General features: G+C 40.6%; 2 protein-coding genes across 13 annotated transcripts in view; one reads left to right on the top strand and one right to left on the bottom strand.

Moving 5' to 3' along the window:
• The window catches only part of IFT88 (intraflagellar transport 88), a 132015-nt gene extending 58633 nt beyond the window's left edge, over positions 1 to 73382 (bottom strand). The window contains exons 1-21 of one of the 12 annotated variants that reach the window (XM_058547811.1): positions 73236 to 73382; positions 67752 to 67857; positions 64112 to 64174; positions 58541 to 58594; positions 56106 to 56162; positions 54661 to 54714; positions 53964 to 54027; positions 53168 to 53237; positions 50298 to 50388; positions 48967 to 49071; positions 47777 to 47879; positions 46957 to 47071; positions 44634 to 44865; positions 43205 to 43275; positions 36587 to 36673; positions 18246 to 18345; positions 13023 to 13109; positions 6772 to 6958; positions 4960 to 5068; positions 3093 to 3243; positions 2492 to 2607 (exon numbers count right to left, since the gene is read on the bottom strand). In XM_058547811.1, the coding sequence (XP_058403794.1) occupies positions 2492 to 2607; positions 3093 to 3243; positions 4960 to 5068; positions 6772 to 6958; positions 13023 to 13109; positions 18246 to 18345; positions 36587 to 36673; positions 43205 to 43275; positions 44634 to 44865; positions 46957 to 47071; positions 47777 to 47879; positions 48967 to 49071; positions 50298 to 50388; positions 53168 to 53237; positions 53964 to 54027; positions 54661 to 54714; positions 56106 to 56162; positions 58541 to 58594; positions 64112 to 64174; positions 67752 to 67841 (2006 nt within the window). In that variant the 5' untranslated portion in view covers positions 67842 to 67857; positions 73236 to 73382. Of the gene's footprint in view, positions 1 to 2491; positions 2608 to 3092; positions 3244 to 4959; positions 5069 to 6771; positions 6959 to 13022; positions 13110 to 18245; positions 18346 to 36586; positions 36674 to 43204; positions 43276 to 44633; positions 44866 to 46956; positions 47072 to 47776; positions 47880 to 48088; positions 48230 to 48966; positions 49072 to 50297; positions 50389 to 53167; positions 53238 to 53963; positions 54028 to 54660; positions 54715 to 56105; positions 56163 to 58540; positions 58595 to 64111; positions 64175 to 65744; positions 65855 to 67536; positions 67647 to 67751; positions 67858 to 73235 lie in introns of those variants that run through there. The other 11 variants (XM_058547809.1, XM_058547820.1, XM_058547813.1 and 8 more) reach the window with 11 other exon arrangements.
• Positions 73383 to 93011: 19629 nt separating this feature from the next.
• On the top strand, positions 93012 to 262208 carry CRYL1 (crystallin lambda 1). Its single transcript, XM_058547807.1, has 8 exons — positions 93012 to 93120; positions 110687 to 110794; positions 152169 to 152295; positions 229105 to 229266; positions 236188 to 236382; positions 253997 to 254102; positions 261129 to 261235; positions 261612 to 262208. Exons 1-8 carry the CDS (start codon positions 93080 to 93082, stop codon positions 261723 to 261725), a joined length of 960 nt encoding a protein of 319 aa, XP_058403790.1. The 5' UTR covers positions 93012 to 93079; the 3' UTR covers positions 261726 to 262208.
• The last annotated feature ends 26150 nt before the right edge of the window (positions 262209 to 288358 follow it).

Raw genomic sequence — 288358 nt, 5'->3', positions numbered from 1 at the left:
AGATCCATGTCTTCCTCAAATTTGGAAAGTTTCAGCCATTATTTCTTCAAATAATCTCTCTCTCTTCTCCTTCTGGAACTCCTATAAAATATATACTGGTCCGCTTGATGGTATCCCATAATAATAATAATCACAATAAATACTAAAGAACACTCTCTAATGCAGCCCACTAATAAAATTACATTAAATGTGCAGTTAGGATTAGGATTTCTTGAAGTTTTAAGGCATGATTTATGGATTTAAGAAAACAGAAAATATGGGGCTGGTCTGGTGGCGCAAACGGTTAAGTGCATGTGCTCCGCTGCAGCGGCCCGGGGTTTGCCGGTTCGGATCCCGGGCGTGCACCGACGCACTGCTTGTCGAGCCATGCTGTGGCGGCATCCCATATAAAGTGGAGTAAGATGGGCACAGATGTTAGCTCAGGGCCAGTCTTCCTCAGAAAAAAGAGGAGGATTGGCTTCAAATGTTAGCGCAGGGCTGATCTTCCTCACAAAAAAAAAAGAAAAAGAAAACAGAAAATAATAGTATAGGCTTAAACCAATTACCAAAATACCAGAACCATGAAGATTACTAAGAACTATAAAAACCTAAGATATACAACAAGGAGAGGAGTTTCTATAGTAAAGAAACAGCAATGATAGGTAATACAATTTAATTCAACTATATGCCAACTACTATGAAATACGTAAAGAACTATGTAACACAAGAACCAACACCTCTCCACCACCTCCAGAGAGCTTACATTTTTATTGTCAAGGTGTAACTTACATGACAAATAAAGACTTAGCATATAAAAAAAGGAGAAAAACTAGAAATTAAGATGTATAGTACAGAAAATAAATGCTAAGAAGGAGGAGAGGTAATTAACACACATTTAATGTCTCTGTCACTTAGACAGAAGGAGGCAAAAACAGGTGCAAGTAAATTTACAGGAAAGCAGGAAAAGGGAAATGTTTAGGGGAGTTCCTAGAAAGGGCCTCTATTTTCTGGGAAATTTAAGTGTAAAAGAGGGAGAGAAATTGAGGAGATCTGTGAGGGGAAAAGGAGGGGGAGTTAACTAGAAACACTTAAGACTGATGAGCAGTGTTCACATAATACAAATGTGTATGGCATCAATTCATCTGGTCACATAATTTATCTCCGATAGCGTTTCCCAGGCTGTGTATAAGAATGAAATGAATGGTTGGATTAACTCATGAACTAAAATTTTGGGGGACGAATGAGGCAGCAAAGCAAGGGAGAAAAAGTAACCAAGAATGTTAGCAAGTAACGGAACAGATATGATCAATTAAGCAGCCTAGAAAGGACAGACTCAGAACTAAAGCCAGGAAAGACTGAGACTGCAAGAGAAAGAAAGGGCAAGAGATTGGAGGTCTCAATCCTATGAAAGAAAGGCATACTGGATAGTAGGGAGTATGGAAGTTGGAAAGAGAGAAGGTTATATTCAGACAGCTGGATATTATAATGTAGGAATTTATCGGTATAAATGTGCTGGATGATAATCAGAATCAGATAAGATCTAGATGGCAGAACTGCAGAGGAGGTAAAGATCAATAAACTTAGGGAGGTCAAGACTTGTGAGGCTAGACTACTGATAGGATAGAAAGAAAGAGCATGAACTAGACTAGGTAAGGGACTGACTGTTAGGTCAACATATGAAATTCACAAATAGGAGTCAAGGATGGAACAGTGGTGGATGAAGCCTCAAAGGAGAAAGTGTCTTACATGAGCTAATGCCTAAGGTTAGGGTTAATATTAAGTATAATAAAAAGTTTACAGTGTATTACCTATGTAGTTTTAGTCTCAAGCATATAATTAAACTAAAAACTATCCCCCTATACTTGGTAATTAGTTTTACAGATCACAAAATATTTATGTGAAGCAAATGTCATAAAAATGAATTGCCTAATCCAAATTACACCCAGAAATCACTCAAATTATTAAGCATTCCTTTATTGTTCAAATGATTGAAAGTCATATTTAATGTTAAAATGCAGTTTAGCCAAATACAAAGCAGAATATGATATATTCCAGTTATTTTTGAGTCAGACATGTACAAAACATTCTGATATAAAATTAAAGACATCTTTAAAAGTTTAATTTTTAATATATAACATATATCAATTATAAATTGAAACCAATGCAACGTCTATTAGAATGCTTTCAGAAATGAAACTTTGTCCTAGGACTAAGATAGTCATTTTCTGATTGATAAAGAAATAATACTTGTTTGCTGACATGTGAATAAGAATATATTTTAAAAAGTATCTTAAAGAAGGTATTTTTAAAACTTTGCATATAAAGGAAATACATTTATCAAAATAAAGACCAAATAAAATGCAACATAATACAAGAAAATGGAAATAATGCATAAATGTTCATTAATATTTGTTCATGAACTTAATATGTCTGTAAGAGTCTAATTCTAGGGATAAAATCAAATCTCAACACAAGACATTTAATTAAACATAACATCATAATAGTCACTTACTGTATAAGAGAAGCTCTTTCAAAGTATTGAATGGCTTTTTCACAAAACTGGGTATCAATGTAATAGGCTCCAAGCCACTCGATGACTTCAATGTTAGAAGGAAAATATCTATACGACTGGAAAAAGTAAGGAACATGACAATACAACTTCAGTGGCAATGTATAATTGATTTTCTGAACTTTTTACCTATTGAATGAATTTATCCACTGTGAATTTTCTTAAGCACTTCATAAGTTTTGAAACTATATAAGATTAGAAAACTTAAAATTTGTTTGACACATTTTTTAATGATCTATAAATATCTTTTTGATGTACAGATACATAATCCAAATCAAATTAAATGTAATAGAATCATGCTTCTATTACATGCTTCATGTAATAGAATGTAATAGATGTTTCAAAATAAATCCTTCAAAAGAAAAAAACATTTGGACTTGTAATTTCATTTTTATTAAAATTAACCAAAAACTAACTTTATATTCCATTATTCATTTAAAACTAATAAGTATTTCTAAATTTTAAAAATTAAAAGGCTGCTGCTTTTTTTAATAACATTTTATAAAAGCTAAAAAGTAGAAGGAAAGTAAGGTTATGCACCTACCTCATAATAATATTGAAATGCCTGAGATTTATCTCCTTCACCATCATATAATTCTCCCAGTTTAGATAAAGCTCTAGAATCAGTTGGAACAACACTGATCAGTTGCATTAACCATTCAATAGCTTGATTGGGATCTTCCATTAATTCATATCTTGGACAATTTCAATTAAGGATAACATAATATTTCTAAATTCATTGACCAAGAAAGAAACCTAAAAACATTACAATAAAAGTATCTTTTAGCCTGTAGTAATGTGCCATTTAATACTGTTTACTCTGGATTTCTTCAGGGATGAGGATGAAAAATGGAGTAGTACTGTAAATAACACTCTTATTTCATATATATACCTTGTTTTTTCCTTTTGCTTCATTCCTGTCCACTAAGATCAACTCCCAAATTTCTAGTAGAATTAACAGTTTGCCATCTTACTCAAAGCATTGTCCAAAATTTATCCTTAATAAAAATGCCTGATTGCTGTGTTCAATTATTCTACCTCTCTTAACATGCTCAACATATTAAGGAAATAGTTTCCACGTACTTTCCTATGAGTTTTCCCTAATTAGATTATAAGTCCAAAATAGGGTTCTTTTTTTGTAGCCAAGTAAGTCCTCTACATATACTCAAATAATTTATTCCCACCAATACTTATTGACTACTATTTATTTTTATATTAGATATTTCAATGAAATGAAATACTCCAATCCAAAGTTTTATTGAAAAAGAGGCTTCTGTTTTTAATGATGACAAATGTGATACCAGAAGAAAAACAAAAATAAGGAAATGTATTCAAATAGCCTTAAACATATAAATTACTAGACTGGATCTAAACTGATCATGAACTGGGAAGTATCAGATCATGACACTGGCAATTTCAGAAAAATTAAACGGACAAAATAAAAACACTAAAAAGAAATAACAATGAAGTCATCTGCTCTAAAACTAAAATCTTATATAAAAAAATTTTTTTATCTACTCTACCAAAAGTACAGCAGATAGGACTTAAAATTATTAATGGTATGCCTCATAATATACTTTTTTCTAAACATATTTATATAAAATTTATATCAAGATAATGGTAACTTAAAAACCTATATAAGATTTTAACCCTTCCCAATGTTGTTGTCAAAGCTTATTTTTTAAAAAATAAGGAGAGAAATAAAAGTGTTTTTCAAATAGTGTCAAAGGCATTAAAAACATTAACAAATCTCTGCTTTTCCAACCAAAGGCAGGGGGAAAAAAAAAAGAAAGAAAGCTAAGAGTTGTAGAAGAAACTGACACGAGAGCCATGTTTTATATTTCAACATTCCCCAGAGTTCTAAATATAATATTGGCACATATAGTATATGGGCAATATATAACTACTGAATGAATGGAATGAATTCACACAAAATATTGTGTAATTTTGGAGAGTTAAGGCCTTTGGAGAGTTATATTCATTAAATCTATACGGGTCAGCTACAATACATAAGATATACTATCCAAACTCAATCAATAATAAACAATATTTTCCTTTTAATTAGTTAAGTTACTGCTTCAAAAATACCCTATAAGACTCAGAGTCAATACATTCTAAAGTATCTAATTCACGTTCAATGAATAGCTTATGAGGACTCAACATGTCATCCTCAATTACTTCAATTACTATTTCCAAAATTTAATAAATAGTTTTAACTTTTAAATAATTCCTTTTATAATACAAATAATCTTTTAAAACAGGATCACTCAAGATTTTCATCATATTAATCTGATAGGCTTTAAAATATTATTCTCATCAATTACTTCATTGGCTAAGCTTATTTAATAACTGGTACTCAATCACCGACTGAGTGAATTAATAACTGTCCTTAAGTTTTTCACATAAGATACACATTTGCTATCTGGTAAAGAACTTGGGCACTGTTTCTTAGGATTGCGTGAAGTTTCAGGAAATAGTCCAAAGCTTCATCAAGCCGGTTTAGCTTCTTATAGGTAAGGCCTTAAAAACAAGAAGAAAAACAGAAAAGAAAAAATAAAGATAAACGGAATTTTTTTAAAACGAACAAGGTGGGCTGAGTGGGCAGCGATTTTCCACTAATGTTTGACAGATACCAAAACATGCTATAAAGCTTTAGTGATTTTAAAGTGTGGTAGGGGAGCACGAACGATAAATAGATTAACAGAACAGAAAAACTTGAGAAATTGACTCAGTTATAGAATTCAGTTAATGGGCATATAAAATCAATGAGGACTAAGGGATTAGGAATACACAGTGCCAGGACAATTGACTATGCATGAAAAAATGTAGATTCCTATTTTGAATTTATTCTTATTTTGAATAAATTCAAAATTTATTTTAAAGCTAAAAAAAAAAGCTGTAAAAGTATGATACAAAAATATAAGAAAATAATTTTGTAATCTTGGGGGAAGTAAGGGCTTTATAAAGCAATAAACAAATGAAGCTACAAATTTTCAAAATGCCAAATTTGTATAAAAAATTTAAAAATTCTGTTTGACAAAAGAAATTATAAAGTTAAAAGTCAACCAATGGACTAGGAAAAGTATTTAAAACTTATAAAGAGAATAAATAAATATATATCTAGGCAAGCAATCTGCATTAAGGCCCTTGCTCTTCACTTCCCTCTGCCAGTAATGCTCTTTTCCCAGGTATCCAAATGGTCATATCCTCCCTTCCTTCCAATACACTTTAAACATATTCTCAGTGAAGCTCTCCTTGACTCCATCTAAAATTGCTAATTCCACCCTGCCTCCTCTCCTCCCAACCCAGCCAGGTCTTCCTTTCTCCTTCTGGCAGCAGATTAAAGAGTCTTCTCCAGGAGGAAAAGATCCAGTTGACTGATGGGCAGTTCCCCAACAAAACAGATCAGACAGATGGCCCCATGGCTGGGTGCCAGTCCATCAACCTCACTTGTGGCCTCAGAGATCCCACTGAGCTTTCAGCTGCAAACTCCTAAATACGAGAAGACAGGCCAGGATCATCAGACACCTGAGGAAAAGTTCTAACAAGAAAAAGAGAGGATAATACAAACAAGCAAACCAAAAAAACCAAAACACACCTATGCGGGGAGAAGAAAACTTTAAAAGAAACTTCATTAATAACCTAAGAGATAAAATACAGTATTGCATCAAGATGTGTTTGCAACACTGCAAACTCAGGAACAGGAAGGAATGAGATGGCGGTGAGCCTTCAGGTCTTATACCATCTCGTTTCTTCAAAACAAAATCTGAAGTAATATGGCAAAATGTTTAAACATTATAAATATAGGTCGTAGGTACCTGAGTATTTTTTCTGCATAATTCTTTAATGTTTGGAACTGTTCATAATTAAAAAGGGAGAAAACGTGATTTCTTTCACCTCTTAGTTTGGCAAAAGTTGAATTACAACATTCAGTATTAGTAGGAATTTGGGAAATCAGTCAGTCTCATACACCAAGGTGGAAACAGAAGTTGGAAAAGTTTTTTTAGGGGGCAATATGGCAATATCTATCCAAATTTTACATGTGTACAGCTTTTGAATCATGAATCCCATTAAAAATAACTTATAATCCAAGAGTCTTCTTTTCAACTTTTTGTTACAAGAAGGTCAACTCCTCCTCCTCAGTTGGAGTTCTTTGAGCAAAAAGAAAGAAAAAAACGTAACGCAAAAAACAAAAAAGAAAGCAATCTCCCTCTTTTACTTACCAATATTATAAAGTGCTTCAGTACAAGAAGAATCATTCCTTAGAGCTTCTTTATAGAATTCAGCTGCCTTCTCATAATCACCATTTGCAAAAACTGTATTCCCTTTATTAGTAAGAGCTGATGGATTGTATCTATCAGAGCTTACAGCTAAATCTGCATAGCTGCTGGCTTGTGCAAATTCATTTTCCTGAATAAGTACAAAATATATACAAATTATTTGAAGTTCATCAAATATCTTTTCTGACTGTTCTGAAATTACAGACATGACAGACTTTCTGAGACTACAGATATGATAAACAGAAATAAATATTTTACATATCTTGGTCTTGATAGGCTTATTCTACAAAAGATTTTTAATCATCAAGCTCTTTCAACTACCCAAGTATCTTGTAATTGACTTCTCGACAGTCTCATGGTTTGAATAACAACATTATTTATTTGTAGGTAGTTCCATTTCGAGTGCCCAAATTTCATGTCCTTCTTTCCTGCAGTACTATGCTTCCTAAACCTAAAGCACTAAGATAGCTATAAAGGCATCACTCCCCTTTCTGCCCCCTATCAAACTGGTTGTGTCACCTACTAGGTCCTGCATTTCTGGCAATCAACCTTCTTCTCTACGTCTCCACTACCAAATGATCGATCAGAATCTTGCCATTATTCATGTGAGTTACGTGGACCTCTCAATTCCTAAGTAGTGCCGCTTGGTTCGTGCCATGTCAGCTTGGTTAAGCTAGGAACCACACTTCCTAGAATCCTCTTCCCTGTAGGGCTCTTGTCTAGAGTTGGCTGAAAGGAACTTCTAGGACATGTGGAATGCAGACATGAAGCAGCAGCCTTTACTCGCTGAAGGTTTTTTTCTGGTCATCAGATGCAGGACTGACTGACGCCCATGGGTTCCAGCCTGTCTTCACTCACTTCCACTCCACGTCTGGCTCTTCTTTCTGACTGTGCTGTCTCTGCTGACCACAGCAATCCAGATCCATGATGGGGCTTGGCTGTGGACCCATAGAGGAGGCAGCTGTGCAGAGGCAACTGTTTCCCATACACCTCTTCATAAAGTCCCTCTTTGGGTGGCTGCTGGATATACTTGGCTACTCACTCACTGATTGGTGATCCTTTCTCAGATCCCCTATCTTCCCCTTCTGCACCTTCATCTCCATAGCTCCTCCTCCACTGTATAAGTTCTAATTCCTATATCCCTTCTCCCATAACACTCACAGTGATTGCCTCCCTGACTGAACTTTAAAAAAATTGATATATAATTCATATATCATAAAACAGATCCTTTAAAAATGTACAATTCTGTAGCATTTAACACACTCACAGAGTTGTACAACCACCACCAGTATCAATAACATCACATTTCCAAAACACTTTTATCACCCTCAAAAGAAACCCTGCACAGATTAGCAGTCACTCTCCATTCTCCCTTTCCCCCAGTCCCTGGTAACCACTAGTCTGTTTTCTGTCTCCATGGATTTGCCCATTCTGGACATTTCATAATAAATATAATCATATAATATATAGCTTTTTTATGTCTGGCTTCTTTCACTTAGCATGTTTTCGATGTTCATTCATGTTGTACCATGTATCAGTACTTCACTCCATTTTAGAGCCAAATAATATTCCATTGTATGGATATGCCACATTTGGTTTATCCATTCATTGTTGATAGACACTTGATTTCTTTCCACCCACTTTTGATTATTATAAATAATGCTTCTATGAACATTTATGTATAAGTATTTGTGAGGGACTCTGAACTTTGACTGATATAAAAATTGGTCCTAAAAGTAGGGTGCTGCTGTCATAAAAACGAAATTATAGGGGCTGGCCCCGTGGCGTAGCGGTTAAGTGTGCATGCTCCGCTGCTGGTGGTCCGGGCTCAGATCCACAGCGCGCACCGCCGCATCGCCTGTCAGGCCATGCTGTGGCGGCGTCCCACATAAAGTGGAGGAAGATCAGCACAGATGTTAGCCCAGGGCCAGTCTTCCTCAGCAAAAAGAGGAGGATTGACATGGATATTAGCTCAGGGCTGTTCTTCCTCACACACACACACACAAAAAAACGAAATCACGTAACATTGTCTTTTGGACCAGGCAGCAGGCAAAATTTAGAAAAGCAGTGAAGGGTTGCTGATGGAGAGTGGAGAGATGAATGATGAACGATTAGTGGAGGTTGGAAAGGTGTTAAGGAATTGTTATTAGAGGCTTGATAAAGGGCAAATCATGTTTTGTAGTCATGAAACAACTGGGAAAACTGGCATCTACACTGACTTGGAAGATAGAAAATGTACTTAATGAATGTGTGCATGTGGCTAAGGAGGTTTCTAGGCAGGAGGCTGAAAGTGCCAATTAACTTATTTTAACTGGGTATGATAAGGTACAGTGAGAGAGAGGAGCTAAAGAGAGAACTGTTCAGAGTTTGCACCTAGAATTCAGAAGAAATATAGAAAAACCAGAACTCACTGGGTAGGAAAATAAAATTATTTCATGTCTCCAGTTTCTCTAGGTGGCAAAAGATTCTCAAAGTAAGCAATGGTTGCACGGTAGAGATCAAATCAAGGGCGTAGCTGTAACACTCTTTGGAAACATTTCAGAAAGACTTCAGGTAGTGCCAGCAGAGCAGACCTTCTTCTCTCCCAAGTAGAAAAAAGCTTCTAAGTATCTTTAAGGCTCTATTCACAGCAGCCTTGTACACCTAAGAGAAAAAGTGGTCTGCTTTGAAAAGAATTATGGATGTGGCTTTTGGAGCATGAAGGAAATCCCAACGAGATTTATAGAAACCTGCCAAGTTTTTAAGGGAGTTGTACTAACAAAAGTGCTATCAGATTGGATTAAACAGACAGACCTTGTCCAAAATGAAAAAAGTTCTCTGGGCCCGAAATTTTTCTGGGCAGAAAACAGGGTAAGAAAGCTAATCAGCCACAAACATAGGTTATTTTTTCTGTAAAAGGAAGGTGCTCTCAAAAGACAGAGCCAAGAGCCACAAAGACCAAAGGATTGGGGGACCACTCCGAGGATCAGAGCTGGGCCCTAATCAGGGACTATTCCCTTTTCCCACATTAGGGGGCACTGACTATATCCATAGCTGGATTTCAAAACCGCTAAGGACCAGTGACTGCTAGGTGCCTCCATCTCACCCCTTTTGAATGGGATCTATCACAGTTATCCTATTCTTATCTCACCACAGGATGTTAAGTGTATGGGGGAAGATGGCATGTTTTTTTTATTCCCAGAACTTTGGATCAAGAGAACCTGTGCCTGAGAAAGCCCCGTCTCTATCCAGTCCTGATGCACATGATGGCCTTTGAGCCTGATACTGTAACTGGATGAGACAGAGTCTTGGGAGAGGTCAAGTACATTTTGCATATGGAAAGGATGTGAATAATTGGGGCTTGAATGCAGGGAGTGATAGATTGTTAAAATAATGCCCCTAATGGATTACTTCTCCCAGTATTCATGCCCTTGTATGGTTCTCTCCTATGTTTGTTTTGCCCAATAAGATAACAAATTCAACGCACCAAGGAGACTGATAAGACCTGTGCACTGCGGTCTCCTCTCACGGACCCCATCCCAAGTAAGAAGTCTGCACTCTCCTGCTAGAAAAGCATTGTGAAGGAGGACTGAGATGCCTGGCCAACAGCTCAGCTAAGGGCCAGACATGAGGGAAGCATCTGAGTCTCAGTGAAGCCTCAGATGATGGCAGTGTATGAGTGATCCCAGGCCAGACCAGCAGAAGGACCACCCAGGTGAACCCAGTCCCTTTAGCTAGAATGTGAGCAAAGATATGGTTATCCTAAGCCACTAAATTTTGGGGTGGCTTATTACAGAGCAATAGAAAACTGATGCAACTACATACTGGATACTAACAATATACCTTCAACTATAACAGACTCATCACTTTTCCTCATGGTGACCATCTTCCTCAGAACTAGGTACAACAAATTATTGATCCAATGCTCCAATGGCTCTGCTCAGTTGCCTAATCTAACCCTTCTCTTTCTTCTCTAAAAATTTTCTTGGTCTCCTCCTGTACACTCATCAAACTTGGTAAAGATTTGGCCACTAACGAAACCATTTTCACAAAATTCACTAATAATTCTCTAAATTCAAAATGTAATGGCTGTGGCGGAGACTGTGCTTCACCCCACAGACCTGTTCTTCAGAATTGCTGGGAATGCTGCTGGCCACCAGCCTCAGCTGTCAGCCCTTTCTGCAAATTACCCTGGGCCAAAGAGACAGAGGCACTTTGCCTCAAGTCATGCCCCCTTCCTTGTGAGCAGGCTATCCATCCAGCGACTGGTTGACGCAGGGGAGAGTGCTGAGCAGCCATCTCAGTTTCCAAGTTGGCTTGGAACTTGGCTGGGTTGGCTAAGGCCTACAGGGTTGGCTAAGGCCTTGTGGTGATGGCATCACAGCTTAATTTCTCCATCTGCTCAATGCTGCTTCCTACCTTTCTCCCTGAGGTGCTGATCCAAAGAGCTCTCCCCAGTCAACTTCCTGCAGGCTAATCTCCATCTCAGAGTCTGCTGTCTCACTAGCAACAGTGGCCTTTCCTGAGCTTTCATTTTCTTGTACTACCTCTCTGATTTCAATATTACATACTTCCTCTTCGTGCCTTCCTTTACTTCAAAGAAATCATACTATAGTTCTTTTGCTGTCTTCCTGATCTGATTGACTCTTGCCTCTTTAATGTATGTACACCCCAAAGTTAGTTCTCAGTTCTGTGCTATGCTCTCACCCTTGGAGATACCTATTGTCTTAGTTTAGGCTCCTATAACAGAATACCACAGACTGTGTGACAAACAACAAACATTTCTCTCTCACAGTTCTGGAGGCTGCGAGGCCCAAGATCAAGGTGCCAGCAAATTTGATGTTTGGTGAGAGTCCAATTCTTGTTTTGCAGATGGCCTCCTTACTGTGTCCTCATATGGTGGAGAGAGAGCACTGTGGTCTCCTCCTCTTCTATTAAGGGCACTAATCTCATCACGCGGGCTCCCTCCTTATGACCTCACCTAACATAATTACCTCTCAAAACCCACACCTCCAAATACAGTCACAGTGGGGGCTAGGGCTTAAACATATGAATTTTGGGGGGACACAAACAATCAGTCCACAGCATCTATTATCAAATCTATCATCTATTTAACCTCTACAGAGACGATCATCAAATTGTATCTCTAACCCTGATTTCCTGTCTGAGAGCAGCTCCACATGCCTCCTGGACATTTCTGTTTGAATGTATCACCATCGCTACAAAAAATTTTAAAATATATTTAAAAACACACTTGGCATCTTTCCCTCAAATCTGTACCCTCCTCTGGACATGTACCTGGCACCACGTTCCTGCCAGCAGATTTAAAACACTGGAGCCATTCTTCACCAGTGGTTTTTATCTCTTTTTCCATCTTAACACATATGAGGGATGTAACACCTTTCCACTGTAACATTAGTTCAGCCTGGCAGTAATTCTCAACGGTGCACAAATCAGAAGCTCCACAAGGGACTGGATATGTAGTCTAACTAAACACAATGATCCTTATGTACACCTCCCTTCCCAGCTTTCTTGCCTTTGTGCTTTTGTTTATTCCTTTAGTCTCCCCACAAATGTTCCTTTTTCTCTTATCTATATTCTGAACTTCACAGTCCAACTTTAGGAAATCTTCCCTGAAAGCCATAAATTAAAACGTTATTTGCCTCCTCCGAATTTCTGAAGCACTTGTTATCTACATTAATTTGTTTTCTACCAACCTTCCTTTCTTCCTTCCTAGTCTACCTACCTGCCTCCTTTGTTCCGAATTAAGAAAGCTCCCTTTTAGGGAGCTTTTAGACTTTTGGTATTCCCCCCATGATTGGCATCCAGTAGACGCTCAACATATGGTTGTTATAGATGACACTGTAACCTTACATAAAACATTTAACCTAAGATGTCCCTTTCTTTATTATTAACATGGAGTTGAAATGTATCTCTAGCTCATCTCCCAGATCTACTCTATAATTCTATGATGTGATACTTACTACCACAATTTTTCTCCCTCCTTCTCCTTCTGAGATGGTCCTCTCACTCATGTCCACAAACTTATTCTTGCCCCAGAACTTGTCATGACCAGACCCTCTATAGACCCCATGCCACTGACATCTCCAATAGCCTTCTCTGGAGTCTCTCCTTAGGCATGCTCCTCAGGCAGAAATTTAGCAACATAAAAATACCACATTATCAACTCTTAATTGTAAAAAAACAAAACTTACCAAATAATACAGGAATGAGAGGTTGGTTGCAGCTGCACTTTTCACTCTACTGTCCTTTTTTTCAAACATTTTTAAGGTCTCTACAGCCTAGAAATGAAATATCTGCAAGTTATTACCATTGTACTATGACACTATTCAGGCTTAAGATCAGGGGAAAGATCAGTGTTATCTGGAATGTAAAGAGCAAGGAAAGGCACAAGAGGGTTGGATTAATATGTTTAAGAAAATAGATTAGCAAGATGAGAATTTCATTTGAGAATTAAAATTCATAAAAAAGAATAAAATGAAACTAAGAATACAATAACTGAAATTAAGAACACAATAGATGGGTTTAACAGCAGATTACACAGCTGAAGAGAAGAGTAAATATTGAGTCTTGTGACACAGTTTAGCATTCATCCTGCATAGAAGGTAAGGTTTTACCTAAAATACATGATCAAATTTGCTCTTTACAGAACACTTCTAGAATTTCTGCTTCTGGCTATCAGAGACTAGGCTATACAAAAACATTCTCCTACAAAGAACAATTACAAAAGCTTGACAAAATACTAAAAATATTTTTTGAAGGCACTGGAGAGCTACTAAGACAACTAGGATTTGAAGTCAAGATGCAAGAAAATGTTCAGACTAAAATAAGCACAGCAAAAGAAAAAGTTAAAACATGTTCTCAGAAAAGAACATAAAAGACATATGGGAACACAGTGAAAAGGTCTAATATAAATATAATTGGAGGGCCGGCCCCGTGGCTTAGTGGTTAAGTGCGCGTGCTCCGCTACTGGCAGCCCAGGTTCAGATCCCGGGTGCGCACCGACGCACCGCTTCTCCCGCCATGCTGAGGCCGCGTCCCACATACAGCAACTAGAAGGATGTGCAACTACGACATACAACTATCTACTCGGGCTTTGGGGGAAAAAAAGGAGGAGGATTGGCAATGGATGTTAACTCAGAGCCGGTCTTCCTCAGCAAAAAGAGGAGGATTAGCACGGATGTTAGCTCAGGGCTGATCTTCCTCACACACAAAAAAAATAAATAAATAAATATAATTGGAGTTTCAGAAGGAAAAGGAAGACTAACGGCTGAGAATTTTCCAAAACTGATCACAGAATATAATTCTGGGAGTATACGAAAAAATGATCTGAAGTAAATGCAAACATCATTAAATTTTCAAGCCATGAGAAATGAAAGTACATTTTTTTACTGCCTGGCAGGTCTAATCCTAACTAAACAGGACATTTGGAATGGTCAGACACCTTGCATGAAAGGTGAATGAGTACTCAATCTAGAAATTACTCAGAAATATCAGGAAAGAAAAGTAGAGAAACCCAACAGGTCTTCCTTCCTTCCTTTAAAATACATTAACTGAATAGAGAATGTTTGGCCTTTTGGTGCCTTCTGCTTCTGGAGAGCAGTTGTGTCCAAGCAAAAATCCTACTTTAGCTTTTACAATGGTCATCAGCTATTGCTATTGAAAATATCTTGTGTGCTGTGCAAGTTTTTGACCTCAAATGAGGTACCACAAATGGAGTGCCATTAAGCATGTTGACTCAATTTTTTTTAGGGTAGAAGATTTTAAAACACTAGAATCCATATACCTTGGCTATAACATGAGCAAATTATTATTCTTTTAAAGGATTTTTGATTATTTTAAAGAAAACCTTTGGAAGTTTCTAGGTCAGTAGTTTATAATTCCACAAAGTAAACTCTGGAAGAAACAACTCCAAATATCATACCCTCACTTTTGAGATTCTCTTTCTCACCTACTTTTTGGAAGGATCTTTTATAAAACTATCAAGAAGTTCCTAAAACTTACCTCAGAAATTATTGCTACTTATATTGTTCATCCTGTAGAAGTTATCTCATTGAATCTTTACACGACCTCCACAGCTATTAATGTAAAAGCCACTGCTGTTTTGAATCTCTAAGCTTTATAAGCTGCATTTCACTTTGAATAAGAATTGAGATATTTTAATCTTTACTTTTAGATTGTGTCACAATAAATGTATCTGTTAATTTAAAATATACGGCACAAGAATAGGTATAACTCACATAACCATTAAATGTTCTGAAGCAAAGCATAAAGAGAAAGAAAGCTGTTGTCTAATATTTATGTCATCCATAAAGCAGAATATCAAAAGCAGGCTAACAAACAACAATAATTACTTTTCTACAATATGGAATGCTATAGTAGTTTATATCATTCCTTTTGGAAACAGCTATTCATATTATAGTCAAGGAAATGTATAGATTTTAAAATTTTGATATTTGCTAATATGTGGCTCATTAGTAACAATACTTTTTTGTGCGTGTGTGAGGAAGATTGCTCAGAGCTAACACCTGTGCCCATCTTCCTCTATTTTGTATATGGGATGCCACCATAGCACGGCTTTATGAGTAGTGCATAGGCCCATGCCCAGGATCCAAACCGGAGAACCCCGGGCCACTGAAACGGAGCATGGGAACTTAACCACTACACCACCGGGCCGGCCCCAGTAACAATACTTTTAAGACAACATTTAACACCAAATTATTCTCCCCCAAAAAGGTTACTATAAATTCAAATAAGAAGTAAAAAGCAATGCAATCCAAAGCTATTACTTAAAAGAAATAAAAGTATTTTGAACTTAAAACATCCATTTCAAAACATCTCACAAAGGGGCCGGCCCAGTGGCATAGTGGTTAAGTTTGCACGCTCCGCTTTGGCAGCCTGGGGTTTGCAGGTTCAGATCCAGGGCATGGACCTATGCACTGCTTATCAAGCTGTGCTGTGGTGGTGTCCCATATAAAGTAGAGGGAGACTGGCACGGATGTTAGCCCAGGGCCAGTCTTCCTCAGCAAAAAGAGGAGGATTGGAAACAGATGTTAGCTCAGGACTAATCTTCCTCATAAAAAAAAAAAAAACCTGACAGAATAAAAACATATTTCATATTTTAAGTTTCTAAACTATACACTATTCTAAAAAGGCATTTAATTATTCTAATAAAAGGAACATTCTCAGGTATTTTTTGGCTTTGAAATAGGCTGTTTTCATAACTGTTCTTTACATGTCCAATGAATGCATATCTAATATTTCTGTTTTTAAAAGTAAAATATTATAAATCTATTTATAAATGAAACTGATGAAGTTGTACTTAAAATTAAATTTACTTGTAAATGGCAAAGCGAATAATGAAAATAAAACATTGCTAGTTTGGGTGTTGTCCCACCCCCGTCCCCCAAAACAATTAGGAAAATAGACATATCTCCATTTTGGTTTTCCTTTCTGGCTGAGGCCATCTAGCTACTGGCTACAGCATTCCACTGAGTCTGTTCATACACTATCACTGGCCATCAGACCAAATTACTTCACTTAATCCACCTTTGGCTTTTTAGTGGAGTTCTGTCTTCACTACAAAGGCGACTACGAAACATTATCATTCATAAAGAATCACACTCTAGAGATCTGTAAAAGTATTTAGAGTTAACTACTCACTTACATAAGAAGGCATACTTTTTCTTTTACCTTGAATTGTAAATAAAGTAGTCTTCATCAAACGATCATTTTGAGTTATGTCAACCCAACCCTTTTTAACCTAATAGTGTTCTTCTCAAATTAAGATTGTATTATACCCACCTCGTCATACTTACAATATACAAACAAAAGAAACACAAAGTAAAAGCAGCAATGTTGAAAAGAAAGCAGAAATTATATTTTTAAAACATAGATAAACTAATTGTTATTAAAATCTTGAAAATGCAAATGCAAAAAAAGATACTTTGAATGAGGATAGCTAGGAAAGCAACAAACAATAAGATCTGGGTTAAATGAATTTTAATATGAAAAAATTAGAGTTTATTCCTTAATGGACACAGTTTTAAAACATGAACTATGGTAATACATTGTTAAATCTTTCAAAAAAGACCATTCAAAAATAAAGTATCAAGAGCAAATTGGTAAACATGGTTTTCTCTATTTTGTTAGCTATAACAATATTTCTCACACACACAAAAATTACTTTTCTGGTCCACAGATGACTTCAACAAGATAATAAAGACCAATTTGTCTCACTTCACTTCCACTGGAAAAGCACTACAACAGTGTTAGAGAGCCATCAGTGGCATTTTTAATGACCAAAGGTGTGATGATCAAATGACAGAACAGATATAAAGATACTTTTAAAAGTCTTTTTAGTGCTTTACAAATGCTAAACATTTTTAAGCATACTAAATTCAACTACACAATGAAACCAGTCCACGATACTGCATTGTATTAATCAATAATCATTACATGATTTACATAAACACTGGGGCTACTTTATTCTACTCTCACATGAGTAGATGGCCTTCTCCCCCCTCCTCCAGAAAGGGGCTAGTCATTTCTATTGTCTCCTAGACAAAAGGAAGGTCCTTAAGTAGGAAAAAAAAAATTGAAAACACAGGCTTGGGATAGGATGTAGGAAAGATATTGTGGTTAGAGTTAACTAGAACTTTCTCTGGCTCTGTTCTCTGGGTCTAAGCTTGGAGGAGCTGAGTTTTCTAGTTGTGGGCACATATGAAACTAACCATTGGTTTTATAAACTAGGATATCAAGTTTCATTCTGTTTATTCTCTTTTGTTATCGGCCCCCCTCCTCCCGCCCCAAGCCTCTATTCTTCTCATCTTGTCACAACTATGTCTCATTTGAGACAGATTATTGAAGGGGGAGCACCTGTTTCACCTATGGTAGCAAGGTAGCAGTGGTACCAGTGGGAGATCCCGGAAGTTTCTGAAACTGCTGAGCAATGGGATCCTTTCATGCCCAATGCAACACTAATGAATAAACTAAATATGTAAAACAGGTAACAGGAAAGCTGTTCTGGTGAAAATAGTAGATGGAAGCATCAGGCTCCTATTCAGGCTCCTGGCCTTCCTTAGGCCCTACACATAATCCCTGATTCTGAAACACCTTAGAGCTTCAGGAAACAGTGTGAAAACCTCTAGGGAAACGCTGATCCCTGGACTAGAATATGGTTTAGTTATTTAGCAACCATGCTTTAGATGGAAAGTATTTACATTTTAAGAAACAGGACAAACAGGTCAAAAAAAATAAAGTAATACTATACTAGTGGAAATTATGTTAGGACAGAAATAAAAATATTACTCAACTTCAAAATAATCACAGATAAAAATTATTCTACAAAGGAATTCCCAATATTATTGCTTTGACCAATTAACACGAAATTTCATCTAAAATTTTTTTAAACTTACTTGGTTAAAGTCCTTTTGTCTCAAGTATGTAATTGCTTTGTTTATTTCCAGATCATTTGCTAGCTCTACATATTGAGAAGCTTTCACAACTTCAACACACCTATAATGTAAAGCATAAAAAAGGTTATTTTATTTTGGTTTGATATATTTACGTTGGTGGTGGTTTTCTTAAATGTTACTTTTCAAAAATTTTTTAAAGTGTCCCTAGTGTTATATAAGGCTATGCACTTGATTTCTTCCAATACAGGCATTAAGTTGCTGAACTCTTTAGTTTTAAACTAATTTTCTTCTCCAATTTTTCATTAGCCTGTTGTCACTTCTAATTATTTATGGTATTTTAAATAACGTTAGATTGATATCTACATTCTAATTTTTAATTAACTACTAAAACAATTTCAATTTGTAACAGGTAAAATTGTTTCTATTTTTTTTTCAACTTAAATGCTCTGATGGTGAGAAAAGTTCTACACAACTTGCAGAATATATTTAATTTTTTGTGTCCAAACTTCAACAGACTATCATAGATCTGTTCCCCAAAGCACACAGAACACTTATTTTTAACTATTTATCAGGCACTGCACTAATTCCTTTATAAGCACAGTCACATTTAACCCTCACAACAACCTTCAAAGATAGGCATTACCTCTGTTTTATAGATAGGAAAATGGAAGATCTGAGATTACACAGGAAGAAAACTGTCAAGTAAGAATCTGAACTCAATTTCTGTTGATACCAAACCCATTTGCACCAAGACTAATGTTTTTCAAATTGAAATCAATTTAGTAGATCATGACTCTTACTTAAAAAAACAGAAAAAAAAAGTATCAAAGGACATTATACATAATGAGGGCAAGGACTGTTTCATGAAACTTGTTTCAGTAAACAACGTAAAATACATTTCTTTCTGAGGTTCTAGTTCAAAAATGTTTCAACACCACTGGTCTAGACCAATAATTTAAAAATATTAAAACAGGGACAGCTCCGGCGGCCTAGTGGTTAAGTTCAGTGCACTCCGCTTTGGCAGCCTGGGTTCGGTTCACAGGCGTGGCCCTACACCACTCACCTATCAGCAGCCATGTTGTGGTAGCGGCTCATATATGAAATAGAGGAAGATTGGCACAGATGTTAGCTCAGGGTGAATCTTCCTCAGCAAAATAAAAATAATAAAAAATATATTAAAGCAGAAGATCCCTTTCTTCAAGCAGAATCTTTTTTCTTAACCTCAGTATATAAAAGAGCCCCTCTGCTTGAAGTGGGGAGAGTGGACTTGAAGCCCTGCCTACTCAGTAACCCTATGAATGACTCTCTGCCCCTAGCCCCACTCCCCCAAAGTAGCCTGTAGACTCGGCTAATGAGACTTCAAGGGCTCCCAGAAAATAATTTGAAAACTATTGATTCATTAATGCATTCAGCAAATATTTATTGAATGTCTATTATACGTCAGACAGTATGTTTGGCATAGGGACTATAAGAATAAACAAGATATGGTTCATGCCTTTATGGGGGAAGCATATACTGGATACGCTTCCAATATACTGGAAGACCAGTAAATTAAGTCCTGTGTAAGAACTATTATAAAAGAATACAAGAATACAGGGGTGGAGACTCTAAACCAGACTGGAGAAAGGTATTCTGAGCTCTAAACCAGACTGGGAAATATCTGAGTTCAGTTTGAAGAACAAGTATGAACTGATTCGACAAAAAGGGGAAGGGCATTCCAGGAAGAGGGAATACTACGTCCACAAATGTGGAAGACCACAAAAGCAGGAAACATTTAAGAAACTGATTCATTCACCATGGTGCTCCTAACAAATCCAGTGCTTCAAAGACAAATGCATCGTACTCTCCTCTCCACCTTTCTCAAACAGGGTTCTGCCAAGGAATTAAGCCCTGCAGAAAATTATTTGAGTCACTTTCTCTCAATTTTCCTAAGGATGGTACATAGCTCTTATTATTCTAGATGCAGAGGATGCCTTAGGGGCCAGCCCGGTCGCACAGCGGTTAAGTGCGCGCACTCTGCTGCGGCGGCCCAGGGTTCGCAGGTTTGGAACCCGGGCACGCACTGACGCACTGCTTGCTAAGCCACGCTGTGGCGATATCCCATATAAAGTGGAGGAAGATGGGCACGGATGTTAGCCCAGGGTCAATCTTCCTCAGCAAAAAGAGGAGGCTAGGCATTGGATATTAGCTCAGGGCTAGTCTTCCTCACCAAAAAAAAAAAAAAAAAAGAATCTTAGGGCTTAATTACCTTGAGGAATCTATATGAGAAAGGCTGTCAATGTTCAGACCTTCGAGAACACTCTTTCCTCTACTTAGAACATCTTCCCATTCTTCCTTCCCTTTCATCCTTACTTTCCTTCAGGAAATGTCACTTAATCTGGGAAGCCTTCCACAGAATGACATCAGACTACATTAGCAATTAGCAATTGCTACTAAGTAATCTCATACCATACAATAAAACGTAACTTGCTTTGTTAGTATAACATAGTAGTTATAAAGTTTTGTTATTGCTAATATAATTATCTGTCTACTAAGCTCAAATGTAAACTTGTTGAAGGCAGATTCTTTTTTATCCTGACCCACTAACTGGCCTGCAGTAAACAATAAATATTTAGGGGCTGGCCCGGTGGCATAGGGGTTAAGTTCGCGCGTTCCTCTCCAGAGGCTCAGGGTTCGCTGGTTCAGATCCTGGGCACGGACGTACTCACCACTCATCAAGCCATGCTGACGTGGCGTCCTATATAGAAGACCTACAACTCTACAACTATGATACACAACTATGTACTGGGGCTTTGGGGAGAAAAGAGAAAACAAAAAGAGGAAGACTGGCAACAGATGTTAGTGCAGGGCCAATCTTCCTCAAAAAAAAAAAAAACCAATAAATACTTATTTTTTTTTGTGGTGGTTGGCTTTCTAAGCATGATATTAAAGCAATAAACCATAAAGAAAAAGACTGATAAACTTCATTTTTGAAACTCTGGTCAGCGAATAACAAATATATAGTAATGCCTTGTTGAGATTTACAATATTTTAGGATTTGAAATGCCTGACAAAAATTAAAAAGGTAGGAGTTGGAGGAAATGGAGTTAAGGTATTCTAAAGTTCTAATACTATCAATGAAATGGTAAAAGTACTCCCTCGTACCAGAATGTAATAAACCAGGGATGCACGCTATAAAACAACGATTATATGAATAGTAAAAGAATACATAATGAAAAACTTAAGAGAGAGAACTGGAATATTACTGGAATAATTTAAAATATTCAATTACCAAGAAAAGGCAAAAAAAGAGATTAAAAGAAACATAACATATGAGACAAACAGAAAATGTGAGATAGGAGATAGGAACCCAAATATATTAAGTAACTACCTTAAACGTAAAGGGACTAAATAATCCCATTAAAAGACTGAGATTTTCAGGGGCCAGCCTGGTGGCATAGTGGTTAATTTCGTGCGCTCTGCTTTTGCAGCCCAGCCTTCAAAGGTTTGAATCCCAGGCGCGGACCTATGCACCACTCACCAAGCCAAACTGTGGTGGCATCCCACATACAAAACAGAGGAAGACTGGCACAGATGTTAGCTGAGGGACAATCTTCCTCAGCAAAAAGATAAGGACTGGCAACAGATGTTAGCTAAGGGCCAATTTTCCTCAAAAAAAAAAAAAAAAAAAGACAGATTTTCATAGTGGATAAAAAACAAAACTCAACTCTGTATTGCTTTTAAGAGGCATACCTTAAATTAAGAACATAGAACGATCAAAAGTAAAGTGAAAAAGATATGCCACTGACTAAAAGAAAGCAGACAAAAGCAAACTTTAAGGCAGGAGACGTTACTAAAAGCAGTAAAGGATGTTCTGGATATTACCAAGTCTCAACATATTTCAAGGGGTTGAAATCATTGAATGTATATCCCCAGACCACAATGAAATTAAACTAAATATCAGTAACAAAAAGATAATAAAAAATGCCCAACATCTTAAAAACTAAGCAATCTACTTCTAAATAATCCATGGTTCAAAGAAGAAATCATAGACAAAATAATTAAATATTTTAAACTGAATGATAATGAAAATATGGTATATCAACATCTGTATGAAAAAGGGGCAGAAGGCTTATTGAAAGAAATAATGACTTGCAACTTTCCAAATATGGGGAGAGATTTAGCCATCCAAGTTCATGAACCTAATAGGTAACTCCAAAATTCCAACCCAAAACAATCTTCTCCAAGACACATTATAATAAAACTATCTAAAATCAAAGACAAAAACAATTTTAAAATCAGCAGGAGAAAAGATATTTCTCACATATAAGGAAACTCCCATAAGGCTATCAGCAGATTTCTTAGCAGAAACCTTGTAGGCCAGGAGAGAGTGAGATAATATATTCAAAGTGCTAAAACAAAACAAAAAAAACCTGCCAACCAAGAATACTTTACCCAGCAAAGTTGCCTTTCAGAAATGAGAGAGAGATAGACTTTTCCAAATGAACAAAAGCTGAAGGAGTTCATCACCACTAAAGCTGCCTTACAAGAAATGCTGAAAGGAGTTCTTCAAGATGAAATGAAAAGACACTAACTAGTAACATGAAAGCATATGAAAATGTAAGATATCCTGGAAAAGGCAACTATATAGTCAAATTCAGAATACTCTAATATTATAATATGGTAGTGTGAGCTCTAGTATAAAGGACAGAAGTATTAAAAATAACTATAACTACAGTAATTTGTTAATGGATACACAATATAAAAAGATGTAAATTTTGACATTAAAAACATAAAATTATGGGGAGTGACGTCAGCATCATGGCGGAGTGAGCTTTCCCGTGAATTCTTCCCCCACAAGATACAACAAAAGTAACAGCCACAGACCAACAACGGAATCCCAGACAGTGAAAAGCTAGAGTGGAGGGATCCACACTGCCGCACATCTGAGAGCGGAACGTGCTGGGCCCCCGGAGGAAGTGGGGAGAGGTAAGGAGAACTCCGCTCCCTCCCCATCAGATCAGCGATCCGGTCTGCGCGGCTCCCAGAGAGGGGGGAGGGGCGGCCCTCGGCGGGAAACTGTAGCTCTTCGGGCTCTCTCAGCCAGTGGGAAACTCCCGCACAGAGGGCTCAGAGGGCTCAGAGGAGCCACAGGGCTACCATCAACATCTGAGCAACCCAGAGAGCGGATAAAGAGGGGCAAACGAGAAGCCTCCCACGTCAGGGACCCAGAGGGCAAAAGAGAGAGCTCCCCCCTCTCCGCAACCCGGAGTCTGCAGCTCGACCAGATCTAGCGGTCCGAGGCAGACCTGAATAAACTGGACTGGACCCGTGGATCGCAGTGGGGAAAAAAAACAAAACAAAACAAAGCAAAACTGCGGATCGCAGCAGAAAAACTGGGGCAGAGCGCAGGGGACTTAGACTACACAGCCCTTTACCACCAGACAGTGGCGGCAGGTGGAAATTGCAACCAGAGACTTCCAGGATGAGGAAAATCAAAACCAACACAGGAACCACAATGCAAAAATATATGAAATCACCAGACCAGAAACAAAATGACAAGCACCCAGAAATCAACCCCGAAGACACAGAAATCCATAAACTAAATGACAGAGATTTCAAAATAGCTATCATAAAAACACTCAACGAAATACGAGACAACACAGACAAACAATTAAATGAGATTAGGAGTTTCTTCACAAAAGAGATTGAAATCATAAAGAAAAACCTATCAGTGCTGATGGAGATGAAGAACACAATGGAGGAGATAAAGGAGAATCTGGAATCTTTAAAGAACAGAGCTGACAATATGGAGGAAAGAATTAGTACTTTAGAGGATAGGAATACAGATATACTCCAGATGGAAGAAGAGAGAGAACTAAGACTAAAAAGAAATGAAGAAAGACTCCGAGAAATATCGGACTCTATTAGAAAATGTAACATAAGAATTATAGGTATTCCTGAGGGAGAGGAGAGGGAAAGAGGAACAGAGAGCCTATTCAAGGAAATAATAGCTGAAAATTTCCCAAATCTGGGGAAGGAGCAGGAAATACCAGTAAGCGAAGCCAACAGGACGCCTATATATATTAACAGACAAAGGCCTTCACCACGACACCTAGTGGTAAGGCTAGCCAGGGTCAACGACAAAGAAACAATATTAAGGGCAGCTAGACAAAAACAAAAAATAACGTACAAAGGAACTCCCATCAGGCTCTCAGCGGATTTCTCAACAGAAACTTTTCAGGCTAGAAGAGACTGGAATGATATATTCAAAATACTAAAAGACAAAAACTTTCAGCCAAGAATACTCTATCCAGCAAAAATATCCTTCAAATATGATGGAGAAATAGTAACTCTCCCAGATAAACAAAAGCTAAGGGAGTTCATGGCCACGAGACCGCCACTACAAGAAATACTCAAGAAGGCCCTCAGGCCTGAAAACAAGAAGAGAAAGGGAACACAAAGCTTGGAGTAAGGAGAAAAGTAGGTAGACAAAATCAGAGAAATAGTAGATCTTTACCGGAATAGGTTAGCAACCACTTAAATACTAAACTCAAAGATCAAAGGAAGAAATTCACCAAAAATAAGTTTAACCTCATCACTGTAAACACACAGCCACAACACAAGATAGAATAAAGTATAACAAGAGCAACTTAGAAGGGGAAGAGGAAAGTGACTGAATTGACTTAGTATAAGGAAATAGGAGGCTATCAGATAATGGACTATCTCATACAGAAGATTTTTTGCCCAAACCTCAAGGTAACCACTAAACAAATAATCAAATTAAAACCACATATGATAAACAAAGAGAAAACTAGAAGAATCATAAGACAGAACAACCAAACTGAATTGGCAGTCCAAAACAAATGGGACAAGAAACAAAGGAAATGCAAAAGAACCAGAAAATAAGTGACAAAACAGCAACATTCAACCCTCATATTTCAATAATTACCCTAAATGTAAATGGATTGAACTCTCCAATCAAAAGATACAGAGTGGCAGGATGGATTAAAAAGCAAGACCCAACAATATGCTGCCTTCAGGAAACACATCTTAGCACTAAAGACAAGCACAGGCTCAGAGTGAAAGGATGGAAGACAATACTCCAAGGTAATGGCAAACAAAAGAAAGCAGGTGTTGCCATACTCATATCAGACAAAGTAGACTTCAAGATAAAACAGGTTAAGAAAGACAAAGAAGGGAAATATATAATGATAAAAGGGACGCTCCATCAAGAAGACATATCACTTATAAATATATATGCACCCAACATAGGAGCACCAATGTACATAAAACAACTATTAACAAACCTAAAAGGAGAAATCAACAACAACACAATAATAGTAGGGGATCTTAACACCCCACTTACAGCAATGGATAGATCATCCAGACAAAAAGTTAATAAAGAAATATTAGACTTAAATGAAAAACTGGACGAGATGGACCTAGTAGACATATACAGAGCACTTCACCCAAAAACAGCTGACTACACATTCTTCTCAAGCACGCATGGAACATTCTCTAGGATAGACCATATGTTGGGAAACAAAGCAAGCCTCAATAAATTTAAGAAGATTGAAATCACAACAAGCATCTTTTCAGACCATAAGGCTATGAAACTGGAAATGAACCAGGAAAAAAAAACTGGGAAAGTGACAAAAATGTGGAGATTAAACAACATGCTACTGAACAACCAATGGATCATTGATGAAATTAAAGGAGAAATCAAAAACTATCTGGAAACAAACGAAAATGATAATATGCCATATCAAACCATATGGGATGCAGCAAAAGTGGTCCTGAGAGGGAAACTCATAGCGATACAAGCCCACCTTAACAAACAAGAAAAAGCCCTAATAGGCGACCTTAAATTACACCTAACAGAACTAGAAAAAGAAGAACAAACAAAGCCCAAAGCCAGCAGAAGGAGAGAAATAATAAAAATCAGAGCAGAAATAAATGATATTGAGACCAAAAAAACAGTAGAAAGGATTAATGAAACAAAGAGTTGGTTCTTCGAGAAGATAAACAAAATAGACAAACCCTTAGCCAGGCTAACTAAGAAAAAAAGAGAAAAGGCTCAAGTAAATAAAATTAGAAATGAAAGAGGAGAAATTACAACGGATGCCATGGAAATACAGAGGATTATAAGAGAATACTATGAGAAATTATATGCCAACAAATTGGACAATCTAGAAGAAATGGATAAATTCTTAGACTTATACAACCTCCCAAAATTGAACCAAGAAGAAATGGAGAATCTGAATAGACCAATCACAAGTAAAGAGATTGAAATAGTAATCAAAAACCTCCCAAAAAATAAAAGTCCAGGACCAGATGGCTTCTCCAGTGAATTTTACCAAACATTCAAAGAAGATTTAATACCCATCCTCCTCAAACTATTCCAAAAAAGAGAGGAAGATGGAACACTTCCTGAATCATTCTATGAGGCCAACATCACCCTGATACCAAAACCAGACAAAGACAATACAAAGAAAGAAAATTACAGGCCAATATCGCTGATGAACATTGATGCAAAAATCCTCAACAAAATATTGGCAAACCGAATACAACAATATATTAAAAAGATCATACACCATGATCAAGTGGGATTTATACCAGAGACGCAGGGATGGTTCAACATCCGCAAATCAATCAACGTGATACATCACATCAACAAAACAAAGAATAAAAACCACATGATCGTCTCAATAGACGCAGAGAAGGCATTTGACAAGATACAACATCCATTTATGATAAAAACTCTCAATAAAATGGGAATAGAAGGAAAGTACCTCAACATAATAAAGGCCATATATGACAAACCCACAGCTAACATCATACTCAACGGGGAAAGACTGAAAGCCATTCCTCTGAGAACAGGAACGAGGCAGGGCTGCCCACTCTCACCACTCCTGTTCAACATAGTACTGGAGGTTTTGGCCAGAGCAATTAGGCAAGAAAAAGGAATAAAAGGAATCCAAATAGGTAACGAAGAAGTGAAACTCTCACTATTTGCAGATGACATGATTGTATATATAGAAAACCCTAAAGAATCTGTTGGAAAACTGTTAGAAACAATCAACAACTACAGCAAAGTTGCAGGGTACAAAATCAATCTACAAAAATCAGTTGCATTTCTATATGCTAATAATGAACTAACAGAAAGAGAGCTCAAAAAGATAATACCATTTACAATCGCATCAAAAAGAATAAAATACCTAGGAATAAATCTTACCAAGGAGGTGAAGGACCTATACAATGAGAACTACAAGACATTATTGAGGGAAATCTACGATGACATAAAGAAATGGAAAGATATCCCATGCACGTGGATTGGAAGAATAAACATAGTTAAAATGTCTATATTACCTAAAACAATCTACAGATTCAATGCAATCCCAATCAGAATCCCAATGACATTCTTCACAGAAATAGAAAAAAGAATACTAAAATTTATATGGGGCAACAAAAGACCCCGAATAGCTAAAGAAATCCTAAAGAAAAAGAACAAAGCAGGAGGCATCACAATTCCTGACTTCAAAACATACTACAAAGCAATAGTAATCAAAACAGCATGGTACTGGTACAAAAACAGACACACAGATCAATGGAACAGAATTGAAAGCCCAGAAATAAAACCACACATATACGGACAGCTAATTTTCGACAAAGGTGCTAAGGACATGCAATGGAGAAAGGAAAGTCTCTTCAATAAATGGTGTTGGGAAAACTGGACAGCCACATGCAAAAGAATGAAAGTGGACCATGTGCTATCGCCATTCACAAAAATTAACTCAAAATGGATCAAAGACCTGAAGGTGAGACCTGAAACTATAAAACTCATAGAAGAAAATATAGGCAACACACTATTTGACATTGGGTTTAAAGGAATCTTTTCGGATGACATGCCTACCCAGACTAGGGAAACTAAAGAAAAAATAAACAAGTGGGACTTTATCAGACTAAAGAGCTTTTATAAGACAAATGAAACCAGAATCAAGATGAACAAACAACCAACCAGCTGGGAGAGAATATTTGCAAAGCATACATCTGACAAGGGGTTGATCTCCATAATATATAAAGAACTCACACAATTGAACAACAAAAAAACAAACAACCCGATCAAAAAATGGGCAGAGGAAATGAACAGACACTTCTCCAAGGAAGATATACAGATGGCCAATAGGCACATGAAAAGATGCTCAACATCACTAATCATCAGGGAAATGCAAATCAAAACAACACTAAGATACCACCTCACGCCCGTTAGAATGGCTATAATCACCAAGACAAAAAACAACAAATGTTGGAGAGGATGTGGAGAAACAGGAACCCTCATACACAGCTGGTGGGAATGCAAATTGGTGCAGCCTCTATGGAAAACGGTATGGAGATTCCTCAAAGAATTAAAAATAGAGATGCCCTATGATCCAGCCATCCCACTACTGGGAATCTATCCAACGCACCTGAAATCAACAATCCAAAGAGGCTTATGCACCCCTATGTTCATTGCAGCATTATTCACCATAGCCAAGAAGTGGAAGCAACCTAAGTGTCCCTCGACTGACGATTGGATTAAGAAAATGTGGTATATATATACAATGGAATACTACTCAGCCATAAAAAAAGACAAAATCGTCCCATTTGCAACAACATGGATGGGCCTGGAGCGTATTATGTTAAGTGAAATAAGCCAGAAAGAGAAAGACAAACACTGTATGATCTCACTCATATGTGGAATATAAACCAACACATGGACAGAGAAAACTGGACTGTGGTTACCCGGGAAGTGGGGGTGGGGGGTGGGCATAAGGGGTGAAGGGAGTCATATATGGGGTGATGGACAAACAAAAATGTACAACCCAAAATTTCACAATGTTAGAAACCATTAAAATATCAATAAAAAAAAAAAAAAAAACATAAAATTATGGGGGATGTAAAAGGGTAGACTTTTTGTATGCAAAGTTAAGTTGTTATTAGCTTAAAACAGACTGTTATAATATGTTTTAAGGAAGCAAAAACCTACAGCAAATACACAAAAGATAGAAAAAAGGCAATCAAAGCATATCACTATGGAAAATCATCAATTCACAAAGACAGCAAGAGAGGAAGAAGGAACAAGTGAACTACAAAACAGCCAGAAAACAATAAGATGGCATTAGTACCTATGAATAATTACTAATTAATAATTACCTATCAATATCCTTACCTATCAATAACTACTTTAAACGTACATGGATCAAATTCTCCAATCAAAAGGCACAGACTATCTGAAATAAATTAAAAAACAAGTCCCAACTATATTCTGCCTATAAGAGACTCACTTCAGCTTTAAGGCTCAAATGAAGGGATGGAAAAGGATATTCCACGTAAATGAAAAAACCAAGAGCGAGCCAAGGTAGCTATACTTATATCAGACAAAATTAGACTTTAAGTCAAAAACTGTTACAAAAGACAAAGAAGGTCATTATATAATGATAAAGAGGTCTATTCATCAAGAAGATATAACAATTGTAAATATATACGTATTCAACATCACAGCACCTAAATATATTAAGCAAATACTAACAGATATGAAAGGAGAAATAGACAATAATACAATAAGAGCAGGGGGTTTCAACACCCCATTTTCAACAATGGATAGACCATCCAGACAGAAAATCAATAAGGAAATGGTATGGACTTGAACTATACCTTAGACCAAATGGACCTAACAGAGATATACAAAACATTCAACAGCAGTAGAATACACATTCTTCTCAAGTGCACATAAAACATTCACCAGGATAGATGATATGTTAGGTCACAAAAAAAAACATTGGCAAATGTAACAAGACTGAAATCATACCAACTGTCTTTTCCTACCACAATGGTATGAAACTAGAAACCAAATAACAAGAGAAAAACAGGAGAATTCACAAATATGTAGAAATTAAAAATCACACTCCTGGGGCTGGCCCGGTGGCGCAAGCGGTTAAGTGCGCGCGCTCCGCTGCGGCGGCCCGGAGTTCGCTGGTTCAGATCCCGGGCGCGCACCGATGCACTGCTTGGTAAGCCATGCTGTGGCGGCGTCCCATATAAAGTGGAGGCAGATGGGCACAGATGTTAGCCCAGGGCTGTCTTCCTCAGCAAAAAAGGAGGAGGATTGGCGGATGTTAGCTCAGGGCTGATCTCCTCACAAAAAAAAAAAAAAAAAAAAAAAAAAAAAAAAAAAATCACACTCCTGAACAACCAATGATCAAAGAGGAAATCAAAGGGGAAGTCAAACAAATATCTTGAAATAAATGAAATGAAAACAAAACATAGCAAAACTTACAGGATGCAGCAAAAGCAGTTCCAAGAAGGAAGTTTACAGCAATAAACGCTTACATTAAGAAAAAACAAGATCATAAATAAACAACCTAACTTTACAACTCAAAGAACTAAAAAAAGAACAAACTAAGCCAAAAGTTAGCAGAAAGAAGAAAATAACAAAGACCAAAGCAGAAAAAAATGAAACAAAAGACTAGAAAAACAATAGAAAAGCCCAACAAAACTGAAAGTTGTTTTCTTGAAATGATAGACAAAAATGACAAATCTTTAGCTAGACTATCTAAGGAAAAAAGAGAGAAAACTCAAATAAAATCAGAAATGAAAACCATAAATCTCCTAGAAGAAAAAATACAGGAAAAGCTTCTTGACATGGGTCTTGGCAATGATTTTTTTTGGATATGACACCTAAAGCACAAGCAGCAAAACAAAAAATGAACAAGTGGCACTAAGTCAAACTAAAAAGCTTCTGCACAGCAAAAGAAACAATCAGCCAAATGAAAAGGCAACCTACGAGAATCGGAGAAAATATCTGTAAGCCATCTATTTGATAAGGTGTTAATATCCAAAATATATAAGGAACTCATACAACAAGAGCAAAAAATCCCACAAACAATCTGATAAAGAAAATGGGCAGACGACTTGAATAGAAATTTTTCCAAAGAAGACATAAAAATGGCCAACAGGTACATGAAAAAATACTCAACATCACTAATCATCAGAGATGATCAAATCAAAATCACAATACGATATCAGCTCATACCTGTTAGAATGGCTGTTATCAAAAAGATAACAGATAAACACTAGAGAAAAGGGAACCATTGTGCACCGTTGGTGGGATTGTAAATTGGTGTAGCCACTACGGAAAACAGTGTGGAGGTTCCACAAAAAATTGAAGAGAACTACCATATGATCTAGCAATCCTACTTCTGGATATATATCCGTAGGAAATGAAATTACTAACTCAAAGAGATATTTCCACCCCCACATTCATTGCAGCATTATTCACAACAGCCAATGTACAGGAACAATCTAAGTGCCCACTAATGGATAAATGGATAAAGAAAATGTGGTACACACACAATGGAATATTATTCAGCCATAAAATGAGGAAAATCCTGCCTTCTGCAAAAACATAGATGGACCTTGAGGGCATTATGCTATGTGAAATAAGTCAGACAGAGAGAGACAAATACTGTACATTCTGACTCATAGGTGGAATCTAAAATAGAAATAGAGGGCCGGCTCCGTGTCTTAGCGGTTAAGTGCGCGTGCTCCACTGCTGGTGGCCCCGGTTCGGATCCCGGGCGCGCACCGACGCACCGCTTCTCCAGCCATGCTGAGGCTGCGTCCCACATACAGCAACTAGAAGGATGTGCAGCTATGACATACAACTATCTACTGGGGCTTTGAGGGAAAAAAATAAATAAATAAATAAATAAAATTAAAATAGAAATAGAGAGTAAAATGGTGATTGCCAGGGGCTGGGACGTGAGGGGAAAAAAGGAGATGTTAGTTAAACAGTACAAACTCCCAACTATAAGATGAATAAGTTTTGAGATCTAATGTACAGTATGGTGATTATAATTAACAATACTGTATTATGTACTTGAAAGTTAAGGGGCTGGCCCTGTGGCTTAGCAATTAAGTGCGCATGCTCCGCTATGGTGGCCCGGGTTCGGATCCTGGGTGTGCAGTGATGCATTGCTTGTCCGGCCATGTTGAGGCGGTGTCCCACATACAGCAACTAGAAGGATGTACAACTATGACATACAACTGTCTACTGGGGCTTTGGGGAGAAAAAGGAGGAGGACTGGCAATAGATGTTAGCCCAGGGCTGGTCTTCGTCAGCAAAAAGAGGAGGATTGGCATGGATGTTAGCTCAGGGCTGATCTTCCTCACAAAAAAAAAAAAAAAAGAAAGTTAAAAGAGAGTAAATCTTAAATCTTATTACCACAAAGAAAAAAAGTAATTATGTGATGCAATGGCAGTGTTAACTAACCTTATTGTGGTAATCATTTCACAATATAAATGTATATCAAATCATCACCTGTGTACCTTAAACTGACATATATGTCAATAATATCTCAATAAACCTAGAAAAAATAAATAAAAAGGAAAAGATGTTGAGCTGGGATAAAACAATATGTGAGGATAAATATGGAACCTCAGTAAAAGAATGGGTCTTCTACTAGATTCCTTCTTTCATTACATCAGCATCCATACCAAAAATCTACTGAAATCTAACTTTTTAAATAAATGCTAATATGTTCATTTTCATATTTTGTAGTGGCTGTCAGTCAACATTTCTTAAGCAAACCTATCATTTTTTGTATACAAGGCTTATTTATCATTTTACAATAAAAATATATTCAAGTAAAAACATATACCTAGGTAAAAGTAAAATGATACATGAGTAGAATCATCTACTCTGCCCTGATCTTAAGTCTAATATGACAAAAGCAGTTAGTTTTGGTAAGTTAAAACGTTAATTTAGAGGAAAACATCAAACCGGCTGGCATTTTGACAAATGCTCAAAATTTCACTTATATTCCAACAGCTAGGTTGTAAAGACAGAACTATAATATTTTTAAAAAGGTAAAAATGTTAAAAAATTAAATACATATGCTCTAGTAAACATTAACAAAATTCACATTAGATTTAGTAATAATAAAACAAATAGTATATACTATTCAGCATAATTAAAGATGAACAGAGTTCATTTATTGTGAGGTAGTTGTCCCCAAAATCAAGAAGATTTTTGGTTACCACTACTGTTTGGTAGCCACAAAAAAGGATATAGTGATTCTGTTGTACTCTGCATTGCTCAAAACACAAGTGGAATACTGTGTACAGACATAAGGACACATTTTAAGGGAATCATTTATAAACTAGGCAGGCAATCAGTCAGGTAGAAAACTAGTTATTCAAGAAAAACACACCATATCTGAAATTGGTGAAGAAACTGGAACTGTTTACTTGAAAAGAGAAAAAAACACTGAAGAGGGGCCAGCCCAGTGGCATAGTCGTTAAGTTTATGCGGTCCGCTTTGGCGGCCTGGGGTTTGCAGGTTTGGATCCCAGGTGCACACCTACGTACTGCTTATGAAGTCATGCTGTGGTGGCATCCCACATATAAAGTAGAAGAAGACGGGCACGGATGTTAGCCCAGGGCCAGTCTTCCTCAGCAAAAAGAGGAGGATTGGCAAAAGATGTTAGCTTAGGGCTAATCTTCCTCACACACACACACACACAAAAAACACTAAAGAAAGCCCTTATACCACTATCAGCAATAACTGGCAAAACTTCTGATTCAAAACAGTAGCAGACATATACATTTATCTCCCATTCCCATCTCCATGAGCAAATACAATTTCTGGAAAAATGAAAGAATACCAGCTTAGCAAGCAGGGAAAAAGAAGCTACACTAAAAATGCCAGAAGAGAGGAGACAGTTGACTTCCCCACTGAATCAAGCTGAGACTGTGGATTCAGATACGGCAAGTGTGAAGGACTGAGTTGAGCAGTGAGCCAAAATCAGGGTGATTGCAGGTCTGTTATGGAATCATTGACTGTTCCATCTCTGTGTGCAGTGAAGCCTGCAGACTTCTCCTTTTCCTCAACAATGGTAAAGGAACAACCAAAGATAATGAAACTGCCCTTGGAAATAAAAAATAAAAATGCAAAAATAAAATAATTAAATGGAAGGGTTGCATGAGAAAGTCAAGAAAGTCTCCTACAAAGCAAAGCAAAACCAGAGATGTAAAATATAATAGAAAGATAAGTGACAAGAAAGTCAGAAATCCAACTGATTGGGGCTGGCCCCGTGGCTTAGCGGTTGGGTGCGTGCGCTCCACTGCTGGCGGCCTGCGTTTGGATCCCAGGCGTGCACCGACGCACCGCTTCTCCAGCCACGCTGAGGCCGCGTCCCACATACAGCAGCTGGAAGGATGTGCAGCTATGGCATACAACTATCTACTGGGGCTTTGGGGGGGAAAAAAAAATAAATAAATAAATAATTTAAAAAAAATCCAACTGATAGACATTTATAACTAGAGAAGAAAGAAGTAAATTATCAAAGAAATAATATAATAATATTTTCCCAAATTGAAAGGAAACCTAAGACTACAAATTGAGGGGCCTACTGAGGGCTTAGGAGGAACATAGAAAAAAAGAAATACATCATTGTGAAATTTCAGAATAACGAAGCAATAGAGAAAATTATAAAAATTATCAGAAAGCAAATGCAGGTCACTGACATATAACAAAGGTGAGACTAGCATGAGACTTCTAATCAGCAAGTGCTAGTTAACAATGAAGGAATGCTTTTAAAATTCTAAAAGAAAATAAGTTACAACTTAGAATTTTATAGCTGATCAAATAAATGATCAGTCAAGAATGGTAATCAGACATTCACAGACATGCACAGACAGATCTTAGGGGGTTAAATCAGGATGAAATGAAGGAAAAAATAAACTGGTAAACAACAAGAGGATCTAAACTGAGAAGGAAATGAAGGTAAGCCCCAAATGACATTTAACATCAGGTCAAGACAGTAACCAGCTTACAGAAACTAGAGTAAAGAGAGATTCTGGGAGAGAGAACTCCAAGAAACACCTGAGTCTACAACAGAAGCAAAGAATGCAAAAAAAAAAAAAAAAAATGATAGGCAACTAGAAATACCAGTAAAAATATATCATGAACCAAATATGAAGCCTCCAGTACAAATTACACCAGGGAGACAATGGATTCCAAAGAATAAGAATGGGTGAGAATTTGAAAGATACTAAGGATATGGTAAAAAAGATAGCATAAGTTACTTCTACCAAGAAGAAACATGGAAAGTAATTAGAAAACTAGAAAACAAAAAACCCCCTGAGCTGGTAGATACAGAGACCAGATTGGTGGTTGCCAGTGGCGGGAGGTGGAGGGTGGGCAAAATGGGAGAAGGGGGTGAAAAGATACAAACTTCTAGTTATAAAATAAATAAGTCATGGGGATGTAATGTACAGCATGGTGACTATAGTTAATAATACTGTATTGCATATTTGAAAGTTGCTGAAAGAGTAGATCTTAAAAGTTTTCATCACAAGAAAAAAATTTTGTAACTATGTATGGTGACGGATGTTAACTAGACTTATTGCGGGGATCATTTCACAATATACACATATATCAAATCATTATGTTGTGCAACTGAAACTAATATAATGCTATTTGTCAATTATATCTCAATAATAAAAAAAGAAAGAAAACTAGGACTGCAACTCTTCTGCACTTACTTGATTTTCTAACCATGTACATGTATCTTAGATTTTAAAAATTACGGTAAGGTACCATATAGAAGAGGTCATAGACTCTATGTTTGCTTGAAAGATCACAGAAAAGAGTTTTGTGAGGGGCAAATTTAGATTCAATACAAAGACGACTTTTCTAACCCTTAACGATGTTCAGAAATAAAACAAATGATTTGAACACCAAAGGAATCCAAGCAGAGATTAAATACCCACCTACATGGATGCTATAAAGGGGATTCCCATATTGGGTGGAAGTAAGAAACCAATTCAACTAATCATTCAACAAATGACCTAAGATTTTTCCAACTCTAATACAATTCCTCACTCCTATCTAGGAAATATATTACATCAGGAGACAACAGCCTCTGTACGTGTGAGAGCTATTACTCAGGATAGAAAGTTTAGTACTACTGACAAACTTAAGGTAGAAAAAGGAGAAAATGAGAAAAAATAAAGTAAAATGAAAGAGGGTAGGGTACAAGTTGGAATTTATACAATGGAAGCAATTATGTATCCTCATATCAGATGGTAGTACACTTGTCTTAGTAGTTAATTTATGAAATGACATGAGCAATAAGAAAAATATATTAGAACTTTTAGAATGGCCTATATTAATCTTACCATATAATATTTGCTTGATAAGTAGAAATCAGTATTCATAATTATTCACTTTTCTAATAAAATTTTAAATCAATAAAAGTAAAAATTTTAAAAGGAAAACACCATATCCATACAGTTATACCACATCTCTCTCTTACCAGTCATAACCTACAGCAAAAGATGTTTCAATTACAGGAGCAATGAGTTTTGCAGCTGTCATGATGTATTTCTCTGCCATGGCTTTCCTATAACAAACAAACAAAAATTTTATTTAGGAACATGGTATAAAAAGAGTTTGGGTTTTTTCTTAAAATTTAAGTATAAACATTATCTATTAAAGCTAACATACCATGAAAGCCTACTAAGTGGTGGACAGCTACACTAGAAATCTGTTTATAAGTCAGGTTGAAAACCAAGACTAGGAAATGGGATTAGGAAGCCATGACTGCCTTCTGCGTCAACAGTGCATTTCTCTTTTTTTCCTGCTCTATGATGCATGTTGACAAATTGAACAAAGAAACACTGGAGAGACACAAGGCTCTGCAGCAGGAGTTACATAATCTGCACTGTCTATGGACATGAAAGGAAAGGGTGAAAACAGCCATTAAAGAAACACTGTGTGGTAAACAGTAAAAGTGAATTACTACATGTCTCTATAGATTTGCCTAATCTGTAGCTTTCATATAAATGGAATCACAGAATATGTGTTTTTGTGTGACTGGCTTCTTTCATGTATCATGTTTTCAAAGTTCATATGTATTGTAGCATATATCAGTACTTCATTCCTTTTCGTGGCTGAATAATACTCCATTGTACGGACAAACATTATTTATACATACATCAGTTGTGGACATTTGGGTTGTTTCTACTTTTAGGATATTATGAATGCTGCTGCTGTGAACATTCATGTATAAGTTACTGTATGGACATACACTCTAATTTCTTTTGGATATATACCAAGGAGAGAAATTGCTGGGTCATACAGTAAATCTATGTTTAACCTTCTCAGGAACTTTCAGACTGTTTTCCAAAGTGGCAGTTCCATTTTACATTCCTACCATCGGCATATAAGATTTCAATTTCTCTACATCCTTGTGAACACTTGTTATTTATCTGTCTTTTTGATAACAGTCATACTAGTGGGTGTGAAGTGGTATCTCAGTGCAGTTTTGAGTTGCATTTCCCTAATGAGTACTATAGAAGTTAAGCATCTTTTTGTATGCTTACCAGGCATTTGTATATCTATTTTGAAGAAATGTCTATACAGATTCTTTGTACATTTTTAATTGAGTTATTGACCTTTTTATTATTGAGCTGGAAGAGCTTTTTCATTTGTTTGTTCGTTTTTGTGAGGAAGATCAGCCCTGAGCTAACATCCACGCCAATCCTCCTCCTTTTTTGCTGAGGAAGATTGGCCCTGAGCTAACATCCGTGCCGATCTTCCTCCAGTTTATGTGGGATGCCAGCACAGCATGGCCTGACAAGTGGTGCGTCGGCGCGTGCCCGGGATCCAAACCCGGGCCCCCAGCAGCAGAGCATGCGCACTTAACTCCTACGCCATGGGGCCGGCCCTGGAAGAGTTCTTTACATATTGCAGAAGTAAGTCCCTTCTTGGAAACATGATTTGCAAATATTTTTTCCCATTTAGAGGACTGTCTTTTCACTTTCTTGATGGTGTCCTTTGAAGAATAGAAGTTTTTACTTTGATGAAGTCCAATCTACACACTTTTTTCTTTTGATGTGCTTTTGGTGTCATATCTAAGAAGGCATTGCCTAACAAAAGGTCAGTAATATTTACTTTTATGTTTTTTCCTGAGAATTTTATAGTTCTAACTCTTACATTTAGGTCTATGATCCATTTTGAAGTAGTTTTTGTGTATAGTGTGAGAGAGGTCCAGCTTCATTCTTTTGCATGAGGCTATCTGGTTGTCCCAGCACCACTTGTTGAAAGGACTATCTTTTCCCCACTGAATTGTCCTGACATTTTACTGGGGTTTATTTCTGGACACTCAATTCCATCCCAATGATTTATATATCTATCTTTATGCTACTAGTATTGAAGAAAGTAACAACTAGCATAAAGTACTACCACACAGACTTGATTGGTATAGCTTTGTGGTTTGAGGCTTCCGACTTTGCTCTTCTTTTTCAACACTGTTTTGGCTATTCTGCATCTTTTATATTTCCATGCAAATTTCAGGATCAACTTGTCACTGCTGGAATTTTGATAGGGATTACACTGCATCTATAAAGTAATTTGAGGATCACTGTCATCTTAACAATGTTAAGTGCCTATCCATAAACATGTCATGTCTTTCCATTTATTTAGCATTTCTTTCAAAGTCTTACAGTTTTGAGGGTATAAGTTTTGCATTTCATTTGTGAAATTTATTCCTCATTTTTTATGCTATTATAAATGTAATTGTTAATTTCATTTTTGGATAGTTCATTAGTATAGTATATTTCTACAGTATACTATTGATTCTTCTATATTGATCTTTCACTCTGCAAACTTGCTGAACTTTATTAGTTGTAATAGTTCTTTAGTGGATTCTAAAATTTTACATAGGATATTCTATATACAAGATCATGTGATCTGTAAACAGAAATAGTTTTACTTCTTCCTTTCCAATCTGGACGTCTCTTACTTCCTTTTCTTGCCTAATTTCCATAGCTGGAACCTCCAGCACAATGTTGAACAGAATTGGTGTGACTTTGATATCCTTATCTTGCTCCTGATCTAAAGGGGAAAGCATTCAGTCTTTCACCGTTAAGTATGAGTCAGACTGTGGGTTTTTCATAGATGTCTTTATCAGATTGGGAACTTCCTTTCTTCTCCTAGCTTGAGGTTTTTTTGTTTCTCATGAAAGCATATTGGATTTTGTCTAAAAAAATTTTTATTTATACTGAGATTATCATGTGGTCTTTGTCCTTCATTCTATTGATATCCCATATTATATTAACTGATTTTTAGATGGTAAATCAGCCTTGCATTCTTAGGATAAATCCCACTTGGTCACGCATGGTGCATAATTCTGTTTATCCTTTGTTAGTTTTTTTGGTTTGCTAGTATTTTCTTAAGGATTTTTGCATCTATATTCCTAAGATATTGGTCTGTAGTTTTCCTTCTTTTTTTAAATTTTTCTTTGTCATATTTTGGTATCAGGGTAATACTAGCTTCATAAAATTAATTATTTTCTGGAAGAAAATATAGTGTAGAACTGATGTTAACTCTTCTTTAAACATTTGCTAGAATTCTCTAGTAAAACCATATGGGCCCGGAGGTTTCATTTTGAGGAGTTTTTAAGTTATAAATTCAATTTCCTTAATATTTATAGGGCTATTCAATGATCTATTTCATACCAGGTAAGTTGTGGTAGTTCGTGATTTTCAAGAAAGTGGTCCATTCTGTCTAAGTTGTCAAATTTATGTGTATAGGGTTGCTGTAGTTATTATCCTTTTGATGTCTGCAGGGTCTGTAGTGATAGTCCCTGTTTTGTTCCTGATATTGGTAATTTGTATATTTTTGTCAATTTTGTTAGAAGTTTGTCAAGTTTATTGATCTATTCAAAGAATCAGCTCTGTGTTTCATTGATGTTCTCTATCGTTTCTCTCTTTTCAATGTCAATGATTTTTGTTTTCTTTATTATTTCTTTCCTTCTGCTTCCTTTGGGTTGACTTTGCTCCTTTTTCTAGGTTTTTGCGCTAGAAGCTTAGGTTACTGTTTTAAGACTTTTCAACTGTCATTCTAATTGCTTTTCCCTTATGTGTTGTTTTTCTCTGCCTCCTTTCAAAACTTGTCTTTAATTTTCAGAAATTTAATCATCATGAATTTCCTTGGGTTTATCCTGTTTGGGGTTTGTTCTATTTCTTGTATTGTAGGTTTATTTTTTGTGCCAAATTTGGGAAGTTATCAGCCATTATCTCTTTAGCCCAATCTCTTTCTCTTCTCCTTCGCAGACAGTGATGACACAAAGCTTATTTTTGTTATGGTCCCAGAGGTCCCGGAGGCTCTGTTCATTTTTGTTTTTCAGTCTATTTTCTCTCTGTTGTTCAGATTGGGTAATTGCCATTTTCTATCTTCTAGTTCACTGAATCTTTCCTCTCTCCCCTTCATTTTCCCGTTGAGCCCATCCACTAAGCTTTTTATTTCAGTTATTCTATTTTTTCAGTTCTAAAATTTCCATTTGGTTCTTCTTTATAGCTTCTATTTCTTTGCTGAGATTATTTCCTTTCTGAGGGTTTTTATTTTTTAATTTGTTTTAAGCATGTTCATAATTGTTGAAGCATTTTTATCACAGTTTCTTTAAAATTTGTCAGATAATTCTAACACCTGTCATCTCAATGTTGGCAACTATTGATTGTCTTTTTTCATTTATTTTGAGATCTTCCTGGTTCTTGGTGTGATGAGTGACTCTTGATTGAAACTTGCATTTTTGCATTACAGACTCTGAATTTTAAATCTTCTGTTTTAGCTGGCTTTCTTGACACCACTCCAGCAGGGGAAGAAGAGACACCACCTCATCACTGCCAGATAAAAGAAGTCCAGGGGCTGGCCAGGTGGTGTAACGGTTAAGTGAATGCACTCTGCTTCGGTGGCCCAGGGTTCACAGGTTCGGATGCTGGGTGCACACCAACACACCACTTGTCAAGCCATGCTGTGGCGGTGTCCCATATAAAGTAGAGGAAGCATGGATGTTAGCCCAGGGCCAATCTTCCTAAGCAAAAACAGGAGGATTGACATCGATGTTAGCTCAGGGCTAATCTTCCTCACAAACAAAAACAGTAGTAGTCCAGGTTTCCCCACATGGACTCCTCTGACACCCAAAGTGGGAGGGGTTCCATGTTTCTGCTACATGGAGTAAGAGTTTCTGCTTCTGCCATGGTCCCTACTGACACCAGTGGCCTCATTACTGCTGAGTGATGATGAAAATCCTGACTCCCCACTGGTCTGCTCTGACACCACCCCAGGAGACAGGGAAGGAGTGCCTCATTACTACTGGGTGTGGTGAGATTCCAGGCTTCCCACGTGCTGTCCACTGACACCACAGAGTGGGGGACTCACTAAAGGCCTTTGGAAATTAAAGTCCTGGCTTTCTACTTGACCTTTTGGGGTATTGGGTGCCTCCTTATAGCCTAAGTGTGGAAGTCTAGGCTCCTACTTGGCTTTTGCTGGCATGAGTGGGGTGGGGCTATAGTTTTACTCTGTGGTCTTTGTCTAAACGTTTTCTGTCTTGCTAGCCTACTCCTTTCCTTGTCCTTTGGCTAGAGAAAGCAGGCTTTTCAGGGGGCTTTTTTTTTTTTTTTAATGTACTCACTGGCATTTTCTTATTGTCAGCTTCTTCAGCTCCAACTCTGGGAGACATGAGGGGAACTCACTGCCATGTTGTTCCTCAGGTCCTGAGGTTCCTTGCTGATCTACCCTCCTCTTTCCATCTTTCTTCTTATATTTGTTTTACATATAATTTCCAGGGTTTTTATTTGTACATTTATATATTACATTATATAATATTTGAAGATTTATTTGGGAAGAACAGGGAAAAGTACATGTACTCCATCTTCCCAGAAGTATGTGTCTCTTGTTTTATTTATTTTTTTTATTTTTATTTTTTTGTGAGGAAGATTAGCCCTAAGCTAACATCCGATGCCAATCCTCCTCTTTTTGCTGAGGAAGACTGGCCCTGAGCTAACATCCGTGCCCATCTTCCTCTACTTTATACGGGCCGCCGCCACAGCATGGCTTGACAAGCAGTGCGTCGGTGCAGGCCCGGGATCCGAACCTGTGAACCCCAGGCCGCCGAAGCGGAGTGCGTGCACTTAACTGCTACGCCACTGGGCCAGCCCCTCTTGTTTTATTTTCAGTGTGAAACTAATTCCTAAAGATTAAGGGCCCTCCGTACATATAATGGAATACTATTCAGCCTTAAAAAGGAAGCAAATCCTGTCACATGCTACAACATGAATGAACTTTGAGGACATTATGCTAAACGCAATAAGCCAGTCACAAACAGACAAATTACTATGATTTCACTTACATAAGGTAACTAGAATAGTCAAATTCATAGAGACAGAAAGTAGAAGGATGGTTGCCAGGGGTTGGGGGGGAGGGGGGCTGGAGACTTATTGTTCAATGGGTACAGAACTGCAGTTTGGGAAGATGAAAAGAGTTCTGGAGTCTGGTTACAATCAATGTGAATGCACTTAACGCTACCAAACCATACAGAATTATGCACCATGGTTAAGATGCTAAATTTTACATTATGTGTGTTTTACCACAATTAAAAAAAAATTAAAGGCCCTCTGTCACATGATAGACTCCTAATACACTTGTTGCATATTCAATAAATATTAGAACTTTCAAACTGTACTTGCCAGAGACTAGGTACCACATTGGAGGAAGGAAGAAATGAAATAAATAGGAAGAATTTTGTCTTTGGGAGTTGAAATTTAATTGGGAGGCTGGACAAAAATATATAAAGATATAATTTTTTAAAATAAAAGTAATACAAAACAAAATTCCAATATTGCACCAACCAAATCCAGAGGGAAAACAAATTACAAAGAAATAGTAAGAGCAATCATGATCAGCATGAGAACTGAGATTATTCGAAGGAGAAAAGAGAATCCAGTAAAGTATAGAAATGGTGAAACAGAGCACTATTCAAGAAATATAGTGAACATAATAAGTTTTGAAAGAAATCATCAAAATGCACAGTCAACTCTTATAAAAACTAAACCTACATTAAGTTTTAATTATTAAGTGCCCCAAATATTACCTTTCACGTTCCATTTGCCTTAAATGATCATTTTTTATAGCTTCAATCACTAAGTTAGTGTGTGGATCATCCTGGGAAAATAAAATCGTAAAGAACAATGAATAATTCAGAAGTAAACACCAAGAACTTGGATTTCTAGTCAACCTCACCACTAATTAGCTGTATAAAATGTAGAGTAAACTAATCTTTCTAAATTATTTTTCCTTACATAAAGTAGAACTTTTTTTTCTTATTTCTGATTATCTATCACATTCTCCATTGAACTAACACAGATTCTGAGCAGCTGATAAAAGGTCAGGCTGGAAAGAACGTGATAAAGTACACAGAAGCTTATAAATTATAAATTCTAAACTCAAATATAAATGCTTTAATGATCACCAATTACTTAGTATGATCCATATCTCTACTCCCTATTAAAAACACAGATGGTTTTTTCACAATATATATTATTTTTTTCTCAATATGAAAGTAATATATAATAGTTTACATCTACTGAGCACTTACTACATTCCAGGTACTGTTTTAAGCATTTCATATGCATTACCTCATTTAATTTTCACAACTGTATAAGGTAGGTTATTATAATTAGTCCTATTTTATATAGAAAGGAACCGAGGCACAAGGAGAGTAAGTACTAAGTAGTGGAGCCAACCACTATGCTGCAACACCCTTATAATCTATTAAGAAAATCTATTAAGTTCAACTTTTGAAACTAACATTATTATACCATTTTGATCTATAAATATGGGCAATTTCATATGGTTTGACTTAATATAAAATAATATAGTAGTATACCAATAATTTCTGTGTAAAAATATGGAAAATATTTTAAAAGCATTAAGAAAAATAATCTCATTGCCCAGAAACTGCTTTTTCTATTTTGGTGTATTTTCTTCTAGTTTATATTCATGTACGGGTGTATATCTGTCTTTTTTCACTTAACATAATGTATTTTCTCAGGTCTTTGAAAGTATGACTTTTGTATTATGCTCCAGTCTATGAATAAAGATGAGGAATTACTTTTTTTCATTCTTGATATATTTACTACACATGATTTTAGTTCCCACTGCTCAACAATGATTAAAGAAACAGTCAAAAAAAGGCTTTAAGGGTTACTTGATCAAGATAATACTCTTAAAGAATGACATGTAACTTTATTTTTCATAAGATTCTCCTTTTTTTTGACTAAAATTGTACAGTCTGTTTTAACCATAATCTCTAGCCCTATTTCAATAAAGTCCCATTCTCAACCTAATTTAATAACAAATCAAAATGATAAAATGCATTAATTAAATTTAATTAATCAAAACACATTAATATAGGGCTGCGAGGAACCTAAGAAGTCATCCACTCCAATTTTTTCATTTCTGGTAACAAAAAAGCATGGATAACTAAGAGTGGGCTACATAACAGTCTTCTTCATACTCACATTTGGTGAAATATATTTATCATCTTCATCAATTTCTAATGGAACAGCAATCAATTTTTGGAATGCCTTCTTCATTTTTTCTTGATCTCCAACAGCAAAGTAACTAAGAATTAGGTTGAAGCCTGCCTTCAGATTTGGTGCCATACTCATTATGTGCTCAAATGAATTAATGGCATCTGAATACTGACCAGTTTTAATAAATGTAACTCCAATGTTCTGCATAATTTTAATTCTAAAAAAAATTAAACATAGATTAGCTTTAAAAGTCTGGACTCTTTAATACAGCAGTCAAGACATTCCACAAATAGTTTCCTTCTTTTCTTTCCCACTTTACTTTTTTGTTTTGTTAAAGCTTTACTGAGGTTTAATTTACATATCATAAAATTCATTTGTTTTAAGTATATGATTCAATGATTATCGCTATGTTTACATAGTTGTGGAACTATAACCACATTCTCATTTTAAGTCGTTTCCATCACCCTAAAAAGAAAACCTGTGCAGATTAGCAGTCATTCCCCATTCTCACCTCCAGCCCTAGGCAACCACTCATCTACTTTCTGTCTCCCTGGATTTGCCTTTTCTAGACATTGCATACAAATGGAATCATACAATATGTGATATTTTGTGTCTGGCTTGTTTTAATTAGCATCATCTTTTGAAAGTTCCTCCATATTGTAGCATGTATCAGTACTTCATTCCTTTTATATTGCCAAATAGTGCTCCATAGTATGGATATACCACATTTATTTATCCATTGCCTACTTGATGGACATTCGATTGTTTCCACTTCTTGGCTATTATGAATAATGCTGCTGTAAACATTTGCATACAATCTCTTGTGACAACATGTTTTCATTTCTCTTGGGTATATACCTATGAATGGAATTGGGGTGGTATGATAAATTTGTATTTAACATTTTAAGAAACTGCCTAATGATTTTCCAAAGTGGCTGTACTATTTTACATCTCCAACGTATGAGGTTTCCAATTTTTCTACATCCTCTTCAATACCTGTTACTGCCTGTCTTTTGATTATAGCCTTTCTAATGGATGTGACCTCACCTTATTTGTAACCACTCCTCAACATAATCCCTCTGTTTCAACTAAATTTGTTTATTCATAATTCTCTGATCAGATCATGAACATTGTTATTTCCCTGACTCTTCTCATGGTGTTTCCTACATCTGGAATGTTACCCCTTCTCTCCCCTTCACTAAAGTAACCTATCTTAAGTAGATCTCTTTCATAAAATCTTTCTTGACCATTCTTATTCTCAATAATTATTCCCCCAACTTAATTACTATAAGCACCCCTTGATTATTGATTATTAAGCACTTTACACTATCTAATATTATTATCTTTTTCTAAATGCTTAAGTTCTTGGTCTCACCTAGATTAAAAGTACCTCAAGGGCAGTGTGTTCTACAAGCTAGATATTTACTGATGATAATGATATAGCATGCATAATTCAAAAACAAATGATCACTAAAGGAGGCATTTACAAATAAATTAACTTGCACAGAGGAACTGTACTATGCATATGGGAAATTACGACCAGTAAATACCCTCGAAACCGTCTATGTTCCCAAGGTTATTACCAGACCATAAGGTAATTTACTGTTCTGCTCTTTAAATATTATAGGAATAGAAAATATCCCGGCTTCCCCTGCCTCCCCATCCTCTAAGATTCAAAAGCAATCCATTCCTGGGGCCGGCTCAATGGTGTAGTGGTTAAGCCCAGTGAGCTCCATTTCAGCAGCCCAGGTTCACAGGTTCAGACCCCGGGCACAGACCTACATCACTTGTCAAGCCACGCTGTGGCGGCAACCCACATACAAAATAGAGGAAGACTGGCACAGATGTTAGCTCAGGGTTAATCTTCCTCAAGCCAAAAAAAAAAAAAGAAATCCCTTCCTTTCACTATTTCACTCTCAATCTATAGCAAGAATGTAGGGGGGAGGTCTTAATTTCTAGCCTTGCTTTCCAGAGTCTGGTATGTTCTAAAGGACTACTGTTTTGACTTTGTGTTGGCAGTAAGTTGTATTTGGTGCTAACAGCCTGCAGGGTTATACCCTATATAGGCCAATTAGCTTCGTTTTATGTTACTTGATCACATATTATGCCTTTAATCCTTAACTTGTCATTAAACAAAGTGTGCAAGCAGTCATAAGGGGAACAGACAATACTACAGATATAATATAAATCTAACACCTTTCATGTACAAACACCTCAAAACGTTCAATCTACTAATATTGGTCAGAAGAGTTATCTTGTTTCTGAAAAACAAGACAAATTTTACAAAGTTATCACTATGTAAACTTACCTCATTTCTTTATGGACACTTGGAATTTGATCTAATGCCATTCGGTAGAACTTAATGGCTTTGGAATAATTTCTTTGCTTTAAATAAATATTTCCCATATTCACTTTCAATCTTCCTAATAAAAAAAAATTAATGAATGTAATATTCAATTTTTTCACCTTTTCTATATATTTTAGATGACCTTAATTCATGTTCTTTGAAGCTTTTTTCAAGTTTAAAGTTTCAGATACCACCTAAAATTTTCAATTTAAAATAGTTATACTATTTTCATGTATCTGAACACTTATCTTCTGTGAGGAAATGTAACGAGATAGATAGATTCCTGAAAATATGGCTAGAAAACAATTAATTTACATTATACAACTGGGGTTGCATTCTTCTAAGAAAAACATGGGATTTTAAAATCAGACTCAATAATGCCACGCACATTTTAATATAATATTAAAGAAAACGTATTCTGATAAACTTTAATACTGCTATCAAAAAATTACACAATATCAATGCTAAATATAGTCTCTTGGGGATAAATTATATACGGGAAAGCATGTTCGATGGGGTTGCCATGGCTCATTCTACTTGTGATGACAGAATACATTTTTTATTTACTATTAGGCAATATACGTCATACCAACCATATTTCTTCATTTGTATTTGTGTGGATTTTCATATAAATAGTATATTTAAGCAGGACACCTCTATATAAATACAAATTTGTTTAGAGAATAGATCATTTCATTATAAGGAAACATATGGTGGGGAAATGTAAATTAACACTACAAAAGAACTATACCTACTGGAAAAACTGACTATACACACATACCTGCATTACTGAACATCTTATTTTTCACTATAACTTGATATGTGTTTAGTGCTTCAGCATACATTTCATTAGCTGAATATTGACTGGCCAAGTTGAAAAGAACCTAAGGAAAAAAATATTGCAAAAAGACACATAATGACCATTTTAGGCCCCTTTTGCCTATACTCTTTCTAGAGATTAAAATCCTATAACAAAGTTAGCTGCTTATATCAAGACACTCAACCAATTAGGAAATGAAGTATACAGAGAAATATCTTGCATTCCACATGAAACAGAATATTAAGATAGGCAGAGCTGTCCTCTAAATTTCACCTTAATTTTCTATGTATTCTTTTTAATTTAGGCAGTGTTTGCCATCCATTAATCTCAGGAAAACCTGCAAAGAACAAACGTGTATTGTAATGTTGTTCGTGATAAAAGGAATAAGCAAGACAGTGGACCAAATTCTCTTTATAAATATAAATTAAACATCATGTGGAAATATCTTAAACCTTAATTTGTACAGTATTTCTCTATATGCAAAATTATAAGTTATTAAGTTACAGCAAATTATCTTCCTAAAGGTAAAAAAAAAGATCATTATAAATTATTCTCTAATCTAAAGAGTCCATGGAATTTAAAAATATTAGTTATAAATAGTAAACATCTAAAAATTCTTATTATTCAAAGTTTCAAATGTCCTTTTTCCCATTTGTTTGGCATATGAAGACTTTTCCCACTGAAAATACACCTCTTTAACAACAGTATAAGCATCAACGAAGTGTCTTTTAAGAATTAAAGACATTTTGCTAGAAATTAGTTTTTTTTTTAAACTATCCTCACAGAAAATTACCTTTTGTGCCTAGTGTGAAGTTCTTAAAAATCACAGACCAAAAAGTCCACATTAGAATCTCATTAAAGTAACCACAGTGAATAGAGCATAAATATTAGCAATCTTCAAGAAATAGAGTCACTGGATGGTGGGCTTGTGAGTACTTAACTAAGTTATTAAAAACAACCGGAAAAAAAAAAACAAACAAAACTTTGCACAGACCAAAGACGAGAGTGTTTCATGAACTCAAGGTTATTAATCTAATTCTGGGCACCTAAAATCCAAAAAGATTTAAAAATAAATGAAAAAAGAAAAATGACTTCCGGAATCTACAAATCCCAGGCAAAATAATTTTACTTAACAGCTATTTCATACTTACCGAATAAGTTAAATCCAAATTGATATTTTCAGGAGTTGTAACTTGTTCTCGTTGTCTCACCAAGACTCTCTCTTTTCTTCCTGCATCTTTTGCCTTTTCTAAGGCCTGAAATCAAGTTTATACCTGGTAAATTCCTTTGAATATTCATTATGAGCACGTAATGTATTTGGGAACTATCTGCATGAAGCTTGGTTGGACACATTATCCACCCTTGGATTCCCAGGATGCCCTGCTGGACTCTTACCATAAACTCCCCTTGAAAACAAAAGAACCCAGGGTATTTGTTTAAACTGGAGCTCATCATCATAAAAATGTCATGTGTTTTTTCTGGGAAAGAAGAGGAAGTATAAGGGATAAACTGTAGAGTACATTGCCCCAAGTCAAGTTTCTTTACCACCACACCTTCCACCACCTTTCAGGTTTGACCAGGACTATTTACTTCTTTTTTCCTCACAACTCCTAATGTTTGGGTATTTTAATTCCTTCTCCTGAGATAGGAATTTAGACAAATTTGTTTGGTTTCTGGGATGCTCAAAATACAGACAAGTCAAAGGATAACTGCTACCCTGTATTACCACAGATGCTTAGTCTGGCTCTCATATGCTACTCGGAATGCCAAGAACCTTTTGCTGACTTCCACTGAGAAACTAACTACAGACTGATTAATTCAATATGGGACTTTTTTTTTAGAATTAGATAAAAAAGCACCAGTCCTATAAGCAATAAAAGTCGCTTTTTATACTGAACAATTCTTTCTAATGGTATTCATTAATCTGATAACTAAGTCACAGAAATTATATTTATATGGTATGACAAAGTAATGTGAAAAAAGCAAATTAAGGGAAAAGTCTACTCATCATCATCATAATCATCATCATCATAACAAAGCAGAGCTGGATTCCTAAAAAGCAAATCATGATTTTACAGTTTACTTAGGAAAATGTTTTTTAGGGTAGTGAGGCTTAAATAAGAAAACAGCCCCTAGTACTGTATGTGGATCAAGGTAGTTATGCCTTTCAGGAGGCTATGACTCTAATCCAATAATCCGCCAGGCTGCAAAATTTAATCAACCAATACATTAGAATTTTTTTTCCTATTGAAATGACCAATGTCAAAAATTACAAAATCAGCCAAATGTTTTGACATCAGAGCTTACAAAGCAGTTACAATTGCAAGTTCTCAAAATAATTGCTTCAGTGAAAACGTTAAGACCAATCAATAGCAAAACAAAAATATTTTAACTACACATATGCTTCCAAGTGTGGATATATTAAGGCAGACACACACATACACTTCACAATCTTGAATTCACAAACAGTTTATGAACTTACCAATTTTAAGTCTCCACAACTGTTGGCAATACAGCTTTCTTCTACCAACTCATTTACTTTTTTCTCTAATTGTCTAATCTTTTCTTCTGGGCTATCAAAGAAAAAAGAAAGTGTACTTTGAATCATTCAACCACTAATAATATACACCAAAATTTAATTTACTTTTAGCATTGCCCATTATGTGCTTTTAAACTTTAAGAATAGGTCATAGAAAAGACAAATGTATAAATGGCATTAAAGAGCAAACATGCTACTGTTTTTAATACTTACGTTAAATAATTATTCATAATAATAGTAAAAATGGCTAACATTTATTTAGCAAAAGTGTAATATAACACTGATCTAAATGCTTTACCTTAATTATGTCATTTAATCCTCATAATAATATTTGATACAAGTACTATCATTATTCTGATTTTACTGATAGGGAAACTGAGCTTTAGTAAGTTAAGTATTGTGCTCAAGATTATACAGCTAGTAAGTTATAGCGCCAGGATTTCAACCCCAGTCAGGTAGCTCTAGGACCCACGCTATTACCTTATCATCCTCAAAAGAAAGCAGATCCTTTTTTCAGATCTTATGGCAGAGGAAAACTTTATCCTATGGTTAGGAAAACTGAAGCCCCCATAAAAGAGATAAAAATTGTTATTATTTACTACCAGATAGGTACACTAGAAAAGATTTCTAACCAGATGAAGAAGTTTAAAAATCCTGATTCTGTTAGTAACAAATGTAGTATCCCCAAATCAGTCACATTTCAAAAATAACATTAATGTTATTTTGCTATGGCATTCTTCCAGCAAAATATCATAATACCATGAATGCACATCAGTGCCTAAATAAAATTTTACTACAAATATTTTGGAATACACAATAGTTGTCTTAATTCTCTACCAACAGATTTTTTTAAAAGAATATAGGAATAAATTTAACAGTAGCATTTTGTCTATAGAATCATATTCTTCAGTGGAACCTGTCTACAAATTCAGTCAGGTGGGATACAAATTGTATTAGTTTATAAAGATCTGCAAAATTCTAACTGAGCAATGAGCATAATAATAGATGGTGGTTTTATAAAGGTTATAATGAAGTATAGAATTCTATTTTCTAGTTATTTGAAACATTTTAATAAATGTCTTCAAATGTTGCTTACAGATTGTTATTATTAAACCTAAAATATCAGTATAAAATTTTGAAGCTAAAAATCTGTAAGAAAACTTTATGAAGATACTAAAAGTAACTATCCTGTCCCCACCAAATGCCAGGAAAATGAACTCTGTAAGCAGACACTGTTGAATACCCACCACACAAGAACCTGCTACCCGCCTTCTTCCTTGCGTCAGAATCTAAGCTGGTCAAGAGTCTCATTCACTTGCCATATGTTTGGTTCAGTCACGGCATTGTCATGCTTTTTTTTTTTGGTGAGGAAGATTGGCCCTGAGCTAACACCTGCTGTCAATGTTCCTCTTTTTGCTTGAGGAAGATTGGCCCTAAGCTAACATCTGTGCCCACCTTCCTCTATTTTGTATGTGGGAAGCCTCCACAGCATGGCGTGAAGAAAGGTGTAGGTCCGCGCCTGGGATCCAAGCCTGTGAACCCAGGCCGCTGAAGTGGAGCACGCAAACTTAAAAACTACGCCACTGGGCCGGCCCCTCTTTGCTTTTTATAAGGGACCTATGACTGAGAACTTTCTGACTCTAGGCTTTATAAACTACATGGAGATTTTGAACTCTCACAGCTCTCTTGGGATCATGAGGGGAAGGCTCTTGAGAAGAGCCAAGAGAATAGAGGAGAAGCTAAACCAAGGATGAAGTTATTGAGCAGCTAAAGTAACCATCCCTAGAACTGCCCTTCCTTCAGACTTTCTGTTTTATAACATAAAAACTGTTCTTATTGTGGGTGCGTTTTTCTGATGTGTCTTCTGTTGTTAGCAGCTGCAAGGATCCTAAATGACATAATATTTAAATAAAATAACACACTTTTATTAGTAAACATGCTGCCATTAACTAGGATACAAAGTAAACTGACTTTCTAGAGAAGTTCCTTGTTAGTAAAATAGGGAAATCATGTAATTTATACAATAGCCCAAATACTGGGTTTTAAGAATTAGAATTCAAAAATATCTATTATATGGAAGCAAAATAATGTAGTGGTTAATAGCATGACCTCCGGAATACACAGCCTGGGTCAAATCTTAGTCCTGCCATTTATTAGTGTTACCAAGATCTCTGTGCTTTACCTTCTCTCTCTACTAACTAATGGTAATAATAGCTTGGTCTTCACTTATTTAATAGCACTTGCACAGTGCCTGGCACACCATGAGTACTCAGTAAATGCCGGCTTCTATTACTATTTGTAAAATGTATACATCAAGGGCACTTAGGTACCAGTAAACGTATATAGCTAAATTTATACAGCTGAATTTATACCGCAGCTTTTTGGCTACTCTGTAGCGACTAGCACAAAACTAAGTTAATTCTATAAAAAATTGAATTTCTCAATATTGGTAAGATAAACTAACTTTTTATTTGTTCTCTTAATTTTTTTCTTTGAAATATCCCTTTAAAATAAGCATATCTTACTACATTTACAACCCCATTTGGCCTTCAAGAGAATTAATATTGGCACTCATAAAAATCAGACATATCTTCAAGCCAAATAATATCACAATAAAACTGCACAGAAAGAAGACTCACGGCTGTTTTCTCTTAGACTTGATTCTTTCGCTAGTTCCAAGAACTAGGGATGATGTTTTGATTACTATTCGGCTGACACAAACTTTTAAAATACTTAAGAATTATGTACTTGGAAAATAAAAATAAAAAATATCTAACAACAACAACAAAACAACAGCCTAAGGATTTACATACCTATCTTCATTTTTGGCTTCCAAAGGAGGTGCAGGGCCTCTTGACTGACCAAGGGGGTCAAACGCAGAGCCTGAGACACAATTCAAGAGTTCATATTTAATTTGTGACCCAGCATAATTGAAGAAAATATGAAAATTTGCACAAGTGATTTAATTTACCTATTTATTAAATGGCCTAGATTACCTATTTATAAAATGGGCAGGACATTTAATCTACATAAACATTTCATATATCAAGAAATTGGTAAGCTTTTAAACATACATAAAGCTATGTAAATAAAACTTGTGTGTTAACATGTAAAAACAAAAATGAGATACTGTCTAATAGTATTTTCTTCTCCTCCATGGTAATCTATCCCTATTATGAACTCTAAATTGTCAATCATGTGAGAAATAACCTGGTATTGGTTTTTTAATTTTCCTTATTGGTATAATAAACATTAATTTTTGTATCATAATTTTATTTTAAAACTATTATTTAACTCATATATTTAAATATTATTTTCCCCTTTAAATTTTTAAATTAAGCCCTAACTTACATAAAATAAAATGTACACATTTTTAATGTACAAGTCAGGACATTTTGACAAATTACATGCCAGTGTAACTACCACCCTGAGAAGCAGAACATTTCCCTCACCTCTTTCCTTTCTTAATGGTACCTAAAATAATGGCACATCCTATAATCAATGGCATGTTAGATTTTATTTAAAATGGTAACAATATTTACACATACAAAAACAGTAAAAAAATGAAAAGACCTGAAAAAAATTATTAGTAAAGATAATATAACAAACCTCTCAAAGCTGCTTTGGTAAAACCAGCTGCTCTCACTGCTGTCATGGGTCTAGTAACTCCATCCTTAAAAGAATAAGAATCATTTAAAAAGTATTCTTAAATAAGATCTACCTCTTATTTACAGTTCTGCACATGACACATATCTTAATATAGCCCTAATTTTTAATGCTGATTTTTAATCACTATCTGCTTATTCCTTACTTCTGCTTCCTCTTGTATCAATCCCGTCTCTACTTTCCCCTTCCCCTATAAAATTCCAATTCCTTGATCTAACTGGGCTTACTCTCAGTTTGAAAAGAAAAAAAACTCATAGATTTTTATATACAGCTTATTAGCTAGCTACTTCCCTACTTCTGGTTGGTCTCCTATATGCCTATGAGAGAAACCACAGAAATTTTTGTAAAGGATAGCATAGGAAAATTGGGTCCCAGAGTACATCATACACGCAAACTATCAGTCCTATGTCCACTCCCCAATGAGATTTCATTTGAGACCTGAGTAAATAAATCCAAAGAGACTCTGCCTCCAAATATTTAGAACAATCCAACCTTTAGCCCACGATTTAAAGTATCAGGGTCATTATATAAGTAACATCTTTAATGTTCTAAAATAATATGATAAAGAAAAAAAAACTTTGGTAATGATATTCTAAGTCACAAGAGAGGCCCAAAATGAACCATCTCATGACAGAGATACCTGAATAGCCCCTGTCATTGGTCTTCCCATTGATGATGCCAGGGATGTCTTGGACTAGTAAACAGAAAACAAAGTTAAAATGATTCTAAAAAGCATCTACATTTAATTTTATAAAGCAAATTACGAAAGTTTTCTTCATAACTCTTTTTCTTCATTTTACTGGCAAGTAAACCTAATTTTTTCCATTTATCACCTCAGGATATATCAAACTATAAAATTTTAAAAGAGGTGTCAGCAAACTACAACCCTCAGCCTTTGTAAATAAGGTTTTATTGGAACACAGCCACACCCCATTTGTCTGCACATTGTCTATGGTTGATTCTGCACTACGAATGCAGAGTTGGGTAGCAGCAACAGAGACTATCTGACCTGCAAAGCCTAAACTGTCTGGTCCTTCATAGAAAAAGTTTGCTGTCTCCTGTTCTGAAACACCCCCAAAAATAAAACTTATGAGTAATACATGCTTAGGCTGATTAATAAAAGCATGTTTCATATGACACACAGTTATATTAGGTATAAAGGCTACTTTTTTCATTCATATAAGAGGACAGCACAAAGGCAAGTGCCCTGGACCTCTAGGTTCTGAAACCATTTTTCTGACCCCTAAGAAATATTATCCTAAAGACTAGAAAAACCTATACCATCTCATTCTTCCATTTTTCCCCCATTCCTCTATTATTTCATGTAAGCTAAAACATCCAAATTTGGGCAAAATTTAAAATATTTTCCTTTACGGATTTTATATAGCATCTTTCCTCCAATGATCTCAAATACAAGCAAGACCCAAATACATCGCTCTGAAATTTTTCTTAAATTTTATTTTTTCATGTATTAATTAGTAACATTTAAAATTATAAATATCAGGGCCGGCCCCGTGGCTTAGCAGTTAAGTGCACGCGCTCTGCTGCTGGCGGCCCGGGTTCGGATCCCAGGCGTGCACCGACGCACCGCTTCTCCGGCCATGCTGAGGCCATGTCCCACATACAGCAACTAGAAGGATGTGCAGCTATGACATACAACTATCTACTGGGGCTTTGGGGAAAAATAAATAAATAAATAAAATCTTTAAAAAATAAAATAAAATAAAATAAAATTATAAATATCCTTACATTTATGTAACATCCAACTTCACATAAAATACATGATGGAATACAAGAGACTTGGTTATATTACACAGAAGATGAAAGGAAGTCAATTAACAAACACAAGGTTTACAAATAGAAAAAGGTAATAAAATATTTTCTGATATATTTATAATCAAAATGACTAGAATATTCAAACCTATTAATCAAATTAGACTTTTATAAAAATGTTCATTAACTGCCCAAAATGGAAAATATATCTGGGTCATGGACTGAAAGACAGCCAAAATTATTTAGAACTACCTAAAGTGAACTCATGTTTGAGAAAAAGCATCTTAATTTCTTCATCTTAAGAAAACCTACCCCATATCCAGTAGCTACAGGTCTAGTAACTGCTGTGCTTGGTATTTTAGCAGTTATCTTGGGGAGGAAAAAAACCATAGTTAATAGAATTCAGATTAAGCTATATAATAGAAAACTAGAACAGAAATGGAAAAGAGAGACATATTTATATAATATTTAGGATAATTTCTTTTAAATTATCCTAAATATTAAGGAGCTCAGGTATTTTAAGTATTGAGAAGGAGATTTATTCTGGAATTAATTTTAAAGGAGAAAAGGGACTTTAGAATGACCTGAGGTGCCAATAAGAAAGATTAGTTTTCACGGTTGCATCTCTCATTCATTATGCATACTTACTGGTGACACCACCTAGGATTTGGAGTCAGAGAATCCGGGTTTGAATCTCAGTGCTCCCTCTACCAGCTGTGTTTACTTTATCTCTTTGAATCTAAATTTTCTCATCTTTGAAATAAGGATACAAAGTATACTAATCACAAAATAATAGTTGGAATCAAACAGGACCATGTAGATGAAAATGTCCTAAACATGTTAGCTGTTAGGCATATTTGTTTGAAATATTTAATTAAAACATCGTTAGTAGAACAGCTCTACTTCTGGCTATGATAGACTACTACTTTAAACAACTTTCCCACTAAGAACCACTAAAAAAACTGGGGACGAAAATATTTTTGTAAAAAAATCAGTCTTGGGCCGGCTGGGTGGTGTAGTGGTTAAGTTTGCGTGCTCCACTTCAGTGGCCTGGGGTTCGCAGGTTTGGATCCCGGATGCAGGCTGACGCACTGCTTGTCAAGCCATGCTGTGTCAGGCGTCCCATATAAAGTAGAGGAAGATGGGCACAGATGTTAGCCCAGGGCCACTCTTCCTCAGCAAAAAAAGAGGAGGATTGGCATCGGATGTTAGCTCAGGGCTAATCTTCCTCACACACACACACACACAAAAAAAAATCAGTCTGAATACATTAGAGAACCATTAAGGCAGTGAAGAATTACAAGGTCTCAAGATAAGGAAAAGGGAAGGCTAGAGGTGAGCCTGCATTTGGGCCTGCTTTTCTCGTAGAGGCATCTGTTAATTCCAAAGGCATGGCTGAGAAGCTGAACATAGCTTTTTACAGACTCACAGGCCTGAAGAGATCAACGTTGGAGTTGGGGGCCTGCCAAGGTGGCAGCCCTGGTAATCCCCCAGGCTTTGGACTGTGATCTCAAAAGGCTACACTCCAAGACTGTAAAGTAAATTAGAAGTATACCAGCCCTCATAAGGACTAAAGTCCAATTTACAATCAACTCAAACTCAACTGGATTAAGGTGATCCAGGATTCCTAGTGCCTCTAGGGCCATAAGCAAAAGTAAATTCTCTCCAGTGAAAGCTGAGATCACCTAGAGCTATGCTATCCAATAGAACTTTTCTGCAGTGATGGAAACATTCTGTAACTGCCCTGTCTGAGAAGATAGCCACTAGCCACATGTGGCTGTTGAGCATTTGAAATATGGTTGGTATGATAAGGATCTGAATATTCAAATTTTATTTAATTTTAAATAATTTAAGTGTAAATAGCCACATGTTGCTAGTGGTTATCATACTGGACAGCAGAGACATATAGCCTTAAATTATCTCTCAAATTTTTCATTTACAATGTCTTGCATTCAATCAAAAACGACCAGACATATAGGAGCCAAGACTACCTAACCAAAAGCCAAGAGAAACAAAAGAATGGAAAGAAATCCAGAAGGGGATAATACAATGCAAATGTGAGACACAGACTTTAACATAACTATGCTTAATATGTTCAATGAATTAAAAGACAAGATTGACAATTTTAGCAGAGAACTGGAGACTATAAAAAAGGAATAAATGGAAATTCTAGAACTAAAAAACAGCTGAAAATAATGAAAAATTCTGGCATTGTCCAAGAAGTAGTAAAATACTAATATATACATACTAGACTCTTATTTAATAAGCTAACGATGAGTACTATAATGTTTAGGAAAACACTAAAAGAATGGTTAAAGAATGTAAACTCTCAAGATAATAGTGGGGGTGAATGGAATAATAAAAACAGTCAAACAAAAGAAGACAAGAATAGAGAGAAAATGAAACATAAAAGAGGCAGGGAAAAACAAAAAGTAAATAGTAAGACAATAAATTTAAACCAAATCAGTAATTTCATCAAATGTAAATGGACTAAATACTTCACTAAAAGAATAAGGTTATCAGACTGTATTTGAAAAACAGAACTCAATTACATGCTGTAAATAAGAAATACATCTTAAATATATGGATATGGAAAAGATGGAAGGAAAAAAATGGGAAAGACATATCATGCAAACACGAGACAAAAGAGAGCTTGTGTAGCTGTATCAATATACTAATATCTGACAAAACAGAAAAACAGCATAGAGACAGAAGGACATTTCATAACAATGAAAGGCTCAATTTACCATGAAAATATAACAATTCTTAATATTTTTACTCCAAATATGTAAAGCACAAACCTAAAAAAAAAAAATAAATCCACAATCATAGTCTAAAATCTGACCATACCTTTCTCATTAATAATAGGACTAGTAGCACCCCACCCCAAAAAATCAGTAAAAATATCAAACACTTGAACAACACCATTAACAAACTCGACCTAACTGACAAATAGGTCTTAAAAAAAGCTGAAAAGAAAGGATATAGTCTCAGCAATTTCTTCCATAAGAACAAACAGAAAGAAAGAGACCATTATTCTTTTTAACTACTTACTAATGACTAAATCTGTTTTTTTTTTTTTTTTTTAGCATTGGATTGCTCTCTTCAGATAGACTGGATCCTACACCGTCTCTTCTTTTACTCATCTTACACCCTCACCTGCAATGCCTTTCCTCCTAGATCTCAAGGTCAGTCTTAACTGTACTTATACAGTCTTAACTGCATCCTTTAACATGTAGCTGTAAATTTATCTTCTGAGCAGCCTCTTCTGATTGTTCTAACTAGTGATGAATAACCTCTTTATGGTCCCATATCAATTTATACTTTTTTACATTTGTACATTATGCTATGTAATATCTGTGTCCATTTTATTTTCCTTCCTAAAATTATAAGGTCCTTTGGAGCTCGCTAGAATTTTATCCCTCTTAAGTGAGCCTAGTACTTTTCATATAAAAGTCATACAATTTTTTTCCATTTAATATAATAAGTAGGGTGTGATGAAAATATCATTCAACAGCAGGTCAAGAGACCTAAGCTCTATCCCAGTTACAGACAGCTGTGAGACTTCTGGCCTCTCCAGGCTTCAGTCTCCTGATCTGTAAAAGGAGGATCTCTGAATCCACTTCTAAAGATCACTGAAGGGCCAGCCTGGTGAAATTATCACCTGATGTCTGATAACTGAAATCACTAAATTGAAAACAACACTAGCTTATTTACTAGGTCATGCAATAAAGATTTATGAAGCACCTACAGTAGTCAAAGAAAAGAACAATGAATAAGACAGTATGCCTCTTCAAACAGCTTATGGTCTAGTCATTAGCCTAGAGGAAGAACTCAATCTATGATTTTTCTTTCCATGATAAAGGTAATCTCAAAATTAAAATATAGGTTGTGGAATATGTAGTCAAGAATTAACTTTACCCAAAGAGAGGTCTGGCCTTGCCCTTGGCTACTAGGAGGTGATCTCTAAGCCCTTGAAATGTCCTGCCTGATACATTTTTGTTTGCCTGGGGGCTTTGGCCACTACATGGTCTAACAACGTGATTTAGGATAGGAGCATTGGGACACACAGTATCAGTTCCAACTTCCAGAGGTATTAGCCCAAACCTCCAGGAAGGGCTGGAGACTAAAGGTCAGCCAAGTAGACAGTATGTGAAGGAGCCCCAGTGAAAACTCTAGATACCAAAGTCATGGGTAGGCTTCCCTGGCTGGCAATACTCTGTAAGTACTGTCATCACACACAGTCGCCAGGAGGAGTTAATGCCATCCAGGACTCCACAGGGAAAGGACGACCAGCAAGTTCCACATTTGGACCTCCCAGACTCTGCAGCCTGTGTCTCTTCCTTTGGTAGATTTTAACCTGTATCCTTCCCTTGTAATGAGCCGTGAGTGTAATAGCTTTCAGTGAGTTCTGTGAGCCCTTTCAGAGAATTATTGAATCTGAAGGCGGTTTTTGGAACCCCTTGAACCTCCAGTTGGTGTCAGAAGTGAGGACAGTCTTGTGGAGAACTATGTCCTCTAACGGTATAGTTGGCTGAACTCACTGCAGGGAACCACACTAAATTAACTTACATAAATGTGCTGGGCAAACTACTCACAAGATCCTTTCCATCTTAAATGCTTTAATACTGATCACCTATTTCTGCAAAATAACACGTATGGCAGAGAGGAAAGGGAGAAAGTGACAAAGTGAGGAAAGGACACTTCATCTAAAGCAGAGGAGTTACTATATATCAGTTTCTCAACTTTGGCACCATTGACCTTTCACTGAACAATTGTTTATGGAGGGGGTGGGGCTGCCCTGTGCATTCTATGATACTTAGCAGCATTTCTGCCTGCTACCCACTAGATGCCAGTGGCATTCACCCAAGTTGTGACAACCAAAAATATCTCCGGGCCAAATGTCCCCTAGGGTGAGCATCGAGGAGGACTGAGAACCACTGCTAATAGTAGTGGGCAGGTGGGGAGAAGCAGTTTTAAAAAAGGAACATTAGGGATAGGACTTTCAGTACTTCACTTAGTACCAACCTTGTTTATTTTCAACTACAAAAGAAGCTTGGCAGATTTCATGCACTGTGAAAGGCAGATGTTAATGCTTTGTATGACACATACAAACATTTATTTATTTATTTTTTATTGAGGTCACACTGGTTTATAACATTAGATTTCAGCTGTACATCATTATACTTCAACCTCTGTACAGACTATATTGTGTTCACCACCAAAAGTCTAGTTGCCATCTGTCACTGTACACATGTGCCCTTCTATCCCTTTTGCCCTCCCCTCACCCGCCTTTCCCTCTGGTAACCACCAATCTATTCTTTCTAACTATATGTTTTGTTTGTTTGTTGTTGTTTTTTTATCTTCCACATATGAGTGAAATCATATGGTATGTGGCTTTCTCCAACTGACTTATTTCACCTAGTATAGTACCACTCAAGGTCCATCCATGTTGGTGCAAATGGCAAGATTTCATCTTTTTTTATGGCTGAGGAGTATTCCATTGTGTGTGTGTGTATATATATATCTCTCACATCTTCTTTATCTATTCATCTGTTGATGGGCAGCTATGTTGTTTCCAAGTCTTGGCTATTGTGAATAATGCTACAATGAACAGAGGAGTGCATATACCTTTTCAAATTTAGTGTTTTTGTGTTCTTTGGATAAATACTCAGGAGTGGAATAGATGGATCATATGGTAGTTCTATTTTTAATTTTTTGAAGACTCTCCATACTGTTTTGCAGTATATGACATATACAAAAATTTTAACAAGATTGAGAAAAATCACTCTATCCATTTATGTACTGGTGGAAGATTAATTAATGGAGGGTCATTAATCCAAAGGAAGAGCAATTTGTAAATTAAGCCCCAACATTTTGAAGTATCAATACTTATGTAACTTTAAAATTAGAAATATTTTTTAAACAATTGGTACTTTAGATAAATATATTCTAATGCTTTATATGAAAAATAAGATTTATATTCTCAAAAGCATAAAAAAATCCTTTGATTCAAAATACTTTAAAATTCACTTACTGGATACACTGAAAACTACAAAACATTGCTGAAAGAAATTAAAGAAGACACAAATAAATGGAAAGACATCCATGTTCATGGATTGGAAAACGTAATATTGTTAAGATGTCCACACTACCCAAAGCAATCTACAAATTCAAGGCAATCCTTACCAAAATCCAAATGGCATTTTTTGAAGAAATAGAAAAATTCATCCTAAAATTTATTTGGAACCTCAAGGGACCCTGAAGAGCCAAAAAAATTTTGAAAATGAAGAGGGGCCGGCCTTGTGGTGTAGCAGTTAAGTGCATGCACTCTGCTGCTGGCGGCCCGGGTTCGGATCCCGGCTGCGGACCGACGCACCACTTGTCAGGCCATGCTGTGGAGGCGTCCCATATAACGTGGAGGAAGATGGGCACGGATATTAGCTCAGGGCCAGTCTTCCTCAGCAAAAAGAGGATTGGCATGGATGTTAGCTCAGGGCTGATCTTCCTCAGACACACACATACTAAATAAATAAATAAAAAATAAATATTAAAAAAAAAAAGAAAATGAAGAACAAAGTTGGGGGACTCACATTTCTTGATTGCAAAATTTATTACAAAGCTACAGTAATCTAAACAGTGTGGTACTGGCATAAAGACAGATAAATAGACCAATGGAACAGAATAAAGAGCCTAGAAAAAACCCTCCTGAATATGGTCAAATGATCTTCAACAGGGTGCCAAGACTATACAATGGGGAAAGGTCAGTCTCTCCAACAAACGACGCTGGGAAAACTAGATATCTACATGCAAAAAAACAAAGTTAGACCCTCATCATACACTATATATAAAAGTTAACTCAAAATGGACTGAAGGTCCAAACCTAAAACTATAAAACTCTTAGAAGGAAACATAGGGGAAAAGTTTCATGACACTGGACTTAGCAGCAATTCTTGCATGTGACACCAAAAGCCCAGGCAACAAAAGCAAAAATTGACAAATGGGGCTATATCAAACTTAAAAACTTTTGTGCATCAAAGGGCACAATCAACAGAGTGAAAAGCCAACCTACAGAATGGGAGAAAATATTTGCAAATCATATATCTGATAAGGGGTTAAAATCCAGAATATACAAAGAATCTCTATAACTCAACAACAACAAAAATCATATAATCCAGTTAAAAAATGGGCAAAGAACTTTATCAGACATTTCTTCCAAGACGACATACAAATGGCCAACAAGCATGTGAAAAGATACTCTGTGTCACTAATAATCAGAGAAATGCAAATCAACACCACAGTGAGACTCATCTCACACCCATTAAAACTGCTACTATCAAAAAAAATAGAAAATGGGCCAGCCCCGTGGCTTAGTGGTAAGTGCGCGCGCTCCACTGCTGGCGGCCCGGGGTTTGGATCCCGGGCGCGCACTGATGCACTGCTTCTCTGGCCATGCTGAGGCGGCGTCCCACATACAGCAACTAGAAGGATGTGCAACTACGACATACAATTATCTACTGGGGTTTTGGGGGAAAAAAAGGAGGAGGATTGGCAATAGATGTTAGCTCAGAGCCAGTTTTCCTCAGCAAAAAGAGGAGGATTAGCATGGATGTTAGCTCAGGGCTGATCTTCCTCACAAAAAAAAAAGAAAATAACAAGTGTTAGTGAGAATGTGGAGAAACTGGAACTCTTGTGCACCATTAGTGAGATTGTAAAATGGTGCAACCACTATGGAAAACAGTATGGAGGTTCCTCAAAAAATTAAAAATAGAAACACCATAGGATGCAGCAATCCCATTTCTGAGTCCAAAGAATTGAAAATGGTCTCGAAGACCTATCTGCACACTCATGTTCATAGGAGCACTATTCACAATAGCCAAGAGGTGGAAGCAACCCAAGTGTCATGGAACAAAATGTGATACACACACTATGGAATATTATTCAGCCTTAAAAAGGAAGGAAATTTTGTCATATGCTACAACACGGATGAACCTTGAGTACACTATGCTAAGTGAAATAAGCCAGTCACAAAAAAACAAATACTGTATGATTCTACTTACATGAGGTATCTAAACTAGTCAGATTCACAGAAACAGAAAGTAGAATGGTGGTTGCTAGGGGCTCAGGGGCGGGGGTAACAGGCAGTTGTTGTTTACTGGGTACAGAGTTTCAGTTTGGGAAGATGAAAAAGTTCCGAAGATCTGTTTCAAAACATTGAGAATATATTTAACACTAACTCAACTATACATTTAAAAATGGTTAAGATGGTAAATCTTATGTTATGTGTTCTTTACCACAATAAAAAAAAATGCACTTACTGGAGGTCTTCTGCCATGACTCGTTCTCACAGCTTGCTGAAAAGCTGTGTCATTCTCCAATTCCTAAAATAAAAAGGCAAATTTAACATTCAACATGAAGTGAGAATTTTTTTAAAATATGTTTAACCTCTTCTGTTTGGTATTCATGATCCTCTACAATTCACCTTACCGCATCTGTTGATATCAAGGTCGGGGGCTCAAGCACTCCTGTTCTCAAATCTACCCCCTTCACATTACCCCAACTATCAAGGCTCCTTTTTCCCCTAGAAAGAGGAGTACTGATAATGTTAGTCAATTTGAAGGACATTAGCCATTGTTTAAATGGGTGATATATTACGCCTGGTTAAAAGATCAAGTACAGAAGAATACGGCCTTTCTTTTGTTTCTTTCTTCCAAGTAGCTAGAGCAGTAAGAATAGAGAAGCAAATCTCTTTCTCCCTCTCTCTCCCTTTCTGTCCTTCCTCTCTCCCTCCCTTCTCTTCTTCCATATGCTGGGACCATGACTACTAGCCCTACCTGAGAAAGCCTTAGGACAGAAAAGGCCATATTCTCTACAAGCAATGGGCAAACAGTTTCTCTTGTTCTATCTCCGTTTGCCCAAGTGAAAATGACTTTTCATCTCACTGGAGAGGCAAAGTCTGAGATTCAGAGTGGAGCTAACCTAGGCAAACTGAGGGCTCCAGAGAGCCCAACCTACAATGACATTTGGAACCAAAGCTTTGGTGGAAATAAAATATTATTACGCTTTGCTGATTCCTGACCTGTACTCATACTCTTCTATGGGAAATCTGAGGAAAGTAACATTAGTCAAGGGCAAGACACAAGTGTTCTTGGGTTTCCTGGACAAATGTCATTTCTAGAAAGACTCTCTCAAAAGCACTCTTACCAACCACCAACCTAACCAGCCTTTATTTCCTACTCCTTCACCAACACAAACTCTGGCTCTAACCCTTTACACACATGTTATGCGCAATTCTCATACTCCCCTCTGATTTATTCCAGTCTACTTCCCACAAAAAAAAATACTTGCTGCTTAGCAAAAAAAATAAGTACAAACAATACATAAAAAGAGTCAATATCAAAAGAGTCAATATCAATTAACTTTTTAAAACTGCAGACAATTAAAGTAAAATGTTTATATAACCAGGATGTTAATACAATGCACTTTAAACATTTTATTATGTCCAAGCATTCTTCTTTAATTTTTACTTTAAATAATCTTTATGACCTTCCATATCAACTATATGAAATTAGGGGCCCGGCCCTGTGGCGTAGCGCTTAAGTGCATGAGCTCTGCTGCTGGCAGCCCAGGTTCTGATCCCGGGTGCACACCGACGCACCGCTTGTCAGGCCATGCTGTTGTTGTTATTTACAACAGCAGAAAACCTCAAATACATATTCTATATTCAGAAAATAGTTATATATTCCTCTTGGCCTCCTATTTGCTGCAAACACACTTTACTTTGTAGACAAAAAAAAAAAAGAAAATAGTTATAATCAACTGTATACATTCAATATTAGGCAGCCATTAAAATTACATTTATTGGGGGCCAGCCCGGCGGCGCAAGCAGTTAAGTGTGTGCACTCCACTGTGGCAGCCCGGGGTTCACCGGTTCGGATCCCGGGCACTCACCGACGCGTGCTTGGCAAGCCACGCTGTGGCGGCATCCCATATAAAGTGGAGGAAGATGGGCACGGATGTTAGCCCAGGGCCAGTCTTCCTCAGCAAAAAAAACAAAGAGGAGGATTGGCACATGTTAGCACAGGGCTGATCTTCCTCACACACACACACAAAAAAATTATCTTTATTAAAATTTTTAGTATCACGAAGCTTTGCTTATGATGTAGTTGAATGTAAAAAAGCAAATAGAAAAGTATACGCTAGTTCAATTCCAAATCTGCTAAAAGAAAACTGTACAGGGGCCAGCCCCGTGGCTTAGCAGTTAAGTGCACACGCTTCGCTACTGGCGGCCTGGGTTCGGATCCCGGGCGCACACCGATGCATCGCTTGTCCGGCCATGCTGAGGCGGCATCCCACATACAGCAACTAGAAGGATGTGCAACTATGACATACAACTATCTGCTGGGGCTTTGGGGGAAAAAAGGGAGGAGGACTGGCAACAGATGTTAGCTCAGAGCCGGTCTTCCTCAGCACAAAGAGGAGGATTGGCATGGATGTTAGCTCAGGGCTGATCTTCTTTGAAGAAAAAAAAAAAACAACTGTATATATGCACGAAGGAAAGACAAAGCAACAAAATGTGAACAGTAGTTATTTCTGAGTGGCGGGATTATGGGTAATTTTGTTTTTCAACAATGAGCATGTATATTTTTTATACACATAATTTTTATAACTGGGAGAAAGGGGGAGATTTCAATGGTTTTCATAATTTAAACTAACAGGAAAATGCCTATGTTTTAACACAAATTTTTAAAATGCAGTCTATATAACCATATCTATGTGTACATGTGTGTGTGTGTTTGTACACAGGGAGGGAAACACCCGCATATATTAAAGACAAGGGTATACAAAAAAACATCAGGTGATATATCTAATAAAGTTGATCTTTGAGTAACAGGATTTATGTCATTTTCTTTCTACAATGATCAGTATCTCCTAGATTTTTATTTCATATAGAGTAACTGAATGGTCTCTATTTTCTTTCCTTTTTTTCCTTCTAGGTCTCAAATTCACAGACCACCATTTTTCTCCAGAGGAAAAAAAACAATTCAAAAATGACTGAAAGCTATATGAAAAACTCTAGAATAGAACGAGATTTCCTAAATTAGTTTAAAGTCCTATAAATGCTAATATTTGATTCTTATATCCTAGCAAGTAAATTAACACCCATATCCTTCATTCTTACCTTTTTCACACACTCATTCAAGATGAGTTTATAAAGAGTTGGTTTTTTTTTTTTTTACAATTCGGAAACTATAACTCTCACAATGATGTAAAAAGATTTAAAATATTCAATTTGGTAACAATTTCATCTTTTAAATTACTATACCACTAAATATTATGCTGATAAAGATTTGTTGACACAAACGGATATTCATAAAAGAAAAAAAGCAGATTACAAAATAGTACACGCAGCATGATACCATTTTAACCAAAAATATAGAGAGAGATACATGTATCTACATAGGTAAATGTTTGGCAAGATAAGCACTATAAGTTAGTTAACGGTTATATCTGGGTGGTGAAAGTTTCTACAATTTTAATTTTTCTTTATTTCTATTTCCTAATTTTTCTATAAAATACTTACATAATTTAATTAAAAGAAAAATAACTCTACAAAACAGGTCAAATTTAGAGCACTAAAAAAAACAAAACTGATTTTAGATACTTCAAGTGATCTAAGTCTTTTAACTTACACATTCAGATAACTAGTGCTGAAGAACACAAGTCCATAATTGATACTTACTCATTTCCATAACTTTTCTCATGATTTTCCCTTCTGCTGCTATTATCATTATTGGTAGAAGTTAGTAGAGTCTTCACTAGTAGCACTTTTCCAGGCTTTTAATCACCTTACTTAATTTAAAGCATAAGAAAGCAGAACCCTCAAATCCAAAGTTTTCATGAACCAGCTGGTTAACAAAGACAAACATAGAAAACCACCAGATTTTTTTTTTTTACCTCAGTATCATAGGTTGGATTGTAGTCATTATAACCAGAATAAAGATCATCTTCATCTGTCTCTGGGGCCAGGTGTACATTTTGCATCATTTGTACCTATGAAAAACTGGCAGTGTAAATATGTTCTTGGTATAATAATTCTTAATTGAAATAAAGTATAACTAACAACCTTCCTGGTCAAATTTACCTCTACATATTTTTATGGCTTAAAATCTTTTTCATGTCAAATTCTCAAAACTAGGTGTCAAAACACTCATTCATTGCCCTCATTTCACATTTATTCCACACCTACTACATTAAAGGACAGTGGCAGGCACTAGAGAGGGGTACAGTTGATTGTACTGATTTTCAAGGAACTCAGCATCAAGTGCAGAAAAAAGGTCAATTACAACGCAAAGCAGAAACCACTACACACCTACCAGAATGGCTAAATTAAACAGATCAACAACACAAAATGTCAGCAAGGATATGGAGAAACTGGAATACACATATATTGTTCATCGTAGTAGAAAATGGTACAATTTTGGAAAAAAGTCAGGCAGTTTCACAAAATGGACATGTATCTCTTAAGACCCAGCAATTCCACTCCAAAGTACTTACCCAAGAGAAATGAAAACATATGTCTACAAAAAGATTTGTGCAAGAATGGTCTTGGAGCTTTATTCATAATAGCCAAAAATCAGAAACAGACCAGGTGCCCATCAATAGAATGGATAAGCAAAATGTGGCATATCTATGCAATGGAGTACTATTCAGCAATAAAAAATAATGCCCTGATGACATATATAACATATGGGAGAATCTCAATTATGCTGAGTAAAAGAAGCCTCACACAAAATATTACGTACTGTTTCACTGATGTGAAGTTCCAGAACAGGCAAAACTATAATAGAAAAGAATGAGAACAGTGGTTGCCTCTTAGGAGTTGGGGGTAGGGACTGAATGGAGAAGGGCATGATGGGATTTTCTGGGGTGACAAATAGTTCTGTATCTTGACAGGGGTTTGGGTTACACAGGTGTATGCATTTGTGAAAACTCAGCAAATGCATATTGGAGAGATCTGCTTTTCATTATTTGTTAATTTCTTCTTGAAAGAAAAAACTGTAAGCAAAAATGAACTATAATTAATATGCATACTTAAGTATTTAAGGGAAAGCTGAATTTCTGTAATTTAGTTTAAAATGCATGAAAATAAGATGGGTAAATGGATAGATATGCAATAAAGCAAGCATGGAAAAATGTTAATGGTAGAATCTATGCAGTAGGTTTGATGTTCACTGTAAAATTCTTTAGACTTTGCTGTACAATTGAAAATTTTCATAATAAAGAATTGAGAAAAAACGCAAGACAGACTAAAACAGAAGTCAAAGCAAAGTAAAATAGAAGCATGGGAGACAGGTAATTATTGTATACATACACTGTAAATCTAATAGTTACCAGAGAATCTGAGAAGAATTCCCAGAAGAAGAATCAACCAAATTCAGTCAATATTTTAGGCAACTGGGGGGCGAGGGGAGGCTAGTTACCCAAGAAATGTAGTATTGAACTACTCTGTCCATCTTAAAAAATATGTATTTTTTAATGCTTGTACAATTTTAAGCATGCCAGTAAATTCCTACAAAAACTTCAGCTTAATCTTATTGCTCAATATATTGCCAAATATATGCGGCTGATACCTAGCAAGGGCTCGATCCACTTGCCTCGAGACAAAAGCCAATCAGTCAAGAGGCAAGGCAGTGGAGACAGAACTTTATTAAGGGATGAGCTAGCTGATCAGAAGATGGTGAACTATCGTCCTTAAAAAAAAACATCTTAAAGGGGAACTGATTTGGAAACTACTTATATAAGGCAAACGGGGTTGCGGAGGGGGCCCAGGAATGTCAGGTGACGCATGACTGGAGACCGTTGGGCGCCTCTCCACAGACAAAAAGTTTCAGATCTGCTGAATGTGACATTCCTAAGGAATCTAAGAAAACATCAGGTACTTCCTTATTTGGGACAGAAAGAACAGTTTCGGGTAGAGGACATGAGTTTTCTGCTAACAAGTTACTCTTTCTACGGCTTACTGATTAGCTTGCCTATGTGCAGCTCCAAGCATTTTTCCAAAGCACACTGTAAGAATAAGTCAGTGAGAAGGAGCATGTGGCCGTGGGGGCTGATTTTAAGAGTCCTCTGTGCGGGCGCGACTTTCATATTTCTTTATACATTGCACGTGCAAATTCAGGGGGGTTCTATGTGTTGCATACGGTGGATTTTTAGTCTGTGCGTCTAAAGTTTACAATCGGTCATTTTAGCTTCTCAATGCTCCTGTGCAATGCTTAGTCAGGTGGGATGGGGGCTGTCAACAAGCTACTCTCTTATCAGTGGTCCTCCTGCTGTTCTGCGAAGCAAGCTCAGAAACTTTGGTTACTTTATTTCCCATATCAACCTTGTGAGTACAGGCACAGTTTCATCCTAATCCAGAGAAATTTTACCTCCTTCATCTTCAGCTTCATGGCTACTCATAATCTTTTAAAAATTATTTTTATATAAAATAAAATTACTAATTTTTTGAGATATAATTCATATACCATAAAATTTACCCTTTTAAGGTATAAATTTCAGTGGTTTTTAGTATATTCACACGGTTGTGTAACCATCACCACTATCTAATTGCAAAACATTTCCATCACCTCATAAAGAAACCTGGGGCCTTTTAGCAGTCACTCTCCATTCCTCCCTCCTCCCAGGCCATGGCACTAATCTACTTTCTGTCTCTATGGATTTGCCAATTCTGGACATTTCATATAAAAAGAATCATCTACATATGACCTTTCGTGTCTGGCTTCTTTCACTTAGCATAATGTTTTCAAGATTCATCCATGTTGCAGCATGCATCAGCACTTCATTCCTTTTTATGGCTGAATAATATCCACAGTATGGATATACATTTTATCTATTCATTAATTAATAGACATTTGGATTGTTTCCACTTTACAGATATTACAAATAATGCTGCTATGAACACTCGTGTACACATTTTAGCATGGACATATATTTTCAATTCTACTGAGTATACACCTAGGAACGGAATTGCTGTGTCATATGGCAACTCTATGTTTAACTTTTGGAGGAGCTGCTAAGACCGTTTTCCAAAGTGACTGCACCATTCTATATCCCACCAACAATGTATGAAGGTTCCAATTTCTCCATGTCCTAGCCAACACTTCTTATTGTCCCTCTTTTTGATTATAGTCATTCTAGTGGGTGTGAAATGGTATCGCACTGTTGTTTTGACTTGCATTACCCTGATGACTTACAATGCTGAGCATCTTTTCATATGCTTATTGACCACCACACATCTTTTTGGAGAAATGTCTATTCAGATGCTTTGCCCATTAAAAAAAATTGGGTTATTTGTCTTATCTGAATTATAAGAATCATTTATATATTCTAGAAACTAAACCTTATCAGATGTACAATTTATAAATATTTTCTCCCATTCTGTGCACTATCCTTTCATTTTCTTGATAGTATCTTTTGAAACACAAAAATTTATAATTTTTATGATGTACAATTTATCTATTTTTTTTCTTTGGTTGCTTGTGTTTTTGGTGTCTAAGAATCCACTGCCTAATCCAAGGTTAAGAAGATTTACACCTATGTTTTCTTTTAAGAGTTTATTGCTTTAGCTCTTACATTTCGGTCTTCTAATTTCTCATTACTTTTTAGAGACGAAAATTCACTACTATGAGAGCAAGTGTCAATCAGATAGAAACATTCATTCCAAAATACCTCCAAAAGGTATTAAAAGTCTTTGATAGAATATATACAAAATATTTTAACTTAAAAGATTTAGCTCAGATAATGCTAAACCTATGGTTCTCAAACTTGAGCACGCCTGTGAAACCCAAGGGCTCGTTAAAAGGTAGATTCCCACTCCCCCCCACCAGAAGTTCTGATTCGGTAAGTCTTGCGTGGCAGTCATCACCACTCCCCCCATCCCTGAGAATGTGCATTTCTAACAAGGTCCCAAGTATTGCTGATGCTGCCAGTCTGGGGACCACACTTGTGAGGCCCACTGTGCTAAACAAGAACTTCCTGATTATGAGCCCTATTTAAGTCAGTTTGGCTCAAACTTATGTCATAAAAACAAGCAACTTTTAAAATTAGAGATCCTTTCTCCTGGTTGCAACCAGATTGAAAATAGTTTATATCTGGAACAGACTTTAGCTGAACAGACACCTAGTGAACATACTAACTTTAAAGATATGGAGAGCCAGGCCAGGAAAGGTGAAGTGAAGTCCCACAGCTAATAGCTACGGGTGGCAGAACAACTTAGGTCTTCCGGATTCTCCAAGCTATTTCAAAAGCAGTTTATACACATAACAAGCCTCTCGTGTTGAAATAATCTGGTGATAATGCCACCTCAATATAAATTAAATACCAAATATTGGTGGTGAGCACAATGCAGTCTACACAGAAACTGATATATAATAATGTACACCTGAAATTACACAATGTTATAAACCACTATGACCTCAATAAAATCAAAAAATATATATATATAGATTAAATGCCAGTAAACTTTTTTTGAAATGAGCAAGTTATTATTTTGGTACTCTTCTACTGACTATGCTGGACAGTCTGCATCCGAGATGCCTACTGTAGTTCCTCAGAAGCTCACAACCAGAAAATCCACCTAGTAAAAGAAAAAGTGGAATTCCAGGCCTAGAAAGAATCTTGAAAAAACAGTACTTCAAATCTTAGGATTTTTTCCATCTCTGTGAGGGTAAGTACATGCTTTATGCATTGTGTTGTGTACTCTTACATGTCACTCATTAAACCTTTTATTAGACAATTTCAAAAGCTTTACATAACACAAAAACTAAAGATGAATGCTCAACGTGTCTGCTGTGAAATTCAAGAGCTGGTGAAAATGTCTAACTGGGTTTCGAACTTCCCGGGTACCATGTGACTACGATTTGGGACAGCATTCCAGGCCGGCAACACTGCCTAGCCCTGTGAAGGGGAGCGACACAAACTCGCCAACTCTGGAAATCCACGTCTGAGCAAAGTGGGCGGGTGTGGCGCCTGAAGGACACACTCAGCCGGAAGGGGAGGGAAGGGAGAGCCAGGCGGGCAAAGACCCTTCGCGGCGCCTCACAAACCCACCACTCAACCCCTATCCCGGCCGGCGGGGGGGGGGGGGAGGGAAGAGGAGGGGGAGGGAAGAGGAGGGGGGAGGAGGAGGGAGGGAAGAGGAGGGGAAAGGAGGAGGGAGGGGGGAGGGAGGAGGGGGGGAGGGAGGAGGGGGGAGGGAGGAGGGGGGAGGGAGGAGGGGGGAGGGAGGAGGGGGGAGGGAGGAGGGGGGAGGGAGGAGGGGGGAGGGAGGAGGGGGGAGGGAGGGAAGGGAGGCCGGCCCACGGCAGGGAGGTTGGCGAGGGCCCGCCCCGGGCCAGCCACAAGCCTCCTCGCTCCTCGCCGCCTGGGCCCGTGTCCTACCTCGCGGCGAGGGGAAGACGGCGACCGAGAGTCGAGCCCTGGGCCGGCGCGGCGTCTCCGAGAGTCTACGCAGGCCCTCCGTAGCCAGAGCGCAGCGCCCGAGCCGTTGCCACGCGCGGAATCCAAGGAAACCGCTCCCACAGTCCTCTGCGCCGGGGCGGGGGCGGGGCCGGGAAGGAACACGGGTGGAGGAGGGGTCCGCGGAGGGAAGGGGCGGCGGCTTGAGTGTGGAGGGTGGCCGGGAGGGGTCTTGGCTGGCGGCGTCTAGGTGGGGTGGGAAGGAAAGGAACCAAGACCTTTTACTTCCTGATGAAATCAGCCAGAAAGCAGGTTACCAAAGGATGATACCAGGTTACCACAAAACTTCTGTAGCTCTCCACTACACTAATCTTGTGAGCCTTTGAATCCCGTTTTCCGTGTAATCACTGACTCCCTTTAGTGACCTGATTAAATGACTCTCAGAGGAGATGCCTGTCTGGGGAGCCTCAGCTCCTCTTCCTCCCTCCTGTCTGCGTTCGCGGTCCCGCCGCACGCTGTGCCCACCTTTACCAAAGCTCTTAATGTGTTATCTGGTGAGTGCCTTAAAGAGCGGGGACTGAAACTGTGTTTCCCAAACGCCTGCGCCTGGGAACCAGCTTCACAGTAAAGCTTAATAAATGCAATATGAATGAGGAATTAAATTCATACTTGTTTAACATTGTTAAAGTTTGTTTTATATTTTAAAGATAAATGGGGGCAGGGGGGAGTACCTGGAGTCTAAAGACACCAGTATTTAATGAGTTTTAAACATTAAGTATATGGGACTGTTCTCCATGAGTTGCTTGCTTTTGTTCTGGACTATTGTGATGGTTAATTTAATGTGTCACATGAACTAGTCCATGCTACGTGGTTTTTTGTCAAACACCAGTCTAGATGTTGCTGTGAAGATATTTTTTTTGATATGGTTAACAGTTAAGACAGTAGACTTTGAGTAAAGCAAGTTACCCTCCATAATATGGGTGTTCCTCATCCAATCAGTTGAGGGACTGAAAAGACTGATGTCCACTAAGGAGGAGAGAATTGTGCCTCCAGACTAAGTTGCCACATCAACTCTTCCCTGGGTCTCCAGTCAGCTGGCCTGCCATGCAGATTTTAGATTTGCCACCCCCATCAATTGCATGAGCCAATTCCTTACAATAAATCTGTGTGTGTGTGTCTCTCTCTCTCACTCTCTCTCTCTCTCTCTCTCTCTCTCTCTCTCTCTCTCTCTCTGAATCCTTCTGATTCTGTCTCTATGGAGAACTCTGACATGCAATTTTTTCAAAGATGTTTGTATAGGGAACAGCTTTGGAAGATTGAGATCATCGTCCTCTTACAGTGCAAAAGGCAGGTTTGCTGCTGTCCAGTATGTTAATGATAATGTCTCCCTCTGGAGCAAATGCTTGGCACTTTGGCTTGAAGTCTATTATAAAAGATGGAGGTTCCCTAAGTTTAGGGTTCCTCAGCTGTGACACAAACCTGTCGCGTGTGCAGCATCCACCTGGGCTACCCCCATGGGACTTGGGAGGGAAGGCGAACTGAAGGGAATGTGAAACTCACTCTGCTTGCTGGGTTGTGAATACAGTCGTGTGCACCATAACGACGTTTTGATCAATGACTGACCGCATATATGATGGTGGTCCCATAAGATTAGTACCCTACAGCCTAGGAGTAGGCTATACCAGCTACTTACTTTGTGTAAGTACACTCTATGATGCTCACACAAAGACAAAATCGCCTAATGATGCATTTCTCTGAATGTATCCCCATCGTTAATAAAGTCCTTTGTCTCTGACCCAGATACTTTCTGCCAGCGTTCATGAAACTGTCAGCTTGTTAGCTTGGAAATGGGTAAGATTGTACACAATTCTTGATAGTATCTAGCTACAGTGCCTACCTAGCTCAAAGCAGATGTTCACTACATATTTGTTGAATTAATTACTGAACACTGCAGAGTGCTTCTTTCAAGTTACTGCACTTCAATATATAAGACAATTTTCGTTATTTCTTTAGGTCTCCAGGCTATAAATTTCCAAGCCCCTCAATTTTTTGGGGGGGGGATTGGAAACAAATTCAAGTTCCTTTAAACTTGGTTGCTCTGTAAGCATGAGACAGTTACTTGCCCAGGGAGTGGTCCTTCATTTTAAATATTGTCATTCAGCTACTATTTATTGAGTACACACCTATATTGGTAGACAAAATGTTAGGGTCACATAGCTTGTATTACTAAAATATAAGCTCCACAGGGAATAGAGATTTTTGTCTTTTGTGTTCTAGACTATATTCCCAGCCGAGAAAAGTGCCTGAAAATAGTTGGCTCTCAACAATATTTTTTGAATAAATTGCCAGGGCTTGTAATTAATCACATACAGAGGTGGGGGTGAGTGAGAAGCAAGCAACAAGTATGAATCCCAAGTTTGGCATAAGCAATGGAGTAAAAGCTAGTGCCACTTATTAGTATGGAGAATACTAGAGGAGAAGCAGGCCTGAGAGAGAAAATAAATTTAGTTTTGAACATGTTGAGCTTCAGATGCCTGGGAAATATGCAAAGAGAGATGCTGAGTAGGCAATTGTGTATAAAGACGTAAAGCTCAGAGAAGACATTCTACCTGGAGATGTACTTTTGGGATTCACTGACTCCTAAAATCGATGGACTTTAAGCCTGGGAATAAATGAGGTTGCTATAGGGGAGGAGAATATAGAGGGACAAGAAAAAGAGAGCCTAGAACTGAGCTTAGAAAGCCAGTGGGCTTTGGGAAGAGTTGGACCAGGGTATGGCTGCTGACCAGAATGACTTGTGTTCTGGGTGGTGTCCAAGGAAAGCAGGGATGTGAGAGGAGGTGGATTTAGACCTGACTGTCACTAAGAGCGTCTGGGCACATAGTTCTATGAGAATTCTGCTATAGCCTGAAAGGAAGGCTCAGTGGCTCTGGTAAGAGGTGCGATATTCCCTTTATTCACAGTCAGCTGTTCGTGGCAGCTGCAGATCATCTGTAGTGGCCAGCAGCCAGGAACAAGTAAGCAGCAGCCTTGTGGACATTTATTCTGTGGAAGGTGAGGGAGGATGGGCATGTTCAGTCTGGTTTTCCATGTTGGGTTGATGCTCTAAGGGTCAATGTTCTTAAAGGTCTTGGTTGTCTGTTGTTCATGAATAAGTTTATCTAGTTTGCTACATTTCTCTCCAATCGTTGCACCTCTCTCCATCCCCCTACCACCTGGAGGGTCTAGGCAACCATCTCCTCTTGCCTGTCTGGTTACCATAACTTCCTAACTTTTCTCACTGCTTCCTTTTTACTCTTCCATCTTGCTCTCATTCAATCTATTCTCCACACTGTAGCCAAAGTGATCATCCTTAAGTGAAAATCTGATCACATTATTCTCTGCTCAGAACCTTTTGGTCCCCTCTCTCCCTACTCTGCATTGACCTCTGGACAAAGTCTCAACTCCATAATGTGGCTTTTAAGGCCCTTCACAGTCTCAGTACTCAGGATTCTTTGTTGCAGCGAAGAAAAACCAATTCTTGCTAACTTAAGCAGAAAAGGAATTTTTTGGAAGATATCAAGTAACTCATAGAATTATCAGAGAAGCTAAAGAACAAGGCTTGGAAAAACAACAGAAGCTCAGGGAGGTGAGGCACAGCAGAAATTGTACCACAGGAACAATCTGCCTAAATTATGGAGACCAACCCTGCCAGTTTGGTTAGTCAGGACTGAGGGATTTCCCAGGATGTGAGATATCCTGATGTAAAACCAGGAAAATCCCAAGCAAACCAGGACAAATTGGTCACCCTACTTAGTCTACTGCTGTAGGTACCTGCCATCTTGATACCTTGATGCCTGCCATTGGACACGTTGTCACACAGCTGTACTCTGTTGCTTCTGGCACTTTCTGCCTTACTGCTAGACCCTGGATTCCACCATGGGCACTGTGAACCATTTCTAACCATCTTGCCCTTCATCTCCCTCCCCTCTCCCGAGTCAAAGCCCCAGAGAGGAAAATGAGCTGGCTGTGTTTAGGTCAAATGCCATGTCCTAGCTTCCAGGGAGCTCAAAGAAAGGCTATCTGCTCCCCTTAAGCTTCCTCCCACCTATTCTGGGATTCCTAAAACACAAAGGGTGTTCAGATGTTGGGCAGCCAAAAATGACAGATGTCCATGACATCTCCCCTCCTTTTGCCCTCCTCTTGCACATTATGTACCAGCCATACTTAACTTCTTTCAAGTCACTGGAAGGTGTGATCTCTCTCACTTCTAGGCCTTCGCACATGCTATTCTCTTTTCCTAAAATGATCTTTCCTATAGTCTGCTTCGCCTAGCCACCTGTCTTGACATGAGTACAGCCGTGTTTGGCCGCTCCATTGACCTACAGCCACCAGCACAAAAAAAAGTACAAAAGCTGCTTTCTGCGTGGTGGAAACTGGCCCTTCTCCCACAGAGATAGTTGCAATGTGTAAAAACTGGCCATCTGTGCCGGGCTGGGACGATAACCAGGGTAAATAATGCACGTACACAACTGCCAGGCTGGGACGATAGCCAGGAGGCTCAGTGCACATATGCCACTGCTAACCATTTGTGCGTGGAAACACTAAATGCTTGCTCTGTAAAAGCTCTGTAACTGCTTACTCTGGGAATTATTGATACTATAAGAAACCGCTGGAGACTGAGGCCCAGTGAGAGTTCCACCTGTAAAAGGGACACCTTGCCCAGGACGTGTGATCCCCACCCAGCCATGTCGATTGACAGGACTCACCCAGCAGTGGGGTGTGGATGTTGTGAGTAATTGATTTGTTGTGAAGTAATTGATTTGTTGTGAATAATTGATTTGATGTGTTCTCTTTTTAGTCAACCTGGTGTTTCTCTTTCCGATTGATTTGTGTCATTTCCCTTCAGTCGATGTGGATGTTTTCCCTTTCCAGTCAAGCTGATGTTGTTCCCTCTTATTATTTGACCTATTTGGATCTGTTTGTGGACTATTGCCTTTATATGCTCTATATAATAAAATATACCTTCAGTCCATTTGTTTGGAGTGGAAGGTTTCTTTTACGTCTCCAATCGAATCCCCAAACCTCTCATAACACCACCCCTTTCTCCAGGAGGCCTTCCCTAATTCCTATATTAGTATAAGTATATTAGTCTGCTAGGGCTGCCATAACAAAATACTAGAGACTGGGTGGCCTAAACAACAGAAGTTAATTTTCTTACAGTTCTGGAAGCTGGAGGTCCCAGATCAAGGTGTCAGCAGGTTTGGTTTCTTCTGAGGCCTCTCTCCTGGGCTTGCAGATGGCTGCTCTCTTGCTGCCTCTTTACAAGATGGTCTCCCTGTGCAAGCACCCCTGGTGTCTCTCTGTGTGTCTTAATCTTCTTTTCTTATAAGGTCACCAGTCAGATTGGATTAAGACCCACCCTAAGGGCCTCATTTTAACTTAATTACCTCTTTTTTGTGTGTGTGTGTGAGCAAGATCAGCCCTGAGCTAACATCCATGCCAATCCTCCTCTTTTTGCTGAGGAAGACTGGCCCTGGGCTAACCCATCCATGCCCATCTTCCTGTACTTTATGTGGGACACTGCCACAGCATGGCCTGACAAGCAGTGCCTCGGTGTGCGCCCGGGATCCGAACCTGGGCCGCCAGCAGTGGAGTGTGCACACTTAACCACTACACCATGGGGCCGGCCCCTAATTACCTCTTTAAAGGCCCCATCTCGAAATACATCACATTCTGAGGTACTATAGGTTAGGTCTTCAACATATGAATTTTAGGGGACATGATTTAGTCCATAACACCTGGTTTATGTTAAGTCCTGTGTATTCCTATAGCATGTTGACCTTCCACTATCAGAGCATATAACATAGTTTTATAGTTACTATTTATTCATGAAAGTTTACCCAAGTCTACCACATGTTACTGCTCACCACTGGATTCCCACTGCAGCATGGCAAAACTTGCTTTATCTAACAAGCAATTTATTAGGCACTATGAAAAGCTTTCACCTGTTCTGCCCAGAAAAATACCATGAAATGCAGTGATTGCTTGTTAAATATTTAAAATTATCATGACATTTTTTTTACCCTAAAAGTTAAAAGCAAATTAGACTGAAAATGCAGAATGAATTTTTTTTTCTCCTTTTTCAAATAACTGAGACCAGTTCTTTCCTGGGGCTAATGACCAGACCAATAAAACTTATAATCCTTTTTTATACTTATTAGGAGGATAATCACCATTCAGTGTTGTGAAAATATGATCACTGAAGTTCCAGACCCCCTTTCTCTTTCACTGTTTGTGTGACAAGGCAGCAAACTATACCCCTACCTGGGTGTTTTATCAGGGTCTCTTTTTCTGTTGAAATGAGCAAGAGGAAAAGTAGGCTTAATTTTGCATATTCTATATCAAATGTACTGTACTGTCTTCCTTCAGAGCTACCTAAGTGAGATTCATATTTCTTAATATGAAAAACACTGTTTTTCTGACTGGCACCAATCAAGTCCAGAGAAATTATCCTCATGGGATCTTTAGATCCTAAATTTTGTGTAGACAGAGTGCTCACAGTTTAACCAAAGTATCACACATTGTGCTCAGGCTTGCAGGATTTCTTACTTGCAAGTTACAAATTAACTTTAGCTTGCCAATAATTTCAATCTGTTCTAAAATAAATGGACATTGGACTGTAAATTACCGTAATGAAAGGGTCCTATGTCCATTCTCACCACAAAAACCAGTCATTAACAAGTTGAAATTAATATGTAACATAAAAGGAGGCATGACATGTTTTATTTATTTATTTATTTATATTTTTTTATTTATTTTTTTGTGAGGAAGATCAGCCCTGAGCTAACATCCATGCTAATCCTCCTCTTTTTGCTGAGGAAGACCAGCTCTGAGCTAACATCTATTGCCAATCCTTTTTTTTTCGCCAAAGCCCCAGTGGATAGTTGTATGTCATAGTTGCACATCCTTCTAGTTGCTGTATGTGGGATGCGGCCTCAGGATGGCCAGAGAAGCGGTGCGTCGGTGCCCGCCCAGGATCCGAACCCAGGCCACCAGCAGCGGAGTGCGCGCACTTAACTGCTAAGCTATGGGGCGGGCCCCATATCATAACTTTTAAAGGATGAAAAAGGCAAGCTCTTGGCCTTCTAATGGTAAAGTAACCCAATTCAAAAGGTACACATAAAAATAAAATCAACGATATTGGCTACAAAATCACTCAAGTATGCTGGTCATTCAGTCAGTACAAGGCATCAGTTGCTTTTGCCTCTTCTTTCGCTTTTGAATCCCTTTTGTTGTCCTGGATCATTCTTTCCACTTTAATTTTATTTATTTATTTTTTTTCCCCCAAAGCCCCAGTAGGTAGTTGTATGTCATAGCTGCACATCCTTCTAGTTGCTATAGGTGGGACGCGGCCTCAGCATGGCCGGAGAAGCGGTGCGTCGGGGCGCTCCGGGATCCTAACCCGGGCCGCCAGCAGCAGAGCGCGTGCGCTTAACCGCTAAGCCACGGGGCCAGCCCTCTTTCCACTTTAAATTTAGTTCTAAAATGACACAGTCATGCTCCTAACCTTTGTAGTTCCTAACCTTTTGGTAATACTACCTAAAACTCTTAATGTATACAACAAAGAAGAGCCTAACAATTGAATCGATTTGTTTAAACATCTAGAATTTTTCACTTATTTACTGTAACTGTTCAATTTGCTTTTTAATTTTCCATCCCAAAACAATAGTTTTTCTGTAAAAAATGCCGCAGTTAACTGGGGATTTCAGACAAATGTGTTGCATTTACCACTTTCTAGGTATAAGCAAAACTTCAGTTTCTATTCCTATCAGTTTTGTCATGATTTTGCATGCGTTTACTCAGTGCTGGTCCTCACCTGCCTTTCTAACCTTATTTTCTTCTGTTAAGGAGAAATAAAGACTCTGGAAGCAAAGATGAAGTGCTGAGCAAAGGTTTACTATTAAGCAAGGAAACTGATCCAGATCAGATATTGGGCTCTGGGGATGAGACTCTGGGAACTGGGTCTCTGTTATGAAAGCAAAATCTGAGTTCTGGAGATAACGTGGCTACTTGGCTAAGCATTGTGTAAGCCTGTTTCTGTGTTTTATCAGACGGAAGTTTTTACTATGGGTGTAAGTGCTCATTTCATGATAATGGTGCCTCGGTTGTCCTTGCTGATTCAGGATTATGGGACCCCAATAGTCATTTTAGAAGAAATCAGGTCTGCACTGCCTCCTACCAATCAGGTGACATCGTCGTCGTCATCATCAATCATCATCACTAATACTGTCATTGTAAGCTTCTGGAGGTGGGGGCCATGCCTTATATATGTCTTGGCATCCTCCATAGATGTGTGGAATAAATTTTTTTCTTGTCTTAGCTTTTTCAACTATAAAAAGAAAATTGGAAGTTTTTAAAAAAAATACTCAAATAAAAAATTTACTTGTAAGGGATTGCAGACAACTTCAATAAAATTTTTGGACCCACACATTCTTTTATCCAACCCATAAAGCTTGCTAACCTGAGTCCAAACTACATTTAATAATGCAAATTCACTTATATTGAGTATAATAATTAGCAATAACCACAATGTGATTAATAATTATTACATAATAATATATAAGAATATAATTATATACAATAATTACATAACCACATAGAATAATTATATAATTATAATATTAATGATTAATATCACATAATTCTTCTGATATTATAATAATAACCAATTAAAGCATATTTATGCTTAGTCCAAATTACATTTAATAATTCAACTTTTTCTCTCCAAGTTCATCTCCATCTTACCAGAAAGTTTACAAATCAGAGGACCTTTGTCTTTTAGCATAGAATTGTGCTCTATTCCTCTCACGAGGTTAAGAAAACAGAAGCTGAAGATGGCAGTAAACAAAGACTATGACTTCATCCCAAATCAAAAATACTATTTTTAAGCTTAATTTGGAGAGACACTATCAAGAAAAGGTAGCGATAATTCAGTATTTCTTTTCAGCCTACTGCCTGATTTCTGCAGTTTCATGGACTGCTGTACTTCTCTTTTTTTTTATAATTTTATTTATTTATTTATTTTTCCCCCAAAGCCCCAGTGGATAGTTGTATGTCATAGCTGCACAGCCTTCTAGTTGCTGTATGCGGGACGCGGCTCCAGCATGGTCGGAAAAGCTGTGCGTTGGTGCACGCCCAGGATCCAAACCCGGGCCGCCAGCAGCAGAGCGCGCGCACTTAACCGCTAAGCCACGGGGCTGGCCCTGCTGTACTTCTCAAATACACCCAGGGATTTGTGGCATTATGCCAGAGGTATGTAAGAAAATGATGAATTTTTCTGAAACATCAGTTTTACTCAAATATGTTTTGGGAGAAAAATTTAGGTAATTTAAATTGGTGAAGAAATTTCAAATATTATTTGATAGTACCACAGATATGGATGTATTATAGGGTAGAATGTAAATTATTATAGATTCTTAAGAAAACACTCTAAACCCCAGTGAAATATTAAGTTTGGAGGAAGTGTCTCCTGTGACCTGAGGAGGGAAGAGTGTTCGTTCTCCTCTGCCATTAGGGTTCTCTGGTGGGACAGACGGAGAAGCATTGGCCATGGAAAGCCTACCTTCCTGAGAGTCAGAGATTCTGGGTTCTACCTTAAGCATTGCCACTGAGTTACTGTGACTTTGGGCAAGTCCCTGCCTTCTCTAGGACTGTCTTGTCACAGTAAAGGGAGGGTTGGCCTTGGCCTCTTCCAGCTTTAGCTGCTTCTGAGGCTTTGATCCTAGCTGACTTCTTGTTCGTCAGGACTGCTCCACCCCAGCACTCTACTGCTAGCTCATCTGACCGTCGTTCACAACGAAAGGAATTTTAACTATTGTTAAGGGGAATTTCCTTAGTATTAATGTATGTTTTAGTTCAGGTTCAAAAGTAAGATTCCCTTTTACACAAATCTCTCACTTTTAAAAATCAGTAGAGTGCCGGCCCTGTGGCTTAGCGGTTAAGTGCATGCGCTCCGCTGCTGGCAGCCTGGGTTCGGTCCGGGCGCGCACTGACGCACTGCTTCTCCAGCCATGCTGAGGTCGTGTCCCACATACAGCAACTAGAAGGCTGTGCAACTATGACATACAACTATCTACTGGGGCTTTGGGGGAAAAAAATAAATAAATAAAAATTTAAAAATCAGTAGAATGCCCTAGATTTAAGGTAATAAATCTGCATTCAGTGTGAAAGAAGATTGCTGATTAAAACAGGGGAGCGAGACAGATGGAAAAAAGACAAGTGGAAAAATACTAATAAATGTTCAAACAGCTTTTATGGATGGAAACTAGTAAAAGGTGGCCTGTAGTACTCTAATTGCTGCCCATGTCATTCTCCTGTGCTTGGAACAAAGCAGGGACCGTATGAAAGGGACTCTTCAAAAAGCAGCACATTCTGGCCCTTTCCTGAGCCTCACACGCTGCGCCATTGTCACAGCCATGGCTTTCATGCCACACCAAGCTGATTTCTGAAAGGGCAGTTTGTGCAGAATATGTGCAAAGTAAATTTCCATCACTTTGCCTTTCCTTTTTCTGCTTTCAGAAGAGCTTGCTTGTAAAAAGCCTTGTTCCCTAGTATAACATGTCAATTTTTTCTACTTGCTTGAATCGGTAATTAAGTCAATTTCATAAAAACAGATGTGTATTTAGCTTTTTGACTCGAAAGTAGGATCAGTAAAGGCTGGAATGTGATTTGAAAAAAACCCAGCAACTCTTATCCAATCCAAAGTAAACTCCCAGTTGTTCATCATCCAAAATCACCAAAAAAACCCAAGAATATTCAAATAACCAAAACTTTTTTAGAATATCGTACAAAGATATTGGATGACACAAAACAGTGCAATTAAGTGCATTATACTGTCAGCATTAAATATTTTTATTGATCTGCATCATCTATATACAGTGTCTAACAGTAACATGTTCATTCATTCATTCATTCATTCATCCATAGGAGTTTCACAAATGAATAAGCCAGAAAAAAGGCATTCCTGGAAGAGGGAAGAGCATGTATAAGCTGCACTGTATAATATGGTAACCATTAGCCACAGGTGACTATTTAAAATGCAACTTAAATTAATTCAAACTAAATTCAGTTCCTTAGTGTCATTAGCCACATTCCAAGTGCTCACTAGCCACAAGTGGCTAGTGACTTCTGCATTGGAGCAGACACATATACATTTCCATCATCACAGGAATTTCTGTTGGACAGTGCTAGGAGGATGGAGAGAATATTAAAATCACCTGACTGCACCATTTAAAAACAATTTTGAATAAACTATATTTGTTTGTAAGCCCAAAAGCATGGTCCAAAGAATAATTAGTGATAGTATTTTTTAAAGATGTGTGAGGTAACTTCTTCTAAATATCTATAATAGTACAATACAGAATGTTGGGAAATGAATTAATGCTATATTTACACGTGCTCTTCAAAATTCTTGTGAAGAACTATGTGTCACTTCACTGAAACACTGTTAGTCTTCTCATTCATTTGGTTCATAATTGGCTGAGTATGTTTAATGCTATGGGAAAGTGGGAGTGGTTTGGGAAGATGATAGGTTTTTATCTTTTTGAGGTGGCTTGAACTGTGCCAAAAGGCAAGGAGAACCTTTCTTTTTTATTGCAAACATGTCTCTACCCAGTAATGACTTTGAAAGGGGCATCTAAGTACTTTCTCTAAAACGCCAGTAGAGAAAACCAAGGATCACTCAAGGTGAAGATCTTCATTGTCCTATTTGCTGAAATAAGACTACAAGCTTGTTGATTTAGACTCTCATGCTCTATCTTGGCAGGTTTTTCAAATCAAGGATCTCTATCACCCATTCTCTTGCTCATGCTCCTGTCACCTTGTTATTGAACCAGGTTTGTTTTGTCTGCTACACAACAGGTCAATCACTGAGACAAAGAGTTTGCAGCAGAGAAAGGGTTTATTCACAAGGCAGCCACGTGAGGAGACAGCCAAATCTCAAATCCGCATCCTCCAAAATGGGGATTATGGACATTTATGGGATAAAGGGGCAGGGTGGTCTGAAGTGTGGGGATAGACGATCGGAGGTAAGGACAAGTAAGGAAACTGATGATCTTCACAAGTGTAGTCAAGTTTCATGGCTCTTCATAGGATGTATGTTCACAAAATGGTGATATTAGCATGATCTGAGGGTGGAGTTTTTGACCCCTGACATCAGAAGGTCACCTATCATCAGATGAGCACGAGACGTGACCACCTATCGATCATTTGAGCAGGCCCAGTTGATGAGTCGGTGGTCTTAACCAGCCTGAACTAGAGAAGGAGTAGACTCTCAGATCCTGAAAAACTTAAGCACCCGTTACCATGGTGACCCAAGCGTCAGAGATGTTATCTGTAGGATGTGCTCTAGTAATGCATTATCTAACTACTTTTGCAAACAGAAAACTGAGTACAGTTAAAGCAGGTTGGCCCCTGGTTTCAATATCCAGAATCGTGAGTCTAGACAAAGATAAAACCCATGAGTGACATATTCTCTAAATGAATTCAGAAATTATTTGGAAACAAACCACCATAATTATAATGCTTTTGAAATCCTAAGTTTCTGACAATGAGCTACCATCTATCTGAACATAGTTATATTCAAGCACATGAATTTCCCTACACAATATTATACTCATCACAGCCTCTGTTACATATGGTTGTATATAGGTTGTGTACCGCACAAAGGGGACACATCTAAGGAGGTGTTTTTCACAATATAGATATGATAAATTTGGTACTTATAACAACAATAAAAACAATTTTCTACAAGATGACAGTAAAGTATCTTGTTCTAAAAAATCAATATAGTATGGCAATTTTCTGCAGATGAAAATACAGTGTCTTGAGGAAGAAGCGCCTTTTTTCTGATTTACACAAAGGCATGAAATGGGTTGTTGGACAGTGCAGATATAGAACATTTCTACCACTGCAGAAAGTTCTATTGGACAGTGCTGATTCAGAATAGTGATTGGCACATAGCAAGTGCTCAATAAATATTTGACGAATGAGGTTAAGTAAATGAATGTTGCTGGAGTTGCCTATTTGAGCCTCCTGTTTTCTTATGTGTAAGATGAGGAAAACAACAATTAAAAGATTGTGAGGATCAAATGAGCTAATAAAGCAAAATAATTTCATATACTAGAAGAATGACACTAATATAAATTATTATTATCGTAATTCAAGCTTCCCTAGGCCTCCAGGAACCATGGGTACGCATGTGATTATGTAAGTAGGAAGGACTCAAATTTCACTGGCCCTTGCCCTTGCCTACATTATACACATGGGTTCTCTCATGAGGCCCCTCCTGATGTCTGCCCCTTGAGGGTGGGAGAGCCCCTTTCTGGCCACTCCTGCCAGCGACTAGCATGACAACATTGATAACTGTGCCATGGATTTGTCTCCAGAAGTATTCAGATTCACAAGTAAAAAAAAATCTGCAGGTCAAAAAACCAAATCTGTGGGCTAGATTCAACCAACATCGAAGTGTATATGACCCCCTAGAAGCCCGTGGGGACCCAAAGCAATGCTATATAATCCAGTCTTCATGGAATCTTGCATCTTCCACACCAACTGGAAGGCATGTTCCTGCTTCCAAGTCCTCTCTTTCTCAAGCTTTGCCATATGGGCACCAAAGCTCAGCTGTGTGTAGCCCTCTGCCTCATGAATTCCTTGCAAACACAGCTCCATCAGTTTCTGCCTGCAGCTTCTCTTGCCAAGACTCGACCAGATGGAGGGGTCATGGCTGGAGAATGGTCACCAGTCTGAGTCTTTCATGCTCCTAGCCCTACCTCAGGGGCTCTCTCACAAACCTCCTTGGTGTCTCCTTTTACCTATGCAAATTGCATATATTTACAGGCTACAGACCCATTCAATTTATCAGACACAGCCAGGCCAATAGGCTTCACTAACAGTTCATCTCACTTGACCTCCACTGCGCTGGCTGTGCAGTGAAATCTTTATAGACCCTTGGTCAAGACCCCTATCCTCACCCACAAATAACTTCTTGGAGAGTACAAAAGTGGACAGCTGTTAACTCATTTCTTCAGACCCTTGTCTTGAGCGCCATTCCTGGGTGTGCTGGTTTGTTTGTGCTGAATGATACTGAGCTGCGTGTACCTGGCCCTGACCAGCCTGGACCCTGCTTCCAGGTGTCCCCCTTGTCTACAAGTCTTGACACTTTGACCTGGTCTTTTCTGCCCAGCTCTGCTTCCTTAAGGCTGGAGGGCTGGGGCTGGAAGCAGGCACTTCTTTTTTCTTCAAGCACTTTATGACCAAGGTTTGCAGTTGTCTTTATCTCAAAGGCAACTCTTGGGATTTGAGGCCTTATCTTCTGGAAGTATCCTACTTTTCCACCATTGATAGGAGTTTTGGGGTTGTTTTAGTATACAGAAAATATGATTCAGGAGTTTACTTTTTATATAAATGTTTAATATTCAATTTATTAAAGTTACAATATCAAAATTCTTCCTTAGATTTTGGAGGTCATCTTGCTTTTCTTTTTTAAAATACATCAAAATTTTATAATTTTATTTATTTATTTTTTCCCTCAAAGCCCCAGTAGATAGTTGTACATCATAGCTGCACATCCTTCTAGTTGCTGTACATGGGACGCGGCCTCAGCATGGCTGGAGCAGCAGTGTGTTGGTGCAGGCCTGGGATCCGAACCCAGGCCGCCAGCAGTGGAGCGCGCGCACTTAACCGCTAAGCCACGGGGCCAGCCCAAAATACATCAAAATTTTAAACAATCACTTTTAAGGGGCCTTTGAATTTACTAAGTTGCTTGAATACCTTCACAGCATTTTATTTATTTATTTTTTTAAATGACATGCTCAGTGTTTTTATTTTTTATTTTTTTAATTATTTATTTTTTCCCCCCAAAGCCCCCGTAGATAGTTGTATGTCATAGCTGCACATCCTTCTAGTTGCTGTACGTGGGACGCGGCCTCAGCACGGCCGGAGAAGGGGTGCGTCGGTGCACGCCCAGGATCCGAACCGGGCCGCCAGCAGCGGAGCGCGCACACTTAACCGCTAAGCCACGGGGCCGGCCTCCTTCACAGCATTTTAAAACTGCATTTATAAATTTACTGTATTTGATTACCTTTTTGTATATTTCAACTGTCTGACTTCATAAAAATCTCCCAAATGCTAAATAATTCTTATAAATCTAATAAATAAAACTTATAAATGATCCTAAAGTTTTCTCAGATATTCTAAAACCTTGCAAAAAATTAGGAAGATTTCATCTTAAAATACTGTCTCAATCAATTTCAACAGCAGTTACAAGGCTGTCCCTGAGACAGAATTTCTCAAACCATACTACTATATACGCACGAATCCTTAACTCAAAAACGCAAATACTGTGGTCTTCATTATTTTAAACTTCTATGTCCTTAATTCTTAACAGAAGTATTTTAATAATTTAATTCTTAAAGTACACTGAGGTTACTTAAGAGTAGAGCATTTGACCAGATATGGAAGTGGATCTTCTCATTGCTAACTGCCCTGTAGGCTGAGTCCTAGGTCCCCGACATGCCATCCCATTGACATCTGAAAGCTTCTTGCCTCTGGGCACACAAGTGTCCCCAGCCAACCTAGTACCCTTCCTGCTCTACACATGGGTCAACGATTTCTCTGAGTCCTGGTTCTTTTTAGTGAAAAATGGCATTAGAGAACAAGATTTGGGCATCAGGTTTCAGGTCAGATTTGTGATACTGGGCAGTGTCGATCCTAGGCCATTTTAGAAAGCAGAGCTGGAAAATCTTTTTTTTTTTTTTGGTGAGGAAGAGTGGCCCTGAGCTAACATCCATGCCAATCCTCCGCTTTCTGCTGAGGAAGACTGGCCCTGGGCCAACATCCGTGCCTATATTCCTCCATTTTATATGGGACGCTGCCACAGCACGGCCTGACAAGCAGTGCCTCGGTGTGCGCCCGGGGTCGAACCCAGGCTGCCAGCAGCGGAGTGCGCACACTTAACCACTACGCCACAGGGCCGGCCCCCCAAAATCTTTTTTTTTTAGGTGTCAGTTCTTCTTGATATTTTCAATTCAAATCTAACATCATAGCATTCCTCTTTACACTCTTCGTTTCTGTAATTAGACCTTATTTTCTCTTATTGTGAAATCTTCATGCCAAACAAAATCAACATATTTATTTGATTTATCTAAAATACAAAAAATAGTTAAAAATAGCAATATGATATTGGTATGAAAAATAAAACTACCAAATGAAGTTCAAGATTTTCTTTTTTAGTCCTTTCTGTCCTTAGAATGTGTATGGTTTCCAGAGTTACCTGTAATTCCCATTTTGTATGGTTATATAAGAACATTTCAATTTGAAGTATTGGTGTTCAAATAGCTGCAAGTTCTTAAAAGCTGGCAACTTTTAACTGCTTGCCTTGTCTTACTGGTAATATTGAGCTACTAAAAGAGTATAGAAATTAATCTTAACTGACTGTATTAAATGAGTGGGAAAACATAATGAATTTAGTCTCTGAAGTCTGCCCCACGTTTAATTTGGCCATCATCTGGCCTATTTGCAATGGCTGAATATTCGGTTATATGTGCAAGATTTGTAAAAGGAAATTTTGGCTGTGCAAACCCATTTTGCCTAATAATATTCAATTTCTTATTATAGTAGAATCTGCATGTTTTCATGTGCTTAATTCAGTTTTAACTTAACCAAGTTAAAAGCTTCCTTTTCTGAACCACAGGCTTTTCTCTCATACTTGAGTCTCATGATATACAAATTCAACTTCCAGAGAATAAGTAGAATCTCAGAAATATATAACCAAGGTATATCAAGATCAAATTCAATTAAGTTAATGAAAAGAAAACCTGTCAGAGATTACACATTTAAACTTTCGCCATGAAGTTCATGTGAAAACCTTTCTATAAATTCATGTGGATTTCAGACTACTTGGGTTCCATTAGAATCAATTTATAAACACCAGCTTTTAACATTTATAGAAGTCAAAAGTCCAGTCTGGAAAAGAGAAATCACACTAGATAGGTCAACAGAGAATTTAATATGGAGAATTAGTTCAATAGTTCTTGGAGGACTGAAAAGCAAACAGAGAACACTGAGGTAACACAGTAACATCAGGAGGTGGCCACTATTCCTGGGACTCAGGAAATGCAGGAAGATTTTGGGAACAAGAAGCTCAGAGGAAGGGCCGGGTGGAGCAGAGGCTTACCCACCTTGGGAGGCCCGTGCCTCTGCTGGGTTGAGAGGCAGTATCTGGGAGGGCCAAAAGAGCTGGAACAGAACCAATGGAGGTCCCTAGTGCAATTGCTAGGGTGACATTAACAGGATCAGCAAGCAAACGTTCTCACCTCCTTCTGCCTTTCGTTTTTGCTCTAGTGCCCCATATTGGCAGAATTTCACAAGAAGCCAGCTTCAGCATCACAAAACAGAATATAGAAGGGTGGGTTTGGAGCAGAGTGACAAAGTTTAATGATCGGATTTGAAGCAGAGACAATAGTCCAATAATAATTGGCAACAGTCCCTTTTATACACGCCCTTCTACACAGTTGAACTTCTATGCCTTAATAGTAAAGATTATGCTTTCTCCTAAGAAGATGCAATTCTCTTTCCCACAGAGATGCTTTTACTCTCTCCCCAAAAAGGGGAGAGAGAGCAAGTGCTAACAGTCATTGTATCCATCTCGGAGCAGCACTTTCAGGATCCATGTCTAATTCAGTCTAAGTCTCACCTGAATACTCTGCAACTTAAAGATGAAGTATAAACTTAAGCACTACCAACAATCCTTACATAAAATAGTAAGGGAAAAGGAGGAAGGAGGAAAAAGAAATTAGACAACATACGCACACATACATATGCAGATAAAAATAAGAAAAAAAACGCATGGCTGCTACCGTCGTCATTTCTGTTACTGGTCAGAACAACATAGTATTTATTACTCACAGCAAAAGCAATAGCCAGAGTGTCAGCATATTTACACCAGTTCTTGGAGCCCAATTCCCACAGGGTTACGTGGAGGGCCAGATGACCCTGGCATTTGCAATAGGCCAAGGGACCAACACTTTTTTAGCAAGGAGCAAACATTGTGGTGAGCAGCAAACAAGCCAGTCCCCTTCCACTCGAGGAGTGTGCAGTTACAGGGTATGCACTCTGTCGGTGCCTTGACCTATCTGGCTGCCTGTGTGAGTAGCTACAGAAACTGCTCAGCATTGGGAGATGGAAAAGTCTTGCAGTCTGGTACATGCTCCAAGAACTTGCAGGAATGCTCAGGGCTCATGGCTGACTGCTCTCCCAACAATATACTCTAACATTTCTCTCCAGGAAGGCTGTGCCAATTTAAGCTTGCCTTCAGTTCTGTAGGAAAGAGTTGTATGTCTGAAAGACTTCATTGCCAATATGGGAATGTTATCAATCTTTGTAATTTTAGCCAATTTGATGGGTGAAAGATGACTTTTTTTTTTTTAAGATTTTATTTATTTATTTTCCCCCCAAAGCCCCAGTAGACAGTCGTATGTCGTAGCTGCACATCCTTCTAATTGCTGTATGTGGGACGTGGCCTCAGCATGGCCAGAGAAGCAGTGTGTCTGTGCGCGCCCGGGATCCGAACCGGGGCCGCCAGCAGCGGAGCGCACGCACTTAACCGCTAAGCCACCGGGCGGCCCAGATGACTTATCTTTGAGGTGTTACTTTTCATTTCTCTTCTCTTGTGAGCTGAGCACCTTTTCAAATGTTTGTTGATAATTTGTGAAATTGTTCTTTAAAACTCACTCCTCCCTTTGACATTCCTCTTTCCATGCTCCTCACGGGGGGGGGGGGGGGGGAGAAGTAAAGGAATAAAGGAAGAGCGTCATGTGTCACGTGAGTCTGTCAGCGTCTGACATGTTTTCAGCCTGAGTACTGTCTCATCATCTTGAACTGCATGACTGGTATTTCCCTTCAGTTTGTGGACACAAACCATTGTCACGTGATGTAGATGCCCTTTCCTCTTAGTCTGTTTGTTCCTGATCTCCAAAAAGAGCCGGGAGTCAAGTACTGTGACATTTCCTTTTTCTTACACAGAAACCGACTCTGCCTCTCTAAGGAGGAAGTACGGTTCCAACTGCTCTCACCCTCACAGTCTCCTTAGCACAATACGGTGGAATTCAAATCAATCTTCCAGTTTCACGGATTGATACCTTTGGAGCTTTCCTTTTCTGCTGTCCTAAAGTTCCTGGGCCTCAGTCTCATGTGTGGAAGAAGGCGGCAGGTATCTTTCTAGAAACGTATTATCAGTGTCAACTCAGCTATAACCGTCCTTAGTTTAAAGGCCTTAGCTGGCGTGTATTGAGGAGGTGCTGACATCTTCAAATGGGAAATTCTAGCGACAGCGACAACGGTCGAGCCTTGTGTCAGTCTGGAGCTGTGTCTTCCTACGTACGCCGATTTTAGGGTGCACGGCTGAAAACTGAAAAATAAAAAAATAAACTACTGAACTCCTCAGTGTCCGGTCTTCGCGCTTTCCACCTGGCGCTGCCTCCAGTCGGCTCTGCCCGGCGCCAGCTCCGCCAGCCCCTCCCACCCGGCCTGCGCCGGGGCGGCGGGAGGCGGCGGCTCCGCCCGTGGCGCGAGCCCAATGGGGGCCGAGGCGGCGCGCCCGCCCCGCGGCCCTGCCCGCAGCCTATCCGGGCCCGCGCGCCCCGCCCGCTCGGAAGCGGAGCCAATGGGCGCGGCGGACGCCCCGCCGGGCGGGGGGGCCGGGTTCAGCGCGCGGCGCCTGAGAGCCAGGCTGCCGCCCCGCTCCTCGCCCTGGCAGTGCCACTCCGGGGCAGCCAGGCGCCGGGGCGATGGCGTCCTCAGCGGCCGGCGTGGTGGTGATCGTTGGCAGGTAAACAGCCCCGAGCCGCCGCGCTCCTGCCACCGGCGCGGGGGGAGGCGTGGGGCCCGCGCGTCGAGCCTCGGGTGGGCGCCCCATCGGTGTCACCTTCGGGAGGAGGAAGCGGCGTGGCGGTGCGGCAGCCTCCAGCCCTGCGAGGGCTCGCCTCGCCCTGGCACCCTCCACAGAACTGGCCAGGCTGGGAGAAGCGCCCGTCAGCGGCGTGGCTTTGCGGTTGAAGCACACTGTAGAGTGCTGTTTTCTTTCACTTCGTGCTGACTTACAAGCGTTCATAAAGCCGACAGCGCAGGCTGCGGTGGAAATGCGATTTATGGAATTAGTTGAATGTTGCCAGGCCTCCCAGCAATACAAATAGATGTGCTGGCGTTACGCATTAACGAAATGAGGTCTGGCAACGATTCTGCAGAACTATATTTTTAACCATTCCTATTTTATGGATGAGAAAACAGATGAAGCGGTTTACCCCAGGTCACAGTCAGTAGGTGACCGAGATGAGGCTAGCCCAGCAGGGAGGGTCCGATGCACGCCCTTGGACAAGGCTGCCTGCAGGGCGTGGGAGTGTGAGTTCTTGCCCCGGAGGGTGTCGCTGGGGGCGGCAACAGGTGCACACAGGACGTTCCTAATTCTTGGGAAACGCGCGGTTCCCAGAGGGGAACACCAGAGCCCAAAGAGTTTGCTAGGGTGTGTCAGTTAACAGCCTAAATTCCATCCAAATTTTTCTGATTTGTGCTCCCACCCCGTCTTTCAAAACTGCTTCTGTTTTCATTTAAAAAAAAACACATGCATTTATGTGTACCTTTCTGTTGGTAGCTATCATAGCCATCGATCGACATGTGAATACTTGCTGTTGATAGTTAGAAGCACCTTTTTTGTTTTTTGTGTCCCCTTATGCCACTGAGGTGTTGGCCTGCCTAACCGCCCCCCCCCATGAGTTTAGAACCCTGTCTGGAGAACAATTCCAATGTCAGGGTTTTTCCTTTAGACTCCATGGAAGGAAGGAGTCAGGATGCTGTTTTCCAGCTTTCTTATGCTCCCAGAGCAGTGGAATTAACTGTGCCTTTGTCCTTTCCAGGCACGTGGGTATGTGTGGTTGCTTAGTGAAGGAATATAAAGATATATAGAGTAGTCCTCCCTTAACTGTATACATTCCAAAATCCCCAGTGCATGCCTGAAACTGGGGATAGTACTGAACCCTATATATGCTATGTTTTTTCCTATACATACATACCTATGATAAAGTTTAATTTATAAATTAGGCACAGTAAGAGATTAACAACAATGACTAATAACAATTATAACAATATATTGTAACAAAAGTTACCGTATATCTTAGCAACCTCCGTATACAATTTTTTTTCTTTCTGTATTAAGTCAAGAACTTTTATCTTTTCACCTGAAGCACCTTATGGCTTCTCTTTGGCATATCTTGCCAGCATCACTACTCTTGAGCTTTGGGGTCATTATTAAGTAAAATAAGGGTGACTTGGACACAAGCACTGCGATATGGCAACAGTCCATGAGAAGGCTACTAAGTGAGTAACCGGCGGGTAGTGTATACGGTATGGATATGTGGGACAAAGGGATGATTCATGTCTCAGGTGGGCCAGATTGGGACTGCCAGAGATTTCGTCATGCTACTCAGAATGGGGTGCAATTTAAAACTTATGAATTGTTTATTTCTGAAATTTTCCATTTAATATTTTCAGACCTTGGTTGACCATTGGTAACTGAAACTAGAGAAAGCGAAACTGCCGATGAGGGGAACTAGGTATAAAAGTGTACTTTGGGGACCCGCCCAGTGGCGCAAGCGGTTAAGAGCACGCGCTCTGCTGCAGCGGCCCAGGGTTCGCCGGTTCGGATCCCCGGCGGGTCCCGGCACACCGCTTGTCAAGCCATGCTGTTGCGGCGTCCCATGTGGAGTGGAGGAAGATGGGCATGGATGTTAGCCCAGGGCTAGTCTTCCTCAGCAAAAAAAAAAAAAAAAAAAAAGAGGAGGATTGGCAGATGTTAGCTCAGGGCTGATCTTGGGGGGGGGGGTGTGAGTGTACTTTGTCCTGGGGGGGGGGGGTGAGTGTACTTTGTCCTGGGTATGGTGACTGTGCTTGCCTTGCATTATGTTATCCAGAGTCAAGGGCTAGAGTTTTGTATATCTCCCGCCACGCCTTGGAGGGGTGTTCTGCCTGACGTAATAAACGTTAAGTAAAGTTTAAGTTGATTGTACCCTTATCTGGCTCTGGTTCTTATGGGAAGAAGCACAGTCTCCTGGGAAAGGAGCTGGGATTGGTGAGTCAGTTTATTTCTGATTCCCTGAAGGAGGTTGACAAGGAATTAGATGGGGCTGGCAAACTTGAATGACCACAGGAGTTAGTATGGGGTAGAAAGTCCTGTCCATCCCCACACCCTCAGCACCCCGAGAAACACCAGTCTCTGCTTCTGGGGTGGTGCTGCTTCCATTCCCTCTGTCCCTCTCTCTCATCTCCTCTCCCCACTTCTTTCTCTCTGTCTCCTGGCCCCATAGGTGATTCCTAGGAACATCCATTTAAATTTGCTAAAACCTATTTGAGTTTCATTCTTGGATTTCAACAGACCAAAAAATACGTATTTTAATTTCAGAAACATATTGGGCCATTGTTTTTTCATCTTTTCTTATCAGTTACCAGACTCCCTTTTAAAAGTACTTGCCCTTTTTAATTCCTTTCCATTAATCTTTTCATAAAGGCCACTCTTCCTCAGGACCGCTTAGCTTTCCTGTGAGCGTCCAGGGCGACACCCTTCAGAATGTTGGGCTTGAGAGAGTAAGATTGTGTTTTTGAAAAATGAAGAAAGGAGAGAAAACCTCTTGGGTCTAGGGCTGCAGAGAAATAAAGAGAGGGAAAATCTGGTAATGACAACTTTAAAAAATGGGAATGGACATGGGTATCATGGAGACAAATTTGCGTTTGATGTTCTCAGGCTTTTGTTTCTATTAGCTGTACACATCTACAGAGGAACTTCTTCCTTTATATAACACTGTGTTTCTGAAAAACTGAATGATGAATTCTATATTCATATATATACTGCATTGTGTTTACCCTTGTTTTAGGCCTTGGGCTTGTTTTAAAATAGGAACCAGTCTGGGGGAGAAGACCAATGTTATTGTGTTCCTGGTGCTTCATGGGCCCTCTCTCTCGTCCCCCTTTTCTCTGGGCGCGCTCCTTCCGGGTGGAGTCAGGGGCCATCTCCTCCAGGAAAAGCTCTGCTCCGGGACCTTTCCTTAGGGGAGAAACTGTGTCATCACCGGGTGTATATCCACCATGTCAGGTCCTAGTAGACAGATGTTTCAGCCTTTTTAACAGAGATGGCTTTTTTTTTTTTAACTGATGTGCAGTGTGAAGGGCTTGTTAGGATATAGTTTTATACCAAGAAATGCATCTTTGAACTAGTTGTCTTTTTTTTGATTCCAAAATTTTACTTTGCGGTGACTATGTACATTTTTTATAAGAAACTTTCTGAGGCATGAATTTTTTTCAGATTACTACCCTAGTATTTCCTGTTAATTTTTACATTAAAACACACAGACACAGATGTATATATATATATATATATATATATATATACATACACAGACGCACAGAGCAAACCGTAGGGTGCTCCAGTGGCTTCTTGAGTCAGCTCAGGCACTAAATATGCCCTTCCTAGGAAATCTTTAGTAGCTCTTATTGGCAAATATTCCATCATCTACTTAGATCAAGAGTGTAGAAACAGAGGCCGGCTGGTGGCATAGTGGTTAAGTTCATGTGCTCCGCTTTGGCTGCCCAGGGTTGGCTGGTTTGGATCCTGGGCGTGGACCTACGCATCGCCCTTCAAGCCATGCTGAGGCAGTATCCCACATAGAGCAACTAGAAGGATGTACAACTATGACAGATAACTATCTACTGCAGCTTTGGGGAGGAAAAAAAGGAGAAAAGGAGGAAGATTGGCAACAGGTGTTAGCTCAGGGCCAATCTTCCTCAAAGGAAAAAAAAAAAGAGTGTAGGAACAGTTTTACTTCAACTTTTGCCCACTAAATAAGTAACTGTAGAATGGAAAGTTACTTTTAAAAGTCTCTAGAGGGCCGGCCCCGTGGCTTAGCCGTTAAGCGCGCGCACTCCGCTGCTGGCGGCCCGGGTTCGGATCCTGGGCGCGCACTGACGCACTGCTTCTCCGGCCATGCTGAGGCGGCATCCCACATACAGCAACTAGAAGGATGTGCAGCTATGACATACAACTATCTACTGGGGCTTTGGGGGGAAAAAATAAATAAATAAAATCTTTAAAAAAAAAATAAAAGTCTCTAGAGTGAATTTATTCAAAGCTAAGTGCCATTAATGATAAAATTAGAATTGAACCCATTTTACTTAACTTTTCTCTCCTGCTGCTTTGCTGCTGTGTAACAAAATAAATGTTCATTTGCAGTAGCCTTTTGAAGCACCAATTCAGATTCATGACTTTAGAAGCTTTAAAGCATATCAATGGGCACAATGGTGAGGGCCCATTTTATGGTCCCCAGGTATCCAGAGGTTCAGAAAAAGTTACTAAGATGTCACAGACTCTAAGGACTGGAAGCTACTTGTATTTGGCCTTGATATAATGTAGTACTGAGGACAAGCAGGCTCATGGAGACCAAGGAAGCGAGCCTGCATTCCGGGCTGCACAGTCTGATCTCTGTACGTCTCTCTATGGTAGTTTGCTCTATAGATTACCCCTGCGCTTGCTTAGTTCTCCTCTCTCCCCTGCCTCTTTATTTTGGGCATTGCTGCAACCCCAACATTATAATCTTCAACTCCAATGTCTGTTACTGATTTATAGTTTCCATATTTTAGGTCAAATTTTCAGAAGAGGAAAGCTGATTGGCTCAGCTCCTCTAAGCGACCAGGCTGCAGATATGGTAGGGGGCTGGGAAGCCAATTGATGGCTGCTATGCATCAGGGATCCTCTTCAAGTCCTAGCATCAGCCACTAAGGATGTGTGTGGGGGATGAGATGCAGGGGTTCCCACCAGTCTGCTTTCTGCTCTTGGTGCCACAGAGGAATATGGGCAATACAAGCCATGAAACCTACAATAAAAACAAATCTACTTTGTTTTTAATGCCTGTTACATGGGATATAACTACTTTCTCCCCAACATTTTGTTGTAAAAATTCTAAGACACACAGAAAAGGTGAAAATATAGAAAAATTACCCACATACTACCTGTATATTGAAAAATTATTAAAAATCTGCTATATTTGCTTTATCTGTGTATAATTTAATTTATTTAGCCAATTTTGAATACTAGATGGTTAGTTTTTGCCTGTGAGTGAATATCTTTGTGCATTGTCCATATTAACCTAACATAAATTCTAGAGGTAAAGTTCCTGGCTCAAATATTACAGACACAGTTTTGATACAGGCTATTAGATTGCCTCCGGACACTTTATATCAATTTATATTCCCCCAGTAGTTTGTGAGTGCCCATTTCCTATAACTTCACCAGCAGTAAGCATTGTCAGTCTCCTTCAATATCTGCCATTCTGGTATCTATCTTATTTGCTTCAGACTAAAGCAGGAGAATCTGTTTTCAAGTTAGTTTGTTATTGCCTGTTCACATACTTTTTTCAGGATTTCCCCCTCCTGTGTTGGTGTGTTCATCTTTTACTTCTGGGTTTATAGGAATTTTTGTATATTTACATATTATAAATTTTATTTCTTTTGGACATTTCTTTTATGTTGGTTTTTTTGCCATAAACAAAGTCATTAAGATCAGTTGATTTATTTGGCGATGAGTATTCAAACAGGAGGGCCATGGTGGCTTGGAGTATTGTAAAAATGTCTTTGATGAAAAGATTGGAAACTACTGCTCTAGTGTGAGTATTCCTCTGCCTTCACTGTATTGGTAGATGAAAAGCTACAGCCTTTTCGAGATGTGCCTTACTTCTCTATGATCTCAGCATAGTAGAGAGCTGGGGATGGAACTAGGTGTTCCTGCACAAGGATGGGGTTCTCCTACCTGATGTGCATAACAAAAAGCCAATTATTATGGCATAAGCTTTTGAGAAAAGACAAAAGCTTTATTGTGAGATCCATCTGCAAGGAGACAGGAGGCAACCCTCTCAAATCTGTCTCCCCATCCAAGGTATGGGGTAAGGTTTAAGGGAGCAGGGAGGGCCGGCTGGTATGGGGAAGCACTGGCAGGATGAGTCTCTTCTGCGCATGCTCCTGGCTGGCTCACTGTCCCTGAAAATAGATTTAACATCCTGTTGTTAAGATGGGATCAGTTATGGGAGGTTACCAGGAGAAGTACAGTAAACAGGGAAAAGTTGTTATGTAGATTTAAATCATTGCCTTCTCCATTGATAAGAGTTTCTAGAGATTGAGAGTCATCTTCCTCTTCAGGCACAAAGAAGGAGACACCCTTACAAATGGAGATTTCTGGGCCAGGCCTAGTGGCCTAGTGGTTAAGTTCAGAGTACTCTGCTTCAGTGGCCCAGGTTTGGTTCCCAGGCACTGACCTATACCACTTGTCTGTCAGTGGCCATGCTGTGGCGGTGGCTCACATACAAAAAGAGGAAGATTGGCAACAGATGTTAGCTCAGGGCAAATCTTCCTCAGCCAAAAAAACAAAAAAAACCCCCAAACAAATGGAGATTTCTCTTATAAATGTAAGTTTCCCTTACAAAAGGGTAACTTCTACTAAGTTTACAGAGCTTTTCCTGTGTCTGCTGTTTTTTAATAATCATCAGCTCAAAATAGCCCTTATGCCAAAGAGGCATGTTTTGGGATGGCAAATTCTGTTCCTGGTCCTATGGTTACATAGGTGTCCTGATACCAAACAGACTATTAAGATAAATGATTGAATTATAATACTAGATCTTTGTTTAAGTCACTGCTGCCCATTAGAAAATGTGAGCTACAAATGCAAGCCACATATATAATTAAATTTTCTAGTAGTTACATTAAAAAAGTAAAAAGAAATAAGTGAAATTAATTTTAATAATGTATTTTATTTAGCATAATATGTCCAAAGTATTATTTCAACAGTAATTGGTATAAAATATTATTAATGAAATAGTTTACATTCTTTTTTTTTGGCATTGTCTTCAAAATTCAGTGAGTATTTTGTACTTGCAGGGCACCTTGCTCAGACTAGCCACTCTTTTAAGTGCTTAACGGCCCCCTGTGGCTAGTGGCTTCCGCATTGGACAACGCAGGTTTAAGCAATGCTATAACCTTTGTTAATCAAGAAAGCAGATGTGTGCAGGTTTAAGCAACGCTATAACCTTTGTTAATCAAGAAAGCAGATGTGCGGGGGCCGGCCCCACGGCTTAGCGTTAAGTGTGCGCGCTCCGCTGCTGGCAGCCCAGGTTCGGATCACGGGTGCGCACTGACACACCGCTTCTCTGGCCATGCTGAGGCCGCGTCCCACATACAGCAACTAGAAGGAGGTGCACCTATGACATACAACTATCTACTGGGGCTTTGGGGGGAAAAAAAAATAAAACTACATCTGCTTTAAAAAAAAAAGAAAGCAGATGTGTGGAAAACTTCCTTCTGCCCCTTTTTTGTAGCTCATCCTGCATTGCAGGCTCATTTTTGAGAGGTTCTTACACGTATTTTGAAAAGGTGAGTCAAGTTGTGGGAGGAGGTTTATTTAGTGAGATGAATCTGTTGTGTTCTCCTTTGTGAAAGTCTTTTTTGTAAAAGTGGCTACAGCACTCTGAGCGTTTATAAAAAGACCAATTGAGGCAACTCACCCTTCTACCGCTGTTCAGCCTGCCAGCCCTTCCTTGTACCCGTCCCTGGTGTTGGCAGTTCTTTTTCCCTCCGCACCGATCCTCTCAGTTTCCTTATGTGGCGGACACAGGATGTAAGGGGACCTAGTAGGTAGAGGATCTGATGCTTTAAAGGGCGAGATGTTAGCTCTCATCCCTGAGGGAGTCAGTCGGCTTGACAGGGTCAGGTGCCTGATCAGCAATGTGGGTGAAGGCTTTTACATGCTTAGGTGAGATAAGTCGTTTTGTAGGGGTGTGGTATTTTCTTAAATCACAAAGTAGAAAGTAAAAGAATTATCTTTTTAAAAAATATTTTTATAATTATGTCTTATGTACAACAAAGTGCAGAAATCAAATGTATACAGCTTGATGATTATCACAGAGTGAACATCCCGCTATAACCCTCACTGTGAAAGTATACTTCATTCTAAAGTTAGGCTGCATTAGGGCTTTTTTTTATTTTTATTTTTGGCTTAGGAAGATTGGCCCTGAGCTAATATCTGTTACCAATCTTCCTCTTTTTGTGTGAGGAAGATTCTCCCTGAGCTAACATCTGTGCCAATCTTCTTCTTTTCGCTTGAGGAAGGTTCACCCTGAGCTAACATCTGTTGCCAGTCTTCCTCTACTTTATATGTGGGTCACCGCCACAGGATGGCTGATGAATGGTGTATGTCCGTGCACGGAAACTGAACCCGGCTGCCCCGAGGTGGAGTGCACCAAACTTAACCACTAGGCCACGGGCTGGCCCTGCATTAGGGCTTCTTTTACAGTTAGATAAGTCACCCTATGTTTCAAACATTATGGTAATGGCAACAGAAAGAAGAATGTTTCAAGTCAATGGCTGGGGCTGGCCCGGTGGTGTAGCGGTTAAGTGCGTGCATTCTGCTTTAGCAGCCCAGGATTCACAGGTTCAGATCCCGGGTGCGCACCGACGCACCGCTTGTCAAGCCATGCTGTGGCGGCGTCCCATATAAAGTAGAAGAAGATGGGCATGGGTGTTAGCCCAGGGCCAATCTTCCTCAGGAAAAAAAAAAAGGAGGATTGGCATCGGATGTTAGCTCAGAGCTGATCTTCCTCACCCAAAAAAAAAAAAATAGAGTCAGTGGCTGGTCATTTGGGATGACCAGCATGAATGTTAACTGGACTTTTAACTAACTGCCTTGCAGCTCTGGAGGGGGTGGGGCGGGGAGAGAGAGAGAGAGAGAGAGAGAGAGAGAGAGAGAGAGTGTGTGTGTGTGTGTGTGTGTGTGTGTGTGTGTGAAGAGAAAGAAGTCTTCATGCAGGGACTTTCTCTTTCAAACTCTGGCTTGTGATCTATAGGGTTTCCTTTTTCCTCATATGGTCTAGAATAGCTCTCTCCAGTAGAACTTTCTGCAAAAATGGAAATGTTCTATATATACCCTTACTGTCCAAGATGGTAGCCACTATCACTTGTGGCTGTTGAGTACTTGAAGTGTGTCTAGTACTGTTGATGAACTGAATTTTAAAATTAATTTTAATTAATTTAAATAGCTGCATGTGGCTAGAGTCGACTGTATTGGACAGTGTAGGTTTAGAGCACTCAGAGTTTAATAAAAAATTTTTATGTACATATTGTATAAATTTCACATTACTTGTAAAAGATTTCAATATTACAGAAGAATATGGAGTAAAATCTACTGTATAATCCTGCTCCCTTCTCCAGAAGTTGAGTAGAGGTGATTTCAGTTGTTTTCACTCTGTTTTTTCGACAAATGGCTTCACATAAGATACCCTGTAACAAGATGGTAGCCCCTCTCAATGACCCCTTGTAGATATTAAAGGCTTAGCTCAAGTGAGCAAGCATTGTGTGAGATCTTTGAAGCTTGGATAGAACTTCTGTGGCATTAGCAGGATTTTCAAGTCAATAGGAGGCATGACAAGGTCTTTCCTTCAAATCACCTAGGCCCAAGCCTGACAGAAGCTGTGGGGGTTGTAACTGTCTCTAGTGTGAAGTGCTTCCTGTGCTCAGAAGCTGAACTATAGATTAGCTGAGTTAGGAGGGAGAAGGGAAGGGGACTAGGATGGAGAGTATGCTTCTTGGAGCCCACCCTGTGACTGCTATTCTAGCCTCCCTTCTCCAAAGCAGCCCATATAGTTGCTACAATGAAATAATACCACAACTGAGACAAGCTTGCCCTACTGCATGTTTGGTCTCCTTGCAAGCTGATAACTTAGCCTGTTACTGTTTCCTAAATGCTGGCAGAGGACATGAGACTTCTGGGTCAGAGACAAAGGACTTTATTAATCATAGCAGAGCAGGCAGCATGAACATCGTATGCGCAGTGGTTCCTCTTCTCCCCGAGTCCCATGGGGGTGAAGTGGAGAGTCCAGGTGTGTACCTGCAGATTCAGTGAGTATGTTCCAGGAGAGGAACATTGAGCTTGAGGAAGCCAGCATTTTTACAGTAAGAGGTAAGCAAGCTTCCTCTTTGTCCTGGAGGGATATATTTCCTCTTCCCTCAACATAACTCTGCAAACATAACTCTGAGAAATGGTCCAGGTCCTTGCAGTTTACTTGTTGAAGAACTTGGATCGTTTGTCCTGTAAAATTTCCCACATTCTAGATTTTGCTGAATGTATCCCTGTAGTGTCATTTAACATGTTCCTCTGTCCCTTTATTTCCTGAACTGGTAGTTAGATCTAGAAGCTCATTTCTCTTAAACCCAAGAGGCTTTCCTCCATACCAGTCTACCAAAACTGCTCTTGTCACAGACCTTACCCCCATTTATCTTGCTAAAACCAGTGGTTAATTCTCAGTTTTGACCCAGATGGTCACTCCCTTCTCCTCGAGGCCCCCTTTCATTTCCCTGACCCTTCGGTTTTCCTCCCATCTCACTGGCAGCTCCTTTTTGTCTCCATATCCTTCTCCGTTAAAGCTGGAGTGTCCCAAGGCTCAATTCTTTGACTTCTTTATCTACATTCACTTCCTTAGTGATCTCATCCAGTCTCATGCTTTTAAATACCATATCTATGCAGTAGATATGGTATTTAATTACCAAATTAATATCCTCAGCCCGGAGCTTGCCCCTGAACCTTAAGACTTATATCCAATTGTTTACTAGACGTACCAATAAGACATCTCAAATGTAAAGCATCCTGTACTGAACTCTCCATCTTCTCTCCCAAAACCTACTCCATTTATAGTCTTCCCCATCAGAATTAATGACATCTCTTTCTTTCCTGTTGCTGTCCAAAAGACACTTGGAGTCATGTTCAATTCTTTTTTTCTTACAGCTCACATGCAGCCCACCAGCAATTCTTGTTGGCTCTTCCTCAAAAATATTGTGTATTCGGAACTCAGCTGACTACTTCTCATCACCACCTCTACTTCCATCCCAGTTCAACCTACCGTCATCTCTTGTAATAGCCTCCTGACTCCTTACTGGTCTCCTTACTTCCATCTTTGCCTGTCTTTGGTATATTCTTTTTTTTTTTGTGAGGAAGATCAGCCCTGAGCTAACATCCATACCAATCCTCCTCTTTTTGCTGAGGAAGACCGGCTCTGAGCTAACATCTATTGCCAGTCCTTCTCCTTTTTTCTCTCAAAGCCCCAGTAGATAGTTGTATGTCATAATTGCACATCCTTCTAGTTGCTGTATGTGAGATGCTGCCTTAGCATGGCTGGACAAGCGGTGTGTCGGTGCGCGCCCGGGATCGGAACCCCGGGCCACCAGTAGTGGAGCGTGCGCACTTAACCTCTAAGCCACGGGGCTGGCGCCAGGTATATTCTTAATAAAGCAACTAGAGTGTTCATTTTAAAACTGAAATCTCATCATGTCTTTCTTCTAAAACCTTCTAATAGCTGCTCATCTCACTCCAAGTAAAAGCTAAAACCTCTGCGTGGCCTCTCAGGTGCTCCCCCTGCCCTCTCGGACCTCATGCCAACCATCCTCTCCCTCCTGTCTCCACTCCAGCTGCACCAGCCTTGTGATCTGGAACATGCAACATGTTCTCACCTCGGGCTTTTCACCTGCTGTTCCCTCTGCTGGGAACACTCCTCTCCCAGGTGTCCTCAGGGCTTATCCTCTCACCTCCTTCAACTCTTTACTAAAATGTCACCTCCTCAGTGAGACAGTCTCTGGTGGTGGTTTAAAATTTCTCTGCTTCCCGGTCCCCACTCCCCTACTTGCTGTCCCTCTTCCCTTCTTTATCTTTCCCCCTAGCACTTGTTATTTTTTAGAATGCTGTCTACGTTACTCTCTTACTCTATTGTCTGCCTGCCCACTGTAAGCTCCATGGGACAGGAATTTTTTTTTTCACTGCTGCATCCCCAGTGCCTGGAGCTGTGCCTGGGACCTAGTAGGCACTCTTTATTTCCTCAGGGAATGATTATAGCTTTTGTATTAACCCCATGGGAAGAAGGTTGTTGACCATCATCTAGTATTTATCACTAGATAATGAAGCTTTTTTTGTTGCCAACAACTAACATTTATCAAGCCTCTGCAATGTGCCAGGGATACAAAGGTGGGCCAGATAGTTCCTGGTGCATAAAGTTTACCCAGTTGAACAAGCAAACAGAAGCAGATTCATACTGCTGGTAAGCATTGCATTTTTTTGAACTTCACTGTACAAAATTCACTGTTTTTTATTCATGTACTTAGATCTCCATGACTAAAAACCTAACAGTTCACAAAAAACCAACGAGATGTGTGTAACCTCCCTAGACCTAGAAATTAAGATGCAAGTGTTTGTCATTTGCTTCCCCTCCAGCTTCATTCACACCCATGCCTGCAGACACACGTAAGATGGGTGCTGGGGTAGAGTTTTTCTAGAGTTTGTCCCGGGGAAAGACTGTTGAGAAGATAGAGCTTGGGTGGGCCAAGGTTACCTTCTGAGATGTAACCTTGATGTCTCTCCTTCAGGAGAACAAAGGGACAGGTGGCAAGGCTTGTAGGGAAACCACTGGAGCTGAGATTCGAAGATTGTTAAAAAATAGTTTCTTCTAGGCGAGTGAGAAAGCGGCAGTTGCCCTCTGGTGGGGTAGGCAAGCCTTGCGCAAACCCACAATCAGCCTTGCAGGATAATTTAGTGTTCATTTAAAACGATTTTTTGTTTTAAATTGTGGTAAGATGCACATAGTAAAATTTGCCATCTTAACCATTTTTAAGTGTACAGTTCAGTAGCGTTAAGTATGTTATCACCCAAAATGGGGGGGGGGGGTGGGGGTCCTCTGCCTGCCGCAAGACATGGCAGTCGTCAAGAGGCAAGGTGGGAGGAAAGAAAGGACTTTATTTATTTATTTTTTTTTTGGTGAGGAAGCACAGCCCTGAGCTAACATCCATGCTAATCCTCCTCTTTGTGCTGAGGAAGACCGGCTCTGAGCTAACATCTATTGCCAATCCTCCTCCTTTTTTTCCCCAAAGCCCCAGTAGATAGTTGTATGTCATAGTTTCACATCCTTCTAGTTGCTTTATGTGGGATGCGGCCTCAGCATGGCCGGAGAAGTGGTCCATAGGTGTGCGCCCGGGATCCGAACCCGGGCCACCAGTAGCGGAGTGCGTGCACTTAACCACTAAGCCACGGGGCTGGCCCGAGAAAGGACTTTTTGTTACAGCATGCTAGCAAGAGGTAGGATGACCGACTCATGTCCAGAAGAACCATCTAACAGAACAAAGATTACAGGCCAGTTTTATAGGGAGCTGGTCTCCAGGTTGGGGAGGCATCTGGTCTCTGGGTGGGGACATCCATATGATCTCCAGGTGGGGGCCGACATCTGGTCTTAGATCCTGATAGTCTTTTGTTTTACTGGATATGCATCAGAGACCAGACGAACGCCCTATACCCTGATCTTTCAACTGTCATTGATGATGGCTATCAGCATAAACTGTCTGCCCTGGGGTCATCACATTCCTCAGGAACTCAAGAGAACAAAGTTATCGACTTATAGCAGCTGGGAGGGGCCGTAAAACCCACAGAGCATGTCTGAGTTAATCAGAGGTCATTCAAAGTTACAATAGGGTTTCTTTTCTACAATATGGCTTCCCTTATGTCAACCTTGTGTTGAGGCGGTATCAAGTACATTCACATTGTTGTGCAACCAATCTCCAGAAATTTTTCATCTTGCAAAACTGAAACTCTCTACCTATTAAACAATTTCCCGTTCCCTTCCTCCCCTTAGCCCCTGGCAACCACTATTCTGCTTTCTCTCTCTATGAATTTGACTACTCTAGGGACCTCATATAAATGGAATCATACAGTATTTGCCTTTTTGTGCCTGATTTATTCCACGTAACATAATGTCCTCAAAATTTATCCCTGTTGTAGTGTGTGTCAGAATTTCTTTTCTTTTAAGCCTGAATAAGTTAGTGTTCATATTTTTTTTTTGTGAGGAAGATCAGCCCTGAGCTAACATCCATGCCAATCCTCCTCTTTTTGCTGAGGAAGACTGGCCCTGAGCTAACATCCATGCCCATCTTCCTCCACTTTATGTGGGACGCCGCCTCAGCATGGCCTGACAAACGGTGCGGTGGTGCGCGCCCAGGATCCGAACCCGGGCTGCCAGCAGTGGAGTGCACGCCCTTACCGCTACACCACGGGGCCGGCCCCCCAGTGTTCATTTTTAAAAACATAACATGCTGAATTTAGATAGCTGTTCTTTGCATCCAGTGTTGGATTACTCAGAAGGTTGGGTAAATTCTCACTGGCCCAGCCACTAGTTCTGTCCCTGTGGAGAGTTAACAAACGTATATGTTGGTCCATAGGTCCCCTAAGAGGAAGTTTGTGGTGTACCCTTTGAGACTGGCCAGCTTGGAAGCATTGTAATTGTAATGAAACAGCACTGGAGTTTGGAACTGGAGATAGATAGGTTTGAAGGAGTTTTGTTGCATATTAGCCATATGAACTACCTTCCTGTAGCCACCTCCTCTGCAAAAACCCTTTATAATCTGGGCCACAGACATCTTATGAGAGGAGACGCTTTCCATCTCCTCACCTCTGGCTGAACACTCACATACCAGGCAAATACCTTTTGGGAAAGAATTCTAATTATCCTTCAAGGTAACCCTCTACATTCCACAAAATGTGATATTTGTTTCCTCTTTGCCCTTCTACTCAACCAAATTTGAGAACTTACTAAGTATTATTATTGTGGCAGGAGTTGGTTTTCAAAGCGTGTTCACATACATTCATTTTTTAATAACAGATTTATTGAGATGTAATTCATATATTGTACAATTCACGCATTTAAAATGTACAATTTAGTGGTTTTTAATATATTCACAGAGTTGTACAGCTATCACTACAGTCTATTAGAATATTCTTAGCCCAAAAAGAAACCCCGAACCCGTTAGCTATCACTCCCCATCTTTCCTCCCTCAGCCCTGGGCAGCCACAAATCTACTTTCTGTCTCTATGGATTTGCCTAATGTGGACATTTTATATAAATAGAATATGGAGACCTTTCTGACTGGCTTTCATCCACATAGCATGTATCAGTACTTCATTCCTTTTTATGGCTGAATAACTCTGTTGTATAGGTATACCACATTTTATTTATTCATTAGTTGATGCACTTTTGAGTTGTTTGCATTTAGCTGTTATGAATAATGCTGATATAAACATGTAAGTTTTTTTTTCTGACATATGTTTTCCTTCCTGTTGGGTACATGCCTAGGAGTGGAATTATTGTTATACATTTATTTTTTAAAAAATAGACTTTATAGGGGCTGGCCTGGTGGTGTAGTGGTTAAGTTCATGCACTTTGCTTCCGCGGCCTGGGGTTCGCAGGTTCAGATCCCACAGACCTACGAGTTGCATATCAAGCCATGCTGTGGCAGACGTCCCACATGTAAAATAGAGGAAGATGGGCATGGATATTAGCTCAGGACCAATCTTTCTCAGCAAAAAGAAGAGGATTGGCTACAGATGTTAGCTCAGGGCTGATTTTCCTCACCAAAAAAATAAATAAATAAAAAAAAATAGGCTTTATGTTTTTAGACCAATTTAGATTTACGGAAAAATCGTGAAGATAGTACAGAAAGTGTCCGACTGTCCCCTCACCCAGTTTCCCTTATTATTAACATCTTACATTACTATGGTACATTTATTGCCTTTAATGAACAAATATTGATACAGTATTATTTAGGAACATCCATACTTTATTCAGATTTCCTTAGTTTTTACCTAACGTTTAGGATCCCATCCAGCATACCAAATTAGATTTACTTGTCATTTCTTTTTTGGCTCCTCTTGACTGTGACAGTTTCTTAGATTTTCTTTATTTTCAATGACCTTGACAGTTTTGAGGAGTACTGGTTAGGTAGTTTATAGAATGTTCCTCTGTTGGGATTTTTTTGATGTTTTTCTCATTATTAGACTGGGGTGGTGGGTGTTTGGGAGAAAGACCACAGAGGTGAAGTGCCCTTCTCATCACATCATTTCCAGGGTACATAAGATCAACATTATTGTCACAGTTGATGTTGACCTTGTTCACCTGGCTGAGGTAGTGTTTGTCAGTTTTCTCCACTGTAAAGTTACTCTGATTTTTCCCCTTTTCCATGCTGCCCTCTTTGGAAGGAAGCCAGTCTGTACAGCCGAAGTTTCCAGGGTGAGGAGTTATGTTACAAGCCCTTGAGGACAGAGCATTTACATAAATTATTTGGAATTCTTCTGCAAGAGAGATTTGGCTTCTCTCCCATTTATTTATTTATTTACTCAGACATTTATTTATGTCAGTATGGACTCATGGATATTTATTTTATACCTTGAGTTATAATCCAGCGTTGCTTTACTTTTCCCCTTGGCTTGCTCCAGCCTTGGCCATTGGGAGCTCGTTCAGTTAGCTCCTGTGTGCCTTTGATATGTCCCATCAATATAGGTTTTTTTTTTCCTTTGGAGCACTTCCTTACTTTCTGGCACTAGAAGTATCTCCAGGCGCATCTTGTATGTTTCCTGGCTCAGTGCTAGAATCAGCCGTCTCTCCAAGGAGCCCTGCTTCCTTTTGTTGGAGAATGGTATTAGAAACCAAGATTTGGGCTCGAGATGTGCTCCATACATTCATTTTAACCTTTTGAACAACTCTCTGTGAGTTCTTCATGTCTTTTTTATCTTTTCCTTTTCCAATAAATAAAATAAAATACATAATCAATCAATCAATATCAATCAGTCTGAAACAGTGGGCAGAATGTGGTGGTAAGGACTCAAGAGTCAGACTGTTGGGTTCATCTCAGAGCTCCAGCACTTATAGCATGTGTAGTTTTAACCCTCTGTGCCTCAATTTTCCCATGTATAAAATGGAAATAATAATAGCACCTACCTTGTAGGATTGTTGTAATGATTAACAGAGGTAAGACACATAGAATGTTTAATGTTGCCTGGCACTGAATACATGCTGAAATGGTGGTGGTGGTAGCAGTAATTATTTATTTGAAGACAACAGAGAACATACTATCTGTTCTTCAAGTTAAGTGACTTACCTGTGACAATAGTCAAATGGAGGTTCTCATAGAGGTCCTTCACCTCCATGACACCCGGCCACCTCCCTGCTGTAATTTTTTGTTTCAGTGTATGAGCGTATGTTAAGTACACTCATACAGTGGTGCTCCATGCGGAATATTGACACTGGCATGAGAGTCGAGGATTCAGGAGCTCCTATGTGGAAAGAGACAACATTTTAAATAAATACAGCTATCAAAATGTGTAATTTTAAGATACTAAATATTTTTAGAATAGAATGGTATATAATTTAAAAAATTTCATTTTGGGTTTGAAATAAAAATCTGTTCTATTATTAAGTTAACTGGAAGCCTTTCTTAAATTTCTTTCCCTTCAGTGGACTCATTGGGCGAAGCTGGGGTATGTTGTTTGCCAGTGGAGGCTTCAAAGTGAAACTCTATGATATTGAGCAGCAACAGATAACCAATGCCCTGGAAAACATCAGGTAAGTCAGCTGGCACCTTCGGGAGGAATTGAAACAACTCTGTTGCTCTCAGTTCGTCTTGTTTATCATATTTTCAAGGCTATAAATGTCTGTGATTTTGCTCTTTCAGTTGATGGCTATTACAGTGCCATTGAGCTGGTGAAGGCCAAGGCTAGGGTGTTTGAGACATGAACTAAGACTGAAGAGGGGGCTCAAATTGTGAGGAAGGACCCTTAGGATTGTAAAGATATGTGATGGGAGTGGAGGAACTGAACGTAAGTCTTAGGCTTCAAGCCTGAGTGAGTTTGTAGACTTCTCTTGCTGTGTCACACAGGGCTGGAGATCTGGGTTTCTGGCTCTCTCTCTGGGCAGGTGAGCTGGCTTTCAGCATGTGATAGCCAGAGCTGCATGGGCATTCCATTTTAGCAGCAGAGCTCCTAGGTTTGTTTTGACTTATTGGTCTAATGATGGCAGGACCCAAATTAACTGTGATAACTGTAATAGTTAAGGCATGAGAGTAGAGAAACTTGGCAAATGCTGAGTGCTAATCACGTGGAGGGCTGATTTTAGGGACAATGACAAGGGACAGAAGAAGAATAGGAACCAAAGGAAAAAGGCCAAGAATAGGGAGGTCAGAGATAGAAAAACCAAACTAATGAGATGCGCCCTAATTCACATCCACTAAGATGACTATCACTGATCACCATTTTGACCATCTCAGACATGGTTTTGTTTAGGTAGTTATTATCCTTCTTTGGGGGATATCCATGAATGTGTAACTTGAATTTGCATTTTTGTGTAACAAAAATATGTTTTATCATCTACTCTTTGAAAAGACATGTATAGGGTAAGATGTCAGGCTAATAGGCATCAAGAAATTATATACCTTGTTGTTTTTGGTTTGTGAGGAAGATCAGCCCTGAGCTGACATCCATGCTAATCCCTTTTTTTCCTGAGGAAGATCGGCTCTGAGCTAACATCTATTGCCAGTCCTCCTCCTTTTTTTCCCCAAAGCCCCAGTAGATAGTTGTGTGTCATAGCTGCACATCCTTCTAGTTGCTGTATGTGGGACGCGGCCTCAGCATGGCCGGAGAAGCGGTGCGTCGGTGCGCGCCCGGGATCCGAACCGGGCCGCCAGTAGCAGAGCGCGTGCACTTAACCGCTAAGCCACGGGGCCGGCCCAGAAATTATATACCTTAGTACCTTAAGAACCTAAAACCTGGAGAAGTCAAGTTCCTTCTCACATATAGTAACATATAGCCAATGCCAAGATAAAATGTCAATCTAAAAAACAAACAGGGGCTGGCCTGGTGGCGCGGCAGTTAAGTGCGTGTGCTCAGCTTTGGCGGCCCAGAGTTCGCAGGTTCAGACCCCGGGCGTGTACCGATGCACTGCTTGTCAAGTCATGCTGTGGTGGCATCCCATATAAAGTAGAGGAAGATGGGCACAGATGTTAGGCCAGGGTCAGTCTTCCTCAGGAAAAAGAGGAGGATTGGCATCGGATGTTAGCTCAGGACAGATCTTCCTTAAAAAAAAAAAAAAAACTTATAAAAAACAAGCAAAACAAACAAGAACCAAGAAATGAGACAACCACTATAAAACTAAATACGTGCACCTCCAATGCTTTATTTTTTTGTGTGTGTGAGATCAACCCTGTGCTAACATCTGCCAATCATCCTCTTTTTTTTTGCTGAGAAAGACTGGCTCTGGGCTAACATCCGTGCTCATCTTCCCCCACTTTATATGGGACATCACCACAGCATGGCCTGCCAAGCAGTGCGACGTTGTGTGCCTGGGATCCGAATCAGTGAACCCCGGGCCACCGCAGCGGAGCGTGCGCACTTAACCGCTTGCGCCACCAGGCCGGCCCCTCCAATGCTTTATTTTATACTGTTGCAGCAGGAAGAGGAATTGACATAGCTACCTACTACATTCCAGGCATGTGCTGTTCACTAGGGATACATAGATGAACAAGACATAGTCTTGGATGTAGTCTTATCCACCATGGAGCTTATAGTCTAGTAATCTTACCATATTAATTCTCATAGTAAACCCTTTGTGGGGCTGGCCCCATGGCTTAGCGGTTAAGTGCGTGCACTCCACTACTGGCGGCCCGGGGTTCGGATCCAGGCTCGCACTGATGGACCGCTTCTCCAACCGTGCTGAGGCCACGTCCCACATACAGCAACTAGAAGGATGTGCAGCTATGACATACAACTATCTACTGGGGCTTTGGGGAAAAAAAAGGAGGAGGATTGGCAATAGATGTTAGCTCAGAGCTGGTCTTCCTCAGCAAAAAGAGGAGGATTAGCACGGATGTTAGCTCAGAGCTGTGCTTCCTCACAAAAAATAAATAAATAAATAAATAAACCGTTTGAGGCAGATATTATTGCCAGTATTTTATGAGAAAACTTGGGTCTATGAATGGTCAGTAACCCACTCAAAGACACAGTAAGACACGAGTTTCTAGCCCTGCTCCATCTGACGTGTTAAAGGTGGATCTGGGCATTGTCAGCATCCATCTATACTATTTGCTTTATAGAGATCCTGCAAATGTTACTTTTAATATAATATTTGATATGTACAAAAGAATAGATCATTTTTACTGATTTATGAAGAATATAATAAAATAAACATTCATGGGGCCTGGTCCAGTGGCGTAGTGGTTAAGTTTGCGTGCTCTGCTTTGGTGGCCCAGGGTTCACGGGTTCAGATCCCGGGTGTGGACCTACACGCTGTTCATCAAGCCATGCTGTGGTGGCGTCCCACATACAAAATAGAGGAAGACTGGCACAGATGTTAGCTCAGGGACTATCTTCTTCACCAAAAAAAAATAATAATAAAATAAAATAAAATAAACATTCATGACCTTACTACTCAACTTAAGATCTAGAATATTATCAGTACCATATGTGCACCTTTTGGATCTGATTCCCCTGTCTTCCCACCAGAAGTAAGAAATATCCTTTATTTTGTATTTACCATTACCCTGCCTAAAAAAATAGTTTTATTGTATATATGTATCCCTAAACAATATATGGATTTAGTTTTGCTTATTTTTGTGCTTTATAAAAATATTCTTGAGATTCATTTATGTTATTGCTTGTAGTTGTAGTACATCTATTTTCATTGCTATATAATGTTCTGCTGTGTGACTTTGCTGTAATTTATTTGTCTTTTATTCTTTTGATGAACATTATAACTATTTCCAGTTTGGGGCTGTTGTACACAATGCTGCCATTAATATCCTTGCATATGTCTCCCAGGTGCGTAAGTGCAAGAGTGTCTACAGGGTACATGCCTAGGAGTGAGATTGCTGGATCTGTTTTTCCATCTGGGATTCTGATTATAACTCATTGTAGCCTTTATATCTTTTTTTTTTTGGTGAGGAAGATTGGCCCTGAGCTAACATCTGTGCCAGTCTTCCTCTATTTTTCATGTGGGTTGCTGCCACAGCATGGCTTGATGAGAAATGTGGGTCCACACTTGGGATTCGAACCCGTGAACCTGGGCTGCTGAAGTGGAGCACGCAACCTTAACCCCTATGCCACTCCGCTGGCCCCTAGCCTTCAAATCTTTTAACCTCTCTTTCATATTTTCTGTCTCCCTGTGTCTTTGGAATACTTTGGAATCTTGATATACTTTTTAGATCTTTCTTCCAGTTTACTAATTCTAGTTTTAGCTGTGTCTAATCTGCTATTTAAATCATCCACTGAGTTTAATTTAATAATTAAATTTTCATTTTAAAAGTTCTGTTTGCTTCTTTTCCAAATTTATCTACTCATTTTTAATAGTTGCTCATTGTTTGGTCATTCTTTGTGGTTCCATTTTTCAAATCTTTGAGCATTTAATGCATACTTTTTTATATTATCTATCTGATAATTCCAATGCCTGAGGTTCCTCAGAATCAGCTCCTGACATGAGGCTTTCTGGGCCAGTGATTTATGAGACTGATGTGCTGCCCACTGCACTAAGAATGTGATTCTGGGCCAGTGATTTATTAAGGAAGTACTCCCAGAACAAACCAGTGAGGGAGTGAGGGGACAGGATAAGGAAGATCAAGAAGCCAACTAAGGGTGTGATTTCAGAAGTCCCAGGCTCAACAAGAGTCCATGGAGTTCTGGAGCATGAAGGACTCTGCAAAGTTTGTCACCTTTTAAGGCAAGAGAGCTGAGCTTTCATATTCCTGCGTCAGTCACTGCGTTTTACTGCCCAAGGAGGGGTTGTCTGCCTGCTGCAAGACGTGCCAGTAGTTGAGAGACAAGGTGGTAGGAGAGAAAGGGTTTTATTACAGCTTGCTAGCCAGGGGGAAGATGGCTGACTCATGTCCGAAAGAACCAGCTTACAGAACAAAGACTACAGGCCAGTTATATAGGGGATTGGTCTCAGGGTGGGAGAGGCGTCTGGCTTCCGGGTGGGGCAGACACCTGGTATCAGAGACTGGAGCAATGCCTTCTACCCTGATCTTTCAGTTGTCATTGATGACGGCTATCAGCATAGACTCTCTGCCCTGTGGTTGTCACATTCCTAAGGAACTCAAAAGAACAAAGTTATCAGCTTATCACAGCTGGGAGGGGCCATAAAATCCACAGAGCATGTATGTCTCCTGGAGGGTGCATATCCAGCTGGGTTAATTAATCAGAGGTCATTCAAAGTTACAATGTGGTTTCTTTTCTACAACATGGCTTCCCTTATGTCTACCTTGTGCTGAGCTGGTGTCATGACTAGGGGCCTTCCTGGTTGGATGTGAACTCCTGAGGACTTCCAGGTCTGTGGTCTGGGTCTAGGGTAGGACCCTGAGGAAGAGGGTAGGTGTGAACCTTTAGCAACAAAGAATTCAAAAACAGTGCTGGTAAAAGGGATTCAAAGAGATCTGGGTGGAGCAACAATGGCCTCCACTATAGAAATCATTGAGGGGCTTTAAATAAAACAATTTTTTTTTCCTGATTGACTTATTCTACTTTCATTCATTAAAAAATCCTGACTAGGGGCCGGCCTGGTGGTGTAGCGGTTAAATGCGCGTGCTCCACTTCGGTGGCTCAGGGTTCGCAGGTTCGGATCCTGGGCGCACACCGAGGCACTGCTTGTCGGGCCATGCTATGGTGGCGTCCCATATAAAGTGGAGGAAGATGGGTACAGATGTTAGCCCAGGGCCAGTCTTCCTCAGCAAAAAGAGGAGATGGGCATTGGATGTTAGCTCAGGGCTGATCTTCCTCACAAGACAAACAAACAAACAAACAAAACTGAAAAAAGCAATCCTGACTGAGCACCTCCTGTGAGCTGGGTGCATTTTAGCACTGGGGATCAAGTAGTAAACACACTAGACTAAGATCTCTGAGCTTGAGGAACTCACATTCTACAGGGAGAGGGAAGAGTAGAGATGTAGATAATCCCAAATGAATCACTGAAATATACGGTGTGTCAGATCGGGAGTTGGCAAGACACCACCAGCTGGCCAAATCTGGCCTGCAGCCTGTTTTTTATATGCCATGAACTAAGATTGGTTTTTACATTTTTAAGGATTATATAATAAAAAAAGAAGACTATGTAACAGAGACCTTAGGTAGCCACAAAGCCTAAAATATTATTATGTGGCCGTTTACGGAAAAAGTTTCTCAATCTTGGTATAAATAGTTAAGATTCTGACTCCAATTCTGATTTGTGAGTTTTCCCCCACACCGCCAGGCAATTCTCCAACACCAGCTGGTGTTGTTGATGTAGAATAACCAATAACCATTCTATAAGTAAGAGGTAAGGTGAGTTTTACTTGAGCCAAAGTGAGGATTATATCCTAGGAAGGTCTTTTCCAGAAAGGAAGAAAGCGTTCTGGAGAAACATGGTTTTGAGTACAGTCTTATACCTTTTTAGAACAAAGAACATACGTTAAACATGCCCAGGATACATACTCATCAAAGTTTCAAAGAGATATTCAGTTGCAAATTAGCAGGTTGACATGACCCTGTTGTCTGGGAAAGGGATTAATTCAGGCGTTACCACTAGGGTATTACCAATAGGGCAATTCTAATAGGGCATAGGAGGGGAAGTACGAATTCTTATCTTAAGAGAGTGCATTCTTGGGGCTGGCTTGGTGGCGTAGTCGTTAAGTTCGTGTGCTCTGCTTCAGCGGCCCAGGGTTTGCTAGTTGGGATCTGGGGCCAGACCTATGCACCGCTTATCAAGCCATGCTGTGGCAGCATCCCACATATAAAATAGAGGGAGATGGGTACAGCCGTTAGCTCAGGGCCAGTCTTCCTTGGCAAAAAGAGGAGGATTGGCAGATGTTAGCTCAGGGCTGATCTTCTTCACCAAAAAAAAAAAAAAAATTAAAAAATAAAGTTAAAAAAAAAGAGAGTGCATCCTTTACTTTAATGGTTAAAGCAGATGTACAATGTATGTGTGATAGGCCATAAGTCAGGCTTTGAAGAACTGTTCAAGTTTTGAACCTGAATAGTTACCCCATATACCTCAATATGTGAAAATCTCTTGTCAGTGTCCTACAGTTCATCTCAGTTCTGACACTATCTACCTGGAGATGGCATCAGATCCCACAGGTTAAGGGCTCAGTTCCATAAGACTGCCCTGCACTTCAGATACCAATCGCAAGTCCAGGTTGTTAGCTGTACTTCCGACCCACTGGCTGTAAATCAGAGGATCCTACAACCCCCTCCTTGGGTTCCATAATTTGCTAAAAGGGCTCATAGAACTCAGGAAGCCAGTTTACTCACTAGATGACCAGTTTATTACAAAGGATAGTAAAGGATACAAATCAACAGCCAGATGACGAGAGACATAGGGCAAAGTATGTGAGGAGGGGTGCGGAGCTTCTGTGCTCTGTGGGCACGCCACTCTCCTCAAACTGCCGCGTGTTCACCAACCCAGAAGCTCTCTGAACCCTGTCCTTTGGAGTTTTTATGGGGGCTTCATTACATAGGCATGATTGATTAAATCGTTGGCCATTGCTGACTAAACTTAGTCTCCAGCTCTCCCCTTTCCTGAGGTGGGGTGGGGCAGGACTGAAAGTTCCAACCCTCTGAACACATTATTGGCTCCCCACCCTCAGGGGCTTTCCAAAAGTATCCTCGTTAACATAACAAAAGACCCCTTTATTGCCCTGCTCACAGGAAAGTCTAAGGGTTTTAGGAGCTCTGTGCCAGGAATGGGGATGAAGACCAAATAAATATTTCTTATTATAAATCACAATATCACAATAGTGATAGGTGCTAAGAAGAAAAATAAATTTTGCAGTGTGTGTTTGGTGATCTTGGATTGTGAACTCATATTTTATTGATCCTAATCTGTGGAAAGCTTGGGCCTAAATTGGATATAGTTTTCTCCATTGTGGGTTTTCTTTACCACCCATTTTATTTGCCTTCCTAGTTCTGGGGATTAACTAGCTATCTGACTTAGTCTCCTTCACACCTGATCCTGAGAGTCTGTAGGCACAGAGCTGCTCATGGCATTTATTCTTAGGGGATAAAGACAGGAAACCCTGCCTTTTGCTCGTTTTTTTACTGAACCAAGTGGGCTCCCCTCCTGGTGAGTTAAATAAGACTCTCCACCAGTGGAAGTTGTCTCACAAAGTAAAGTGTATTTGCAGCAGATAGGAGGCCATGAGGAGTCATTTCCAAAGTCATGACGTCCCCGAATAAAGGGAGGGAGGAACTCTTGTTTGGTTGGGGAATGAATATTCAAAAGGGAAAGGGGGGTACACTGCAGATTATGGTAATGAGGCTTAATCTCCTCTTGAAGAGATCTTCGCATTAAAAATAAGGCAAGGTCACAGGCACAGCTCTTGTAGGGAGACTTGGTTAGCTTCAGGGTGGCTACTGGTTGTCTCCTTAACATAACAGCAGTTAAATGCTTCTGTGGGAGATCAAAATTGGGCCACCCTGAATATGTGTCTTTACCTTGATTATTTTCTCTGATGGACGTTTGACCTCCCCCACTAACTGCCTAAAGGAATTTAACTCTGGGTATAGACAGACTGGTAGGGTCCTCGCTAGGCCCATTCTTTTCAAAGTTCTGTTTGCCAAATATTTACATTTGTAAAGGTATCTCCCTCTGTGGTGTAGTGGGAAAAGCTGGGGGGGGGGGATGACCTTATTTCTAGAAACTCTTATCAGGACAGAAGAAGAAGACTTAAATCTACATACTCTTGATTACTGTGATTTCTGTCTCTCCGGCCACATTCTCTGTAGGTGGCCCTGTAAAGAATTGTCTGACAAACATTTACATTTCCCTCTCCATGTGAATTGTCTTCTTCCCCTCTGAAATCCCAAACCCCCCACCCCCAACATCTTCCTTTGTCTTTAGCTAAAGATGGTATTTAAGATGAAAATCGCTGCTATTGTGTTGAGAAACTCAGTTTCCCTGGTTTCTCCCATGTATACATGTTATTAAGCTTGGCATTATTTTCTCCTGCTAACCTGTCTTTTAATTATTTGGCCAGCCATAAGAACCTTAAGGGAAAAGGTGGAGGGGGAGTCTCCCTCTTTCCCGACACTTCCAAACCCACCCTTGCGTTCCTCTGGGCACTAGTTGGTGACACTTTCAGTTCCTTTATTTTTTAGTTGATAAATATTTCTTAATGAAACAGCTCCTTCTTTTTAGTTCCTAGATTTTCTTTTTTTTTTTTTAAATAGATTTTATTTTTTAGAGCAGTTTGAGGTTCATGGCAAAATTGAGGAGAGGTAAAGAGATTTCCCATTTGCCCCCGTCCCCATTCTCAACATCTCCTGCCAGAGTGATACATTTGTTACAATTAACGAACCTACATTGACACATCATAATTATCCAAAATCCATAGTTTACATTACGATTCTCTCCGTGTTGTACATTCTATGGGTTTGGACAAATGCACAATGACATATATCCATCATAATGGTATCATACAGAGTAGACTCACTGCCCTAAAATTCCACTATGCTCTGCCTGTTCATCTGTCACTGCCCTCCAGTCCCTGGCAACTACTGATCTTTTCACTGTCTCCATAGTTTTGCCTTTTCCACAATGTCATATGGTTGTCATATAGTGGGTAGCCTTTTCAGATTGGCTTCTTTCACTTAGTAATATGTCTTGAAGATTCCTTCATGTCTTTTTGTGGCTTGATAGCTCACTTCTTTTTATCGCTGAATAATATTCCATTGTCTGGATATACCACAGTTTATTTATCTATTCACCTGCTGAAGGACATCTTGGTTGCTTCCAAGTTTTGGCAATTATGAATAAAACAGCTATAAATATCTGTGTGCAGGTTTCTATGTGAACTTAAGTTTCAACTCTTTTGGGTAAATACCAAGGAGCTTGATTGCTGGATCATAAGGTAATAGTATGTTTAGTTTTGTAAGAAACTGCCAAACTGTCTTCCAAAGTGGCTGTACCATTTTGCATTCCCACCAGCAATGAATGAGAGTTCCTGTTGCTCAACATCCTCACCAGCATTTGGTGTTGTCAGTGTTCCGGATTTTGGCCATTTTAATAGGTGTAAAGTGGTATCTTATTGTTTTAATTTGCATTTCCTTGATGACATATGGTGTACAGCGTCTTTTCATAGGCTTAGTTGCCATTTGTTTGTCTTTTTTGAGTTGTTTTTCTATTTTTTTCCTTTTTTTTTTTTGTGAGGAAGATCAGCCCTGAGCTAACATCCGCCAATCCTCCTCTTTTTTTTTGCTGAGGAAGACTGGCCCTGGGCTAACATCCGACCCATCTTCCTCCACTTTACTTAGGACGCTGCCACAGCATCGCCTGACAAGCGGTGCATCGGTGCGCGCCCGGGATCCAAACCTGGGCTGCCAGCAGCAGAGCGCGTGCACTTAACCGCTACACCGTGGGCCAGCCCCACTTTTTCTATTTTTGATTAAAGGGGGAGCCTTGAAAAATGTCCTTACTTGCTATACTTGCTGCAACTCCCTAATGCATAAAAATTATTCTTATGCAGGTGTTATGAGACATTCGGGGATTCGATTGGAGACGTAAAAAAAACTTTCCACTCCAAACAAATGGACTGAAGGTATATTTTATTATATAGAGGATAGTAAAGGCGATAGTCCATAAACAGATCCGAATAGGTCAAATAATAAGAGGGGAAAAAACACCAGCTCAACTGGAAAGGGAAAACATCCACATTGGCTGAGATAGCAGCAGATTCGAATAGGTCATATAATAAGAGGGAAGAACATCAGATCGATCGGAAAGGGAAACACCAGATCGACTAAAGGGAAATGACACAAATCAACCGGAAAGAGAAACACCAGGTTGACGGAAAAGAGAACACATCAGATCAGTTACTTCACAATAAATCAATTACTCCATGATAAATCAGTTATTTACAACATCCACGCCCCACTGCAGGGAGAGTCCTGTCAGTCGACATGGCTGGGCAAGGATCACACGTCCTGGGCAAGGCATCCCTCCCACAGGTGGAACTCTCACCAGGCCTCGGTTTCCAGCGGGTTACAGATTTTGCAGAGCAAGCATTTAGTGTTCCCATGCACAAATGGTTATCAGTGGTGTACGTGCACTGAGCCCCCTCCGGCTGTCGTCCCAGCCCAGTAGTTGTGTACGTGCATTTTTTACCCTGCTTATCCTCCCAGCCCGGCACAGACGGCCAGTCTGCTCCAGGCTGCGGCGCCCCAAGGGCCTTGAAATCTTTACACATTGCAACTATCTCCATGGGAGAAGTGCCAGTTCCCACCATGCAGAAAGCAGCTTTTATATTTCTTTTTGTGCTGGTGGCTGTAGGTCAATGGAGCGGCCAAACGTGGCTGTACTCATGTCAAGACATTTTCGGCTGTGGCCATCTCCATTAACCATAAGACACCATGTGCATAGACAATGAACTTCGTACACAAGGCACACCCAAGAACCCGAAATTTAATGATTATAATAATTACAAAACTGTCTTGCAATAAAGGACCCAAACCCCAAGGTAACCAATCAAACAATCCCCTAGAATATGAAATGTTATTAACTTGATCTTGTAAATCATGTACAGCATCAAAGATAACATTAGATAAGATAACATCTAGGCCTAACAAATTAGCTTGTAGAAGTCTAGACCAGCCCCCATCGTGGAGGGTAGCAGAAGGCAGGGTAATAGAGAAATTATAATTAGTTTTGTGTAATTGATCAGAGATAGGCTTATACTGAGAAGTTGCTTGATGTTTCTGAGACCAAATTTCTCGGCCATTCATAGTCCAGGTTACAGGTCCCACTGGTGTAGAGCAGTTGGTCTAACAGTGCAGGGTCAAAGGTTGTCCTAGGGAGACATTAGTTGGGGTGTAGGTCTGCAGCAGACATGGAGTTGCAGCACAGCATAGCGAGCACAGCAGGAATATCTGTTTATGTAAAGAAACAGAATTTTTAGGAACCTGATATAATTGTTCATTTCCTGGATACATGACTGTGAGTGTTGCAGTGGGCCCTTGGGCCACTACTTCTGCGGCACGGAGAGCCGCATTGGGTGGGTATGTCACCCACACTTTTGCTCCAGGTTTCTATCCATCTGTAGACCCAAATTCTTGCATTCCTCTTTTAGTTAATTTAGTTGGAGGTTGTCCTTGTGACACACTTGGAGTTAGGAGAGGAAGTACCAATAATTGTCCCATTTATTTTCCAAACTTTATAGTTAGCACTGTCACTACCATTATATAATATAAATTTTATTTCTCCTTGGTAATCTGAATCAATGACTCCTCCTAGTGCATCAGTACCTTTTGTTGCCAGTCCAGAGTGTCCTTTTAACAAACCAAAAGTGTTTTTGGGCAATTGTACCCCTATCCCGGTAGGGACTATAGATTGCTTTTTAGGGGGCAATTGAATGGAATAAACAATAGATAAATCCAATCCAGCCGCTTCGGCCGTGGCACGAAAAGGCGGTTTAGCAGACTGAGTCAAGGGCCAACAAGTTAAGGTCATAAACTCATGGGTGGTGGCTGCCACTTCTGTAATGTTTGCTGGTAATAACCTTGACAAAGGAGTCTCATTGGGGCCTAGTGGCCTGTTTAACATATTTAGAGCAGTACTTAGATGGTTGTGCCACTCCTTTAATGAGCCATGACCGAGTTTCCTCAATTGTTGTTTAAGCAATCCATTCATTCGTTTTATGAGGCCTGCAGCTTGGGGGTAATAAGGTATATGATAAATCCATTCTATATGATTTTCCTTTGTATAAGTTTGAATCAACTTACCTGTAAAGTGAGAACCGTTGTCCCTCTGAATCTGCCTTGGTGTTCCATAGTATAACTTAATTGTATCTAATAATTTTATGGCACTCTGTTGGGTGGCTACTTTAGCCAGCATAGCCAATAAATAACCAGAATATGTATCAACAGCAGTGCAGGCATAAACATATCCACAAGAATTTGGCGATGGTTCAATAAAATCTATTTATCAGGTATGGGCGGGAAATAATCCCTTTTGAATATGACCTTGGTAGGGGTGTGGAACTCCCTGTTTATTTAACTGTTCGCATAACTGACATTGTTATGCTGCAGTGGCAATATCATCATGGGTGACAGGGATTCCCCTTTGTTGTGCCCACCTGTATGAAGTTTGTTCTTCCACGTGTCCACTCTTTTCCTGGACCCATTGTGCTAAGCCTGAGTTGTGTGTTGCACGACTTTGCATCAGCTGATCAGCGTTAAGAGTTATACTTTTATTCTGTAGAAATTAAAGAACTGTGAGCATCAACACGAAATACAGTAACAATTGTGTTTTGGCACCATAATCATATGTCTTTTCATAATTTCTTTTTAAGTTAAAAAAAAACTTTAATTTTGGCAGTTTATCAAAAATATCAAAAAATTTTAAAACACTTGGTCCAATAGGAAACAGTGCCTAGTTATTCATTTAATCAAGTTGACAACAGAAACAGTGAAAGGCAAACAGAGAGTTAAAACAGTCAAAATACAAAAACCTTAAGAGAGACTTCAGTCCTTTTGAACATAGGAAATTATTTTAACAGAACATAGATGTTTTGTCTTTTATATAGACTTACTCAAAAGAACATCTTTTAATTTCTGTATAAAGAGTAGACCAAAAGTTTAAGAAAATTACCTTTATAAGAAAGAAAGCCAAATCCTTGTTTTTCACCAGCTTTCTTTAGCCAACTTGATCATGTACAAAACTCCTCAGGGTTTTACTTCCACAAACCTTTTGTCACTTACTTTTTGCATTTAGAATTTGTCCCATGTCTTTTTTCTTTTCTTAGTACTTTAGGACAAATTTATCTTTCTTAATAAAACAAACAAAAATATCTCTATTTTCTATACCTTTTTTACGGACAACATACATTTTGCTTTTTTTGTATATAGACTTCCCAGAAATGTGTACTTTTTCATAGAAAATCCCTCAACATGCACAGAACATGTTTATCAATAAATGTAAGCATCTTTCAGTTTCTCTGAGATAAGAAACCAAAGGCAGACATTTTGAAATAACTTTGTCTTTTAGAAGTCTCGGTCGGTGTATTAATTAAAGATTGCATTTCATCGTGAGAGGTTTTGAATCCTCTCTTTTAAGGGTGACCCTTAAGGTGGACTCATCTGAAACAGAGGTTCTCCAGAATAGCCATCACAATTTCAAATTACTTCAAAAGTTTACTTATTTTCACTTGCTTAATTTCAGATCAGGAATTCCGGGGGCGTTGAAGCGGGAAGCTCAGCAAGAGAGGGGAGAGGAGCAGCAGACTCAGCTTCGGCTGCCGGTGTGTCTAATTACTTTCTTCTAAAGAGGCAGTACAGTATTCCTGATTTTATTTAGAAACCTCAAAGATTAAAATAGGCTTTCCACTTTTTAGCTGGCTTTTTCCAATTGCATAAGCAAATACATGAGTTTTGGTAAACTGAAATTGCCCCATTTTGGTCACTTTTTCTCTGGAGTCTATGGAATGTTGTGGCCATGTGTTGTTACAAGAAAAAACTATCTTCTTCTTGGACATGGGCTCCTAGCTGAAGTCAGCGCATTTAGCCAAGAGGTGGCCCAGAGGGCTTTCTTTGGGGACAGATGGAATTCCCCCCCCCCTTCAAAATTACAAACATGCAGAACAGACAGTCAAATGGGATCCCAAACAGAGCAGATAGGTGTTTCTAACAGATTGGGTAAAAGTCCTACAACTATTCCCACTCCAGTAGGGATGGCCCTGCCTCTTAAAGAGACAGGACCCCAGATGGAGGGGAAGGGAGTTCTCTGTGTAAGCAAAAACCAACAAACAGACAAATGAACAAACAAATAATTCTAGAGCCTGTTTCCCTGTCATAAGAAAACATGTCCAGGGTCAGCGGTGCCAGGTCAGTTGGAAAGCACTGGGAGCAGTCCCTAGGGGCAAATCACCTAGGCAGCTGCTGGACTGTTTCCCAGGACATCCCACCTGGCCCAGGGCCACCGAGCCACGGACAAAGAGCCTCCCCGCTGGCTCGCCACATTATTATTGGATACATATTCAGGCTCTCTATTTGTCACATAAGAGAGGACAAATAAAACTAGAATGCCAGGCTCATGGCAAGGAAAGAGTTCCTATTTTGGGTGACATCAGCCGGGACTGTAAATCTGAAACATCTTTTTTCACAAGCACCTTCTCCCTTGTATTTTATCCCTATTTTCCATAGCCTGACGATAAGCAGTCAGTAAACAACAACCTCGCCGTGCAGGAAAAGAAACATGATCTCTCTCTTTTTTTTCCCCCTACTGTCTGCAAAGCTTTGGTCACATCCAATGATTCATATCTCGCAGACAAACATCCCAAGATTCACATAATCCTGACCTACGAGCCCACTCCCCAGCCAGAGTGCAAGAGGGAGGGTCCTCCCATCCTGGAATTTCTTCCACCTTGGCTTCAGTTACCTTTTGTTTGAACAGGAAAGCCATCTCCTTAATCGAATCCTGCTCACAGTGCCAATTATGTTATGAGAGGTTCGGGGATTCGATCGGAGATGTAAAAAAAACTTTCCACTCCAAACAAATGGACTGAAGGTATATTTTATTATATAGAGGATAGTAAAGGCAATAGTCCGCTTCGATCGGAGATGTAAAAAAAACTTTCCACTCCAAACAAATGGACTGAAGGTATATTTTATTATATAGAGGATAGTAAAGGCAATAGTCCGCAAACAGATCTGAATAGGTCAAATAATAAGAGGGAAAAAACACCAGCTCGACTGGAAAGGGAAAACATCCACATCGGCTGAGATAGCAGCAGATTTGAATAGGTCATATAATGAGAGGGAAAAACATCAGATCGATCGGAAAGGGAAACACCAGATCGACTAAAGGGAAATGACACAAATCAACCGGAAAGAGAAACACCAGGTTGACTGAAAAGAGAACACATCAAATCAATTATTCACAACAAACTCCACAATAAATCAATTACTCACAACATCCACGCCCCACTGCAGGGAGAGTCCTGTCAATCGACATGGCTGGGCGGGGATCACACGTCCTGGGCAAGGCGTCCCTTCCACAGGTGGAACTCTTACCAGGCCTCGGTTTCTAGCAGTTTATATAAGCAGTTACAGATTTTGCAGAGCAAGCATTTAGTGTTCCCATGCACAAATGGTTATCAGTGACTGAGCCCCCCGGCTATGGTCCCAGCCCAGTAGTTGTGTACGTGCATTGTTTACCCTGCTTATCATCCCAGCCCGGCACAGATGGCCAGTCTGCTCCAGGCTGCGGCGCCCGAAGGGCCTTGAAATTTTTACACATTGCAACTATCTCCATGGGAGAAGTGCCAGTTCCCACCATGCAGAAAGCAGGTTTTATATTTCTTTTTGTGCTGGTGGCTGTAGGTCAATGGAGCGGCCAAACATGGCTGTACTCATGTCAAGACAGCAGGATCCTGTGATTTTGTAAACAGAGGCCCTTCAGAGACTGTTCCACCATAGTATTGCAAGTAGAAGTCTTCAAAAGTCTTTAGATAAATTTTATTTATTTATTTATTGATTTTTAAATTTTTTTTTTGTGAGGAAGATCAGCCCTGAGCTAACATCCGTGCCAATCCTCCTCTTTTTGCTGAGAAAGACCAGCTCTGAGCTAACATCTATTGCCAATCCTCCTCCTTTTTTTTTTCCACCAAAGCCCCAGTAGATAGCCGTACGTCATAGTTGCACATCCTTCTAGTTGCTGTATGTGGGACACGGCCTCAGCATGGCCAGAGAAGCGGTGCATCGGTGCACGCCTGGGATCTGAACCCGGGCCGCCAGTAGCAGAGTGCGCGCACTTAACTGCTAAGCCCTGGGGCTGGCCCCTAGATAAATTTTAAATCTCAATAAAAACAGCTCAAAAGGCACATATTCTATTACTGTAAGGCAGAAGAAAATACACCTCCTAAGGGAACATTGACTAATAATAAAAAAGGAACTGAGAGGTAAAAGGATTTCTGCAGATTGAGTCAAAGTGTTTTTAAAAGGTGTGGAGGTGTGGAAAATGGTAGTGCAAAGAACTTAGTATTTGATTTAATGGAGGTGATGTAGGGAGCAGTAGGAAGTAATTTATTGATAATGAAAAACTGTTCAGGGGAATACATACCATTATAAAGAACTGTAAGGAATGTGTGGTATTCCTAAATAAGTAAAATTACATTTACTTTGTTAATTTGTATTTTATTCCCACATTAAGTGGTTTGTAAGAGCATAGCAAGCCCTATTTTGGAAATGGGAGTCGATAATGAAAGGGTGGAAAAAATTTCCCTTCTCTTCTAGGTTATTTGGCTATTCTAATAATTAAATTGATATAGGACAGATTAATGATATAAGAAAGGAGAAAAACAAACAAGTTTCATACATATGGGAGCCCCATAAAAATATGAGACCCAAAAGGCAGCCAGGTAATTAAGGCTTATATACCATCCTGAGGTAAGGAAAGGGGAAGGGGTCTGGGGATACAAAGGGAAGGACGGCCATTCATAGGAAGGCAGAGGAGATGTTTGGAAGATAAAGATTGCCCTGTTATGCAGATAAATTTCTTAGGTAAAAACGTATCTCCTGTAATAGCTCTCTTCCTGGTACAGGTCCCCTTTCCAATGTAAGTTTAGGCAACTGAGGGGGAGGTAAAGAGCTTTTCCTAAATATGGGGTTTTGGTTGCCTTTAGCTCAAAATAATCCTTATGCCAAGGAGACGTATTTTGGGGTAGCAAAATCTGCAGGTCTTGCCTTTGAAACTTTAAGAAGTTTCAGGGGCCAGCCCCGTGGCTTAGTGGTTAAGTGCGCGCTCTCTGCTACTGGCGGCCCCGATTCGGATCCCGGGTGCGCACTGACGCACCGCTTCTCTGGCCATGCTGAGGCCGTGTCCCACATACTGCAACTAGAAGGCTGTGCAGTTATGACATACAACTATCTACTGGGGCTTTGGGGAAAAAAAGGGAGGAGGATTGGCAATAGATGTTAGCTCAGAGCCGGTCTTCCTCAGCAAAAAGAGGAGAATTAGCATGGATGTTACCTCAGGGCTGATCTTCCTCATACACACACACAAAAATAATAAAATAAAAAAGAGTTTTAAGTAGTTTCACAATCCAGAAGCTGAGTTGATAGATTGCTTCATCTCATTGAACCAGTCTCAGTCCTGAGGGTAGGTCAGTTCAGTTAAACAGCTATGTCTCATTTTAGGACGCAGTGATGCAGGGGGCCTCCCAAAGTTAGGCCTATATTGTGCAAGCAATCAGGTAATTAATAAGAGGCATTTCTGGGGCCGGCCTGGTGGCACAGTGGTTAAGTTCACATGTTCCTCTTTGGCTGCCTGGAGTTCGCTGGTTCGGATCCTGCGGGTGGACCTATTCACTACTCATCAAGCCATGCTGAGGTGGCATTCCACATAGAAGAAGTAAGAGGACCTACAACTAGGATATACAACTATGTACATATACAACTGTGTACTGGGGCTTTGGGGAGAAAAAAGAAAAAGAGGAAGATTGGCAACAGATGTTAGCTCAGGGCCAATCTTCCTCAAAAAAAAAAAGAGTCATTTCTATGGAAACAAAAAAAAAACAAAGGTTAATGGTTGGAGCAAATTATAAACTCAGTATCTGAGTCCTGAGAGGTGCCAGATGAGAAGATTTCTAGATGTTAGGCTCAAAGCATCTTCAGATGGAGTGAGGGCAGGCAGTGGCAATCTGATAGATTTTCCTGGTTTGCAGTTTGAATGTCTCTGATGATGTCATTGGGTATACTGGTAAACTTTCTGAGTGGCCCATATAGCAACAGGCACAAAGAAGATTGTCTAAACGTGAACTATTGTGGTGATTTCTCTGAAGTTTATATCAAGTCATCTAGTTTCAGTTTGCAGAGCTTTGGGAAAAAGGGCAGTTTTAGTTCTCAATGAGTCCAAGTCAAAAAGATGGGAGAGAACTGGAAATGTTAATTTGGAGAGTTGTAGCCAAATGTTGGAGGAAACTGGAGAATTCAGCATCCAGTCCAGTTTACAGGTGGAAAACAAAACCTCAAAGACGACTAACATGACTAGAATGAACAGAACTAGAATCTGATATCCGCAAGTGTGTATTATAGTTTCTACTGAAACATATTTTTTCCTCTCTAAAATCACCCTAATTTCTACCAATGATAGCCAAAATAAGACTAACTTGTTTGCAAAATAAGTCTAGTTTCAATAAACTTGGCCTGATTATTTACATAAGTACTGCAAGAAAAGTGATTGATCATATGGGCTCTTTCTAAAAAGAGCTTTGCTAGAATGTTTCATAAGGAATCTCAGATTAGACTCTTAAAAGCCTCTCAAGGCTAGGAAGGCAAGCCAAGGACTTGCCATCAGACTTTGCCTGCAATACCTACAAGATTTGGGTGAATTCCTCTCTTGCTTGAGGTTCCAAAAATATCCTGAGGTTCTTGTACCTGCTAGGCAGTGACTTTCCTTACTCACCTGTTTAGGCTGTTGGGAACCCTGTAAGCGAGGCACCAGACTGTTTTTCCAAGGGATTTTATTGGCTCCATAAAGTCAACTTTAGTTCCTTAAAGCTGTCTGGCATGTCTGATTCTACGCACATCATTCTCAAATATGACATTCCAGTCAAAGCCTTAGTAATATAACCTGTGTTTCCAATTGTGTCCTGTTACAAGGAAAATAGATTCCTATTGATTTTTTGCAAATAAATATATTGCCATGAAAATAAGAATACTCACTCACTAAGAGTTTCCAAATTCTGGAGGGATCAGGTAGGGAGAAAAATTGTTTCATCTTTGTTCACCAAGGTATACTTTACCAAACTGCTGTAAGTCATAGATAGCTTAAGAGTAGAAGTTTCCTGGGGCCAGCCTGGTGGTGTAGTGGTTAAGTGCGCGTGCGCTGCACATTGGCGGCCCAAGGTTCACAGGTTCAGATCCCAGGTGTGCACTGATGTACCGCTTGTTAAGCCATGTTGTGGCGGTGTCCCATATAAGATAGAGGAAGATGGGCATGGATGTTAGCCCAGGGCCAGTCTTCCTCAGCAAAAAGAGGAGGATTGGCATTGAATGTTAGCTCAGGGCTAATCTTCCTCACAAAAAACAAAAAAAAAAACAAAAAAAGAGAAAAAGTTTCCTTAAATCTGGAAAAACAAAATATTAAAGAACCAGCAATGTTTCAAACAAAAAGTCATAAAAATTATAATCATTTTCCTCAGTTCATTTAGTCCCATGTTATTAATTCTTGTTAATTAATTCAAGCAGTTGAATCCAATTTTTCCATTAGTTCTGGAAATTCTTACCTGATTCAGTTTTATGATCTTAAAATTATCAGAAACATGTGCTTGCCAGAGTCCTTTCCATGACTCTCCTTGAAGATGAAGCACTTTTGCAGGAACGCTTTTGCAAAAAACATCAGAGTAAAATAATAATTGTAAATGACAAAAGACTTAAAAATGGCCATGGTTCATTACAATGCAATTGACAAGGTAATTTGCTTATTTCTGTGATATACAATGTTTTAAGATAATAACTGGAATTGTGACTGATAACATTATACCAGGACATATCAGATTTCTAGAAATTTTGTATAATTTCTAGAACAGGTATAACAGACCTATACAAATACAACATAAAGAAAGCTTAGTATTACTTCTTATTTAGCTATGCTTCCAATGTAACTTAACATATCAAATAAGTGTAATTAGTTTAATATCTCTCTTTTTATAAGGAGAGAGAAAAAATCTTTTGAGAGTTCTAGGGACCCTCTGGAAAAATCCCAAAGTTAGTTAGAGGTCAGAAGACTTCCTTTAGAATTTAATTTTGGGAAGTTTCTCAAAAATATCAAAAGGTTCCAAAACATTTGGTCAAATATGATCATAGGTCACTGTGAAACAATAGTTATCGATTTAACCAAAGTGGTGATTAAGGCTTCACAGGCAAATATGATAAAAACTTAGCTCTTTTATTTTATTTATTTATTTATTTTAATTTTATTTATTTATTTATTTTTCCCCCAAAGCCCCAGTAGATAGTTGTATGTCATAGCTGCACATCCTTCTAGTTGCAGTATGTGGGACGCGGCCTCAGCATGGCCAGAGAAATGGTGTGCCGGTGCGCGCCCGGGATCCGAACCTGGGCCGCCAGCAGCAGAGCGCGTGCACTTAACCGCTAAGCCACAGGGCCGGCCCAAAACTTAGCTCTTTTAAAATTGAGACGATTTAGTTTTCTTAAATAATCAAAGACCTGATTAAGACAAAACATGAGGCTTAGGAAATTATTCTGGTGAAACATAAAATCTTTGCTTTCTAGGCAGATTACTTAAAAAGTAAAGAAAAACCTTTCACAGTATCTTATCAGGAGCAGACCAATACTCTGAGAAAACTTTGTTTTTCTATCAGATGAAAGAAAATTAAGTTCCAGTTTTACATAAGTACACTATTGATATTAAAGCTTAATTTAAAAACCTTTATAATAGCAATTCAATTTTAAGCCAACTTGATTACACAAGGTAAAATTCTCTCTCTCTTTTTCTCTCTTCTCAACTTTCTATTTAATTTGTCCTTTATTTTCCTTTTTCCCATTTTGAAATAACCAGTTTTATTTTGGGACTACTTTCTTTTCCCTTAACAAAATTGCATCTTCATACCAGACCTCATAGCTTTTCTTACCCAAAAACACATTCTACTTTCCCTGCATACAGAGTTGTTTCCCTTATTATTTCTAATAGCTTTAACCAAACATTATTTAGAACTCTTAATCCTTGGAAACCTTAATTTCTAGTGAAAACTAAGAAGTAAGCATTTGTGAACTGCCTGTTATACCAGTATTCTTTAGATTGGCAAATTTATTCATACATTTTATAATTTCTAGAAGCATATGCTTTCTCATAGTACAGTCTTTTAACGTGGCATGAGACATGTTTACTACAGGCCCAATTTTATCTTTAGTTTCTCTGTAATAGGAAGCCAACAGTAGACAGACCTATATTCAGCAACTAATGTTTCAATATTTTACCTTATCTGGAAATGATCTAGATATTTAATAAATATTCATCATATAACTTAACTCAGTAAAACTCTAAGGCTTCAAGCTACCAAAAAGATTTGGGAAACTGTTTAAGTAGATATACCATAACACATAATTACTGCTGAAAAGTTCACCTAAAAACTCATATCCCTCTTACATCTATCTAAATCACTTGCTTCCAACAATTATGTTTAGATTACCCATAAAAACTTCATGAGACATTAGAGAAAGTCAACCAACATCCCAAACTATTTTTCTTGCCAACACATTTTGTAACTGAGATAACATGAACTTATTTGATTAACAAACCCAAGTAAAATAAAAGTTGTATATCTGCATTATATTCAGTGTTGTTAACTCTAAAGACATGTCTATTTTAATTAAACCAGCAAACTTTTTTTTTTTTTTTTTGTGAGGGAGATCAGCCCTGAGGTAACATCCGATGCTGATCCTCCTCTTTTTGCTGAGGAAGATTGGCCTTGGGCTAATATCCGTGCCCATCTTCCTCTACTTTGTATGGGATGCCACCACAGCATGGCTTGACAAGCAGTGCATCGGTGTGTGCCCGGGATCCGAACCCGCGAACCCCGGGCTGCTGAAGCGGAGCATGTGCACTTAACCACTTGCGCCACTGGCCGGCCCCAAACCAGCAAACTTAAATCAGCTTTAATATTGAATATTTTTACAGATCACATGAAGCTGAAAAGCATTGGGGTTAGTTTATATTTCTGAGACTTTAGGAATACTTAATTCATATAAGCACTTAATTTTCCTTAAGCCAATTAAATAGAGCTCTTTTACAAATTAATTTTAGTGATAGTATCTGGAGGTGGAAAAATATCACACATCTATAACATACATATATAGAGACACATAAACATACAGACAGATGCAGAGACCTTATAGCTATTGTTTTAAAGTTTTAGCCATGAGTTAGGTACAATAACACAAAACTCACTAGTTAATAAAAGAGCAGTTGGATCCAAATTTTGTTTTGGCAGTTGGAATAAGTTCACCTGCTTAGATGGCTGAAGCTTTTTACTGATATTTGTGGAGAAGATTTTTCATTTGCCCAATTTCCAAATACCTCCCCCCTCCCTTTTTTTTTCCTTTTGATGAGAAACCGCTGCCTAAAGTTTGCATTCAGAGAATGGCTCTTCAGTCCTAGAGAACATGGGGGCTAGAAAATCTACATCATAAAGGCCCAGATAAAATATCCAAGTTTTCTCTAAGATGAAGCTTTTGGGGCATATTTGCCTGTTATCAGAGGGGAAGGGCAATTATTATTTAAATTTTTCTTTCTTTCTGTCAAGTACGGGACAATTGTACTTCCAATGTCCTGATATTTTACAATATCTACAAGCATTTTGAGATGAATAGGCAAAGTTTTGGGATTGGTAAGGGTAGGTGGGTTTTGAATTGCTTCTAGAGCTGCAAGTTTGGTTTTCCAAAGATTTGCAAGACAAAGACAGTTGTTTCCAATTCCCCAGAGAACTGGATTGCCCCCTAAATGTCAAGGGGCTGGCCTCCCCATCCAACTAAATTTGCTTCTTTATATTAGGGAGATTTCTAAGTAAGATGGAGATCAAAAGATTTTTACAGGGCCAGCCTTGGTGGCCTAGTGATTAAGTTTGGCATGCTCTACTTTGGCAGCCTGGATTTGGTTCCTGGGCACAGACTTATAACACTTGTCTGTCAGTGGCCATGCTGTGGCAGCAGCTCACATACAAAAAGAGGAAGATTGGCAACAGATGGTAGCTCAAGGCGAATCGTCCTCAGCAAAAAAAAAAAAAAGATTTTTGCATACTAGAGTTTCAGGGTTTAATGTAGTATGCCTTTAAAAAGCCTAAAGTGTTTAACAAAGGTCTTCTTTATGAGTGCACAATTCAACCTTGGATTAATTTACTTGAGGGGGAAAGCCTCTACTATTGTTCCTATCATCCCCTGAATATCAGCCTCCAATTGAGCCATTTCCTGGTCATTTGTAGGAGGGCCTGGGAGAAACTCTGGCCATCTGTTTCCTCTGTGAGGGGTGTTTTCCCCAGCGGACAACCTGGCTTATCTGATAACTACGTATAATTATGTGTGAGAAGAACACCCCTTAACAGCTAATCTAGGTCCCTGTGAGTAGGGTTGTGAATGGTCATGAATCTTGCCAATTCCTCTCTGAATTTGGTAGGCTCTTCTGAAAGTGGAGGTAAAAGGGCTTTTTTTGTGTGTGTGAGGGGATCAGCCCTGTGCTAACATCTGCCAATCCTCCTCTTTTTTTTTGCTGAGGAAGACTGGCCCTGAGCTAACATCCGTGCCCATCTTCCTCCACTTTATATGGGACGCCGCCACAGCATGGCTTGCCAAGCAGTGCGTCGGTGTGCACCCGGGATCCGAACCCGCAAACCCTGGGCCGCCGCAGCGGAGCGCGCGCACTTAACCGCTTGCGCCACCGGGCCAGCCCCTAAAAAGGGCTTTATAATTTAGTAGATCTGCTGCTGTCCAGGGGATATGAATTCTTTGCAGTGGGGCGTCCACGATACATTAGCAAAGGACATTGCATAGTAAGGCCTGAAGCTGGCAAAGCCTGGTTACAGAGCCCTGGTAAGTAGGAGGGGTCATAAGGGACAGCAGGTCCCTATAGCCTGTTTCCGTGCTTCTGCTGAATTCGCTTCCTGGCTTTCAGCATTTACACAAGTCACCTGTGTACCCTGGGCCTGGAGATCAGGCTGGAGTGCTCTCTGTAAATCTTGTGAAGAAAGGGAAGTCAAAACAGGCAGCTGGGTGTTTAAGGGATTTTCTGGGGAAGGTGGAGGAGTTTTGGGATTTAAGGGAATTTTCTTTCTTTTTTTTTTTTTTTTTATGAGGAAGATCAGCCCAGAGCTAACATCCGTGCTAATCCTCCTCTTTTTGCTGAGGTTTTGAGCTAACATCTATTGCCAATCCTCCTCCTTTTTTTTTTTCCCCCCAAAGCCCCAGTAGATAGTTGTATGTCATAGTTGCACATCCTTTTAGTTGCTGTATGTGGGACGCGGCCTCAGCATGGCTGGAGAAGCAGTGCGTCGGTGCGCGTCCGGGATCCGAACCTGGGCCGCCAGTAGCGGAGCGTGCGAACTTAAGCGCTAAGCCACCGGGCCGGCCCTTAAGGGAATTTTGTGAGGCAGTAGGGCTGGTTTTTGAAAGAAGGGGTTTAGACCAGGCACCCAGAGATCCGAAAGATCTCCGGAAGGGTCAGGGACAGGGTAAAGTGGATTAAGGGGTGTTTAAGAGGGTGGAAAAGGGGAATTTATATTAGATGTGGCTCTAATTTTTGTTCTAAGTCTAGTTTCTGTTCTTCCATCTTATTAGGGGAGTCCCTAAGGCTAGCCGTTGTACTCCTTAGTATCCACTTTTCAACTTGGTCTTTCCATAGTTACCAATAAGACAGTTGTTTATGATGAGAGCTCTCTAAAAAAATTCTTTTTCTTTTACATATCGCCAATTCAAATGATCCATCATCTGCTATTGATGAGTAGGATCTTATATTAATTTCAATAGTGACTCAAACCAATAAGCCTTTTTGTGGCTTAACCATGGAAGCAAGAGGCATCCCCAAAAGAGAATGGAAAAGATACAGGCCTCACAAGATCCAGAAAGTTCACTCCCAGAATTAGTCTAAGAAAACAAAGAACTTCGTTGTCACAGGCAGTAAGCCAGTATTGATGAGACAACAAAGGTCAAGATGACAAAGGCCCCTTATGGACTGGCACCATGTGACAAATTCCTCTGAAAGCTGGCACAGTTAGACAAAGGGAATGCTGCTTATTGGATCCACAACCTGTTCGGCTGTCCACCAGATGCACGCTGCTACATGTGTCCTCTGGTTGGCGGAGACCAGAGAGAATTTTCTCACGGGACATAAAGTCGAGCTCTCAAGACCTAGAACAATTCGAGAGGAAAACCTCATCCATTTTTTTTTGTTTGTTTGTTTCATGTGCACGTTAACTGCTTTAGCTAAGCCTTAGGTCTCTCGGAGCCAAGTTAATACTTAAGAGGGATGTGCCACTGGGTTGGGGCTCATATGTTGGGGTACAGTGCACCTCGTTGTGTGGAAATTTTCTTGAGATTGGTAGGTGACCTAGTGTCAGTCTAACCCATTCCATGACCAACTTATCCTAGCACGGCAGTCTTAGAGTTAGATGACAAGTGCCCTAACAGCTTTTGTCCTGGACCCATGCCCACCAGTTTTGTGGCTTTTGGCTTCTGGGATTCTCATTAGCAGTAGCCTTTTACCTTATGTTAACATTAACTGACGGCAAAGTTTGTCTAAACAGATGCTGGTCTGGTGAGAATGGTGAACTCACCAGGTTGTGGGGCCAGCTCGAATAACAGGCTTATTGGACGCCAGTTGCAAGCCCAGGTTGTTTCCCGTGCATCTGCCCAACTGGCTACAGACCTACGCCTGTGGTATACCCTATGGTTTTCCTTCTTATGACAAAGGACACAAAAGACAGAGACAAAGGAAAACAGAGAAAAAGGATCAATAGAAACCAAGAGTACCTGCAACAGATCTTTACCAGAGTCGCTATATCCAAAGAAGTAGTTCACTCAAATATTTTCTCCTAATCTGAATTTAGAAAAACAAAAGGACTCTCACCACTCTCAGTTCTACCAGGACCTGCAAGCAGAGATCTGGGAGATGGATGTGCTAAGAATTCTTACTTTCTGCTGACTTTTGTCCAAGGTCCAGGATCTCTCAGCTGCAGCAACCCTCGAGTGAGCTGTGTCCAGCTAGTGAAGGTCCCTTTGTGGTGGTCAATGGAAGGGGTGCGAAAAACTTCCCTCTTCCCTTCTAAGTTCTTTGGCTGGTCTAATAGTTAAATTAATATAAGACAGATTAGTAGGAGAAAGACAAACAAATTTCATATGTACAGGAGCCCCATGAAAATATGAGACCCAAAAGGCAGCCAGGTAATTAAGGCTTATATACCATCCTGAGCTAAGGAAAGGGGTAGGGGTCTGGGGATACAAAGGGAAGGACGGCCATTCACAGGAAGGCACAGGAGATGTTTGGAAAGCAAAGGTTGCCCTGTATGCAGATAAGTTTCTTAGGTAAAAAGGTATCTCCTGTAATAGCTCTCTTCCTGGTACAGGCCCCCTTTCCAATGTAACTTTAGGCAGCTGAAGGGGAGGTAAAGAGCTTTTCTTTTTCCTTTTTTTTTTTTGTGAGGAAGATCAGCCCTGAGCTAACATCCGTGCCGATATTCCTCCACTTTATGTGGGACCCCGCCACAACATGGCCTGACAAGCGGTGCACTGGTGCACGCCCGGGATCCAAACCTGGGCCACCAGCAGCGGAGTGCACGCACTTAACCGCTATGCCACAGGGCCAGCCCCAAAAGAGCTTTTCATGATTCTGCTGGGTTTTGATTGCCTATAGCTCAAAATAATGCCAAGGAGACATATTTTGGGGTAGCAAAATCTGCTCCCCTTCAATAATAATGCTGTCCCTCGTTTACTTAGGTGGTGATACTGACTTTTCAGACTTTTAATTGGTTTTCCAGTGATAGTATTTGTGGTTGGTGGGATTGGAGCTGAGAGATATTAGCTTAGTAACTGGCCGGTATTGGAGGAGAGCATGGCCTGGAGAAGAGGAGACTCTTAAACCTCTGATTAAGTGGTGCTGTCAGCCAGCCTGGCTTGGGCTCCAGCCCAGGGGTTGCCATACTTTTGCTGTAAAGGCCAGATAGTAAATATTTTAGGCTGTTCAGGTGATATGGTCTCTGTAGCAACCACTGGTAGAGTGCCAGCAGCCATAGACAATATGCAAACAAATGGGTGTGGCTGTGAGCCAATACAATTTAATGGATTAGCACTGAACTTTGGAATTCATACAGCTTTCACACATCACAAAGTATTATTGTTCTTTTGATTTTTTTCCAAACTATTTAAAAATGTAAAAACCATTCTTCTCTCACAGGCCATGTGAAGACAGGTGGAGCAGATCCGGCCAGTGGCCTGTGTTTGCTGACCTCTATTCTGCACTTTTCTTTTTCTTTTTTTAATAATTTTATTTATTTATTTTTTTCCCCCAAAGTCCCAGTAGATAGTTGTATGTCATAGCTGTACATCCTTCTAGTTGCTGTATGTGGGACACGCCCTCAGCATGGCTGGAGAAGCGGTGCACCTAGGATCCGAACCTGGGCTGCCAGCAGCGGAGCGCGCGCACTTAACCGCTAAGCCACAGGGCCAGCCCCTGTTCTGCACTGTTCAATTCCTCATCATTTCATCTTTTATTTTGTAAAGCCAGTTCCAATTCAGTTGAACCAAGAGAAAACTCTAAGATTCCTAATTGAAAAGTTGTTTGTTCTGTTTCTTGGGGTGTATATATTTTAGGCCTTATTTTTTAGGTGTATCATTAAAGGTTTTGGTCACTTTTAAAATCCTTTCAGGCATCAGGGCGTACATGGGAAAATTGTGGGTAGGGTTTTGTTTTTTTTCCTTCTTTTGGGCCAGATTAAAGGTGTTCCTGTTATCCTACTACTTTGCTTAATTAAAAGCTAATATTTCGGGCTGGCCCGGTGGCTTAGCGGTTAGGTGCGCGCGCTCCGCTGCTGGCAGCCCGGGTTCGGATCCTGGGCGGGTACCGACGCACTGCTTCTCTGGCCATCCTGAGGCCGCATCCCACATACAGCACCTAGAAGGATGTGCAACTATGACATACAACTATCTACTGGAGCTTTGGGGAAGAAAAAAAAGGAGGAGGATCGGCAATAGATGTTAGCTCAGAGCCGGTCTTCCTCAGCAAAAAGAGGAGGATTGGCATGGATGTTAGCTCAGGGCTGATCTCCCTCACAAAAAAAAAAAAATAAAAAAAATAAATGAAAGCTAATATTTCTTAATATTATTGGTGCCTGATTAGATTGAACTTTTAGATATCAGTCTGTAAGATTTTTGAACCAAAAAACCCAAAATAATTTATTACTATTAGCAGCCTTATTATAGAAAAGACAAATGTACTGAATTCTTATGTATCTAAGACTTAAAAAGAGTACACACAAATCCTTCCTCAGTAGCAGTGAATTTATTTATTTATTTTTGTGAGGAAGATCAGCCCTGAGCTAACATCCATGCCAATCCTCCTCTTTTTGCTGAGGAAGACCGGCCCTGAGCTAACATCTATTGCCAGTCCTCCTCCTTTTTTTCCCTTTTTCTCCCCAAAGCCCCAGTAGATAGTTGTATGTCATAGTTGCACATCCTTCTAGTTGCTGTATGTGGGACGCCGCCTCAGCATGGCCGGACAAGTGGTGCGTCGGTGGGAGCCCGGATCCGAACCCCGGGCTGCCAGTAGCATAGCACGTGCACTTACCACTAAGCTACGGGCCAGCCCCAGCAGTGACTTTATTTTTATAACTAACATACATTTAAGCTGAGTTAACTTAAATATGCAGAACTGGTTGTACTGCTTTGGCAGCAAGTAGGGATCTTAGGGTATCTTGTGACTGACTCCCTCTTCTCAAATTATTGCTAGCAAATTTCTTCAGGAAAATCAGATTGAGTCGTGTCATGTTGCTCTCCTAGGGAGTACTGAATTTTTCATCTTGTGACTTAAGCCACCTGTTTCCCTTTCTTAAATCACAAGATTTTCAAATGTGCCATTCCTGTATAGAGAGACCAAGTTAAGAGGATTGAGTCCAGTCTTATTTTTGTATATATTTTGGTCAGTGAGATGAGTTCTGAGTTTCAAAATTTTTTCAGACAGGAAAGAATTATTGCTCCTTCTTTCAGTGAGTAAACTATGTCAACTTGCAGGTTCACAGTGCCTGTTAGCTCATGTCAATAACAACATTGGGTATTGGCTATAGTCCTTAGATGTTCAGGATCCCAAGATTAAAATGTCCCTAACCATGTATTAGGCATAAGGTGTGTGGAGAACCAGCTTTATCCTTTTGCCATGAACAATGTATCGTCCTGACTGGGATGAATTGACTGATGGGTCAAGATAGTTTGTGCCCAGTGGGCATCCTTTTATGACACTGTTTTGTGGTCTTCTTTCATCACACTAGGTTGTGAGCTTCGTGAGGACAAGCTGTGCATTACACTCTCAGTACCCCTCATTATTCACATGTTATGTGATCTCCGTGCTAGCCATTATGGGTGCAGAAATAAGCAACACGCGTGTTTCTTGTTCCCAGAGCCTGGAACATAATAGGCACTTGATCGATAATTGTCTTAACTGAGTATGGGAACCTTTTCTAGAGTCTCAAAAGGTAATTCTTCTGGCTGTGTTTTTCATAGACTTTTTTCTTGCCATCTGTGCCACCCTTGTAGTTTGGCTCACTTCCCATATTTGGATTCTTCTGAACATTCTATAGTAGAAAATAAAATGTTGAAATTTATTACTTCTGCGTGAAAAGCCTATGTATGTTAGACTTGTTAGACACCAGTCTTCCTAAATGAGTAGAAATGGTACATCTTGATTCTGAACTTGTAAAAATGAACTAAAACTGGGTGAGTTTTAAAAATTTTTTAAAATATTAAAACATTAGAAGAGTAAAGAAATTGTTATCACAACCCATACCATGCCAAGAGATCTTAGTGAATTAAAAAAATAAAAAAGCTGTTATCCAAGACTAATCTTTTTTCTAACAGGGTGACAAAATGAGTAATTTAAAACTTAACATATTTACACCTCATAATAGAAAGGTAGCTTGACCTTGGGAAACCTTATTAGCAAGTTCTTCACTGCTTGGTTTCTTTTCTCCATCGTATGCCCAGTGCTTGGCACATATTAGGTCTCAAGTAAGAATTGAGAGGATGAATATATTTTAAAAAGAAAAATAAAAATCAAGTAAACAAAGTTGTAATATGGACCCATGGATCAGGACTATTTTACTTGTTATTAGTTGGATCCAATCTCATTTCGACAGGGCCATTCTAGCCCTTGCGGAACCAGGGCTAGAACCAATATGGCATGGGCCATATTGACATCTCAGTGACCACTCCCACTCTGGGCAGAGAACAAGCTGTCTTGTCCAGCTGCAGTCCTAGTCTGAAATTGCTGTCTTTTGGTTAACTTACTCTTCTCAGTTTCTTTACTGCCATCTCTCTACCATCTGAAGATGGCCATTCTGGTACTCAAATCCGCCTAAAAATGAATCCGCTTTCTAAATAGATATGGATTTAATAAACCATCAGAAGTGATCTCTTTAACTAGGTAGCTGCCGTGTAGTCCATCTCTTAGGTAACTGAACTTCTGTCCCTGAACTCAGGCATTTCCAGTACCTGTGTCTCTGGACTTGTTTTTAACTTGCTACCAAGGTCTCTGCAATTGCTTAAACATCTTGAACTCAGTTTTGATCTGGATTCCTTTGCATTGGTCTGTTCTGGTTTGAAACTGACTTTTAGTTTTCCTAGATACCTTTGGCTAGAATAACTGAGTATAATAGATCAAAAAAAGGCCACAAATTGCTCCCATCCCTGTCTGTACAACCCTTTGCAATGTGACTCTGCTGCTCCCATACCCTGACACTGGGCCTGGCCAGGGACTTGCACTGGCCAATGAGACATTTGTAAATGTGACACAAGCAGAGGCTTGGAAAGCACCTGTGCATGGAGAACTTGCCCTCGAATGCTGTTGGGAACCCTTCCTCCATTCTCCATCCTCCATCCTGTCGATCAGCTCAGTCTAGCCAGCTAGAGACATGTGGCCCAGCTGTCAGCTAGCACTAGCCAACACTAGCACTAATTGCTAGACAGATGAGTGAAGCCATCCTAGACCCCCAGCCCCCAGCCAGCCTGCCATCTCACTGCAGCCACATGAGTGAGCCCAGCTGAGCCTAGCCAAAATTGCTAACCCCCATGATTGTGACAATAGATGGTAGATAACTGATACACTGAGCCTTGTTTGGGTTCCTGTGGTTAGATTGTTATTCTCTACTGATTCTGGGTTCTGGGGGTTTCTGGTTTTGTTTTTTACAGCTATCCTGCTACCATGGGAATTCCAGTCCTGTAGGAAGTGATGCAGGACTATCAGTCTCAATCCCTGTCTTAAAGGAACATACCATAGATAAGTTTTATTGGCACACAGCCATGCCCTTTGTTTACGTATTGTCTATGGCTGCTTACACTCTACAAGTAGTTGCACAAAGACCGTATGTCCTGTGAAACCTACAATACTTACTATTTGCCCCTACCCCCGCCCCCTGGAGAAATAGATCAGCGATGTATGAGTAATAATTAACATGCCATTTTATTTCAGGAGAAATTGAGCAGTTCTAGCTAAACTGATAGTGAATGCTTTACTGCCAGGTGAAATTTGAAATGGGGAAATTTGAACGTAGACTTTGTCAGTAAAATTCCAAGGCTGGGGAAAATATATCAGGTGGAAAAAAAAATCAATTGTATTTCTGTACTTTGACAACCCACGGTTAGAAAACACAGTGAAAAATTTGCTACAATTATCAAAAAATGTATGCAATCTAGGCGTAAATATAAGAAAAATGTATAAGACATTCACAGAGAAATTTTTTCAATTTTGTTGAAAGGCTAGAAAGAAGACTTAAATGGAGAGACATACCCTATTCTGGGGCAGGAGCCTGTCTTTAGTGGTTTAATTGAAGCTCCCCTAGAAGTAGGGTGCAGGGAAGCAGGCTGACTAAATCTAACGGGACTGAAAAGTTCGGAAGTGGTCTGAAGTCCTGTTGCCAAAAGTTTACCAGTGGGCCGTGGGTTCAGCTGGATCATTCAACCTAACTTATCTGTGTGTTCACAGAGCATGCTGTGGAGGGAGGGGGTCCGTTAGCTACCATGCTGTCCTAGCTCTCAGCTCTCTCAGCTCCTCCTCCTCTCTCGTGCCATCTGTCATGTCTGGTGTCTGTAGATTCTGACCTTTGCCAGCTCTTTTGGGAGACACTTTGACTTGCTTCTCATTGGCATTTTCCTTTCCCCATACTTAAATCTCGCGTTCTCCACTCCACTGAGTCATTAACTCACACTTTTCCATTATTTTCCATCTTCCAAAAAATTAGATTTTTTGTCCATTGTATCTTCTCCTGATCTCTTTCACCTAGTGGGCCTATATTTTAATTTTTTTTATTGAGTATAATTGACTTATAACATTATATTAGTTTCAGGTGTACAGTATAATGATTCTATATTTGTATATATTGCAAAATTATCACCACAATAAGTCTAGTTAAGAAGATTCCTTTAGTCTGGTTTTGTTGAGGTTTCTGGAGGGAGCTGAGATACATATATGTGTTTTATTTACCACATATAATTGGAAGTCCAAGGCCTAGATTATTACATGAATCAATTGGAATGATACTAGTTAAAATGATTTTCTAACTTGTTCTACAGAATCCACAAGTTGGTCCCTAAATCAGTTTATTCCTGAATCCCAGTTCCTGTGGAGTTTTGTTCTTGCTTGACTTCTACCCTCTTTTACCTTTAGGTGAATCAAATTTAAATAAAATTTAAATGCCAGTTAAAGCAACCACTTTAAAAAAAGAAAATATATTGTCTTTATCTTTTCTATCTTTAATTTTGGTAAAAAACACATAACATAAAATTTACCTTCTTTACCATTTTTAACTGTACAGTTCAATAGTGTTAAGTACATTCACACTGTTGTGCAACCATCACCACCATCCATCTCCAGAACTTTTTCATCTTCTCTAACTAAAACTCTGTACCCATTAAACAACAACTCCCCCATTCTCCCATCCCCTCAGCCCCTGCAACCACCATTCTACTTTCTGTCTCTATGAATTTGACTAATCTTGGTGCCTCATATAAGTGAAATCATATAGTATTTGTCTTTTTGTGACTGGCTTATTTCACTTTGCATAATGTTCTTAAGATTCATCCATGTTGTAGTATGTGACAGGATTTCCTTCATTTTTAAGGCTGAATAATATTCCTTTGTATGTATGGGCCACATTTTGTTTCTCCATCATCCACTGATGGACATTTGAGTGCTTCTACCTCTTGGCTCTTGTGAATAATGCTCCTATGAACATGGATGTGCAAATATCTCGTTGAGTCCCTGCTTTCATTTCTTTTGGATATATACCTGGAAGTGGGATTGCTGGATCATATGGTAATTCTATTTATAATTTTTTGAGGAAGTACTGTATCGTATCGTTTTCCATAGCAGCTGCACCAAATTTACAATCCCACCAATAGTGCACAGCGGTTCCACTTTCTCTGTTGTCTTTATCTTTTTAAATTAATAAGCGCTCCTTTTGAATAAAACTTCAAAAATAGAAACATAAAAAAAATCACCCATATCCTACCATACACTGATAATTGTTTTTTTTTTTTTTTTTTTTTTTGGTGAGGAAGATCAGCCCTGTGCTAACATCCATGCTAATCCTCCTCATTTTGCTGAGGAAGACCGGCCCTGAGCTAACATCCATTGCCAATCCTCCTCCTTTTTTTTCCCCAAAGCCCCAGTAGATAGTTGTATGTCATAGTTGCACATCCTTCTGGTTGCTGTATGTGGGACGTGGCCTCAGCATGGCCGGAGAAGCGGTGCGTTGGTGCGCGCCCGGTATCTGAACCTGGGTCGCCAGTAGCAGAGCACGCACACTTAACCGCTAAGCCACGGGGCCAGCCCTGATAATTGTTAACATTTCCTTTTTTCCAGTTTTAAATCAAAATTTAACTTCACTGAATTTAGGGTGCAAGTTTTTTGAATCCTAGTGCTAGGCTGACCTCTACAGGTAAAACTGGTATGCCACAGCCACTTTCCAATGCACTTTAAACTAAACGCGTTCTTAGAACTGTTAATTAGTGTAGTGCTGCAACGTTCTGGCATGTGTGAGGCTGCTGAAAAGCTGGTTGAGAGTCCCAACTCCCAACTGGTTGAAAGTGTTTTCCAGGTATTTATCTATGTCTTCTGTAAAGCTTGAGGCAGAAGTTCTTCCAAAATACTTAAAGAAAAGTATTGCAACTAGTGTAACTGGGACAAAACATTGCCAAATGGCTGGGTTTGGTTTGTGGCATATAGGTTTGTTGAACTTGAAGAGAACACGAGGGATCTGCCTGCCTATGTCTGGAAGCCGCTCCAAACCTTTCATCTGGTTTTCCCTCGGGATACCTACACTGCAGGGTCCTGGAGTTTTAGCCGTCCAGTGGGTTAATGTGTACCACATCTCTCCTCTCCACCTGCGTCCTGCCCAGGGGGCAAAGGGCCTTGAGGCCAAATCGCTTGTGTAGATTCTTCATCCTGCATTTAGTCTGCAGGAGGCCATCGGTTGTGGATATTCCAGCTACAGTTTTCTGTCTCCATGTGGCCTCTTTCTCCTTCCCTGCTGCTTCGTTCAGTTGATCCCTGGGAAGGTTACAAAACAGGCGCTCAGCTAAGGAACTAGAGGCTCTCTTGTACACCCATTTATTCATCTAATCTGACTCAGTACATTTGGAAGAAAGTCTGAAGGTTAGCTTTGGCCTACCAAAGCTTAAAGCGGGTGCTTTTGAGCCCATTAGCTCCTCAGACATAATTTCTTAAAGGACAAATGCGTAATCGTTATGTCCTCAGGCTTTAGCATTTAAAAACCCCATCTGAGTTCAGTAGACAATGCTTGTGTGAAGTTGGTGGGTAAAGGAACTTTAACTTTTTTTTTATTTAAAAAAATGACAAGAAGCAAGTATGTCAGGATTGGTTGTTGTTAATTCTCAACAGTGGAAATATGGGGATGTTTATTATTCTTTCTATGTTTTTTATTTCTCAAAATAAGTTAAGAAAAGAAAATAGTTCTAGAAAAGGAACCAGGGGCACTATGTTAAATTTCTTACTTGTTCTTCTGTGACAGCAAATACTTTTAATTGAACCGAAGTGATTTTTTGTTTGGTAGCTACAAACAGCTGTTCAGAGATACAAACATTTTTATTCTGGTTATATTTATGGTCAATGTAGTTAACTCTGACCAATGGTATTGATTCCTTGGCTCAGCTGTTGCTGCAGATCTAGTTTATATAAATCGTATATAGTTCAAAACCAAGCAGTTTAGATGTGTTGTAATTTCCTTCAACTCATCTAATAGGGCCCATCTAATCTCTGAACAGACTAGGTGCGAGGCCCTTTCAGGTTATAAAGGATAGAGGTACTCAGATTACACTTGTCGACGAGGATTTACTGTGAGACTTGCGAGGGAGTGAGGAACACAGGAAGCCATTTCTGCAGCTGTATCGCTGTTGCAGAAATAGGACGTTGTTCAGGGGACACACAAGCCTCTGATAGTCGGACAACCGCTCTGGTAACTTGCAACAGTTCTCAGGGTGGTGGTTTCATAGCAGGTGCTTGGCTAAGGTTCTGCCTTTCTAAGGTCCACCACAGTGGTGACTCTACCACTGGCTGTACATCTGTTGCTTCTCCTGCCCTTGACTGAGCCACTTTGTGGGTCTCCATTGGAGACTGCCCAAGGGGGATGAGCTAATTCACTGGCCACGTACCATTTAGCACAGGCTGCTGTTGGGCTGAACTCCAGAGCCAGGCAGTAGGTCAGCCTGTGCACATCTGCCTTTGGTTCAGCTTCCCATCTGGGGTCCGGTCCATGGAAGCCACAGTATTTGGCTCACATGGGACCCAGCCTGGCACACCTGTTAGTAATGAAATCCTGACAGGAGATAGTGGGATTGCCAGGTCCATGGGGCTCCCTGAAGGGAAAGTGGGAGCCCTGTAGTCTAAGTTCCAGATCAGCAGGCTGGGACTGGGGTGTTCGCAGCGTTTGTGAGGAGGAAATGGATGCAAGGTCCTCTCTTTCTGTTCTGTTCAGTATATTGGGTACCTTGAATCTTCAGATTTTAAGCCAGTAAATTGTGCCAATTAATCTTGTAAATAAATGCCCCCAGACAGCATTTTTTTTTTTTTTTTAATGAGAGAGCATTGTGGTTTAGTATGAAGCATAAGGAAGAGGAAGCAATTCCTATTAAACATGTTTAAGAGGAAGAGTCAGAAGACTGGCTTCAGCCCCATTGTGCTGGATTCCAGCAGCTTTACATCCTTGGGTGAGTCTGTAACCACTTTGGGCCTTGATTTCTATATTACCAAAATGAACATGCTGGACTAAATAAAAAAGAAACATTCTTTGTGTTTTGGTGCATTACATTTAAGGATCTCTAGTTGCTTTTAAGGCTAAGTTTATTAGATTCAGGTATTATTTATATATCTTTTTTTCTCCCCAAATGGGCAAAACTGGGAAATAAAAAGTAGACCTTAGCAGTGATAACCCTGAAAATCAGTAATGTTTTTCTTTTCTGTGCCTAGAAACAAGAGCCATGATGTAATCAGTTAGTGATTGTGTGTTATGAATTTATCAGTATAGTAGAGCTCATATTCACATTGAATAGCTATCATCATCACTAAAATGAAGATGGTGACTATTTCCCTTTTTTCATGAAATATAAAATACATGTAGTGTCTAGAAATGTTAGACTTTACAGAAACAGTCTAGAGTTAGTTTCTGGCAATAGGGCAAAGTAAGTACCCTGAAAATCCTGTCCACTTCAAATACTTAAAAATATTGAGTAAATGTATATAGTTTAGAGTTTCTTTATAATGCATAGCTGAGCTGGCAAGAAAGTTATATAAGTTCTCAGAGAACAGATTTGGGAGCACAAGTCCCAAGAGATATGTGAAAACTACAGATGCTCTAAGAGTGTTTGCAGTCTTGCTAATCTGGAGCTTTGGTTCTAATTGCCAAGCTTAGTCTGTGCAAGATGGGGGATCAAATCGGAGATCCCTGAAGGAAGCTGGTATTCAAAGGGCTACATTGTTGGTGAAAAGGAGAACTAGGAAAAAATTAACTAACCCATTTGTGGAGGCTCCTCTCTCTTGGCCTTGACTCTGGGTGGAGGGGAGAAAGAGTTTCTCTGAGAATTTCTTTCTTTCTTTCTTTCTTTTTTTGTGAGGAAGATCAGCCCTGAGCTGACATCCCTGGCCAATCTTCCTGTTTTTGCTGAGGAAGATTGGCCCTGGGCTAACATCCATGCCCATCTTCCTCTACTTTATATGAGATGCTGCCACAGCATGGCTTGATAAGTGGTGCATCGGTCCGTGCCTGGGATCTGAACCTGTGAACCCTGGGCTGCCAAAGCAGAGTGCACCAACTTAACCACTATGCCACTGGGCCAGCCCCTAAAAGTTTTTTTTTAACGATGTGGTAGGCAGAAAAGTGGCTCCCCTAAAATGTCCATGTCCTAATCCCTGGAACCTGTGAATTTGTTACCTTAGATGGCAAAAGGGACTTTGCAGATGTGATTAAGGATATAAAAATGGGAAAATGATCCGAATTGGTCCAATGTAATCACAGAGGTCCTTATAAGAGAAAGAGAGAGGCAGGAGAATCAAAGAAGGAGATGTGATGACAGAAGCAGAGGTCAGAGTGATGAGATTGCTGGCTGTGAAGATGGAAGAGGACCATGAAGCCAAGGAAAGCCGGTGGCCTCTAGAAGCTAGAAAAGGCAAGGAACAGATTTGCCTTTAGAGCCTCCAGAAGGAGCGCAGCCCTGCTGACCCTTTGATGTTAGTCTGGTTGAGATTTCTGACCTCCAGAACTGTAAGATAATAAATTCGTATTGTTTAAGCCACTCAGTTTGTGGTAATTTATTACAGAAGCAATAAGAAACAAATACAACAGCTTTATTGTGATATAATTTGTATACCATACCATTGACTCATTTAAAGTGTGCAGTTCAATGGTTTTTAGCATACTTACAGAGTTGTGTAACTCTAAACATTTTTGAAAGATAGATCAAAAACATGTTGTGAAATGAAAAAGAAATGCTCTTTGCATCAGTGGTGCCCTCCTCACTGTGGTCACCGGAGTAAGGGTTGCAGGCTGTGTCCGGGAGGTCTGTGCATCTTGCTGATGCAGGACCACAGCACCTCTAGGACTAGGAAAATTCTGCTTTCCATTTTTATCTTAGTAGTGTAACCTTTCCTTCAGACCCTTTTCGTTGTATTTCCCTCGATGATGTATAAAATCTCTATTTGCTGGCACTTTCTTCAATCAGTTCTTTCTTGATTTTAGCTCTCAAACTTATAAATCTTAAATTTCTGATCTGTTGCTAAGACACCATACAACACTCTATACAACTGATATAAACTTCTTGATGAACTGGCTAAGAAACAGACTTTATTTTGTATATAGTAAATAACTAACTTTATAAACCTCTCCTTGAATTCAAGGAGTCTGTTCTAGGTAAACATTTTTGTAAAAGGCCTGCTCGTGGGGTGGGGGGTCAGGGGTGTTCAGTTCCCAGCAGGGACTTGTTCTGTGTGTGATGAGGTCTGAGGAGGCACTTCTGTGTGTTTGTCCTTATGATCCTCCAAAATAAAGTAGCTGTTTTCTGGCCCTATTTTAAGGTTTTTTTTTTTTTTTTTTACCTGATATATTACAAATCTTCCAGATTATTTATAAAAATCTCCCAGATTCTCCCTCCCTTTAAAAAAAATGTAAGCCCAGGTCTCATGTGTGATGATGGCCTGTAATGGCTTTTTTATCCTCGCTGTCCCTTAAGCAGGAGAGGCTTTGCGTCTGCCTGATCATTTATGGACTCATTATCTTTGCATGAAGCTTCTTTTCGTTAAAAATAGTAAAGAAATCTGTTTGTATTTCAGCATATCTTTGTATTTTTTTTATAGTAACAGCAGCAAGAAAGTTTCTCTTCCTCAATTTGTAGCTAAAACAACATACAAAATGGCATAGCTTTAAGAAAGAGAAATATCAGAAATCAAACAAAAGAGCAGCCCCGACCTCTAGAGTAGACCTGGCCTTCGCTGCCGGGCCACAGCATTCTCCTGTTGGACACGAGCAGTCTCAGGAACACCAGCCTCAGACAAGGTCCCTCTCAGACCGTGACAAAATGAGACAAAGCTAGACTGCAGCATAAATTTGTCTGAGCATAGACTAAAACACTGTCACTGTGCAACCCATAAAGACGAACACCCCTCTCTTGGCTAAAGTGAATGACTGCTACTTCTTTGCCCATTACAGCTTAATGTTCAGTCTGGTCTCCCCTCTGTATATTTATATTTATTGAAATACCCGATCTTTATATTGCTCTTGCCTTCTGACAGCATCCAATCTAGTGAACTTAGACCCTCCTCCAAATCACCCCACCAAAGCTCAAGTCCCACGGTCATAGGTTCTCTCTGACGCCCTCTTACTGCCGCCGCAGGTCCCCCTGCTGTGTGTTCTCCCTCCCTGCAGTGAGTAACAAACCCAGCATTCCACTGTGGGTATCTTCTTTGGCTGAAGGACACTGACAGCTTAAAGATAAAGACTGTGAAGTAGGGGCCGGCCCACTGGGGTAGCGGTTAAGTTCAGCATGCTTCGCTTTGGTGGCTTGGCTTTGCAGTCTCTGATTCCAGGCGCGGACCCACCCCACTCGTCAGCCACGCTGGGACAGCGTCCCACATACAAGATAGAGGAAGACTGGCACAGATGTCAGCTCAGAGTTAATCTTCCTCAAGCGAAAAAAAGAGGAAGATTGGCAGCAGATGTTAGCTTACAGCCAAAGTTCTTCACGAAAAACAAACAAAAAAACTGTGATGTAAAATGATGTAAAAATTATTTGACTCACTGGCAAAAAAATCACAGAGTTTTTTGGAAAGCATTGATGTTGCTCCTTGGGCATCTGTGTGTTTGTATATGTACTCTGCCTTGCTTATTTAATATGTCATGAATTAGAAGCAGGACTGACCACATAATTTGTGAGGCTGAGTGCAAATGAAAATGTAGGGCTCTTGCTCAATATTCATTAAGAATTTTAAGACAGTGGCAGCAAAGCATTAAACCTAGCACAGGGCCCTTCTGAGCACGGGCTCATGCCTTCTTTCCGCCCTTCTCCTTGGGGACTGACTGAAGGATGAGGATGAAGAACCACTGCTTTCCATTTTTTCCCCCCATGGGCCTTGTTTTATCATTTAAAAAAAATTAAAAATTTTAATTTTGGTAAAATATACATAACATAAAATTTAGTATCTTAATAATTTTTAATTGTACAGTTCTGTGGTATTAAGTACATTCACATTGTTTTACAACCTTCCATCTTCATAACACTTTTCATTTTGCAAAACTGAAACTCTGTCCCCATTAAACAACAATTCCCCATTCTCCCCTCCCCCAACCCCTGGCAACCTCCATTCTATTTGCTGTCTCTGTGAATTTGACTGCTCTTAGGTACCTCATATAAGTGGAATCATATAGGATTTGCCTTTTTATGACTGGCTTATTTCATTTCAAAGTTCATCCATATTGTGTAGCATGTCTCAGAATTTCTTTCCTTTTTACAGCTGAACAATGTTCCGTTGTAGGTGTATGCTGCTTTTTGTTTATCCATTGATCCGTCTGTGGACATTTGGGTTGTTTCCACCTTTTGGCTGTTGTGAATAATGCTGCTATGGACCTGGGCGTACAAACATCTGTCTCAGTCCTTGCTTTCAGTTTTTTAGGGTATATACCCAGAAGTGGAATTGCTAGGTCGTGTGGTAGTTCTATTTTTAACTTTTTGAGGAACTGCCAAACTATTTGCCACGGTGGCTGCCCCTTTACATTCCCACCAACGTTCCAATTTCTCCACCTCTTGGTTTATTTTCTGTTCTCTTGATAGTAGCCATCTTAGTGGGTGTGAGGTGGTATATCATTGTGGTTTTGATTTGCATTTTCCTAATGATTATTGATGTTGACCTTTGTCTTTAAATTTGTTTTTGTGATTTTGTGTGTGTGTGTGTGAGGAAAATTAGCCCTGAGCTAACATCTGTCGCCAATCCTCCTCTTTCTGCTGAGGAAGACTGGCCCTGGGCTAACATCCATGCCCGTCTTCCTCTACTTTATATGGGATGCCACAGCATGGCCAGGCAAGCGGTGCGTCAGTGCGCGCCTGGGGTCTGAACCCGGGCCGCCTGCAGAGGAGCCTACGCACTTAACTGCTACACCACGGGCCGGCCCCTTACATTTGTTTTTGAATACTCACAGTGATCACTCTTCACTTCTTTCTAGAGAAGAGATGAAGTTGCTGGAGCAGTCAGGTTCTCTGAAAGGCTCTTTGAGTGCTGAAGAGCAGCTGTCACTCATCAGTGGTTGTTCCAGTATTCAAGAAGCAGTAGAGGGCGCCATGCACATTCAGGTGAGTTAACCTTCTACTCTAGTCTGTAAGGGCTTGAAGAGATTGCTTCCAACCTCCTTGGAAGAACAGGGGAAGATAAAAGCCAGTTGGAAAGTGTGGACATCTTGTACCCTCAAGGTCAGAAAGATGTTTTATGTGATAGGAGACATGTCCTCAAAACATCTCCTCTGTGGGCTCTCATCAGACTATTGTGATAATGTTATGTTTCAAAGGTGTTAGAATTGAGCAAAAATAGATTTTTGGTCAGCTAACACTTTTAGTTTGTTTTATCTTCCTATTGAATGAGAGATTATATTCTTGTAGCCGTATATAATTGAGTAAAAGCTTAAAGAAATCGCCTAAAAGAAATCTTTTCATTTCTTGTAGCATTTGCATTTAGCTTTTCCAGCAACTTCACTTCAAAAAGTGAACTCCTGAGGGGCACTGTTTCCACAGCTGAGTGAGCTCCAGGCAGAGCTGAGGGGTGGCCTCGGGCTGTGATGGCAGCTCAGTGCTCTCTTCGGGATCCGTCCCTCCTGGGGCTCCTGGCATACGGACAATTCCTGCCCCTATTTAGGAATGCTGAAGTAGAAAGTTGTCTTTTAAAGTGCTACACTTACTGCCATAAGATTTAAGCAAATTTACCTCAAACTAAAAGAAGCATCACCCCTGGTGGCCCTCCTTGATAGTCTCTGTTCTGAGACTTGGGCATTTCTGTTTATTCAGTGTTGCACATTTCATTTTGTTACTGTGATGATATTCTAGCTGAGAATTTGGGAGCAAACCAAAAAGGCTGAGTCTGTTTTATGTTTAGGTCAGCTGCTGCCCTGAGATTCAGGTCAAATACAGGAAATCTAAGTTCTCGTCTTTGCAGCTCTAAAATTCTCTAGTTCATTTAACAAATGTGTGTCGAATAGAACATAAGAAGAGGACTGTTTTTCAATTCCTTATCTCTTTCCAGTATTTTCATCTCTATCTCTTATTTGGTGAGGGTTGTGTAAGATTGAGGGGTCTTAGAAGGGATCAGAGGGCTCCTTTAATTAGCTTTCAAATGCCATCTGTTTAAACACTTACTGAAGTGGTGGTGGGTGCTGTCAGAGGACTTGCTTCTGAAGATCATGGAAGCTTTCCCGCATGGTCTCAGCAGAGAAGGGTCTTCACAGGGGTTTACTTTTAAGGAAGGTGTCTGCTTCTTATGCTGATCCTGCTGGAGGAGGAAATACAATTTAGATTTTGTTGCTCCTGACACTAGCAAAGACAAGTGGGATCCTCCTGCCGTGGAGGCAGTGGTTGAGAACACAGACTTTAAGTCAAGCAGACTTTGCACTGAGCAGCTGTGTCACTTGGGCAAGTTTCTTAACTTCTAAGCCCTACTTGCTTGTCTGTAAAATGGGCATAATACCCATAGCGCTGGGTGGTTGTGAAGAGAACCATCTATGCTCACATCTAAGATGACCCTAATATAAGGCAAGCCTCCATTTTCCCAGTGAGAAGATTAAAAAGAAAATCCCTTTTTTGGGTCAATTTGATATATAATATTTACATGATGGAAATGAAATATTATAATTACATGTGTGGTCTGAAATATGAATATGTCATATATTATCATAATATTTCTGCTTTCACATTTCACAGAGCACTTTTGTTCAAACTCGTACCAGGTATCTCTGACTCCAATGTCTTTGTCTTCATTGGAGTGACTTTTTGAGTCTCTTTTCTAAACAGAGTTTTCCAGAGCACATCGTCTCTGCTTTCCTCAGAGCTGTTGCTCTGCAGAGCTTTTTAATCCATATATGATGACAGCATTGGAAGTTTTCTTTCCAGCCCCAACTACTAATTTTCAAACCTTTAGTTGTTATTTTTTCTCCCTGCAGTAGTGTACCTGTAGTTCCACAACTTAACAACTTGCTGTGTTAATTTTTTTTAAATGATCTTGATAAAGCTTATTTACAAATTTTCTAGCACTAGCAAATGAAAAGTCATGCCCAAGAATAATTAATATGTCTGTGTTAAATGTCTCCTGGTTTCCATTTTAAAAAATAGATTCTATCAGATGATTTCTATAGTAGCATGATTGAATTAGTTCAGGCTAATGTTTTTTCCCCAAACGTTACATTATTTTTCGAAAAATAGAAAGCCCTCTATAATATGAGAACTTTATAATGACTTGACTATAAGGTGAGTCCTTCTTTTATGGTATAATTTTTGGGGAATATTCTAACTTATAATGCATGTAAAGTGCTTAGCACAGTACTCGGCACATAGAAATGCTTAATAAATTTATAAAATAAATCATTTTATAATGTGGCCATTTGTATACAATTTTGATAATAAATGATATGGGGCAGGGTATGTTGTTCTTTGTGTAGTAGGTACTGAAAACTGCTTTTTTTGTGTGAGGAAGATCAGCCCTGAGCTAACATCCGTGCTAATCCTCCTCTTTTTGCTGAGGAAGACAGGCTCGAGCTAACATCTATTGCCAATCCTCCCCGCTTTTTTTCCTCCCCCAAAGCCCCAGTAGATAGTTGTATGTCATAGTTGCACATCCTTCTAGTTGCTGTATGTGGGACGTGGCCTCAGCATGGCCAGAGAAGCGGTGCGTTGGTGTGCGCCCGGGATCCGAACCCGGGCCGCCAGTAGCGGAGCGCACGCACTTAACTGCTAAGCCATGGGGCCGGCCCTGAAAACTGCTGTTTAAGGTCTGTCTTTATTTTATAGATTAAATGAATGTATTTACATGACATTTACGTGTTCAGCAGCATCTATTATGCAGAACAACGCTGAGTTAGGGAGTGTGGGGAGAGAAGACTGGGAAAGATGATGGAAGCTCTACCAGGTTTAATTCCTGTAAGAGATTAGGTTCTTCAGAAATTGTTTGTACCTCTAGCACTTCAAAGAGTATGGGGAGGGGAATAGTTCTGACCCGGAGGATTTGGGAAGGTTTAATGAAGTTAGTATTTGAGCCTGCCTTGCCCTCTGACAAGTGGATTTTAGAGGACGAAGTGGGAGCAGAGGTGGGGACAGTGTCTCAGAAAGAGATGAGCAGAGGACGAGAGGTGCCTGGGCATGTGCTGTGGGCCCGTGAGTAGAACGGCCAGGCTGAGCTGCAGGGCGGTGGGAGAAGTGGGAGAAGGCTGGACGTGAAGTGGAAGCCACGTTGGGAATGCTTTGAATGCCAACCTGAACGTTACTTAGATGAAATGAGTTACTGTCCATAAAGTGCTTGGAGTAGTGTGTGGCACTTAAATAGTGCATTCCTTAAGTGTTCTCTTGAGGAACTAAAGGGTTTGGGTTTCATTCTGTATCTTGATGAGACTGCTCCAAGGAAGGTGTTTAGTAGGAGAGTGAAACTAGTCAGAAGGAAAAATGGATAAGAAAAAAAACTTAGATTTCATTTTTGTCTGTTGCTTTGATTGATTTTCTTGGGCATGTTTACACATTTCTTTGTATGACACGGGTCAATGTAATTTTCCAAATTTTGTAACTAATGCATATTAATTTCACCTTATGTTTACCAAACAAATAATAAAACCCCCAAATAAAAACCTGACTGATGTTATACCATGTGTTTGTTAAATTGTATTAGGTTTCTAACAATCCAGGGATGTTAAAAATATATTTTAAAGAATAAAGAGGGGCTGGCCCAGTGGCGTAGTGGTTAAGTTGCACGCTCTGCTGTGGTGGCCCAGGGTGCACAGGTTTGAATCCCGGGCTCGGACCTAGGCACCGCTCATCAAGCCACGTGTGGCGGTGTCCCATATACAAAATAGAGGAAGATGGGCACAGATCTTAGCTCAGGGACAATCTTCCTCAACAACAACGACAACAACAACAACGACAAAAAAGAATAAAGAATAAGGAAAGTTTAGGAAAATCCTGCTTAGGTCCATTATCCAAAAATGTTTTAATATTTTTGTGTATTTGTATTTCTTTCCATTTCTCCTGTTTATTTCTCTCCTTCTCTAACATACTTGACATTATACTATAAATAGGATTTTGTATCTTAGTTTTTATTTTAAACTTAGAACATTTCTTGTTGTGTGATTTGCCCAGGACTCTTATCAGATAGAAGACGTATAATTTTTAGACTTAAAAAAAATTATGTTTATCATGTGATGTCTAACATGAAAGAACCTTTCATCCAAGAATGACATTAGAACTGAAGATCCAGCAGGCCACGGTCATCTGTAAGGCGCCTACTCCTCACCAGGCCTCATGGTGCTTTGTCATCTTCGTGCTCATGACTTGGTGTTAGCTCAACCCTCTTGTCAACTCCTATAACTCCTTTTTCTGATTTATAAAAGGAAAAGTTCTCATTGTAGAAAAAATAATCCAGGCTATTTGGAGACATTTTTCTTATAAAAAGAAAATTATAGTTACCTTAGGGAATTGTTCAAAAGCAGGAGACAGAGCTTGTGAATTAACAAACAAAAGCACAGTGCTTGCCATGGTTCCTAAACTACAAACAATGTAATTGTAGGATTTACTGAATCCCCAAGGGTCAAAGCCCCAGAAATGTGAGTGTAATGCTCCGAGGTAGATTTGTCTTCTACCCAAACCCCAGAGGGCGGGAGCATGGGTGAGAAAGTTTCCTAATACTCTGCTGAAATGTGGGAGCGTGCAAGAAAGAAACCTGAATTTCTAGAACTCAGTGCAATTTTGAAATCAAATCTTGCCCGGCAAGAAAATCTGCCATGCTGGAAAAATAAGTTTATTCTGAAAAGCCTGTCTAAAGTGTTGACTCTTAAAGAGCATTAAGTCTCATTAGCTGTGCTACAGAGGCTTTATCTAATCTCTGGAATTTAAGACTGGAGATTGCAGTAGCTGGTTGGAGCCGTGGAAATGGTGTATAGAATTATGAAGTTTACATTGAGTTTCCTTACACAAAATCAGGACAACAGCTGAAATATTGAAGTAAAAATTATATTACCCATGTAGATGATTAGAATTTGCATCTGAACTTTGCTTTTAAATTTTAGAAAATGCTAGGGGCCGCCCCTGTGGCCTAGTGGTGAAGTTCGGCATGCTCCTCTTCGGTGGCCTGGGTTCAATTCCTGGGCACAGACCTATACCACTTGTCGGTGGCCATGCTGTGGTGGCAACCCACATACAAAATAGAGGAAGATTGGCACAGATATTAGCTCAGGGCAAATCTTACCCAGGGGAAAAAAAAATTTTAGAAAAGCTAGTCATTTTGATAAGGGCTTTCTGAATCCGTCAATAGTTATAGGAAGTAGTGTTCCTGAATACTAACACCATTTTAAAATTTATATGTTTTCTTTTTTTAAAATATTTTATTTATTGCAGTAACATTGGTTTATAACATTGTATAAATTTTAGGTGTACATCATTATACTTCTATTTCTTCATAGATTATATCATATCAAGACGTATAATTTTTAGACTTAAAAAAAATTATGTTTATCATGTGATGTCTAACATGAAAGAACCTTTCATCCAAGAATGACATTAGAACTGAAGATCCAGCAGGCCACGGTCATCTGTAAGGCGCCTACTCCTCACCAGGCCACTCAAGTACCAATTACAACCCATCGCCACACACATGTGCCGAATTATCCCTTTCACCCTCCTCGCCCCCCCCCCCCCCGTCCCCTCTGGTAACCACCAATCCAATCTCTGTCTCTATGTGTTTGTTTATTGATGTTATTATCTACTACTTAGTGAAGGAAATCATACGGTATTTGACCTTCTCCCTCTGACTTATTTCGCTTTGCATAATACCCTCAATGTCCATCCATGTTGTCACAAATGGCTGGATTTCATCGTTTCTTATGGCTGAGTAGTATTCCATTGTGTATATATACCACATCTTCTTCATCCATTCGTCCCTTGATGGGCACTTAGGTTGCTTCCAAGTCCTGGCTATTGTGTGTAACGCTGCAATGAACACAGGGGTGCATGTATCTTTACGCATTGGTGTTTTCAAGTTCTTTGGATAAATACCCAGCAGTGGAATAGCTGGATCATATGGTAGTTCTATCCTTGATTTTTTGAGGAATCTCCATACTGTTTTCCATAGTGGCTGCACCAGTTTGCACTCCCACCAGCAGTGTATGAGAGTTGCCTTCTCTCCACATCCTCTCCAACACATATTGTTTCCTATCTTGTTAATTATAGCCATTCTGACGGGCGTGAGGTGATATCTCATTGTAGTTTTGATTTGCATTTCCCTGATAGTTAATGATGTTGAACATCTTTTCATGTGTCTGTTGGCCATCTGTATATCTTCTTTGGAAAAATGTCTGTTCAGGTCTTTTGCCCATTTTTTAATTGGGTTGTTAGTGTTTTTGTTGTTGAGATGCTTGAGTTCTTTATATATTTTGGAGATTAAGCCCTGTCAGATGTATGGTTTGCAAATATCTTCTCCCAATTGTTAGGTTGTCTTTTTGTCTTGCTGATGGTTTCCTTTGCTGTGCAGAAGCTTTTTAGTTTGATGTAGTCCCATATGTTTATTTTTTCTATTGTTTCTCTTGCCCGCTCAGACATGGTGCTTGAAAATATGTTGCTAAGACCCATGTTGAAGAATGTACTGCCTATGTTTTCTTCTAGAAGTTTCATAGTTTCAGGTCTTACATTCAAGTCTTTAACCCATTTTCAGTTAATTTTTGTGTATGGTGTAAGGTAATGGTCTACTTTCATTTTTTTGCACGTGGCTATCCAGTTTTCCCAATACCATTTGTTGAAGAGACTTTCTTTTCTCCATTGTATGTTCTTGGCTCCTTTGTCAAAGATTAGCTGTCCATAGATGTGTGGGTTTATTTCTGGGCTTTCGATTCTATTCCATTGATCTGTGTATCTGTTTTTGTGCCAGTACCATGCTGTTTTGGTTACTATAGCTTTGTAGTATATTTTGAAATCAGGGAGTGTGATACCTCCAGCTTTGTTCTTTTTTCTCAGGATTCCTGTAGCTATTCGGGGTCTTTTTTGTTCCATATAAATTTTAGAATTCTTTGTTCTATTTCTATGAAAAATGTTGTTGGAACTTTGATAGGGATTGCATTGAATCTATACATTGCTTTAGGAAGTATGGACATCTTACCTATGTTAATTCTTCCAATCCAAGAGCATGGAATATCTTTCCATTTCTTTGTATCTTCTTCAATTTCTTTCAGCAGTGTTTTATAGTTTTCGGTGTACAGGTCTTTCACTTCTTTGGTTAAGTTTATTCCTAGGTATTTTATTCTTTTCGTTGCAATTGTAAATGGGATGGTATTCTTAATTTCTCTTTCTGCTACTTCGTTGTTAGTGTATAGAAATGCAACTGATTTTTGTATGTTGATTTTGTATCCTGCAACTTTACCGTGTTCGTTTATTACTTCTAAAAGTTTTTTGGATGATTCTTTAGGATTTTCTATATATAAAATCATGTCATCTGCAAATAGTGAGATTTTCACTTCTTCCTTTCCAATTTGGATCCCTTTTATTTCTTTTTCTTGCCTGATTGCTCTGGCTAGGACTTCCAGTACTATGTTAAATAGGAGTGGTGACAGTGGGCATCCTTGTCTGGTTCCTGTTCTTAGAGGGATAGCTTTCAGTTTTTCACCATTGAGGATGATCTTAGCTGTGGGTTTCTCATATATGGCCTTTATTGTGTTGAGGTACTTTCCTTCTATACCCATTTTATTCAGAGTTTTTATCATAAATGGATGCTGTATCTTGTCAAATGCTTTCTCTGCATCTATTGAGATGATCATGTGATTTTTTTTCTTCATTTTATTAATGTGGTGTATTACGTTGATTGATTTGCGAATGTTGAACCTTCCCTGCATACCTGGAATAAATCCCACTTGATCATGGTGTATAATCTTTTTAACGTATTGTTGTATGCGATTTGCTAGTATTTTGCTGAGGAGTTTTGCATCGATGTTCATCAGTGATATTGGCCTGTAATTTTCTTTTTTTGTGTTGTCCTTGTCTGGTTTTCGTATCAGGATAATGTCGGCTTCGTAGAATGAGTTAGGGAGCTTCCCCCGCTCCTCAATTTTTTGGCAGAGTTTGAGAAGGATAGGTATTAAATCTTCTTTGAATGTTTGGTAGAATTCAGCAGGGAAGCTGTCTGGTCCTGGACTTTTATTTTTGGGGAGGTTTTTGATTACTGTTTCGATCTCCTTACTGGTGACAGGTCTATTCAACTTCTCTATTTCTTCTTGATCCAGTTTTGGAACGTTGTGTGATTCTAAGAATTTATCCATTTCTTCCAGATTGTCGAATTGGTTGGCATATAGCTTTTCATAGTATTCTCTTATAATCTTTTGTATTTCTGAAGTGTCTGTTGTACCTTATCCTCTTTCATTTCTGATTTTACTTATTTGTGCCTTCTCTCTTTTTTTTCTTGGTGAGTCTAGCTAAAGGTTTGTCAATTTTGTTTATCTTTTCAAAGAACTAGCTCTTGGTTTTATTAATTTTTTCTATTATTTTTTTAGTCTCTATTTCATTTATTTCTGCTCTGATTTTTATTATTTCCCTTCTTCTACTGATTTTGGGCTTTGTTTGTTTTTCTTTTTCCAATTCCTTTAGGTGCATTGTTAAATTGTTTATTTGAGATTTTTCTTGTTTGTTGAGATAGGCCTGTATTGCTATAAACTTCCCTCTCAGAACCGCTTTTGCTGTATCCCATAAATTCTGGCATGTCGTATTTTCATTTTCATTTGTCTCCAGGTATTTTTTGATTTCTTCTTTGATTTCTTCATTGACCCAGTCGTTTTTCAGTAGCATTTTGTTTAATCTCCACGTATTTGTGGCTTTTCTGATTTTCTTCCTATAGTTGATTTCCAGTTTCATACCGTTGTGACCAGAAAAGATGCTTGGTATTATTTCAATCTTCTTAAATTTATGGAGACTTGTTTTGTGGCCTAATATGTGATCAGTCCTGGAGAATGTTCCATGTGCATTGGAAAAGAACGTGTATTCTTCGGGTTTTGGATGGAACGCTCTATATATATCTACTAGGTCCATCTGTTCTAGTGTGTCATTTAAGGACAATGTTTCCTTATCGATCTTCTGTTTGGATGATCTATCCGTTGGTGTAAGTGGAGTGTTAAAGTCCCCTACTATTATTGTGTTACTGTCTATTTCTGTTTTGATGTCTGTTAATAATTGCTTTATATATTTAGGTGCACCTACATTGGGTGCGTAGATATTTACAAGTGTTATATCCTCTTGTTGGATTGTTCCCTTGATCATTATGTAATGCCCTTCTTTGTTTCTTTTTACAGTTTTTGTTTTAAAGTCTATTTTGTCTGATATGAGTACTGCTACCCCAGCTTTCTTTTCATTGCCATTTGCGTGGAGTATCTTTTTCCATCCCTTCACTTTCAGTTTGTGAGTGTCTTTAAGTCTGAAGTGTCTCTCTTGTATGCAGCATATATATGGGTCTTGTTGTTTTATCCAGTCAGCCACCCTATGCCTTTTAATTGGAGCGTTTAGTCCATTGAGGTTTAAAGTAGCTATTGATAAGTATGTACTTACTGCCATTTTTTAACTTTTTTTTTTCTCATTGTTTTAGTAGTCCTTCTCTGTTCCTTTCTCCTTCTATACAGAATTGGTGGTCTCTTTAGTTTGACCTCTGTCTGAAAGCTCTACTCTTTAACTCCCCTCCTCCTTCCTTTCATGTTTTTGATATCATATCTAATCTCTTTTTTGTGCATTTGTATCCATTACCCTCTTATCATGGAAATAGATAATTTTTCCTATTTGTGGTCTTCTCTTTTCCCCTTAAATCAGCCCCTTTAACATTTCTTGTAGCACTGGTTTCTTGGTGACAAACTCCTTTAATTTTTGCTTGTCTGGGAAATTTTTGATCTCTTCTTCCATTTTGAATGATAACCTTGCCAGGTAGAGTATTCTTGGCTGTAAGTATTTTCCTTTTAGCGCTTTAAATATATGGTGTCACTCTCTTCTAGCCTGTAAGGTTTCTGCTGAGAAGTCAGCTGATAGCCTTATGGAGCTTCCTTTGTATGTAACTTGTCTTCCTCTTGCGGCTTTTAGGATTCTCTCTTTATCTTTAATTCTGGACATTTTGATTATGATGTGTCTTGGTGTGGGCCTCTTTGGGTTTATCTTGTTTGGTGCTCTCTGTGCTTCTTGTACCTGGATGTCTGTTTCCTTCCTTAGGTTAGGAAAGTTTTCATCTATTATTTCTTGAAATAGATTCTCTGCCCCTTTGTCTTGCTCTTCTCCTTCTGGAACACCTATAACACGGATGTTAGTGCGCTTGATGTTGTCCCAGAGGTCTCTTAGACTGTCCTCACTCTTTTTAATTCTTTTCTCTTTTACCTGTTCAGCTTGGGTAATTTCTTCTAGTCTTTCGTCCCGCTCGCAGATACGTTCTTCTGTATCCTCTACTCTGCTTTTGAGTCCCTCTAGTGAATTTTTCATTTCCAGTATTGTATTCTTCATTTCTGATTGGTTCTTTTTTATATCTTCCATTTCTTTGTTGACATTCTCACTGAGTTCATCTATTCTTCTCCCCAGATCAGTGACCATCCTTTACACTCTTAGTTTGAACTCTCTGTTGGGTAGCTTGCTCATTTCTGTTTCACTTAGTTCCTTTTCTGGAGTTTTGTCCTGTTCCCTTACTTGGAATGTATTCCTTTGCCTCCTCCTTTTTCCTCTTTCCCTGTGCTTGTGTCTACGTATTAGGTAGGTCAGCTACGTCTCCTGCTCTTGGATAGGTGACCTTATGTAAGTGATGCCTTAAGAGGCTTCCAGTGTGCGTCCCTCAGTTCTCAATGTTCCAGGGGTGACCCCTATGTGGGCTACGTGTGTCCTTCTGTTGTGACCTGTTTGCTCTCCCTGTAGGCGCCCAGGGAGGCCGAGTTATGCTCCTGGCCAACTGTTGTAATGCTCAGCTGCTTGTAGTTGTTGTGGGCCCTTCAGTCTCTTTATGAGGTGTGGGGAGCCCCAGCACAGTTGGCTGCAAGTTCTAATACCACATTTGTGTTGCAGTATTTCTTTTAAGTGAGTAGGCCCCCAGTGTGGCAGGTTGTTAGGCTCAGGGTCTTAACAATTGCTATAAGCCTCCAGCCTTTAGGTCTCTTGTCAGCTCTCTGAGGATTGCAGCTGGGTGGGGCTGGCCTCAGGCACAGGAGCACCCAATTGTTTCAGGCTTTGGAAGGTGGGGCAAACCCCCTATGTAGGTCTTTGAGAAGCACAAGTCTTCTGCTGCTGACAAGCCCTACCTCCCACAGGTCCACACACACAGCCAACACAGTCCTGCCCTGTGTGCTCGCCCTGACCTCCCGAAGCGGACCCAGTCTCTCCTTGGTGGGAGCCCCACACACTCCACCGCCCCACACTCTCCACCCGCTCCTTGTGCACGCCTTGCCCCACTGAAGTGGGCTCAGTTGCCAGGCTGCAGAGAATCCAGTCACCAATCTATGCAGGCCCACAAGTTGCCTGAGGGCTTGTTGTTGGGTGGGGCCAGTCTCTAGGGTGGGCTGCCTGCCTTGGCTGAGCTGGATTAAATCGGTGCTGTAGCGGGTGGGGCAGACCCTAGGCTAGCAGGCCCCAGGGAGAACTCCAATGGCGTCTGTGTCAGCACACCCACACCAGGCCACAACAATGGCCGCCGCCAATGTCCCAGTCCCTGGAGAGGTCTCACCTCTCACCGAGATGCACTCAGGGCCTATCAGGTGAGTCTCTTTTCACCAAAGCACTATGCACCTTTCTTGTGATTTTCGGTTGCTTTCTGAAACGGGTGAGTTTGTGCGTGGGCCCTTTAAGAGCCGGTTTTTAATTTCTTTGTGAACCAGCTTTTCTGGGGATACTCCCCAATGTTTTAGTAGCAGGCAAAGTCAGTTATTATGTCGTCTCTATTGTGCTGGGTCCGCAAAATGCCCACAGCGGGGGCGCTCCCCGGCTCAGGGCCCCGCGCCTCCAGGGAGTGCTGGGTACCTGTGGGCTGCTCCCAGCGGCGGTGAAGCTGGCGGCTTGTGAAGACGGCGTTTTTCCTCTTCCGAAGGGAGTTTCTACCTCTTCCACCTCAATTAGGGTTGTCCTTTGTTGCAGGAGTTCGTCTTGTCCAGTTTTCAGTTCTCTCTCAGGGGTAATTTTTCCACAAGTAGTTGTAAATTGGCTGTGTCCGCAGGAGGAGGTGAGTTCAGAGTCTGCCTACGCTGCCATCTTGACCCCCATCGTCTGTATGTTTTCTTAAAGGATGGAAGCTTGTTGGACTTTTGGTCTTGGTTCACTGAGGCTCAGAATAATCCTTCTTTTGGAAGAGAGTGGGATGGGGGTGACGGTGGGGTGCAGGTAGGGAGTGTTCAAGGGCCTGTGGGATAGCCAGCACTGAGAATGTACAGGAGTGTACATTGAAACTTGAATTTTGTTTTTCCTGTTCCATTTGTGTGTTTTTTTTTAATTTGTAAAATCAAGTTTACTGAGGGATAACTTAACATACAAAAAAATTAACCAGTTTTTGTGTTCAGTTCCATATGTTTTGACACGTGCGTATAATCATGTAGCCACCACCACCATCACGTTCAAGCTTTAGAACATTTCTGTCACCCTCCAGAGTTCTCTCCTTTCCTTCTGCAATCAGTCTCCACTGGGGCTAGGTGCCCCAGGCCCTAGCCACCACTGATCTATTTTTTGTCCCTATTGTTTTGCCTTTTCCAAATGTTATATAAAATGGAATCATGCAGTATGCAGCCTTTTGAGTTTGGCTTTTTTCACAGAGTAAAATGAACATTAGATTCAGGTATGTTGTTGTGTTTATCAATTGTTTCTTTTTATTGATAAGTAGTATTCCACAGTTTGTCTATCCATTCACCAGTTGAAAAACATTTAGGTTGTTTCCAAGTTTTAGCAATTATGGATAAAACTGGTGTAAACATTTGTGTATAGGTTTTCATATGAACATTTGTTTTTGTTTCTCTTGGGTAAATACCTAGGAGTGGAATTGCTAGGCGTATAGTAAGTATATGTTTATCTTTGTAAGAAACTATAAAACTTTCCAAAGTGGCTCTACCATTTTGCATTCTTGTAAGCAACGTATGAGAGTGACAGTTGCTCTGCATCCTTGGCAGCTCTTGGTATTATCAAGGTGGGATTTTTCCTCATTCTTATATGTGTGTAGTGGTATCTTATTGTGGTTTTTTTTTTTTTTTGCGAGGAAGATCAGCTCTGAGCTAACATCCATGCCAATCCTCCTCTTTTTTTGCTGAGGAAGACTGGCCCTGAGCTAACATCCGTGCCCATCTTCCTCCACTTTATGCAGGACGCTGCCACAGCGTGGCCTGAGAAGCGGTGTGTCGGTGCGTGCCGGGGATCCAAACCCGGGCCGCCAGCAGCGGAGCATGTGCACTTAACCTCTACACCACGGGGCTGGCCCCACTTATTGTGGTTTTGATTTCCATTTCACTAGTGACTAATGACTTCTAGTACCTTTTCCTGTTTATTTGCTGTTCATATAATCTTCTTTGGTGTAGTGTGTGTTCAAATCTTTTGCTTATTTTTTAAAAATTGGGTTGTTTGTTTCTTATTATTGAGTCTTGAGATTTCTTTGTATATTCTAGACAAAAATCCTTTATCAGATATGTGTTTTACAAACGTTTTCTCCCAATATTTTTGTTTTCTTGACAGTGACTTTCCAAAAGCAGTAGTTTTAAATTTGGTTGGAGTCCAGTTCTAAACTTTTTTTCTTTTATGGATTGTGCTTTTTCTGTCCTATCTTTGGAATCTTTGTCTAATACAAAGTCACAAACATTTTCCTCCTATATTTTCTTTTAGAAACTTTGGTTTTATATTTTGCATTTAGGTCTATAATCCATTTTGAGTTACTTTTCATACAGGGTAAAAGGTCATTCAGTTGTTTTTGTATCATTTTTTGAGAGGACTATCATTTCTCCAGTGAATTGCCTTTGAACCTTGCCTAAAAATCAATTGGCCATGTATGTGGGAGATTATTTCTAGACTCTTTATTCTGTTCCACTGATCTGTGCATCTATGACACTTTGTTTATAGTAAATCTTGAAATCAGATAGTGTGAATCCTACAAATTTGTTCTTTTTCAAAATTGTTTTTGCTATTCTAGTTTCCTTGCTTTATATTTTAGAATTAGCTTGCCAACTTCTACAAGAAAATGCTGCTGAGATTGTAGTGAATCTATAGATCAATTTGAAAGAGAATTGACATCTTGACAAAACTGAATTTTCCAATCCATGAACACAGTATATCTCTCCATTTATTTAGCTTTTAAAAAATTTCTCATGCGTATTTTGTAGTTTTCAGCATATAGATCTTGCACGTTTTGTTAAATTTGTACATAAATATTTTATGATTTTGGTGCTATGATAAATGGTATTTTCAAAAATTTTTAACCTCCAATTGTTCATGTTGGTATATAGTAATATAGTTAATTTTTGTATGTTGATCTTGTATCCTATGACCTTACTAAACTTGCTCATTAGTTCTAGTAGCTTTCTTGTAGATTCTTCAGGATTTTCTACATAGACAGTTATGTCTGTGAATAGAGTTTTATTTCTTCCTTTCCAATTTATTTGGTTTTTACTTATTTTTCTTAACTTACTGTACTGGCTAGGCCCTCTAGTATGATGTTGATTAGGAGCGGTGAGAGTGGACATCTTTGCCTTGTTTCTGATTATGAGGGAGAATGCATTCAGTCTTTCATTACAAATTATGATGTTAGGGTTTTTTTGATGCCTTTTATCAGGTTGAGGAAGTTTCCTTTAATTCCCAGTTTGTTGAGAGTTGGTATCATGAATGGATGTTGAATTTTGAATTTTGTCAAATGGTTTTTCTGCATCTGTTGAGATGATCATATGATTTTTCTTCTTTAATGTATTGTTATGGTGGATTTTATTGCTTTATTTTAGAGTGTTGAACCAACTTTGCATGCCCAGGATAAACTTCACTTGGTTGTGATATATTATCCTTTTTACATTTTTCTGGATTCAATTTGCTATTATTTGATAAGGGTTCTTGCATCTATGTTTATGAGGGATATTCTTCTGAAGTTTTACTTTCTTGTCATTTCTTCATCTGGTTTTCATACTAGGGTAATGGTGGCCTTATAAAATGAGTTAGGAAATGAGTTAGGAAACCTCTTATATCTTCTAGAAAAGTTTGTGTAGAAGTGATTTTATATTTTTTTCAATGTTTTGTGGAATTTGCCAGTGAAACTATCTAGGCCTCAAGTTTTCTTAGTTAGAAGATTTTAAACAGTGCCTTCAATTTCCTTAGTTGGTATAGGACTATTAGGGTTATCTGTTTCTACCTAGGTGAACTTTGAATGTTTGTATCTCTCAAGGAATTAGTCCATGTCATTTGTCACAAGGCAGGCTCATGTCACATTTCTTAATTTATAAGAATAAAGTTATTTATAACATTACCTTATTGTCCTTTTAATATCTGGAACTTTTATTGCTGTCTCTTCTTTATTCCTGGTTTTGATAATGTATGTTTTCTCTCTTATTTCCTTAATTAGTTTAACTAGTGGTTTATCAATTTTACTAATATTTTCACAGAATCAGATTTTGATTTCACTGATTTTCTCTAGTTATTTTTGTTTTATATTTTACTGATTTCTGCTGTTAGCTTTATTTCCTTCCTTCTGCTTCCATTGGATTTAATTTGTGCTTCTTTTTCTAGTTCCTTAAGATATAACTTAGATAATTATATTTTCTAATATAAACATTTACTCAGTATGTTTCCACTGTGTTAGCTGTATCCTACAAATTTTGATATGATGTATTTTCACTTTTATTGAATTAAAAATATTTCCTAATTTACCTTGTGGGATTTCCTCTTTCACTCATGGATTATTTAAAAGTGTGTTGTTGGGTCCAGCCTGGTGGTGCAAGTGGTTAAGTGCGCACACTCCGCTGCCGCGGCCTGGGGTTTGCTGGTTCGGATCCCGGGTGTGCACCGACGTACCGCTTGGCAAGCCATGCTGTGGCGGCGTCCCATATAAAGTGGAGGAAGATGAACACGGATGTTAGCCCAGGGCCAGTCTTCCTCAGCAAAAAGAGGAGGATTGGCAGATGTTAGTTCAGGGCCCATCTTCCTCACAAAAAAAAAAAAAAAGTGTATTGTTTAATTTTCAAAATTGGGGGAACTTTCCAGATACATTTCTGTTCTTGATTGCTAGTTTAATTCTATTACAGTCCAAGAACGTACTTTATATATGATTTTAGATCTTTTAAATTTGTTGAGGTGTGTTTTATAACCTAGTATATGGTCTGTTTTGGTGACTCTTCAGTGTGCAGTTGAAAAGAATGTGTATTCTGTTGTTGTTGGGTGGAGTGAACTATAAATAGCAACTATGTCATGTTGCTTGATAGTGTTATTCAAGTCTTTTATATCCTAGTGGATTTTTTGTTACTTATTCTACCCATCATTGAGAGAAAAGTGTTGAAGTTTACAGCTATCATTATGGATTCATTTCTCAGTTAATTCAAACTAGACATATAGTTGAGTCTTGGATTTTATCACATCTGATAGTCTCTGTCTTTTAATCAGCATGTTTAGTCCATTAAATTTAATGTAATTATTGATGTGGTTGGATTAAAATCTACTGTCTTGCTTGTTGTTTTCCATTTATTCCATGTGATTTTTGTTCTTCTCTCTTACCTTCCTTTTCGGCTGGCTTTTGAATTGAGTATTTTTTATCATTCCATTTTATTTCCATGATTGGCCCATTATTTATACCTCTTACAATATGTTTTTGGTGATTCCCATAGGGTTTGAAATTCCTTTTTAGTTAACCACAGTCTACCTTCATGTGTTGTATAAGAACCTCACAACAGTATTCTCCTAGTTCCCATCTTTTGTGCTATTGTCATAGATTCTCCTTTTACACATGCCGTAACACCAAATACAGTGCCACTGCTTTTTTTTTATTCAGTCAACTAACATGTAGAGCACTTAAAATTAAACTTTATATGTACCTGCATTATCACCATTCCAGCTTTCCTCATTTATTTGTGTAAATCTAAACTTCTCCTGGTATCATATTCCTTTTGCCTGAAAGACTTCCTTTAATGTTCCTTATAGTGCAAATCTGCTGGTAAAGAATTCTCTCAGCTTTTGTTTGAAGGAAGCCTTTATTTTTCCTCAGTTTTAAAATGATTTTTTTCTGTATAGAATTTCGTGTTGATAGTTTCTTTTTTTTTTCAGTTCTTTAAAGATGTCATTCCATACTCTTCTGGCTTGCATAATTTCTGGCAAGAAGTCTGCTTTATTCTTATCTTTATACCTCTGTATGTACTTGTCATTTTTCTCTTTCTCACATCAAGATTTTCACGTCTTTGGTTTTTAGCAATTTGAATATGACGTGTATGAGGGTGTGTGTGTGTGTGTGTGTGTGTGTGTGTGTGTATTTGGTGTCTGTTCTACTTGGTGTTCTCTGAGCTTCTTGGATTTGTGGTTTTATGATCATTTTGGAAATATCTTGGCCCTTGTCTCTTTAAATTTTTTTTTGTGCTTTATTCTCTTATTCTGAGATTCTAATTAATGTATATTAGAGTATTTCATAATGGTCCATAGCTTTTGGATGCTCTGTTCTGTTTTTTCTTTTTCCAGATTTTTTCTCTTTATGTTTTAGTTTGGGTAATTTCTACTAACCTATCTTTCATTTCATTGAGTCTTCATCTCTGTAGTGTCTACTGATGAGACTGTCTATATTACTTACCTGTTGCCATGTAACATATTACCCCCAAACTTAGTAGTTTAAAACAATAAATGTAGGGCTGGCCCCATGGCTTAGCGGTTAAGGGCGTGTGCACTGCTGCTGGTGGCCCAGGTTCAGACCCCGGGTGCGCACCGATGCACCGCTTGTCCGGCCATGCTGAGGCCACGTCCCACATACAGCAACTAGAAGGATGTGCAACTATGACGTACAACTATCTACTGGGGCTTTGGGGCGGGGGGGAAGGAGGAGGATTTGCAATAGATGTTAGCTCAGAGCCGGTCTTCCTCAGCAAAAAAGAGGAGGGTTAGCACGGATGTTAGCTCATGGCTGATCTTCCTCACAAAAAAAAAAATAAATAAAACAAAAAATAAAACAATAAATGTATATTATCTTGGAAGTGACTTGGCTGAGTGGTTCTGGCATTGGGGTCTCTCTGGCTGTTTCAGTTAAGATATTGGCCAGGGCTGCTATTAAGACCTGGTTGGGGCTGGAGGGTTCACTTTCAAGATAGACCATTCACATGGCTGCCAAATTAATTGATAGGAAACTATATTCCCGCCTCCCCATGGACCTCTCCATAGGTCTGCTTGAACGTCCTCATGACATGGTAGTTGGCTTCTCCCAGATGATGATCTCAGAGAGCACATGGTGAATGAAAGCTGCAATATCTTTTATGACTTAACCTCAGAAGTCACACACTGTCATTTCTACAGTATCCTATATGTTACAAAGGTCAGGACTGTTCAGTGTGGGTGGGGACAATATGAGGGCATGCATACCAGGAGGCAGGGATTATTGGGGGCTGCCTTGGAGGCTGGCTACCACGTTGTTGAAGGCAGCTTTTATCTTTGTCACTGTCATTTTCATTTCTTGCATTTTCATTTGACTCTTTCTTATAGTTTCTGTATCTCTGCTGAAAGTCCCATCTCTCTGCTGAAACGTATTGAATCATTTTAAATTCCCTGTCTGATAGTTCTAATATGTGGGTTATCTCTGAGTCTAATTCTGTTGATTGCTTTGTCTCTTGACAAGAGGTGGTTTTCCTTGCTCTTTTGTGTGTCTCGTAATTTTTCACTGAATTTTGACGTTGTGTGTAGTGTAGGAGAGACTGAGGTTAAGCAGTATTTATGCCTGGAAATGGACGTGGCTTTTTCCTGCTATATTGTCGTTATGGGAAAATTAGTTGATCTAGTCAGGAATTTAGCTGCAGTTGTATTTTATTGTTTCTCTGGTTCCCTTCAGTGCGCCACCAACTTCACATTCCTCTAGCGTTATCTCGTGCATTGGGGAGGCTAGGTTGCTGGAGAGTTTTTCCTCAATATTCCTGCTGTGCTTTCAGCTTTCAGCCTTTTTTTTGCCCCAGCCCCTTAGAGGGGATCTCTCTTCATGCCCTTGTCCCTTCTCCAGAGGTAGACTGCTGTTGTCTGTTAGTTCAGCTTCAGTCTCAGGGCAGGATCTGTAAGCCTTGACTTCTGGGGTAGAGTTTTCTCAGTGGTCCCACCTCTCCTCCCTATGGCAGCCAAATTCCACCTTGTGTCTTTGCTGAGCCTTGTCAGGAGAGAGTTTTCTGCCCCTTCCTCAGCAGAGCTTCTCAGCCATGGCACCATTGGCATTTGGGCTGGATAATTCTTTGCTGTGGGAGGCCGTCTTGTGCATTATAGGGTGTTTCGCAGTGTCCCTGACCTCTGTGCACCTGATACCAGTAGCATCTCCCCTTCAGTTTTGACAACCGGAAATGTCTCTTGACATTGTCAAATGACCCCTGAAGGAGGACCACTGTCTAATGGCATTGGTCTAGGACCCTTGACCTAGGACACTGTTTTGGCCCTCCTTCAGTGTAGAGAGTTTTTTCTTTCTACCCATCCCCCAATTGCAGTGGGTCTTTAGAGTTTGCTGCCCTCAACCAGTGGGGTAAGGCTTTTGTTCTGTCAGGGAATCGTGGCTGATGGGCTTTGTGCCTTTCCTGCAGCAGTGGCCACTTTCCCCCCCAGGCCTGCACCATGGAGGAAGGCTCTCTCTGCTCTCCTGCTTGCTCCCACTTTTTCTTGGGAACACCTGGTGTAGGACCATGGAGAAGAGCCTGCAAATGGATGTGAACCCTGTTTGTGTCTGCAGCTCCTAGTGGTTCTGTACCCTCATACTAGCTCATACTCAGCCTTCAGCAATTCATTAAACATTTGAGCTGACTTCTTACCTGCTTCTGTGGTGCCTGCTGGGTCTTCCTCCTGTGCTCTGCTGCAGGTGACCTAGCCTCTAGTCTCTGCTTGGAGGGGTTGGTTTTTCCTCAGATTTCAGGCTATTTGGTTGTTCTATGATCTCAGCTAGGTTCAAGAAAATTTATGGTTTTGTAATTTATGTGACTTTTTCTCTCGTTTTTAGGGTGGCAGCAAAGTTCTTTCTTGCTTTCTACATCCTAGGCAGAAGTGGAATCTGATGGGTTCTTTGTTATCCTTATCTTTATAAACTGGAACATAATATTTATATTTAAAATAGGAAAAACATTTATTGAAACATTTTATCGTCTTAAGAATTTCAAAAGTGGCTCATGCTTGTTGTAAAAAAATTGGAATCATAAAGATGTATACAAAGTAGAAAGTGAAATCCCTTTTTCCTTCACCTCCCAACCCCTAGGGATGAACATTGTGAAGTTTGGAGTTTATTTATTCTTCTAGAACTCTGTAATCAAAAATTACAGACTTAACATTTTAATAATAGGAATATTATTAAGATATAAGATTTTACAACTTGATTTTGCACTTAATAATATATTATGACCACTTTTTCCATATCCTTACATACTAATCTACCTAACAATATATTTTTTATAGGTTGGGAAATCATTTATTTGCACACCATTCAATTATTAGCTAAATAATATATTTTCACAGTTGAACATTAATGCTTAGGAAATAAAACAGTTTAACACATTGAAGTAATCTTTATGGTTTGAAGACTAAGAGAAAAAATTAAGGCTATATATATAATATATATAAAAATACAAATATTTGGTGGCCTCTGGAAGTTTGTGTACTGATAAAGCTTACTCTAAGACAAGGGTCAGCAATTTTTTTCTATAAAAGGCCAGATAATAAATACTTTAGGCTTTGAGGGCTGGGTACAGTCTTTGTTGCACATTCTTCTTTGTTTTTGTTTATGTTTTACAGTCCTTCAAAAATGTAAAAACCATTCTTAGCTTGTGGGCCATACAAAAATAGGCCATGGACTGAATTTGACCCAGGGCCATAGTTTGCTGACCCTGCTCTAACATGTTGTAAGTGCTTTCTTTCTCCACCATTGTCTCCACTCTGCCGTGCCCCCTGACACCCCTCCCCAAGTCATATGTAGTGTAGTTATTAAAAGTATAAGCTCTGGAACTCTGACCTCAGTTCTGCCACTAGATAGTTACCTTCAGCAAGAAACTAACTTCTGTGTCCTTCAGTTTCACCCCTGTGAGATGGTGCCTACCTCATTGTGGTGTTGTGAGAGTTATGCTTTTATTCACCAGATTTGTTCTTTTTTTGTGTGTGTGTGAAGAAGATCAGCCCTGAGCTAACATCCATGCTAATCCTCCTCTTTTTGCTGAGGAAGACTGGCCCTGAGCTAACATCCATGCTGATCTTCCTCCACTTTATGTGGGACGCCTCCACAGCATGGCCTGACAAGCGGTGCATTGGTGCGCGCCCAGGATCCGAACCTGGGCCGCCAGCAGTGGAGCACTCGTACTTAACTGCTACGCCACGGGGCCAGCCCCTCTTTTTTTTTTTAACAGGAGAAAATCAAAGTTTAATAACATGTATGCATGAGTGAAACCCAGGAAAACTGAGTAACTCGCCAGAATGGCAGAAGCCTACACCTTAAATACCGTCTTCAGCTAAAGACAAAGGAGGATGTTGGGGGTAGTGGTTTGGGACTTCCAAGGGGCGGAAGGCAATTTACATGGAGATGAAAAAGTGAATGTTTGATAAACAAGTGTTTGCTGGGTCATCTATAGGCAATGGGACCCAAAAGAGATCTTTTGATAAAATGGTCCTTACTAGATGCCTTCCTGTCTGCCACATCTAGAATTATCTATGGTGATAACTCCTTCCTGGGACAGGCCTTCTATCTTAAATTCTTTTAGGCAGTTAGGGAGAAGGTCAAAGTTGCTTTCAGAATCTTTTGTTCTTGAAAATAATCAAGCTAAAGAGACACATTTTGGGGTGACAGTTCTGATCCTCCACAGTCCTGCCTTTGAAACTTTAAGAAGTTTCATAGTCTAGAAAGATTTGTTCTTAAGAAACTATTATATGCCAGGCACTGTTGGGGACCAAGAAGTGCCTGGTCCCATGAGGCTTACAGTCTAGTGGGAAATACTATGTTGATCAGGATACTTTTGGTTGCAAGTGACAGAAAATAGAGTGCAAAATGGCTTACAGATAATTTAAGTTTTTTGTTTCTGTTTCTTATTGGTTTTTGGTTTGTTGTTTGGCTTGTGTAACTGAAAAATAGAGAGATTTTTTCCAGCTTCAGCTGTACCTAGATTCTAGTAGTGATTTACCTGGAATCTCTCTAGCTCTTGGCTCTGCTTTCCTTTCAGGCGGGCTCTCACCATGAGGTGGACACAGGCCATGGGCAGCTCCACATCTTCATTCTCTTGTCTCAGTAAGCCCATCAGGAGGAGCTTTTCCTTCTAACAGCTATAAGTCTCAAGATTGACCTCTACTCTGACTTGTCTTGTGCCCCTATCCTTGTAGCTTAGGGCATAGGATTAGCCAGGATTGAATCTAATGCCCAAGCCTGGGAACCACATAGACTGAATTAGAAGAAGAGGAAGCTGGATAACAGATGGGCAAAAGTATGTCCATTAGAGACCTTACTTAATCAAACCATCATACAACTGTATAATTATTAGCTGTAGTAATTGCAATGAAGGTAAAGCGCTATGATGGTGTTCAGTGGAGTGGCCTGATTCTGCTCGGTGGTGGTTAGGGAAAGAGACTTTGGGCCTGAGCTGAGAAGGAAGTGAAGCAGTGAACTATGGAGAAGGGTGGGTAGGATAAGGAGAGAGAGAGAGAGAGCAAAGACCTATGGTGGGAGATTGCACGAGAAGGCCTGTATGCTTGAGTGGAAAGAGAGAGAGGCAGGTGGAAGAAGAACTCGGGACTTAGAGGGCCTGGGAGGTGTGTTTAGGGTTTTGATCTTTGTCTGAAAGCCACATTAAATGAGACTGAAAGAGATAATAAATGGCAAGTTTTTAGCACAGACTGGACCTAATAATGTGGCCTGTTAATAATCTTATTATAATAATTAAATACAAATGTCTATCAAACACTATTGGAATAGATAAGCTGCTTTTTTTGTTTTTTACTTAAACATATATTAAATTATTTAAATTTTTTAAAAATTGAGGTAAAATTCACATAACATAAATCTAACCATTTTTTTAAAAATGTATAATTCAATGGCATTTACTATGTTCATAATGTTGGGCAACCGTCACCTCTTTTAGTTCTTTTTTTTTTTTTTTTTTTTAAGATTTTATTTATTTATTTTTTCCCCCCAAAGCCCCAGTAGATAGTTGTATGTCATAGTTGCACATCCTTCTAGTTGCTGTATGTGGGACGCGGCCTCAGCATGGCTGGAGAAGCGGTGTGTCGGTGCGCGCCCGGGGTTCCGAACCCGGGCCGCCAGCAGCAGAGTGCGTGCACTTAACCGCCAAGCCACGGGGCCGGCCCTACCTCTGTTAGTTCTAAAACATTTTCATCACCTGTAAAGGAGCCCCTGTATTCCTTAGCAGTCATTCTTCATTCTCCCTTCTCCCCAGCCTCTGGCAGCCACTAATTTCTAGTGCACAGAAAGCACTAATCTGCTTTCTGTGTCTGTGGATTTACTTACTGTGGATATTTTATATCAATGGAATCATGCAATATGTGACTTTTGTGTCTGGCTTCTTAGCATAATGTTTTTGAGGTTCATCTACGTCGTAGCGTGTATCAATACTTTGTTCCTTTTTATGGCTGAAAAATATTCCATTCTGTGGATGTACCACATTTTGTTTGTCCATTTATCCAGTGATGGACATCTGGGTTGCTTCTGCCTTTTGGCTATTGTGAATAGTGTTACTGTGAACATTCGTGCAGCAGTATTTGTCTGAATACTGCTGTATTCAATTGAATACTCCTATATTCAGTTATTTTGGGTATACCTGGGCATGGAATTGCTGGATCATATGACAATTCTATGTTTAACTTTTTAAGGAACTGCAAACAGTTTTTCATAGCAGCTGCACATTTTGCGTTCCCATCAGTAATGTGTGGGGGTACCAATTTCTCCATGTCAACACTAGTTGTCAACACTTGTTATTTTCCTTTTTTTTTTTTGCCATCCTAGTGGGTGTGAAGTAGTATCTCTTTGTGGTTTCAATTTGCATTTCCCTAATGACTAGTGATATTGAGCATCTTTTCATGTCTTTGCTGGCCATTTGTATATTTTTGGAGAAGCGTCTATTCAGAATATTTTCCCATTTAAAAATTTAGTTATCTTTTTGTTGTTGAGTTTTAAAAGTTCTTTATGTATTCAGGATATTAGATCCTTTTCATATATATATGATTTGTAAATATTTTCTCCCATTCTATAGGTTGTCTTTTCATTTTCTTGATGATGTTCTTTGATATAGAATGTTTTTAATTTTGAAGAAGTTCAATTTATATATTTTTTCTTTTGTTGATTGTGCTTTTGGTATCATATCTAAGAATCCATAGCCAAATCCAAAGTTATGGAGATTTACTCCTATACTTTCTTCCAAGATTTTTATATTTTTAGCTCTTACATTTAGGTCTTTGATCTAGTTTGAGTTAATTTTTGTATATGGTGTGAGGTAGGAGTTTAACTTCATTCTTTTGCATGTGAATATCCAGTTTTCCCAGCACCATTTGTTAGAGACTATTTATTCTCCATTGAATGGTATTGGCACTCTTGTTGAAAATCAATTGACCGTAGATGTATGACTGGTATCCTCTTTTAAAATAAACTAATTGCAAGGAAATAAACCTACAAGATTAATTGGTATATTATGATATTGGTTGTTTCTTAGGCCTGTACATGTTAAAGGTGAGAATGTGGTCAGGGTGGAATGTGTTGTGGGCAATCAGAAAATGCACCAGATTAGTGAGGAGGAGCGGTGAGCAAGGCACTTAACTCCTCTGGGTCCTCAATCTCCTCACTGTGTAATGGAGGGTTTGGACTTAGGTGATCTCTAGGACCTGCCCCAGCTCTCTAATATACGTCTCTTTCATACATCTTTACTGACCGAGTTCTGTGTTAGGTGGTTTGCAAGGGGCTGGGGACACAGCTGTGAGCAAGACAGGTAAGTACTCATGGCCACTTGGAAGACCATCATGTGGTCTTGAGGCTTTGTCTCTACAAAAGAGAATGTTAGATCCCTAAACAAAGTGGTCTAGACAAATAGATATAATGATAATGATTGGGGTTACAGTATACAAACTTTGAACACAGAGTAGGGAAATCTCTGAGTGCTGTAAAAATCCTGTGGTTCAGTGCATGTCATCATGTGCACTTATGTTCGCAGAAGCCAGCCTCATGTTCTAATACTCATTATTCTCTTGGCCTAGTTATGCTAATACTTTGATCATGCTCAGACCTATTCTCTCAAGAGTTTCATTTTTGTAAAATATTTTATGATGGATCTGTGGTATGTTTCAGTTTAAGGATTTCTCTATTATGTGTTAAGTCATATAATTGTAGACCAGTGTATGTCAGCCAGGGGATATGTGGAACTATGAGGAGATACTTCTCTTTTCTCAGTGACTTGGGGTGGTGCACCATTGTCATTTAGTGAGGGAGGGGAGAAGGATGATGAATGTCCTGCAGAACAAAGAAATGTCATGCACACGATGCCTGCAGTGCCCCTGTTGAGAAGCATGCTGTAGAGAAATGATACTCACCATGCACAGGAGGCAAAATAGAATATCTTACATTATCTTCTGTATTATCTACTATACAGAGGCAGCAGGTAAATTGTTTTCTCATTGACATATGACAATACTTCGTAGCCACTTCTTAAAAATCGTTTGTCTGAATGGGAAGGAATACTTATATTTTGGCTACAGCATCTCTGCTTTAAGCCCATATAGAGTAAAACGGAGTGATTCTACAGTCATGCACTGCACAACGACGTTTTGATCAATGATGGACCACATATGCGATGGTGGTCCTGTAAGATTAGTACCATATAGCTGAGGTGTGTAGTATGCTGTACCATCTGGATTTGTATAAGTACTGTAGGGGAGGAAGAAATTTTCCTCTACACTTCTAGGTTCTTCTGGCTGGTCTAAGAATTAAATTGACATGAGATAGATTAACAGGAGAAAAACAATACTGTAGTGAAAGCCACCTGTGGGGAAGGTTCATTTGTCTTTGTTGTGCATCATAGATTTGGAAGTGAAGTAAGATTACACCAGTTTAGGCTTGAGTTTCGGTGGTGACTGTAGGCATGTGAAGGAGGGTGATGGTGGAAAGAGAACCATTCCCTGACCGCTCTTGGCTCTTGGCGCAGTCGTGCCTCAGAAGCTTGCCAGGCACCTGCCAGGGTCCAAAGCGCCTGTTCCTAAGGAGAGTGGAATTCCTGACGGTCTGGGTGCAAACCTGCCTCATGCTCTCATGGGGTCATTTAGAGTCAAGCTACTTCAATATTTTTACTTGCAAAGGGTGCAAAACATTCTGTTCTTCTTACTTCTTGCCACAACTCTTACTTTTCTCATGGTTTACTCCTGCCTTATTCAGTGTGCTTGCAGAACTGGGCATGATCATATCTTATTTCTTGTTTTTTTAATCTGTGTTTATTTTTATTTATTTGCTTGTTTATGTTGTGGTATGGGTAGCTTCAAAGATATGATATGAGCAAGGAATGAAAAATGTTATCATAAACATTTGAGAGTCTGGCAAATTTTAATGTTAATCTGGAATTATGTATTTAGCTTCTTCCTATGACCAAATAGAACTTGAGAAAGTGATTAGTCAAAACATAAGACGACGACTAAAGTAAAGAAACAGAAGGCCTAGAAAAGCCTGTTTGATGGGCTCCCCTGTGTGTCCAGTCTGCTGCAGCAAAGCCTACAAATGACCAGCCCGTTGGTCCCCCCCAGTGAGTACAGAAGTTCAGGTGTTGCCACTGGTGATAGGCCTGCAGGCCCCGTGGAGATGAGTGAGGTGGTCGCCTCAGCTGTGACCCAGACATCGTGGGGCCTGCAAGATCCTTAGGAAGATATTCCATGGTGATCTGTTGTCTGGTGCCTTTAATTTCTGGACTTGAGTAGGAAGTTCAATGTGCTGGGGCAGAATGTTAAAATGCAGCAGACTTGGATCTTATCCAGGAAGTGTGGCCTAAGGTTAGTGTCAGTCTGAATTTCTACTTTACCTTTCATTTTGGGCATTTCAGCTTTTTTTCCTTCACACCAAACTGTGTGAGTGTTGTGTGCTGAAGTTCCAGGACAAAGCATTTGGAGAGGAGTCTGATAAACAATTCTAGAAGCTATGCTTTGTCCCCGAGGCTGTGCAAACCAGAGTTTTCCTTCCAGGGTGCTTTAGTATACAAACCATCCCTTTAAAAAAGTGTTAATAAATATTGACAATGTTTGGATACTAGAAAGGGGAAAAGATGCCTAATTTGAGTATCTCAATACCCATTTGTTACGTTTCTGTATGCCTCCAGTCTTCCTTCACGTGTAATCTTTGTAGTGTGTCTTCATCTATTCAGTTTCACATCCTGTTTATATGAATCAACATCTAACACTCTTCTGTTTATTAGAGTCTGCAGTTCTTCTGGTGGCTGCATAAGAGCCTGTTGAGTGGATGTATCAACTACGTCAAATATCATTTATCCATTTCATTTAAAGTAATTATTGATAGGGAAGGACTTATTCTTACTAATGCCATTTTGTTGTTTTCTGTGTGTCCTGTAGTTGTTTTGTCCCTGTTTTGCCCTTTTGCTATCTTCCTTTGTGTTTGCTTTTTTTTTGTAGTGACATGCTTTGATTCCTTTCTTGTTTTCTTATTTGCATCTTCTATATAGGTATTTTCTTTGTGGTTACCATGGGGATCACATAAAATATCTTATAGCAGTCTATTTTAAACTATAACAACTTACTTTAATCACATACAAAAACTACTGCTTTACACCTCCCCCCCACTTTATGTTACTGATGTCACAAATTACATATTTTTGTGTGTTGTTTCCATTTAACATGGTTTTGCAGTTATACTTATTTTTATGCTTCCGTCTTTTAAATTCTATACCAGAAATAAAAATGATGTGCACACACCCATTACAGTATTACAAGATTCTGTATTTGTTTTTATATTTACCAGAAAGCTTTATATTTTCATATGCATTTGTGTTGCTGTCTAGCATTTCAACTTGAAGGACTCCCTTTAGCAGTTCTTGTAAGGCAGGTCTAGTGGTGATGAAGTTCCTCAGCTTTTGTTTATCTTGGAAGGCCTTTATTTCTGAAGAACAGTTTTGCCAGATATAGTATTTTCCTTGGAAGCTTTTCCTTTCAGCGCTTTGAATATATCACCCCTCTGCTTTCTGGCCTGTAATGTTTTTGCTGAGAAATCTGCTGATAATCCTGCAGGAGCCCCCTTGTGTGTGACAAGTACTTTTCTCTTGCTGCTTTCAAGATTCTTTCTTTGTCTTCAACTTTTGACAGTTTGATTTTAATGTGTCTTGGTGTAGGCCTCTTTAGGTTCATCCTGGTTGGAGGTTTTTGAGCTTCTTGAATTTGGATGTACATTTCTTTCCTCAGATTTGGGAAGTTTTTGGCCATTATTTCTTCACATAAGCTGTCTGCCCAATTGTCTCTTCTTCTGGAATTCCCATAATACTTATATTGGTTAACTTATTAGTATCCTATAATCTCCTTAGCTTTCTTCACTTTTCTTCATTGTTTTTTTCTTTTTATTCCTCTGACTTGATAATTTCAAATGACTTGCCTTCGAGCTCACTGATTCTTTCTTCTGTTGGGCCAAGTCTGTTGCTGGTCCCCTTTAGTGAATTTATCAATTTAGTTCTTATGTTCTTCAGCTCCAGAATTTGTTTATGTCTCTGTTGATGTTCTCATTTGTTCATGCCCTGTTTTCCTGATTTTGTTTAGTCGTCTGTGATCTCTTGTAGCACGTTGAGCTTCTTAAGGTGATTATTTTCAATTCTTTGTGAAATAATCATAGATCTTTGTTTCTTTATGGTTGGTTTTGACAATTTATTTTGTTCCTTTAATTGGGTCATGTTTCTTTGTTTCTTTATGTGCCTTATTATTTTTTACATGTGACTTGTGCATTTCAAATCACAGCCACCTCTCCTGGTCTTTATGGACTGGCTTCATACAGGGAAAAACTTTCACCAATCAGCCTGGCTAGAGATTCTGGGAACGTTTCAGTCCTTTTCTTGGGTCTTCTCTGGGCTTGTGCATATAATCTCTCGAGTAGAGAGGTTTGCCGATTTGTTTTTCAGGACCTTGTCACCTCTTGCTCCCTTTGGTGTCCGTGTGTGGTACTGCAGGTTTTCTGGCATCACAGTAAGCTGCTGAGCTCCCTTTGTTCTCAGTGGCCCCCAGGCATCCAAAGTATGTCAGTTCCCCATCAGCGTTCTGAGTCAGGTAAGACAGAAACCAGTCCCTCAGACAGCCCCCCAAAATGCTGGAATGTTGGATATACATTCCACTCTTCTCTTTCCCTCCCAAGGGAGAAGCTATGAGTTGGGCTTTTCGCCTGATTGCACTGAGCTGTGCTGGCTTGGGGAAAGGGCTATTGCAGATGAAATGCAATGGTTTTTCTTACCCATTTCAATGTGCTTGTTCTTGGCTTTGCACTTGCCTGGGGTACTGTGACTTCCTAACTGGTTTCTGGAGTTGTCATAAAGGCTTTTGGACCATGTTGTCAAGTTTTTGTCTCTGTGAGAACAAGGTCTGGGGCTTCCTATTCCGCCATCTTGCTGATGTCACTCTATAAGAGTCTTATAACAAAGGACCAGATTTAGATATCAGAGGGCATCCTGTTCTGCAGCTCTAAGTGAATCCATTTGTCCATGCCCATCTCTCATGCTCTTTCTCTGCAGAGGCTCATGCGCTGGTGGACTTCAATCAGTCTAAACCAATGTCATTTAGAAAACAATGATCTTATTGCTACTTCCAGTTTGCGATTATAAGTGAAACTTGGTTGATCATCCCTATGTATCATTCTTCCATATTTTGAGTTAACTTTTTAAGGGCAGGTTCAATGAAAATGGAATTACTAGGTATAAGTCCCTTTCTGGCTCTCAATAACATATTGCTGATTGGCATTATAAATTCCCCTTACCCTTTTAATTAAGAGCAACCTATTAAGACAGTTTGATTTTAAGCTTGCCCGTGTGGGGTATATTGATCTTTAAAATGCTTATTAGGGGCCGGCCCCATGGTGTAGCGGTTAAGTGCACACGCTCCGCCTGCTGGCAGCCTGGGTTCGGGTCCTGGGTGCGCACCTGACGCACCGCTTGTCAGGCCATGCTGTGGAGGCGTCCACACACAGTGGGCACGGATGTTAGCTCAGGGCCACTCTTCCTCAGCAAAAAGAGAAGGATTGGCATGGATGTTAGCTCCGGGCTGATCTTCCTCACACACTCACAAAAAAAAAGCTTATTAAATTGATAAATGAAAACGGATACTTCATTATCCAAATTTGTAACAGCAAACATGTTGTCCCAACATAGACATTCTTAATTTGGTTTCTAAAATAACTGTAAAACTGAATGAGTGACCCTACTTTCCTCTAAAGTTAAAAAAATAGAAACTCAAATCTGTTTAAAAGGATACTGCAGAGCTCTTTTGAAAAGATGGAATGATGATATTGTAACAAAAACTGGAAAGTTGACGTAATATTGATTATATATAATATAGACAGAGATAGAAACCTATAGATCTAAGCCTATCTTTCTATAGATAGAAACTTAATTGTCCCTTATGCCTTAGAAGTTGTAAGTTGTTAAATTTATGCCCAAGATCAAAATAAGCAAGTGTCTAATATAAAAATTTTTATTTTATGAAATCTTTTAAATGGAATATATAAATATCAACTAAAGAAATAATTTTTTGATCTTATCACTCAGTTAAAAGCATGATAAGTCCATTTGAAAGTAGCCATGGCATGCGTATTTAATGCTTGGAAAATATGAATACTTTAGCAATTATAATATTAGCCTTCAGTTATTTTCCCCAAAGTGTTTTCAATTTTTGCTCTTGGTGGTGAGTGGTCATTATTGACCAAGAATATTAGATACCATGTACTATACTGACACATCACGGAGTCTTGCCTTTTTAAGAGGTATATTGTAAGGCATATGAGGGAATCTGTCTGGGAATTTAATATTAATAAAAAATAAGGAACACTTGGGGCAAAACTCCGTGCTGGTAAAAGTCCAGGGGACCCCAGCATTCAGGAGTGAGTGCTGTGGAAAGCATTCCATAATTGTTTGTTTTTCCTCCAGCTCTTGGGCTTCCTACTGCTCACCTAGTGGCATAGGCACCCTGGGATTCATATCTGCTTACTCCGAACGGCCTTGGTTGTGTTTATTTTCATTTGAAAATCAATATTCAGACTTGTTGCCCAGTATATCTGTTTGAACAACTGGGGAAAAAATCAAGAAGTTTCTTTCAAGTTAGTGACTTTCACCTTTTAGGAATTGGGTTGTGCTGTGTCAGTCCCTATCGCCCGGGGGAGATCTTCAGAAGCTTGGTCACTTGCAAGTGTTGAATTGTGCATTTGTATGAGCGGATGCATCTTGGACACTTCAGTAGCTGTTACTGTTTTGGCAGAGGATTCAGCTACTGCTATTCCCTCTGACTGATAATATATGTAAGGAGGGAGGGTGGGAGAGGAAGGTGTGCACGCCCTCTGCTGGCCTGCTTTAGCACCTGCAGTGTGCGTGGTACAGGTGACTCAACCAGGATGAGATCTTCTTCCTGGAGAATGCCTGTTTTGTTTACACCTTTCATACTTACTGAGAAAATTTACACAAGCCTTCCCTTAAGAGGATCTTTTTCTGCTCTTTGTTAGTATGTTTCATGGGCTTAGCCTGGACTTGTCCTTTTACATTTTCTTGCTTAGCTTACAAGTTCAAATGAACTATGACCTGTCTTGCCATGTAAGTTGGTAGGGGCTGGGTGGGACTCTTCCCCCTCCAAGGGTCCTGGGTTTCTCTCCATGCTCTGAGCATTGCCAGAGCAAGTTCTCCAACATTGAGTGATTTCCCCTTCCCCTGGGGTACCCAGGATCCCCCAAGGCCAGCATGGCTTATCTTTCTACTGCCCAGTGACCCACCGCTAACGGTAAGTACCATATGTTGATCCCTTACCATTACCAGGTTCTGTGCCATGCACTTCACACATAATGATCCAATTCAGTCCTCACAGCACCCTGTCAGGTGGGTATTATTATTTTGTACCTTGTCTCCTCTCGCCCCATTATTGTAACCTCCATACCTCAGGGATATTTTTGGTTGTTTTGTTTACTGCTGATCCATGGCACCTAAAGCAGTACCTGGCACATGGTAGGAACTTAATATTAACATTTGTTGATGACTGAACAGATTATCCATCTACAAATGAGATGTTGAAGACCCTTCCCAAGAGCCCACAGATGGTGAATGGTAGAGATAGCATTTGGGTTCAGGTCCCTTGTAACCCTTGTGCTCTACTACCCTTCCAGGGAAGGAGGGAACGAGGGAGTGCAGGGCCTGGGGAAGCATCCCATCTCCACGTATGTAGAGAGCCTTTCCCCAGCATTCCTGGACGTTTCGTCCTGTCCTCTCCCTCTCCTTGTCTGAGTCTCTGCCCTTTCGCCACTCTCAGCCCAGCGCTGGCCATCTCATCGTCTAGAGAGAACTTTCCACTTTGCTGCTCTTGGAAGCAGGTGCAGTGAAAGGACTTTGCTGCCTCCTGCCTCCTTTATTCTGGGCATTGGAGAAGCGATGGTGAGCTCCAGGGTGAAGGAGGAGGCTAAATACGTGGCTGATTGCACAGGGGTCCAGACACGTGGCTGTTAGAAGCTGGAGAAGACAGACCAGGAATTCTGAGCTGGCTTGCGCCGAGGCAAGGTGGCCTCATCCCTGGTCCTTTGGGAGCTGAGTAACAAATTCCCAAAGTTAAGAGGACCAAGGTCGCCATGCTGCCCCCTCCCCTTGACCGGAAGTAAAGGAGGCTGGGGCAGGCCCAGGCAGGAAGCTGGTGGTTGAGGGTGAATTGCAGGAAAAGATTTCTCCAGAAAGTCTTTCTGGGCTGAGGTATTGGCTGTGAGTGACTTGGGAGGGGAGAGGAAAGTTCCTTGTGTCCCCTCTGGGCACAGCTGAGCCACAGCTACTCCCGGTTTAAGCAATGTGGAGGCCCAGCAGCCTGGGGACCCCTGCTGCATCTGAGGGGCCAGGGGCACTTTACTTCTTTCCAGTGTTTCCTCTCCTTCTTTCCTCAAGTGGACCCTTGAAACATTTGGTTTGGCTGTGCTAAAATATTACCAATTCCAATCACTTACATGAATGGAATTCCATGTGATAATTATGCATATCATTAAATATGGACTGGGCTAGCTTTTGGTAAGACTTTTGATTGTAACACAAGACTTTTCATGTGTTTTTAGCTTTATTGATTCGTTGCTTGTGGAATATGGCCCTCTCTTCATAGCTTAGAAATTAGAGGGAAGATTACATCCCATCTCCTGTGCAACTTGGGGAGGGGGAGCCGGGCAGGTGGGCACTGTGAGGCACTTGCTGCTAAAACCAGCGTTGGACTTGAGGTATGCTCCAAGATCACAAGTCAGAACGTTAAAAGCCTGCTATTGTGGCTGAAAGTGGAAGGAAATATGAAAAATATATTGTCACTATCTTGAAACCCTGACTGTTGTCTGCCTTTAAATGGAGCGATTTTTAAAAGCTACAAGTTGAGATCCAACTGCTATTCTTTGTAGAATTCAGGACCATGTACCCATGCTTTTTCTGTTTGTACCCAGATATTTTTATTAAATGTCTGCTCTCTCCCTAACCCATAAATAGAGAATCCCCTTCTTTAGAAACTGAGAAATGAAAACTGATGCCTTTTATTAATAGCATTGTGGGTAACGTGCAACTAAATTACCCTCTTACTTACACCCAATTAACTTGATAAGTTTTTGGTACTTTCCTGAGACATTGTTCCTGAGATGTTAGATTAGGTGAGAGTCATTATTTTATTGTATAAACAATGATAAAAATGAGAACTGAAAAATGAGTGATCTTGAGTCCTGCTATCCTCACAAGTGACCTGTTTTTATTTTTCCTTTTTTCTTTTGATCCTTGCAGAATGTTATGTACAATTTTATACTGTGCTTCCCCACCCCACCTTAACCGAGAGTCTTGTTCTATGTTTTATTCATCTCTCTTTGATTGAGACCGTGTTATTTGTGATGGCTGGGAGGGTGGGCCGTGTGGGCCTGGGTGGAGACCTCGGGACTGGGCTTGGGATCTACCCCCCCCCCCCCCCCCCCCCCCGCCTTCACGGCAGGTCCTGAGGGGTGACATGGACTCCTGCCGCTCTTCCAACTTAAGGCCAGTTCGGAGGCCTCAGGCTGGGACCCGAGGGCTCAAACTTGGCCATATACAGTTTTAAAAATAAATTAATTTTGTTTGAATGAGTCACTGATGTTTAAAAGTCAGGAAATTTCCACATAAAATGTAGATTTCTAGCAACTCTTTAGAGTCGGATTGCCTGGCCGCAGTGAGCTGGTCTGCCGCGGAGCTGGCTACCTGAGGCCTTGCGTGTGCTCCCGTCACTCTCTTGTGTGTCCTTAATACTGAGGCCGAGTGGCTGTTGCCATATATCATAGTTAGTGCACTATCTTTTTTAGAATGGAGAGGAATGTGAAATATTTCTTGTATATGTATCTTAACCAAAAGTGGGAAAACAAAAATTAGATTGAGACGGTAAATTTTACACCATCTTGCTAACTCACTTGTTACCTGTCTGAGCGGTGGTAGCTCTTGAGTTTGCTCCCCATGCCCCTCCCCTCCAGGGCTAGATCTCGGCCCCAGCGATCCTAATGTCGTAACAGCAAGAAGAGGCACAGAAGTGAGTCCAGAGAGAGGTTCCACTACCCAGATACTAAGAGCATAGCTGGCTTCCACTCCTTGCCCACTTTACTCTGCCCTCCCCTCCCCTGCCTGGCCCTGCCAAAGTCCTAAGATTTCCTAGGTTGCCTCTTTCCCCTCAGCAACCCAAGATCCACGTCTGGTGCTGGCTGTTTGGGAGCAGGGAGACATGGAAAGCATTCCGGTAGAGAGTCCCAGTGGAAGAACTTCACTTCCTTCTCCTCACTGAGGGTCTGCCCTAGTGAGCCGGTGCCATGCCTTGGAGGATGCCCACTCTGTCGCTGGCCCTGTCAGAATTCCCTCTTTTTAGAGGTGAAGGCAGTGGTAAGAGAAGCAGCTTTGACCCTAGCTAGCCACCCCCTTATTCCCACTAAGGAGGTATAACATGGCCAACAATTTTATAGGAAGTTTAGAAAATAGAAGTTTTCTCATCTGTAAAATGTGTAAAATGGACATAATAATGGAAACTACCTGATAAAGCTCTAGTGAGGAGGAAATGAGTTAATACATGTAAAGTGCTTAGAAGAATACCTTGCATGTAGTAAGTGTTAGCTATGATGATCATTAGTATTAATAGGGGGATGGGAAGGAGCACCTTTAACTTAGCTTCCTAATATAAACATTACTGTCAGTTTTGAATTTCTGTCGTCTTTTTCATGTACAGTTTTGTTTTGTTTAATACACAGTTGTCATTGAAGTGAACAAATTATTTCATATAAGTGTTCCATGTTGCTTTATAATTCTCATGGCCATTTTTATAATGGCCACGTAATAGACTTTCACGTGTATTTACCCTCATTTACACAACCATCCCAGTGCTGCTGTGTGTTTGGTTGGGTATTATTTCCTCATTAGGACAACTCTTCGATGCCTGAGACAGCTTCTGTATTGAGGATGATTTTGTTAGGATATTTTCCCTAACGTAAGATTGTTGGACTAGATAATATGTGCTCTTATTTTTTTAAAAAAGACTTTGTATCTTGTTTACTTTTTGAAAGGGTGTGCATATAATGGTTTTATTGTTGTTGTCTTGAGTTTCTGGAAGGAATGATGTTGGGGTTTAACTGTAGCCATTCACAGTGCTCTTCTTCTTCCTTTCTGCCTGTTGTCAGTGAGAACAGTGAATTTTTTTGTGTCCTTCCTGGAGAAATAAAAATTCCCCATAGGCTGGGCAGTCACTGCTCTTATGCTGACCTCCTGGGAGGGCTGGGTGCACCTGCCGTGGCCTCCCCCAGGCTGCTGCCTTGCTGCCCGTGACCCCAGTGGGCTGACCTTGGCTCGGTCTTTCTGGAATTCACAGCAGCTACCTGTGCTCTGTGGGGCACATGGCTTCACTCTGATAGAATATTGCCCAGCTGCGCATCAGCCTGCTGCCAGGGCCATGCCTGGCGTGTGGTGGGCGTGGGGCCAGAAGGCGGGACCTCATGCTTCTCCTGAAGCTTTTTCTCTTCTCATTTGCTGTTCCTTTAGTATTAGAGACAATGGGCTGCTGAGTGTACTTCTGTTCTTGGGATATTTGAGAGAGGAAGCGGCACTGTTATGTAGGGGGAAGATAGATTTAGCTTTACACTCCAGGCTATCGCACCATTGATAAGCTTCTTGTAGGTGTAAAAGGTTGAATTCAGTCTTCAACTTCTATGATGTGTAACGCATACTCTGATTGTCCCCTCAAAATCCATTCGCCTCTCTTTTATTACACGCCATGTGGCATAAAGTAGTGGTCTCCACTGTAGGAGTGGCCTTGACTATCTAAGTCACCGGGGAAATCCCACCACCTTGCCAGCCAGAGGCTCAGCACCCAGGCCAGGCTGACGACAGCTCAGCTCTCCTTTGGAGCCAGGCGTGGCTGCAAGAAGGAGGGAGTGGCTCACCAAGACCTTGAGAAGTTTCCTGGGACTCTTGGGCTCTTTCTTCTCCTAAGAAAGCCACAGGAAGAGATTGAACACTATCATGCTTGGCTGTGAGGACAAGGAGCAGTGCAGCCATCCTGCCAGGAGCCGGAGGATGAAACAGATACAAGAAGGAATGGATAGCTAAGAGAATTCTGGGGAAAGAAAAGTCTCAGCCACTGTGTTAGTTGAATCCAGGTTCCCTCTCGACCTTTGGACCTTCTGTGATGTGAGCCAAGCTGCTTCTTTATTGTTTAGGGCATTTTGAATTAGGTTTTCAATTACTTGTAGCTGAAAACACCTTGAACTGGTAAATATGATAAATTACTTGCTGACCCAGACTTGAACTTCTGCAAGGCTTCCTGGTAGCTTTTCAGTCTTGTAGGTTTAGATACGTGAAACATTGCTTGTTTTTGCTGCGGATTCACATAAGGAAGATTAGAGTGAATTTGTATTTATAAAGGACTACTGGGGCTGGATTTGAGCTACGTGAATAAAGTAATTGAAAGGAAAGCTCCTAAATTTGCTTTTTCTCCTTGACATCTTCATATATGGTCCATTCCCTAAAGGAAATGGCATATAAATTTTGACTCCCACAACTTATTTTAGGCATAAGGCCCGAAGAAGCTTCAGAATGTAAGTTAGTGTCATATCTCTGGCAGACACTTAACCCTTCTTAAAAAACCTCCGGCTGTGGATGGAATTACAATAGGGAAGCCACGCGGGAGAGCGAAGCTTAAATCAACACTCTCTCATCTTACTTCTTGTTAATGTTCCTAGAAGCATGGGATAGAGTTCTCTGCTCATAGCACTAGAAACCAGAAAAGAAGATAAAGGGACAACGTAGTATTTGTGTCTTTACAAAGAAGCTTTCTGAGCCAGCGTCTTATGTGTTCATTTGATGGCCAGTGGAGCAAATCCTACTGGTGGTTACTGGTTTGTGCTGGACGTTGTTGAATAGCTAAGGCACGACTACAACATAAGAAATGTGTTTTGAGGAGAAATCTGAATCAGAGAAGAGTGCTCACTGATGACAAAACTAGAAAATTGTAGGCATCTTTAACTCCTTTTTAAATTCAAGTAGTTACATTGTAGAAAAATTCAAAATAAAGGACAACAATCCTGTTAAGATATTGGTGTTTATCGTTCCAGGTATTTTTTTTTTTTTTTTTTTTTTTTTTTTTTTTTACATTTTTATTGATATTTTAATGGTTTCTAACATTGTGAGATTTTGGGTTGTACATTTTTGTTTGTCCTTCACCCCATATATGACTCCCTTCACCTCTTGTGCCCACCCCCCACCCCCACTTCCCGGGTAACCACAGTCCAGTTTTCTCTGTCCATGTGTTGGTTTATATTCCACATATGAGTGAGATCATACAGTGTTTGTCTTTCTCTTTCTGGCTTATTTCACTTAACATAATACGCTCCAGGCCCATCCATGTTGTTGCAAATGGGACGATTTTGTCTTTTTTTATGGCTGAGTAGTATTCCATTGTATATATATACCACATTTTCTTAATCCAATCGTCAGTCGAGGGACACTTAGGTTGCTTCCACTTCTTGGCTATGGTGAATAATGCTGCAATGAACATAGGGGTGCATAAGCCTCTTTGGATTGTTGATTTCAGGTGCGTTGGATAGATTCCCAGTAGTGGGATGGCTGGATCATAGGGCATCTCTATTTTTAATTCTTTGAGGAATCTCCATACCGTTTTCCATAGAGGCTGCACCAATTTGCATTCCCACCAGCTGTGTATGAGGGTTCCTGTTTCTCCACATCCTCTCCAACATTTGTTGTTTTTTGTCTTGGTGATTATAGCCATTCTAACGGGCGTGAGGTGGTATCTTAGTGTTGTTTTGATTTGCATTTCCCTGATGATTAGTGATGTTGAGCATCTTTTCATGTGCCTATTGGCCATCTGTATATCTTCCTTGGAGAAGTGTCTGTTCATTTCCTCTGCCCATTTTTTGATCGGGTTGTTTGTTTTTTTGTTGTTCAATTGTGTGAGTTCTTTATATATTATGGAGATCAACCCCTTGTCAGATGTATGTTTTGCAAATATTCTCTCCCAGCTGGTTGGTTGTTTGTTCATCTTGATTCTGATTTCATTTGTCTTATAAAAGCTCTTTAGTCTGATAAAGTCCCACTTGTTTATTTTTTCTTTAGTTTCCCTAGTCTGGGTAGGCATGTCATCCGAAAAGATTCCTTTAAACCCAATGTCAAATAGTGTGTTGCCTATATTTTCTTCTATGAGTTTTATAGTTTCAGGTCTCACCTTCAGGTCTTTGATCCATTTTGAGTTAATTTTTGTGTATGGCGATAGCACATGGTCCACTTTCATTCTTTTGCATGTGGATGTCCAGTTTTCCCAACACGTTCCAGGTATTTTTAATGTAAACTTTTTAGCATTTTTAATGACGTATTTTAGTCATAAATACAAAAACATGTAGAATAATAGAATGAAGACCCGTGTATGTCCACACCATTTCAGGAGATGAACTACAAACACAGCTCCTGCTATAGCTCCCCTTTGCCCCCAAGGTGTCGTATAAAATTTGTCCTTTATATTTTGTATGTGGGTCTTTTACTTTTGCTACGTGTATAGGTAGCTGTACACAATATGTAGTATTGTACTGTATGCTTTATACTGTATGATTTTGAACTTTATTTAAATGTTATACTGTATGACTTCTTCTGCAACTTGCTTTTTTACATTGACCCGTTTTTATGATGACCTGATATATGTAACCATCTTTCATTCATTTTCAATGCCTATGTTTAATATAAATATTCCACAGTTTACATATTCATTCCCCTGTTGATGGATGTGTAGACATTTTAAACAATTTTAATGATAAGGAATGCTGCAATGAATATTCTTGTACATCTCATCTTATATTCATGTGCATAATTAGGGTATGTACTTAAGCATAGACCTTGTGTCTTATATAGCAGGTGCAACATCAATTTTACACACACACACACACACAGTTTGCCAAAGTATACCAATTTATTTTCTCATCAGAAACATCTGAGAGCTATTTGACTTTTTGCCAGTCTGGTATGTGTGCAGTGAGTTAATTTTCATTTCCCTGATCACTTGAGAGGTTGGATATTTGAGCTTTTTTCCTCCTTTTCCTCCCTCTCCTCATCTTCATTTTTTTGTGAAGTGCCTGTTGCACACTTTTCCCGTTTAAACACAACTCTTTAACTTTTCTTTACTGATTTGCAGCAATTATTTTTAAATTTTAGGTACAAAATCCTTAGTTTTAATATTTAATCACAGTTTGCAGGCTGTCTTGCTTTGTTTATGGTGTCTCTTTATGAACATAAGTTTTTTTTTATTTCAATGCAGTCAAATTTACCAATCTTTTTCTCTATATCTTATGCTTTGTAAGTCTTGTTTACGAATTCCTTGTGCCCCTGTTTGCACATTGGGGCATCTGGAAGGCTGCGAGGCCATGCCTGTGGGCAGGCATGCCATCTCATTGTTGTCAGTACTCTTGTAAACTCTCTGTAGGTCAAGGCCAGGCCTTTGCTGAGAGGAGGATCTTCAAAATCAAACTGCAAAACGGGGTGGTATGAACCCACCTCTTGGAAACTACAGAGCCATGATGTGACCATCGCTTGCCTCTGTTTTCTCTCAGTCTTGCTGAGGGGATGAATTACGGGTCTTCTCTAAGATCCAACAGTGATGCTTTCAACTGTTTGCTTATAGCTTTTTCCCCTTGATGAAGGAGCAAATAAAGCCCAACCTCCAAGCTGCTCCCGAGGAGTCCCCAGGAACTTTCTGTCTAAGCCCAACCCTAGAAAACCTCTGACATCTCTGTGTTTTGGTTCATTGCTTCAATAACACCGTGTTTGTTTCTCCGATGTTCAGAGGTACGTGGAGGTAGGTGACTTGGCCAGGCCTGTGCACTCAGCAGGTCAATAGGGGAGTGGGGACTGGTTACACATTTCTGTGACTCCCAGTTTAGTTTTTTGTTTAGTTCCAAGCTATTTCCTACAGTGAAATTGTGTTTTTCTGGCCTGTAGGTCACTTCTGGATATGTTTAGTGAATAGTTGGGATATTTAAAAGTCTCATATCCTCTAAGCTGTAGATATTATCCAGGTTTAAAATGTTTGTAAAGGACTGCCAATGACATTTCTCTGCTCCTCTGTGTAAACTGTTGCACTGTTGGTATATCTTTTCTAAAAATAAGAGCAAATTGAATGTGAAATAAACCTTTTAAATCTTTTTAATTGGCTAAAGGATTCCTGTCAAGGGACTTCCTGATTAGAAACATTACCAAAGTTGCTTTGAAAAAGGTGAAGAGGTTTTCTTCCAGGGCCACGGTGAAGGTGGCTGTGTGTAGGACATTTTATCCTGAAGGAATGTATAGGACCTTTTGTCCTGAAGAGGTGTTTTTTAATTCTTGAAAGTTGTAGAGTCTTTCCTAAACACAAAATGGAATCTGAAGTGAAGGTGATAAATCTGCCTTAGATTATAACCCTTCTGTGAGGCCGACACCGTGAACAAACCAGACAGCGAAGGGCAGATGGCAGTGGTAAAAAATGTTTTGAAGAGGCTAATGCACAAAGAACTGCCACAAATCAAGAAAGATATAAAACCCCGAGTTAAAATGGTCAAATGTTATGACTTGCTGATTCACACACAAAAACATATACAAAGGCAAAAACAGTGTGAACATCTGTCTTTTTGACCCTGGAAGCAAATCAAAGATTGATAAAGCAGTTTTGGTGAGTGTATACTTATCCACTCTTAGTGGATTTCGGGGAATTAGGGGTGATTTCCTAGGGCTGCCATAACAAATTAACCACAAACTTGGCAACTTGAAACAACAGATTTGTTTTCTCCAGTTCTGGAGGCTAGAAGTCTGAATGTCAGGCGTTGGCAGGACCACACTCCCCCTGAAGGCCCAGGAAAGCATCTTTCCTTACCTTTTCCAGCTTCTTGTGTGGCCGGCAGCCCTCAGCGTCCTTCACTTGCAGCGCCCTCACTCCAGTCTCTGCCTCCATCATCCCATGGCCTTCTTCCCTGTGTGTCTCCTCTGGGTCTCTGTCCAAGTCTCCTTCTCCTTTCTCTTATAAAGACATCAGTCATTGGATTTAGGGTCCACACGAATCCAGTATGACCTCATCTTAACTTGATTACCTCTGCAAAGGCCCTATTTCCAAATAAGGTTACATTCACAGGTACTAGGGGTAAGTACTTCAGCTTATCTTTCTGGGGGGCACAGCTCGACCCACAACACCCCATTTATTTTAAATGGGCACATGCTATATAGTCTCATCCCTTGGATTCTGCTCTATGGAAATAGCCTCCATTTGCACAAAGGTACGCATTCAAGGTTGTTTATCACAGCATTGTTTGTAATAATAGAAAACTAAAAACAACCTAAATGTCTTTCAAAAGGAGAGTAGAAAACTACGGAATTTTATGTAGTGGCATATTATTCAGCTTTTAAGAAGGAGGTAGCCCCGTCTGTACTGACCTAGAAAGATGTTGCTGTGAGTCCAGAGATCAGGTGACAGATCTCCATGTCTGCCTCTGTCTTTATATCTGTCTACCTGGCCTGTTACTGTTGTTATTTTATTTTATTTTTTTATTGAGGTATAATTGACATATAATATACTAGTTTCAGGTGTACAACATAATGCTTTGATATTTGTATGTGTTGGGAAATGATGCCCTGCTCCTGTTTCTAAGGGTGGACTAACTGCAGGCACATGTGTATGTGACACGTCTGGGCTGTGTTTAAGCACAGGAAAAATCCCACTCCACACTGTTGGCAGTAGTTCTCTGAAAACAGATTGAGAACTGAGGGGCATCTATTTTCATAGTGTGAACAGCCTTTTCATATGATGCCCTTGACAGGCTATGTATCAGTTTGGTTCCTTTATGTAATATTTTGGTAAGTTTTCTATTTTTCTTTCTCTACTCTGAAATATTGATATGATATGGGAATTGTGTATTCTGGAAGATATATTAGTATTCATTCATAAACACTCTACCCTGCTGTCTTATTTTTTCATCAATTATGGCAAAAATTTTAAAAACAGAAAAGTATGGAGAATAGTGCAACTTCCACTCACCTACCACCTTGAACTAACAAATGCCCAACGTTTTGTTCTTTGCTCGTTAATCTTTCCTTTATTTCTTTGAAACAAAGCACTGCAAATATAATTGAAGTTCCCTCTGAACTCCTCTCTGGTATCATTTCTCCTCCTTCTTCCTTCCTTAAAGGCAACTATTACCATGAATTTGATGGGTTTCCTTTCTGTCCATACTTTTGTACTGTTAGTACATGTTTCTGACAATTAATAAACAAGTTTTGCGTACTTTAAAGTTTTATTTAAATGTTATACATGATTTGCATAATGCATATATTCATATATACAAAAATGTATGTATTTTTAAAACTTACTTTTTTCACTTAATTTTATGCTTTTTGAGATCTATTCTTGACACATTAACTCTTTTTTATTCATTTTAATCTTTTTAATTTCAGTAAATATGAATATGCCAAAATTTTTGTAATCTCTGTTTGATGGACACTTAGAGTGTTTTAGCTTCTTGCTTTTAGATACAGTGGTACCACATACAGCTTTGTGTGGCCTCCTGGTAGACATGTTAAGAAAGTTCTTTGCATATGTACTCAGAGGTAACACTTCTGGCTTGTAGGATTTGTGCATTTTTAGCTCTACTAGATATTGTAAGATATCATATGTCATGTTGTCATAATGTCCAAAGTGGTGGTATATCATTTTACACATTTTCCAATTTATTGAGTTTTGATTTCTCTATATCCTCTTCAACCCTTAACATCATCACACTGTTTAATTTTTACCAATCCCTTGAGTGTGAAATGATAGATCATGGTTTTAATTTGCATTTCCATATTTAACACTAAAATTAAGCAACTTTCCATGTGTTGTTGGTCAGTTGGGTTTCCTCTGCTGTAATTGCCTGTTCATATCCTTTGGCCGTTTCTCCACTGGGTGGTTAGTCCTTTTCTGATCGATGAGTGCTTTTCAGAGATTGATCTTGGTTTCTTTTCCATTAACCCCTCTCCCCAGTGGCTATAGTACTGATTTTGGTAATGTGTTTTTAAAGTCTATTTTGGATATATTTTTAAATTATTGGCCTATAGTTACACATGGTACAAAACAAATGTTCTATTCTGTAGTCACATTCTCTTTCTCATCTCCTGTTGCCAACAATATGAAGTCTAACTACCTTGCTCCACTGTTCTCCTTGATGTCTCCCCTCTCTACGTTTTCGTTCACAGCGTGAGGATGTGTGCGTACCTGGGTATGTAGAGATCATTGTGGACAGTCTAAGTGTGCAGTGTCCTTGTAGGGTGAGAGTGGTGCCCAAGGATGCCGGGAAGCTTTTCTCTATTCAGTTGGATGGGATGCAGTTAGGTATTGAGTATCCATGAACCTTTCAATGAAAAGCACATTTTCTCTTTTGGAGGTTGTAACTCTTATATTAGGAAAAGTATGGCAAAGTCGCTCTGGAAACTTTCCTATCTGAGCTAAATGATTTGGGACACAGAGAGGGAGCATATCTGCTCAGGTTGTTCAAGGAAAGGGTAGGAAAGGCTCTCAATTTGGCAAGTACATGGGTCACTTTTGCCTTTGAGACGCCTCCACCTCCCTTGGGAAGTAACTGGGGCTTGAAGCAAATTTAACACATCGCTCCTAAAGGGGATGGTAAAATTTCTCCAGCCTGTTGGAGGATGAGAGAAAAAGCTCATAAGACATATGTTATTGAGATCTTTGTAATAGTCGGCTTCCCTCAGAGTGACAGACGAGAAGGAGAAGGGGTCTTTTATGTTTTCTTCTTGAGTAAAATCCAGCACTATGTGTCTTAACTAAACGTCACTGGGAATGAGCTCTTCATGCTAAAATGCTGGTTGCGGATTGCAAACCAGTCTGTACAGTGATCTGATTTTTCAGGGAAAATGCTGTGAAGAAACACAGGTGTCAGTAATGATTATTTCTTGGAGGTGGAGTTTTGTGAGGTTTGTCTTTTTCCTTGGTCATATTTTCTAAATTTTCAACAATGAACACATATTACTTTTGTAGTAATACAAACACACTTGTTTTTTAAAAGGCCTCACTTGGGATCCTCTGGTGGGTGTGAGGTGCGTGGGTCACTGCTGTGCCTGCTTTATGAAGGGCAGGCTGAGGGTGTGGTCGTCAGGACCTGGGCTTAGGAGATGGGCAGATGAGGGTTCAGGTCCCACTACTGTTTCTTCCTAGTTACATGAGCTTTGACAAGTTACTGCACCTCTGTGTGAAGAAGATTTCTCATTTATAAAACATGAGTAATATAAATATATGATTATTCTGAGAATTAAATAAAAAGGTATATAAAGTGCTTACCACATACCAGGTACTGTTTGAGATGCCCAGTAAATGTTAGTATGATAATGATTTACTTTTAGAGCTTCTTATGCCAACAGTTTTACTCATGCTTTTTTATATTTTAGTTAGATTTAGACAACTTTGGCTGTATTTCTGATTATGAAGGCTGTGTGAACATAGATTTCCTGCAAGTATTAGAAAAAGTACATCATATGCCTATTGCTTTAGGAAGGAATAAACTCAGTAGCCTCCTCCGCTGTAGTTGACCAGAATTAAGTGAACTGCCAACGTTGAGCCTCCACCCAAACTTCCTTTGCAGTGAGAGCCTTGGGTTCAAGCAGTAGCCACAGGCCTACACAAAGCCTGGTGGGCGAAACTTGTGATCGCTCCTCGGAATATGGAGAGGGTGAAAATGTGGCCAAGAGTGAAATAACAACGTAGTTATTATTTTAAATGTAGCTTGAAAATTGGCTTCTGTTAGTATGGAATGGCATCCCAGGTAATGGAGGCTGCCAAGAAAATATTCACATTGACAAGTCAATGAAAATATTGCTCTCTTCCTAAGAGGCCTGGCTGGATTCCAGCTCCCTCTTTAGGGCACTGTTCAAACTTGTCATAGTTTATTTTGTTGCTCTGTTTTCAGGCAACAGATTTGGTCATTGCTTTTAGTGTATGAGTGCTGAAAGGGTGTCCTAAATATCCACCTACTCAAAAGATAGTCATCTGAATCATGATTCTCTAGAGGTTTCCACTGGCACCACCATCTGTTAGTTCACCCAAGACAGAGCCTGGGAGCCATGTTCAACTCATCCTCTTCCTGACCTCCCACAGCTAACAAATGATTCTACTTCTTGGAATAGTTCTGTAATCCATCTCTTCTTTTTCTCTTTTCCGTTGCTTTGGATTCTTTCTAAATGGTCATTCTGATCAATACTCTCTGGTTTCAAACCCTTCAATCATTTCCTACTGTCGACAGGATATAAACTGAGCTCCTTGGCACGGTCCGCAAGCCTTCTGTGATGTGTTACCTGCTTACCTCTCGCCTCATCTCTTTCACCCTCTCCTCCTACGAAAGCGAGCTCTTCAAAGGTCCACGAACACACCTGTGCTTTGGGAAAAGTCCTGTTCTGCTTATGCGACTGACCTCAAGGCTTTCTGTGAGGCCTTCTTAAGTGACTCCTTTTTCTTCCTCTCCTCCCCTGCTCCCAGTGGAATTAAGCAGGCTTTATCCCACCACGACCCATTTACGTGGTCTTATTATAGGACGAATCATGCTACATGGTGGTAGTTTTTTTATCTGGGGGTTTCTCTACTTGGTTAAGAGCACTTGAGGGCAAGACCATGTCAGTTTGAGGTTTGTGATGCCAGCATTTGCCCTAGTGCTCAAGCCTGTTGTCTAGAGAAAGATTGGTATCTGGAACCACTATGTTTTTAATGAGGATTAACAAAATTTACTATATACTATATATAAAAATACACAAAAAATATAAACATGAGATGGATTAAATAAATCAATATTTTTAAGAATGCTAAAATTTTCTAGAAGATAGTATAGGTCCTATAACATCGACATAGGAGGGCCTTACAAAGTGAGATATGAAACCCAAAAGTCTATGAATTAAGTTTTGTGAATTATTTCAGTGTGGCAGGGATTGTTTTTGGCCTGAGAGTCCAATGAGCACACCTAGTCCCTGTGTTAGTCAGTGGCCCCTGAGTAGATAGAAACCATACCAGTGTTTGAACTGGGAAAATTTAGTGGAAGAAATTATTAACTAGTGATAGGGAATTAACTTCTAAGAGAGGATCAAAGAAGGCACTAAAGAGTGCTGTCGGGCTGAGGGAGAGTACCAAGGAAGGGACAAACTTAGAAGGAGTTCCCAGTGCAGGGCTGAGATCCAGACCTTGCTGGAGAAGGCGTGGCTGTGGCTCAGAGGATGGAGGACACCTCATTCTCTAGGTTGCCCTGGGCTGGAGCTCGTCTAAGGCTGCTGGGCTGAGGCTGGGTAAGCAAGAAATCTTGAGTGGGAACTAGGACCAGGAAGCCTCCTGCCGGGGGCCTAAGGTGGCGAAAAACAAACTTGCTGGAGGGTGAGTGGCCCTGGTGTTGTGCACACATCCCACTGGCAGCCTGTGCTGGAAGAGCCGGAAGAAGGAGGAAGAGCCTGAACCAGGGAGAGGAGCCTGTAATCTTCCAGTCTTCCTAGTATCAAAAAGCAGGGCGGAGAAGTGTGGATTTGCAGCTGAGAGGCAATGCATTGACAACTGGCATGGACCCCTTTTCATCCATCTTCCTTCTCCTGCTGCACAGTTTCTTCCCCCATATCTAATCTCTCCTCGCCTGTTGGTCCTCCATGAGGATGATTTTCCTGTCCTGGGTTACAAAGGAGGGTGTAGCAAGGCCATGGAGAGTGTGGAGTGGGCAAAGGCAAACCTAATGGGAGAATAGCTGGCTTAGGAGAGAAGGAGGGGACTGGGATAGGAAAGAAGGGTATTCGAAAAGGTAAATATATCTACAGTGGGCGAATTTCGAAGAGAAGAGAGGGTATGACATACCGAGTCATGAGAGAGAAAATGAGAGGTGGAGGTAAGCTAAACAGGAAGTGTGTACATTTTTAAACAGGGTAGGTGGAGATGAGTTTTAAGAGTGTGAGTGGTGGGTAAGTGGGACAAGGAGAAGTAGAGAGGTGAATAGGCAATGAGGTACAGAAATTTTCCTTTTGTGAAAAATACTTACATATGTGTGATGAGAATCTGAATTTTCATTAGACCTCTTAGGGATATTTGAATTCCAACACACAGATTAATTTGGATTCTCCTCAAAAGCGGCAGCTAATCGATTGCATGCACATTGCTTCTGTTTGTTTAGAGCAAGGATGGGAAACAGATCCTGCAGGGGCCTGGCTGGGACAAAAAGAGTGACTTGGTTAGGCTGGGCAGCAGTGAACTGGTGTCCCTTCCAGAAGGGACAAGTAGCACTTGGCCCAGGAAGGACACCTCATATTGGCAGGATCTTCTGATTTTTCACATTAACGAAGCAAGTGAGAAATCAGAATTTTTATTTCTTTTAATTTTTTGTTTATTGCTGTAACATTGGTTTATAACATTGTATAAATTTCAAGTGTACATCATTGTACTTCTATTTCTGCATAGATTACATCATGTTCACCACCCAAATACTAATTACAACCCATCACCACACACATGTGCCGAATTATCCCTTTTGCCCTCCTCCCTCCCCCCTTCCCCTCTGGTAACCACTAATCCTCTCTCTGTCTCTATGTGTTTGTTTGTTGTTGTTATTTTCTACTACTTAATGAATGAGATCATACAGTATTTGACCTTCTCCCTCTGACTTATTCACTTTGCATAATACCCTCAATGTCCATCCATGTTGTCACAAATGGCTGGATTTCATCGTTTCTTATGGCTGAGTAGTATTCCATTGTGTATATATACCACATCTTTTTTATCCGTTTGTCCCTTGATGGGCACTTAGGTTGCTTCCAAGTCTTGGCTATTGTGAATAACGCTGCAATGAACACAGGGGTGCATGTATCTTTACACATTGGTGTTTTCAAGTTCTTTGGATAAATACCCAGCAGTGGAATAGCTGGATCATATGGCAGTTCTATCCTTAATTTTTTGAGGAATCTTCATACTGTTTTCCATAGTGGCTGCACCAGTTTGCACTCCTACCAGCAGTGTATGAGAGTTCCCTTCTCTCCACATCCTCTCCAACACTTGTTGTTTTCCTGTCTTGTTAATTATAGCCATTCTGACAGGCGTGAGGTGATATCTCGTTGTAGTTTTGATTTGCATTTCCCTGATAGTTAATGATGTTGAACATCTTTTCATGTGCCTGTTGGCCATCTGTATATCTTCTTTGGAGAAATGTCTGTTCAGGTCTTTTGCCCATTTTTTAATTGGGTTGTTAGGTTTTTTGTTGTTGAGGTGCATGAGTTCTGTATATATTTTGGAGATTAAGCCCTTATCAGATGTATGGTTTGCGAATATCTTCTCCCAGTTGTTAGGTTGTCTTTCCGTTTTGTTGATGGTTTCCTTTGCTGTGCAGAAGCTTTTTAGTTTGATGTAGTCCCATTTGTTTATTTTTTCTATTGTTTCTCCTGCCCAGTCAGACGTGATGCTTGAAAATATGTTGCTAAGACCGATGTCGAAGAGCATACTGCCTATGTTTTCTTCTAGAAGTTTCATAGTTTCAGGTCTTAGATTCAAGTATTTAATCCATTTTGAGTTAATTTTTGTGTATGGTGTAAGGTAATGGTCTACTTTCATTTTTTTGCATATGGCTATCCAGTTTTCCCAACACCATTTGTTGAAGAGACTTTCTTTTCTCCATTGTATGTTCTTGGCTCCTTGGTCGAAGATTAGCCGTCCATAGATGTGTGGGTTTATTTCTGGGCTTTCAATTCTGTTCCATTGATCTGTGTGTCTGTTTTTGTGCCAGTACCATGCTGTTTTGGTTACTATAGCTTTGTAGTATATTTTGAAATCAGGGAGTGTGATACCTCCAGCTTTGTTCTTTTTTCTCAGGATTCCTTTACCTATTCAGGGTCTTTTGTTGTTCCATATACATTTTAGGATTCTTTGTTCTGTTTCTGTGAAAAATGTTGTTGGGACTTTGATAGGGATTGCATTGAATCTATAGATGACTTTAGGAAGCATGGACATCTTAACTATGTTAATTCTTCCAATCCAAGAGCACGGAATATCTTTCCATTTCTTAGTGTCTTCTTCAATTTCTTTCAGAAATGTTTTATAGTTTTCGATGTACAGGTCTTTCACTTCTTTGGTTAAGTTTATTCCTAGGTATTTTATTCTTTTTGTTGCAATTGTAAATGGGATTGTATTCTTAATTTGTCTTTCTGCTACTTTGTTGTTAGTGTATAGAAATGCAACTGATTTTTGTATGTTGATTTTGTATCCTGCAACTTCACCGTATTTGTTTATTACTTCTAAAAGTTTTTTGGATGATTCTTTAGGATTTTCTATATATAAAATCATGTCATCTGCAAATAGTGAGAGTTTCACTTCTTCCTTTCCAATTTGGATCCCGTTTATTTCTTTTTCTTGCCTGATTGCTCTGGCTAGGACTTCCAGTACTATGTTAAATAGGAGTGGTGAGAGTGGGTATCCTTGTCTGGTTCCTGTTCTTAGAGGGATAGCTTTCAGTTTTTCACCATTGAGGATGATCTTAGCTGTGGGTTTGTCATATATGGCCTTTATTATGTTGAGGTACTTTCCTTCTATACCCATTTTATTCAGAGTTTTTATCTTGCCAAAGGCTTTCTCTGCATCTATTGAGATGATCATGTGTTTTTTAGTCTTCATTTTATTAATGTGGTGTATCACGTTGATTGATTTGTGAATGTTGAACCATCCTTGCATACCTGGAATAAATCCCACTTGATCATGGTGAATAATCTTTTTAACGTATTGTTGTATGCGATTTGCTAGTATTTTGCTGAGGATTTTTGCATCGATGTTCATCAGTGATATTGGCCTGTAATTTTCTTTTTTTTGTGTTGTCCTTGTCTGGTTTTGGTATCAGGGTAATGTCGGCTTCATAGAATGAGTCAGGGAGCTTCCCCCCCTCCTCAATTTTTTGGAAGAGTTTGAGAAGGATAGGTATTAAATCTTCTTTGAATGTTTGGTAGAACAGAATTTTTATTTCTGATTTTTAAATCTTGGCTCAGATTTTCTTAATCACAGTGTGATTAAGTGTGACCTCTGGTCACAGTCTAGTCTGAACATTTAATTCTTATTTGATAGTTATAGTTCCCTTTGAGAACCTTAATGAGTATTTTCTTCTTGCCCACTTTTGTTTTTATTTTCTGTACATATTGTTTCTCTGGGGCTAGTAAATATATATAATAAATTGTTGTTTTGACCACAACTGAAGTAGTATTAGAGTTTTATATCCCATCTTTATTACAAACACATTTTAGGTAGGAGGAGGTATATGTATGCAGCTGACAACAGAGTGTCAAACTACGTGAGGCAACAACTGATAGAACTGCAAGGAGAAATAGATGCATCCACTATCATAGTTGAAGACTTCAGCACCCTTCTATCAGATGTGGGCAGAGGCAGCAGGTAGAGTAAGGACCAAGGTTGACATAGTTGAACTCAACACCATCACTCAACTGGATATAATTGATATCTGTAGACTACTTCATCCTACAAGAGCAGAATACACATTTCTCTCTAGCTCACATAGAACATTCATCAGATAGATCACATTCTTGGTTATAAAACACACTTTAACAAATTTAAAGAATAGAAATCATGCAATGTCTGCTCTCAGACCACAATTAAGTTAAATTAGAAACCAATAACAGAAAGCTAACTGGAAAATCCACAGATATGTGGAGATTAGGCAATACACTTTTAAATAACACATGAAACCAAGAAGAAATCTCAAGAGAAATTAAAAAATATTTTTAACTAAATGAAAATGAAAACACAACTTACCAAAATTTGTAGGATGCAGGGAAAGCAGTGATTAGAGGGAAATTTACAGCCTTGAATGCATACGTTACAAAAGAAGAGAGATCTAAAATCAATAATGTATGTTTTCACTGTAGGAAACTAGAAAAAGGAGAGCAAATTAAATTCAAAGTAAGCAGAAGAAAAGAAGTAATAAGAATTATAGCAGAAATAAATGAAATTGAAAACAGGAAATCCGTAGAGAAAATCAACAAAACCGAAAGGTGGTTCTTTGAAAAGATCAATAAAATCAATAAGCTTCTAGTCAGGCTAACGAGGAAAAAAGAGAAAGGACACAAATTATTGATATCAGAAATGAAAGAGGGGACATCTCTACACATCATATGGATGTTAAAAGGATAATGAAGGAATACTTTGAATGACTCTTTGCCCACAAACTTGATAACTTAGATGAAATGGACCAATTCCTTGAAAGACAAAATCTGCCAAAACTCACACAAAAAGAAATAGATGATCTGAATAGGCCTATATCTATTAAAGAAATTGAATCAATAATTAATAACCTTCCTAAAAAGAAAGCACCAGGCCCCAATAATTAATAACCTTCCTAAAAAGAAAGCACCAGGCCCAGATGAGTTCACTGGTAAATTCTACCAACCTTTTAGGGAAGAAATTATACTAATATGCTACAATCTCAGAGGAGAGAAACAGAATGAATACTTCCTAACTCATTCTATGATGCCAGCATTACCCTAATACCCAAACCAGGCAAAGATATTACAAGAAAAGAAAACTACAGACCAATATCTCCCATGAACATAGATATAAAAATCCTCAACAAAATATTAGCAAATCAAATCCAAAAATGTATAAAAAGAATTATGTACCATGACCACGTGGGATTTATCCCGCATATGCAAGGCTTGTTCAACATTTGCAAATCACTTAGTATAATCCATTACAATGCATTACCACTGTATTTGCTTTGGATATTCAGTTATATTTTAGAGCAATTGAAAACAAGAAAACATTTATTTTGCCTTCATTCATTCCATTTCCAGTGTTCTTCATTTCTTTGTGTAGATCCAATTTTCTGTCTGATATCTTTTTTCCTTCTACTTGCAGACTTTCCTTTGAAATTTCTTACAGATTAATTAGATCTGCTTGAAATGAATCCCCTAAGTTGTTATTTTTCTCAGAAAGGCTTTTTTTTTCCTTCTTCATTTTTGAAAGATTTTTTACTGGGTTTGGAATTCTGGGTTGACAGGTTTTTTTTCTTTCAGTACTTAAAGGTGTTACTCCATTATCTTCTATCTTGCATGACCTCTCACAGAATGTTTCGTAATTCTTACCTTTGTTCTTGTATATATTATGAGTTTTTTCCTCTGCCTGCCTTCAATATTTCTCTTTATCTTCAGCAATTTGAATATAATATACCTAGATGTGTATGGGTTTTAGGGGAAGGAGGGGTATTTATCCCATGTTGTATTCTCTGAGTTTCTTGGTCATGTTATTTGGTGACTTTCATTAGTTTTGGAATATCCTCAGCCATTATTTCTTTATTTTATTTTATTTTATTTTATTTTATTGATTGATTGATTGATTGATTGATTTAGTGAGGAAGATAAGCCCTGAGCTAACATCCATGCCAGTCCTCCTCTTTTTGCTGAGGAAGACTGGCCCTGGGCTAACATCTGTGCCCATCTTCCTCCACTTTATATGGGACACTGCCACAGCATGACCTGACAAGCGGTGCATCGGTGCATGCCGGGATCCAAACCCGGGCCGCCAGCAGCGGAGCGCACCCACTTAACCGCTCCACCGTGGGGCCGGCCCCTATTATTTCTTTAAATTTTTTTTCTGCTCCATTTTCTGTTTCTTCTACTTCTGGGATTCCAATTACACATGTGTTTGATCATTTGATATTTTTCCTACAGATCCTGGATGCTCTGTATGTTCTTCTTGATCTTTTTGCTCTTTGTTTCTTCCTTTTGGATAATTTCCACTGACTAATCTTTAAGTTCATTGATTCTTTCCTCAGCTTCTTTGAATCTGCTGATGAACCAAAGACATTCTTCATCTCTGTTACTTTGTTTTTCATTTGTAGCCTTCTCTTTGATACTTTCTTATAGTTTCCATTTCTCTGCTGAAATTACCCATCTGATTTTGCATGTTGTCCACATTTTTCATTAGAGCCTTTAACATATTAATCATAGCTATTTTAAATTCACTATCAGGTCGTGCCACTGTCTGAATCGCATCTGAGTCTGGTTCTAAGGATCACTTTGTCTCTTGGGTGTGTGCTTTTTTGTATGCCTCACAATTTTTTGTTTTTGAAAGCCAGGCATCTTGACTAGGACAGTAGTTACTGAGGTAAACAGTTTTTATGCCTGGGATTTGGCACACTTTCCCTTCTGCTAGGCTTTTATTGTGGGTATTTGAGTTAATCTAGTTAGGAGTTGGGCACGATTTAAGATTTGTAAATTGCTGTGGTCACCCTTGGTGCACTACAGGTTTCACATTCCTCTAGCAATACTTTGTGTTTAAGATGAGCACTGGTTGGCCAGAGGGTTTTTTTCCCTCAATATCTGCTCCACCCTCAGCTTTCTGTCTTCCCTTTGTCATGCCCTCGGAGAGGATCTCTTCCATATTCTTGTTCTGTCCCTCTCCCAGAAGGATTCTTCTGTTACTTGTTATTTAATACTTGTTAGCTTGGTGATGCGGAGCACTGGGAGGGGCTTTCCTTGTGGTTCTGATTAAACCTTAGTCTTAGGCAGGCACTGTGTCCTTGTGGCTTGGGGATGTGGCCTCTTTGTCTCCTCTATTGTGTTTTTTCATCTCTAAGATTTCTTATTTTTTCTTTTATATAGTTTCCATCTCTTTTGTGAAGAAACTCCTGATTTCATTGAATTGTCTGTCTGTGTTTTCTTGTATTTCATTAAGCTTTTTTATGATGGCTATTTTGAATTCTCTGTCATTAAGGTTATACATTTCTGTGCTTTCTGGGTTGACTTCTGGGTGCTTGTCATTTTCCTCTTGCTCTGGAGATTTAATATATTTTTGCATGGTGCCTGTTGGTGTTGGCTTACGTTTCCTCGTAGTGAAAATATATGGTCGCATTTTCCTCTTGCTACTGCTGGGTGGGGGTCAAGAACTGTGTATTCTGGTCCGCCTCAATCCGTGAGCACTCTTGTCAGCCCCTGGCTGATCTGCAGTGTGGCTGAGTGGAGGCTGCTGGGGGGAAGTGTGGAAACAGCTGGAGCTGGAGCGCAGCTAGGCTGAAGCAGCTGGGGTTTGGGTGCAGGTGGGTTGAAGCAGCTGCAGCTGAAGTGCCACTGGGCCAAAGAAGCCGGAGCTGGAGCACTGCTGTGCCAAAGAAGCTGGAACTGGAGTGCGCTGGGCCAAAGAAGCTGGAACACCTTCCACTTACTCTGGAGATTCCAGCACCTCAGTCCTCAGGTATACGGCTGCCTGGACACCTCAGACGTCCGCTGTGTTGTGTGAATAGCTTCTGTTGGAGTATGAATGTCCTTTTTGTTGTGTCTTAGAGGGGGAGAGTTCAATGAGGGAAGCTCACTCCGCCATGATGCTGATGTCACTACTCAGGGATGTGGCCTCTTCAGTGCTCCTAGCTCTCCTCAGGGGGCCCAGCAGCTATTTCTGCTTCTACCCCAGGGATAAGAGTTTTTATTTCAGTCTTCTTCTCCCAGCTACAATGGGTTTTCAGTAATGGTAGGGTTTTGTGCTATTGTCTCCAGTCATTTCAATGTATTAACATGTATTTGTATCACATATTGGATGAGTCTGATGTTGAACCACAGTTGTTCTTGATTATTTCCCTTAGGTTTTTCCTGTGGACATTTGAACTTTGAGAACTTTATGTTTATGATAGTAGTCCTAAGTGGACTGGAAAATTAGTGGGCCTTATATACCTGTAGGATTGTCTGTCAGCTTTCTTGTACCAGGAGGAATCCTTTCAATCTGTTCTCAGCACCAGCAGCTACTGCAATATGGGACAGAAAATTTCAACTACTGGTTAAATCTTTTTGGCATATATATAGACTTAAAATAAGTGATTGCTAAAATTTCTTTAAAGTAGATTATAAAATAGTTTTACCACAAAGGAAGGACTTCTTTCTTTATAATATTTAGTAAGCAGTATAGAGCTGGCTTATCACAGGAGTATCAAAGAATTTTCCTGATACTGTTGTTGGATTAAACAATGAGCAGATATGTGGACATTATTAACCAGGCCAGTTGGTCCTGTCTTTGAGTTGGCTTCTTAGAAGTCTTTAGCCACAAATATTGCAATGGTAAGACACATGAAAGTATATGCTACATTGTTTTGAAGCTACATACAATGTACAAGATTAGAATGGTTGCTGTGTCACTACTTCTTACACCAAAAATGGTTTTAAGTAGATCTTTTTTTTTTGTTTTAATCCATAGTGGACTAGTTTGAATGACGTAGATAGCTGAGTAAAATGAGGGACAGGCCCCTCTGATTGGTACTCTGACTGTCCTTGCATGCATTTGAATGAACAGGGGTGTTCTTTGTTGAGGAAAGTGGCCTCCCTCAGTGAGTAGAAAGGGTAAAAGTAGCCAGACCAGCAAAACACCTGATGACAGTAGATTGACAAAAGCTGCCCACAGTTTGTCTTCATACCCAGGCTCTCAATTCTTAAAATAGGACTCATCCCCTTTTAATTTGAGGCTTGTGACTCATAGCTTCAGAAGATTCTTTTTTTATTCAGGAAGAATTGTAATTTTGGTAATCTAGAGGCTCAGACTGAGCATATACCTGTGGGTAGGGTGTATGTTCTCCTTAACTGTTTTACCAAGATGAGTTTTGCCTTGATTGGAGCCTTTAATTTGGGGATAGTTAGTGCTAGAGAAACCCTTTAAAATCTCCAGTGGAAAGGGAACTTTTCCATTCTTAGACTAGGTTTAGGGCTGGTATAGAATTTTAGTTTATTCTTAAATTCATCATTGGGCCAACACTCTTTCTCATATACTGTAAGACTCATCTTTTCTGTTTTTAGTGCAAATGGGAAAAAGAGACCAGAGAACACTTTTTCTCAGGTACGTGGGGATCTGGCTATTGGGAGACAATTCCCTGTGGGTCTTGTGTTTCTGCACGTCTTGTGATCCGAGGCACCCATTGCCCTTGTGTTCTGGACTAGCTCTTCAGAGATGTTTGTATAACTAACAGCCTTGGAAGACAGAGATAGTTTCTCCCTCTGGAGCAAAGAGCAGTTTTATTTGCTGTCTCCCTCTGGGACACAGGTTGGTAGGTTTGCTTGTAGTTAGTTGTAAAGGATTTGTGTTCTCTAAGCTGTGACACAAACCCAGAATCCACCTGGGTCCTTTTGCATCATCCCCATGGGACTTGGAGGGAAGGAGAACTAATGTGAGCATGAAGCTCATGCTGCTTGAAATCCTGTGAGTAATATAGTCTTTAGTCTCTGACCCCAGAGTCTGGTGTCTCCTGTGAGCATCTATAAAACTGTAGCAGGCTGACTTGTTAGCCTGTAAATAAGGCAAAATCTCAGACTCTTTATAATTCTTGATGCTGTCCTTAAATGTTGCCCTGCCTTAAAGTTAATGTAAAAAACTTTAAAAATAGAGAAAAAAATCACTTTTAATGCCATCACTCTAAGATTATAAGCTTAGTATTTTTATGTACATCTTTCCAAACACATATTTTAACATAATTTTAATCTTACTGTGTTACAAAATCATATCCTGCTTTCAATAATCAACATTCTTTTGATTGTACAAGTAATTCTTGGTAATTGTAGAAATTATAAAATTAAAAAAGAATAAAGAAAATTATTAGTATACCTATTGCCCAGAGATGGAGTCCCTATTACTATTTTGTGTATTTCCTTCAAATATTTTATGTGTATTTATTATAAAGTTACAAAGAAAACTATTATATTCTTTGCTCACCTAATGTTATATCTTATGTACTTTTTTATTTCATTGAATATTGAAAAATAGGCTTGCTTGCTTTAATGATTATAGTATCTCATTTGCTGAATGCCTATATTATCATAATTATTTTACAATAATTCTTTAGTTAATTTTGGAAATTTATTATCTCTTTATGTAGTGAGTCTACCTCTCTCTGTCTGGCCCTCTCTCTCTCATTCTTTCTCTCTCTCCCTCCCCCCATCTTTCTGGGACTGCACTTACCTGTATGTATCTTTTAAAGTTCTTAATTGTATTTTTCAGTTGTTGAATTTTCATTTGATTCTTTTTCTAGTTTCTATTTATATGCTAAAATTGTTCAATATCTTTAGTTCCTTAAACATATTATACTTATCTAAAACTTCATGTCTGCTAACACCATTATCTGGATGTCCTCTTGGTCTATTTCTAAAGTCTATTTTCTCTCTTGGTTTTTAGTCAAGTCTTCTCTATTCTGTTTCTTTGTTTGAGTGTGAGACATTGCTTATGAAAAACTAAGGCTCTCGTTGATGCTGTTTTCCTCAAGAGAAGCTTTACTGGAGGGAGCTAGGCTAGGAGCATATCTCCGTAATTTAATCATGGATTGAGATGAGCTGAGGCTGGGCGTCTGTCCTTGTAAAGACTGATCTGTTTCTGGTCACTGTTACTCCTAGGGTATAGCCCTTGAGGGTCCCAACTGGAAGCCTAAAGCAGTTACCGGGCCCTTAGTGCCAATATTCCCTCAGTATTCTGAGTCTGCCAAAAGCTCTGCTTATCGTTTCAGCCATTTTGTCTGTACTTTTCAAATAAGCAATTGCCTTGAGGATAAAAGTGGAGCCAAATGTAAGGCTTGTATCTCTAGGTTTCGCTGCTACCCAAATCTGGGCCCTGCACTTCTTCACTGCTTTGGTTGCTTTCCAGTAACTTCAAACTGATTATTTTTTTAATATGTTTTCAACTTTTTAAGTTGTTCTCAGCAGGAGGGTTTGTCCAAAACAAGCTAGTTTACTATTGCCAAAAGTGGAATACTCTCTACAAGTAATTTGTTGTATATCTCCTGCTGTGCACAGTGTGAGGCTCTTGGGTGGTGGTGGTAAATGAGACCATTCGGAGAGCAAAAAGGAACACTTTTATGTTCCTTCTTTTATTATCGGTCTGTTTTTTCTCCCAGTAATTCCACTTAAGAGCAGTTTGTAATACTATGTTAGTATTCTAACTTTGACCAGACCACATTATAAGTGTTTGTTTCTAGTCCTCAAGGTAAGCAGGTAAGTGTGGCATTCCTGCTTGGTGCTATATTATCATTTTGCTTACTTTTGTTACAGCACATACTGCCTGCCATATTATAGCTACTTGCATCTATGTCTATCTTCCCCACCAGCACATGTGCTTCTTAAAAAGCAGGGACTGCCTCTTCTTGTTCTGCTTCCTGGCGAAGTTCCTTGCATAGACTGGTTCTGCAACAGAGGTGTATTTTAATTCATATGTTAATGCTAACGTTTAGTGCCTTGTCAGTCAATTTCAGACTTCCATCTTCCCAAGGTCCCCTCAATGAATCTACTTCATATATTAGCCTTCTTCAAGATTCCAAAATACTTCTAGACTAATGAGAAAACACTATACCAAAAGCGGCTTCTGTGGAATATGGCATAATGCTATGATTTTACTGTGATGGGAGTCATCGCATTAGATACAGGGGAGAGAATTTTCTTCTATTAAAAAATACTAGAGGTTCGAGTGATGTCAGCATCATGGCGGAGTGAGCTCTCCCCCTTAGACTTTCTCTCTCTAAGATACAACAAAAAGGACATTTCAAATACCAACAGATGACATTCACACAACACAAAAGACATCTGAGAGACCCACGCAGCCTTGCATCTGAAGGTGGAGGTGCTGGTACCCCCAGAGGAACTGGAAGGAGGTGAGGAGAACTCCTCTCCTTCCCCAGTGACAGCAACCCTGGGACTGGGTCTGTGTGGCTCTCTGAGAGAGAGGGGGGAGGGGTGGCCCTCCATGGGAAAACCGTCACTCTCCAAGTTCTCTCACAGCCTGTGGGAAATTCCCATACAGAGGGGACGGAACCATTGCCGGGGTGCCTTCATCAAGCTAGCACCCCAGGAGAGCAGATAGTGAGGGAACATCAAGAAGCCCCCAGGATTGGGTAGGGGAAAGAAAGAGCCCCTCCCTCCAGCCAGAGCACCAGCACAGCCAGCCGGCCAGAGCACCTGCAGATCATGATGGGCTCAGAGTACAGCTCTTGACCCCCACCCAGTGGTGGCAGATGGAAAATGCAACCAGATATCTTCAGAATAAGGAAAAATAAGCCCACGTGATTAAGCGCTATGCAAAAATATATTAGATCTCCAGAACAGGAGGAAAATGACAAGCACCCAGAAATCAATCCTGATGGCACAGAAATTTATAACCTAAATGAGAGAGAATTCAAAATAGCTATCATAAAAAAGCTCAACAAACTACAAGAAAAAACAGATAGACAATTCCATGAAATCAGGAACTTTTTCACAAAAGGGATTGAAACTATAAAGAAAAACCAATCAGAAATGTTGGAGATGAAAAACACAATGGAGAAGATAAAGAAAAATCTGGAATCTTTAAAGAACAGAGCTGACAATATGGAGGAAAGAATAAGCATTATTGAGGATAGGAATGCAGAAATGCTCCGGATGGAGGAGGAGAGAGAACTAAAACTAAAAAGAAATGAAGAAGTTCTCCGAGAAATATCCGACTCAATTAGAAAATGCAACGTAAGGATTATAGATATTCCTGAGGGAGAAGAGAAGGAAAAAGGAACAGAGAGCTTGTTCAAGGAAATAACTGCTGAGAACTTCCCAAACTGGGGAAGGAGCTGGAAATACCAGTGAATGAAGTCAGTAGATCTAAATACATCAACATGAAAAGACTCTCTCCAAGGCATATAGTAGTAAAGCTGGAAAAAGTCAATGATAAAGAAAAAATATTAAGGACAGCAAGACAAAAAAAAAAATAATAATGTACAAAGGAATTACTGTCCGGCTCTCAGCTGATTTCTCAGCAGAAACTTTACAGGCTAGGAGAGAGAGGAATGATGTGTTCAAAATTCTGAAAGACAAAAGCTTTCAGCCAAGAATACTCTATCCAGTTAAAATATCCTTCAGATATGATGGAGAAATAATAACTATCCGAGATAAACAAAAGCTAAGGGAGTTCATTGCCACAAGACCCCCACTACAAGAAATGCTTAAGGAGGCCCTCATGCCTGAAAAAAAAAAAAAAGAGAGAGAAAGGGGATACAAAGCTTTGAGTAAGGAGAAAAATAGGTAGACAAAATCAGAAAAATTGCAGCTATCAGAATAGGTTAGCAAACACTTAATTATAACACCAAAGATTAAGGGAAGGAAAACACCAAAAATAAATATAACCTCATCACTTTAAACACAAACTCACAACACAAGATGGAATAAGTTGTGATAATAATAACTTAGAAGGGAAAGAGGAAAGGAATGGAATCCACTTAGTCTAAGGAAATAAGAGGCCATCAGAAAATAGATTGTCTCATCTACAAGATTATTTTACACAAACCTCATGGTAACCACTAAACAAATAATCAGAACAGAGACACATACGATAACTAAAGAGAAAACTAAGAAAACCATCATACAGAACTACCAAACTGAATTAGTAGTCCGAAACACATGGGACAAGAAACAAAGGAAATGCAAAAGAACTGGAAAAGGAGTGATAAAATAGCAACAGTAAGCCCTCATGTATCAGTAATCACTCTAAATGTAAATGGATTGAATTCTCCAATCAGAAGACACAGAGTAGCGGGATGGATTAAAACACAAGACCCAACAATATGCTGCTTCCAGGAAACACATCTCAGCTCTAAAGACAAACATAGGCTCAGAGTGAAGGGATGGAAGACAATACTCCAAGCTAATGGCAAACAAAAGAAAGCAGGTGTTGCCATACTTATATCAGACAAAATAGACTTCAAGATAAAATAGGTAATGAGAGACAAAGAGGGGCAATATATAATGATAAAAGGGACACTCCACCAAGAAGACATATCACTTATAAATATATATGCACCCAACACAGGAGCACCAAAGCACATAAAGCAACTATTAACAAACCTAAAAGGAGATATTAACAACAATACAATAATAGTAGGGGATCTTGACACCCCACTTACATCAATGGATAGATCATCCAGACAGAAAGTCAATAAGGAAATAGTGGACTTAAAGGAAAAGCTAGATGATATGGACTTACTAGATATATAGAGAACACTCCATCCAAACTCAGCAGATTACATGTTCTTCTCAAGTGCACATGAAACATTCTCAAAGATAGACCATATGTTGGGAAACAAGTCAAGCCTCTATAAAGTTAAGAAGATGGAAATCATAACAAGCATCTTCTCTGACCATAATGCTATGAAACTAGAAATCAACTACAAGAAAAAAAACTGGGAAAGTGACAAAGACCTGGAGACTAAACAACATGCTACTGAACAACCAATGGATCATTGGAGAAATTAAAGGAGAAATCAAAAAATATCTGCAGACAAATGAAAATGAAAATACGCCATACCAACTCATATGGGATGCAGCAAAAGTGATCCTGAGAGGGAAACTCATAGCAATACAGGCCCACCTTAACAAACAAGAAAAATCCCAAATAAGTCAGCTTAAACTACACCTGACAGAATTGGAAAAAGAAGAACAAATGAAGCCGAAAGTCAGCAAAAGGAGGGAAGTAATAAATATTAGGGCAGAAATAAATGAAATTGAAAGAAAAAAGCAGAAAGGCTCAATGAAACAAAGAGCTGGTTCTTTGAGAAGATAAATAAAATTGACAAACCCTTAGCCAGACTCACTAAGAAAAAAAGAGAGAAGGCTCAAATAAATAAAGTTAGAAATGAAAGAGGAGAAATTACAACAGACACCACAGGAATACAAAGGATTATAAGAGAATACTATGAAAAACTATATGCCAACAAATTGGACAATCTAGAAGAAATGGATAAATTCTTAGACTCATACAACCTCTCAAAACTGAGCCAAGAAGAAATAGAGAGTCGGAATAGACCAATCACAAGTAAAGAGATTGAAACAGTAATCAAAAACCTCCAAAAAAAAATAACAGTTCAGGACCAGATGGCTTCTCTGGAGAATTTTACCAAACATTCAAAGAAGATTTAATACCTATCCTTCTCAAACTATTCCAAAAAATAGAGGAAGATGGAACACTTCCTGACACATTCTACGAGGCCAACATCACCCTGATACCAAAGTCAGACAAGGACAATACAAAGAAGGAAAATTACAGGCCAATATTGCTGATGAACATAGATGCAAAAATCCTCAACAAAACATTGGCAAACTGAATACAGCAATACATTAAAAAGATCCTATACCATGATCAAGTGGGATTTATACCAGGGACGCAGGGATGGTTCAACATCCACAAATCAATCAATGTGATACACCACATTAACAGAACAAGGAATAAAAACCACATGATCGTCTCAGTAGATGCAGAGAAAGCATTTGACAAGATCCAACATCCATTTATGACAAAAACTCTCAACAAAATGGGTATGGAAGGAAAGTACCTCAACATAATAAAGGCCATATATGATAAACCCACGGCCAACATACTCAACGGGGAAAAACTGAAAGCTATTCCTCTGAGAGTAGGAACAAGACAAGGGTGCCTACTCTCGCCACTCTTATTCAACATAGTACTGGAGGCTTTGGCCAGAGCAATTAGGCAAGAAAGAGGAATAAAAGCAATCCAAATAGGCAATGAAGAAGTGAAACTCTTGCTGTTTGCTGACATGATTTTATATATAGAAAACCCTAAAGAATCCGTTGGAAAACTATTAGAAATAACCAACAACTACAGCAAAGTTGCAGGGTACAAAATCAACTTACAAAAATTGGTTGTGTTTCTATACTCTAATAATGAACTAACAGAAAGAGAACTCAAGAAGACAATCCCATTTACAATTGCAACAAAAAGAATAAAATATCAAGAAATAAATTTAACCAAGGAAGTGAAAGACCTATACAATGAAAACTATAAGACATTATTGAAAGAAATCGATGGAGAGATAAAGAAATGGAAAGATATCCAATGCACATGGATTGGAAGAATAAACATAGTTAAAATGTCCATACTGCCTAAAGCAATCTACAGATTCAATGCAATCCCAATGACATTCTTAATGGAAATAGAACAAAGAATACTAAAGTTCATATGGGGCAACAAAAGACCCCAAATAGTTAAAGCAATCCTGAGAAAAAAGAACAAAGCTGGAGGCATCACAATCCCTGACTTGAAAATATACTACAAAGCTATACTAATTAAAATAGCATGGTACTAGTACAAAAACAGACATACAGATCAATGGAACAAAATTGAAAGCCCAGAAATAAAACCACACATCTATGGACAACTAATCTTCGATAAAGGAGCTAAGAACATACAATGGAGAAAGGAAAGTCTCTTCAATAAATTGTGCTGGGAAAACTGGCCAGCCACATGCAAAAAAATGAAAGTAGACCATTATCTTTTGCCATACGCAAAAATTAACTCAAAATGGATCAAAGACTTGAAGGTAAGATCTGACACTATAAAACTGCTGGAAGAAAACATAGGCAGTAGACTCTTTGACATCAGTCATAGAGGTATCTTTTTGAATTCCATGTCTACTCAGTCAAGGGAAACAAAAGGAAAAATAAACAAGTGGGACTTCATCAGACTAAAGAGCTTCTGCAAGGCAAATGAAACCAGAATCAAAATGAATAGACAACCCACCAGCTGGGAAAAAATATTTGCAAATCATATATCTGACAAGGGCTTAATCTCCATAATATATAAATAACTCACACAACTGAACAACAAAAAAACAAACAATCCCATCAAAAAATGGGCAGAGGATACGAACAGACATTTTTCCAAGGGAGATATACAGAAGGCCAATAGGCACATGAAAAGATGCTCAACCTCACTAATCATCAGGGAAATGCAAATCAAAACTACACTAAGATATCACCTTACACCCAGGAGAATGGCTGTAATCACCAAGACAAAAAACAACAAATGTTGGAGAGGTTGTGGAGAAACGGGAACCCTAACTCACTGCTGGTGGGAATGCAAACGGGCTCAGCCTCTATGGAAAACAGTATGGAGATTCCTCAAAAAATTAAAAATAGAAGTACCTTATGATCCAGCTATCCCACTACTTGGTATTTATCCAAAGAACCTGAAACCAACAATCCAGAGAGGCTTCTGCACCCCTATGTTCATCGCAGCATTATTTACCAGAGCCAAGAAGTGAAAGCAACCCAAGTGTCCCTTGACTGATGATTGAATAAAAAAGATGTGGTATACATACAATGGAATACTACTCGACCATAAAAAAAGACAAAGTCGTCCCATTTGCAACAACATGGATGGACCTAGAGGATATTATGTTCAGTGAAATAAGCCAGACAGAGAAAGACAAGCACTGCATGATTTCACTCAATGTGGAAGATAAACTAACACACGGACAGAGAAAACTGTATGGTGGTTACCAGGGGGAAGAGGATTGGGGGTGGGCACAAGGGGTGAAGGGATGCGTTTATATGGTGACTGACAAACAATAATGTGCAACTAAAATTTCACAATGTTATAAACTATTGTGACATCAATAAAAAAATACTAGAGGTCACGTTTACAGTGGAGTACTATCTGTGGGATTAGCAACATGACTAGTAGCTGAACAAATGGGAGAGGTATTAGCATGCAGTAGCAGGGTCCTGCTTATGCAGTATGGAATAGATTGCAATAGCTGACAGTCCATTCATCACATGTATACTGAAAGGAGAGAGATCAGTTCACCCTCAGGGCTTCATGCAATTGCAGACTTTGAGGAAGGAGGAGAGGGACAAGTGCCTGGACTTCAATGGAGTATCAGCCTAGGTGGCAGGAAATGCTAGAGAACATACTTTTAGTCCATTTCAAATGGGAGTCTGTTTTCAACAAATAGGTCCAGGAATGGCTAGGATTGCCCCGTGGGCTGCCTGAAGACAGGGAGGTGCTTGTGTTTGTACTTTCAGCCCTCTTTAAACATTTGCTCTAAAATAATGTAATGATAGAGGAGAGTAAATATGTATTCCTCGAGCTTGGGGGACATTGTATGAAATTGACTACTACAGCACAGAATTTTTCATTCATTAATTCATTAATTGATTCAACAGATATTTACTGAATACCTTTTTTTGGTCAGATACTATTCCTGGAGATGAAGACACAGCAATAAACAAAAAATAAAAATAAAAATTCCTGCACTTATGGAGATTTTGTCTTCGAATTCTGTTTTATAGTACTGATGTTTGTTTAGATATAACTTTTTTAAATGTCAGTTCAAAAAATGGGCAGTATTCTAATGTTTCTATTTTCTCCTTCATGTGAGATATAACCTTTTAAAATATAGAAATATAAAAGTTTCCCTCCTCCTCCAATCTTGGAGTTTGCACTGTGTTTATTTGTACCTCACTATACCCTAGATGTGGTCATATGGTTAGTGGGGGGGAAATGGCTTGATGACATTTTTAAGTATATGGTAGGTATTCAGTAAAAATTTGTGGCTTAGTGTTAGGCTACTAAAAATTAATGTTGATTATAAATATTTTTTATCACATAAATTTAATGTTTTAGAAGCATTTTACAAAATACTGAGACTTAGTAGGGTAAACTGAGTGATTTTGTAGGCAGGGGACTGGAATTAATGATGTTACTTTCCTGTAGATCATTAGATTAATAGAGTATTTAGAGTTCTTCTTCCTATACTGGCAAATTTATAGACCAGCTGGCACTAGAAGAGGGGACCATATTGGATACATTTGAGGTACCTGTGAAGCATCCATATGAAGATGATTTGAGAAGGAGAAAAAAATGTGTGAGCTGAGTATCTAGATTGGTGATTTAAGCTGTGGGCTTGGTTGGGATTTCCTAGGGAGAGAAAATAGAGTGAGACAAGGGCCCAGGACTGAGCTTTGAGGAACTCTGATTCTTAGTGACTGGGCAGAAGACGCTTCTCCAGAGGTTTGCCAGTGTTGTCTTTTTTTTTTTTGTGAGGAAGATCAGCCCTGAGCTAACATCCATGCTAATCCTCCTCTTTTTGCTGAGGAAGACCGGCTCTGAGCTAACGTCTATTGCCAATCCTCCTCCCTTTTTTTTTTTTTTTTTTTTCCCTAATGCCCCAGTAGATAGTTGTATGTCGTAGTTGCACATCCTTCTAGTTGCTGTATATGGTACGCAGCCTCAGCATGGCCGGAGAAGCGGTGTGTCGGTGTGTGCCTGGGATCCGAACCCGGGCCGCCAGTAGTGGAGCGCGTGCACTTAACCGCTAAGCCGCCAGGCCGGCCCCAGTGTTATCTTTTTAAAGTACTAGAGATCGAATCCCTGTGTTTGACCTATACTCTATTTTATTAATTTCTGTTATCTTTATTATAGTCTTTTTACTTTCTTTAGATTTATTCTGTTCTATTTCTGAATTCTTAAATTGGATGCTTGGTTTGTTAATATTTTAGGCTTTCTTTTCTTAAAAAATTTTTGAATAATCTCTCTTTAAGAACTATTTTAGTTGCACCCCACAAATTTTGATATGCATTATTTCATTGCTGAAGTTCTAAGTATATTTTAAATTCCATTGGGATTTCATTTTGTCCCATGAACTATTTAGAAGTTTATTTTCAATTTTCCAAGTCTATAGGGTAACTTTTTGTTTGTGATTTCTGTCTTAGTTTCTGCACTGTAGTTAGAGAAAATGACGTATGATATGAGTCTTTTGGAATTACTGAAATGTGTGTTATAATTTAGTACATAAGCACCTTTTATAAATGTTCTATATGTGCTTGAAAAGAATGTGTATTTTTCAGTAGTTGGATGCAAGCCTCTCTCTGTATATCCAGTAGATCAAGCTTATGAATTGTGTTGTTCATTTCTTCCATGTGCTTACTGAATTTTTGCATCACTAATTGAGAGAGAGCTGTTAAAATGTTATACTACAATAATAGGTTTGTCTGATTCTCCTTGATGATCTGTCAACTTTGGTTTTATAGATTTTGTCTTTCTATATGGCATTCTGGGTAATTTCCTTAACTCTGTCTTATAGTTCATTAATTCTCTCTTCAGCTGTGTTTATCCGATTGCTTAACATATTCAGTAATTTTATTTTTAATTCCAATTTCTAGATGTTCTAGTTAGTGCTTTTTCAAATCTACATGGTCTCTCTGGGTTTGATTCCTTTCTTATACTTTTAATTAATTTAAACATACTTATTTTACTAGATTCTCTTGTTTTTCAATTGTATGAAGTTCTGGTCTTCGTTATCTGGTCCTGGTCTTTGTTCTGTCTAGATGGTTTTGCATGTTTTGTAATTTTGGGTTGTGAGTTTTCTTCAGTGGTGCTCTTTATTTGTGAATCCAGAGAAAGGTGAGGCCTCTTTCAGCAAGTATCCCTCCAGAGTTTTCTTGTGTTTGCATCTGCTGAGCTTATTGTTAGCATGGGAGCAATTTTTATGTTACTTTCTCAGCTTGGGAGGGTCCGGACCACATGGGTAGTATAATTTTGAACCCCAAACCTGGGTAAAATTCAGGCTCATGAATATGAATTCACATATTAGTTTACCTCTCCCTCCACCCTATAACCTTCCTAGTTGGAGCCCAGATCAAGACAAGCCTTCCCTGTCTTCTCCCTCAGCAGATGGGCTATTTTTTTTGTTTAAACTAGTCCACCAGTTCACTGAAAATGTAGCCTTTTGAGGTCTCAGCTTTATCACAGGGGTCTTGATTCTAACTCCCTGAATCCTGAGGGCATTTGAACCCTCTCCCCAGACCACCAAAATCTACTCCCCACCCCAGGTGGTTACAGCGTCACTCTAATGCTGGCTGCTTTGATTTTTGGCTTCCTTGTTTATTTCACCTGATGATTTTCCTTACTTTCCCGAGAGTTCAGCTACTCATTTAAAAGGATGATTTGTTTTATACAGAATTATGCAGTATTTTACGGAGGGAGACTTTTAGGTGTCCTAGTCCATCATATTGCCAGAACCAGAAGTCTCTATCAGTTTTATAGGAGAAATTTTTACTAATATACACACTCTCCCTCTTTTTCAACTTTTAAAGAATTTGGCATGAATTTTCCTTTATCCCCCTTTGTTTTCAGGGTTATATACATTTTCTTTTTTTAACAGCTCTGTGGTACCTATTGAGGAAATCTGATGAGGGGCTATTTTTAGCTGAATTCTATTGTAGACCAAAGGTCAGTTTTCAATAAACAAACACACAGACAAACCAATAAATAAACAAATACATATATACGTTTATATTAACTCTTTCTACATTCATCTGTTGTCTTTTCTGAATGGGTGGTAAAATATCGGGACTGCTGTTAAACAGAGCCATGTCTGAGTGCCTCAGTTTTGTGTGGCCTGGTAATGCAGATCATTGAAATAGTGATCCCACCGTACCTTCCCTTGACTCTGATACTTCCCAGGAAACTTCATGCTTTTGGGGTGGGGAGGACTCATATTTGAGGACCTAGGGGTGACAGGATGTGCCTCTTTGTACAGTGTCTGGCAAGGAGCACACTGCTTGGTGGCTTCTGAATGTTTAATAGAATAAGAAAGGGCAGTCATAATACCCCCAGTAATTCATGTATGACCCCATGTATGTATACTCATCCTAGCTTGCCTGGACCAGAGTTATGTTAGAAATTGAGGGCTAGATTACTACAAGTGTTTGTATTAAGCAACTACTGACCCACAGAAAAGACCAAATAAGGGCCATTAAAGAAAAAGTGACTTGATTCCTTTTTTTCTTTTTCTTTTTTTGGTGAGGAAGATCAGCCCTGAGCTAACATCCATTGCCAATCTCCCTCTTTTTTGCTGAGGAAGATTAGCCCTGAGCTAACATCTGTGCCCATCTTCCTCCATTTTGTATATGGGCTGCTGCCACAACACGGCAAGATGAGTGGTGCATAGGTCCGCGCCTGGGATTTAAACCTGTGAACGCCAGGCCACCAAAGCAGAGCATGCAAACTTAACCACTACAGCACCGGGCTGGCCCCTTGATTCCATTTTTAAAAAGAAAAATTTTAAATAAAATGAAATGAATGTTTGTTATTACAGATAGAATTATAAATCTCTTTTTAAAAAGGAGTAAGATTTTGGTTCTCTTCAGTGACATAGATAAGGAAGAGAGATTGAGTGGTTAAGAAGGGAGTCAGGAAAAGAGAGATGAACATAAGGTCTGATTGTCAAAGCTAAATAAAAGAAGTGTTGTTTTAAAAAGATAATCATTTGTATTTTTAAAATAATAAAAATAGCCCAAATTTCTTCTAAAACAGTTATAAAATTCTTACCTGAAGTTCGTAAGCCCAGCTAATCTTGAAACCTCTATTCTTAGTTAAAATATTTTTCTTTACTGCAAATGGCTTATCGCAGCAACTAGAGAGAGTGTTTCGCTTTTAAGATGAGGAAAAATGCCTTTTAGAATACTTAACACAAACTTTTTAAAGCTATGTTGCACTTTTGTAACTGTAGGCATAAGTGGTTTTAGTTTTTGGTTTTTCCTATGGACAGAGGGAGTCAAGATACAGATAGCTATTGCTTTGATGATGCTATTACTGTTGAAAATACTATAAAATTATTTCATAGTCAAACATATACATATATATGGTTGCAAGTGAAATTAATTTTATGATACTATAAGACAAACCTGAGTTTTCAAAAATGAGAATGTTTTCATGAAGCAGTGGTTGTCATCCTAACAAAATATATTGAATGCAAATTGTTGTTTTACTCATAACAATAACAAAGGTATTTTGGCCAAAAACGTCTAGCTAAATTATTCTCAACAAGAGAAGTGTATTTAATTTCCATGAGTTTTTTCCCCCAAACCTCATAAGTAGCCTCTCTCCCCACCAGTTCTCTGCTGCCTTGAGAATTGCTGCATTGTAAACAGAGAGGTCACTGATGGAAATGCATTACACATGTCCAATACGAAGACAAAATTAGTTACATAAAAAATTAACTTGAGGGCTGGCCCCGTGGTGTAGTGGTTAAGGTCACACACTCTGCTTTGGTGGCTGGGGTTTGCGGGTTCAGATCCTGAGCATGGACCTATACACTGCTCATCAAGCCATGCTGTGGTGGCATCCCATATACAAAATAGGGAAGATTGGCAACAGGTGTCAGCTCAGGGCCAATCTTCCTCACCAATAAACAAACAAAATTTTAGTTCATGTAGTCCTCTCAAAGTCTCATTTGTCAACTGGAATTTAAGATACTCCTCACTGATGTTAAATGGTCTTAGCATTGATATGATATTCTTCACATCAACTTATTTATTTTTCAGTTTTCTTCTTAAAAATTTATTTCTTATGCCTTACTTAAAGAATTTTTCTCCAATTTCTTGTTTCATGCTATTACTAGCACTTTGTTAAATAAAAAACTTTGTCTTTAAAAATCTCACTTCTTCCTCATGAGAAATATTATTTAGAAATGCAATAAAACTACATGCTAGGGGCCGGCCTGGTGGCGTAGCGGTTAAGTGCGTGCGCTCCGCTGCGGTGGCCCAGGGTTTGGATCCCGGCCGCGCACCGACGCACCTCTTATCAAGCCATGCTGTAGCAGTGTCCCATATAAAGTGGAGGAAGATGGGCACGGGTGTTAGCCCAGGGCCAGTCTTCCTCAGCAAAAAGAGGAGGATGGGCAGATGTTAGCTCAGGGCTGATCTTCCTCACACACACAAAAAAAACAAACACAACTACATGGTAATTCCAGGCTTAAATGAAAAATTTTTTTTAAGGAAGGTTAGCCCTAAGCTAACATCTTTTGCCAATCATCCTCTTTTTTGCTGAGGAAGACTGGCCCTGGGCTAACACCGGTGCCCATCTTCCTCGACTTTATATGGCACGCTGCCACAGCATGGCTTGATAAGCGGTGCACAGGTCTGCGCCCGGGATCCAAACCTGCGAACCCTGGGCCGCCGAAGCGGAGTGCACGAACCCAACTGCTACGCCACCAGGCCGTCCCCTTAAATGAAATATTTTTAATTGTATTTTTTTAATGTCAAGTATTTAACCCAATTCTAAATAAATGATTTCATAAAAGGTACAAAAAAAAAGTCACTGGAATGAGGATGGGCACAGACACATCATCAGGACAGCAGTTGGTGCCGTGCCTCTTCAGCCTCTTCTCCTTTCCCTGTGGTTCCCCGAGGAAGGACTGCTATTTAAAGCAAACGGCAATAATCCTGGTCACTTTAATGCCTAATCCCTAGGAAGTAATGTTCCCAAATACGGTCTACACTGATTTTTACTTTGTAACGATCTCTCTTGATTGGGTATAATTTGTCCTAGATTATTGTAGAACTCTGTTTAGGATTTGTAATATGTTTAAAAAAAACAACTTTATTTTGATTTTTAAGAGGAAAAATGAGCCTCTGGTTAGGGCATAGTAGTTTATTGCCTGTGATATTAAAAACTTATACTCTTTCCCTTTCTTTTTTCTTAACACATATTCTAGAGCAAGAGGATTTTGTTTGTTAGTGATGCTGCCTCAAGACAAGGTTGACATAAGGGAAACCATATTGTAGAAAAGAAACCCTATTGTAACTTTGAATGACCTCTGACTGACTAACCCAGCTGGATATGCACCCTCCAGGAGATCTAACTGTTCTGTAGATATTACAACCCCTGCTTGTGCATGTACCTCCCAGCTGCGATAAGATGATAACTTTGTTCTTTTGAGTTCCTTAGGAATGTGATGACCCCCCAACAGAGAGTCTATGCTGATAGCCATCATCAATGAAAATTGAAAAATCTGGTGTGGCAACTCCCAGTCTGTAACACCTGAGGGTCAACATTCCTAACCCCCTCTTTTGTAACCCACTGGCCTATATAACTGCTCTAAGATTTTGTGCCCCCTTCAGATGGTTCTTTCAGACATTAGTTGGCCATCTTCCCTCTTGCTGGCAACCTGTAATAAAATGCCCTTTCTCTGCCACCATCTTGGCTCTTGATGATTGGCTTTTGTCTCATGGCGAGCAGATTGTGCCCTTTGTGCAGTAACATTTGTAATTATGATGTCCACCTCTTGAGAAGTCTAGTCATAGCAATCTACTAATCTGATAGATTTTTAAGATTGTGCTCTTGGAAGAAATAGTGAAGAGAAATTGGTGGTGATGATTATACAGATTGAAGCAGGAGATTTAATTAGTGCTAACAGACAGATTTTATAATGTAAATCACTTCCATCTTCAACTTGAGAATGAATCTTTCTGGCATGATTGCAATAGGACTGTATTTTTTCTTTCTTTTCTTGCCATGTTTTTCCCCCTAAAATTGACTAATAGAACTTGTTTGCATGTAAAAATTCCTTAACTACTGAAGTCTTCTAATTTAGTTTTTCTTTCTTCTAGAAAGCACATTGAAGATTGCTTCCAGATATTTTGTATTAGCAAATGTAGATTTTCTAGCAACAGGGTGCTATCTAAAGTGCCACAATTAATTTTTAAAAAAATCAATGAAATTTCATTTTCCCCCATGAAAATATTTGTTTTGAAAAATGTATATTGTTGCACAGCAGGTGGTGAAAGTTCAGCAGTGAGTTCTTATCTAGCAGCCCTTGGCCTGGGAATCATCCAGGACACTGACTGCTGCTTTTCTAAAACAGTCCTAATGAGTTGCATGCTGTTATAGGGAACTTACTACTAATCAAACATGGACATTTGTAAATGATTTACTTTTTTAAATTTAAGTAAGTTAGAGAGAATTAAAAATGATACTTATAATACCATCATTCAGTTTTGTGGGAGATCAGAATTGGCCACCTCAAAATATGTCTCTTTACCCTGATTATTGTCTCTGAAAGAAACTTTGAGAGCCCCCCCCCGCCCCCCCACTAACTACCTAAAAGATTTTGACTCTGGGTATGGATAGACTGGGAGGGTCCTTGCTAAGCCCATTCCAAGTAAAAGTACAAGTTATCCTTTGTAAGAGACATTGACATTTATAAGGGAAATCTCCATTTGTAAAGGTATCTCTCTCTCTCTACCAGGAAGAAAGGGAGATGACCTTATCTCTAGAAACTCTTATCAGTACAGAAGGTGAGGACTTAAATCTGCATATTCTTGTTCACTGGGCCTTTCTGGTAATCTCCCATAGCTGACTCCCCCCTGCCCCGAACATCCTTCTTTGTCTTTAGCTGAAGGTAGTATTTAAGGTGAGAACCTCTGCCATTTGTAGATACTCAGTTACCCAGTGAGTCTCTCCCATGTATACATGTTATAAAGCTTTGTTTGATTTTCTCTTGCTATTCGGTCTCATGTCAATTTAATTTGTAGCCCAGCCAGAAAGGACTCAGAGTGGGGAGAGGATACTCTTCCTTCCCTTCAGTTTCTACCTTTCAAGAAGGGAAGGGAAAAAGAATGTTTAAATGTCACACTCCCTTTTAACTCTCTGACACTGCCTACGATGAGGACACTCCTTTCGATGTCCCATTAATAGTTGTGATGCTTGGGAAGTTACATTGTACTTTACTTGTCCCCAGAGTTTTGTTTTGTTTGTCAAAATCTGAGCATGCTACCGTAGTGGTTGTGCATGAGAATATCACGTATTGTGTGTTGTGTCTCCCTCCCACCTCAAAACAAAACACAAACAAACAAATAATAGTCATTGCTTTGAAAATGCTGTCAGAGTTTAATTAAGCAGAGCCAAGCTAATTACCTTCAGTAGTGGTAGAATTTTTGCTTCACTTTTGGTGGTTTTCTCTGGAAAGGACCCCTGAAAGACTCCTTTGAGCTGAGAGAGCTGGGGGTGGATTCCCACCTGGTCACACTGCTGTGGGTTAGAGAGAGAAGGGTGCTCTGCAGCTGAGTTCTCAGTTGTCTCATTGTTTGGTATTCTTCCCTGCCTTTCCTCCCAGCCCCTTGAGGGCAAAGAGAATGACTGTAGCCTCTTAGCTTTGTAATCAACTGCAAGTGATGAAGGTCCGGATTAGTGTGTTTCAGACTCCCTTTCTCAGACAAGGGGTGTGGGCTCCTGAATGAATAGCAAGGAAATGAACTCAAGGCTTGACAGGAAGAGAGGCATTATAACCCTGGCCCAGCAAGTCGAGCACAATTGGGTCACTATGAAAAACAACAACAACAAAACTTCAAGCAAATGTGCAGTTAAGAAACCCTCACATAATTGTAGCAGGTTTGGGTTTCCTCTGGTTCAGGTTTTCTTGCCTCTTTGATAATCAAACGATCTGAAGAAAAGCATAGAATTTCAGGGGAGAATCTGCATGACAGGCTCACAATAAGGCTATTCACGAGGACTCTTTTATTAGCTTAAACAGTATCTGCATCATTCTTAGTCTCTGGCTTTACTACAAGGCTCCATTTAAACTTAACCCAACTTGCAGACTTAACTGATCCAGGAATTACTCAATACCACCAGCCCGCTACTGTAGCTTTTTTCCCCTTTTGATAAGGGGATTTAACGTAATGGGATTCACAGTTCTTAAATGACTCCATTTTTTTTTTCTGTCTTTGAGTTGTGGTGCTTATATGACCTTTTGATCTTTTTTTTTTTTTTAAAGATTTTATTTATTTATTTTTTCCCCCAAAGCCCCAGCAGATAGTTGTATGTCATAGCTGCACATCCCTCTAGTTGCTGTATGTGGGACGCGGCCTCAGCATGGCCCGAGAAGCGGTGCGTCGGTGCACGCCCGGGATCCGAACCCGGGCCGCCAGCAGCGGAGTGCGTGCACTTAACCGCCAAGCCACCGGGCCGGCCCTGACCTTTTGATCTTAATAAAATTCCACATAGTTTGATTATATTTTTAAAAAGTATAAACAAACATGATGTTGACTCTTTACACTTAGAGTAAAACTTTGAAAATCTTGTAGATATAGAAATGGAATTCATGTCATAATATTAACACAGCTGATTTCAATATATTACTTATTATTATTAGCTATATTAGATATTATTAAATCAAACTTGAAAATATTTTCTTTATTTTTGAAGGGTAATTCTGATATCGGGACACACGTGGTTGGTCCCTGATTAGCCAGGGGGTGGGGGTGGGGGTGAGCCCTGACATCGGAGGGAGAGATAGATCTCTGAGGAAATATTTGGTAGCATACCACACTGAGAGCATTGACGACCCACACTTTGGATTCACACCTCAGGATAGTGGGTCTCAAACTTTAGTAGGAACAAAAATCATCAGAATGTTTGATAAAAATGCAGATGCCTGGACCCCACCCCCAGAGACTCTGATTCAGTAGGTCTGGGATGGGGGCCTGAGAATTTGCATTTTTAACAAGCACCTAGTTGATTCTGATGCTGATGGTTATCGGATCATACTGAGAACTGTTACTGTAAATTCACCAGGGTATGTGGGAGTTTATGATGCCTCCTCCCCTGCAGGGCCTATTGCCTCCAGGTCAGTGGAGACCCCTCTTGGGTAGGAGTGACCCCTGGTGTGATCTCCCAGAGGTGTTGGTGGTGGGGGAGGAAGGACGCCTCTCGTGTTTCCAGTGTTGGGGCAGCTTGTGTATCCTCCTGTTCCCCCTTCTGTCCACGACAGCACAGTATCTACCAGGCGTATCACGTTCCCAGGAACACGCCTCACCTCTGGGCCAGCACTTGGGTGTTTGAGAATGGAACCCCCGCTCTGCACGTGATTAGAATTTGACAGGGGTCATTATCTGCGGTATTTAATCCAAATTTGCTTCTCTTTCCTCCTCCCCTACCCCTATTAATTTTAGATGTTTAGAAACAAAGGCCTTTTTCAAAAGGATTTCTGATTAGAAATGGATTCTCAAGAAGCCTTTTGGGAATTATGGATGTAACATTTTCGTTCATTTCACGAAGCTAAGATTTTTCCTTGGAGAAAAGTTGATCTGATGGTCAGAACAGATAGGAAAAGTAGGCGGTGCTGACTGCTGTTGATGTTTACAGCACTTTGCCTGAGGTGCTGCTGTGTGTTCTGTTTGTGGAATCCACCCCCATATAGTTGGTGGACTTTTTTATTATGAGAATTCTCAGACATACACAAAACTAGAAAATACAGCTTCTATATATGCATCATTGTTTCTAGGGTGATCCAAGTATGTCATACTTTTTCAGCAGCTTTGTTTTTTTCTTAAATTTTGCTGGTCGTTTTCTCGTGGACTCATTTTAGGAATGAATCAAACACGAAATACTTTGCTCGGGCCCAACGGTGCAGTGATCGTGAGTATTGATGCGAACGTGTCTTTTCAGGAATGCGTTCCAGAAAACCTGGAACTGAAGAAGAAGATCTTCGCTCAGTTGGACCGAGCCGTCGATGACACGGTTGTCCTGAGCAGCTCCACCTCGTGCCTCCTGCCGTCCCAGTTGTTTTCGGGTCTGGTGCATGTGAAGCAGTGCATCGTGGCTCATCCTGTGAGTATGTCAAACCTCGAGCATTGATTGGGTCTCATTCTGTTCTTCGGGAGCAGTACGTTTTGACTAATCCGCTAGTATTCTTTAACTGCGTTATTGAGATATAATGCATGTACTGCACAATTCACCAATTGAAATTGTACAATTCAGTGGTTTTTAGTTTATTTAGAGAGTTGTGCAATACCAGCATTTTTTAAAAGAATTTCATCCCAGAATTCCTTGGATTTTTCCCTGCATACCTAATGCATAATGGGATAGAATGAGCAACACTCACAGACTTTCACCCTCATGTAATTCCTGTCTAGCTGAGGAGAGAGACTACTAAACAAATAATTCCACCACCCAGGAAAAAGTGCTACATTAAAAAAATGTATACATCAAGTAGGATTTTGTAGATATGTCACTGGTACTGTGTAGTTTACTGAACGCAAGTCAGAGTAGGGTCAGTTTTGCTAAAATGCAAATTCTGGGTCCCACTCCTGAGGTTCTGATTCTGGTCTGACTTTAAGTAACCCCTTCCTTTTTCTTGTTGTTCCCTTCCACCCATCTGTTGTAATTAACTATGCAAACTTACTAGGAGTGCATTAGGAGGTGTGTTGGACAGAGAGGAGATTCGAGGGTCACTCAGTGGACGTTTGAGTGCTGACTGTGAGCTCAGCGTGACCTTGGAGAACCGGGACGGCCTGTTAGGACAGAAAAGCTAACTTAGCTCAAGCTATAATAATATGACAGTATATGGTGATGACCACACCTTTGGCACTGCCAGGCTGTCTGAGGTTAAGGCTGGGGAGAGGCCAGACTGGATAGGATCTGGTTGGGTTGATGAGGGAGGAGAGTGTGTGAGGATGGGAAAGACCCTTGGCCAAGAACAAGCGTGGGGTGTGCAGAGTCGAGAGGAGACTAGCCTGCTGGAAGAGCACATACACTTAGGGTGCAGGGTTGTGGAGAACTGTGAGAGTTACTCTAAAGGATCGGGGCTGGTTAGGTACGGGGCGGCGTGGAGGTGTGATAGAAAGGCAGCCTCTGGAGGGAAGTGTGACAGTCCTTTCCATATGGAACGTGGCTCGGAGAGGGGAACAGCTATTGTACAGAACTTGGGGCAGTGTTCCACGCATGAGGGACCAGGGCCTAGGTGAGGCTAGGTGCCCTGGAGTGGAGAGCAGGGAAATTCTTCTTTCTGAGCAAGAGCAGTTTAGAGCGGGGAGGTAACAGGTTTGCTCAGGGAGGTGAAGAAGAAGGGTGAGTTAGAGATGCCCGCTAGATTTTATATGCTGAGAAGAGGGACAGCTTGGACCACTGTTCACATAACTGTGGTTCTGGATTGCCTCATACTGAAGTATAATGGAAAGCGTGAAGAGGGGTTATGAAATGAGGAGACTTAGACCCATAGAACATGGAAGAAAACCAGTCACATTCAGCTACCACCCAAATACAAGTGGAATTAGCACCAAGGGGACCTTAATTGAAGCCTCCAAATACCCAGTTCCATGAACATATCATGTCTTTGCTTCTGTGACATTTACATGTCCGTAAAAAGGGCTCTCAGAACTGTGTAGACCACTTACTAGATTGTTACTTTATTGCTTCAATGTAAGGTGCAAGCCTCTTGCTTGAAAGCTTCCAATTTCTAACCAGTGTTTTTACTTCTAAGTCAAATAAAAAAAAAAAAAACTAAATCAAATTGTTCAGAAAATATTTCCGAAGTTCCCAAGACTTTTACCACATCTCTTCAGTTTTAAACCACCTAATGGGTGAGACCACACCTTACTCACTTTCTTCTCTGTCACGCCTAGCACAGCGCCTCTGACTAGTAGTTCAGTCAGTAACTGTTGAGTAATGACATTTCTCTCCCTCACACATTCCAGTATTGCTTGCTTCTACTTATTTAATCAAAGACAAGCAGCGTGGTCCAAGTCCAAATCTTATTTTAAAAATTAACCTCTCGTTACTTTCATAAATTATTTTTGACTAAAATTGATGTTAACTAAAGCAAATCCAATCACCCAGGTTGACTGTCTCTGGAATTTTATCCCTTCTTTCTTCCATGCTCGTGCTGCCCACCTTTCATCATTCCACTGACCTCTAGGAGAGTAGGGAAAAAGCATCTTGAATAATTCAGTCTAAACTGACGGGCAGTCCCTAAATAATCCAGATCCATTTATAATCTTTGGGGAGCTGCAGTTTTCCGTTCAGCCCCTTGGGCCACACAGGAGAGGCTCAGCACGTGGGCTCCACCTGTGGCCTTCAGCTTCCTGTCAGTCATCCCAGATGCTCGGCCCAGACAGGAGATAGAATAAAGGAGGAGGAAGCCTGGTCATGCCTCTGAAAGACCCTGGCAAAAGTGAGTATTCAGCAATTGCAAAGATTCCTGTCTCCACCTTCCACAGCCAACAGCCTCAACATCAGCCTGTGTCCTCTTGGGCGCCTTTTCTGGTGGGGGCGGAGGGGGGCTTTCAGGTCCTCTCAGCGCTGGAGGGAGGGGAAAGTGCTAACAGGGGGGACACGGGCTCTCAGCCCCCAGGTTGTTCAGACGGAAGTTTAGAGTGGGCTTCTTAGACCAAAGCCAGGAAAAGTGACAGGTTCAGGAAGACGGGCTTTCATACAAGCCATCCTCTGTGTCCCTGACGTTCTTCCTCTCAGATGCTGTTTACGTTGCCTTTCCTGTGTGCCTCTTCTCCCTGGGTGTGTAGAAGGGTTAGGGATGGCCATTGGTGATTGGGGGGTGTTGGCTGATGACTGTCTGAAGTTGAGTTTGGCTGCAGCTTCTCTTGGTGCTTAGGATCTATGTTAGCAGTCAGTCAAAACAGCAGTTTCCCACTGTAGTTTCAGCCACACTTTACAGAGGCTTTCCTCTTTTTCCTTCCTTGTCTCATTGGGGACATGGTCTGAATGGAGCTGCTGGGGGCCTCTTTAGCCCATCAAGTGCTCTTGGTTCCACTCCTGCCTCTGATGGATGCTCTGTAGATGAGGCTGCCTGGGAAGGACGCTCGTAGGGATTACAGTCTTGGGTGGAAGCAGTTCCTAGACACACAAGTCTAACATCGTGACTAGTCAACCACGGAGCTCCAGCGCTGCCTGGAATTAAATCAGGCCTGCTTGTGTAAGGTGCCCAGAATGTTCCTGTCTGAGCACTTCTTGCCTATGCTTGCACCTTTTCTGACTCACTCTCTTACCTGATCCTGAAACCATTTGTCCTCATGTCGGTGGTGATTTGAACGTTCCATTTATGGGTTTGCTGTTTATAGGGAGTGTGGATCTGCGTGTCCCTTGTATACTGCCCAGCACTGCCTGTTCCAGGTTGCCATCTCTCTCTGTTTAGGGGGAATTCAGGAAGGTGGGGGTTGTCACTGATATAAATTATCAAAATACTGAGGGATTAAATCATCTCAATCGGCTGTAAACAAGAAGCCCCTTCATTTCTGGCCCCTGTTGTAAAGAGGAAGAGGAATTCACCTGGAGAGAGTGTGGCCCCATCGATGTTTGTGAATGCATTGCACATCACTGAGCTGTCCTCTGGGAGAAAGGACAGGCTGCCTTTCCTCTGTGAGTTTAACTTTGTTTAATCTGCTGCAGAGAAAATAGACAGAGCCTCTGTGCTGGGCGCGCTGTGCTATCTCCGCGATCGCATGCCTGCCAGGCTGGTCCGGATGCTGGGCAGGCTTTTCACTGAGTGAATGGAGAATGCCCCCCTTGTGCCGCCTGCTTAGCCTGAGCTCTCAAAGAGCCTCACAGCCACAGGCCTCTCTTGTGCCTCCAGGTGAGTGCAGAACCCAGGGGCCATCTTGTGTGACCTTTAAGGAAACTGCCTCCTTTTCTCGTTTGTTTTTCTCCTTTCTTGAGGGCGTGCTTCTCAGTCTTCCTCTTAGACTTGGACAGCAGAAGGCCCCGGTCCTGCCGTCCCTCCAAAAAGAGAAAAGCACTTCAGGACACCAGCCCCATCTTGAACCTTTTAGTCTAGTCACTGCTTTGGCTCTGTCTTCTCCTCGCCCTTCCCTCCTCTCATCTCCACCATGTTAAATTTAAGGGGCGTCTGTCATTATTGTCACCATCCTTCTCTGAGCCTGAGAGAGGGACCGAGGTGCTGGGGGCAGGAGCGACTGCATCCAAGCCTTGAGACACCTGGAGATCCTTTCCCACCCGCTTAGCAGCTGGAGCACGTGGACATGGAAGTGTGAAAACTTTACCTGCTTCAGAAGCGTGAAGGCCCTGACCGAGTCTAGTCTGCTGGACTGCTGTTACGCGGGTGGTGCGAACTACTGCAGGGTTGTGAGCTGGAGGTGGTGTGGTCAGGGTCCTGCTTTTAGTTGTGGTAAACTACACAAAACATAACATTTACCATCTTAACTATTTTTAATTGCACAGTTCAGTGCTATTAAGTACATTCACATTGTTGTGCCGCCATCACCGTCATCCATCTCCAGAACTCATTTCATCTTGCAAAACTGAAACTCTGTCCCCATTAAACAACAGCTCCTCCTTTTCCCTCCTCCAGCCCCTGGCAGCCACCATTCTCCTTTCTGTCTCTATGGATTTGACAGGCTCCTGCCTTACAAGGATCACCCTTGCAGTGACAGGGGATGAGCCTGGAGGGGGAGACCAGTGAGGAGAGTGCCAGAGTCTAAGTGGAGTGATGGCCTGAGCTAAGCGTGTGGCAGCGGGAATAGGTTTTTTGAGGGATATGGATAGAATTGACAGCAGTTTTGTCACGGATGGGAAGTGGGGGAGGGGAGGGAGATGCAGGGAGCAAGGAGACTCCTCATGGTACTGACTTGGGTGTTGGGAATGTGACAGTGTTCTCATCAAGATGGGGCGCTAGGAAGAGGAACAGGTGTTGGGGTGGAGAGATGTGAGTTTAATTGACAACAGGTTAAGTGTATGCTGGTGGTATATCCAAGGGAGAGTGTCTAGTGCACAGTTGTAAATATGGGCCTAGAGTGGGAGGTGAGCTCTGTGTCAGATCTCAGCATCTTGGCAGTGGTAACGCCCTGGGAGCTGAGGAGCTTTCTCCCCGTGGGAGTCTGAGAGGGAGGCTGTCAGTGGCAGCCTGGGCGCACCTTCACTTAAAGAAAGTTTGGGCAGGAGGAGAACCTGCAAGGAAGACTGAGATGAGGGAACTGGCAAGTTGTACGTAAAAATACTTTTTAACTGTCTCAGTCTGTGTTTTTGCTACCCACAGGCTTACAACATTGAAAAGACGCTAAGCCCAACATCACTGTTTTATAGTAAGATAAAGTTCACTGGAGATAAGTGTGCTTCCAGTTCTTATAATTCTGATTTTTTTTTTTCGTTTTTTGGGGTTTTTTATTTGTTTTTGCTTGAGGAAGATTGGCCCTGAGCTAACATCTGTGCCAGTCTTCCTCTATTTTGTATGTGGGCCGCTGCCCCATCATGGCCACTGGTGAGTGGTATAGGTCTGCGCCCGCGAACTGAACCCAGGCCACCGAAGTGGAGTGGGCCAAATTTAACCATTAGGCCACGGGACCAGCCCTTTTTTTTTTTTTTTTCTTGAGGAATACTGGCCCTGAGCTAATATCCATTGCCAATCTTCCTCTTTTTGCTTGAGGAAGATTGTCCTTGAGCTAACATCTGCGCCAATCTGCCTTTATTTTTTTGTATGTGGGTTGCCGCCACAGCATGGCTTGATGAGTGGAGTATAGGTCTGTGCCCTGGATCCAAACCAGCAAACCCCAGGCTGCCGAAGTGGAGCACGCAAACTTAACCACAATGCCGCCGAACCGGCCCCATTATAATTCTGATTTTTAAAAAAGTCAGAGGCTAAATATTTTTATAAGAATTCATTGATTATAGGCAGGAGACAAATGATTCAGTTGAGGCATTGGTTTATGATTTATATATTTGAAAACAGGTGCCATCCTCTCTTGCTTTCTAAGAGGACTGAGATTGTGTGACCAGGACACCTGAGGGCAAAAGGAACCTCTGAAGTTAAGCTGTGTATGGACCACTGCCTCTCCTAGGCAGTGTCCTAGGAGAAGAAAATTTTTCTTTCCCGTTTCTGTAGAAGTCATTTAAAAACGCATGCTTCTTGTAGTTACTTAGTAAATGTGAGATTCTACCAATTTTCACCCATATCTGGAGGAAAAATAATTTAACAGCATCATTTGGGGACCAGGTTACTGTAGCGTATTTGCTTTAGTGGTGAGGCTAACTAGGTTCTATCAAGTGGCGTTTTCTTTGGACGTTCAATAATTCTCTTTGGGAATCTTCAAGAATGATGTCTTAAAGTAAACCAAGAAGAACGGAGCCAAACGTTTAAATGCTGTGCTAGGTAAGCATTTCCATCAGGACCCGCTCACCACGGATGGACCTTCCTGTCTCAGACCATAGCACCACGTGGGGGCTGCTGAGGGTTTCTGCTGCTGTGTGGTTTCTCCGTGAGATTCAACTGGGGAAGCGGAGGCTCAACAGGGAGAAGTTAAGGAGATACCAAGTTTGGGGAAGATTCTGTCACTAATTGTTAACACTGACACGGTAGAGTGGCAGGAGCCTGCAGTGACTAGGGTGGGAAGAAGTGGCTCTGAGGGTGGCTGGAGCGGCGGGGAGCCTCTGAAGTCTAGATGTCTGGGAGCAGAGAAATCCCACGGGGAGGTGGGGTTGGAGATGAGCTGTAAAGGGATAGGGTGATCGTCTGCACCTCCAAACATCAGCCTCATGTGTTGGTTATGATTTTTCTTTAAGCAAAACCACACAGTTCTGTACTTAAATTCTCTCTTTCTCTCTCCTTTGTAAGTTACTTTATTTCTCAAATTTCTTGCCGTCGGATGCCAAAAATAAGGAGGCCTTTCCAAAGATGAATCCACCCGATCTGACCATTTGTGATAGGTGAACAAAGTTGACCAGAACAACAGCCCAAACGCAGAGCCATCTTCTTGACTCTGTCTCCTTCTGTCTCCCTCTCACAAGGTCAACCCGCCATACTGTGTCCCACTGGTTGAGCTGGTCCCACACCCCGAGACGTCGCCTGCAACAGTGGACAGGACCCACACCCTGATGCGGACGATTGGACAGTCCCCGGTCAGAGTCCTGAAGGAGGTTGATGGCTTTGCTCTGAATCGCCTCCAGTACGCGGTGATCAGCGAGGCCTGGAGGCTCGTGGAGGTGCGTGGCTTCCTGGGTGGAAGTAGCTTCCCGGGGCGCTGGGGCTGGGAAAGTCAGATAGCGCTTGATCCTCCTTGCCCTATTCTGGAGACTGAGGGCAAGCTTTTGTCTCGGGTTTACTCAAAAGGCCATGAAAATAAGACATAGCGTAGCAACTCATCGTCCATTTCAGAGATTGCTGTGTTACAGTAAGTCGTCTGATATTCAGCCGTGATGATAGACTTCTCTGTCTCCTGCCCTTTCCTGCCATTACCACATAATCATCTCTGTGTGCCATGCTGCACTTTCCCACAGGCTCAGATCCCCCCAGTGTTATAATTTTTAGGAGGGAGAAAGTTATATATATATATTTTTTTTTGGTGAGGAAGATTGGCTGTGAGCTAACATCTGTTGCCAATCCTCCTCTTTTTGCTGAGGAAGATTAGCCCTGAGCTAACATCCGTGCCCATCTTCCTCTACTTTATCTGTGGAACGCCTGCCACAGCGTGGCTTGATGAGAGGTGCGTAGATCTGAGCCTGGGATCCGAACCTGCGAACCCCACGACGCCAAAGGGAGCGCATGAACTTAAGCACCACGCCACTGGGCTGGCCCCCAGACAGCTTCTCTTTAAGTTCAGAGAAAGTTATATTTTGCGTAAAGTAAACTTGTATCCTCTAAAGGAACCCAACTTATTTCAAAAGCTTGAGGAAGAGACAATGGATAACCTTTAAACATGTTAGTAATATGCTTGTCTTACATATAAATAGGAAATGATTTATGTACATATTTAACCCCATCCTTTAATTAAAAGATTTTACACGTGACTTAAAAAATTGTCTAGCTGTGGTCTATTAAATAGTCCATTCCTGTCTATATTTGTGTGAGGGACCTGGTGCCGGGCAGGATAGACTGCAGAGCAGCCCCACGACTTGGAGTGGAGAGTCGAGGGGTCTGGTTTCCGTCACTCCCGTCTGACGCTTCCCCAGCGTCTGCATGGGGCAGCACCGCTGTCTGCCCACACTCACATGCAGAAACATGGTGGAGTGAGTGAGGGTCCTTCCAGGTACAGGAGGCGAGGAGAATGGAACTTGGCTGAATCGCCTCTGCTGGAATGGGCCGTGGCTCCTTGTCTTGACCTCTGTGGATGCCTGCTGATCCCAGCCTGAGACAGCAACAAGGAGGCTGGCCTGTGGGCGTTGTGTCTGAGCTGCCCAGGGCAGGAGGCAGTGACCTGCCCACTTCCCAGTCCTGGCGTTTGGTCACATCCCTATTAGGTTCATCAGCCAATCTGACTGCCATGTGCATTTGCCACCCAGTAGCTGCAATTCTGTGTCCTCACCATTTGAATATGCTTAATACTCCTGTATCTGCAAGATAGAGTGCTGATATTGCCACTGTTAAGTTTGCAGTTTTAATTTCTTAGTAATTGTAGAATGTTTTTGAATATCAGTCAGTGGTAGAGTATTTTAAAGAAACACTGAACTAAAGCACCCCCTGGGAAATGTATTTAAAATATTTCTACTTGTCTACAGTAGGGGAACAATTTAATAGACCACACAAAAAATTCATTATTATAGTAAAACATTGTGGGAGGTTTTAAGGCAACTTTTACTTTTATTTGTAAGGTAGCTTAGCTCCCCAAAGAGATAAAGAAAAGCCCTGAGTTAAATCGTGCTTTATCCAATCTGAAAGATGTGAGCCAACTCAAGAAAAAACTTGGAGATGCTGGCGTAAGGGAATTTGGTGGGAGTCATGCACAGAGAATTCTGTTTTGGCCGCAAAGTGGAAGTGGCTGCAGTTGGGAGGCTCGAGCTGGGAAGAGCCATGGAGGATTCCAGTGTCTCCCTTTACTGGTTGGAGGAGGAGGGAAGGCTGAGGGCTTGTTGAGTGTGGCTACTCTGTAAGTTCGTATTGCCTCACTTCGTTGGCCCTTCTTTCGGTTGTCCTGTCTCCAGGGGCTAATGGCGGACTGAATGTAATCCTGTTACTGGCTGGCGGGAATGTTCTCACTCCTGGTTTTCAGAAATGACATACCTTCTGAGAGAGTGAATCTTGCCTGTGTCTCTACGTTGGCTGCTGTGGGACTCATGTGACAATCCAGCAGGATACAGTTTGAATGTGACAAAATGAGAAGAGGCTACAGAAATGAGAAGATTAAAAAGTGTGAATAGAACCCAAAGAATTGCCTTTGGTGAAAGTCTAGAAGATAATTCACTTCAAAAAATAAAGATGGCCTCCACACAGTGAGAATTAAGGCAGATGTAGAAACTTAGGTCCCTCTCTCCAGGTTGGGGTGAGGGTGGGATGGGAATAGAGCTACGGGGCCTCCCTGAACTCTGCTGTGGAGACTTACAGTGACGGGCTGAGTGTCCAGCTGTGGGGACTGGGGCTCGCAGAGAGGGAACAGGGAAGGAGGGTGGGGTTGCCAGTATTGCGGCTGCTTTTGCCATCGCTGTGCAGAGGCAGTATTGTGGCCCGCTGAGACCCAGGGGGGCCGCTAGCACATTGGACGTGCACCTGCTCCCAAAGGAGTCGCTTCTCAGGGCAGAGAAGCTGCTAGTGTGGGTTTCTGAACTTCCACACAGGGGCCCTGCTCTCCTAGGCTCAGCGCAGTCATGCTCTGAGGGGCGTCTTCCCCACGCGCACTGTGCCAGCCGCAGGATGGCTCCCCTGAGCACATAGCCAAGTTCTGGGCACTGTACCCCAGCAGAGACACAAAAGGCACGTTTGTCCTAACAGCCTCTTTCTCCCTCCCCCTGGGAACAGTGGATCAATATCTCTGCCCATTAGGTGGATTGGTTTAAGGATTCTTAACTTTATTGCATGAATTTCTTGAAAGACAACCTATGCTGCTTGTGGTCTGTTTCCACTTCAGTGAGTTGGGAAGGGTTAGAAGATCTCCCAGAGCTCACCTTCGTCTGTGCCAATATACAGTCAGTGCTGGGGCTTAATGGCACCTCTTTGACTCACAATTTCAGAGCCAGTTGAACTTGAATTTAGATTTTGGGATGTTCCAAGTTTACCTTAAAACATTTAAGGGCAACTTCAATATAAAAAGGAGGTGAACTGGGGAAGTTTTACAGTAAAAATTGAAAATTTTTATAAAACTTTAACTTGAAAAGACCCAAAGATCTTGCAGAGTGTCTCTTTCACAGACATTCCCTCTCAGGGGTGGGTTTCACATGTGGGCCGAAGCCCCCAAGGCTCACCCTTGATGTAGTGAACAGAATGAGCTGAGGTGAGCAGGAGCCACCCCACTCGAGGACTCACCAGGGGTCCTTCTGGTTCCTTACTTCCTGGATTCACAAAGCAAGTTGAAATTTGGCAGAGCCTCTTCTCTTTGACTCAAGCTAGGGCTGGGGTGCTTTCAGGGAGGGAAAGGTACAAGGTGACTAGGTTCCAGAGCATGAGGAGATCTCGTGTAGACATGGGCCTGCGTGCCTCTGTCCTGGCTTCTGGGGTGCTGGGTCAGTGGATGGATCTAGGAGTGCTGTTCCCTGCTGTCTGTGTGTAAACAGCTCTGCACAAGTCTAATCCAGGTGTGAATGACCAGGGCTCTTACCCCTAAGTTAGGGTATGAGCTGGTGTGGGACTGGCAGGGGACCTGGCCAGAATGGTGGCTGGCGTTTCCACCCAGCCATGGCAATGTCTTGATGCGGATGTCAGAGGAGCAGAAGGAAGCTACTTTGCCACTTGCTAACTCTGTTGATAATGGTGGATTACATTGATTGGTTTTCCCATGTTGAACCAGCCTTGCATGTCTGGAATAAATCCCACTTGTCATTCTTTTTAGACATTGCTGGATTCAATTTGCTTATGTTTTATTGAGAATTTTTTTTTTTTTCCTGAGGAAGATTCACCCTGAGCTAACATCCATGCCAATCTTCCTCTATTTTTTAGTATGTGGACTGCCAGCACAGCATGGCTGCAGTATAGGTCCGCGCCCGGGGACCGAACCCCGGCCGCCAAAGCGGAGCACGTTGAACTTAACCACTAGGCCACTGGGGCTGGCCTCGAGAATTTTTTGCATCCACGTTCAGAAGAGTTATTCGTCTGTAGTTTTCTTTTTCTCTCTCTCTCTCTTTTTTTTTTATTGTCTTTCTTTGATTGAGATCAAAGTAACGCTGGATAGATATCAAGGAAATAACACATAAAACGAGTTGGAAAGTTTTCCCTCCTCTTCTGTTTTCTGGAAGAGATTGTAAAACTTTTGTTAATTCTTATTTAAATGTTTGGTAAAATTCTCCAGTGAAACCTCCTGCGTCTGGAGAGTTCTTTTTCCAGAGGTTTTTAATTACAAATTCAACTTCTTTAGTGGTTATAGAACCACTCAGGTTGTCTCTTTCGTCTTGGTTGAGTTTTGGTGGTTTGTGGTTTTTGAGAAGTTGGTCCATTTCTTCTGAGTTGTTGAACTGATGAGCATAGAGTTGTTGGCCGTGTTCCCTTCTTATCCTTTCAGTGGCTGCAGGGTCTGCAGTGATAGCCCTGGTTTCACTCCTGGTATGAGTGATTTGTGTCTGCTCTTTTTATCTTTGTCAGTCTTATCACTTTTATTGATTTTTTTGAAGAAGCAACTTTTTGTTTCATACATTTTTCTCTGTGGTTTTCCCGTTTTCAGTTTCACTCACATCTCTGGAGGGCATATTTTAATACTTGCAGCCAAGCATAAAAGAGAAATTCTAAGAAAGGTAGGATGGGGAGTGGTAGGGAGGCTCTTGTGCAGGCCTGTCAACTGTGGGGGCTCGAGAAGGGGAAGCCAAGCCACAGGCATCGTTTCTGGGTCAGAAAGACAAAGTGGTGGGAATAAGACGCATCTTGTCTTTACTGCATTCTAGACCATGACACAGTCTTGTCATCGCCTGTGAACTTGTCTGTCCCTACACAGCCCTGTAACCTCTGTAAGGGCAAGGACTGTCTGGAGCAAGATGGGCACCCAGCTACTGAGGGAACGAGGGAGCTGTGTTCTATTGTATTGTCTCACAGACGCTCACTCCATTTTTTCCCTTCCAGTTTGGCTTCAGAATTGGGACAGAGCAGCCCTTGTAGGTTTGGAAATGCCGGATGGACAAGCCTGGCTGCAGTCCAGAAGCCCGAGATTAGGTCACCAGGTGACAGGATCCTGCTGGGCAGGAATCTTATTTTAAGTTGATATCCTTAAGCTAATAAGCACAATAAGGGAAGTTGTGTTATGATGATAAATTCTCGCCTAGACAATAGCTGAGCTTGTACTGCCCATAAACTCTTGCCCCATTGAAGTAGGGTAGGTGAGGTGAGCAAGAGTGAATCATGGAGCCGTCAGCAGATTCTCTGCCTGTGGAAATGTGTTGGTGGTAAATGAGCTTTGGAAATTGCTGACCTCAGGTTTTTCATCCTTCTGAGAAGTGTAGTGGCTAAGCTGGATTTCTGTTCCTTGGGCCCTGAGCTGCAGAAATTCAGTTGTTGATTCTTGTCAGGGAGGGTGTGGCCTATTGGGTCTGGACAGAACCCTTTGCGATTCTAGAACTTTGTTGCTGAGCTTTATTTCATACATGAATGCTGACTGTTATGAGGAATTGTTTCAATTAATAAAGTGTATCTCAAAGATCATGGAGTAAAATGAACAGATGAAGCTTTTTGTGGTAAACTCATTCAAGAGTTTCTGTTGAATGTGATTTATGAGTCTAACAGGAATTAGGAGTCAGCACAGGAATCACCGAGAATTGTCTACTCATCAGTAATTTCAGTTTGTATAGTGTTTCAGAGTTTACGAAGTACTTTCCTTTACATGTCTCATGATTGTCAGATATTTTCAGATCATCCAGTCTTAAAATCATAAGAGGTGCGTTGTTACTTTTACCTTTACAAATTAAGACACTCGCCCAAGAGGTTCAGTGGTTTGATCCATATCCCACAGTCCAGTAGGATTCAAACCTGGGCCGCCCCTGTGTGCTTCAGTGTCTGCATTTCTCAGTGGAGATGACAGTGCGCCTCTTTCTTATCAAAATATGATGAGAATGGGATGGGGCAGTATATGTAAAGGGCTTAGAACATGCCTGGCATATAGAAATGCTTTAGTAAATGTTATGGATTATAATGATGAGAATGACAACAATGTTTTCTGTATCCCTGAAACCGGCATTCTTTTCTGTATGCAACAGCTGTCACCAGTGAGTTAGCTGTGAGCTGAAAAGCTCATATTCTGGCTACACAAGTGAGGCCCAAAGCCCGTGGATGGCAGCAAGGGCCTCGCCTCGGAGCTTGTTAGAAATGCAGCAGCTCAGGTCCCCCCCCCCCCCCCCCCCCCCCCCCCCCCCCGCCAAGACCTGCAGAATCAGACTTGACATTTTAACAAGCTCCCCAGGAGACTCATATGCACATAACAGTTGGAAAAGTTCTGGCTTATAGGACTCCCCGGTGAAGCCTTGCCCTCAAAGTCTTGATGTGTTGTATTTCATCTGTTCTAAGATACACTTTTTTTTTTTATATTTTAATATCTTAGTTTTTATTGACAGCATTTTTTCTTCTTTATTGGAGCGTTAAATGCTAATTTAACTTTCAGTGGATGGAGTCTTAATTTCAATGTGATACAGTATATTCTACCGTCTTTTTTATTTGGCTTTTCTCCTTCCTTGTTTTCCTGTCTCTGTATGTCTCTTCTTTCTGACTCTTTATCTCTGACTTGGGCTCATAACAGATCAACGTGCAGCTTCAACCAGCTTCTGCTTAGTGGGAAGACTCTCACATGGTCACTTCATAGTCGTCATTTCCAGTCCTACTTTTATGACACTGAATACCCTGGTTATCCCCAAAAAAGATGTGAAAATTGATTAAGAAATGGTTTAATTCACTTTTAATTAAAACACAAACCCATCAGAACAAACAAATGCGGGGCTGTCACTGCCCAGAGGATGAGTCGATGTTCTAAAGCAAAGCTGGCCTTGCTCGTGTCCCGCTGGGCCTGCTTGGAGGTGGATGCCCAGACGGCGTCTTCCTTGTCATGCTGCCCACTGAGCATCGGCCATCCTCCTCTAGCGTTTGATTTCCGGACCAGGAATGCAAATTGGGGTGAGCTTTTCCTCTTATTAGTCATGGGCCTGTGTGAACAGAAGCTGGTCCCTCCAGAGAGAGCAGCCGGAAACAAGTAGGCTCGTTGTACTTGAGCGGCTGCGTGCATATCCTCCTGCGTGCAGCGCTGTGAGTCAGGTGTGTTTGTGCAACGTGCTCTTGGTCTTGTGTTGTTGGCTAGCTGAACGAGCAACCTGCCGCGTCATGAATGGCTGCATTCAAATTGGAATGTATAGCAAGTGCCTTTATGGGATGGGAGGTGACACGAAGGGGAACTGATGGGGTGAACGTATTTTAGGGGGGAAAGATTGCCTATAAGTTTTAAATTTACTGTTGTAACTACCTCTTACATTTCTCCCACGTGTGCTGTGATCATGCGGAGGCAGGCGGTCGTTTCATCTCTTCTCTCCTTTTATAAACTAGTGTTCGCATGGGTCCAGTTCTCCAAGTTCACATTAGTCTCCAGGAAGTTTCCTTCTCACACATCCAGCGTTCTGAGAAGGAAGCATCTCAGACAATAAGCTGCCTCCGTGGCCGGTCCTTTTCTAATAGTCTGGGGAGGCCCTGTCATTTCCCTGACGGCGTTTTCCGTAAGCGTCACCCTGAATAGGTTCCGTGCGGCCGAGTAAGTACATTACCTGCCAAATACTCAGACTTCTACTCTCTGGAAGAAGAAGTACAGAACAGGACAGTGAGGATGAAAAGAAGAAAAGAGAGCAGAAGCAGACTAAGTCACTGGTCTCACAGGCTTTAGGATAAAGGAAGGCAATATAGTCTGTGGCTTGAGAGGCTCGACAAGAGAAGGCATGTTCAAAGCAGTGCTTACAGGCAGCTGGAAGGTGGGGTTACTTTAGAAGTTTTTCTTCAGAGGGAAGATGTTGGAAACACTGCTTCAGGCTGTGGCTAACCTGGAATGTGTCCAGGAGAAAAAAGCTGAGGCTTGAGTCATGTAGTACGGTACAGACGCTGGCGACACCTGTCTGTATACTTGGCAAGAAAAGTCATGTAGAATGATGGGCCAGGACGTAAAGGGAAGTTAAAGGAGCCAAGAAAGACCCAGGCTCCGGTCCTCCATACCACACCCTCAGCTGTAGGATTTTCTACATTTTACATGCTTTAAAGTTTAAACTTAAAAGTTTAGTTTTTTTTTTTTTAATTAAAGAAATAATGTGTAGAGCATCTGAGTGAATCCCCTTGTGGTTGGAAAGAACTAGCCTGCAGCAGCCCTGCTCACTGAGCTCTGTGAACCTCTGAGCCTCACGTCCTTTCAGAGCTGATGCTGTCTCTGTTTGCCTGTTCCTTTCCCGGCTTGGGCCTGGCTTTGGGGCTCAGCCTGGGGCAGTTCTCCCTGCTCCCACAGGGCTGCAGGCAGGCGTGTCCCCTCACTTCCCGTTCTGCCGTGGGTCCCTCCAGGCCCTTGCCTGCCTCGTGGTCTGTCTTTCTGTCTTCTGTGTTCATCTGCTCAAGTGTCAGGTGCAGTGGACACAAGCCTCCCAACTTCCCGTCTCCAGTGTGCCCTAGGCTACGATGCGCTTCTCTTTCCTTTCTCACCAGGTCAAAATTCACCCAGCAAAACTTTTTCTAAAACATTTTTCTGCAGTTTCTGCATTATTTATGCTACCTTCTGAAAATATAACCCAGATGCTGGTATTGGTGAGGCTGAGGGAATCGTCCCCCAGCCCTCCAGCACCCGGAGGACACTCACCTCTCCGCCTCACCCACATCCGCGGCCCATTGTCCCTGCGCCCACCTGGCCTCTGTCTTTCTTGCCTTCCAAAGCCTGGGCTTGTCTGTGGCAGCAAGTTCATCACCAGAGGCCATCAGAGAGTTCTCTTGGCTCCAACTGCTCTAGCCCTTTCACCCCATGAGGTTTACCAGAGGCCGTCATGGATCCATCATGACTGTCATTTTCCTGAGCTCCATCCTACCGGTGACTCAGCTAGCACACCTGGGGACTGCAGGGCCTTTGGAGCAGATGTGTCACCTCCTTGGAGGACCGTCCTCCAAAGTAATCGAGACCTGCTTTCTCGTTGGCTTTAAATTCGGAGAGCTTCCTATCAATGGCCTTCTGTCCAGAGGTGCCGAGAGAGGGCTATGCTTTTCATCTCTAGGGCAACACTGTGGACACTAAGAGTTTTGGCATTTTAAGAAGTCCCAGAACTAGATCAGAACCCACAGCCATGACTCAGCAAGTGTTTAATGTCTAGACTGACCACTGGGAGAGGATCAAATTAAGTAGAGGCCATTCATAGGCAACGTCTAGTTGGCCATCTGGTTGGGAAGACTCAATCTAGTTATGACTTGAGGTATGTTGCAGTGCGTGTGGCAGACTGCTGGAATGGGGGGTTAGAGGAATGCATGAACTCTTCCAAAAAGGCTGCTAGCTTTGTGCAGAAACAGAGTCTGAGCTTATTTATGTATCTCTTCCTGCTTCACGCTGGAGCCGAGAGCTGCGTGCTCCCTGTGCACGGAGCTTCATCCGTCTCAGCTTTCCTGAGGTTCCCTCTCACTTGATGGGCGACTTGGGCCCGGCTACAGCACCCACTGAAGAAGTTTCCTTCATTGTGATGATTTCTCTCCAGAGCAGTCCAGTGAAGATGAAAGAAAGATGGAAGCCACTGCAGAAACTGGAGTTCTCTTCTCTCTGAAAACTTTATTTGCTAGCTGGGAATCATTGTTAATTAGAACTGCCTTTAGTAGCGATTGTCTATAAGAAGTAGACCCTTCTTATAATAGTGTTTATTATTTTATGGGAGGTTACTTTCTGAGTAGCCACATTGGCGAACAACAAAATCCTGTTGAAAGGAGAGAGCCTGCTGATTTGTATTTCAGAGACACCTCCAGCCCCATTAACAGACAAGCATAATGAAAACATCAACCACGTGCTCAATTGAAAACTCCTGCTCGGCATGCCTGGGATCACTCCAGGAGTGTTTCAAGTAAAAGCTTCTATGGCTGGTATTCTAACAACTCTGAAAAAGGCTAAACAAAAATGCTATCACTCCAACACCTGACTACTGATCGTCAACAAAAGGTAATCAATCAGGGAGTGTAAGTGATGGATTTTGGCTCCTCCAGCGTGAGTTAAAAAGCTAACAGGCAGGCGCAGAGGGCCGCTGAAACAGAGGAAGAGGAGGGAAGGGTCCCCCAGGGGAAAGGTGGAGAAGGGAGGCTGCAGGTGACGACTCATGCCGTGCAGCCTTTGCCTGGCCTTCTTTGCCTTCTGTGAGGTGCAGGCAGAAGCTGGGCATGGGCTGGCTTGTGACTTGGGGCCCCAGAGGCATGAGGCTCCACCAGCGGGGCAGGCAGAGATGGGGCTGTACTGTGCTTCTGTTTTTGGAGTGGAGATTTATACTCTTTGGTTCAAACCTCTTTATAAAAAACTTTATTCCCAGAGGACCCCCCCCCCGGCCCCCGACCCCGTTAAGATATCACCGCCCTTGCTGAACAGTAGTACACTTATTCACATTTGCACGAAAGGGTGGATTCTTTTCGCTTTTTTTGTTTTTAAGGTCAAGACCTTTCCTTTTTTCCAGACTCGATGATACTATTGCTTTTCTCTCTGAAAGCATTGATATAACCACAGCATCTAGAAAAAACACACCAGAGTGCTACCACTGGGGCCTAAAGAGCTCTGGGCCATCCCTTGTATTAGGACACAGTCTTTCCTCTCTTTCCCTTGCCTTTTTTGGTTTGTTTCCACTTAAAAGCTTTATTCTAAAGACTATCCAAAGGGAAAAATACTACTTATGTTTTCCCCACCCTAAGTCAAACTGCTTTTATTTTTCTGTGTTCCTGTCTGGTTTCTATTAAGAATACTTTCCTCAAGTTTTTATTCATTTTTAATGGCTTAGTGATATTTCATTTAGTTGATCTTTTTAAAAAAAAAATCTAGTCTTTCCCCTGTTGTGGGTTGTTTTAAGGTAGTTTCAAGTTTTCTGCCATTATAATGCCGCAGTGAGCCTCTCTCACATACAGTCTCTTCTTCTGGAGTCTTCTCATGGGACAGTTCCCGGTAGTGGGAACAACATATTTACGCCTTGATGGCTGTAGCTGGAATGCCTTCAGAGGACTCAACCACAGCTCTTGCCGTCAGTGGTGTGCGTGGGCTTGTTCTAGCTGCCTCAGTGGTGCGGTCCACCTTGTGCCTCTCCTATCCCCTGAGCCTCCTCTCAGGAGACTCTGGACAACGGGTGTGTTATCGGTATGATTCAGTGTCCTGTTGCATCAGTTAAATGTGGGGTTCAATCCGCTCTTCTACAAGTTAGCAAAATTTGCCTGTCATTCTGCAGGAATGTTTGTGCCCCACTTCCAAGAAAACTTGTAGGTGTTGGCAAGAGGCTGAGCAGCTCACCAACCTGACCACAGCCTTGAGTAATAATGGGGCAGCACTTATCTGTCTTTTCTTTTTTACTTATTAAAATCTTGTGTTTGCCTCACCTTTTCCCTGGGAGGTAGTGTGGGTGGGGACAGTCAGATCAGGTCTTTTTCGTTCTTGCTTTGGAGCCAGTTTCGTGTTGCATGTAGGAGAAGTAATGCCTGGTGAAGAGCACAGAGACAAGAATATATAAGTATATATAAATATAGAAATGGAGGGAGCTAACTCATGGTTCTAGTTAGTTCTCATGAGAGAGACCATGACTTATTGTGATAGCTCTTAATTTAAACTTCCGTAGCTGTAACTCTATTATTATCTGCACCATTCATAAGGCCTCCAGGGTCAGATGTTTCTAAAAGCAAGTCCAGTGCCCCTCATTCGTACTTGAGTTATTTCTACACCAGTGATTATTCTTGTCTGGTCCATCCTTGACACATCTCTGGAGATGGGGAGCTCACTGAAGTTTAAATTTTTTACATCCTTGCTCTAACCAGCGACTGAGGTGGACTCTCTTTCTGTGACCCCTTCTCCTTGGCCTCTGACTGGAGTGATACCAAAGCAGTCCAGTGCCTCCTTCATGCCCTTGGATGTTACATTTCATTATCTGACATTTACCTGAGGTCACACTTTTTCTGGCTCCCTTTTCTCAGTTAAGACAGTAGGTTGAAGCCCAAGCTCTACTGGTTGTGGGGGTGGAAGGGTGGCCGGAAGGATTTGATGTGACCTGGTCCAGATTCCTGGGGAGCAAGCCTGTGTGCCTGGTAGTGATGGTGGTGACAAAGGTAAAGCAGGATTTGCGCAAGAAAAACTTGAAAATTCAAGACCAAGTGTGGTGAAAAGTAGAGCAAAACAAAATAGAAAAAGATCAAAAGCTGGGGATTAGTAAAAAAAAAAGAACTAGACAAGAAAAGATGGCATGAAGAAAAATGAGAAAAGTAAATGAAAATGAGGGCATGCAAAAAATCTGTGAATTGAATAAGAAAATTTAATATGAGAATGGGATGATTAGAGAGGGGGAAAAGTAATTCTGTGTAGCAGGTAATCAGTAGAGGAACTAGTCCCAGGGTTTCATTAAAAAAATATTGCATCCTCAAACTATGTGAGACCCCCCACTGCCTCTCCCTTTCTAAAGGACCAAATCAAAGGCCTAGTACCACTGCAACCATTAACTTTTTGCCTATTGTTACTTGTTAGATGTGTCCTCTCTCCTTTTCCTGCCCCACAAACAAAGTGCTAGATCCAGGATACCCAAGAGTGATCACCATGCTTTGGGCTTCTGCTCTATCCCCTGTGAGGGCCGATGCTTGGCTAGGCTGGAGCACCAAGTCATTCAGGCAAACACAGGCAGATGTGGCTGTAAAGGTATTTTGTAGATGTGATTAGTATCCATAATCAGTTGACTTTAAGTAAAGGAGATTATTTTTAATAATTTGGGCAAGCTTCATCCAATCAGTTCAAAGGCCTTAAGAGCAGAACTGAGGTTTCCGCCATCAGCTCCTGCCCCAGATTTCAGACTTGCCAGTGCCTACAATGACATAAGCCAATTCCTTGATATAAATCTTTTTACATATTTATAACCCACTGGTTCTGTCTCTCTGGTAGGACCCTCACTGATACATCCCGAAACCTTTAATTTTAAAGTTTGTATCACAGTAATTGAGTACTTTATTGACCGTCTTGCGTTTGCTCCTTACTCCTGGATGGCAGTTTTGTGTGTGCCCCTCCCCAGACTGGGCATTTACTTCCAGCATGCCAGGTGCAGAGCGTGTGTGCCGGCCATGAGTGTGTGTTGGTTGATTGTGGTGAGTCTTAGGTTTTAACTAAAGGAAGTAGAGGCAAGAAGTTTTTCAATCAAGGGGATTCCTTCCCACTCTGGCTAGGCTCTCCTCACCCAGTGATTTTTCAGGACAAAATGCAAACCAGCTTTTGAACTAACAGTAGTTTTAGTGTCTGTTACTTTTTATAAGTTTTAAGAATCTTTTAACCACTTGGGGCTTTTCTTTGTACGTGTGACTTGAGAATTTTACCACGAAATGGAGGAAGTACCGATAGCTTTACTGACAAATGTTAATTGAACCACAGACACGCTGGAGTGGGGTAGGGTTTCAGTCTTCAAACAAGTGTGCAGAGTGCTATTTCCAAGGAATCACGTATCAGATGAGTATGTTCAACTCGAGCTCTTGTTTCTGCCTTTTATGCCACCGTGATTATTTATTTTAATCATTATTGATAATGTTAACAGCTAGGCCATCGATGTCCCTCAGGCTCTGGGTGGAGTGGAGCTCGATGGCAAAATTAAGCAACTTGAGCTTCAGAATATCCTGCACATGAACCTTTAGTTTGGTGCTGAGTGCAGAAGGGACAAACTCGAATGTTTGCCTCTGTGACATGAAATCAGTGAGCATCTTGGCTGAATTACTTACGACTGTTTCTTTTCTCTGGACTTAGCTTCTGGGTAACAACTCAAGCTTAGAGAATCTACTTCAGAAAATCTAAATGGGGCAGAAAGAAGGAGTTAGGAAGAGAAGATATTAAAACTTTTTCCCTTTTCTAACTTGTTCAACTAATGAATAGTAACTGATAAAAATAGATAGCCGGGACGGGGGGCGGCCCATTAGCGCAGCATTTAAGTTACAGTGCTCCGCTTTGGCGGCCTGGGGTTCGCGGGTTCAGACCCCGGGTGTGGACCGACGCACCACTTGTCAAGCCGTGCTGTGGCGGCGTCCCATATAAAGTAAAGGAAGATGGGCACGGATGTTAGCCCAGGGCCAGTCTTCCTCAGCAAAAAGAGGAGGACTGGCAACAGATGTTAGCTCAGGGCTAATCTTCCTCAAAAAAAAAAAAAAATAGCGCTTCTATAGATGAAATAGGAAAGAGCGGATGACATTTGAGAACTGGGAGAAAGTGTGCTCCTCCCCTACATGATGACGTGGTGTGGACAATCTCCCTAAGGCTGTAGTTAGTTGGGGTCACTGGTAGCTCGCATGATACTTAGAAATCAAAAATTAACTCCTCTTGGGTGGCTTATCTTTGAGGTCCTTTTGAAGTCGGCTCTAAAAGTACTAAACACAATTAGAGAAGAAAAGAGCCAAGGCAAACAGCACTGCAGGTATAGGATGGTTTGCATATTTGCATCCTTCACAGTTTGCATGCTATAATGAAAACTTCCGGCTGTTTGGAATGTTGACCTGGAGACCAAAGATAAGGGAGAGTCTGCAGGGCCCCTGCCTGGCTGCCTTTCACAGCATTCCAGAGCCCACAGGGTGCAGGAATGCCACAGCAAATGCCTTTAGGCAGCCTGGAGAGAGGGCCAGAAGCCACTCTTCCTGCCCCAAGAGCTTGGTGAGGAGAGAGAGGAAGGCGGGAATGCGTGTGGTTTCACAGCTGGTTTCTTGATAGTTCTGGGCATTACTCTGGACCTTCTGTATACAGTCATGCATCGCCTAACGACAGGGATACATTCTGAGAAATGTGTCATTAGGCGATTTCGTCATTGTGCGAACGTCGTTTTTGCTTACGGAAACCTAGGTGGTATAGCCTACTACATACCTACGCTATATAGTACTAATCTTATGGGACCATTGTTGTATATGCAGTCTGTCATTGACCAAAATGTTGTTGTGCGGTGCACGGCTGTATTATTTTCTCCCTGTTGCTGCCCCCACCCCGACCCCTTACAGCTTTGCTATCAAAAGTGAAGGAGGTGAAACTTGTCAGCATTTGAGTAAACTGAATAAATTAACTTGCTCTTGGTCCAAATGGACTCTTGGTAGGATGATTTAGAACTAATAGGAAACCCAGGGAGATACTTGATGGCCTACCAGATGAGCAAACCTTTGCAAGCGTGACACCATCAAGTGCTGGAAAGGACGTGGAGCGATGGGAACTCATACACTGCTGGCGGCAGCAACCCTGGGTACGACCACTTTGGAAAGCAGCTGAGCATTATCTAATGAAGCTGAAGTTGTGGGTGCTCCAGGAACACCCACACCTGGACACGTGCCCTGGAAGCCATGAACAAGAATGTTCTAGCAGTCCTGTTCACAGTAGCCGCAAACCGGAAATAGCCCAAGTGTTCGTGAACAGTAGGCTGGATAAATGAACTGTGAGTTTTATACATCAACAAAGATGTACAGACTACAGCTACACACAACATAGGTAAAAGCATAAGGCTGAGTGAAAGAAGCACATCACAAAAGAGTGCACAGTGTGATTCCATTTCGAAGAAGATGAAAAACAGGCAAAAAGCAACCTCTGTGGTTTAGGAATGTAAATGTAGATGGCGAATCTTAAAGAAATGGTTATTATAAAAGTCAGGATGTTTGCCTCTGGGCAGGAGGGGAGGATACAAGCAGAAAGACGGGCATGTTGGTGGTTCTGGGGCACGTCGCTTCGTAATTATTGTCTAAACTGTGTTTGTGTGGTTTGTACACGTCATTGTTTGTTTATCTCTCACACACACAAACAAAACTATATGGAAAGTGGTTCTTTCAGACAGAGTTTCTCAGTCACACTAAATTGTACCTGCCCTTCGTGGGTGGCTCTGTTTTTTGGTTCTTTGGCTCCATCCCCTTCCCAGTTTCTCGCCCCCAAGTCACCACGGGGTGGTCCAAACACGCACACAGACCTGAGACGGCTGGTGTTTCTCCCTCAGCAGCTAGGTTGCAGGTGGGGGTAGGGGGCTACAAATCCCCTCTCTCTCTGAATCTCTGTGACTTTGAAGTCTGTAGTAAAGGAGTCACAGGGGCCCTGGAGGAGGAGGAGGAGGAGGGACAGCAGGGGGAGCTCTAGTCTCCAGTTCCTGAGCGTGGAGGGCCTGGCTCGGCTCTCCCAGGGCCACCTGGAGGGCAGAGGGCTCTTCCTTGTTGGCCACGGGGCCATGGTGAAGCCCTCTGATGAGAGATTTCCTGCCCCACACAGACACCCTCTCAGGTGGGACAACAGACAGCCCTTTCCAGGAGAGGGAGAGGATTTGCCCTGTGACCCAGAGTAAAAGAGGCAGTGCAGGGTGGGCCTCGTGTCTGAGCCTGTTCATGGAGCTGGGTGGATGCACAGCATGTGGAGGTGCTCCTGCGGGGAGGGGCAGAACTGAGATTTCCACAGCAGAGCGCTTCATCCTCCGCCCTGGGACTCTGGTAAACTGGGGCCCACTGCTGAGGGCTGGCAGGGGCCACCAAGGCTACCCATGGAAGAGACAGCAGCTATACTTAGTGGCCTCTCACAGCAGGCGGATTTGGCCTGGCTGCTGGGCAGGAGCTCTCTCTATCCCCTCAGTGCTCTGTTTGTGAAAGAAACCACTCAGGAAATAACCGAAGAGTTCACAGTAAATCTACCAGTCCGGCCAGTGAACACATTGGGGAAAATATGGCCTGGGCTTCTCCCACGTCTGCCTTCCTGACAGATGAAAAGCCCAAGGTGAAAATATCCTCAGGTGGAGAGTGAACCGGCAGTGAAGTGCCAGGTTATGCAAATATTTATTGGTGTGTCCCTGCTCATTTCCAAAGGCTGTTGAGGTAGAGGCTGTATAAGGCGCAGGCCCAGTAACACGGGTGGCCAATTTGCTGTCTAACGGAAATGCTTAACAGCTTGCTTCTTGCTTTGCAGCTCACCTTTGCAGAGGAGTCTAGTGCTCCACCTTTGCAAACAAGCACACTTCTAAGCTGCATTTCATCAAAGAATATCATTTTTTACGAACTCATTAAAAGCTGAACAAGGCTGGGCTTGCAGGCAGGCAGAGCCTGGAGAGCAACTTTCCAGTTCCTTTGATGGCTCCAATCTTATTGCCCCAGATCTTAGGCAAATATGTAGAAAATCCTTCCTGCCCTTTTCCTGCGTATCCTGTTCTTAATTCTTCCCCTTCTCTTCATCCTCTCCCCTTCAGCAAACCTGCGAGTGACACAAAGGTTGTAGGGTAGAGAATGGAAGCCGGGGGAGGTGGGCACAGCAGGGAGAGGGAATTTACTTCAAGCCCATGTTGATTACAGCCCAGGTGGAACAAGTGAATTGGTATTTGACCATTTCATGAAATATTCTTTTTTCAGGTTCCATTTATATATTACAGTTTTGTCATGCAAAATTAGGTGATGATACTATTGTGGTGCTTTGGAGAGTATTTTGGGATCCTGCTCTAAAGAAGTTAGGATGAAAATGATGATAATGAAATTGTCTTTCCAGAGAATTCATCTGTGTGCTGCCCCACTTTCTCCGTTTAGGAAGGAATAGTGTCTCCAACTGACCTTGACCTTGTCATGTCAGATGGCCTGGGCATGCGGTATGCGTTCATCGGACCCCTGGAAACGATGCATCTCAATGCAGAAGGTAAGCTTTCATTCCATCGGCGCTAATTCTGTGCTGGGAATTCTGTGCTGTTTGGTGTTTTCATGGGTTTTATAAAGAGTCAATTTTTGCCTTTTCTTACAACTGAATAGAAACAGTATCATGTATAGGAGACAGTGGCCAGCCCCGTAATTCACAGAGAGGGGCTGGGATGGATCACTGTGTCCTGAGATGTAAATCCGCAAACCTCAGGCTCCATGTGGCAAAGAGCACTCAGGTGAGAATGAAAAGAAAGAGATGGGTGATGTCATAGAGACTTTGCCACACATCGTCCAGCCTGATAGGAGATAAAGTTGTATTTTCCTGAGAAAGGTGGTAAAATTATTTACCGAGGCAAGAAAAAAAAGATAGGGAAGTAACCATGTGAACCTCTGCTGGACATATCTTCTGCCTCAATACAAGCAGCTTCTGAGTGTGGTTTGCTGAGCTGTGGTTTTCCTTCCAGAAGGCTAGGGAGCCAGGAGAGAGGTACTTCCACAGGAGGAGGGGCTGGTGGTCAGCAGGCAGGGCCAGGGAGCCGACTTCAAAGGACCTAGGGGGAAGAAGGCGTGAGCCCAGGATCTGCTAACTCTAAAGGAAAGATAGCTTGAGAAGGGTGAGGATCTTCCAAGAATGAAACTGTCAGCCAGATTTTAAGCGATTCAGAAAGATGTCATTTGAAAAACAGGCAATAAAACCTACACCAAATTAAAAAAAAATAAATTTTAAAAGCTATGTATAAAAATCTGGGAAAATGTCACCTAAATGTTATTTCTACTGGCTACCTCTTGGTGTTGAAATTATAAGTAACTTTTATTATATTTCTGTTTTTCTGTGTTGTCATAAATTTCTACAGTTATTATATGTTATTTTAATAATTATATTATTAACTTGTAAAACATATTGTAGAAAGAGAAAACAAATATTGTATTCAGCTCCACAGTCTACATTTAACAAAAATATTGAGAAACTGAAGCTTATTCAGAAGAAGATGACCAGAGTAGTGTATGTATGTGTCTGTCTGTCTGTCCATGTCTTTTGTGGGGGTGGAACCAGAATGAAAGACTTGAAATGGCAGGCAGACAGGTTTGGGCTCAGTGCATGGCAGGAAGAACTTTCTAGTAACTGGAGCTAATGTCCAGGGAGAGGGCTGTGCCATGAGTGGGTGAGCTGAGCAGCTGGAGGCTTGGTGCCTACCTGCCAGGATGTTCAGATGTTGAGGGGAGACTCCTGCAGTGAGGTTAGAAGTCGGAGTCTGTTTGACTTAGATTTTATAATTCCACAACGTTTTGGTAATAGTTCAGTAGATTTTCACCGCCATAATTAATGAAACATAATTTCCAACAAATAATTTGAGGCAGTTTTACTTGACATATTCTTGCACACAGCAGTGCACACACAATGTCTTGATTAGATTGGTCATGTGTGTTGTGCAGACGTGGTTCAGTCACTGACTAGATTCTTCCTTAAACCCAAGCATTGCTGAGAGTGGCTGAAGGAGGAGGGGAGTCTCTCCTAGCACCAGCATATTCCTTTTGTGGTAGGATAACAATTGAACACAGAGGATGATGTAAAGAAAGAGGCCCTCATAAAAGTGAAACACGAGTTTTGAAGTATCATTAAAATAAAGTCTTGGATAATTTCAAATGTTTTTTCAACCAGAACCTCAAAAGTAATGAACATATTTAAGCATTGGAAATGTAAATAGACGCTACTTGATAACCACCATGTTTTTCTTTATTTCTTTTTTCATGAGAAAAGTAAGATAATTCAGGTATTCAGAGAAATTGATAGGGAGAGAACTGAGAACAGCCTGGACTCTCAAACAAATAGAAACAGAAGCCAATGAAACTAGAAACTCAAGAATCAAATAGTGGGGCAGACAGGAAGGAGGCCCATAACAATTTTTCAAACAAAGCAGATATGATAAGAAAACCTAATTGGCTTAATATGATAGTGGGGGACAGATGTAGTTTTCAACTTCAGAGCATTCCAAAGACCAGAGTTAGAAAGTTATAAGATCTGGCTTGGAACCAATGGAAATGTTCATTATTCCTCACCGTGTCATCCAGAATATATCAAGATTGGAGTTGGGAGAATTCTTCTTTTTTTCTGATGTTGTTTTCATAAAGCCAGCATCTCAGGTTAAGGCTAGTTATTTGCCTTAAAAGCTACAGTTTATCTAGAAGTGGTAAAAATATTTGGGGATCTGTTTTTAATCTAATAAAATAGTACTTGACAATCAGGAGGCCAGCATGCTTACTTTGCCTTTTGGCTACTTTTTAAAAGCAAGACCCATGAAGGACAAGCTCTCAGAATGATGGATCTGGTCAGTGGGTCCAGTCGGTCTGAGTCCCTACCTGACTTACAGGCTAAATAACCTTGTGCAAGTTAGTTCAGTGCACCTCAGTTTCCATCTCTATAAAATGGGGATGGCAACAGTGACTACCTCACAAGAGTGGTGTGAGAATTAAACCAGATGGAAACACTTAGCTGGATTGTGTCAGGGAAGAGGGAGAATCCCCCTCTGCCCTTTCCCTTAAGGTTCTTATGGCTGGCCAAGTAATTAAAAGACAGGTTAGCAGGAGAAAATAATACCAAGTTTAATAACATGTATACATGGGAGAAACCAGAGAAACTGCGTTTCTCAACACAATGGCAGAGATTCTTGTTTTAAATACCATCTTCAGCTAAAGAGAAAGGAGGATCTTGGGGGTGGGGAGGGAGACAGAAGGGAGAGAGAAATTACAGTAATCAAGGGTATGCAGATTTAAGGCCCCTCCTTCCACATTGATAAGTTTCTAGAAATGAGGTCATCCCCCCTCTTCCTAGTATAGAGAGGGAGAGACCTTTACAAATGGAGATTTCCCTTATAAATGTAAATGTTTGTCTGGCAACTCTTTGCAGGGCCACCCAGAGAATATGGCCTGGGAGAGAGAGAATTTTTTATAAGATGGGCTTGTTGGTGCCTTTCCTATTGTAACATCTATTTTACACTATATTACAGCCATCATATGATATTGGCTCCTTCCTGGAACAGGTCTTCTATGTTAAATTCCTTAGGCAGTTTGGGGGCGGTCAGATGTCTGTCAGAGAAAATAATTAAGGTAAAGAGACATATTTCAGGGTGGCCAATTTTGATCTCCCACAATGGCTAACACATATTCATGTTAATAATGTTAATTTATTAATAAATGTCACATTCACACAAAGTTTGTCTTATTTGTTTAATTCACTACTCTTCCAGTCTTGTTTTGTTTTTATTCTCCCCAAAAGATTCACAAGTGTATGAGAGAGAAATACAGAATAAATACAGATTAGGACATTTTTGCTGTGGAATAGTGAAACCTCAAGAATTTGTTTGGTTTGTTTCTTTGCTAAGCTTTTAGACTAGTAGGTCAGCACAGAGAACTGCTCCATTTGACAACTGGCAGCTTTTTGGGCGCCTCCTGAGTTTAGTTCTCCCTGGGAAATTCTGTGTCTCAGAATCTGCAGCCCCTAGAAGTCACCTCCAGGGGAAATGAGTGTTACCACGTTGCCTCACAAAATTTCTTCCTGTGTGAAGATGCGTGTCTTGTCTTTTTTTTTCAATCGATATGCCTACTTGGTGGGTTGGTTCATTTATGTGGAGCTGTTATTTGCAGTGAAACAGGTGAGCTGATGGGGCTGGGACTTTGTGAGTTAAGGGGCCCTGGGTAGGTTTCTGTCTCCACCTGCCTCCCTGACCTCAGGTGAGGTCTCAGGTGGGAATTAGATAATGTCGCTCTGTGCTTTGGGGCCTTTTTGATCTTCCTTGATAGGTTCTGTGAAACCCTGTCTCTTAAAGCAGGTGACTTCATGTGGGTGTGGGTTCATAGCTGTGTGAAAACCAGACTCCTCTGGTGTGCATAGCAATTGGAGCTCTCCAAGAAACTGAAGCCCCAGAGCACATCACGGTAGCTGCTCCCACGGGTGACAGTGGGGCCTCCCACCCGGGACCTGCTCCGTAAATGCAAACAGACAGGAAGGCTCCCTGCCTACCCATCCACCTTGGGTTATGCTGAAGGTTCCAGAAAGCACACTCTCTCACCTTCAGGGTCACAACTAAAGAATTCCAAGTTAGAAGGCAGAAAGATAAGCTAAATCTAATCTCATGAGAATCAGTTCTTTTTTCCATTTTTTTTTTCGTATTCCATATAAGCATCTCTTAAGAAATTAGGTTCAAAGCCTTCTAAAAAGCTAAGCTCTGCAAGAGTTGGTGAACAGAACAGAGGGCATGGAGGTGCAGAAGGAAAGATGCAAGGGAAGGTAAATTTCATAGTAATACAGGGCAAGAAGAGACCAGTGGGATAAAAGGTGAAAGGGTATTTTTCCTTTCCATTTCCAATGAAATAGGTATTCTAGAATAATTCCCACCCAGTTCTTCTTTCATGCTGTAGAAGCCAAAAATATTGTTGGAAATAAAGTACAATTCTCCTTTTATACTTCTCTAATGGAAGGCGAGATGCTGCAGATAACAGTAACAGTGATAAAACCAGGACTTTGTCCATAATAGAGCGCAGCGCGGGTCTTGAGCGCAGGCCCTGACAGCGGCTGGTGCCCAAGCAGTGGGAGCGCGCTCCCCAAGATGCAGGCTTCCCTGCAGACGCCGCGGGACGTCTGCGCACACGTGACGCGCCGGGGCCTCCGCTGCACCACACGCAGCGGGGCTCCTTATTCCAAGAGGCTGAGTGCATGTTAGAGAACCTGTTTTTTATTAGTGAGAGTGAAGTTTTAATTGGTTTCCTGAACAAGTTGGGGGGAAATGATGACTGTATTATAAAGAGTTTCACCATATTTTATTCTATCCTGAAGAAATAAATGCCTACAAATTTTATAAAAGATAGTAGGGGAAGAAAGTTCTAGAGAGCCCCAGGGAGATTCAAATGACTTCACAGAACACTCAGAAGGTGGAAAGTACTGCAGAGGTGAAATGTGGCGTGAGTTGAAACCTGCGGCTGATGACTGCGCACATGGAGGGGGAGATGGCATTGGCTCTGAAGAGAGGGACAAGTGGGGCTTCTGTTCTCCCACCACGGCGTGAACACACAGCTACAGCGAATCTTCCCACTTTCTTCTAATGTAATATCTTTCCAACTTATTTGATTCTTGTGTCTCTGCTCCCCAAAAAGGAATAAACTGTATTTGTGTCTAGACTTTATCACCTTTAGTTTGAATAAATAAACAAAGTGAAGTAAATATTTAATTTCCACAAGGAAATAAATGTATAGGTTGTTTTCTATGTTCCAGAAATGCTACGCCGTTTGGTTATCACCAGCCAGTGCTGGAATATTTAGGGAGCCTTCCAGAATTCTGAACTGTCAAGTTGTGTTAAATGAAATGAAACCTCTTATTTTATTTTATTTATTTTTAATTTTTTTATTTTTTTTTCCCCCAAAGCCCCAGTAGATAGTTGTATGTCATAGTTGCACAGCCTTCTAGTTGCTGTATGTGGGACGTGGCCTCAGCATGGCCAGAGTAGCGGTGTGTCGGTGTGTGCCCGGGATCCGAACCCGGGCCGCCAGCAGCAGAGCGCACGCACCCAACCGCTAAGCCACGGGGCCGGCCCGAAACCTTTTATTTTAAAAAGAGACTTAATTGTAGATGCTGTCAGAGAAGTTTGTATGTTTGAAATTTTTACCCTGCAAAGCAATTTCTCTTCGAAGAGCAAACTGGATGTAATTTTAGCACACTGAGAGAGAAGAACTATCTGAGACAAATAAAGTGGAAGCTCAGGCTTCCACGTCAGTGTAGGTCCGCCTGCACTAACCCCAGAGAAGTGGTTTGACTTTTTTTTTCAAAGACTATCCAGCAGTGATCATTTCTATTTTAGATTAGTCCCACCCGCTGTCGGGGGGGCAGGTGAGAGCCGAGCTCTGGTCTCTGCGAATTCTGCAGCCTCACTTGTCCCTTGTTGTCCTTTAGCCTGACTGACCAACTGTGGAGTCTTTCTGGTTCAGAAAGATGTGGGAAATGGGCCAAAGGCGGAACAGCGGGCCCAAGACTTGGAGAAGCGGCTCTTCTATGCACCCAGGCCTGGCTCTGATGCGGCCTGTCTCGGAGCAAACGCCTGCACCGGCCCAGCCCCGGCTGCCTCCTGGGCCGCTGGGAGGGGCCTGCGACGAGCCCCGCTGCCCACTCTGTGTGCAGAGGGGGTGCAGCTGACTCGTGTTTCCTCCCTGCGCACGTTGGCTGCTGCAGAACCTCTGAGCTCCAGCCTCACACAGCCCCCTGCGGCCTTAGGTCACGTGCTTCTCCCTCCCATCTCCCTTCGGGATGAGCCTCTCCCTCATGTCTTTCTCCATCCAATCCCAGGGCCCTATCCTAGAACCCAAGAGATTGATTGGCTTCCCGAGGGCCTGGAGGCGGCAGAAGCAGGTGGAGAGCAGTGCAGCCCGAGGCCAGATGCAGCCTGGCTGGGCTGACTGGGCTCCAATTCACGCGTGAACTCCCAGCCTACCTCCCGGCTAAACACAACCCATGTTCAAGAACCTGCCACCTTGTAGACACCCAATGAAGTGGTAACAAAAATTCATGGAAGAAGAGTAAAATGGGAAACATTTCTTTGAGCTTTGACAACTTTGGTTCTTAGAAAATGCGTTCAAGGCATTTACACAAGTAACCTTATAGATACGTTGTTGAAGACGACATTTTTGGTGAAAATAGGACTTAATGTGATATTTAACACATCAGTGCAGGAAAGCAGGCCGATGGGAGTGTCCTGGAAGATGCACAGACAGAGGTAGAATGGCAGGCCCGAGGGTCCTGTGGCTTTTCAGGACCTGAAGATCTGGAGAAAGCTTGATGAGGGACTGATGGTGAGGATCCTCATTCCCCAGAGCCCACTGCGCTCACGAGGTGCACTCCCACCTCCACCTTTTCTTCATCCACAGGAAGGAAAGAGTGGAGTTAACCTGACCCCAGGGCAACACTCTCTGAACAGATTTCTTAGTTTGGAGTTAGGTAATGTTCTTGCTGATATTGTGGATTCTTGTTTTCATATGATTTCAGGTATGTTAAGCTACTGTGACAGATACAGAGAAGGCATGAAACGTGTCCTAAAGACTTTTGGACCCGTTCCAGAGTTTTCTGGGGCCACAGTTGAAAAAGTTAACCAGGTACGTAGACCTGTTGCAGAGATCCGTGCTGGCTGAGGGGAAGCCCTGGGCTGCAGGTGAAGCTTTATTTGTAGCTGAGTCTTTGCTTTGATTTTGATGGTTCCTCATTCCTAACTTTGTCCACAGTTCTGTCATGGCCATAGGAGACCTTAAGAGCAATGTGACCAGTGAACTCGAGCTCCTTTTAGCTTGTCTGCGAGAACTGTGGATCTCTCTGGGTTTAGAAAGCTTATGTTAATTGGGGGTTTATTACCTTTCTTTTGTCTTTGAAAGCAAATTCACAGTCGGTGTCAATAGGAACAGCAATTACACTCCTGATAAATTAGTGCCTCTTCATACTTCTTTTTTCTTTTCTTTTTTTTTTTCCTATTTCCAGGCCATGTGTGTGAAAGTTCCAGATGATCCACAGCACTTAGCTGCCAGAAGGAAGTGGAGAGATGAATGCCTTATGAGTCTTGCCAGATTGAAAAGTCAGATGCAGTCCCAGTAGAGCTTCTTGTAATGCTACTGTCAGTCCTCTCACTGGGAGGCCTATTTGGTGGAATTAGAAGCAGTTAATCAGATTGCTCTGAAACAATGGGAAGCCATAGTGGTGCTTAGCATGCAGATTCTGAGCTTGACCTCCTGGCTTAGCAGGCACTCGGTGGTGGAGGCTTAGTGGCTTACCGTCCCTTCTGATCAGACCCTCACTTGGGTGTCCAGCAGCACTTGGTTCTGAGGGCTGTTGATTTCCTGCCCCCTAGGTGAGCAAGAGAGCAAATCATTTGAAGATTTTCACCTTTTATTTTTAGTATGATTACATATAGCTATATTTATAGGCAATGATTGTAGTTTCGTTATTTTAGTCTGAAGCAAAATATTTTTATAATTATTTTGTAATCCCTTTCTGAATACTCTATGGCGCTGCATTTATCAGGCAACTACTTTCGTTTTGTTAATGCTTATTCTGAATAAAAGTTTTTGATTCCATAAAGACCTCCTTTTTCTTCTGATCTGTCTGAGAAAGACAGTATTTGATCCTGATGATCGACATATTTTAGAGTGACCGTTATGGATGAGTAATAAACAAATACTTTATTCTGAGTCCTTCGTTTGTCATTGAGTAAAAATCCACCAATTTGGGCCAGTGTTTCCCAAAGTAGGTTCCACAGTGCCTGTGCTGTGGCTCTGTGATCAGATGTGTTCGGTGTTGACGTGGATAATCCATAATCAATCTATAAATCAAAATTGGGCTGAGTTTATTATGAGCCAAATTTGAGGACCATTTACCTTGGGGAAGGAAGGGCACCAAAGAAATGGGGTGTACAGAGCGGTTATATACCATCAAAGAGCATGTATCACATGATTGTAATGTCCCTTTTACAGCAGTTACGAGATTGCCCTGCCGGCACAGCAATTGATGGACACAGCAGGTATCAGATCTGCTGTCTTGGATGGACACAGCAGGTAGCAGGTCTGTTGTCTCGAGTTGGGTGGTTACAGGATGAGCACAGGAATCAAATCCTACCCTAGGGAGAAATGCGTGTCCTTAAGGAAATGCCAATGCGGGGGAAGTTGCATCCTTATCTTAAGGGCATTTGTTCTTGTCTTTGTGACATAGTAAATGCTTAAAGCAGATATATAATACATGTTCAAAGGCCACGTCAGGCCCTCTTGGAAAAACAAGGTCAGGCCGAATTAGTTTTACACCAAATGGCTTCCTCACATACTCCGGTATGTCCTATTGCTTACCATTTATTTATCATCAGGAAACTCCATCAACTGCCCACCCTTAGGTGCTCACATGTCCATAGGAAGTTAAAGGCTCCAAGTCCTGCAGTAAAGATAACTGTTCAACTTTAACTCAACGTCCCATTATCTTCTTTGACTTGGAGTCTTTTCTTAGCACTAGTTCCGCAAATACTCTGGGAAATAGCAATAGAAGTTCCTCCACCCCATAAGGCCAGCATGTCACAAAACTTTGATCACTGGATGCCAGTGCAGGGTTCCCTGAAAGCTCCCAGCCCAAATGACGCTCTAGCCTTTGGCTTTCAGGTGACCAGCCTCCCAGCTTCACCCAGTAGGGAGATGCCTTTCCTCAGAGCCAAGACTGTGGTGGTGTGGGAACGAGCATCCCTGATTAGGAACCATGTGGAAGCAGTAATTCCAGCTAAGTGTGCACGTACACTCATCCATCACATTCATTTATGCTACAGCATCGGTTAAGCCACTGTGATGCACCAGGCATCAAGCACATGGTCCCTGCCTTTCAGAAGTTTACTGTAAGACAACAAAATGTTAAATAAAATATGATAGCTGCTCCGGAGGATCATATCCACAGGAGATCATGACTAACTGCTGTGGGTGTGCCCTGGAAGTCCTCACAGGAGGCAGGCTTTGAGCTGGGTCTTGAGTAACAGGTAAGAGTCAGCCAGCCTTCCCGGCAGAGGGAGTAGAGTGGGGCAAGGTGCTGGGTGCCTCAAAAAGGGGGAGTGGTTTCTTGGGGCCTGAAAGCGAGCTCTGTGGAGGGGAGGCGGAGCAGGGGCCAGATCCAGTTGGTGAAGAGCTCTGGGGGCCATGCTAGTGGTTAGACTTTACCTAAGGCAACGTAGAGCCTAAAGGTCTGTAGACTGTGAGTGGCCCAGTCAGATCAGGATTTCAGAAAGCTCCTGACAACAGGAGGGACTGAGCTGGAGGCAGAGACTATTGTGGTCCAGGTGGGGGCTGATAAGGCAGTGAGTTCGGAAAGCATCCTGGAGTAGAGCTGACAGTCATCTGGTGACATCAGAGCCTCCTGAGTTGTCAGCTCAGGCAGCTGCCCAGATGCTGATGCTATTTTACAAGATAAGGAAATGCACAGGAGGGGCAGGAACTTAAATGTCCCAGATACGAAACTTCACTGAGAAGATAATGTGACAAGACATGAAGGAGGTTTTCAGCCCTGAAAAGGATCCTTCTCTTCATCTGATGAAGTTTTAGATACTTCTTCAACTCTGATGACTCCATCCATCACTGCTACTGACTCCTCACTATTGAGCCAGTTGTCTCACCGAGCAACAGCCGAGCCCTTGCTTTTCCCTCCAGCTTCTGGCTCTTGCTCCTTTCCCTTCAAGGTAACCCACCCTCTTGTCTTCTCAAAGTCACTGCACTATTCTCCATGCCTGCCTGATTCCTTCTCTTATGAGCCCATAACGGCCGCCCACAGTCCCTGGACCCAGGTTTTGGGTCACTGATCTGAGGATGACCTAGCTGGGGGATGTGGGGTGTTGGTAAATGTCACATGTGACCTGTTGGTTTCACGGCATCAGTGAGCCACAGGAGTTGCAGAAAGAGTAGCCAAGTGAGGCCGTCAGGCCTAATGCTGCAGGTCAGTAGGAAGGCAAAGCAGGGGCGTCCTGGTGTCCCCTGTGGTGGTGTGGGCATGGAAGACAGCACTGGGGACAGTTTGGGAGCACATTCATTTATATGTTTAAATTGTATTTTCCTACTTTTGCTGTCAAGTATCTTTGGGTGGATGTCAGGTCTGTTCTGAGATGCATGCAACAGAAGTGATCGTTGGTTTTGCTTGTAGCTGTCACGATGTCTAATGAGGAGGAGTCAGCAAAAGTGATAGGCTATGAGAATGCCGAGGGCCAGTGTTTTGCTTCTCATCTAAGGGCTGAAAAAATTAGACGTTTCAAGCTTCAGAAGGGCAGAGAGTATATTTGTGGTTCTGGACCCAGGTGCAGGGAAACAGCTGGATAGAGCTAGGAACTGGTCCATCAGGGAGGTGAGGAGGGCCAGGTGTGTGAGCACAACCTCCCATGAAACCCAAGCCAGCAAGCCTGGCAGAGGTACATTGTAAGACTTAAAAATGAGCAGCTTCAGCTTGTGGACAGGGCTTTCTGCTTTTCAGTTTGTCCTCCCTGGGGCTGGCTGGCTTTAGTTGAGCAACTGTATAATTTCATGTACTGGTTTTCCCATTAACGTCCTCTTTCTGTTCCAGAATCCCATCCAAGGCACCTCACTGCATTTCGTTGCGTGTGTCCTCAGTCTCCTCTGGTCTGTGGCAGTTTCTTGGTCCTGCCTTCCCTTTCATGACCCTGATAGTCGTAGGAGCCCCAGCCAGGTATCCTGTAGGATGTCCTGCCTGGGCTTGTCTGGTGCTTTTCTCAGGGTGAGACTGGGATTGGGTTTTGGAAAGAATACCCCAGAGGTGAAGTGCCCTTCTCCTCACATCCCATCAGGGGCCGCATGATAGCCACGTGACATCGCCGGGGGTGTTAGCCTTCACCGAATGTGTTTGCCAGGTTTCTCCACCGAGTTACCATCAGAAAATAGGAAATTAATGAGAAGGACGAGCCCAATCAAATATTGTCCTGCCCGGTTTCTGAGTTGTTTTCTCAGAACTGCAAAGCTGTCACCTCCATCCACAGTGTAACGCTCACACAGTTCCTCTCACGTTGGTCTCTGCCTCCGAATGTCTTCTTTCCCAAAGCCCCAGTGTGCGTCATGCGCTCTCTCCCTACTCCACATGCTTCAGCTTAGCAGCTTAGTGCTCCTGCAGGACTGGAGGAGGCGCCCGCTGCCGAGGGAGCAGACTATGTATTGTTCCTGTGGACATCACAGAAAGATGTCAAAGATGGGCTGATGATAGAGTTGCTACGATTCATGTCAGGTTCCTGCTTGGTTTGGAGGTAAGAAACTAATTTGTTAGTGCACGCATAGTTGAATTATAAGGTGATTTTTCTCATGCTAATCAAACTCACAAGACTGAAGTAAAAACCAGAATGCTGGTTTTATTCATTTTCAGTGGATTCCTCTATCAAACATTTATTGAGCATCTACTGTGTGCCGGACACTATTCCAAGTGTTGGGGATACACTAATAAATGAGAGAGGCACAAACCACCTACCCCTATGGAGCTTATACTGTAGTTCTAGAGGGGAGAGAACAAAACACAAAGCAATCAATAGGCAAAGTATAGACTGTGCCAGAAAGTGATCAGTTATGTGGCTGAAAATAAAGCAAGGGAGAGTGATAAGGAGTACAGGTTGTGTGTGTGTGTGTGTGCGTGCGTGTGTGTGCACGCAGTTTTAGAGAAGTAATCAAGAAAGCCTTGATGAGAAGATCACATTTGAGCAGAGACTGAAAGGAAGTGAGGATCGAACTGTGGAGACATCTCAGGAAGAACGCTCCAGGGAGAGGGAATAGCAGTGCAAAGGCCCTGAGGTGGGAGCTGAAGGGGTACGTCCAAAGAGCAGCTGGGGTGGGGGCCATGTGGCTGAGTGGCAGCAGGGAGGGAGGAAGCAGAAGGAGATGACACAGAGGGGGAGGGGGGCGTTGAGGGTCAATATGAAGACTGGCTTTTTCTTTGCACAACGTGGGAGACCAAAGAGCATTTTTTTTCTAAATTGTGTTAAGAATACTTAATACCTTAACATGAGATCTACTTTCTTAAATTTTTAAGTGTAGAATACAGTATTGTTAACTATAGGCGCAGTGTTGTATAGCAGATCTCTAGAATTGATTCATCTCGCATAACTGAAACTTTGTATCCATTGAACAGCAACTCCCCATTTCTCCCTCCTGCAGCCCTTGGCAACCACCATTTTCTCTGCTTCTATGAGTTTGACTATTTTAGATACTTCATATAAGTGAAATTATGACATATTTGTCTTTTTTGTGACTGGCTTATTTCACTAAGTAAAATGTCCCCAAGTTTCATCCATGTTGTAGCATATTGGCAGGATTTCCTTCTTTTTAAGGCTGAATAATATTCGGTTGTATATATATACCACATTTTCTTTATCCATTCATCTGTTGATGGACATTTGGGTTGTTCCCACATCTTGACTATTGAGAATAATGCTGCATGAACATGGGAGTGCAAATATCTCTTCGAGATCCTGATTTCAATTCTTTTAGATAAATACCCAGAAGTGAGATTGCTGGGTCATATGGTAATTCTATTTTGAATTTTTTGAGGAACCTTTCTACTGTTTTTCATAGTGGCTTCACCATTTTACATTCCTACCAACAGTGCACAAAAGTTCAAGTTTTTCCACATCCTTGCCAATACTTGTCATCTTTTGGGTTTTTTGATAGTAGCTGCTCTAATGGGTGAGGTGATATCTCACTGTGGTTTTGATTTGCATTTCCCAGATGATTAGTGAAGTTGAACAGCTTTTCATATATCTGTTGGCCATTTGTATGTCTTTGGAGACATGTATTCAGTTCCTCTGCCCATGTTTTAATTGGATTTTTTGTTTTATCGCTATTGAGTTGTATGAGTTCCTTATATATCTTGGATATTAATCCCTTATCAGATGTATAGTTTACAAATATTTTCTTCCATTCCATTGGTTGCTTTTTCACTCTGTTGATGGTTTCCTTTGCTGTGGAGAAGCTTTTAGTTTGATGTAGTCCCACTTGTCTATATTTGCTTTTGTTGCCTGTGCTTTTGGTGTCATATCCATGAAATCATTGCCAACACCTATGTTATGACGTTTCCCCTTGTGTTTTCTTCTAGGAGTTTTATAGTTTCAGGTCTTACATTTAATCCTTAATCCATTTCGAGTTAATTTTTGTATGTGTAAGCTAAGGGTCCAGTTTCATTCTTTTGCATATGGATATCCAGTTTTCCCAACACCATTTGTTGAAGAGACTGTCCTTTCCCCATTGTGTGGTCTTGGTACCCTTGTTGAAGATCAGTTGACCATATATGTGTGAGTTTATTTCTGGGCTCTTTATTCCATTCCATTCGTCTATATGTCTGTCTTTATGCCAGTACCATACTGTTTGTATACTGTAGCTTTGTAATATATTTTGAAATCAGGAGGTGTGATGCCTCAGCTTTGTTCTTCTTTCTCAGCATTGTTTTGGCTGTTCAGGGTGGGTTTTTTGTGGTTCCATATTAATTTTAGGATTGTTTTTTCTATTTCTGTAAAAAATTCCATTGAGATTTCAATAGGGATTATGTTGAATCTGTATATTGCTTTGGGTAGAATAGACATGTAACAATATTAAGTCTTCGAATCCATGAACACAGGCTGTCTTTCTATTTATTTGTTTCTTCTTAAGTTTTCTTTCATCAGTGTTTTGTAGTTTTCAGTATACAAGTCTTTTACTTCCTTGGTTACGTTTATTCCTAAGTATGTTATTCTTTTTGATGCTATTGTAAATAAGATTCTTATCTTAATTTCCATTTCGGATAGTTCATTGTTAGTGTATGGAAACACAACTGACTTTTGTATATTGATTTTGTATCCTGCAACTTGACTGAATTTGTTTATTAGTTCTAGTAGTGTTTTTATGGAATCTTGATGGTTTTCTACATGTAAGATCATATCATCTGCAAAATTTATGAGATGCACTAAAAGCAGTACTAAGAAGGAAGTTTATAGCAATAAATGACTCCATTAAAAAAGAAGATCTCAAATAGCCTAACTTTACACCTTGTGGAACTTGAAAAAGAACAAACTAAGCCCAAAGTTAACAGAAGTAAGGAAATAATAAAGATTAGAGCAGAAATCAATGAAATAGAGAATAGAAAAATAACAGGAAAAAATCAACAAAACTAAAAGTTGTTTTTTTGCAAATGTTAACAAAATTGACAAACATTTAGCTAGACTAAGAAAAAAGGAGGGAAAACTGAAATAAAATCAGAAATGAAACTGATATCATAGGTGATATCGGTGAATTGAAGTTATACCCATTCTGCAATGCATATAGAGAAGTGTTTAAGAACACTTGTAATAAAAATGTTTCAAAGAACCCAACTTGCTTGCTGAGTTATCTATCAGTTATATCAGTGAATAAAAGTATACCCATTCTGTAATACATGGTGAGAAGCATTTAAAAACACTTGCAATAAAAATATTTCTAAGAAAAAACAAAAGGCAAAAAACCACTGATGTCATAGAAATGACAGTGACAGAGGATCATAAGAGACGACTGTGAACAATTATTTGCGAACAAATTGGATAACAAAGAATAAATGGATAAATTCCTAGAAACATACGATTGTTAAAAAAGAAATAATATGCTCAAAATGCAGTTATTTGCACCCACAACAGCAAACTAAAACTTAATTGCAGTTTCAACCTATCCCAGGAATGTGACTTTTTAACAGTCAATCTGAAATTTCCTGATTGGCACTAGTGAGGTAATCTGCATGATAAAACCCCTGCGTTCCCTTCCCCTCAAAAGAAGGTGTCCTGGCCTGAAACAATCTTTGCTTTTCTTTGGCTAATAACTTCCTCACCCCACCCTCCTTCTGCCTATAAGAACCTTCCATTTTGTACCACTCATTGGAGTATCTCTCTACTTACTAGATGGGATGCTGCTCGATTCATGAATCGTTGAATAAAACCAATTAGATCTGCCAATTTACTCAGTTGAATTTTGTTTTTTAACAAATTTGGTGGCAGTGACGGGATCTGAAGTGAACTTCTGACAGCATTCAGGCAACAGGAAACACAGGCATGGTGCCCTGCGAACACTTTTGAGTTCACCGTCCTCCTCGCAGTTTCCAAGGGCCGTTGTTAAGTTCATCTTGGTTTGAGCTCCACTCTCTCTTTGTGTCAAACTCCCAATCTAACTGGTTTTTCCGACCACAGTTCCCAGGTTTTTGAGTGGAAAACCCCATCCCTTGATTCTGTCCCTGGGTTCCACATTGGGAACTACCATGGTTCCCCATTTGTTTGGAGTCCTTCCCCTGATTCCACACTGGAAACTGTTGGTGGCAGCTACAGTTCTCCATTTGTTTGGAATCAATCCACAGTCCCCATTCTTTGCAGGCTGCTGGTTCAATCCTTTCCCCCAGTCCAAAGTTCCCTGGGAATTGTTGGTGGTTGCTGGCCAAAACTGGACTGAGTCTGGGACCAGACTAGGTCTGGGATCAGACAAGGTTCAGTTTAGACCACAGTAACATCTAAACTCCAGCCCTTGGTTTTGTCCCTGCATTCCATGATGGCAACTGCTGACAGTTCAGTCTGCAGTTTCCCATTTGTTTGGGGTCAATCCTCAGTCCTCATTCTTTAGGGCCTGCTAGTTCAATCCTTTCCCCGGTTGCTCGTTTTTGGGTAGCTGCTGTTATGTTAACGTGCACACAAGGTAAAGGCCATCACTAATGGGAATCTTAGAAACCAAAAAAGCCCCAAAATTGGTGGGCATGGGTTGAGCATTTAAAAGCTGTTAGAACACTTGCCACCTAACTCTAAGACTGCTGTGCTAGGATAAATTGGTCATGGAATGGGTTAGATTGACACTGGGTCACCTGCCAACATCAAGAAAACTTCCATACAGTGAAGTACACTGTAAAACGCCCTACAATTTCCAACCCCACCGCACATCCCTCTTAGGTATTAGTTTGGCTCAGAAACCCAAAGGCCTAGCTAAAAGAAATGAGATCTTTTATATCCAAAGAGTTGAGCATGCCATCTTCCTGCATACCTACTTACTTTATGTTTAAGAACTATAGTCTCAGAAGCTGCATATATTTAATAAAATGGCAAGGCTTTGGTAAAAACAACCTAGAATTACAATGGCCATTATGGGGAGTGTTCCAATTAGACTAGATCACTCATTTAAGAAATGCACTTGAGAGCAAGGGATCCCAGGTTGAACAAACAGAATGGGATACCTATTTTAAATGGTATGTAGAAGCTTCCAAAAGTCTTCAGGATTCTAAAATAGCTTCATTGAAAGATTTGTTGCAAAAGGCTAATGAAAAGTTAAAGACACAACATCTAAAACACCATCTAGGCCTCCTCCGTTTCACCCTCCTAGAGATCCATTATCAAAATACTGGCCCAGAACTCGATGTCTCAATTGTAATAAACTGGGACACTGGAAAGGAGATTGTCTTCAAAGGCCATATGCAAATTCTTCAACATCAACTTAAATGCCCCCATATGGGCCCCTCCCAGAGTTGATGAAACTCTGAAGAATATTTTTTTTATAAACTGCTATGTTATTCTCTTAAACAGCCAAAGAAACACTAAAATTAAAATTAATGGCATTATTCAATACTGCCAAAAGTATTTACAGTTTGTCCCAGCTGAAACCTGACAAAATATGTGAAATGACTTAACAACTTTGTGATCAGAAATTTGGCCAACTGGAATCTGGTATTCAGAGCCTAATGGGAATTGTCTTTAGGACTTCTCCCTAAACTATGTGCCCAGAGGGAAGGAAGCACATCAGGGAAGATGTGTGTGGAAGGGCAGGCCGGCCTCTCTGTTACTCAGGCTGCAGTCCTGCTCTTGGGGAACTGGAAACAACTGTCTTTGTCTTGCAAATCTCTGCAGGCCCAAAGATGTGGTTCTAGAGAGCAGTTCAAAGTTCACTTGTCTTTTTTGCCAATTCCAAAACCTCCCCTATTCATCTCAAAATGCTTGTAGATATTGCAAAACATGAAGACATTAGAAACAGAATTTTCTTGCACCTAAAAATTTAAATTACCCTAGATCTCTGATATTAGGCAAATATGCCCCCAAACTCCATCTTGGAGAAAACTTGAATACTTTTCTCTGTGCCTGTGTAATGTCGATTTTCTACCCTCATATTCTCTAGGAACTAAGAGCTATTTTTTGAAGTGCAAACTGTAGGGAAAAGTTTCTCATCAGAAAACAAAAAAAAAAGAAAGAAAAGGGAGGTATTTGGGAATTGAGCAAATGAAAAATCTTAAGTGTCTTCTCTGCAAATATTAGTAAGTATAAAGTCTCTCTTTGAGTCTTTCTATATGTTGTGTGTGTTTATATATGTATGTTGTAGATGTGTGATTTTTTCTACCTCTGAATAGTATTGCCAAGATTAATTTGTAAAAGAGCTCTATTTAATCAGTTTAAAGAAAATTAAGTGCTTAGACTCTCAGAAATGTAATAAAAACTAACCCAAATGTTTTTCAAGTTCATGTGATCAATCTTTAGTAAATTAAAGCTTGTTTAAGTTTGTTGATTTAATTAGAACAAACGTGTCTTTAGAGTTATCAACATTGAATAAAATGCAAACACACAACTTTTATTCTGCCTAGGTTTACTAAGAGTCAAATAAATTCATGTTATCTCTGTCACATAATTTGTCAGCAGGAAAAATTACTTAGAATGGTGGCTAATTTTGTCTAATGTCTCATGAAGTATTCATGATAATCTAAACATAATTGTTGGGAGCAATTGATTTAGATAGATGTAAGCAATGGGGCCTGCCCGGTGGCATAGCAGTTAAGTTCGTGTGTTCTGCTTCCGCGGCCCGGGGTTCACTGGTTTGGATCCTGGGTGCAGACCTACTCACCGCTCATCAAGCCATGCTGAGGTGGCGTCCCATGTAGAAGAGCTACAACTCTACAACTATGATACACAACTGTGCACTGGGGCTTTGGGGAGAAAAAAGAAAAAGAGGCAGATTGGTAACAGATGTTAGTGCAGGATCAATCTTCCTCAAAAAAAAATTTTTTTTTAAAGTGAGAATTTAAAAACATAGATAGATGTAAGCGGGTTAAGACTCTGTAGAGAAACTTTTTAGCAACAATTGTATTTTATGATGTGTCCGCTTAAAAATAGTTTCCCCAAATCTTTTTGGTAACCTGAAATCTTAGAATTTTGCTAAGTTAAATTAAATGATGAGAAATTCATTGACTATCTAGACCGTTTCCAAATAAGATAAAATACTGAAACATTAATTGCTAAACATAGGTTTATCCACTTTTTGCTTCCTTTTACAGAGGAATTAAAGATATTTGAGTCTGTTAGTAAACATGTTTTATGCCATGTTGGAAAGTATATGTTTCTAGAATGCTAATGTAAAAGACAGTTCATAACTGTTCTTTATTTTTCACTAGAAATTAAGGTTTTTAAAGGTTAAAAATTCTAATATATGTAATTGAAGCTACTAAAAATAATAAGGGAAGCAATTCTTTATGCAGGGAAAGTAGGATATGTTTTTTTTCTTGGCTAAGAAAAGGTATAATCTGCCTAGAAAACAAGCATTCTTGAAAGGACCTACCAGGAGGCATTCATAACTCAGAATTCACTTCCTTTGTCAGGGCCCTACTTCCCTGGTTAGGAGCAAATGTAAATGAGGCTATGATCAGAACCTCTCCTTAACTCTTGAAGATATCACAGAATCCTCTGCTAAAGCAATAGCTGCCCAAGAAAAATCCTTAGCCTCTTTGGCCAAAGTGTTCTTGATAACAGAATAGCTCTAGTTATCTTTTAGCTGAGCAAGGAGGTGCCTGTGCTCTGGCCAACACCACATGCTGTATCTGGGCTAGCATTCCTGGGTAAGTTGAAACGCAGTTACACAAGATCACTGAGCAACCCACTTGGCTTAAAAGGCCGACTCCTTCAACAGGGCCTTTCTTTGATTGGTTTGGGTCTTGGGGACCATGTTCCAAAGTGCACTCCAAGCATTGGAAATTTTCCTGCTTATTGTTATCATAAAAATCCCCCTGGCATAGTATTCTCTCAAAAGCCTTAAATGCATGTTTGCAGCTGCTAATTACCAAGCAAGAGATCTCCCTAAGACTGGAACATCAGAAAAGGCATGAAGAGAATGACCAACTTAAAATTTGTGACCTGTGAATGACACAGGGATTAAGCAAAACATCATGATCTATGGATACCATGCACTGGAAATTGCCCACTGTGTGAGCGCTGCGGGGGAGGAAATATGTGCTGCGACAGCCTGTGTCATAGGTGTCTTCATTTAGGGTCTGCCTGTGTGTACCGGGGTACTGTTGAGGATGGTTTCTCTGAAGAGGTGCTGTTTGAACTGATACAGGAAGAATAACTAGAAGTTTCCTAGGCTAATGGAGTAAGGCCGAGAAGTTGGGGAGAGAATATTCCAGCTTTCTCATTTATAAAATGGAACTAATAATAGAATTATCTCAGATAACTTTTGTAAGAGAATTAAATAATATAGGAACTCTTGCCTAGTGCCTGACTGTAGCAGACGTGTGTGTCCTGCCCGCATCCCCTGGGAATTCACCTCCATGTGTGAAAGCTGCTCACTGTGAACACGTGTGATTCCCTGAGGGATTGTGCTTCTGGCTGTGGAACCATGTTCAACCCACATATAAGGCAGACTGGAGAGCCGATGCCTCCAGAAGCAGCTCTCACAGTGACACAGGAAGCTGGCAGGTAGCTCGCCCACTCCTCCCCAGGTTGGGATAAGTGGGCTGAGCTTGACACGGTCTCCCGGAGGCCCCGGGGGATTAAGCTCCAGTTGCCCACCGTGGTGCAGTAGAGCTCAAGAGAGTTCTGTAAATGCTGGCTTTGTGGTGGAGATGGACACGGAAGTGGCATATTTGAGAAATATCTGGGAGGTAAAGTCAACAGAACTTGGCAATGGGACGGGTATGGGGACGGTGAGAAGTGGCGATGGCCCGCAGTCTAGGCTTGCGTGGCAGGAGGGACAGACAGTGGAGTCCTGCCCTGACTGGGGACCCGGTGAAGGCTGTCGGGGGGTGAACGTGTGAGTTTAGTGCGTTTACCTCTGGCCGCACTGAGTTTGAGATGCCCATGAGACAGTCAACGGAGGTCTCAGGTGGGCGGTGAGACGGACGAGGGTGGAACTCGGAAGGGGAGTGTGAGTGGGAAACACAAACCTGGGAGTCAGGAGGAGGCAGCTGAGAAGTGAAGCCCTGGGCACGGTGGGAACCAGATCGGGAGGCGGCACCACGTACAAAGACAAGAGGCTGAGAAGCGGGCCTCTTCGAGTCCAGGAGAGGAGGAGGAACCAGGGAGGCTCACAGAGAAGAAACAGGCAGGGGGGAGGGAGAAAACTCACAGAGAGGAGTCGCTGAGGCCTGGGAAGAGGGACCCCACAGCACTGGACCTACATTATGTGCAGCCTTTTCCTCAAGGCCCCTCGCGGTGTGGGGCAGTGGATCTGTACAGGTGATCATGTTGGTGATTCTGCCACCTCCCTTTCTTCCGTTTCCTGAGCCAGTCCGCACCGGGGAGACGGGGTGGAGAGCCACCTCCCCAGTGGAGGAGTCAGGAAGGAGCGTGTGACTACACAGCTGGGCAGTCGCGGGCTCTGCTACCCCCTCTTAGCTTCAGCTGCCCCTCAAGTCTCCCAGGTCCGCCCAGCCAGAGGCTCCTACCTCAGTTCCCTTGACTAGCCCCCTGGAACCCTCCTCAGGCCTGGACTCCGTTCAGTCTGGGAACCACCTTTTGCCAGCCTTCCTTCCCTACACCTGGGGTCTTGCTCTTGTCTGGACATCCCACCAGGACCACAACTCAGCCTCTAGAAGAACTCCCCACCTTGTCGGCTCCTGGACTGTTTCAAGGAGCTTTGGCCCCCTCTTTTGCGCTGCTCCGAATTCTTGCAGCCCTGCTGTGATCCCAGCCACTACCAGGGCCACCAATTCCTCACAGGCTGCGGCCAGCTTGCACAGTGCAGCCTGACAGTGCCCCTGCCCTGCCAGCTCCGCACTCCCTCCTCCTGCTCTGGGCCTGCTGACCACAGCGGGAGGTACCCCCTATTCCCCTCAGCACTTGCGCACACCCAGCCCTTGCGGGGCCTCCGTTGACTAAAGGAGGGCTGGGACAGATGGGTATATGCTTCCCCTTTCCTTCCCCAGACGCCGACTCTGAGACGTTCCCCTCAGCTCCGCAGGTGGAGCACAGGGCGCCAGTGACGCTGGCTTCCACCTTCCTCCCCTTTCTCACTTGCGGTTGCCACTCCTGCCCTCAGGAGCACTCCGCATCACACTTCCTGCACGAAAGCCTCAGACCCCACTGCGGGTACCAAGACGCAACTGAGAGCCTTCTGACTCTTGCCCCTTCTCATCTGTGACTTCCCCACCCAGCAGCCAGGGGGACCTTTAATAACACCCATCAAATATCACTCTGCTTAAAACCTTCCATCACCTTCCCCTTGGCACTGAAAAGAAAACCCAGACTCCTTCTCTTGGCCTGTGAGACCCTGCAGATCTGTCCCTGCTCACTCCCCTCTCCCAGCCACTCAGGCTCTGTGCTAGTCTTTCTCTCTGCCTAGAACATTCTTTTTCTGCTCTTCACACAGCTGGATCCCTCTTATCCTTCAGGTCTCAGCTCAGATGTTCTCTCTCTGGAGAGGCCTTTCCTGGTCCCTGGAGCTCCAGTGGGCTCACTGCATTGTCTGTCATGATATCCTGTTTGTTTTCTTCCTGGTGCTTATGAAACTCTTCAGTGTGTGGTTCATGCATTAACTTCCTTTTCTGAGCTTTCTCGTAGAGTACCAACTCCCTGAGGGTGACAGCCTCATCTGTTTTGTTACTGTGGTGTGCCCTTAGGCGTGTTAACATCACATCACATTAAGAAGTCCCTCAGCAGCACTAGCCATGTTTCATGTGCTCAGCCACATGTGGATAGCGGGTACAGCCTGGACAGCACAGATACAGGAGATTTATATCACTGCAGAAAGTTCTATTGCTGACATTGCTCAGATTCTGGAATGAACCAATGACTCAATAAGTAAACCCCACATACTGGCACTGCACATAAATGTCCACCAGCTTGGTTCATATTAGACCTTGGGCGAGGGATCCCAGGAGGTTTTTCCAGGGTTAAATTTATCCAGCAAGTTTGCAAATGCTACACCCATGCTTCTAAAGCAAATGGAGGACTTATACATCCTTTACCTTTGAACACTCGTCTGTCCAGGTGGCTCCAGACAGGTAGGACTCCCAGCGTCACAAGGACACGTGCCCTCTGCCTGAAAGTCCCTCCTGTCCTTTAAAAGGCTTAGCGTCGCCAGTCCAGTGCCCAGGGAGCAGGGGCTCGGGGGCAGAGGGCCTGCAGTTCCCAAGGCATCCTTCAAGTTGGAGGTGGTCACCTTGTGTTTCCTTCCTTGGGGCAAGTCTACCCCCTGAGGGAAAGACCGTTGGTGTTCAGCTGAGGTAAGAGCTCTTTCTGCTCCCTGTCCTGTGGCCCTGGCGCTTCCACAGTTTTCAGAGTTTGGGGTCACTGCCCCTTCCCCGGCACACCCGTTCAGAATGTGCTTCTCCTGCCAGAGTTCCAGCTCCTTCTGCTCCCTCAGCACCTCTGGCCCTGCTGCTCCCTGATGAGCTCGGAAGGCTGTGCAATGAGGGCCAAGCAAAGTCGACCTTGCCTTTCCCTGGGCCTCCGAGCTCTGGGGCTCAGCCGGCCCAGCCCTGCGCTCTGCACTGACCTCTCCTTTCTTTTTTCCCTTGCATCTGAAATGATCCGCTTACCTTTTGGGAAAAATTGCCTTTTAATTTTGTGTTCTTAGATACACTGTGCTACTTTTTCTTTTTGGGTGGGTTTGGTTTTGTTTTAACCTGAATAATTCTCAAAATAACTTCACTTCCACTCTCTTTCATTCCAGGAGCTAGCTGTAAAAAAAAATATATTAGATCAAAATTTGTCTGCTCAGCTTCAGGCCTCTTGTGAGGATTAAATAAGAGGCTCCACAGAGTGGTAATAGTGGACATAAAATGTTTCCTCTGTTGCACTTTGTATTGTCATGTGGAAGCTAGATTAATTGTGAAACACTAGAAATACAGGCCGCCAGGTGAGGGCCCCGAGGCCTTCCTTGGAGATAGTCTCGTGCTGGCGGTGCCTTGGGACGGGTCTAACTGGGTGTTAGGAGGCTGCTGCTCTGTAAGCTTTGCCAGTCCGGCCGCCTCTGCTGAGTTGATGTACCAGCTGCAACGAAAAGGTGAGGAAGGTAATGCCTTCCCCATTTCAGCGCGTCCCACCCTCTCAAGCTTCCCAGTGCCACTTCCTCCTTGAAGCCCTCCCTGTCTCTCTGCCAGTTCCCTTGAAATTCTGCTTGAACTTACATGTGTCCCTTCTTTATTTTGCCCAGCAGCCCGGGTGCTCATACTTCTGACTCGCCAGACAACAGCAAATTCTTTGAGGGTGGCGAGCGTGTCTGGTTCATCTTCTTTTCTTCTTCTTCTCTCCATAGCATCTAGCACACAGTAGGTTCTCCACAGATACTTGTTAAATAAACAAATGTACCTGGTATCTTGACTTCTGGCCACTTCCGGTAATGACTGTCTAGGCAACTTGGAACAAGCCTCTCCCGAGGACAAATAAAAAAATGAATATATAAAAATCTTCCTAGAAGCACAGAAGAGCTAAAACAAGATTGTGAGGAAGTCCTGGGCCACAATCTGACAAAACCCAGGAAGGGCGTACATACGTGGAGCAAGGGAGCTCCGCGAACCACGGGCCACGTGGAAGCAACACCAGAGCCCACAGGAGGGGTTCGCACTGGAGCAGCAATAACAAAAATCACTGCAACGTGGTAAAGCACAACTAATAGGCCCAAATCCATGAGTTTGTGTGATGATACCAATGAATAAAAAGCCCATCGGCCACCTGTGGAGCTGGTACAGACTAACTCATTATTTTGAAAAATGGCAAATAAAGGAAAGGACTCAGACATTTAAGCTGCTTTTCTTATACGAAATATGCCTCGGGGTAACCAGATAGTTGAGGAGGGTAGATTTTTCTCTATGTATTCAGCCTGATAAATTAAGAATGATGGAATTATGAAACTACCATTCTGCAAAAACCCCTAATGCAAAAATAATCCAGGCAGTGATGATACGGGGCCACTAGCATCTCAAAAAGAAAGCCACCCACTACAGATTCTATGGTCATTCAAAAGATAATAGGATAATATATGAACAACTTACAAATGCCTACAAAACGGAAAATTTGGAAAAAGGGACAGTTTCCCAGAAAATATAATTTATCAAAATTCACTCAAGAAGACAAAAGAAAAAACCTTGAATGGTTCTATAACCATTAAAAAAAATTAACTCAATCCTGAAAAGCCTTCCCAAAAGGAGAACACAAGCCCAGGTGGCTTCTCTGGGGAATTATATCAACATTCATGAAAGGACTAATGTCAGTCGTATATAAACTATTCTGGAGAAAGTTTATAAAGCTAGATAACCTTGATACCAAAAGCCGATAAGGACAGTATGAGAAAATAAAATTTTCTACCAATCTCAGTACAAAAATATTAGCAAACCAAGCCAGTGCTCCATGAACAGGATACTACCTCAACATCAAGTCAACTTTGTACCACAGACGCAAGGTGGGTTTCACACTAGAAAATCAATATATTTTATCACATTTATCACATGAGCAGATCAAAGAGGAAAAAGACCATCTCCATTGTTGCAGAAAATGTGTTTGATAAAATGCCCTTAGCAAACAAGGAGTAGACAGCAACTTCCATAAGAAGATTGACAAAAACCTAGAGCAAATACATACTGGAGGGTGATGTGGTGAGAGCATTCCCTTTAAGATTTACAGTGAGATTAAGGATACCACATCTATTACATTTTCCTGGAGATGCTAACAAATGCAGTTAGTCAAGAAGAAATAAAAGATATGAGAATTAGAAAGGAAGGAGCAAAACTGTCATTATTCACAGATGATATGATTGTGTATACAGAAAATCTAAAGAATTTATAGATATACTTTCAGAATTAATATGAGAGTTTATCAAGTTTGCTGGATATAAAATCAATATACAAAAATCATTTGTACTTATATAAATAGCCAAAAATGGAAAATTAAACAGAAGAGGCATTATTTGTCATAGCATCAAAAATGTGAAGTTTCTAGGAAAAGTCCAGCAAAATGTGTGGAAACTTCTATTGTTAAAGTTATAGAACATTATTGATAGATATTAAAGAAGACTTTAATGGTATATGGAGACATATTTAATGGTATATGGAGACACATACCATGTTCATGTAAAGAAAACTCAATATTGTAATAATGTCAATCACCCCTAAATTGATCTGATAGATTCAGTGTCATCCCCATGTTTGTGTGTGAGGATGGGGGTGTTTGTGTGTATGTGTAACTTGACACGTAGTTTCAAATTTTATTTGGAGATGCAAAGGGCAAGAAAAGGCAAGTCACTCTCATAAAAAAAATAATGAGGCAGGATTTGCTTTACCAGATATCAGGATTTATTATAAAACATTATTAATTAAGACAATGTTGTTTTAGCACAAAAATAGATCACTGCAACAGAATAAGGAAACTATAAACAGATTCAAGTAGACATAGACACTTGGTTTATAATAAAGTTGGCAAAAAGGAATAGTGAGGGAATGAGAGAATGGGTATACCCACATATAAAAAAATGGCATTGGACCCCTGCTCCTGCCATGCACAAATCTAGCAAAAGGTGGGTTATGGAAGTAAATGTGAAAGCAAAACAAGAAAGTGTTTAGAAGGTGACATAGAATACTCTTATCTTCATGATCTTGAGGATAGAAATGTTTCTTAAACAATAAAGAAAAAGATTCGTAAGCTTGATTACATTAACATTATGAAATTCTGTTCATCAGAAGACACCGTAAAGGGAGTGAGAAGACAAGCCCGAGGACGGGAGAAGGTATTTGTAAAGCAAGTAACTGACAAAGGACTTATGCTCAGAATTATGTAAGTAGCTTCTGTAAGTCGTTAAAAAGAGAAGAATGGGGAGAGTGCTTCTAGCGCTGGCAATGCTGTTTCCTCACTTAGATGGTGATTACACAGGCTTGTTATTTATTACACAGGCTTTTAGTTATTTATTATACTAAATATGCATTTATGTTTTATGAACTTTTCTGTATTGGGTTATATTTCACAAAAAAAGTTTTTAAGAGTATGTCTATGGGATTAAAAACACTTTGCTCTGGAAAATTTCAAATATACATAAAGGTAGAAACAATGTAGTAAGCCACATGTACCGCTCATTCTAACTTCAGTGATCACGTCTTCAATCCTGTTTCATCCATTTCCCCTCTCCTCTGTTTCCTTTTGGTATATTATGCCACCAGGACCCACTTGCTCAGCTTTGCCCCTGTCTGCTCTTCCCACCCCGCTTCTAAGACTTGGTTCCATCAATCATCTCTCTGCCTCTTGATTCTTACATCTCTTCCTTGGTTTCTTCCTTTGAGACTACAAACACACTTCCATCCTTAAAAAAATTCCTTATCTTCACCTTTCTGTCAACAACCCCACCCTCATCTCAGATCTAAATTTTACATTCGAGTATGTTAGTAACCTATGAATACATACATATGGCATCACAAGCCCACCCAGGGGGCTGGGTGTTCCAAGTCATGGTGCTCCTGAACACACAGCTCCTACCTCTCTTCTCAATACCCTTTCCTAGATGAATGGCTGGTCCCAGGACTCTGCCCCAGGACTCTCCCACTCACTGCTGGGCAGCTATGCTGGCTCAGCAGTGGGCTGGAGCCGGCTCATCCTGGCCCATGTGAGCTGATTGTGGCATCTCTTTCCAGCTCTATGTTCAGTGATGTCAAATTGACAGCTTGAAATTGGCCAAGATGTACACTACAATGTGTATACATGTATGATCACTCCAGAAGTTGGCAAGGCTAAAAAATCAGGTTTTTTTTTTTTTTTATTGGTGGTGCTGGGTAAACCTTCACCAGCCCACCATAGGCTGGCACCAACCTGATGAGTCATGCCCTGTTTCCTGGTCTCACTGATCCCTCAGCCAGCTGACACCTGCACCTTTGAGACTGGCCTGCGTTGCTCATCCCCCCCAGTTACTAACTACCTGGTCCAGCCTTCAACACCCTCCAAACCTTTCTGCTAATGGCAACAGTGGTAAAGAAATGGACAAACCAAGTGCTCTGGAACTGCCACCCAGAGTGAATTGGATCCATCCAGGGCACTTGTTAAAAATACAGATTCCCGGGGCCTGCCCAGTGGCATAGTGATTAAGTTCAGTGCACTCCACTTTGGTGGCCAGGGTTCGAGGGTTCAGATCCCAGGTGCAGACCTACACCACTCATCAAGCCATACTGTGACGGTGACCCACATACAAAAATAGAGGAAAAGACTGACACAGATCTTAGCTCAGAGCCAGTCTTCCTCAAACAAAAAGAGGAAGATTGGCAATAGATGTTAGCTCAGGGCCAATCTCCCTCCCAAAAAAAAAAAAAAATACAGATTCCCTATCTCCTAGACCCACTAAATCAGAATCTCTAGGGGCAGGGCCAGGAATTTGTATTTTAAACAGGAACCTCAGGTGATTTTCATGAGTAGCCAGCAGTCACTCTAGTCCACCCACCCACCAGATAGTGCTCTTGAAATCTCTGCAGAGACGAGTTCTTACCAACTCCCGGGGCACCTATTTAATCTTTGGGTAACCTTGACTTAGGAAGTTCTTTCTTATGTTGAGTCAAATCTCTTTCCTGGAGCCTCTACTCTTGGCTCCAGAGTCAGTCTTTTAACCACTTGCGCGTCCTGCTGCGTCTCCTCTTCTCCAGTCCTTGACAGTTTCCTTGTGCAACAGACTTGAGAGTTTTCCTCTATCATAATTTTGTGATTTTTCTTATGCAATTGGAAGGGCAACTATGTTTCAAGAAAATGGTGCTTTCTATCAGGAAGAAAAAGAGAATTCTCCAAATATGTGGGATGTTAGTAAATTGAGCTCTTTTGAAAACCTTGAGTCGTGTCATGTTAAACTTGCTGTGAAAACCTTATCCAAGTGGATATGATTCAAAATTTGATAGTTACAGAGTTCAGAGACCTGCCATTCTGGCAACACGACCTTAGAAGGAAATAGTGTAAAGAAGTATTTCTTTATTAGTTTAGGATCTGGAAACCAGTGTCCATGTCCATGCTAAGAAAATGGTCTTGACAAAGTGAGAAAGTTCACCTTTCATAAGAAAAGCTTACATTTGATATTAGTTAACCTTCAAAAACGGAGCCAATAATTTTTCTACAATACTAGGAATTGGGAAAACTGTTTCTGACATGATGTAGGAAAATACAAGCACCTAAACTAGGCATCCTTCCAAGTGTTAGGGCCACTGTTATTATTGTGCTTAATACAATAAATCCTTCAGAAAAATGCTTATTCCATTCAAATATTCTCTACAGCTGAGTAAACTACTCCTTGCTGAGCCCGTTGGGAAGATGCTTAACTCTTTCAGGCAGATGGTGATGTTTAATTAAATTTTACCAATAGTTGAAGTTCTTCTCATAATATATATATATATAAAATGTTTTCTGTCTCTCTATGTATATATATACATATAACTCTCTATGTAATATATACAACTATATATAACATTGTCTCTCTATAATGTATATTATATATGCTATTAAAAATTATATATAACTATATATATAGAACATTCTCTGTGTGTGTGTGTGCATGCATGTGTGTATTGCATCCTCTTTCTCTTCAACAGCTTCAGAAGTAGATCAGTAGAACCACTTTATCTTGTTTTTAATCCATAATGGAAAAAGTTGCTTGCTTGTAATGACAGGGTGTTTGTCAGGTTGAAAAGCACAATATTTTGATGATGCTTGACATTTTCTACAAGAAAATTTGGGGTTTTCAATATATACAAACAGAGTGTCTTTGCATCATATTCTGAAAAGGCATGATAAGTACCAGTTTTTCTAGCTTAACAGACTGTTTGTTCCACTGCAGCGCTAGCTTTGATCCTGAAACACAGCTTCATCTTATGTCTTTATTTGCAAGTGAAAACTCACTGGGATGTTACAGACGATATGTATCTCAACATTAAGTTCTTACTTTGAAAATAATATCTGAATTTGCTATGACAACTGAGCTCCATTCATTGGTAAACCTCATCTCATTCTATACCATAGTACAAGCGAGATCACCCCTCTATCAGATCGTAAGTTACAGACTGCTGGAGTCAGATGAAACTTCAAGGGTTGGAATAATACCCTACGATGTATAGTGCTTTACAGTTTTATCGTCTGTGATCGAATTTGTCTTTACCATAATTAGTCCCACTTTATGGATGGAACTGAGATATTGGATCACAGAGCTAGTGTGTGGTAGAGTTGGGTCTAATCTCTGGTTTCCTTGCTCCCAAAATAATGACATCTATCACTTTATTGAGCACCTACATGTTCCTGACTCTGTGATGGGCATTTTATATGCATTATCTTTGATCCATAAAACAACCCTGGATGGAAATACTTTTGTTATCAATTTTGCAAAGAAGATCATAACCCAAGTCTGTCTGTCTTCAAAGCCTGTTTTTCTTCTGTATCATTTCCTGGATTTTCCTCCACTTTTAGGAAAAGTATAAATGTGTTTGCATTATGCATCCCCAGGCATCCTAGGGGAGAGTTAACAGCAAAGAGGTAGAGGACCCCAAAAATGCTGTCCAAGATTCCTAAGTTGTCTTCCATTTGCAAATGAACTAATCATAAGATGGCTTCTCCTTTCCAACAGCCCAGGCCTGTGCTTTTGTGACTGAATTCTTCTCTAGGAGCAGATAGCATCACAGCCTAAGTCCCAGGAATTTCTCTCAGGAATTCAGCATCTCTTTTGCTGTAGATGCAACATTCTTGCCCAGATTCCTAAAATCAAGCTTGTTAAGTAAGAGAGTGAGGAAGGGAAAGACTGAATGAGGTAGCAAGAGAAGTTGTTTCGTTGTAGCTACTTCAGAGACAACTTCTTGTTGATTTGAGTCTTTGCTGTAGAACTTTTTAAAAATCACCTCAGGGAAAAACATGTTTGGAATCCTGTTCCTACTCTGGGAACTGCCTGTCCTCTTGTTTTACTACGACCCTACGCTGCAGTTCCCCTTGGTGCAGAGATTAGTACAAAATACAAAACACCATGGGATAACGGTCAGAAAGACAAATTTGATCACAGATCACAGAACTGGAAAGCACTGTCTATCATACGATTAGTAGGATCATAGCTTTCTTGAGGACTGGGGCATTGTTGTGACTGTAAGGATGAACAGTGGGACTTGTGAGCAAAGCCTCAGAGAAAAGGATCCCCGTGGGTTGTCTCATTTGCCTCTTACTGCAGGCAAAGTGTTCCTGATAGATTCTGTGGCTTACATGGTCCTGGGTATAATTACACATACTTGGTGCTCAACCAGATGAATGTTTGGTAGGAATTGAGCTTGGTAGGACAGTTTACTCTTCAAATTTAGGTCTTCCATGGAGAAATGCATAACACTAGATATGCCGTGGTTATGAGGGATGAGACAATGAGTGTTCTAATTCCGAATAACTTCGTGTTTTGAGAACCAGAGCATCAGAGGAACTCCTTGATGGTTAGGTGAGGGGGTCAGGAGGAGAGAGTGGTGGGTTTGAGCCTAAGGGCTTTGGTACCCATATTAGTTCCCTAGGGTTGCTGCTGTAAGAAATCACCACAAAGTAAGTGGCTCAAAAGATCAGAAATTTCTTCTCTTACAGTTTTGGAGGGCGAAAGTCCAAAATCAAGATGTTAACACACTCCCTCCAAAGGCCCTAGAGGAGAACCCATCCTTGCCTCTCCCAGCCTCTGCTGGTTCCACGCGTTCCTTGGCTCGTGGCAGCATCACTCCAATCTCTGCCTCTGTCTTCAGAAGCCATCTCCCCTGTGTCTCTGTGCCTCCTCCTGTCTCTCTAATCTCCTTCTGCTTCCCTCTTATACTTGCCATTGGATTTAGGGCCCACCAGGTAATCCAGGATGATCTCACCTTGAGACTCCTAAGATAATTACAATCTGCAAAGGCCCTTTTTTCAAGTAAGGCACATTCATGGGTTCTGGGGCTTAGGACATGGACATGTCTTTTTGGGGGGCCACCACTCAACCCATTACAGTATCAGACAGACCTGAGTTCAGGTGCTACATTGCCATTTACTAAATTGTTTAACTACTAATTTACTCAGTGTTATTACCCTCTCTACATCTCAGTTTCCTCATGTGTAAAATGGAGCTACAGATAGCATCTGGCTCATAGAACTGTGTGAGGAGCACATGGATGATGCATGCAAGGCATTTGGTGCAGTGACTAGCATGTATTTTAACAATTATTATTATTATTACACAACTTTTGTGTTATTTTCATGTAAAAACATTTTATTTTAAAATTTATAGTAAGCAGAATGGACTGATCACCATTTAATTGTCAGGCATCTGTGGAATGTTCTATATGCATTTTTCTCTATTTGTCCTATCAACCTGTCAGAGCAGGTAGCCTTAGTCTCATTTTCTGATGGGGAAGCTAAGCTCCAAGAGACTGGGTAATTTGTCAAAGTCTAGAAGAACAGTACCTTGGTATGTTCACTTTCAGGTCACTAGTGACTTGAAACCACAGAGGAGGCAAAGTTGGGGAAAAATTCTGAGGCTAAACTCACCCAGACTCCCCTCCCCAACAGGCTAATGCTGGGGCTGGAAGCACGCTCAGAAAGATCTCCAGAGTGTGAAGAGAGTCTCCTCCACCTCTGGAGCACCCCACCCAGACACCCTACAATGGCCACCGTGTGATCTCAGCACAGACCTGGGGTATTGGGTCTGCTCCAGATGATCGAGGGGTCCAATTTGAGTGAGGGGTCTTTGCACAAAGGATAAATGGGGCCCAAGGACTTCACTCCCTGGCTGGATCAGGTAAAGACTGGCCTATGGGCATCAAGAGAGGACTTTGTGGGGTCTTGGGCTCATGCTATTGTGAATGAAGCAGACACCTCTCCCTGGTCTAACAGCTGAATCTAGCATGCTGTACCGTGAAGCAACGTTGCGGGCCTCATAAGCCTGTGTCTAAATGACCTTGCAACCGCTCGTCTTGTGACTGAAGACACCAGCAGGATGAATCAGCAACGGGAAGAGATAATGGGCCCTTGCTCTCACATTTCCCAGCTGCGTTTCTTAGAGAGTAAGAGAAAAAGTGATGACTCTAGTCCTTGCCTCCCTCCACACATAGGGACCAACACTAACACCAACACTACAAGCCTTGTTTGACATATAACCAAAAAGTTCCTATTTATGTTATCCTTGAAGTCTATGACTACGAGATGTGTAAGCCCTTTCTTACACCTACACTGCTTTGTTAAAAGGTATATAAACTGCACTCAGACCTGTAGATCTCGGAACAATTCCTCAGAACGCTCTGCTGGACTGTTTCCTGAGACTCAAGTTCCTCACTTTGATTATCAAATAAACTCCTTTAATTAACCTTTTCCCAGACTCTTCATTTCAGCCAACACTATTCAGATATCAAGTGAGTGGTCTACAGGTCATTAGGAGTTGTTGGTTGCATAAAATTTGATATTAATATTCATTTTTTCTAATTCTATCCTACATGTTTATTATAGATAATTTGGAATTTTTTTCATACAAGGAAGTATGAAAATTATAAAGGAAAGTGTAAATGAAAAAAGAACCACTTATGATCTCATTACCCCCAAATAACCAGTGTCTATGTGGTATGTTTCTTTCTGGTCTTCATGTGTGTGTGTCTGTGTGTGTCTAATACAAGTACATATGTATTATTCTTTTAGAAACTGAAGTAATGCTCTATGTAAAATTTTTATTTTTATATTCTTTTTGTAACTTAACATTATATTTGAGCATATTCTTTGGCTTGCCCAATCATTCCTTTATTCCACAAGATAGATATGACATGGCTCTTCTTCTATAAAGCTTCTTTGCAGAGACGTGGAGGAGGGTGAGCACTAACATACTTGAGAGGAGGCCTGTTAATAGTGAGAGACCACGAGGTCAGTTGGTAAACAAGAGGCCATGAGTTTGTCAACCTCAGACATCAGCAGGAGATGCCACAGAATGTGCTGGGACGGGACCAGGCCAGCCACACCCCAGGACAGTGCAAGGCCAGGGCCCCTTCCCCACAAGGACATGGGTTGTCAGCTCCTACTCCGCACTCCACATAATACATCTGGAGAGGAACAGAAATCCAACAGACGAGTCCACTTAACTGAGTCATCCAAGCAGAGACTGAGTTATCTAAGGAGATGGTTTAAATTATGGGCTTGAGGTAGAGTTACCAGATGGATGAAAATAGAGGCCTCTCTCCAAACTGCTCTTTTCATAGTTATCCAGCAGGCAGGGCTTGAGAGGAAGACCAGCTCAATTATACACAAAGCAAAATACATTGTCTTTGCACATCTGAATTTGTGATCTTCAGTACACATTCACTCATTCAAATAAATATTGAATAAGGGCCATTCAAATAAATATTTAAAAGTGCTCTGTGTCAGGCAATATCCTGCGAGTCTAAAGGATAATAAAAGAGACACAGCTTGTGTCCTCCTGCAGCTTGCACTGCAATGTTGGTGATAGATATTAATTAAGCCATCACACAAATAAATATACGATTACAAACTGACAAGTGCTCTGAAAGAAAAGGAGAGAGCACTGAGAGAATAC

The sequence above is a fragment of the Diceros bicornis genome, chromosome 9 (assembly GCF_020826845.1).
Source record: "Diceros bicornis minor isolate mBicDic1 chromosome 9, mDicBic1.mat.cur, whole genome shotgun sequence".
Lineage (NCBI taxonomy): Eukaryota > Metazoa > Chordata > Mammalia > Perissodactyla > Rhinocerotidae > Diceros > Diceros bicornis.
This window is presented reverse-complemented; position numbering and strand designations above follow the sequence as displayed.

Coding starts and splice junctions, on each gene's coding strand:
- CRYL1 (XM_058547807.1), top strand. CDS start 93,080: ATGGCGTCCTCAGCGGCCGGCGTGGTGGTGATCGTTGGCAG. Junction 110,795..152,168: donor AATGCCCTGGAAAACATCAG/GTAAGTCAGCTG, acceptor ACTTCTTTCTAG/AGAAGAGATGAAGTTGCTGG. Junction 152,296..229,104: donor AGGGCGCCATGCACATTCAG/GTGAGTTAACCT, acceptor GTGTCTTTTCAG/GAATGCGTTCCAGAAAACCT.